The sequence below is a fragment of the Leucoraja erinacea genome, chromosome 12 (genome assembly GCF_028641065.1).
Source record: "Leucoraja erinacea ecotype New England chromosome 12, Leri_hhj_1, whole genome shotgun sequence".
Lineage (NCBI taxonomy): Eukaryota > Metazoa > Chordata > Chondrichthyes > Rajiformes > Rajidae > Leucoraja > Leucoraja erinaceus.
The window spans coordinates 22,416,862-22,697,287 of record NC_073388.1 but is presented as its reverse complement, the minus strand read 5'-3'; the positions used below and the strand labels follow the sequence as shown (position 1 = coordinate 22,697,287).

Below are 280,426 nucleotides of genomic sequence, written 5' to 3'. Positions count from 1 at the left end.
GCAAATAAATTATATCTAAATAAATAAATTCTATCTACTCACTTTTGCATTATGTTCTTTATTTGGATCGTCTTCATCAAAATAGCCAAAACCCTCTCAATTAAACATAATGCATCTGTCAACCACTTGGCTGTTAGAGGAGGTTGAGGTTCTTTGAAATCTATCTTCTCTGCTTCATGTTCCTGTGCTTTTAAGGTCAAGCGAATCTTGGGGTGACAGTTCCCTTTAATGAGTCTAAAAACCTGCATGTCTTCCAACTCACTTCTTCCCAACCTAGTTTCTAAGCCAAAATCAACCCTTTCCTCAGGTTTTACATAGACCATTACCAACCCTAAAGGTCAGGTCTCAGGTCAGGCACTAGATGCAGGCATATTTTTTAATCAAACACCTTTCACACACCAACTGTGTTCCATGCATCACGAGCAAGCTTTATGAAGTCTTTAATGTTAAATGATTTCCAGAAATCTTTAAGTCATTTTACCATCTCCAGTAACCTTCATTACAGCATCAAATATTTTGTTGAGATAATAAAAAATTAAACATGCTAATCACACCCGGATCCATAAGTTGGAGGAGGAATGTAGTGTTTAGTAGAAGATAAACTTTAATATTTCTGATCCTGCACTTTACGTTGTCACAATGCCATTACTAATAAATTACGACACATGCTACAAAGTCTGAACATCAACTGTACTTGCATGTTTCTTAATTAAGCATTACAAATAGAGAAATAGGACATCCAGACATAATAAATGCAAACAGCAGACCTGGGGAGTAAAATATTTAGTAGCTTTTACCAGACCTTTAGTTGTACTAGACGAAGAAAGGTTGTAGATGTACTTCATCTTCTCGGACAGGGGACAATTCTCTCCATGCAGGATCACGTCCACAAACTGTTAATAAAATTTTTATATATGCAGATAATGTATTAATATACATCACAAACCCAGAAACTAGCATCCCAAACCTGTCAAATCTTATAACTGAATTTGGTTCATTTTCGGGATACAGAGTTAATTGGAACAAAAGTGTAATTATGCCAATAATGGAACTCAACTTGCATACATTGCAACAATCCCCCTTTAAAATAGTCAACGAAAAATTTAAATATCTAGGAATTTATGTGACTAAGAAATATACTTCTTTATTTAAATTAAATTTCCCACTTTTACTGAATAAACTACATAAGAATATTCAGTATTGGAAAACACTTCCTATCTCATTGTTTGGAAGAATTAATGCTATAAAAATGATTTTTCTCCAGCAATTATTGTACCTCTTTTAATTAATCCTGATTCATCTCCCCAAATGTTATTTATTTATTTATTTTTTAAAGTTGATTCCATTGTCACAAGTTTTATTTGGGATTATAAGAACCATGGAATAAGTAAGAAACCTTTATGTAAAACCAAGACGAATGGGGGATTAGCTTTACCAAATTTTTTGTTTCACTTCTGGGCAGTTAATATTAAAAATATGAACTTCTGGTTGGAAGAAATGGATCAGCAACCAGACTGGCTAAAGATGGAAAGGAAGACTGCTTGCCTTTTGAAATTGGCTCGATTATGTTAGCTCCCACAAAATTGAACAAAAAACCTAGTGAAACCCCTACAATATATAGTGGTATACGAATTTGGAAACAATTAAAAAAGACTTTAAAATTGAAAATGTTCTGGACTTCCCCAACATCGGGAACAATCTTCCTGCATCTATCCTGTCCAACCCCTTAAGAAATTTGTACGTTTCTATAAGATCCCCCTGATCCCCCCGCAATCTTCTAAATTCTAGCGAGTACAAGCCGAGTCTATCCAGTCTTTCTTCATATGAAAGTCCTGACATCCCAGGAATCAGTCTGGTGAACCTTCTCTACACACCCTCTATGGCAAGAATGCATCTTCTCAGATTAGGAGACCAAAACTGTACACAATACTCAAGGTGTGGTCTCACCAAGACCCTGTACAACTGCAAGAAGAACCTCCCTGCTCCTATACTCAAATCCTTTTGCTATGAATGCTAACATACCATTCGTTTTCTTCACTGCCTGCTGCACCTGCATGCCTACTTTCAATGACTGGTGTACCACGACACCCAGGTCTCGTTGCATCCCCCTTTTCCTAATCGGCCACCATTCAGATAATAGTCTACTTTTCTGTTTTTGCCACCAAAGTGGATAACCTCACATTTATCCACATTATACTGCATCTGCCATGCATTTGCCCGCTCACCCAGCCTATCCAAGTCACCTTGCAGCCTCCTCACAACTAACGCTGCCCCCCAGCCACGTGTCATCCGCAAACTTGGAGATGTTGCATTCAATTCCCTCATCCAAATCATTAATATATTGTAAATAGCTGTGGTCCCAGCACTGAGCCTTGCGGTACCCCACTAGTCATTGCCTACCATTGTGAAAAGGACCAGTTTACTCCTACTCTTTGATTCCTGTTTGCCAGCCAGTTCTCTATCCACATCAATACTGAACCCCCAATACCATGTGCATTAAGTTTGTATACTAATCTCTTATGTGGTACCTTGTCGAAAGCCTTCTGAAAGTCCAGATACAACACATCCACTGGTTCTCCCTTATCCACTCTACTAGTTACATCCTCGAAAAATTCTATAAGAATCGTCAGACATGATTTACCTTTCATAAATCCATGCTGACTTTGCTCTTATGATTTCACCACTTTACAAATGTGCTGCTATCCCATCTTTAATAACTGACTCTAGCAGTTTCCCCACTACCGATGTTAAGACTAACTGGTCTGTAATTCCGTTTTCTCTCTCCCTCCCTTTTTAAAAAGTGGGGTTACATTAGCTACCCTCCAATCTTCAGGAACTACGCCAGAATCTAAAGAGTTTTGAAAAATTATCACTAATGCATCCACTATTTCTGCGACTACTTCCTTAAGTACTCTGGGATGCAGCCAATCTGGCCCTGGGGATTTATCGGCCTTTAATCCATTCAATTACCGGCTAACCTGGATTTCACTCAGTTCCTCCATCTCATTTGACCCCCGGTCCCCTGCTATTTCCGGCAGATTATTTATGTCTTCCTTAGTGAAGACAGAACCAAAGTAGTTATTCAATTGGTCTGCCATCTTTATAGGAAAGGCATTTTTCTTTCATTTCAAGAGTTACAACAGAATTATGGACTACACTCATATAATTTTTTCAGATATCTACAACTTAGAGATTATGTTAAATCACATACACAAGATTATAGAACTAGAGAGCCAGAAACTCTTGATGAATGTTTGAATAAACATCCAAATGCAAATAAATATCTCATTTATAATACCCTTTTAGATAGTGAGGTCCCGTCGATGGAATTATATAGACAAACATGGGAAAATGAATTAGACCAACCTATAATGAAAGATATTTGGGACGAAAGTCTACAACATATACATCAATGCTCAGTAAATGCCAGACATTCTTTAATACAATTTAAAGTATTACATAGACTGCATTACTCCAAAACAAAATTAAATAGAATTTTCACACAAATCTCTCCTATCTGTGATAAATGTCAATACTCAGAGGCTACTTTTGTAAATTGTATAAAAATCAAAAATTTCTGGACGGATATTTTTAGAATAATTTCTGAAGTTGTTAACACCCGACTCAAAACTAATAATATTAGGGATATCAGAACAAAGCCTAAAACTTACAACAAGCCAATGAAACTTCCTTGAATATAGTATAATTGGGAAAAAATTTATATTAAAATTTTGGAAAAGTTCAACAACCCCCACAATTAAAATGTGGATTATGGAGATGTCGGAGACCTTACATTTGGAAAGAACTAGACTTGTCTTAATGGACAAACAAGAATTATTTGCTAGAAAATGGTCTCTATTTATTGACTTTTTGAAAGGGTAAATTGGTCCGGCACAGAAGTCTGACTTAAGCTTGAACCCAGGATTAGATGAATAGTTATGTTTTATAATCTACGTACCTATCTCCAAAGTTGTATTATTGGTAAATTATTCTATTCTTTTTTATCGTGGTTTTGTTCCCTTCTCTCTCCTTATCTATAATAAAAAATAAACAAATAGAAGCAGAGTTAATATACAATTGATAAATGAGGACCCCTACTGCTTTGATAGTTGGAATCCCTACAATTAACAATATGTAATTGATATACAAAATGTATTTTGATTATGATAGGTACATGCTTCTAATAAAAAAAATTACAGAAATCTTTGTCATTTTACAATCACCTGTAGCCTTCATTACAGCAACAAATGTTTTGTTGAGATAATAAAAAAATAAACATGCTAATCACACCCGGATCCATAAGTTAGAGGAGGGATGTAGTGTTCAGTAGAAGATCAACTTGAATATTCCTGTTCCTGCACGTTACGTTGTTACAATGCCATTACTAATAAATTATGACATGCTACCAAGTCTAAACATCAATTCTTCATCTGAACTGTACTTGCATGTTTCTCAATTAAGCATTACAAATAGAGAAATAGGACATCCAGACATAATAAATGCAAACAGCAGACTTAGGGAGTAAAATATTCGGCAGTTCTTACCAGACCTTTAGTTGTATTGGAAGTACTTCATCTTCTCGGACAGGGGACAATTCTCTCCATGGACGATCGCATGCAGGATCACGTCCACAAACTGGCCAAGTTAAGCTCACTGGCCTTCAGTGAGTCTATGACAGCTGAGCTCTGGTAGGACTAATCTCATCCTTCAGATAGATCTCGGATGACCTCCCTAAGGAGCACCTCGTGGGATTCCAGACAGTGCGGGTTTTCCATTCAGATCCACGGTATGACCTACAATACAATTGAGTGATGTCAGAACAATTATCTCACTCTCTGCCTTTGTAAGACAAAGGAGTTAATTATTGCCTTCATTAATGCACTGACCGATCCATCACAAATACTGCCCATCCCACCATTGAATTGACCAACAGGAAGTGCTGGAACAACCGAGCTCTGGTCCATCTTTCCGTCCAGAATGATCACCCATTTGGGGGGAGTGGAAGGAGCAATTTGTTGGATTGCTGGAAGTCACGGCACGAGGTGGGGAGCGATGAGACCTGGCGCTGTGCTCCTGTCCGAGCGATCTTGGAACTGCGAAGCTCCCTGTGGACATGCGGCTCCATGACTGGAGGTGGGAACCGGACCCGTCCGCCATTTAAACGCTCACAGTACCCGCCCCCCAATCAGACCTCTGGCTTCTTCGACCAATCAGCATGAAGATTTTTGAGCCTGAAACCGAATCTGAGAAAGTTTCCCCTATCGGCGAAGAAGCAAGTGCAGCAACAGTGGACAACACCTCATGTAAACACCCTGCTCCAGTAAACAACCCCCCCCCCCCCCCGACTACACAGTTACAAAAACAGAGTAAAACAAAAACAAACCATTAGTAAAAAGCTCGCTTCTATTTTTTAAAAAAACATCCCACGTAGAAAACCTACAAGTTAAAAAAACACCTCAAGATAAATAAAAGTAACCTAAGAGTACAAACAAGTAAACAAAAGAATTACAAGAGGGACCAACTAGATTTCCAATTGATGTTGTCTCCATCTCCAGCTACTTCTGGTCCGTGATTGTCTTGGCTTTTCCTGGAGAAAATCTGCATCAGTTTTGCTGCTCTTGCTCTCTTGGTTTTTCCTGGATGGATCTTTTCTTTCCATTTGGCATCTTTCACTTTCTTTTAGGCAGTATTGAATCGCTGGTGGGGGTTCCCATCCCTGGCAAGGAGAGACTAGATTATCAGATATTCGCTAGTTTTATATGATGCTCATCCTCCTGTCAAAATGATCATCAGAGCCATTGCAAAGAAGCAGCTTTTAGCAACTGAACAGACATTTGATCCATCGCCTATTAGCACAGGAATACATCATTACACTCATCAATACAAACACAATTCTTTAAGTGTTATCATACTCACCCTTATAGTCGGCCTCAGGTGATCACTATCTCCTGCCAATGGGCTCAAAGGCCGATTCCTGCACCTTGCCTTTGGTGGCTCTTTCAAGACTTACAGTTGGACCAGGCAGGATAAGCTTGTAGATGCACCAATCTCATTGGGTATGACGGTGACTCGCAGATTGAACGGTGCACAGATTTTTGTCCTCACCAGTAAAAAGTCCGCTTCGACTAAAAAGCACAACTCGAGAATTGTTTTTTTTAAAAAGCACGAATAAAAAGCCTGCCTCGATTAAGCAAACAATAATCTCAAATAAAAAGCTGGCTTCAACTAAAATTCACTCAAGTGCAAAATTTACCATCAGCCATTGCAAAGAAGCAGCTTTTGGCTTCTGAAGAGACATTTGATCCATCTCCTATTAGCACAGGAATTCATCATAACACCGTTATACAAGAATTTTGCCTGAACAGTGACACTTTGCGCTGTGTTTAAAGCCCAATGCGTTGTGGCCAGTAACATTATATTTACAACCCATAGCGATGCAGCTGATAGCACTTTGTTTAAATTTTAGTGCGTTAAATCAACAGCACTGTTTAAACCTTTGCGCACCAAATCGGCAGTGCCGTGTATTACCTTTACGCGCCAACTCTGTAGCGCCGTCGTTAGCGCTGTGTATATTGATTTGCGCACCAAGTCTGTGACATTGTGTGTATTGATTTGTACGCCAAGCCATTGGCGCTTTGCGCATTGCTTTGCGTGCCAGTCTGCAGCTGATAACGCTTTGTTCCCAAAGGGGGGCAGGGTTTGCTGGAATGCAGTCCCCTGACATTGGTTGCAGTTTGAATTTGGGAGCAGTGCTATTGGCCAGGCCTTACCGGCAGTTATTTTAACACCTGATTTCATACCTGTATAAAGGAAGGTGCCAGGGAGCACAAGCTAGTTCATGTAAGAGAGGCATTCACCGATGGGCTGAGTCGCAATCTGTGCCGCGGACAGAGGCAGAGAGAAATGTGCTGCTGTAAAACAGATCCCATGTATACCAAAACAATTATTGTTTTTGTTCTCTCTCTCTTGCCAATAAATCTGATTTGTATCTATCAGATGAGTGAGTCTTTTTCTGATCTACTAGTGAGATCCTTGAACCTGTTCCCTTGTAACACACCGATCAACACAAACATGATTCTGTATATGTTTAAAAAAAAAGCACGAATAGCAAACAACAATCTCCAATAAAAAGCTGGCTTCAACTAAAATTCACTCAAGTGCAAAAATTACCATCAGCCATTGCAAAGAAGCAGCTTTTAGCTGCTGAAGAGACATTCGATTCATCTCATAAGCACAGGAATTCATCATAACACAGTTATACAAGAATTTTGCCTGAACAGACAGTGACACTTTGCGCTGTGTTTAAAGCCCAATGCGTTGTGGCCAGTAACACTATATTTAGAACCCATAGCATTGCAGCTGATAGCACTTTGTTTAAATTTTAGCCCGTTAAGCCGACAGCACTGTTTAAACCTTTGTGCACCAAACGGGCAGTGCCGTTTATTACCTTTATGCGCCAACTCTGTAGCGCCGTCTTTAGCGTTGGGTATATTGATTTGCGCACCAAGTCTGTGGCACCGTGTGTATTGATTTGTACGCCAAGCCATTAGCGCTGTGTGCATTGCTTTGCGTGCCAGTCTGTAGCTGATAACGCTTTGTTCCCAAAGGGGGGCAGTGTTTGCTGGAATGCAGTCCCCTGACATTGGTTGTAGTTTGAATTTGGGAGCAGTGCTATTGGCCAGGTCTTACCAGCAGTTATTTCAACACCTGATATCTTACCTGTATAAAGGCAGGTGCCAGGGAACCATAAGTTAGTTCATGTACGAGAGGGGTTTGAGTCATAATCTGCCCGCGAACGGAGGCAGAGAGAGATGTGCTGCTGTAAAACAGATCCCATGTATACCAAAACAATTATTGTTTTTGTTCTCTCTCTCGTGCCAATAAATCTGATTTGTGTCTATCAGATGAGTGAGTCTTTTTCTGATCTACTAGTCAGATCCTTGAATCTGTTCCCTTGTAACACACCCATCAACACAAACATGATTCTGTATGTGATATCATACTCACCCTGTTTGTCAGCCTCAGGTGAGGACTATCTCCTGCCAGCAGGCTCAAAGGCTTATTCCTGTACCTTACCTTCGCTGGCTCTTTCAAGACCTATGGTTGGACCAGGCGGGTTAAGTATATAGACGCTCCAATGTCTTTGGGTAAAACGGTAGCTCACGGCATGTCCTCATCAGTAAAAAAGTCCACCTCAACTAAAGAACACCTTGAGGGGAAAAAAAGCACCGAATTAAAAAACACTAGAGCACGAGTAAAAAGCCTGCCTCAACTAAGCAAACATCCAATAAAACGCTGAGGAAACAATCACGTAAAAAGCCCGTCTTGACTTAAAAAGACATACCTTGAGGAAAAAAATGGTAAAACTCTGCTTCACACCTCAAATAAAAATCCCAAAAAACCCCCACATACCTGAAGTAAACAAAACAAGTAAAAAGCCCGAGTTAACAAAATTTTTAAAAAGTAACTGGAGTAAAAAGCACATCGAGGTAAAAAGAACGAACTGCGATTAAAAACAACAGTATCCAATGTGTACCATGTAGGTATGTTACAAAACCTACCTGAATCGTGGCTGAGCATCTGCCCCACCCCTTGTGTGTGATTTTGGAGCTGTTTGGAGGGGGCGGGTTTAAAACCCGATTTTTACTAGGCTGTTCCAATCGCAGATGTTCAGCCTAGTAAATCATTAACGGAGAATCGCTGCAAGACCCGGTCCCAAAAGCTATTATTAGTTTTATAGGCCTCGAATAGTAGATATAATAAATTTAAAAGCTCTCGTTCAGTTCGCAAGCTCTGGCAGCCCCAGGGTTTTATAAAGCAAACAATTAAAGGTATGTACCTTATTTTTACATTAAATGGGGCATGTATATAACCCTATAATTATAATTTTCTATAGCGAGTAGCTCATTTTGGGCTTTTTATATCCCGCAGTATTTTTCTCGGCATTTGAGGGCACAAATCCAGCGCGATTTGAACGTTCTAAACCTGCGCGTTCCACATGAACCCACTAGAAAACCGATTTAAATGGGCATTTATTTACAGCAATTGAACACTAAATTCCTTCCATTTGGCCTATAAATTAATGTAAATTAGATATAAAAATCATGTTATATTGTGAATTATTTGTGAATAATCTTTGGACACTTAGGCTATTTAAAAATGTTAATCTTTCCTTAAGAAATGTGCTTTTGACTATCCAAGATCACAGCTTTTTTGTAATGCCCATTGAAAATCAATAGGGAACAAGATGCTAATTTCCGAGTATGAAAATGGTCATAACTTTTTTAATACTTGAGATATGAAAGTGAATTTGGTGTCAAATTAAACTTATTGTTATGCTTTATCTGATGGGATAAATTGCAGACTTGATTTTTTAAATCTCAAAATTTTGTAACATTGCTATACCATGGGCTCACGATGAGATGGTATTTAAAAAATCAAGACTTACCGTACCTCTCCGTATTTGTACAGATGGCAATTTGTATAATTCGCCTAATATTGGTTCGTTCGATGATAAAACAAAGCTTGGTAATAAGAAAAGGAGGTCAGGCAAAAAGGATATCTGCGAGACTGAAATAATTAGAGGATATTTCAAAGATCTGCAGATGCTGGAAACGGGAGCAATCGGCAAAGCAAAAGTTGTTCCGGGAATTCAGCGGGCAGCATCTGTGGAGGCAAATAGGTAGTCGATGTTTTGGGATAAGATTCTGCATCAGGAGATCGTTCAGTTATATGGCTCATAGAATCCATTACAATGTTGGCTTCTGTCAGCTGAACAAACACAAATCAACTTTGCACAAAGTGCTGGAGGAACAATGCATCAGCAGCATTTGTGGAGGGAATGGACAGGCGACATTTTGAGTTGGGGCCCTTCGCACCCTGTCAATCACTCAGTCTGATATATTTTCGAACATATAATTATGGCGACCCTATTGTAACATCGATAACGTGAAGTTATAATGTTATGTACACAAAAAAGCTGGAGAAACTCAGCGGGTGCAGCAGCATCTATGGAGCAAAGGAAAAATGTTATAATGTTATGTCTTGCTTACCTTTCAATGTGAGTGGAAACAATGTTCTATAGTAGCAATACTCCACTACTGTTTCATCTTTAAGTATCAATAGAGTATTTCTCATATGTGTAGGAAAGAACTGCAGATGCTGGTATAAAACAAAATGCTGGAGTAACTCAGCGTGACAGGCAGCATCTCTGGAGAGAAGGCATGTGTGCGCTTTCGGGTCGAGGCCCTCTTCAGAGTCATACTGACCCGAAATGTCACCCATTCCTTCCCCCCCCCCCCCCCCCCCCCCCAACTCTGATCCCCTCCGGCTTCGTTCAATCATCAGGAACGGATTTTTGAATGGAAAACCGATGTGGAGAAAGTTTCCGCTGCGCTACATGTACAGCTCGAGTGGACCACCCCTCATGTAAACAACCTGCCCCAATAAACAACCACCCGCCTAAACACCCACCCGACTCAACATCAACCTCTCAACAACCACCGCGACTAAACAGTTACAAAAACACCTCGATTTAAACCAACCAACTCGAGCTAAAAACAAAACGAATGAAAGGCCGCCTCGACTAAATAAACACCCATCTCCAATAAAAAGTTGGCTTCGACTAAAAATCACACATAAAATGCCCCAATCGTGTAAACAAGCTGCTCCAGTAAATCACCCCGACTAAACACCCACCCGATTAAATTTAACAACCACCCCGACCAAAGAAACAAACACCTCGAGTAAAACATCCAACGCGTAATAAAAGGAGCTCAGCTCGACGAAAAACAAACCTCGAGTTAAAAACGCATGTCGAGTAAATAGAAACGAGTAAAAAGTAAAAAGCCCACCTCGAGTTAAAGAATCACCCCGAGTAAAATAAACCAATACAAAGCCCGCCTCGAGTAAATGAACACCGTTAAAAAAGACTAAAAAACACCTGGAGTTAAACACAAGCCTCGAGACACAAAGAACGAGTAAAATTCCTCCTTAAATAAAAACCTCGAGTAAAAAGCACATCGAGTTACAAAACACACCTTGAGTTTAGATTTTTTTTTTAAACGAGTAAAAAGCCCGCCTAAAGTAAAAAAAAACAAACTGAACTCGAGTAACAAGAACATAGTTATAATAAAAATACCTCGAGTAAAAACAAGAGTAACCAACGCGGATCGGTCCTCGGGCTTCGTCGTCGTGAGGGGATTTTTGAGCGGGAAACCGAAGCGGAGAAAGTTTTCGATGTCGGCGAAACCCGCGCCCGCCACAAGTGCAGCACTAGTGGACAACCCCTCATGTAAACAACCTGCCCCAATAAACAACCACCCGCCTAAACACCCACCCGACTCAACATCAACCTCTCAACAACCACCCCGACTAAACAGTTACAAAAACTCCTCGAATAAAACAACCAACTCGACCAGAAAGCATAGGTTAAGTAAAAACACACGAGTTAAAAACGCATATCGAGTAAATAGAAATCACGAGTAAAAAGCTCGGCTCGAGTAAAAAAAACCCATCACGACTAAAAAACACACCTTGAGATAAACAACGCACCGAGTAAAATAAACTAGAAGATAAAATAAACAGACATAAAAAACACCTCGAATTAAAAAAAACATATTGAGTTAAAACACACGCCGAGTCACAAAGAACGAGTAAAATTCCCACCTTACTGATAAACAAGTCACGACTGAGCTAAAAGCCAACTTCGACAAAAACACACATCTTGAGGAAAAAAATAGCCGCCTCGACTAAAAATCACGCCTCGAGTAAAATTCCCACCGTGTTAAAATAAAACATACCTCGAGTAAAAAGCCAGCCTAAGGTTAAAAAAAACATATCTCAAGGGAAAAAAAACACTTTTAAAAAGCGCCTCGACTAAAATTCCCACCGTGTTAAAACAAAACATACCTCGAATAAAAAGCACATCGAGTTAAACCGAGCTGGCGACCACGATGCTTCTTCGCTGGAGGCGGGATACCAGAGCTGGAGCAGCACCCGTCCGCCTTTTAAACTCTCGCAGCACCTGCCCCCGACGCTGATCGACCCCGGGCTTCGTCCAATTAGCACGAACGGTTTATTGAGCGGGAAACCGAGGCGGAGAAAGTGTGCGTCGAAAGTGCAGCTGGAGTGGACAACCCCTTATGTAAACAACCTGCTCCAGTAAACATCCAGCCCGCCTAAACATCTGCCCCCCGACTAAACAATCACCGCCCAGTTACAAAATCACCTTGAGTAAAACAACTAACGAGTGAAAAAAACGAGCAAAAAGCACAGCTCGGGTTAAATCCCTTTCTCGAGTTAAAAGAAACCACGTTAGTCCGCCTTAACTATAACCCCCCCCCCCCCCCCCAATCTGGAGTAAAAAAACCCACACCGAGTTAAAATACCGCGAACAAAAGGAAACCACGAGTAAAATGCCCACAGACGCCCTCCCCCCTCCCTCAGCCTAATTCACGCTTGCTGACCAAGATACCGATCTAACATAGTCTCTTGTGTGACTTGTATTTGGCCCACATCTTTCTAACCCATTCCAACCTAAGGACACACCCAAAAGCCTCTTGAAAGTTGTAATTGTACCCACCTCTACCACTTCCTCTAACAATTCATTCCATATACCCTCAAGTAAAAATACACCTCGAATAAAAAAAAACAAGTTACAAAATATACCTCGAGTAAAAAAAAAGTAAATGACCCGCCTCGACTAAAAGACACACCTCGAGTTTTAAAAAAAACTAGGAAATGTGGGAAAAAATTGTTCCCCAGCCTTTCAACTTTTAAACTTCATTGCCCTTGAAAAAAACCCGCCCGATCAGGTCATCACCTTTAATGCACAGCTTCTGCCTCTCGCCAATCGCAGCATGCACTTGAGTTGGCTGAGGTGCGGATAAGACAGTTGTCTTCCCTTCTTTAATCACAAAATTTAAAAGACATTTGGACAGGCGAATAGATAGAAAAGCTTTGAAAGGTCTGTGTCAAATGAGACTTACTGAGAAAAGGTATCTTGGTCGTCAAGGTCGAATTGGGCTAAAAAGACTTTCCTATCTATGTCTGACTGTGACTGTTTACCAAGAAGGTCCAGAGCGAGGGGTTGGGTTGTTGTTGTCACGGCACCGCACTCTGAGGGAAAGGACTGCAACGCAGTATCCAACTACCACAGGCTACTTTGTAACAGCCTATGAAAAATACTCGAAGTTAGACACGAAATGCTGGAGTAACTCAGCGGGACAGGCAGCATCTCTGGCGAGAAGGAATGGGTGACATTTCGGGTCAGTATGACTCTGAAGAGGGTCTCGACCCGAAAGCGCACACATTCCTTCTCTCCAGAGATGCTGCCTGTCACGCTGAGTTACTCCAGCATTTTGCTTTATACCAGCATCTGCAGTTCTTTCCTACACATATGAGAAATACTCTATTGATACTTAAAGATGAAACATTAGTGGAGTATTGCTACTATAGAACATTGTTTCCACTCACCTACACATTGAAAGGTAAGCAAGACATAACATTATAACAGTTTTCCTTTGCTCCATAGATGCTGCTGCACCCGCTGAGTTTCTCCAGCTTTTTTGTGTACATAACATTATAACTTCACGTTATCGATGTTACAATAGGATCGCCGTAATTATATGTTCGAAAATATATCAGACTGAGTGATTGACAGGGTGCGAAGGGCCCCAACTCAAAATGTCGCCTGTCCATTCCCTCCACAAATGCTGCTGACGCATTGTTCCTCCAGCACTTTGTGCAAAGTTGATTTGTGTTTGTTCAGCTGACAGAAGCCAACATTGTAATGGATTCTATGAGCCATATAACTGAACGATCTCCTGGTGCAGAATCTTATCCCAAAACATCGACTACCTATTTGCCTCCACAGATGCTGCCCGCTGAATTCCCGGAACAACTTTTGCTTTGCTGATTGCTCCCGTTTCCAGCATCTGCAGTCTTTGAAATATCCTCTAATTATTTCAGTCTCGCAGATATCCTTTTTGCCTGACCTCCTTTTCTTATTACCAAGCTTTGTTTTATCATCGAACGAACCAATATTAGGCAAATTATACAAATTGCCATCTGTACAAATACGGAGAGGTACGGTAAGTCTTGATTTTTTAAATACCCTCAAGGGCAAAAATAGTAAGAAAAGCCGATTTGTATTTCTCATAAGGGCTTCTGAATAGTGTTTTTGTGCATGTTCACCCTTCTGCTTCAGATATTGCAACTGCTCTATTTTAAACAAGTTAACCACTGCATGATTAAGTAATCCAGCATTTGGTCAAAACATGAACGAAATGACGAAGAAACATCAATAGGAACTGTAGATGCTGGTTTACACCGAAGTTGACACAAAACGTCACCCATTCCTTCTCTCCAGAGATGTTGCCTGTCCCGTTGAGTTGCTCCAGCATTTTGTGCAGTTCCAGCATCTGCAGTTCATTTCTTTGCATGAACATGAAACTCAAAACATGAACTAAATAATGAAGAAAAATCAATAGGAACTGCAAATGGTAGACACATAAAACTGGAGTAACTCAGCAGGCCAGGCAGAATCTCTGGAGAGAATGAATGGGTGATGTTTTTTTAGACTCAGAGTCTTTGGACTTTTTGGAGTCTGTAGAAGGATGCTGATCCGAAACGAGACCCATTCCAGAGTTACTCCAGCTTTTTGTGTCTATATCTTCGGTTTAAACCAGCATCTGCAGTTCCTTCCTTAAATGCATTAAGACAATTTCGTTGTCTTAATGCATTTCGTTGTCTCTGTACTGTACACTGACAATGACAATTAAAATTGAATCTGAATCTGAATCTGAATCTGAATCTTCCTACACAATAGGAACTACAGATGCTGGTTTGCGATTAAAAACAAAAGATACAAAGTGCAGACAATGCACACGTCGAAACTAAAGGGTGAACGCGCAGGCGCAGTTGAATGGACTCCAACTACCAGCATGCCAGGGACGGGCGAGGACGCATGCGCGGGAGGGCGGTGGACGGGATGCGGTGACGTCGACGTTAGGTAGGCCCGGTGAGCGCGGATATCCGCTCTCCGCCCCAAGGCCGCGCTAACCTTCCTCCCGCGGCTCCAGGCCGATCCGCCAGGTCCCGGGTTCAATCCCAGCACAGGGCGCTGTATGTGTCCTTCAGGCCGATCCCCAGTAACCCTGGCTTTCCCATTCTGTCCCTCCCCCATCCTAAGTTTAACTGCTAACTAACATGGTTAATTTTACTGATTGTTTCGGAAGGAACAACAGATGTTGGTTTAAACCGAAGATAAACACAAAAAGCTGGAGTAACTGAGCGGGACAGGGAGCATCTCTGGAGAGAAGGATTGGGTGACGTTTCGGGTCAAGATCTGGACCTTAAACGTCTTTACTGATTGTATGCCTGGTTGTCACCTCCCCATAGCAAACCATGAACGATTCTACATTTCGTTGATCATCAGCTGTTTTGATCTGCGCATGTGGAGTTTGCATGTCCTCCTTCATAGCAAAAGGATTTGAGAATAGGAGCAGGGAGGTTCTACTGCAGTTGTAGGGTCTTGGTGAGACCACACCTGGAGTATTGCGTACAGTTTTGGTCTCCTAATCTGAGGAAAGACATTCTTGCCATAGAGGGGGTACAGAGAAGGTTCACCAAACTGATTCCTGGGATGTCAGGACTTTCATATGAAGAAAGACTGGATAGACTCGGCTTGTACACGCTAGAATTTAGAAAATTGAGGGGGGATCTTATAGAAACTTACAAAATTCTTAAGGGGTTGGACAGGCTAGATGCAGGAAGATTATTCCCGATGTTGGGGAAGTCCAGAACTAGGGGTCACAGTTTAGGGATAAGAGGAAAGTCTTTTAGGACCAAGATGAGAAAAACATTTTTTACACAGAGAGTGGTGAATCTGTGGAACTCTCTGCCACAGAAGGTAGTTGAGGCCAGTTCATTGGCTATATTTAAGAGCGAATTAGATGTGGCCTTTGTGGCTAAAGGGATCAGGGGGTATGGAGAGAAGGCAGGGATGGGATACTGAGTTGGATGATCAGCCATGATCATATTGAATGGCGGTGCAGGTTCGAAGGGCCGAATGGCCTACTCCTGCACCTATTTTCTATGTTTCAGGCCTATCCGTCAGTGATCAGGGTTCAATCCCAGCACTGTCCTGATGAATTTTACTGTTTGCATGCTTCATTGATACCTTCTCCTCAGCCAACAATGAACCATTCTACATTTCCTTGATCACCATCCCTTCCATTTCTTTAGTTTCACTCTCCCCGACTCTCAGTCGGAAGAAGCGTCTTGACCTGAAGTGTCACCCATTGCTTCTCTCCAGAGATGCTGTCTGTCCTACTGAGTTTATCTAGCATTTAGATCATCCCCTTCCTGGTGCTGCTTCCACCAGCTCTTACCTCTACTCTGTTATTGTACTTTGTATCCGTAAATATATAGTGTGCAAAACAGCAGATACTTTTAAAAGGCAGAAGATAGACACAAAAAGCTGGAGTAACTCAACAGGTCAGAGAGCATCTCTGGAAAAGTATGTTAACTATTCAGGGCAGAATACCTCATTTCCACCCCTGCCTGTTTTCTCCCATGCTTTTACTCAGTAGCCAAACATGTTTCCATAAGTGAACCCAAGATCTTTCTCTTACTTTTCCTTGGAAATGAATATTCACTGCATAGGGGAAAACCAACAATACATGTGGGCTGTTTGAAGACCACAATTCTGTGGATCATGATTTTATTTCCCCCCTGACGTAAGTTAAAGTTCCACTGCTATTCTCACTTGCAGCTTTAATCTTTGCCATTTAGTGTTAGAAATGCAGTTGAGTTCCGACACACACTAGGAACAATTTTACATTTATACCAAGCCAATTAACCTACAAACCTGTATGTCTTTGGAGTGTGGGTGGAAACCGAAGATCTCGGCGAAAACCCACGCAGGTCATGGGGAGAACATACAAACTTTGTACAGAGAGCGCCCGTAGTCGGGATCGAACCCGGGTCTCCGGCACTTCAAGTGCTGTAAAGCAGCAACTCTACCACTGCGCCACCGTTTATAACAATTTAGAAAGGGAACTTTCTGTCATTTGGGGAGGTGAGAGATCTCACCTTTAAGGGCTTGTCCCACTTGGGCGTCATTTGCACGTCAATTACGCGATAGGTTGGCAGTGACTGTCGCGCAAAAATCATTTAGCAGTACGACAATCACGCGCCAAGTAGCGGCAGGCTCTGTGGCAAGGATTTTCCCAGTGAAAAATTTTCAAAATTCAGTGCGCTTTATACCCGGGTGATCACGTGGTGCGGCATTGAAATGATGCGCAAATGGCGCGCCGACGGCATACGGGCGGTGCGCGGCGACGCATGGATACGGACGTTGATACATGATGACGCATAATAAATTAGCATAGGCAATGTTTGTGCATCACCGTGCATAACCATGCATCACCACGCGCCACACATACACTATCAGTACGTCAGCGTGTGCAAGGGATACCTCATGCAGGTGGTGCGCGAGGATTTTGAACATTCCAAAATCCTGGGGCGATAGGGAAGCACCGCGCGTCACTGCATACGCCACCACGCATGCGTCACGACTCGCCAAACAATTTTTGGGCTGTCGCGCAAATGACACCCAAGTGAGACAAGCCCTTAAAGGTGTGATCTCCCACCTCCCCAAATGACAGAAAGTGCCTTTACTGTACCTGCAGCTTTTGCTTTTTCAGACACACAAAGCTGGAGTAACTCAGTGGGCCAGGCAGAATCTCTGCAGAGAAGAGTGACGTTTCGGGTCGAGACCCTTCTTCAGACTCTGCTCCAGCTTTTTATGTCTAAGGCTCAGCATCCATTTTTTTCCTGACAAGGTATTCCAAGCATTTTCTTTTTATTAAAATTGAGAACACATTCTGGCAAGACTAAGCAATATTAGTTCAAATGAAATGGGTACTACTCTATAATGGGCAAAAGGCAAAGAGCAAACAAATTCAGCTCTGCAGAAATGGGATGAAATTGTTGAAAATGAATTGAGAAAATGTATTTAAAGTTAAGTTAAAGGATCTTGTTTAAAGGATTTTCTGGAATAACATTAATATGTGGACTGAGATTCTTACTAAACATATACATATCAAACCAAATGTCAATCTAATCCATTGTTAATGCCAATTGATGTAGAATTGATGAACAAATAGGAACTCCGTGGAGTATCAATGAAAATGTCACAGAATTATGGGGCAATACACCATTTTGGTGGAAACTGAGACAGATCGGGCAGTGTGGTTCTCTGGAGTTTATTGTGTGACCTTAATAGAGCAGTGATGACCAAAAAAAAGAATCCCTCTGCCCATCGAAAGAGTCATACAGCACGGAAACTGGCCCTTTAATCATGAATCAAGCAATGCTTGCACACACTCAGAACCATAAGAAGACAAGGCTAAGAATCAGAAGATTCAAGTTCAACTCCAGGAGCAAATTCACTGATGACATGGGTTAATTTTAAAAAGGTGTGGCACAGTGGCACAGCGGTAGAGTTGCTGCCTCACAGTGCCAGAGACCCGGGTTCAATCCTGTCAGAGGGTGCTGTCTGTATGGAGTTTGTATGTTTTCATGAGTTCATAAGTTCATAAGTTATAGGAGCAGAATTAGGCCATTCGGTCCATCAAGTCTTCTCCTCCATTCAATCATGGCTGATTTATCTCTCCCTTTTAACCCCATTATCCTGCCTCCTCCCCATAACCCCTGACAGCCGTACTAATCAAGAATCTATATCTCGCTGCCTTTAAAAAATCCATTGACGGCCTCCACACCCTTCTGTGAGTTTAAGTTTCAATGTGGTTCCTCCTGATCCTTCTAAACCGAGTACAGGCCCAGTGCCGTCAAACGCTCATCATTTGTTAACCCACTCATTCTCGTAAATCTCCTCTGGACCCTCAACAGAGCCAGCACATCCTTCCTCAGATATGGTGCCCAAAATTGTTCACAATAATCCAAGTGCAGCTTGCTCAGTACCATATAGAGCCACAACATTACATCCCTGTTTTTGTGTTCAAGTCCTCTTGAAATAAATGTGTTTGCCTTCCTTACCACCTTAATTCGACTTGCAAATTAACTTTTTTGGGGAATCCTGCACCAGCATCCCAAGTCCCTTTGCACTTCCAATTTCTGGATTCTCTCCCCATTTAGAATCCCCATCTCTCCCCCTAAGGGATAGACTGGCCCAGCACGAAAACCCAACCGAAACTTGAACTCTGAGTAGATGAAAAGTTATACGTTATAATCTACGAACCTATCTCCAATGACGTATTATAAGTAATCCATTCCACCTTTTCTGTTTTTTTGATATTTGTAACTCTTTTTTCTCTCTTTCTCTCTTTTTCTATCTATATAAAAAAAACACTAGAAGCAGAATTAATCGACAATTGAAAATGTTAATAATGTATGACTGATGTATATGAAAAGTTTTTTTTACTATAATATGTAACTATACTTTATAATATGTCTACTTCTAATAAAAATATTATTAAAAAAAAAAAAAAAGAAAATAGTCTATGTCTTTATTCCTACTACCAAATTGCAATACACCATTACTATTCCATTTGCCACTTCACTGGCCACTCTCCAAACCTGTCCAAGTCCATCTGCAGAGTCCCTGCTTTCTTAACACTACCTGCTCCTCCACCTATCTTTGTATCATCTGCAAACTTGGCCACAAAGCCTTCAATCCCCTCATCCAAATCATTAATATACAACATGAAGTGTAGCGGCCCCAGCACCGACCCCTGCGGACCTCCGCTAGTCACTGTCAGCCAACCAGAAAAAGCCTCCTTTTTTGCCACTCTGCCTTCTATCATCCAGCCAACCTGCGATCCATGCTAGTATCTACCCTTCTATACTGTGGCCCTCATCTTCTTTAGAAGTCTCTAGTGCAGATGTTAAAAGTGAACAAAAATGGTGGAAGCATTTTTAGTAACTCTTCTAAGATCTAACTGACTCCTGGAATGTTAGGACTTTCATATGAAGAAAGACTGGATAGACTTGGCTTGTACTCGCTAGAATTTAGAAGATTGAGGGGGGATCTTATAGAAACTTACAAAATTCTTAAGGGGTTGGACAGGCTAGATGCAAGAAGATTGTTCCCGATGTTGGGGAAGTCCAGAACAAAGGGTCACAGTTTAAGGATAAAGGGGAAATCCTTTAGGACCAAGATGGGAACATTTTTTTTCACTCAGAGAGTGGTGAATCTCTGGAACTCTCTGCCACAGAAGGTAGTTGAGGCCAGTTCATTGGCTATATTTAAGAGGGAGTTAGATGTGGCCCTTGTGGCTAAAGGGATCAGGGGGTATGGAGAGAAGGCAGGTACGGGATACTGAGTTGGATGATCAGCCATGATCATATTGAATGGCGGTGCAGGCTCGAAGGGCCGAATGGCCTACTCCGCAATTTCTATGTTTCTATGTCTATCAGCCATGATCATATTGATTGACGGTGCAGGCTCGAAGGGCCGAATGGCATACTCATGCACCTATTTTCTATGTTTCTATTTTTGTCAATGTATTTATTTGTGAAATTGAACTCTTTAGCACTAGAAGAGAACCCATCATTCAGATTTAACCTTAGCTCCACCAAGAACCTTAAACCTTAACTCCACCAAGGACCTTAAAATTGTCTACTCCATTCAGATTTAAATGCTGTTGTAAAGACACAATAGCTTGGTGATTGAAAGCAATTACTGTGGATACAATGGCACAGGATCACTCAGCAGATTGTGTATAAATAGGGCTGAGACCTTAAAATCAGAAGAACCTTTCTCCACTGACATTGATCTGCAGGTACTGGGAAAACACAAAAAAAATGCAGATGCTAAAAATTTGAAATACAATTAGAAAATGCTGGAAATGCTCAGCTGCTCAGCAAAATCTGTGGAGAGAGAACCAGAGTTAATATTTCAGGTTGATTACCTGTCTCTACACATATGTTGCCAGATCTGCTGAATATTTCAGGTTTTCTGTTTAATGAACCAAATGACTGCAACATTTTAGAAAGCTCACTTTTCTAATTCTTCCTTGGTATTCTGAAACAGATTTCCTAAAACTACATTTACAAATCCATTCATTAAAATGCACCTGAAAAGACATTAGAGTAATGGATTAGTAATAGAATAGTAATAGTGGATCCATTTTGCATTCCATAATCATGTGTTGGCTTTATTCCAGAGAACACCAACATGTTTGAGCTTTTTCAACAATATTATCTTAATATTTGTGACATTTTTATTTCAGATATAAGGGTCCTTAAACATTAACGGCTAATATCTTTGTTACTTAACTGTGTTTAGGCTTCTGTTGTTTTTAAGACACATTTACTAGTGACAGAGATCCTTGTGGGTCCAAAAATTGCCTCCGTCACTAATTACCTGTGGTTGCCAAGAAATTATCACTGCTACTTTGGCCTCACACGGAGAGATATCTCTCCCAAAGCTATTTCTTCATTCTAAACTGTTGCATATGTTGTCTGGTGATTACAACAAATAACATGTGTGGGATTAAAAGACAATAGTGTCAAATTCTGGTATGATTATTTTGCCCCCTACATGACAGGTGACAAAACGGGTAACAATGTTAAGACTTACAGTTGTCCTAGATAGTAACACAAATTATATGATCTCTGGTCATAAATGAGATGCCTACCATTTAAGTGTGAGTTACAGTAACACATAGCAAAATTAAAGCTTGTGGTAGACAACAGTTGCTAGCAGGGTGCATATAAAATAGGTTAAAGAACAGAAAGCAAAGAATAATTGTGATCGAATGTGTTTCACGAGAGAGGGAGGTAGAGAATGGCATTTCCCTAGGATCACTTTTAGGACCACTGTTATTTTCAATGTATATTAATGATCTGCGTTTGGTTACACAGGGCAATATTTCAAAAAAGAGACACGACACAGGAGACTGCAGATGGTGGAATCTTGAACAACAAACAAACTGCTGGAGGAATTTAATGGGACAAGCAATGTCCGTGGGGGGAAATTGACGGACAATGTTTTGGGTTGGGACCCTTCTTCAGACTCTGAAGGAAGGTCCATCTGAAGAAGAGTCCCTCCTGAATAGTCATCTCATTGACTCTCAGATGCAACCTGACCAATAGAGTTCTTTCAGCAATTTGTTATTTGCATAATTTCAAAATTAATATACATGCAAAATTGACAATTGCCGTGAACAGTGATGGGGATAGTAACAGAGGAGGCCCGAAGCAAAGTGATAAAATGGGCAAAAATGCAACATCAAAATTTAAGAGGCATAACTGCCAGTTGACATACTTTAGTAGAAATAACAAAGGCAATATTAACCAACTGGTACAATTGTAACTTGGATACAAAACAGAGCAATTTGAAGAACACGTGCTCAGATTCTGAAAGGCATATGTGTCCCTTGGCTCTTGTGAGAGATGAGTACAAAAGCAATCACAATGGAGGCACAAGAAACTGCAGATGTTGGAATTTGAGTAAAACACAAACTGCTGGAAGAATTCAGTGGGTCAGGCAGCATCTGGAGGAAATGGACCAAGGATGTTTCGGATTGGGACCCTTGTTCTGACAAAAGCAAGTAAGTTGTTCAACACCGTTGTAAATCATGGATGATGCCTCAGCTCAATAACATATTCAGTTCTGGGAATCATTTTAGAAGTAAAGACCTTGGACAGATTGAAAAAAGAATCTATTAGAATGGGAGCAGTAATGGGAAATCTCATGTGTGACTAGACTGGAGAATTTAAAGTTATTCTTCCAAAGGGAAATTTAAGAGGTGATTTGATGTACTCAAACATAAATTATGTTATTGATGGAGAGAATGAGAGGAAACTGTTCCAGTGAGAGAAGGATCAGTAACCAGAAAACAAGGACTTAGGTTGATAAATAAATCAATGGTTACATCAAGCTATTGTTTTCCTCTGTGAGAAATAGAGATCTGGCTATAAGTAAATTAATGTACTTTGATAATGATAGCAATGTCCAAAAGGGATTTGGATAAATACTTGAAGGACATAAATGTAAAGGCTATGAGAAAGAGCAGGGGAATAAGGTCATTTGATTTGTTCTATCACAAAGTCAACATAGACAATGGGTCAAATGGCCTCTATTTATGTTATTTGCATGGTTATATGGTAGGAGTGTGCAAAGAAGCCCAATTATCAAGTCTAGATGAATGCAATCTTGCCTCATGGCGGACAAAGAAGATCTATTTCTGAATTTGGGGCAAAACATTGGTCAGGAGATGAATTCCAAGCCTGTCCTTATTGAAATTATCATTTCTAAAAACCAAAAGAAACTCATTGTGTGTTTGATCTTGTGCAAATATGCTTCCTGACAACCAACTCTCATTTAAATCAGATTAGCAGAAAATGCCATTCAGAAAATAATTGTGCATTTAGCCATTTCAAATAATCTTATCTACGTTCATCTGCTAATAAAGCACCATTGCACCATTAAACCATTGAAGAGATATAATTGCTTGTACTGATCTTGATAACTAGTCAAACATAACAATGATCTGAATGTTTTGCGGCATGATAGAATGTTTGGTCAGTTTTTCACATGAACGTTGTTGGGTGGGTGATTGAATACCTAATAAAATCTAAGGTGATAGATTTGAACACAATTCTGTCATTTACACCATTGAAAAGCTATTTACATTTTGTCAAAAGGCAGAGGAATTATGAGGGCACGACTGGGCTGAACCATTCTTGATTCAACATGACTGAAAGGGCCAGCACACACTACCCCATGGCTTCCAATAACCTGCCGACCAATCTTATCATAAGTTCATACGTTCATAGGTTCTAGGAGCAGAACTAGGCCGTTCGGCCCATCAAGTCTACTCGGTCATTCAATCATGGCATCTATCTTTCCCTCCACACCCCATTCTCCTGCCTTTTATCTATGGTGCAATAAATTTGAGGATCTGGAGCCCTCTTGCACTCTGTTTTGAAGCTCAAGTACAGAATGTCAACACTAGAAGAGAGCTGTAACATTACAGGTCCTTTTCAAGAATTAATCTGTGTTTGCCTACTTGTTTAGAATATGAAGCATATGGTTTCATTGGATTTCTGTAATTTTGTAAGTTCACAACTAAAATAGTTTCCAAATCACAAGGAAGGTGCAAATCTGTCTTCGTAAAATTGGTCCTTTTTAAAGGTCCTACTTTCAGCAAAGTCAAACTTACTTCATTTTAGTTTATTATTGTGATGGTTGACAGTGAAAAGCTTTTGTCTGCGTGCTATCCAATCAAATAAAATACTATACATGAATACAATCAAGCCATCCACAGTGCACAGATAAAGGATAAAAGGTACAACATTTAGTACAAAGATACAATATAACTTTGACAAGCAATTCCACCTGCTTTATATATGTGTAACACAAAAAGGCAATTGGGTAAACACTGGTAGAGCTGGAAAAAGAAGTGATATCATCTGAGTGAGCAGAGAATGACATGATCAGATTACTTTTAAGAAAGACACAAAATGATATTCCTTGCATTATACAGTATAGCATCTGAGGCAAGGGAAGTGGCACATGAGAATCGGGCTCTGTGTTTCCCTCCACCACTCCTGTTTAATTCTCTGATGCCTGTACTGCATTTCCAGCAGAAACATCACCAGGCAGAAAATACCAGACACCATGAATAACAGGGTTTACCCAAAGTTCAGCTTTTACTTGCCATAAATACTTCTCTTGAAATATCAAGACAGAAAATTCAGAGCCATGTATTTTCCTGTAATTGTAGTACCTTATGGAGTTGAAGCATTGATCTTTGACTTCTAGGTCATCTACGAGTAAATCTTAGAGCCTGTCCATTCCTATTCTGTTCCAGAATCAGTTTTCAACCCCAAAATGCACTAATGTTACAAACCTAGACAGCTGATCTCATAATAGTACGTAAAGTGCTGGAGTAACTCAGCAGGTCAAGCAGCATCTCTGGAGAACATGGATCGGTGACGTTTCGGGTCGAGACCCGTTTTCAAGTTAAGTGATTCACAACATTTAACCTTGTTAAATGAATTACATACATTACTGATGGAAATTAAATATGTCGTTGATTTTGGAAAATCACAAATCCAACAGAAGATGGAAAGGGCTCCTCAGTTTGTCTGCCTTTACTTGGCTGAGATGTTTGTAGAATACTTTGTTGGAAGAATGGCCTTCGACCCAACAGGTAATCGTTTTTTAGGGGATGTTGCCTGACAAAGATGGGTAGAAATAGAGGAGTAGATGGGATCCAAAAAATTGACCGTCAAGAATATGGCTGTAATGCTGAAAATGTTCAGTAATCTCACAAAGAAAACTAAGCTGTGCCTCCCAACTTGCCTTTCCCAATAGAGCTGGGAAAGAGTCAGCAATGAACTCGTGTTCATAAGTTCATAAGTGATATGAGCAGAATAAGACCATTCGGCCCATCAAGTCTACTCCGCCATTTAATCATGGTTGATCTATCGTCTACTTTCTCCTACCTTCACGCCATAACCCCTGACTCCTACAATAATCAACAATGTACCTACTCGTGCCTTACAATTATCCATTGACACCCTCCACTGCATTCTGTGGCAATGAATTATCCTCTGACTAAAGAAATTCCTCCCATCTTCTTCCTGAAGGAACATTCTTTTATTCTGAGGCTATGATCTCTGATCCTAGACTCTCCCACTTGTGGAATCATCCTCTCCACATCCACTCTATCCGGCCTTTCACTATTCGATAAGTTTCAATGTGGTTACCCCCTCATTAACTCCAGCAGTTTTTTAACCAACGCCAATTAATCTACAAACCTGTATGTCTTTGCAGTGTGGGAGGAAACCGGAGCACCCATTTTGCGGTCACGGGGAGAATGTACATACTCTGTACAAACATCGAGTGTTTGTTAATTCTGCTAATTAATCATGGTTGTCGTTAGGTCATAAGTGATAGGAACAGAATTAGGCCATTCGGCCCATCAAGTCTACTTCACCATTCAATAATGGCTGATCTATCTCTCCCTCCTAACCCCATTCTCCTTCCTTCTCCCCATAACCCTTGACACCCGTACTGCATCCCTTGGGCAACATGGAAATTCTGGGACAAGTTGTGAATTTCCAGAGATGCTCTTTAATAAAAATGCAGCATGCTTAACCAGTGCCTACTGGTTCTCAATGGAAATTACTGAGGAATATATGATCAGAAAATGTTCATGAATGCATCATGAATTTTGACCCCAACCAGAATTCCTATTTATTTATTGTAAAGAAGCTAAGATCTAGTTTAATTCAAGCTGCAGGAGATAATTGGCTGCATTTTATTGTCCTACCACTGGATGGCAGCATCATCTGCCCGAAGAGTCTGTGCAAGGACCTCAGTGAAGAGCAAAGATGATAAAGTTCCTACGGCGCTTTATCGTCTTTGGTGAAGAGGATCAATACATGTTGTTAGTGGATAGACAGAAATGGTGGAGCATCTCTGGATGGATGAAATGGATGATGGTTCGAGTCGGGTCAGAGTATGAAGAAGGGTCCCGCCCAGAAACGTCACCCATTCTTTCTATCTGGAGATGCTGCCTGTCCCACTGAATTACTCCAGCATTTTATGTCTATTTTCGGTGAAAACTGGCATCTGTAGTTCCTTCCTACAAATGTTGTTAGTTGTGTACCTTTAGCTGCAGATAAATCCCCAAGTACCCTTTGGATTCAATGATGAACAATGTCCAAAAAACTTGGTGAAACAGGTATGTTTAAGCAAGAGTCCCAAAGAAGGAAAAAGAGATTGAAAAGTTGAAATATGGCTTTCATAGTGAAATAAATCCTCAAGGGGCTCACTGAATTAGAGATCCTTTGTGGAAACAAGCCCTTTGGCCCACTCAGTCCACGCTGACCACCAATCACCCGTTCACACTAGTTTTTATGTTATCCCACTTTCTCATCTACCCCCTACACATTAGGAACAATTTTACAGAGGCCAATTAGCCTGCAATTGGGATGTGGGAGGATACTAGTGCTTGGATACTTGGAGGAAACCCACGTGGTCACAAGGAGAACCTGCAAACTGAATACAGGCAAACTCAACACAGTGGCGCTGTGAGGCACTAGCTCTACAGCTGCACCACTGAGCAGCTCGTGCTATACTGCGACGTGTCAGAACAGGGTTGCGGTAGTTTTAGAAACAAACAAAATAAATTATGTACATTTCGGAGAGTCCATAGAGGTCACATTGAAGATAATTAAACATAGGTAAATGCAAATGGTATGTTGTTTGTGCTAATGAAGGTAAGTTTTGGTTGTCTAAGTATTTAGTCTTTCCAAAACTAAACATCAGATGCATCACCTGATGATAAAGGCGATGGAGGAGTTGAGAAAGGTATATTGTATATTGAGGCTATTGTATTATATTGTCAGCATGGATTACAATCAGATCCCATACCTGCAATTGTACTGACATGGGACTGTGTATAGATGAGGAAATGTTTAGTTGAGTTTAGTTTAGTTTATTGCCACGAGTACCAAAGTACAGTGAAAAGTTTATGTTACGTGATAACCAGTCAGTGGTAAGACAATACATGATTACAATTGAGCCATTTACACTGTACAGATAATATGATGAAGGGAATAACATAAATAATGTTTAATGCAAGATAGAGTCCAGTAAAATCCAATTCACGATAATCTGAAGGTTTCCAGTGAGGTTGAGAGTAGCTCAGACTGCTCTCTAGTTGTTGGTAGGATAGTTCAGTTGCCAGATAACAGCTACAGATAACAGATATCAGTAGCTCCAGAGAAGGATGCCACAGGTAGATCCTTGATAAATTCCATATGTAAAGATGCAACAATGAGAGGGAAGCTTTTAATGAGGACCTTTGATCATGACTTAACAAGTGCACAACAAATAAAAAAATGTCATCCTAATAGTCGGATTATCAACAACAATGAAATGAGCTACAGGAAAAAGATCAAGAACCTTGTGTCATGGTGTTGGAACATTAGCCTAACCCTTAATGTCAGCAAGATGAAAGAGTTGGCTTAATGATCTAAGAAAGCAAGGAGGTCAAAGATGCTGCTGTAGAAATGGTCACGAGCTTCCAGTTCCTTGGCACCCACATCACCAGCAATTTAACCAGGTCCCTTCACACTGATGTGGTGCTCAAGATAGATATCAGTAAATTTAATTTCTTAGAAGATTCTGCATGTCAGGGGTCAGGGGTTATGGGGAGAAGGCAGGAGAATGGGTTCAGGAGAGATAGATCAGCCATAATTGAATGGCGGAGTAAACTCGATGGGTCAAATGGCCTGATTCTGCTCAGAACACATGGCCGTATGACCTCTTCTTCTTCTTCTTCTTTTGTTTGAGACAGCAGTAGTCTGCAGCAGGGTGATACCATCAGGTTCGACATCCGTAGGTGCATGCCCTAAAAACGGCGCATGCTCCGGGTTGACGCCAAGCTGCGACGCTGCTGCTGTCACTGTTTGTTGTCGTTCGCCTGCCTGAGGTCAGTTGACAGGGCTCACCACGGGGAGGTCGACAACATGAGCCCCACCGTATGACCTTGTCCATGAATATTCCCTTGAACTTCACAGATGTGCTATTTAATGCGTTTTAACGGGATGCATCTCAGCCTGGTATGGCAACTGCTCTGATCTTGACCGCATAAACCTGCAGAGAGTAGTGGATGCAGCCCAGTCCATCGTAAGCTTGTCACTTCCTTCCATCCAGTCCATCGTCATGGTGTGTTGCATCAGGAATGCTGGAAGTATCATCAATGTCAGCCTTTTCTCTTTCTATCTTCCAAGAGAAAATCCAGGAGCTTGAAAATCCATATGTCCAGATTGACAGCTTCTATCCCAAGGCAACCAGACTCCTGAGCCAATCACCTCTTTCACACCCCATTCTCGGAGGTATTGCCACATTACCCCTACCTCATTCTATTTATCATAGAAACATAGAAAGTAGGTGCAGGAGGAGGCCATTCGGCCCTTCGAAGCCAGCACCACCATTCATTGTGATCATTACATGGTTGATTGTCCCCTATCAATAACCCGTGCCTGCCTTCTCCCCATATCCCTTGACTCCACTAGCCCCTAGAGCTCTATCTAACCCTCTCTTAAATCCATCCAGTGATTTGGCCTCCACTGCCCTCTGTGGCAGGGAATTCCACAACTCTCTGGGTGAAAAAGTTTTTTTTCACCTCAGTCTTAAATAACCTCCCCTTTATTCTAAGACTCCTGGTTCTGGACTTGCCCCCCATTTTCCTACATCTAGCTTGTCCAGTCCTTTTATAATTTTATATGTTTCTATAAGATTCCCCCTCATCCTTCTAAACTCCAGTGAATACAAGCCTAGTCTTTTCAATCTTTCCTCATATGACAGTCCCGCCATCCCAGGGATCAATCTCGTGAACCTACGCTGCATTGCCTCAATCACATTATCCATTATTGCACTTTGTTTTATTTTGCACTACTTCAGATTGTACTACAATCTTTGCACCTTTCTGCTGTTCTGCATTCCTTGATGCATTTATTGTTATATCCATCATTACCAAATATTGTTTACACTGTGCGCTTCATGTGAGCAGGGAATTTTATTGCACACTGGTGTGTAGGATGCTAAACCAATCTGGTCAGAACTGATCTGAGTAACAATGAAGGTGATGGAGGAGGATCATTTGCTCAAACACTGTTGAGAAATTCAGTAGAATGGAATGAATAACATGTAAGACATAATAACATAACATCATTAATCATAATTATTATGTACATGTAATTTAATTTAATTTAGAGATACAAGCATGGAAACAGGCCCTTCAGCCCACCGAGTCTGCGCCAACAACAATCCCTGCAAACTAACACTATCCTACACACACTAGGGACAATTTACAATTTCATCAAAGCCAATTATCCTACAAATTTGTACATCTTTGGAGTGTGGGAGGAAACCGGAGATCCCAGAGAAAACCCACGCAGATCACAGGGAGAACGTGCAAACTCCATACAGACAGCATCCTAGTCAAGATCGAACCCAGATCTCTGGTGCCGTAAGGCAGCTACTCTACCACTGCGTCACTGTGCCGCCCAAAGCTTTTTGAACCAAAGTATCCTTGATTGATAATTGTTACCAGGGGAAGTTCTTTGTTAAGTTGCCAATCACCACATGGAAACTATGATATGTTTGAATTATAAAGGAATTTCAGATAATCCAGCTAAAAATCATCTTGGTACCAATGCAGAGTTCAGTGGGAATCACGGTGCTAGTGGGGCTCCAGTAATGTTGCAATCCTGGTTTCCCTTCAAAGTGAAATAATGTTAGCATTCTCTGCCCTCAGGAAAGCCACAGTCTGGACTTCGCTGCTTTCTTGGCTGAGTTACACCCTGCGGAGGTGAGAAAATATTCAGGAACGTTTAACAGATTTATGGTGGTTCTTTAACAGACCTCCAGGAATCATGCAGACTCCATTCCTGAATGTAAGTAAACAAAAATTGTGCTCAGCTTTTCAAATATGTACTTTTATCTCAGTTTTCCCCCCTGATGGCCCTGACTCATGTTGTGCATGTTTTTTATAGCTATTGGCCATCATCCACTGGCTCCACCAAGTAACCAGTCTTCCCATAAGAGTTTCAAGCATGAATGCTGTGGTCAACTTCACTGCTATGCCTGATGCTGCCTTCATCCAATATCTAGCACCCGTACTACCGTACAAGAGTTTAAAGATTGAGATCGGGAGAGACATCGCTTGAAGTATTTCACTCGTTTTTATTGATGCCAGTTGCAGTAAACAAATAAGTGAGATCAGCTAACACACTGCAGTTCATTTGGCCAGGTTGGGAACTTATTGAACAGCCTTCCATCCTTGTGGAGATTCAAGTCATTCCACGTAGACACAAGGCATTGCAGATGCTGAGATCTGGATCAAAGACAAACAGGTTGGAGGAACTCAATGAGCCAGGAAGCATCCAGACCCAAACCATCAAATGTCAAAGGTCAAAGGTATTTTATTGGTCACATTCACATACACCTAGGTGTAGTGAAGTGAAATGCTTCTTGCCATTTTGCAGCACATAAAGAAGGAATACAGACATAACATTAATAAGAGTTTTAAACATAAAGAACATCCCCCCACAATGGTTCCCATTATGAGGGAAGGCACAAAGTCCAGTCCCCAACCCCAGTTCACCCATAGTCGGGCCTATTGAGGCCTCCACAGTTGCCTCTACGGAGGCCCGATGTTCCAGGCCGTTCTCGCCGGGTGATGTTGCTCCGGCGTCGGGAGAATCCTCACAGCGGCTTGGGAACCCTGGAACGGCTGCTTCCGCACTGGAGGCCGTGGCTTCCGAAGCCAATAAGGCCGCGCTGGTTGGAGCTCCACAACTGGCGATCTCATCTAGAGATCCCAGGCTCCCGGTGTAAAGTTCAGCGCCGCCGCCCGCAGCTGGTCGCTCCACAGTCCCGCAGCTCCGCGATGTTTTCCTCAGCGATCTTCAGCTCACCGGAGCTCCAGCGCAGCGACCCAGGCAAGGCATCGCCCGCTCCGCGATAGCGAAGCGGTCCCCGACAGGAAACGCCGCTCCTGGCCCGCTGGTAGGCCACGAGGACGGGTCGAAGCTGCAGCCCGGAGAAAAGCTGCCTCTCCGACCAGGTAGGGACCCTGAAAGGTAGTTTCCCCCTTCCCCCACCCCCACCACCCACATAAAACAGTCTAGACCTCCAAACAAAACTAACTTTAACTAACTTAAAATAAAAATAAAACGATGAAAAGACTGTCCATTTCCCCTCAACAGATGCTGCCTGACCCACTGAGTTCAACCAGCATTTATTGCTCCAAATGGTTTTGCTCAAGTTCAAGTTCAAGTTCAAGTTTATTGTCATGTGTCCCTGATGGGACAATGAAATTCTTGCTTTGCTTCAGCACACAGAACATAATAGGCATTTACTACAAAACACATGAATAAATAAACTGATAAAGTGCAAATAACAAATAATGGGTTATTAATGTTCAGAGTTTTGTCCGAGCCAGGTTTAATAGCCTGATGGCTGTGGGGAAGTAGCTGTTCCTGAACCTGGTTGTTGCAGTCTTCAGGCTCCTGTACCTTCTACCTGAAGGTAGCAGAGAGATGAGTGTGTGGCCAGGATGGTGTGGGTCTTTGATGATACTGCCAGCCTTTTTGAGGCAGCGACTCCGATAAATCCCCTCGATGGAAGGAAGGTCAGAGCCGATGATGGACTGGGCAGTGTTTACTACTTTTTGTAGTCTCTTCCTCTCCAGGGAGCTCAAGTTGCCGAACCAAGCCACGATGCAACCGGTCAGCATGCTCTCTACTGTGCACCTGGAGAAGTTAGAGAGAGTCTTCCTTGACAAACCGACTCTCCGTAATCTTCTCAGGAAGTAGAGGCACTGATGAGCTTTCTTGATAACTGCATCAGTGTTCTCGGACCAGGTCCGGTAGGCGGCGCGGCTCTGGCCAGCAGCGGCCTCTGCAGCCTGTCCGCGTTTTTATTATTTTTGTCTGTGTTTTTATGTAGTTTTTGTTATTTTATGTTGGGGTGTGTGTGTGTGGGGGGGCGAGGGTGGGGTGGGAGGGGGGGGGGGAAACTTTTTGAATCTCTCCCTGCACTGGGAGACCCGCCCTTTTCTCGTCGGGTCTCAGGTGTCGTTGAGGCCGCAACGAGGAGCGGCCTCCAACAAGAAGAAGCCGGGGACTCAGGTGCCGACTCACCGTTGCCGTCGCGGAGCTGGCCGAGTCCGGAGCGGGTGGAGCGGTGGAGGAGCGCTGCTGCTGCTGCTGCTGCTGCTGCTGCTGCTACCGGAGAGTCGGAGGCTCCAACGACGGGTCTGTGGACGACGGCATCGGGAGCCCGCGGCTCCCTGGAGGGAGACCGCTTTTCGGGGCTCCTGCAGCGGCGACTTCTCCCGCCCGAGTTGCGGGGTTGAAGAGCTCCTGGAGCGGGGCCTACATCACTGCCCCGCGCGGCTGGAATGGCCGCGGACTCTGCGAGCGCACACCGGGGGCTCCAACACCAAGACCCGGTGTGCGACCTCGCACCACCTGGCGTGGCTTTAATGGCCGCGGGACAATCGCCATCGCCAGCCGGGGGCTATGACTTTGACTCTGACATCGGGGGGGGGGGGGAGAGTGCAGTGGAGAGATAAGTTTATTTGGCCTTCCATCACAGCTATGTGATGGATGTTTATGTTAAATGTAATTATGTTGTGTCTGGGGTCTATTTGTGTGTGTAATGTATGGCTGCAGAAACGGCATTTCGTTTGGACCTCCAGGGGTCCAAATGACAATTAAATTGACTCTTGACTCTTGGAAAGATCTTCAGAGATGTGCACGCCCAGAAATTTGAAGCTCTTGACCCTTTCAACCATTGACCCGTTGATATAAACGGGACTGTGGGTCCCCATCCTACTCCTTCCAAAGTCCACAATCAGTTCCTTGGTTTTGCTGGTGCTGAGGGCCAGGTTATTGCGCTGGCACCATATGGACAGTTGCTCAATCTCTCTTCTATACTCGGACTCATCCCCATCAGTGACACGTCCCACACCAGTGGTGTCGTCAGCGAACTTGATGATGGAGTTCGCACTATGACCGGCTACGCAGTCAAGAGTATAGAGTGAGTACAGCAGGGGGCTGAGCACGCAGCCTTGAGGTGCTCCCGTGCTGATTGTTATCGAGTCTGACACATTTCCACCAATACAAACAGACTGTGGTCTGTGGATGAGGAAGTCGAGGATTCAATTACAGAGGGATGCGCAGAGACCCAGTTCTGCGAGTTTGGTAACCAGCTTGGAGGGGATGATTGTATTAAATGCCGAGCTGTAATCGATGAATAACAGCCTGAGTTTTTGTTATCCAAGTAGTACAGAGTGGAGTGGAGGGCCAGCGAGATCGCATCCACCGTTGATCTGTTGTGGCGGTAAGCAAACTGCAGTGGGTCCAGGTTTTTGTCGAGGTAGGAGTGGATTTTCGCCATGATCAACCTCTCGAAGCACTTCATCACCACAGGCGTTAGTGCCACAGGTCGGTAGTCATTGAGGCACGTCACCTTACTCTTCTTGGGCACTGGTATAATTGATGCCCTTTTGAAGCAGGTGGGGACCTCAGACCTCAGTAGTGACAGGTTGAAAATGTCCGTAAAAACTCCAGCCAGTTGGTCCGCACAGGTTTTTAGAACACGACCGGGTATACCATCAGGTCCAGGTGCTTTTCGGGGGTTCACTCCTCTGAAGGATTTCCTGACGTTGGCCTCTGTGACTGAGACTGAAATACCATCACAGCGAATGGGGGCTCGGGAAGGCACATCAGTATTCTCCCTATCAAAGCGTGCGTAAAACGCATTTGAGCTCGTCAGGGAGTGATGTTTCGCCGACATTCGAGCTGCCTCCTGGTTTCGCCTTGTAAGAGGTGATTGCATTCAGGCCCCGCCACAGCTGCCGAACATCTGTCTCATCCTCCAGCTTGGAGCAGAAGTCCCTTTTGGCCTTTTTGATGGCCTTACCAAGGTCGTATCTGGACTTCTTGTAGACCACTGTATCATCAGACATGAATGTCCTGTGTCTGGTCTTCAGAAGAGTGTGGATCTCAAAGTTCATCCAAAGTTTCTGATTGGGAAACACTCAGAAGGTTTTGATGGGGATGCAGCCCTCCACACATTTCTTAATGAAGTCTGTAACGACTGTGGCGTATTTGTTCAAGTCTGTTGCCGAGTCCTTGAACATTTCCCAGTCTACGACTCCAAACAGTCCTGGAGTTGTTCCTCTGAGCACCACGCAGAGTTGACCATGAGGCTCACTCGTTGTATCAGATCTGATTGGTAAACTCAGCTCCTTCTGTGTTTTTGAACCTATGCGATATCTTTAGTCAACATTGATCTTGTAAGAAATGAGTGGAGATTCTGTCCCTAACATGACAGTTTATGTTGATTTGGTACTGGTCGATACCTGCAGACCAATACAGTATTGAGGAGACCTTCATCATATGTCCAATATACCTTATACCCTTTTTACAGGAGAGGGCCTCTCCCTTCTTTTATTGAAGCAAGGAGCAATGAAATGACAAACAACTTTCTGTTCTTGCAAGAACAGACCCTTTCCTTATCTTCAAGGCAATGAGCAATTGTGTTTTAAGTGACAGCCTTGTAATCAATAAAAGTCAACTTGAAAGCTTAACCATGTAAAAATCTACTTTGAGCAGATGTCCCTTCTGCTTGATAGGATCACGACAAAGTCCCACATTATTAATTAAATACATTTACTGTTGCCAATGAATACCTCTCCCTTGATGGGATGTGTTTCGCCAGGATTTGATGATTTAAAAACGGAAGCTCCTTGTGCTTTATCTTCAACCATGTTTATCCCATCTACTCCTGCACACTTGTTTGCCATAATCACTACATTTACATTATTCCTTTTATAAATTCAGCCATACAACATTCATTGTTTCATCATCTGTTTCAATCCACAGGGGGGGGGGGGGGGGGGGATGAGGTGAAGGGGTTGCCCATATCGAAGAAGACCTGAACTCGTTATTCTATTGCATTGTAAAAATAACTTCACCAGAAGGAGCACTAGAGTTCAAGAACTTGATTCACTATCACCTTCACATGGGCAGTTAGGGATGGACAATAACTGTTCAATCAAGTAAATGAAAAATAAGTTCTGAAGAAGTGTCCCGTTGTCTGTCCAGTTCTCCACAGATGCTGTCTGACTTTCTGATTTCCCCTAGTAATTTATCTGCAGTCTCTTCTATCTCCAAAAATAAATTCTTCTTATAATAGACAGGAGTAAAAAGTATTGTAACCTTCTTGCAAGAACAGAAAGTTGTTTGTCATTTCATTGCTCCTTGCTTCAATAATTTACTGATGCACATATAGACTGCTTTTTGACTCCTTAGATATATAATCTTTCAGTTCCTGGGCAAAAAATATATCAATGAAGCAGCTTTAATAAGTCCCTGCTATTTTAATGACCATTCGCTTTAAATGGATGAATCTATCTATATAACTAAAAGTCTCATCTTGACCACTTCCTGTCTGCGCTGTATATTGATATTAGAAAAAATGCTACCCTATATTGCTATGATTTTTGGCCATCTTACTCAGTCCTCCTCCGCTGAGGCAGCCCTGAGGATTTTTCCAATCGATGAAAAACAAAAAGTTATGTGTGTATAAAAAATCTCGAGATCCACTGATTGGTCCTCTCGCCTGTCAATCATCATCACGATGAAGGTGATGCCCCTTCTGGGTTGGGGTGGGGCAGGATTATACAACCCCGGATGCCTGGACATGAGTCAGTCACTCTGGAAGATTGCAAGGGAGAGGCCACAACTCTGATTCTGCTGTATTAACTAAACTGTAAGGCAACTGAACTGTGAGCCTGCAATGTACTTGCAATAAATGATTTGTTAGCCCTTAATGAAAGTAAAATTAGTTATTTGGTCTGCCCTGTGCTTGAAATTAAAATGGCAATGGAAATGAAATGAAATGAAAATGAGATTAGTTGTTTGGCCTGCCTTGTGCTTGAAACTGAAACGGCAATGGAAGTGGAATGAAATGAAAATGAGATGAGTTGTTTGGCCTACCCTGTGCTTGAAACTGAAATGGCAATGGAAATGAAATGAATTGAGCTGTTTGGCCTGCATGAAACCACTTTTTTCCGGCCCACAAGGCTCATATTAGCCGAGCAACCAGTCCATTTTGCCCAAAATGCCCGTATTAGCCCAGGAAGAGCATTTTGGCCCAAATCAGGAAAAGTCCAGAAAAACTGCCTTTCACTGAGATTTCACTCAGATTTGTTTTTAAAGTCCCTTCAGCCCACAAGGCCTGTACTAGCCAAGGAGGAGTCCCTTCGGCCCATCAGTAAGTATTCCCCCTGCAAGTATTAAACCTCACCCCAGTATTTTTCTCCTCCCTTCATTGGATCCCTGTGAGATCCAGGCCAGGATAGACTTTCCTCCTTCATTGCTGTGATCTGCAGAAATAGATGAAAAATGTCTAAAATTGATTTTCCACCCTCTCCCCCTTCTCTCTCACAGAGTCTCTCACCTGTTTTGGGCAGAATTTGTGGCAGTTTCTGAGCTGCCAGCCCACGAGGCCTGAGTGACTGAGCTGCCAGCCCACGAGGCCTGAGTGACTGAGTTGCCAGCCCACCAGGCCTGAGTGACTGAGCTGCCAGTCCACCAGGCCTGAGTGACGGAGCTGCCAGTCCACCAGGCCTGAGTGACTGAGCTACCAGCCCACCAGGCCTGAGTGACTGAACTGCCAGCCCAATAATCCATTTGGCCCACAATGTCCATACTGGCCCCCTGGAAATCAGTCCCTTCGGCCCACAACACCCATACTAGCGCTCCAGAAAGCTCCCCCCCCCACTGGCCACCAATATTGGAATTGGTGGAGAGGTGGACTATTGCGTTGGGGCCCAGCCCTCCCGTGTGAACATGGGACCCAACAGGTCCCACTTAGTCTAGTATATTACTAAAACTCTCATTTTGACCCCTTGCTGTCTGCATTGGAATAAAATTTGTGCAAAACGATCCCCCTTACCGTTACGATTTTTCGCCACCTTACCCTTCTCCTCTGCTGCAAATCAAATACGTTTTGTTCCTATTGGTGAAATAGTACAAAAGTTATGAAGGTTTTTGAAGATTCCCCCTCCCCCCCACACCCCCTCCTCCACAGCCCCCCCCCCCCCCCCCCCCTCCACCTCACCGCCCCTCCCCCCCATCCCCCCCCCTCCCTTACACCCACTCCCCAGAGTGGTGGAACATTGCTTTGGGGGAACGGGTTGCGTTGGGGGAACAGGTGAGTGGTGGAGTATTGCGTTGGGGAATGAGTTGCATTGCGGGGGACAAGGCCTCCCATGTGACTGGGACCCAATGGGTCCCACTTTGTCTAGTACTTCATAAAAGAAGAGAAACACCATTGAAAAATATCCATTGTGATGTTGGTGATGGGTATTGTTTTTCCCCTGGTACTGTTTTGGACTGTCAATAACCGTGAGTTACTGCCAAGCAGAAAATTGTTGATGTTCAGGCTCATTGTGCAGATTTTAGCTCTGTGGTTTCCACTGTTTAGATTTAGCACAGCAATAAATGTACTGCTTATGCATTGTCTGTAAAGATTATTGGAGCCAATTAGGAGACAGATGCAATTCAGTTTAGCAATTATGCCGTGCTCAGACCAACATTCATTATCATAACAACTGACTGTCATGTGAAGAAAGACACTTCCGAGGTTCAAGCTGTTTAGCAACGTTGAAATTGGTTTGGAAATGTTGACAAGTTAAATACAGGGATAAATCTCCACTGCCACTGGAGTAAAAATGATTGTCAGGAAATACATTAGCTGGAAGTGAGGAGGGCCAGGACAAAGCCAAGTGAGTGGCAGATGCATACTGTGAGAGAGTTTGTGACAGGCAGATAGTTGGACAAAGGCCATAGATGAAAAGACAAAAGGTGTGAGATAAGGATAGACGAGGCGCAAATTATTCTTCGTTAGTTCAGGGGTCTTTATTTTCTCTTTTTCGTATCTTTTTCAAAATTCTTTCTTTTCATTTTCCTTTATTCTTCCTTTCCCTTCTTTCCTTTTTTCTTTTTTCCAATTTACTTATTAGTTTATAAAATGTTAAAACTGAAGCTGTACGAAAATTGTGTAATTGTTATGTCGATTACTTTCTCCTTGTACAATTGCTTCTAATAAAATAAATATTAAAAAAAAAGAAGAGGTGCAAATTATGAAGCATGAGGAATGAATATTAGTGGGAGTGGAGGGGGAAAGGGAGAAACACAGAAACATAGAAAAATAGGTGCAGGAGTGGGCCATTTGGCCCTTCGAGCCTGCACTGCCATTCAATATGATCAATCAATCAATCAATCAATCAATCAACCTTTATTGTCATCTTGCAAATCAACAGTTGTACAGTGCAAAATGAGAAGACGTTTAACATCGCACATAAAACTTAAACATTTCACACATAAATAAAAACAATTAAAACGATAAAACATTACGAATAGTTAAAAAGTGCAGGTAAAAACAGCAACATTAAAATACAAGTAAAAAACAGTCATAAAATGTCCAGGGTACACAAAAATGCTGGAGAAACTCAGCGGGTGTAGTAGCATCTATGGAGCGAAGGAAATAGGCAATGTTTCGGGCCAAAACCCTTCTTCATTGGCCACAGTGCTATGGGTCACAGACTGTTTGGGAGAATTCTCGTATACCAATGAGTCTTTGGACTTCCCTTTCTCAGTGGAAGTTGAGCCTTTGATTATTTTTCAGGCAGTGGTAGAAATCTGGATAAGCCTAGTGGTGAAAAGTTACCAGCGGGCGGTGGGATTGCGGTTACATTGGGATTGGCCTTGATCTTACAGTACGGTGGGTGGGCTCAAGGGGCCGAGAGGGAGAGAGGGGGAGAAGGTGAGGAGGGAGTGTGGGGGGGAAAGAGCGAGAAGGAGGGAGGGAGAGAGGAAAAGAGAGGGATGAGGAGCGAAAGAGGGAGGGAATAAGGGAGGGAAGAAGAGAAAAGAGGAAGGGGAGAGAGAGAGAGGGAGGGGAGAGAGGGAAAGAGAGAGGGATGGAGAGAGGGATAGAGAGGAGAGGGTAGAGGGAGAGGGAGGGAGAGGGAGGGAGAGAGGGAGGGAGAGAGGAACAAAGGAGAGAGAGGAGAGAGGAGGGACAGAGGGAGGGAAGGAAGGAGGGCGAGTGGGAGGGAGAGTGAGCAGAGACTGAGACACATGAGAGCAGGTTGAAAAAACAAAGACAACGAAAGTTGTTGGAGGTAACGAAAGCTGCCTTGCATAGCACTGTACAAGTGAGTAACAGAAGCAGGCAGATACAGTGTAGTTACCTAGATCAGTTTTGCCTTTTTCTTCTTTGTTAACATGTGCCCGCGGAAAAAACCCAAAAACAACAAATAGAACGCAGGAAGCATTTTTGAAAATTTCAGGAAATGCCATCAAATTCCAGGAAATTTGGGATTCTATTTAAGGATTTTGTTTTGAGGTTTGGAAGCACTGTACCCTTCCCAATCCTCAAAGAATTGTATATCTTTCTATGATTCCCTCTCATCCTTGTAAATTTCAGTAAATCCAATCCGAATCAACCCATTCTTTCATCGTACGTCAGTCCTGCCATCCCGGGAATTAAGCTGGTGAACCTACGCTGCACTTCCTTAATAGCAATAATGTCCTTCCTCAAATTGGGAGGCCAAAATTACACACAGTACTCCAGGTGTGGTCTCACCAGGGCCCTGTACAACTGCAGTAGGACCTCCTTGCTCCTAAACTCAAACCCTCTTGCAATCATGGCTTTCTTCACTTCCTGCTGTATCTGCATGCTTACTTTCAGTGACTGATGTACAAGCACACCCAGGACTCATTGCACCTCCCCTTCTCCTAATCTGACACCATTCAGATTATAATCTGCCTTCCTGTTCTTGCCACCAAAGTGAAAAACCTCACATTTATCTGCCATGCTTCTGCCCACTCACCCAACCTATCCAAATCGCAGTGCAGCCTCATAGCACCCCCTTCGCAGCTCATGCTGCCACCCAGCTTTGTGTCCTCTGCAAACTTAGAGATGTTACATTTAATTCCCTCGTCTAAATCGTTAATATATATTGTAAACAATTGGGGTCCCAGCACCGAGCCTTGTGGCACCCCACGTCACTGCCTGCCATTCTGAAAAGGACCCGTTAATTCCTACTCTTTGCTTCCTGTCTGCCAACCAGTTCTCTATCCATGTCAATACCCTACTCTCAATACCATGTGTTCTAATTTTGCATCTTGCTCTTGTGTGGGACCTTGTCAAAGGCTTTTTGAAAGTCCAGATACACCACACCCACAGGCTCTCCCTTATCCATTCTACTTGTTACATCCTCAAAAAATTCCAAAAGATTAGTCAAGCATGATTTCCCCTTCATAAATCCATGCTGACTTTGACCGAATCAGCAATGCACCAAACCTAAATTGAAGGAAGGAAGGGAAAGTCACAGCATGATAGACCAAACCATAATAAAGTTGTTTCCAAAGGATATAACTGTCCACAGTCATTGTTTGAAATGTAAGCTATTATTGAGTTGCTACTAAGAACTGATTTACAAAATGGCTTGAAGCAGTTTTAGACAGTGGAGTATTCCTGCATTTCCTTGTGAAGTTGTTTTCATGGATTTTATGTTCCCTGATACATATGTAAGGTGGAGATAGATGGAACTGAGCAGAAAGAAGAGATGAGATTCATTCAGGAGAAAGCTACGTCAGAGCAGAAGAGAACCAAAACGTAAATCTCATATCTGGTCATATCAAAATTAATTTACTGATTAATTCTCTCTTCTTCATATTAAATTTAATGATTGTAATTTGTTGCAGTCATCCTCAGTGTTGAGGTTCCTTCCTCTTTAAAAATGACGAGAAATTGAATATGGAATATTTCTTTTATTTTGCACAATCGATCTGAATATCACTTAATTCAGCAGTGGAATATGATTGTTCTCATTTTCTGTTAAATTGTGACACTTACATTTTGACTGAGTACTTCTGCTTGTGTTGGATATATAAGACAGGATGTTGTTGCTGCAATTTCAGGATAGCATTGCCACCTATTTGTCCAATACTGGATTTCCCATTGTCACACGAGGATAGAGGACATGAATTGGAGGGGTAGAGGTCTCCTTCCAAAGAGAGCAGTAAAATTGCTGCCTTACAGTGCCAGAGACCTGGGTTCGATCCTGACTACGGGTGCTGTCTGTATGGAGTTTGTCTGTTCTCCCTGTGACCACGTGGCTTTTCTCTGGGTGCTCTGGTTTCCCCCCACATTCCAAAGACGTACAGGTTTGTTGGTTAATTGCCTCTGGTAAAACTGTAAATTGTCCCTAGTGTGTAGGATAGTGCTAGTGTATGGGGATTGCTGGACGGCACAGACTTGATGGGCCATAGAGCCTGTTTTTGCACTGTATCTCTAAACTAAACTAAACTGGAAGAGGTTATAATCTACAGTGTACGTAGAGATGTATTCCATTGGTGTATAGAGAAAGTTCCTACTGCAAGAAGACTTGGATAGGCTGGGTGAGTGGGCAAATGTTTGGCAGATGCAGTATAATGTGAGGTTATCCATTTTAGTGGCAAAAACAGGAAAGTAGACTATTATCTAAATGGTGGCCGACTAGGAAAAGGGGAGATGCAGCGAGACCTGGGTGTCATGGTACACCAGTCATTGAAAGTAGGCATGCAGGTGCAGCAGGCAGTGAAGAAAGCGAATGGTATGTTAGCTTTCATAGCAAAAGGATTTGAGTATAGGAGCAGGGAGGTTCTACTGCAGTTGTACAGGGTCTTGGTGAGACCACACCTGGAGTATTGCATACGGTTTTGGTCTCCAAATCTGAGGAAGGACATTATTGCCATAGAGGGAGTGCAGAGACGGTTCACCAGACTGATTCCTGGGATGTCAGGACTGTCTTATGAAGAAAGACTGGATAGAATTGGTTTATACTCTCTAGAAATTAGGAGATTGAGAAGGGATCTTATAGAAACTTACAAAATTCTTAAGGGGTTGGACAGGCTAGATGCAGGAAGATTGTTCCCGATGTTTGGGAAGTCCAGGACAAGGGGCCACAGCTTAAGGATAAGGGGGAAATCCTTTAAAACCGAGATGAGAAGAACATTTTTCACACAGAGTGGTGAATCTCTGGAACTCTCTGCCACAGAGGGTAGTCGAGGCCAGTTCATTGGCTATATTTAAGAGGGAGTTAGATGTGGCCCTTGTGGCTAAGGGGATCAGAGGGTATGGAGAGAAGGCAGGGACGGGATACTGAGTTGGATGATCAGCCATGATCATATTGAATGGCGGTGCAGGCTCGAAGGGCCGAATGGCCTACTCCTGCACCTAATTCCTATGTTTCTATGTTTCCTTACTTTATCTCCTATGATGGACCCCCCAGCAATGGACCTGGTGAAGACTACCTTTAACGAGTACTGCCTTCTGTATGTTTTCCTCCCATCTCCTGCTTGAACACTTACTCCATTGCTGCAGCCCTAATGTCAGTGACTGCCGCAACTTAATAGCCACACCTGTGAATGTCCACCTACACAGAACTACACAAAACTGTTTCCCGTTATCACACTGTATTCTTGGAAGAATATGATCAATTTTACACTTTAATTCAATGAAAAAAAATCAGGTTCTACATTATCGAATATTTGAAATAACTTTTCTGGAAATGTTAATAAATGGAAATAATTTGAAACTTTGTCCCACTGGAATCACAATATATGAAGATATGGGTGTTTCCGTAAATACAGCACTCAGTGCTGAAACTGAAGATCTCCAAACTTTGTGCTTAAGTTCCTGTTTTTTATGTAATATTCCCATTGTTTCATACCCTGTATTTTAAGTAGTATAGATCATGGTGTATAGCCAAATTAATGAAATGAAGCAAAAATTTAAAAATCTGTTTTTACAATGAAAAATATCAAATATGTCACTGTTTTCTTGCCTTTTTTTGTGACATTTTTCAGACAGGATTTCATCAAATTCTTAGGCTAATTTATACCAGATATATTACATTAATTTTGCAATTAAGTAACTATATAAGCCAAATTCTTATTATGCTTATGTGTTTAAGAAGGAACTGCAGATGCTGGAAAATTGAAGGTACACAAAAATGCTGGAGAAACTCAGCGGGTGCAGCAGCATCTATGGAGCGAAGAAAATAGGCAACGTTTCCTATCTCCTTCGCTCCATAGATGCTGCTGCACCCGCTGAATTTCTCCAGCATTTTTGTGTACCTCTTATTATGCTTATGATTTTTATCATTTATTACCCGATTAGATGGCTTTCTGATGCCCCGCCCCAAGTTTTTGCAGCACAACGTGAGAAGCAGTGTCCATTTGGTCACACGTGAAATGTGTGAACTAAAAGCAGAGTAACCATTTTTATAATTATTGTTTCTGTTATATTGTTTATATTTTGTGTTTAAGATTTCCACTGAAATACTTAATAATGAATAGAACTTAAAACCATGAAATGAAAATCTGCTCACCTATTTTAGCAATTTCTCATGCCGCAGTCCCTCCCATTTTTTGACGTCGTCAATGCTGTAAAGATTTTTTTTGCATTTGTCACAATTTTTTTAACATTCAAACAACGCAGTTGTAATGACCCTGACGTGAACTACGGACCTCGTGGTGCGTTACGTGACAACATTTTGTATGGGAGCTTAAGAATCAGTATAAGAGACAGTGTCCCAGTGGTCACATTGTGGGCACAATGTGCTCTGAATAACACTGTGTTCACTTTTTTTTGCCTGGAATCATTCGTTAGTAAAAATCTTTTTGCACTTTTTCGTTCTTTTCTCGTAAATGTAGCTTCTTGTTTCCTATAGAAATGTTTAAATTACGTTAAACTGTCATTCCTTGTTGCTATGTTGTTGTAAAGTGTGTGCACTATAGCGAAGCGAATCAAACGTGATCTGGTTCCCAGATAACGCCATGTCTCGTTGAAAGTGTGCTCCTGTCCACACAGATGCTCTTGGTTTCCTGGCAAATTTCCAGTAAATTAACATTGAATTCGATGAAAGGTTACCATATTCTTTCCCATTTATGTACATATTTTTAAAAAAATTATAAAAAAATTTCTTCTCATTTTTTTCCTCCAAATTTTGAAATTTTGAATTAAATTTTGGTCGATTTTGATCACAAATTTGCTCAAAAGGATCATGGGTAGCCCATTTTTAATGCTGTGGTATTTCTTTATAATTGAATAACTTTCAAATTTGGCCACTTTCAACAATAGGATAGTCAAAGCCTCAACTACCTCTTCTGGCAGCTTGTTCCATACACCCACCACCCTTTGTGTGAAAAAGTTACCCCTCGGATTCCTATTAAATGTTTTCCCTTTCACCTCGAACCTATGTCCTCTGGTCCTCGAATTCCCTACTCTGGGCAAGAGACTCTATGCACCTACCCAATCTATTCCTCTCATGATTTTGTACACCTCTATAAGATCACCCCTCATCCTCCTGCGCTCCAAGGAATAGAGACTCAGCCTGCTCAGCCTCTCCCTATAGCTCACACCCTCTAGTCCTGGCAACATCCTTGTAAATCTTTTCTGAACGTATTCAAGCTTGACAATATCTTTCCTATACCATGGTGCCCAGAACTGAGCACAATATTCTATGCAGTCTCACCAACGTCTTATACAAGATGTGAGACTCCTCTTGATAATTGCCCTCATGAGTGGCCATCTGATTTGCTTCCTCTTTTGAGCAGAGATGCTTCTTGATTTATAGCAAAGTCAAGCTAACACCACCAATGTAAAGCACTTTGGCCAACGAGATTTGTTTTTTAAATGTGCTATATAAATAAAAGTGACAACTTGACTAACAATGTTTTTTGTTCAGACACACATTTTATCCAAGACTGATCTGAATATAATTTTAACTGATGATAGTTTAAGTTTAGGTTTAGGTTTATTTTTGTCTCGTTTACCTCGGTACAATTAAAGGGGCATTGTCGCATGTTGGGATATTTTCTGATATCCTAAGGTAATGGGAAAACCCAATATGAGAGCCAATACAACAACATTCATTTGGTTTATGTAAAATAATAGTTTTGTAATGTTTTCATTAGTGCTTTTTAACCTTCTTTTGCTGTCCTCATTTTAGTGTCAGACTCTATGGTTAACACACTTTATTCCAATTTAATTTTACAAAAATAATGTCCATTTCTGTTTTATTGAGTTACATTTTGCTATTTTCTTTCCCTTTTCTCATTTAATGTGACTTACTGCAGCTCCTTAGGAATTAAATGTCAATGACCTGGATGGATATAAATTAAAGTCCAGGCTGTTGTTGGGACTGAAGAAGAAGTCTTCTTGGTGTTACTTTGATTTAAGTTGTTTTTGATTTGGTGTGAGCTTTATGTTTGCTAAATGGGCTGGTTCTCTGAGTTATATAAACAGTTGGATCTGTTGTTTACTTCTTTTCTCACAATGGTTTGACCTGTGCTATAAACCATTTTTGTTGGTCTTATTTAACTCTCAGTACCAGGTCAGAGAGCCACAGTTCATTATGTTGCTCTGAGCCATCCAATGATTTTAAAGTAACCCTTTTATGGTATTACTTTAGGCAATTTCAGTCAGAATTAAAGGATGTTCTTTTAGGAAGGAGATGAGGAGAAATTTATTTGATCAGAGGGTGATCTGGAATTCTTTGCACAGAAGGCTGTAGAGGCCAGGTCAGTGGATATTTTTAAGGCAGAGTTAGATAGATTCTTGATTAGTACAGGTGTCAGGGGTTACAGGGAGAAGGAAGGAGAATGAGGTTAGGAGGGAGAGATAGATCAGCCCTGATTGAAAGGCGGAGTAGACTTGATTGGCCTATTTCTACCCCTATCCTTATGATCTTATAACCTTAATTTAAAAATGAATGGAATGCCAACATTGTGTTTGACTGGACTTCACTTATTTCGCATTTGACCTTTCTCTCTCTCTTCTCTCTCTTCTCTCTCTCTCCCTCTACCCCCCTCCCCCTCCCTCTCCCTTCTCACTCCCTCTCTCTCGTCTATCCCTCCCTCTCTCCTTTCTCCACCTCTCTCTCTCTTCTCCCTCTCTCCTCTCTCTCTCTCCCTCTCTCCCTCTCTCTCTCCCTCTCTCTCTCTCTCTCTCTCTCTCTCCCTCTCTCTCTCTCTCTCTCTCTCCCTCTCTCTCCCTCTCTCTCTCTCTCTCTCTCTCCTCTCTCTCTCTCTCTCTCTCTCTCTCTCTCTCTCTCTCTCTCCCTCTCTCCCTCTCTCTCCCCTCTCTCTCCTCCCTCTCTCTCTCTTTTCCCATTTTGTTCAAACCACCTCTTTCTCTCTTTCCATATGTTCCCCTTTTATTTATCTCTGCTGCCTCTACTATAAATATATCTTACTCCTTCCTCCCCTCTTGTCTTCTTATTTGTTTAGTTTTCTTCGAGATGTCTATAACACATTTTGCTTCACTGATCGACTAAGTCAGTAGCTACACTTGTTTTCAAATACCATGGTGTGATAAGCACAAAAATAAGGGTGGACACAGCTGACTGCATCAACCACCAGGGTTCTTGCATGGAACCTGCTACAAAGATTCTCAAGTTCCTGTTGAAAGAGCCTACTCAGTGACCCAAAGTGGATGGGCCGCGACTGATAGATCCTTTGCACTGCAAATGCAAGAGAAAAGCTGTGAACAGCAAGCACCTCAACATGTTGCATTTGTCGGTTTACAGAGATTTTGACTGTCACCAGTATAGATACACTTTCTTTGCAAGGCATTTCATAAGGGAATTGAAGCAATTATTCAACAAGATAAACAACACCTGAGTTTGAGACTGTCATGAAGATTAATTGTTCTGTTAAATTTATTATCTTTAGAAGTTTGTATTCTGTGTCTAACAGCTCTCTGGGTTACAACAGCATTTGTCGAAAAGTCCAGAGAAGCAATCTATTCAGACCAGTTGAAGTAAGAGGGTCCTACCTTGTTTCTTGTACCTCTTGTGTTGGTTGGGGCCACAAGTTGTGTTACTTACAACTGGAAAATTAAATGTTCAAACCGTTGCGTCGTAAGCTACCCAAGAGGAATATGAAGTGACGTTCCTCCAGTTTTGTAGCCTCAATCTGGCAATGGAGAAGGTTGACATGAGAAGGGGAGTTAAAATAGTTAGCAACTGGAAGATCCAGCAGGTCTTGGCAGTCAGAGTGCAAGTGTTCAATGGAACAGTTGCCTAGTCTACACTTGGTCTCACTAATGTAAAGGAGGTCACATTGGGAGCACCAAATGCAGTAGCTGAGCTTTGAAGTGATGCACTTTAACCTGTGTCTCACCTGGAAGTGCTGCTTTGGTCCGTGGATGGAGAAAAGGGAGGAAGTGCAGGGACAGTTGCTACATCTCCTGCGGTGTCATCACAAATGTCTATTCAGAATTCAGGCTCAAAGTGCAAATAATTATCTAGCCATATAAAACTGTACTCTTAAAAGTGCGCCCAGTCTCCATTCCAGGCTGTGAACATCACCGGCAAGGCCAGCATCCGAATCTGCCCCTGAATTGAGGAGACAGTAAAGAACCAATCCCCCAGGTGGGCCTGGAGTCACAGAATAGCCCAAACCTTGATCTGAATGAGATGAGTGAACCAAATCATGTTTTTATGACAGTCCAGTAGTTTCATAGATACTGTTGACAAGCCTGACATTTTAATTCCAGATTTATTTAATGAGTTGAGCTTAAGGACATCTTTCCCCAGCTGCGGCGATAGAAATGAAACTCTCCATCCCCGCACTCGCAACAAGGGCCGAGTCCCCTAGTCCTCACCTTTCACCCCACCAGCCATCACATACAACAAGTAATCCTCCGTCAGTTTCGCCACCTCCAACGTGACCCCTACTGGCCACATCTTCCATCTCCCCCCATATCTCTTCCGCAAAGACCGACTCTTGTCAATCTTCCCCGTGTCCACCCCTCCCCGGCCCTTTCCCCTGCGGGCCGCAGCAGATGCACCTTGTCCCTTTAACCCTCCCCTGAATCAATCAATGCTTCGTACCCTGGCAGTGTGTCTAGTCACTTCACAATTACTCTGGTATACTACCGGGTGGCAAAGGAGCAACCATAAAAATTCCTATCTTCTTATTCCATTCCCTGCCATTGGAGTATCACTTTTCCATTTCCTTATTGCATCTTCCATTGTAATCATAATAAATGATTTGACCTGCACATGCTCTCATTAAATGATTTGAGTATTTCTGCCCCACTTTAGATTGGCATCAGACCAAAATGCAATCCAGCCCTTGACTGAGCTCTGCACTTTCTCACGAGGGACACTGAATACAAACGTAGAAACATAGAAAATAGGTGCAGAAGTAGGCCATTCGGCCCTTCGAGCCTGCACCACTATTCAATATGATCATGGCTGATCATCCAACTCAGTATCCTGTACCTGCCTTCTCTCCATACCCCCTGATACCTTTAGCCACAAGGGCCACATCTAACTCCCTCTTAAATATAGCGAATGAACTGGCCTCAACTACCTTCAGTGGCAGAGAGTTCCACAGATTCACCACTCTCTGTGTAAAAAATGATTTTCTCATCTCGGTCCTAAAAGACTTCCCTCTTAACCCTAAACTGTAACCCTTAGTTCTGGACTTCCCCAACATCGGGAATAATCTTCCTGCATCTAGCCTGTCCAACCCCTTAAGAATTTTGTAAGTTTCTATAAGATCCCCCCCTCAATCTTCTAAATTCTAGCATGTACAAGCTGAGTCTATCCAGTCTTTCTTCACATGAACGTCCTGACATCCCAGGAATCAGTCTGGTGAACTTTCTCTGTACTCCCTCTATGGCAAGAATGTCTTTCCTCAGATTTGGAGACCAAAACTGTACGCAATACTCCAGGTGTGGTCTCACCAAGACCCTGTACAACTGCAGTAGAACCTCCCTGCTACTATACTCAAATCCTTTTGCTATGAAGGAGGACATGCAAACTCCACACGCGCAGATCAAAACAGCTGATGATCAATCTTCTAAACTCCAGCGTGTACAAGCTGAGTCTATCCAGTCTTTCTTCATATGAAAGTCCTGCCATCCCAGGAATCAGTCTGGTGAACCTTCTCTGTACTCCCTCTATGGCAAGAATGATTCTTTCCTCAGATTAGGAGACCAAAACCAAGACCAAATACAAGAGCGATTCTTTTGTCTTATTGTCTTGTTTCCTTTTGAAACTGGTTATTGCAGTCGTTTTTAGTTCCTCTGCAATCAGAGTTGGATTTCTGATGGTCTGACTGATCTCCAGGCCACATCCATTCTGTGAGGCAGTTTGCTATGATGTGACTGATTATCAGATCTAGCAGCTTCTTCACGTTAACCAAATTGTTGGTTTTGGAAGAAGAGTTTGTCAGCGTTTGCACCATCCTCCGACCTTTCCCTTACTGATGCAGAATGGTTAGTCCACAACAGAAGCCTTAACCTTGTGCCCATACCCCATACCCCAAGGAGTTCCGAGCCCACCATGACATTGATATCTTTCTCCCGTTGCCACCGTCTCTGGGGATTTTTCTCTGATGATGGAGTCCTCGCCACCCACACAACAGTGGTAAGGGCTGGGGTCAAACCCAGGTTCTGAGGTGGGCACAGGGAGACTAGGGAGAGGTTAGACACAAAATGCTGGAGTAACTCAGTGGGACAGGCAGCATCCCTGGAGAGAAGGAATGGGTGACGTTCCAGCTGAAGAAGTTTCCCGACCCAAAACATCTCCCATTCCTTCGCTTCAGAGATACTGCCTATCCCGCTGAGTTACTGTCTCTATCTTTGGTTTAAACCAGAATTTGCAGTTCTCTTCCTTCATTTGGGAGAGGTACTGGGGGGGGGGGGGGGGGGGGGGGGGGGGGGGGGGGGGGGGGGATGGGGGCTGAGGGGGGAGTGGGCTTTGTGGGGAGTGGTGTAGGGGTGAGGGGTAGGAGTAGTGTGGTTGGCATAGGGGGAAGGACAGCGGATCCCAGTAGTGTCATTATTGAGATCTGTTGGTTCGGAACTTGTTGAGGTGTGGGTGAAGGGGTACAAAGGTAAGGCCTCTGATGAGGACTGCATCAGAATGGGAGAGTTTGGGTGAGATGACAAAAACCCAACAGGGGTAAGGGCTGGGGTCAGATCCAGGCTCTGAGGAGAGTCCTGATATTTAGTTTTGTTTGCTTGTTAAATGAAGATTTTAAATAAACATATTGCCCAAGGGACACGCAAAGACTCAGCAATGAAGTGAGTACAAGCCTAAAGCAGCGTCTCCTGCCCCAGCGTATGGAAATGTTGTGATTTACACAAAATGTGCGAATCCAAACAAAATACACAAACCACTTAATCCAAAGTAATCATTTCTTTGTGTCAGGCTTTGGGATATTGGAAATGCCAGGACAGCTGATTGACTCATAGGTCTGCACACAGCGGTAAATACGTTTACTTTCTGGGTGTGTGCTGGGTTCCACCCTGTGAAAAGCTGTGATGGAAGCCCTCAAAATCATTTAGTGCTATGAATGTAGCGTTCTCTTTTCAATAAGCCATAACATCTGTGATTAAAGCTCCAAGTGAAAGGAGTGTGCCAAGCTGTAACGCCAAAACGGTTTTATTAAAAGCGGAAACTGTGGACTATTTACTAAACACTCACCATTGATTTTTACAATGCTATTGTCACGTTGTAATCACTCTCTGATATTCATTCTGTGGAAGCCAAAAGAATGAATGTCAGGGGCAGTGTCTAAAGAATTTGTGATATCATAGCACTATTTTGTGAATGAATATCTGGCTCTAATGTCCTCAAATTTTCTCCAAATTTAAGGCAACTTTGGACACAGGTATTTTTGTTTATTCATTCACAGTTCATTTTTGCAAAGTCTGTATCTGCCTTTTTTAATGGCACAACCCAAACAGAATGAGTTTCGCAAAGCTCGTCCCACTTGTTACAAAGTTTTGTTTTAGTGAAAAAATGGAAAACTATGGAAAACAACTTTAAAAAAATTTAATTAAAAAAATTATAAGATTGTAATTTCTGAACACAGTCAATAAGAGGTGACTTTGTCACAAATTTATATTTGTTTTGCCTTAAGCAGTAGAATTACATAACATCTGCAGCACAGAGCAGCTCAACTGGCCAAGTTGATCCACATCAGTGTTTATTCTGCATGAGCCTCCTCCCATTCTGCTTTATCTAAATCTAATCAGCATAATCTTTTATTCTTCCATCATCATGGCTTTATCCATCTCCCGCTAGATGCAAATACACTACTATAACTGCCATATCTACCATCATATAATTTAGTTGATTTTAGATGGATCAGGACAAAGATTAAAAGCTTAATTTAAGAGAACAGATTAAAGCCACTGGAAATAAAAGACAGAAAATATTTCTGTTCAAAACAGCAGTGTCGAACTGTGGGAGCGTTATATTCCACAGTTGATTAGAACCAGATAATGCCAAATAGATGCAACTAGAGTTGATGCAATGGAAGAAACAATGGATGTCAGATGTGTTTCATGAATAATTATAAAATAGTTCAGGTTGAAGTCCTTGTTCTCAGCAAAATTCCCAGAGAACGAAGCTATTCTCTTCCGTATTGCCCTTCTCCACCCAATCACAAATAGATTGTTTGTCTTATAGTGTATTATGAACTCAATCTTTGAGGTACAAATTGTTAGATGTCATACATCTTTGTAAAGGGAAGGCTGTACTTATTGTTATTGCTTATATCTTGGCTTTCTCTTTTTTTTAAAATCTATTTTTCACTGCACAAGAGGAGTGATATTCTTAAAGTTGGCAAAGAACTCCCACATCAGAATCCGAATCAGAATCACATTTTATTCGCTAAGTATGTTTTGCAACATACGAGGAATTTCATTGGCCAGGTCAATCATACAATTAAAAGCAACAGATCACTCAAAAACACATTTTAACAGGAACCTTTACCACAGTGACCCCTACACATTCCTCACTGTGATGGAAGGTGAAATAAAGTTCAAGTCTCTTCCCTTAGTTCTTCCTCGGTCGTGGGCCTCGAGCCCCCGTTGACGGGACGATCTTGACTCCTGTAGCCGGCGGCATTTGGGCCCTCCGCGTCGAGGCGATCAGCTCCCACATCGGGAGGATGCCAGCTCCCCCGCACCGGGTGATCGAACCTCGCCTCGGGGCTGGTCGAACATTCCACGACATAGAGACATTATCACTCCAGCGGTCTCTTCATTGATTGAAGATAGACACAAAAAGCTGGAGTAATTCAGCGGGCCAGGCAACATCTCTGGAGAGAAGGAATGGGTGATGTTTCGGGTTGAGACCCTTTTTCAGGTCTTGAACCGAAAAGTCACCCATTCAACAGAAAATAGACAATAGGTGCAGGATTAGGCCATTCGACCCTTCGAGCCAGCACCGCCATTCAATGTGATCATGGCTGATCATCCCCAATCAGTACCTCGTTCCCGCCTTCTCCCCATATCCCCTGACTCTATGTGTGAAAAACCGTTTCCTCATCTCCGTTCTAAATGGCTTACCCCTTATTCTTAAACTGTGGCCCCTGGTTCTGGACTCCACCAACATCGGGAACATGTTTCCTGCCTCTAGCATGTCCAAACCCTTAATAATCTTATATGTTTCAATATGATACCCTCTCATCCTTCTGAACTCCAAAGTATACATCTCCAGCCGCCACATTATCTCAGCATATGACAGTCTCGCCATCCCGAGGAATTAACCTTGTAAACCTACGCTGCACACCCTCAATAGCAAGAATGTCCTTCCTCAAATTAAGGGACCAAAACTGCACACAATACTCCAGGTGTGGTCTCACCAGGGCTCTGTACAACTGCAGAAGGACCTCTTTGTTCCTATACTCAACTCCTCTTGTTATGAAGGCCAACATGCCATTCGCTTTCTTCACTGCCTGCTGTACCTGCATGCTTACTTTCATTGACTGATAAACAAGGACCCCCAGATCCCGTTGTACTTCCCCTTTTCCCAACTTGGCACCATTTAGATAATAATCTGCCTTCCTGTTTTTGTTACCAAAGTGGATAACCTCACATTTATCCACATTAAACTGCATCTGCCATGCATCTGCCCACTCACCCAACCTGTCCAATTCACCCTGCATTCTCATTCTTTCCCTCCAGAGATGCTGCCTGTCCCGCCAAGTTACTCCAGCTTTTTGTGTCTATCTTCGGTTTAAACCAGCATCTTCAGTTCCTTCCTACATTGATTGAACTGCACAGCTTTTAGTGTCAATTCCAAATTCTTCAGGAATGCTTCGAGGGTGTGCTTGTAATGTCGTGCTACTGCAGGGGAAAATCTGCAGAGCAGTTTAAACGTTCAATAATAAAAATTGCAGCCATTTTGCAGTCTAGATTTCCAGAGAGTGTTCTAATTGATTTCCTCTTCAGCACTTACCTCTTTAGGTGCGGCCAGTGGCTAGTCTTTCTGTTAACTGTCTACAGTGCATAAATTAGCAAGAGTAGTGGCAGATGGAAGATGCTGTGAAGTCACAAGTCTTTCTGAGTTCCAATACGAGAGAGAACATACCGCAAGGGCTAAAGTCAATGAGATTCTAAAAGCCTTGCACCCTTTTTCAACAAAATCTTTTGTGAACATTAAGTACCAGGTAGGTCTTGCTGGCAGGAGTTGGTGGTAAGTTTGAGTTCCTGCGTGTGCTATTAAATATGACTTGCTATATGAATGGAGCCCCTACTACTTTTCAATGGGAATTCTAAGCCTGTGTGTTAGGAAGATCCAGGTAAAAGTGTTACTTTAGTTACTTTAGTTTAATGTTTCTACTTATGTCAAGTCATTTTTGTCCGTTTTTAACTGTTCATTTAGGGGAAGGGGAATAAGAACAACAGTTGCTAGCAGCTGGCAAAGGAAAGCATGATTTGTCCAGTGGAAATGAATGGTGGTCCACGTGTTCAGTCACCTAGCTGAACCAGACCACGATCACTTCCTCCACTTCTCGACGCTGAAAAACAAAGGATATATTCAGGTACAGAATAGGAAGAAAACTCATGAGGTAGGGGTTTTGTTTCAGGCGTTCTCTTGAAACTCCCAGTTCCCATTTCCCATGCTTCTCATACGTAACTGGATACACTGGAACAGGTTTTATTGTGAAAAAAGGCATTAAAAGTACGTTGTTGTATTAATAGGGATAACATCCAATAGTTAAGAAAATCTTCCAGTCTGGCCTTATTGAAATCCTGAGTGTGTCAGATTAATGGAGTTTTATTATATGTGACTGGTAGAGCAAGAAGACCCCTATGAAGGTTGTTACAGGAGAGAAAGGAAATTCCAGTCAGGTGGTGTTACTATCTTATAACTTTCAAGAAATCTTTCATGCACGATTGTAAAGTTGAATTGTAACGAGTGAAGGCAGTGTGTGTGTGTGTGTGTGTGTGTGTGTGTGTGTGTGTGTGTGTGTGTGTGTGTGTGTGTGTGTGTGTGTGTGTGTGTGTGTGTGTGTGTGTGTGTGTGTGTGTGTGTGTGTGTGTGTGTGTGTGTGTGTGTGTGTGTGTGTGTGTGTGTGTGTGAGGAATTTTACTTTACTCTTTACTTGATTATATGCAGCTTTCTTTTATCTTGTCTCGTGCATAGAAAAAGAAAACCAAGCATTAGAATTGATGAGAGTTTGATGGTTAGTGGAAGATTATTTGGCAGTAGGGATCTGCCACCAAAGTCTGTTCTGTGGGTGTAGCTCATCCTCGTGAATAGTCCCTGAACCATGTGCATAACTTAGCAACCAAGTAAATTCAAAACAATAGAATACTCCAAAAACATTTGTTGGAATTCCACACAAGAGGTTATTCAGGTTCAAAATTAAGGGATTTTGAATAAATCCTTAACATTGTAAATACTAGAAATATAAAAAACAATTGTTTCCTGTTTAAAAGTTGTATCAGAATTGGAGTTTATGCAGTTGGACAACTTGCGAGGGATTGATGTGGGATTTTTAATTGACATCAGTTATTTTGGTGGAAGCTCAATCCAAAGTGCTCAGATACATAATCTTAGAGAAGCAGCACAAAACCTTCAAAATTAAATGGATAGTATATTAAAATATTCTGCAAAGTAGCTGCCAGGATTTGGTACAAACAAATTCAAAACACCTGACGTGGCAAGGATCAAATGTGACATCACATGAATGAAAGTGAAATAACTAAGGCATTAGTTAGTTGAAATGGTTTTAAGATTTTTAACAGATCATGCTTTAAAAAGTGAAACCAATGCAGAGAAGCAATAAAGTACAGAATCAAAACAATAAAAAACGACCCAAGCAAGATGGTCAAATTGTGCACAGCTGTTTGGATTGTATTTTGAGTGCTGTGCAAATTATGTAGAGATCTACTCAAATTGTGATCAGCACAAAATTAAAGCCCAACTTGCCCAGACTAGGTGCATTGAGGACCAAAGGACATAGGTATTAGGTGAAGGGGAAAATATTTATTAGGAATCTGAGGTTTTCACACCATGAGGGGTAGTGGATGTACTTGGAAGGTGAACTAAGTAGCATAAGCGGCACCAACTCATAACTTCTGGATGCACTCAATGCTTTTTATGCATGAATTGAAACGAAGAACAATGACACAAAAGCCGCCACAGCCACTGATGACCATGTGAACTCAGTTTCTGAGGTTGATGTCAGGACATCCTTCAAGAGGATGAATCGTTTTGCCCAAAGGCATTCCTGGCCAAGTGCTAAAGATATATGCGGACCAACTGGATGGAGTATTCAAGTACAGTGTCAATCTCTCACTTCTGTGGTCTGATGCTCCCACCTGCTTCCAGCAAGACCCAGAGTGCCCTTCATCCCCACTAACCCCAGTTGCTCTCTGCCTCCCTGCTCCTATGGCCAGCTCCATGTACTCCTAGCCAAGAATCAGTTAAGCTGAATAATAGCATTGGCTTTGCTGTAGGAAACCAAATAGAACAAATTGTAAAAGAGAATCGTAATTTCATAGCATGTGTTCGCAAGCAAAACTGAACCCTCCCACTGAACCCATCGCAGTCAAATCAATGCAGTTACTCAGACTAGTGAATGGTAGGAGACCGATTTCTACAAGAACCCACCTGCTTATTATTTACATAAAAGATTAGAGTTTGAGAAATAGACATTTGGAAGCGCAGTTTAAAACTATCACAGTTTAAAACTTTCACCATATGCCAAATATGTATCACTGCGATACAGGAAGGCACTGGTAAAATTGATGAATTTGTGTGCACCTGGCACATAATTTTCAATGTAGGTAAGTCAGAGGTGGAATATGTTATCGGGATAAGAAGCTACGGAATCCTTGGCAAGCATCTACATTTTTTTTGTGTCCATTGGCACAGGTCAGAACATCCAGTGTAATAGCATGATATTTACACTGGAGAAAATAAAGTGCTCATAATAATATCGTCTGGTGCCATGGCACACTTAGAAACCTAACCTTACCTATTACTATCAGTAGAAAGGTGATGGTGGTTTGCTGGGATTAAATGCATTAGAGAGTTGATTGAACAAAAATACCAGAGAGGTCATTATTGAACACTGAGAGATTTCCCTTCACTAATGCAAACAAAACAATCCTGATGTGGTGATAAATATTTATTGCTGGTGAATATAAGATACAGTTATTTCCCTCCTGTTAACTAGTCGATATATCTAATCATACCATTATGAAACACATGCTCACATAAGTAAGCTTACATGGATAATATCTATCTATCTATCTATATATATATATAAAACTCAAATCCGTCCGTCCGCCTGCAGTACGGATCCCTTCCTGCCTTTCGATTCGTGCCCAATACTCGCAGATGTCCAATTGGAATGGCCGATGCTCGCAGATGTCCAATCGGAATGCATTCATTTGCATGTACGGCTGCCGGCTGCATTTCTTCCTTTGATTCATTGCCACGCCCAATCCAGACGCTCAATCTGCACTTGGTCTAGTATACCATAAATGGGTACAGTTTTACCAGTACAGCTAAAAATAATTTACCAAATAAAATATGCGGTTTCACCATCTATGAATAACCCAATTTTAACCAATTGAAAATACTGTTGTGCTGCTGCAAGTAAGAATTTCATTGGTTTATCTAGGACATATGACAATAAAACACTTTTGACTCGCGACTCTACTTTAGAAAAATTTTACAGAACCATTTGCCCGTTACATTTGTCAGTTTCTTGGTAAATTATAAAAGCAGTTTAAAAAAATCCAATAGAAGTTTTTAATGATCAAAAAGTAATGCTTAATTTTCAGAGGCTCTTCAAAGGTGTGTAATTGGCTGCAGTTTGTGGAACTCTCCAGGTGAATAATCCGATCTGAGGTAGTGGCCATTGTTTTAGGTGGGGCCCAGGTTCCAAACAATGTGATGTTTTTATAAACCCTGCACCAAAGAATGAAGAAGTTGAGATGGACAATTTGTCTGAAGTTGCATTATATTTTGAGCTGATTAGCCAATTTTGATTATGTTGAGTTAGAAAACCTGCTGTCGTGGAGTGCTATTTCATTTGATTTAAATTCACATCACAGTGCCACCCACAGGCCAACAAATAACAGTTTACAATATGTGCACAAAAATGTTAAGATCAAGAGTGTTTCATTGTCATTTTTACTGGCAATGGAATAATTACATTTTTACTTGCTGGAGCTCACAGGCCCATGAACACAATAACTCACAAATACAATAATCAATAATACAATAACAATACTTGGCAACTGAACCATCATAGAACCAAATTGAAGAATATAGTGTAACCAAAACAAGGTCGATGGTAGGTTGCTGAGGTGATGCTGTGGTTAGTGTTGTACAGTAGTCATGAGTCTGTAGGGCAGAAGTTGTTCTTGCACCTGGAGGTCACCATTTTCAGGGCCTTGTACGTTCTTCATGATGAGTGTAGCGAGGTGAAAGCAGGATGGGATCAATTGATTGTAATCATTTAATATTTTACCTAATTTCTCCCTAATACAAGGTGAAATAACACTTATCTATACCACTGCATTTTCACCCTAATACAGTGGTATAGACAGGGGTTAAATGTAAAATCTGCTTGGCTCAGCTTCTAAGTATATGAACTCACTTTGCTATCAGATGAGGCAAGCAGCTTTTATTTATTATTATTATACCATTCCATTTCCGCAGCTTGGCTTGTATCCAAGTGGATTTGATGGTCCTAGCCAGCAACATGCAGTGCTGTCCAAAATCCTGCAGAACATTGAAAAATACTACTCTTCAATGGAACCACGCAATTATTCAGCCCAATTAATTAAAATTGTGTTGAATTAAAATAGCCATAATCGAACCCGTGTGTCTGGTGCTGCAACCGTTGTAAGGCAGCAACTCTACCGCTGCGCCACCGTGCCGCCCAGGGTGTTCTAATATCTGTGTTCTAAGGCAACTAATAAAGCTAGTTCTTCTCTGCATAGCACCGATTACATTTTTGTGTTGATACTCAACACTAAAATTGACAATGTTCTTAAACCGTGGGAGCAAGAAAGTTATTTCAGGCTGTTATGTAAACGATGGAAACCCTTCATTTCACCTGCCTAATATGTGTGAATGGATGTTGCAGGGCTGCACATTGGTGCAGCTGGTAAAGTTGCTGCCTCGCAGCACCAGGGACCTGGTTCGAGCCTGACCTCTGGAGTTTGCACTTTCTGCCTTTGACTGTGTGGGTTTCCTCTGGATCCCCTAGTTTCCTCCTGCAGCCTAAAGATGTGTGGGTTTGAAGGTTAACTGGCCTCTGAAAATTTGTCCCTAGTTTGTAGTGGATAAGAAAGTGGGATAACACAGAATTAGCGTATATGGGTGATCGACGGTTGTCATGGACATAGTGGGGCAAAGGGCCTGTTTCACTGCTCTATAGCTAACCTAAACACTGACCAGGGAGTAATTCACTTATCTTTTGCCTGTGCTAAATTTTCTGTTTTCATCGAAGAAACGGTGATGGTGCATAGCAGTCAACATCAGTAGCTTGCATGTTCATGGGCAAATGACATGATTCTTTTACAAATAGTGACATTCAATTGTATCATACCTTACTCAGTTTCAAAGGTTTCAAAGGTCTTTTATTGTCACGTGTACCATTTAAGGTACAGTGATATTCGATTGACCATGCAGCCATACTAAAAAAAAGCAACAAGTCACACAACTGCATAAAGTTAACATAAACATCCACCACAGTGGATCCCCCACATTCCTCACTGTGATGGAAGGCAATAAAGTACAATCTTCTTCCCTCTTTATTCTCTCGCAGTCGGGGCAGTCGAACCATCGGTCGGGGTCATCGAAGCTCCCACAGCCGGCGGTCGAAGGTCCCACGTCGAAGGGGTTGAAGCTCCCACGTCGGGGCCGTCGAGGCTCCTGCGGCTTGAGCTCCCGAAGTCGGTCTCCAACCAGGGATCGTAAGCTCCATGATGGTAAGTCCTGCAGGCTCCCATGGTTGGAGCTCCCGAAGTCGGTCTCCAGCAGAGGCGTCCAGGTCCTCGATGCTACGCTGCAGCGCGGACGGAGATACGATCCGGAGAAAAATTGCATCTCCGCGAGGTAAGAGATTAAAAATGTCTCCCCCAACCCCTCCACCACACTCCACATAAAACAAAGCTAAAGAACATTACAAACATACATTAAACATATACTATTAAAACAACAAAGGTGGAAGGGACAAACAGTTGTAAATAAATTCAGTCACAAATAAGGAGACATAGCTTCAAAGTAAAGTACATCAGCATTTCTTCTCTGAGAGGGAAGTGAATCTCAGGAATTCCCTCTCCCCTATAATGTCAGATATATTTAAAGTGGAGATAGATAAAGTGTGAATGATTGAAGAATTGTTATGGGGAACTGACACAGAAGAATAGTTGATTCCAACATAGATTTGAAATTATCATGTTAAAGGCATCTCATATTTCGCTTGGGCAGTTTACAGCCCAGTGGTATGAATATTGATTTCTCTCACTTCAGGTGGCCCCAGCATTCCCTCTCTCTCTATCCCCCCTACACCCAAGTCGCACTAGCTTCTCATGCTAACCTATGAACCTTTAACATCGTTACTATTTCGCCTATCTTTCATTCATAGTTCTTTATCTCTCCACATCACTGTCTATATCTCTCGTTTCCCTTATCCTTAACCAGTCTGAAGAAGGGTCTCAACCCAAAACGTCACCATTCCTTCTCTCCAGAGATGCTGTCTGTCCCGTCGAGTTACTCCAGCTTTTCTTGTCTATCTTTGATACAAGGTTTGGCTCGTTTATTCAAAGAAATGACCCTGTGCCACAATATGTATTTTAAAGGAAAAAGCAAAAGATAATGCAGCATAATTACAAATTTAGTGAGTCAATATCTGTGATCCTTGAAGTGGTACTAATAAGTAGTACTGGCGCTTATCTTATTCATCAGATATTGTTGAACTTGTATCCTCAGGGCTGGCATGGCCAGGGTCACGTTAGCACGAGTGACATGAAAGCAGGTCTGGCAGGAAACCTCGCTACCGATGTACTGCAAATCATTCAGCACGTGCTTTGTTTTAGAGCAGCAAAATGCTCTAATTGTAGAAAGCAAAGGCACATACTCGAGATCCAGGTCAGTATAGATAGAACTAAGGAATTGTAAGGGTAAAAAGACCCTAATGGGACTTATCTACAGGCCCCCAAACAGTAGCCTGGATATAGGGTGCAAGTTGAGTCAGGAGTTAAAATTGGCATGTAGTAAAGGTAATGCTACGGTTGTTATGGGAGATTTCAACATGCAGGTAGACTGGGAAAATCAGGTTGCTACTGAACCCCAAGAAAGGGAGTTTGAGGAGTTCCTCCGTGATGGGTTCTTAGAGCAGCTTGTACTGGAGCCTACCAGGGAGAAGGCAATTCTGGATTTAGTGTTGTGTAATGAACCGGATTTGATAAAGGAACTTGAGGTTAAGGAGCCGTTAGGAAGTAGTGACCATAATATGGTCAGGTTTAATCTACAATTGGAGAGGGAGAAGGGGAAATCAGAGGTGTCAGTGTTACAACTGAATAAATGGGACTATGGAGCCATGAGGGAGGAGCTGGCCAAAGTTGACTGGAAAGATACCCTAGCAGGGGATGACAGTGGAACAACCATGGCAGGTATTTCTGGGAATAATACAGAAGGTGCAGGATCAGTTCATTTCAAACAGGAAGAAAGATTCCAAGGGGAGTAAGGGGTGACCGTGGCTGACAAGGGACGTCAGGGACAGTATAAAAATAAAAGAGAAGAAGTACAACGTAGCAAAGATGAGCGGGAAGCAAGAGGATTGGATTATGTTTAAAGAGCAACAGAAGATAACTAAAAAGGCAATACAGGGAGAAAATATGAGGTATGAAGGTAAGCTAGTCAAGAATATAAAGGAGGATAGTAAAAGCATCTTTAGGTATGTGAAGAGGAAAAAATTAGTTAAGACCAAAGTTGGACCCTTGAAGACTGAAAAAGGTGAATTTATTGTGGGGAGCAAGGAAATAGCAGATGAGTTGAACAGGCACTTTGGATCCGACTTCACTAAGGAGGACACAAACAATCTCCCTGGTGTACTTGTGGCCAGAGGATCTGGGTGATGGAGGAACTGAAGGAAATCAACATTAGGCAGGAAATGGTGTTGGGTAGACTGATGGGACTGAAGGCTGATAAATCCCCAGGACCTGATGGTCTGCATCCCAGAGTACCTAAGGAAGTGGCTCTAGAAATCGTGGATGCATTGATGATCATTTTCCAAGGTTCTATATATATTCAGGATCAGTTCCTGTGGATTGGAGGGTAGCGAATGTTAAACCACTTTTTAAGAAAGGCGGGAGAGAGAAAACAGAGAATTATAGACCAGTTATCCTGACATCGGTGGTGGGGAAGATGCTGGAGTCAATTATAAAAGATGAAATAGCGGCACATTTGGATAGCAGTGAAAGAATCGGTCCGAGTCAGCATGGATTTACGAAGGAGAAATCATGCTGACTAATCTTCTGGAATTTTTTGAGGATGTAACTAGGAAAATGGACAAGTGAGAGCCAGTGGATGTAGTGTACCTGGACTTTCAGAAAGCATGTGATAAGGTCCCACATAGGAGATTAGTGGCCAAAATTAAGACACATGGCATTGGGGGTAGAGTGCTGACATGGATAGAAAATTGGTTGGCAGACAGGAAACAAAGAGTAGGGATTAACGGGTCCCTTTCAGAATGGCAGGCAGTGACTAGTGGGGTACTGCAAGGGTCGGTCCTGGGACGCAGCTATTTATAATATACATCAATGATTTAGATAAAGGGATTCAAAGTAACATTAGCAAATTTGCAGATGACACAAAGCTGGGTGGCAGTATGAACTGTGAGGAGGATGCTATGAGAATACAGGGTGACTTGGACAGGTTGGGTGAGTGGGCAGATGCAAGGCAGATGCAGTTTAATGTGGATAAATGTGAGGTTATCCACTTTCGTAGCAAAAACAGGAAGGCAGATTACTATCTAAATGGTGTCAAGTTGGGAAAAGGGGAAGTACAACGGGATCATCAGTCAATGAAAGTAAGCATGTAGGTACAGCAGGCAGTGAAGAAAACGAATGGCATGTTGACCTTTATAACTAGAGGAGTTGAGTATAGGAGCAAATAGGTCCTTCTGCAGTTGTATAGGGCCCTAGTGAGACCACACCTGGAGTATTGTGTGCAGTTTTGGTCCCCAAATTTGAGGAAGGACATTCTTGCTATTGAGGGAGTGCAGCGTAGGTTTACAAGGTTAATTCCTGGGATGGCGGGACTGTCATATGCTGAGATAATGAGGCGGCTGGGCATGTATACTGGAGTTTAGAAGGATGAGAGGGAATCTTATTGAAACATATAAGATTATTAAGGGTTTGGACACGCTAGAGGCAGGAAACATGTTCCCGATATTTAGGAGTCCAGAACCAGGGGCCACAGTTTAAGATTAAGGAGTAAGCTATTTAGAACAGAGATGAGGAAACACTTTTTCTCACAGAGAGTTGTGAGTCTGTGGAATTCTCTGCCTCAGAGGGCGGTGGAGGCCGGTTCTCTGGATACTTTCAATAGAGAGCTAGATAGGGCTCTTAAAGATAGCGGAGTCAGGGGAGAAGGCAGGAATGGGGTACTGATTGGAGATGATCAGCCATGATCACATTGAATGGTGGTGCTGGCTCGAAGGGCCAAATGGCCAAATGGCACCTATTGTCTATTGTCTATTAAAGATAGCCAAAGCATTGACAGTTAAACACTGAAAGCAGCGGAGACCATAAAATAAAGAGGAAGTGGAGAGCAATAAGCCCAAGGATGGCGAGAGGAACACTGAGGACAAGGCAGGTTGCTTAGACCTGACACCTGGATTTCATCAGGAATTCCTACATCCTGTGGCATTTTATCCATAAATACCGGAATTATGTTTGGCAATAATTTTACCTCCCATTCTATTTTTGTTTTTTATATGTATACCTGGTTGTGGGTGCTGAGTAATGTTTGCCTTCACTGCCTACATTAAGATAGATTTATATGTGATTGCGCAGACATTGGCCTACTCCTATCCCTTTCCACCAACATTCCTTCCTTGGTTTTACGTTTCACAACTCTTCTATCCTTATCTCACACTTTTTATCTTTTAATTACTAACCGTGGTCCCCCCCAAACCCCCTCTCTCCTCTGTCCACCTATTACTTGCAGGACTTTCATGCTATCTCACTTCCAGCTTTCTTGTCCCACACCCCATTCCTCCTACTGCAATCAGCCTGAAGAAGGATCCCCATGCTAACTGAGCTGCTGAATTTCTCCAGCACTTTGTGTCTTTTTTTTTTTGGTAAACCAACGTCTGCAGTTCCTTGTGTCTCAATGTTCACATTGCTGTCTTGATTGGGACACAAAGAATTGCAGATGCAGGAATCCTGAGCAAAAGACAAAGTGCTGCAGGAACTTAGCGTGTCAGGCAACATCTGGCAGGGAAGTCACAGGAATCATTCCCCCCTCAGACATTGCCTGACCCACTGAATTCCCCCAGTACTTTATGTTTTGCTGTCTTGATTACTTATCTGTAATTTTGAATTTAGCTGATTTTTTATATCACTGCCTGTGGTACAAATGCTGATTAAATAGACTAATTCATTGCTCATTCTCCTCAATATTACAGTATGTGGTTTTCTCTGGTAACTGTTTCACTCCTGTTGGGACACTGATTGAGGGTTGTCTTCCACCATAGTTTTTTACAATCAAAGCATCTTGCTGCTCTGAACCTCCACATGTGCTGAATGAGTTAGGATTTCATGCAGGACCTGCTTTCATGCCCTGCATGCTTAGATGACCCAGGCTTGATATTGGGCCTATGACCATTCTTCCTGTCTTGGGCCTGAATACTATATTTACATGAGTGCTATGTGCAAGCCAAAATGTCTTTACATAGAAACATAGACATAAAAAAATATATGCAGGAGTAGGCCATTCAGCCCTTTGAGCCAGCACCGCCATTCAATATGATCATGGCTGATCATCCAAAATCAGTGCCCATTCCTGCTTTTTCCCCATATCCTGTGATTCTGTTAGCCCTAAGAGCTAAATGTTTACCTTTAGAAGCCATGTCCATAGATATATAGGTTACACAAAAAAGCTGGAGAAACTCAGCGGGTGCAGCAGCATCTATGGAGCGAAGGAAATAGGCAACGTTTCGGGCCGAAACCCTTCTTCTTCTTCAGAAGAAGAAGTTTGAAGAAGGGTTTTGGCCCGAAACGTTGCCTATTTCCTTCGCTCCATAGATGCTGCTGCACCCGCTGAGTTTCTCCAGCTTTTTTGTGTAACCTTCGATTCTCCAGCATCTGCAGTTCCCTCTTAAACTCCATAGATATATAGTTGTCTTGATCTATGGATCTAACGTTTGGTAGCTTGGACTCAATATGTTTATCAATTAGTTCACACAAAACGTATTTAACAGTGTGCATTCGAAGAACTCACCCAAGTTGCAATGCTATAACAGATTTTTTAGAATGGCTATGTAATCACTAATCATCTTTTTTTCCCCCTGATTCCGATCTAGGATCCGATTGATATTTTACACTCTCTTCCTTCTGAAAGTTACTAGTTCGTCACCATATTTTACATCATATTTAACAAATTTTGCAGTCACTGCTCATTAGTTGTTGTCAGCTTGAAGTCAGCACCTTAGATTTGCTGTGATTCATAGTAAGCATCTAAGACTCACTAACGATGCAGTCACGAGTCACTCAAAATCCCTAGAGAATTTGTCACCTTTAATGGCTTCAATTCTTTGCTATCACATGTCACTAATTAAGGTTATGTGTTCTCATTGAGTTTTATTCTCCAACAAAAATCAATTGCAAAGTGTACATACTAACACATGAGACATAACAAGCTTAATAAAGTGATTCTAATTCATTCCAAACACATTCTAAATTTACAGGGCTAATCATGACAATTTGTACCTTTTTCTATTCATTTTCAGCATCTTGCTATTGAAGGCAAGATTCAAAAGCGTTTTATTGGGATGGGACAATTAAATTCTTACTTGCTGCAGCACAACAGAATATGTGACTAATTTTTCATTGCCGCCCCTTATGACGCTCAATTAAACTGACGCATTTTACTCCTGCAGTCCTCCAGGTGAAAATATTCCAACAGTGATGTATGATTACTGCTGGCCTTGTCCTTGGTGGTGGAGTCTGTGGATTTGGGAAATACAGCCAGAGTAGTCATGTTAAGTGCTGCTGTTGAGTTGAGTACTGTGTTAAGTACTGAATGTTGCTGATAGTGCAAAATGCAACTACTATGACATAATACATCATAAGTGATATCATGTTCATTTATATCCTTATAACTATAAAACTCTGATCTTGGATGTGTGTGTGTGTGTATGTTTATTTATTTGTGTGTGTATGATCAGATCTACTCGAAGAAACGACGCGCTAACGGGAACATTTTTAGATATTCCGGTAGAGATTTACCCCCTGGAGTCAAAAATCGACTTACCTGACAATTTCCTGCTTTATTTCTTGAGTAATTAATTAAAATGTTCACAAATCCCATCAAAACTTGAATTCAAAACGCTTGTTTTTTTCACTGATGACATGACAATGGATCTGCCTGCCTGCGTCTGCTCGCTCTGCGACTGACGTCAACTCCCACCCCCCCCCCCCCCCCCCCCCCCCCCCCGTTGTTCAAAAGTCGCCCCGTCGACTGAACACCGAAGATCATCGCTGAATACAGTGGCACGCACTGTGAGCTAAGAACAACCAAGTTGGGCCCTGTATTAGAGCTGTCGGGTCCGTTTCAGCTCTCGCCCATCGCTGCCAAAAAAAAATTCTAAAAAAAACCCACAGTCCAAAGATCATAGAGCACTGTCTTCTTGCTCGCCATGCGAGTGACATCACCCCCCGACCACTGCCCCCCCCCCGTTCTCGAGCCCTGCCTGCCAAAGATCATAGAGCGGAGCTGCAGCCTGCAGTCTGGAGCGAAGTTCGGGAACCAGACCTCCCCTCTGATGCCCCCCCCCCTCCCCTCAAACTCTACCCCTTCCCTCTCTGCCCCCCTCGTGCACCCTCTCCGCCTTAGTGTGTGAAGGGTGTGTGTGATGTGTGCAGTGTGCCTCCCCCCGCATCCTCCGCCCCACCCCCGCAACCGCATGTTGAGGGGACGGGACTTGAGCTAGTATACCATAAAGTTCTTTTCACAGAATCATAAAATGCTACAGAATGGAAGTAGGCCTTTTAGCCCATGAAATCTGTAGTAGATCTAATATAATGGCAACCCAACTTTTCCTATTTCCTCACCCTTATGCATGGTCCTGCAAATCTTGAATTACAGTAGATTTGCTGTTATAATGTAAGAAACTCTAGTTTAAAGATAAAGCACGGAAACAAGTTCTTCGGCCCGCTGGGTCCACGCCAATCAGTGATCCCCGCATATTAACACTCTCCTACGGAAACTAGAGACAATTATCTCATTTACCAAGCCAATTTACCTACATACCTGTATGTCTTTGGAGTGTGGGAGGAAACTGCAGATCTCGGAGAAAACCCATGCAGGTCACGGGAGAACATACAAACTCCATACTGACAGGATCCGTAGTCAGGATCGAACCCGGGTCTCCAGCGCTGCAAGTGCTGTAAGGCAGCAACTCTACCACTGCACCACCGTGCTGCACTTGGGCAGCCTATTCTGCCGTGGGCAGTCAATTTGATAATTACATTATAATGTGTCTTCTTTAGTGATGCTGAATGCGTGATAGATAATAGTCAGGGCACATGGAATGTATCTCCTGAATTCTTTCAAAAATAACATTCTGGGATCTTTAAAGTCCAACAAAAAAGTTTACTTCAGAATTAAATGCCCTATCAGTATTCACCTGGAGTTTTAGTCCTGATCTTTCTGCTTGAACCCAAACCTGCCCATGGCTTAGACACAGCACACAAACACTTTAGATATTAGACTGATCAATTACAATGCACTCTACAGATGATAAGCAAAATTATACACAAACCGAAACAAATTAAAGCTGCCTGAAATCCTCTCTGAAATTAATAGATAACAAGTGCTTGTAAAGCGATTGTGGGGTCAAGGAATGACAAAAGGGGGAAAATATTTTAGACCCAGAAACAAATGGAAATATTTCATGGAACATAGACCATAGAACAGTACAGCACAGGACTTTGTAGTACAGCACTGTACTGTAATATTTTGCGCCAAACAGGATGCCAAGTTAAACTGACCTCATCTGCCATGATCCCTCTGTCCCCTGAACTTCCATGTGTTTATCTAAAAGCCTCTTTAACTTTTCCCCTTCTCATCTTATAGCTAGGCCCTCTAGTGTTGGACATTTCCACACTGGGAAAAAGGTTCTGTCTGTCCCCCCTATCTACGCCTCTCGTAATTTCATATACAGTGCTTCTATCAAGTCTCACTTCCATCTCTGACATTCCAGAGAAAATAATCCAACTTCTCCTTGTAGCTGAAACCCTCTAATCCAGATAAAACAGGTATGAAGAAAGACTGGATAGACTCGGCTTGTACTCGCTAGAATTTAGAAGATTGAGGGGGGATCTTATAGAAACTTACAAAATTCTTAAGGGGTTGGACAGGCTAGATGCAGGAAGATTGTTCCCGATGTTGGGGAAGTCCAGAACAAGGGGTCACAGTGTAAGGATAAGGGGGAAATCTTTTAGGACTGAGATGAGAAAAACATTTACCACACAGAGAGTAGTGAATCTCTGGAATTCTCTGCCACAGAAGGTAGTTGAGGCCAGTTCATTGGCTATATTTAAGAGGGAGTTAGATGTGGCCCTTGTGGCTAAAGGTATCAGGGGATAGGTATGGAGAGAAGGCAGGTACAGTATACTGAGTTGGATGATCAGCCATGATCATATTGAATGGCTGTGCAGACTCGAAGGGCCGAATGGCCTACTCCTGCACCTATTTTCTATGTTTCTATGTTTCTAAACTGCTTTGAACCTTCTCCAAAGCCTTCACATCCTTCCCGTGATGGGGCGACCAGAACTGCACGCATACAATGATTATCAGTATTGTATATATCAGAATATATCCTGATCCTGGAGCCCTCCACCCAGTCCAGGGGATTTGAACTATGAGGCTTCTATGTTGCATGATTTGTTCGCAGGAATTACTAATACACTTTAAAGACAATGTAGCAAATAAACAAACTTCACCAACTTGCATACATTACATAATATTTCCTTTTTTTTCTCCGGGTTTGGGTGTATCATAGGAAGTGATGTTAACTCAAATGTTAATTTTTTGTATCTTTTTCAGAAACCTCGAAACCACTCCATAATGTCCCGAAAATGAAATATCCCAGACTTCAATGGTTTCTTTATTATCGCGTGTACCAAGGTACAGTGAAATACTTTTTTTTTTTGCATACAGATCAGCAAGACTATCACTATACATAAGCCAAATCCCCCGGTTAGTACAGAATGTACAGAACAGCCCATTGAGTCTATATGCAAGGGGCCACAAAGGCCTGTTGCAGCAGTCGCCTCCATTCTGGTCATCCCACTAACCATTGTCCCTCTCCTAGCACGACCCTCTTCAACCCTTGTTCCCCAGCGGGGAAGGGGGGCTCCTCCCACAGCCGACCTTGAGGGCGCAGAAGGTAAGACCCCCCTCCCCCCCCCCACCAGTTTGTCTTACACGTCCTTTGTCCAGCGTCCAACGTCCATCAACAACTCCCTCTACCCTCCTCTTTGGTTCCTGGACCACCGGGCTAGCAAGGGCCAGCTCTCTAGGCAGCCTCCCTCTCTGGGAGTGTTCCCGGTTCCGAGGTGAGCGAGCCAGGTCCGTTGTTTGGGTATGTTCGAGGCACACTGGGCCGTTCAGTCGCCAGGTCTATTGCCCCGCTACAGTGACCTGCAGAGAATGAGGATGGAATCGGTTCTCCAGGCAGCTGACTTCTTTCTGTTGTAGGAAGTAACTGCAGATGCTGGTTTAAACCGAAGAATAGACACAAAATGATGGAGTAACTCAGCAGGACCTCAGGATAGAAGGAATGGGTGACATTCCGGGTCAAGACCCTTCTTCAGACCGAGACTTCAGACTTCCTTCTGTCCAAGGCCCCCTCCACTGTCAGAGTGAGGCCACATCCAAATTGGAGGAACAGCACCTCTTATTTTGCTAGGGCAGCTTACAATCCAAGGTATGAACGTTGACTTGCATTATATTGTACTGTGATGGATGGTTACACAGGATGGAATCAGGAACAATCATTAGTTGAGTGATTAGTAGCTCCAGCCATGCACAAGTGAAGAATAAAGAAGAACTACTGAGTGACTCCATCATTTTGTATCTGTCTTTGGTATGAACCAGCATCTGCACTTCCTTTTATTTACATGAAGATCAAATAAGTTGCTTTGGCTTTAAAACATAGAAGATATTTTTCTTACTGGAATACTCTGTGGAAAATGGACACCTGGAAACTTAATTTCTTTGCAGCATTCCCTTTTCCTAGTCATTTGCCTTTTCCTTGACGCTTTGTGACATTTGCTTTACTCCTGAATAGAATGAATGATGTTTCACATTTAATATTAGAGTGCACTATTGTTGCCTAGCAATGAAAATCCTTCACCAAATGCGCACAGAAGCTAAAAATGATAGACCTGACAAACAGCATTGTTGAATTTATTTCACTTTCTATGTGAAAATTATAATCTGATAGCTGAGTGATATGTGGACTGGCCTACTATTTCTGCCTGACCAGAACTGAAGCAACAAGCAATATCAAAATAATGGATTTCGAGCTTGTCTCTGTAAATACATGGTTTGAATTTAAAGGCTCAGGTTCTTTCATAAAATAGCAAGTAAGTAAGCAAGGCAGATTTGTTATCCAAGCACAGAATATTGGGCTAGTACAGGCCAAAATACCTGGATGAATTTGATTCCAAAATATTGTAAAGCACTGCTTGAAATTTCAGTAATGCAGGACTGACAAATCTTCAAGAGTCAAGAGACCAGAGTGTTTTGTTGTCATATGTCCCAAAATGGAACAATGCAATCCTTACTTGCAGCAGCACAATGAATGAATGAAATGAATGAATGAATAAGTTTATTGGCCAAATATTCACATACAAGGAATTTGCCTTGGTGCTCCACCCACAAGTGACAACATGACATACATTGACAGTTAAGAATGATACATAAAACATTAAACATAAATAATAAAACATTTTTGATTAAACATGTGAATTAAATAAAATACCAGAGCAAAAAGAGACTACAGATTTTTGGTTATTGTGTAGAGCTACTACTAGTGGAAAAAAAAAACTGTTTTTATGTCTGGCTGTGGCAGCTTTGACAGTCCGGAGTCACCTTCCACTAATAGAATTGATTCAAAGAGTTTGTGGCCAGGGTGAGAGGGGTCAGAGATGATCTTACCCGCTCGCTTACTGGCCCTTGCAGTGTATAGTTTCGTCAATGGAGGGAAGGTTGCAGCCAATAACCTTCTCAGCTGATCAGACGAATTGCTGCAGCCTCCAGGTGTCGTGCCTGGTGGCTGAGCCAAACCAGACCATGATGGAGAAGGTGAGGACAGACTCTACGGTGGCCGTATAGAATTGGACCATCATTGCCTGTGGCAGATTGTGCTTCCTCAGCTGTCGCAGGAAGTACATCCTCTGTTTGTGCCTTTTTGACTGTGGAGTCAATAGTAGCCCCCCACTTTCCCCCCCTCCCCCCCACCCCCGCCCCCCCCACACACCCCCCCACTTCCTGAGGAGACTGAAGAAGGTCCATCTGTCTCCTCAGATCCTGGTGAACTTCTACCGCTGCACCATCGAGAGCATCCTTACCAACTGCATCACAGTATGGTATGGCAACTGCTCTGTCTCCGACCGGAAGGCATTGCAGAGGGTGGTGAAAATTGCCCAACGCATCACCGGTTCCACGCTCCCCTCCATTGAGTCTGTCCAAAGCAAGCGCTGTCTGCGGAGGGCGCTCAGCATCGCCAAGGACTGCTCTCACCCCAACCATGGACTGTTTACCCTCCTACCATCCGGGAGGCGCTACAGGTCTCTCCGTTGCCGAACCAGCAGGTCGAGGAACAGCTTCTTTCCGGCCGCTGTCACTCTACTAAACAACGTACCTCGGTGACTGCCAATCACCCCCCCCCCCCCGGACACTTATTATTATTATTTTTTTTTATTCAAATCGTTTGCTATGTCGCTCTTCAAGGGAGATGCTAAATGCATTTCGTTGTCTCTGTACTGTACACTGACAATGACAATTAAAATTGAATCTGAATCTGAATCTTAAGGTCCTTGGAGATGATGGTTCCCAGGAATTTAAAAGACTCCACAGATGTGACTGTGGTGTTGTTGATGGTGAGTGGGGTGACGGGAGGGGGAGCTCTCCTAAAGTCTACTATCAATTCCACTGTCTTGCGATGGCACCAGGACGCCAGCTGTGACACTTCCTGTCTGTAGGCAGATTCCTCCCCATCCTGGATCAGTCCAATCAGGGTTGTGTCGTCCGCAAACTTGAAAAGCTTGACAGAGGAGTCAGTGGAGGTGCAGTCGTTGGTGTAGAGAGAATATGTAAACATAGTACTCTGTGAATGTTATTCCATTTCATACTACCATACTTTTAATTTAGTTTCCTTTTAGATGCTTCAGTGGATTAATACATTTATCACTCAACCTTATAAGTTTCAATGGAAAGTGGGAAATGGACACTTCTCAAAATACAGTATCTATTCTATAGACACACATTTAGGAACTTGCTGTTTCACTGATAAACTTTCAGCATGATATTATAATATTTGATCAAAATGAGATAAATGTTAATGTTTTGATCAATCTCAATTTCCATAAATTATAAAATGAAGTCTCAAAAATTCACCACAAGAATGAAGTTATTTGCATCAGAGAAAGAAAATATTTTTTTGTCTTGTTATGTATGATGTCAAGTGATAGGGGGAGAATTAGGCCATTCAATCATGGCTGATCTATCTCTCCCTCCGAACCCCATCTAAAAAAATTAAAACTTTACTTTGTTCATTTTTCTAACTTTACACTTTTGCCTTTATTCTCATCCAGACTTTTTTTCCTTCTCTATAAATGCTCTTCTACCATCAACATTCAATTTCCTCTTCCTTATTGTATTAGTTTCCCAAAGTCCAAACTTCATTGGTTAAGGAGTGGCACTCTTAGGTAGTGGGGTGGGTGATTTGAAGGGAGATGAGACCTAGTGCAGACTGCCTCATCCAAAGAATGCATGAAAAGTTCACGAATAACAAAGCTACATGGTCACTTGTAACCAAGTGACTGGGTCTTGGGTGGGAGTTAACCTGAAGAAGTCTAGGCCCAGATTAAGTGACTGGGTCGGAACCCAGGCTGAACCGCGTATTTGTGCTCTCTAGAGATGCTGCCTGATCTATTGAGTTGCTACAGCATTTTATGCTTTTCCAAGTTGCATTAGGCTTTCTTGTAAATAAGCATGTTCTACCATTCATTTGTTGAAGAAATATGATTAAGGAAACAGAATGAATTTATAAACAAGAGTCTGCACTGGGTATGCAAAATATTTAAATATATTTATCGGCCAATTTCATGTGTTTGGACCGCGCAGTGAATCTGTGAATGATTTTACTGCATCATGTTACATCCACAAAGCCTTACAGGATGCATACGTGATACTTGCAGGGATGTTCAGTATTATTAACATGCAGCACATCTCGTATCAACAGTGATTCAGAAGAAAGATTATTTAACAAAAACATGCTGCTTTTCCTGATAGTACACAATCAATTGCCAAGGAACAAGGAGTAATTCGGAGAAAAAAGGAAGGGTTTTAATGTTTCGTAGGTGAAAGATACATTTACATCAGAGAAATACTTTTTTTTTTTGTCTTGTTATGAATGATGTCAAGTGCTAGGGATAGAATTAGGCCATTCAATCATGGCTGATCTATCTCTCCCTTCTAACTCCATTCTCCTGCCTTCTCCCCATAACCTCTGACACCCATACTAATCAAGAATCATGATTCCTCAGGGGGGAAACCTTTTAGGGGGTTTTCTATGAAAGACCACTGACCAAATTTAATGTTATCATGTCTTGGGGAGTAAATTTGAAAGCCCTTGAGAATATAAATGGGAATCACAATGGGGAGTTAATCTTTGTTCATTACTTTTGGCACTGGATCAAACACTGTTGACTGTTCATTTGGACACGAGTGTGTGCACCCATTGGTAACCATCCTCGAGTATCTACACATCTCATTCATGATCAAAGTGAGAGGCTAGCACCAGAAGGTTGCCCGCTTCCACTGACGCAGAAACAAAAAATGCAGTAAAAAGCAAGTTAAACACATTTGTGGAAAGAGAAATAGAGTTAACATTTCAGGCCCAAGACTGTTGAGAAAAAAATTAATTTTCAATAGCAGGGAAGGTGGGGGAGCGAAGGATAGAACAAATGGATAGGGTGAGACAAAATTAGTTAATTTGGCAGGTAAAAGCAATTTACGCTACTTTATGTTATGCGTTGCTAAACCAAGGCGCTGGAGCAAGCCCGGCAGGTCAGATTCTACTAAGAGAAAAATAACTGCTCAGCTATGATCACAGATGAGTAATCAGCATAAATAGTCAGTTCTGGTACAGTCAGAAAAAATGAGTTCCCTAAGTCAGTGAATCGATAGTCAATTCAGAAAACGCCAATGTGCTCAGACAAAGAATGAGGTGATTTACCGTAAGCTTGCATTGAGTTTATTGTGACAGTGTAGGAGGTGACAGACTGATAGGCAACTGTGAAAGTGGTACTAAAGTAGCTGGCAACAGGAAGCTCAGGCTCGCCCCTGTAGACGAATGCTGGGGCTGCAGAAAGAGGTTACCCAATCTGATGCAGGGTCTTGAGCCTAAATGTCAACCAACCCCTTGCCTTCACAGAAGCTGCATGACCTGCTGACTTCTTCCAGCAGTCAGTATTTTGCACCAGATCCCATCAGCTGCAGTCTCTTCTATCTCCATTTGGTTACCCAAATGTGTACAGTTTCCCCAATGGAGAGGTGGCCATTTCATGAACAGCTAACACAATACATCAGACTAGAAGAGCAAGTGAAGCATACCTGGCAAGACCATTAGGATACTTGAATAGGAAGGGAAGTGGGGAAACAACAGGTGTTTCATCTCCTGCGGTTGCCTAAAAACAATTCAACTGGATGTTTATGCAATAATTAGGTATATTACAAAACTTACCTTCAGCGGCGCTGCAGTTCTGTCACTGGCCTTATGCGTGACTTTGGCGCCTTTGAGAGGGGGCGGGTTTAAAATGCTGTTTTTCTCCAGCCTGTTCAAATCGATCTTTGTCAGGCTGTTTAGTTGCTGAAGAAAAATCGTTCTGACTGCCGTTTTATTAAGTTTATAAAATTAGCGCTGGATAATTTAGTAGCAGGAGTAAAATTAAAATCGTCTTCTAAAGCCGTCAACGACGACAGGATCTCGACGGGACGGATCTCACGTAGGGGACAAAGCAAGGTACACCGTTTATTTTTATATATAAACGTGCTTCTTAGGATGCCTTTAATCAAAATTTCACGTTGCGAAAATGTGATTATGTAAATATACGAGCCGGTAGTGTTTTTCCTGCCGATATGGGGTTCAAATTCATTGCAACCGCAACGTTCCAAACGATCGCGTTCCACAAAATCTCACTCGCAAGATGATTTAAATGGCTATTAATTTACGGTAATTTGGCCTATAAATTCATGACAATGAGATTTAAAAATCATGTTATATTGTGAATTCTTATGTGAATGTTATTTGGACACTTAGACTATTTAAAAATGTTAACCTTTTTTTAAGAGATGGATAGATGTTTAGATCCAGTAATTGAATTTTGTAATTAGCTACAATTAGGTAACTAACTAATTATATGCTTTAATTACAGGTCATCCAAGTAAGAGTGTTTCATATTTGTTTTCAGAATGCTTCAATCTATAATAACTGAACATTTCTTTCAGTTCTCTTAATTTTTAAGAAAGTTATGGGCTTTTGACTGTCCTTGATCACAGCTTTTGAGTGGTCAATGGAAAAGGAATAGGGAACAAGATGCTAATTTCAGAGTATGAAAATGGCCACAACTTTTTTTAATACTGAAGATATGAAAGTGAATTAGGTGTCAAATTAAACTTCTTTTTATGCTTTATCTGATGGGATAAATTGCAGACTTGATTTTTAAAATCTCAAAATTTTGTATCTTTGCTATAATAATTATTTTATCTTTAGCCTGGGAGGGAGATAGAAGTGGAAACTGAATCCACATTTAGAATGTATCTGGATGAGTAATTGAAGAGCTGTAACCAATAACCAATGGACCAAGAACAGAGTGGGGAGTTTAACCTAAATAAATTAATTATTAGCTGACATGGACATAATGGGTTGAATACCTTCTTTCTATGAAGTAATTGTCATGATTATCCAGCCCCCTCAAAGGGAAAGTCTGTTGTGGCTGTAAGTCTGTAAGTCAATCAATCCTCTATTTTGAACTGAGAATCATTGAGGAATAGCCCAACATCAGAGAGAGAAGGATCCAACATAATCCTGGGCTGCTCTGGATGCATTGGTGGAAAGATGTGCTCAATCCACAGAGCAGGGGACTACTCCAAACAAACTCTGATAAGTCAATAGTATCAGATAGCTGGGGATACCAAATCCAAAATGCAGAGCATTGTAAGCTCAATTACTTTTAGTCAATATCAGTGACTATATCTACAAATGTCATATCCTAAAAATGCAACAGTAGCAGTAGATACTGCTCAAACACCACATTCACACATACATCTACCAATAAACTCCATCAGTCAAGTGACATATTTAACAGTTAGAGTTGCTGCAAGACTTCTCACCCTCACACTTTGAGCAACACGGTCTCACTGTCATACCTGATGAGCTCAATGCGTTTTACGCACGCTTTGATAGGGAGAATACTGATGTGCCTTCCCGAGCCCCCATTCGCCGTGATGGTATTTCGGTCACAGTCACAGAGGCCGACGTCAGAAGATCCTTCAGAGGGGTGAACCCTCGGAAAGCGCCTGGTCCTGATGGTATACCCGGGCGTCTTTTAAAAACCTGTTCACTTACAGCCACAACAGATTAACGGTGGATGCGATCTCACTGGCTCCCCACTACGCTCTGGACCACTTGGACAACAAAACTTCATGTCAGGCTGTTATTCATTGACTACAGCTCGGCATTTAATACCATCATCCCCTCCAAGCTGGTTACCAAGCTCTCAGATCTGGGTCTCTGCGCATCCCTCTGCAATTGGATCCTCGACTACCTCATTCACAGACATAGTGCAAACTCCATCATCAAGTTTGCCGATGACACCACTGTTGTGGGACATATCACTGATGGGGATGAGTCAGAGTATAGAAGTGGGATCGACTGATTGACCAAATGGTGCCAGCACAATAACCTGGCTCTCAACACTAGCAAAACCAAGGAACTGATTGTGGACTTTGGAAGGGGTAGGATGGGGACCCACAGTCCCATTTATATGGTGGAAAGGGTCAAGAACTTCAAATTCCTGGGCGTGCATATTTTCGAAGATCTCTCCTGGTCCCAGAACCCTGATGCAATCATAACGAAAGCACATCAGTGCCTCTACTTCCTGAGAAGATTACAGAGCGTTGGTATGTCAAGGAGGACTCTCGAACTTCTATAGGTGCACAGTAGAGAGCATGGTAGGGAGGTCAGAGCCGATGATGGACTGGGCAGTGTTTACAACTTTTTGCAGACTTTTCCGCTTCTGGACGCTCAAGTTGACGAACCAAGCGACGATGCAACTTGAACGTCCAGAAGCGGACAAGGCGGCAAAAAGTTGTAAACACTGCCCAGTCCATCATCGGCTCTGACCTCCCTACCATCGAGGGGATGTATTGCAGTCGCTGCCTCAAAAAGGCTGCCAACATCATCAAGAACCCACACCATCCTGGCCACACACTCATAGAAACATAGAAACATAGAAATTAGGTGCAGGAGTAGGACATTCAGCCCTTCGAGCCTGCACCGCCATTCAATATGATCATGGCTGATCATCCAACTCAGTATCCCATACCTGCCTTCTCTACATACCCTCTGATCCCCTTAGCCACAAGGGCCACATCTAACTCCCTCTTAAATATAGCCAATGAACTGGCCTCAACTACCCTCTGTGGCAGAGAGTTCCAGAGATTCACCACTCTCTATGTGAAAAAAGTTTTTCTCATCTCGGTTTTAAAGGATTTCCCCCTTATCCTTAAGCTGTGACCCCTTATCCTGGACTTCCCCAACATCGGGAACAATCTTCTTGCATCTAGCCTGTCCAACCCCTTAAGAATTTTGTAAGTTTCTATAAGATCCCCTCTCAATCTCCTAAATTCTAGAGAGTATAAACTAAATCTATCCAGTCTTTCTTCATAAGACAGTCCTGACATCCCAGGAATCAGTCTGATGAACCTTCTCTGCACTCCCTCTATGGCAATAATGTCCTTCCTCAGATTTCAAGACCAAAACTGTACGCAATACTCCAGGTGTGGTCTCACCAAGACCCTGTACAACTGCAGTAGAACCTCCCTGCTCCTATACTCAAATCCTTTTGCTATGAAAGCTAACATACCATTCGCTTTCTTCACTGCCTGCTGCACCTGCATGCCTACTTTCAATGACTGGTGTACCATGACACCCAGGTCTCACTGCATCTCCCCTTTTCCTAATCGGCCACCATTTAGATAATAGTCTGCTTTCCTGTTTTTGCCACCAAAATGGATAACCTCACATTTATCCACATTATACTGCATCTGCCAAACATTTGCCCACTCACCCAGCCTCTCCAAGTCACCTTGCAGCCTCCTAGCATCCTCCTCACAGCTAACACTGCCCCCCAGCTTAGTGTCAATCCGCAAACTTGGAGATATTGCCTTCAATTCCCTCATCCAGATCATTAATATATATTGTAAATAGCTGGGGTCCCAGCACTGAGCCTTGCGGTACTCCACTAGTCACTGCCCGCCATTGTGAAAAGGACCCGTTTGCTCCTACTCTTTGCTTCCTGTTTGCCAGCCAGTTCTCTATCCACATCAATACTCAACCCCCAATGCCGTGTGCTTTAAGTTTGTATACAAATCTCTTATGTGGGACCTTGTCGAAAACCTTCTGGAAGTCCAGATACACCACATCCACTGGTTCTCCCCTATCCATGCTACTAGTTACATCCTCGAAAAATTCTATAAGATTCGTCAGACATGATTTACCTTTCGTAAATCCATGCTGACTTTGTCCAATGATTTCACCACTTTCCAAATGTGCTGCTATCCCATCTTTAATAACTGACTCTAGCAGTTTCCCCACTACCGATGTTAGACTAACTGGTCTGTAATTCCCCATTTTCTCTCTCCCTCCCTTCTTAAAAAGTGGGGTTACGTTTGCTACCCGCCAATCCTCAGGAACTACTCCAGAATCTAAAGAGTTTTGAAAGATTATTACTAATGCATCCACTATTTCTGGAGCTACTTCCTTAAGTACTCTGGGATGCAGCCTATCTGGCCCTGGGGATTTATCGGCCTTTAATCCATTCAATTTACCCAACACCACTTCCCGACTAACCTGGATTTCACTCAATTCCTCCAACTCCTTTGACCCGTGTTCCCCTGCTATTTCCGGCAGATTATTTATGGCTTCTTTAGTGAAGACGGAACGAAAGTTGCTGCCATCAGGAAGAAGGTACGAAAGCTTGAAATCTGCAACATCTAGGTTCAGGAACAACTTCTTCCTCACAGCCATCAGACTATAAAACACAACTTCAAAGGAACTGAACTATAACAGCCTATTGCACTTTATCTGTTTATTTATGTGTGTGTGTATATATATATATATATATTCTATGGTATTGGACACTGATCTGTTCTGGTTTTATGACTACAATATTCTGTTGTGCTGCAGCAAGCAAGAATTTCATTGACCTATCTGGGACATATGACAACAAACTCTCTTGACTCTTGAATTGACTTGACTTACCTCACGACCTGCACACGCAGATACAGGCTATTCAAATGTGGCAACTACATAACCTGAATACATTTCATAATGCTCACTGCAGCATTTTTGTCTTTCTTTTGTCGGAAAAGTGGGGACAACTGCAGGCAGTAGAGAAATGGCATGCCTGCATCATACAAAGTGTTGGAGGAACTCAATGGGTCAGGCAAAATCTGGGGAAATCGTGGACAGGTGATGTTTCAAGACAAGACTCTGTTGGAGACAGGGTCTGAAAAAGGATCCTAGCATCTGCATTAGTAGGTTAGTTTGTTCCTTCCCATATCTGCATTGGTAGGTCAATTGGCCAATGTGCCACGGGAGTAGAGGGGTGGGGGGTAGGGGGGAGGTTGGGTTGGGGTGGTGATGAGAATGTGGGAAGAATAAAGTATGGGATTAATATAGGATTAGTGTAAATGAGAGGTTAGTGGTCACATATTTGTTTGGCCAATGGTCATGTTTCAGTGTTGAATGTCTCTCTGATCTTAATTCAGATCAACACAGATCAAAGAATTTGTGTCTTGAACTAATTTATGAATTAGTGATATTTGGCTAAAATTGGAATTAATGCAAGGAACTGAGAGATATTTGACTCCAACTTGGCAGTTGGCTTGATTTGTAGGCTATCGTTAAACTAGCAGTAACTCCATGGAGCATAAATATATTGGCTTCACTAAGGTGGACATCATTCATCCTCCATTCTTGCCATTTTGCCATAGTATGGATTGTTAAATTGTGACTTAGATTCTCAATGCTCAAGGATAGTCAAGATTACCCTCTAAGACTAGCTACTGTCTCCTTCACTGCAAGTCAATAGGCTTTCGCCAGTATGCTGCAGTCACTCGTGTAAAACTGCTTTGGAGAACCAGGACATTAGAATGCAGAAGGGAGGTTAGTTGTCGTATTTATCCACTCTTTGCATGCTGCAAACATTTAGTTTGATTTGGGTTTTATTGTCGCATTGTGCTCAAGCAGTTACTCTGCTGGTCAGTGAAAGAAGGAAATGGCATTTGGATCTGTTGCTAAAGAGGGAAGTAGGATTGTGGTCACAGTTTAAGTGTTTGAGAATATCTGACTGGAAAGTGGGTGTCCATTTTGATGACTTCTTCCTTCCACTTGCTTCTCCTGAATATCCTCCTCCTGTGCCTCAGCAATTTATTAAATAGCGTTGTTCCCATGATGTCATGGGTAACAGTTTATAATAAACCACTATGATTGTTAATACTTTCTCAACCAAATGCAGAAGTGGTCTCTGAGAGTAGACCATCCACATGATGTATTGGTTTCATATACCAATGGTCGGCCCTATCTTTTGCAACAGCAACATGTGCCTCTCTCTTTGCATGCTGCAAATAATTGTATGGATCCTGCTCGTGATCATTGAATAGTCTTTGTTATGCAGTTAATACATTTTGATGTGTGGTAGCTAAATTGCAAATTGTATAATGGAGCACAATAGAATGGAAACATCATGACTTTAGGCAGGATACAGGGAATAATGTGTAGTGTAATGTCACAAACCTGCTGGACACTGAGGGATTGGTAAGCAACTCATTGACAGTGCACCTGCAGTTGAATAAGTAATTTGCACAAAAATATATGAGCGATCAATGGCGTCCTACACCATCTGGAAGTTTTCAATTTACGTAAAGCCAAGTGTTTGCTTGACCTGCTTTTTCCTGCAAGATGGAATGACTAGTTGGTTCTCTGAAATTAGAGCATCAGTTAGTCAATCTGTTGGTGGGGGTTCTGTAAGAAGAGTTAAGGCTGCAATAAGTAGAAACAAGAATTGCAGATGCTGGTTAATACACAAAAGGACTCCAAGTGCTGGAGTATCTCAACAGGGTGGCATAGTGGCACAGTTGTAGAGTTGCTGCTTTACACCATCAGAGACCCAGGTTTGATCCTGACTATGGGTGCTATCTGTGCGGAGTACGTTCCTACTGTGACCGCATGTGTTTTCTCTGGGTGTTCCGGTTTCCTTCCACTTTCCAAAGATGTGCAGGTTGTAGGTTATGTGGTCTCTGTAAATTATCCCTAGTAGGTCGGATAGAACTGGTGTATGGGTGATCACTGGTTGGCGTGGAGTTGGTGGGCCAAAGGGCCTGTTTTTATGCTGTATCTCTAAACTGGTATCATTCCGGACTGAGGAAGGGTCTCGACCCGAATCATCACCCATCCCTTCTCTTCAGAGATGTTGCCTGGCCCGTTGAGTTACTCCAGCATTTTGTGTCTATCTTTGGTGTAAACCAGCATCCGCAGTTTCTCCCTAAGCATTTCTGGAGAACATGGATAGTTGAGACCCTTCTTCAGAACTGATGTATCTAATGCCTGGGAGGGACAGATTGTGCAGAGGCCTTGGACATGGTTATTATGGCTGGACCTATATCTAGAAGTGTGGATTACCATCCAATCACACAATGCCTGAAACATATAGTGTAAACACTTCCAATGGGAACTCCAATACTAAATCACCTTGGAATTGCACTGAGATGTCAAATTACAAATCCTCCCACATTATTCAAAACCTCCACCAGTCTCATTACTTCACATGTCTCTAACCTGTTTGTATTTTTTTGTGTTTTTTTACTATTTTAAACTCCTCACAATTTTGTATGGTTTGCACAGATTTATTTCTGTCTCCAATTACAAATCACTTATGCACATCTTTTTAAGCAGTGGTCTTTGTAATCAACCCTATAATATCCACTTCATTCTCAACCACAATTTGAATGCACTTGAACTGTCAATGTAGATGGAATTACTATAGGTGAGTGCAGTGATTGGGGTGGATTTGATCGGCCGACACTATGACAATTTTTAGTTTCTCAATTTTCCAATCTATTTCCCCTGAAATCACTTCATCTCCTTATCTCCTGTTCCAGACCTAATCACTTGGTTCCAGACCTAATCCAGACCTCATAGCAAAAGGATTTGCATATAGGAGCAGGGAGGTTCTACTGCAGTTGTACAGGGACCACACCTGGAGTATTGCGTACAGTTTTGGTCTCCTAATCTGAGGAAAGACATTTTTGCCATAGAGGGAGTACAGAGACGGTTCACCAGACTGATTCCTGGGATGTCAGGACTTTCATATGAAGAAAGACTGGATAGACTTGGTTTGTACTCGCTAGAATTTAGAAGATTGAGGGGGGATCTTATAGAAACTTACAAAATTCTTAAGGGGTTGGACAGGCTAGATGTAGGAAGATTGTTCCCGATGTTGGGGAAGTCCAGAACAAGGGGGTCACAGTTTAAGGATAAGGGGGAAATCTTTTAGCACCACGATGAGGGAAACTTTTTTCACACAGAGAGTGGTGAATCTTTGGAATTCTCTGCCACAGAAGGTAGTTGAGGCCAGTTCATTGGCTATATTTAAGAGGGAGTTAGATGTGGCCCTTGTGACTAAAGGGATCAGGAGGGTATGGAGAGAAGGCAGGAACAGGATACTGAGTTGGATGATCAGCCATGATCATATTGAATGGCGGTGCAGGCTCGAAGGGCCGAATGGACTACTCCTGCACCTATTTTCTATGTTTCTATGTTTCTAATCACTTGTTAATGGTTCAAATCTAAATATAATGCAGTCACTGAAATACTTTTGACCCACCTCTCTTAAATCCATTATGACTTTTTATTTTATTGTGCCATACCTAACCTCATGGCTTCTAAACTACAATTTACATTCCTTCAGCGGAATTTACTGGACTATCTATAAACCATTTTTCAAGTGTGGCTATTAGGTTCATTCCTAACCATTCCTTGGAGACTCATCTTTTTTTTAAACAGTTCCCTGAAGGTGAATAATGTGAGTGAAATACATATTTTTGACCCATTTGATACATTGGATCAATGTAAGTAACTTCAAATAAGCCGTTACTCAGACTATTCCACTCACTCTTGAAGTTTTATGATCAAAATAGTTTACATTTCTGATATTCCTCACTAAGTAAAACTCACTCAATACTACTTCTCCCCCGGCCAGATTATTTTTTGTTAGTTTGATTTCATAATCACGATCATTAAACATTCACAATTGTTTTCTTCCTTTATTTTCAAGGTTACTAAACTGTTATGTCAATTTTCCTTCAATATTTTTATTTTTTGGTGATAGGCATGTGTAATTAGTGGGATGTATTTCCAAACATAATTTACTTTCCTTTTCATCTCCTTGCTCAAATATAATCCCTTAAAGGTTTGTTCTTCTGAACCTCAATATTTCTATTTTATTCATTTTTACCTGTCATGAGCCAAGTGCAATCTGCAACATATTGCAATCACTGTTTTATATGGTTATTTTTTATTATTTGTTGTTTGTGATTAAATGTTAGGTTTTTAATTTGAATTTTAATGTTTGAGGTGATTGCCAGAAACACTGAGAGAAGGGTGAACCCTCGAAAGGCACCTGGATCGGATGGTATACCCGGGCGTGTTCTAAAAACCTGTGTGGACAAACTGGCTGGAGTTTTTACGGACATTTTCAACCACCCACTTCTGAGGTCTGAGGTTCCCACCTGCTTTAAAAGGGCATCAATTATACTGGTGCCCAAGAAGAGCAAGGTGACGTGCCTTAATGACAATCGACCAGTGACACTAACGTCTGTGGCGATGAAATGCCTTGAGAGGTTGATAATGGCGCAAATCAACTCCTACCTCGACAAAACCTGGACTCTCTGCAGTTCACTTACCACCACAACAGATCAATGGTGGATGCGATCTCGCTGGCTCTCCACTCCATTCTGGACCACTTGGACAACAAAAACTCATATGTCAGGCTGTTATTCATTGATTACAGCTCGGTATTTAATACAATCATCCCCTCCAAGCTGGTTACCAAACTCGCAGAACAGGGTCTCTGCGCATCCCTCTGCAATTGGATCCTCGACTTCCTCATTCACAGACCACAGTCAGTTCGTACTGGTGAAAATGTGTCAGCCTCGATAACAATCAGCACGGGAGCACCTCAAGGCTGCGTGCTTAGCCCCTGCTGTACTCACTCTATACTCATGACTGCGTAGCCGGTCATAGTGCGAACTCCATCATCAAGTTCGCTGATGATACAACTGTTGTGGAATGTATCACTGATGGGGACGAGTCAGAGAGCAGAAGTCAGATCGACCGACTGACCAAATGGTGCCAGCACAATAACCTGGCCCTCAACACCAGCAAAACCAAGGAACTGATTGTGGACTTTGGAAGGGGGAGGATGGGGACCCACAGTCCCATTTATATCAACGGGTCGATGGTGGAAAGGGTCAAGCTTCAAATTCCTAGGCGTGCATATCTCTGAAGATCTCAGGTACACAAAAATGCTGGAGAAACTCAGCGGGTGCAGCAGCATCTATGGAGCGAAGGAAATAGGCAACGTTTCGGACCGAAACCCTTCTCTCCGAAGATCTCTCCTGGTCCGAGAACACTGAAGCAATCATAAAGAAAGCACATCAGTGCCTCTACTTCCTGATATGATTACGGAGAGTCGGTATGTCAAGGAGGACTCTCTCTAACTTCTACAGGTGCACAGTAGAGAGCATGCTGACTGGTTGCATCGTGGCTTGAAACCTGAGTGCCCTGGAGCGGAAAAGACTACAAAAAGTAATAAACACTGCCCAGTCCATCATTGGCTCTGACCTCCCGTCCATCGATGGGATCTATCAGTCATGCCTCAAAAAGGCTGGCAGCATCATCAAGGACCCACACCATCTGGGCCATACACTCACCTCCCCACTACCTTCAGGTAGAAGGTACAGGAGCCTGATGACTGCAATGACCAGGTTCAGGAATAGCTACTTCCCCACAGCCATCAGGCTAAACTCGGCTCGGACAAAACTCTGAACATTAATAGCCCATAATCTGTTTATTTGCACTTTATCAGTGTATTTATTCATGTGTGTATATATTTATACAATGGCATATGGACACACTGATCTGTTCTAAAGCAAAGTAAAGATTTCATTGTCCTATCAGGGACACATGACAATAAACTCTCTCTTGAACGAACATTTGAAGATGGAAGAAACCAACCTGGGCCTGAGAGTGAAATGACAGAGACATTCAGTAAGATATTTTGCCGTTTTTAACCAAAAAGGATGGAAAAATATAACAATATAAATATGTACCACAACGCGGCTGTTGGGTGAAGCTACTTCACACGACACTAGCAAAAGCACAGGAAAGCATCATGAACAAATGTTTTGTGTTAACCAAGAAAGTAATCCTGTTGGGGAGGATATCAGGCAAAAGTGCTTGTGGTATGAGTAAATTGTTTGGGGTTTGTAATATGGGATAAATATATCAATGGAAGTCATGCATAATTTGATTGGATTTCCTATTGCAGAATTCACAATTTGTTAAGGAATATGGTCTGAAAATATTTTGAAAACCTTTAATATATCATGTATGGAGTTGGTTAGAATATTAAGGCACGTGTTCCATATAAAACTTAGTCAAATGCAAACACAGAGCAATCCACCACAAATCTCAGTGCTCTCTCCCCTCTGGGGCAGTCCTTGTCACAACACAGGGGAAGGGAATGGGCAGATGGGTGGCAGATGTCTGTCATTGCTGAGAAATGTGAAGTCAGCCATCCTTCCTCCTGGGTGGGGATTTTAAACAACATTCATTTAAATTACTCACAACTTTTTGCAGCAACATAAAGGGAAACAAACAGCTTGATGGAAAATGTATGGTTTAAGAAACCTTTTAAATGGAAAAATAAAGCCGAGAAGTTTTAGAAAATCAATAGTGGCTACCGAGGGTGAAACTGCAACACTTTTAATGGGAACTGGCTTATTAAAGCATCAGGATGTATATTTTAAGAATATTAAGACGAGAGGCGTGAGGAAAAGGGGATTAACATGGATTAGTTCAACATTTCCCTACTATGTTGCAATTTTAATGTATAGTATTCTTCCACTGCATGATGATACTATAGCATTAAAATGTAGCCCTTTCTTCGGTTGGAGTATGGTTTCAGCACGTTGTAGCGCACCCCACCCTGTGCTCGGCAGTCAACGCCTGCCGCGGATCTGAAGGATGAGGACAGGTTGCTTAAATTCGATGCTTCGCTGCAGATTTTATTCAACCAGGGTGAAAAGAAGGGGTATTGTCATTTGATGGGCAAAATAGATTTCAATGTTGCCATTTAGTTCCGAAAGGTGCATTGCAACATTGGCATATAGGTTTTGATAAGAGAGACGCGTGGGATCAGTGGGAATCAGACCCCGACGAGCACCGGCGCTGCCGCTTTGAGGCGGTGCCCGAGTGCGTTGTGCTGTACACAGCGACGGGGCGTTGCCGCAAGGGTGGGGCTAGGGGCAGGCTGCTGGTTCCGACAGGCAACTGGGCAAGGTCGGCCTTTTCATTTATATATATATATATGTATGTGTACATTAAATCAACCTCCAGCCGCCCTGCCCACCTCCGCGCGCAAACACACACCCAGTCCCAGGCCATGAGAACAAGCTCCCGCCAGGAAACACAGTGACCGAGGCAGCGACCGAGGGAGGAGGCAGCAGGCAGCGAGGAGCGGCCGCGGGCAGCCGAGCGACGCCAGCAGCACCATGCACTCGGAGGTGGAGAAAGTAAGTGAGCCGCAGGCTGGCTGAGAGGGAGGGAAACCCAACCCGTTCGTAGCCTATCTCTGGTCCCGTTGCCGGCTGTCGTCGCCGACAGTCCGCCCTCTCCCGGAGCTGGGTGGCCGCCCTTTCCCAGCTGCCTGCCGGCCGGCCGGGCGCGGTAAGGCGCTGGGTGGGTCCCGGGCCGAGGGGCGGCTGCCGCCAGCGACCGCCTCCGCCTCCGCGCTCACAAAGACAGGAACTGGGGCGCTCGGCTCGGCTCGGCTGGGCTGGGCTGCTCTTAAAGGCGGATCGCGCCGTCCCCTCCTCAGTCCCCGATTCTGTGCTCATGCTCCGGGCTCATAGCTTGTCTTCAACGCGGCGCTGCGGAGTTGCCCAATGCAGAATCGGGAATGCATTCAGTAGCGCCCCAAAACACCATTTTATTTTTGTACTCGCCCGAGTACAATGCTGACAATGCAGTATTTAACCCTTTAAATATTCTGCGCGGATCGGGTGCCACAGTATTTAAAATCGCAATTTTCCTCTCAATAATTTTCAATCGTCCTATTGATTTTTTTTTTTCCATTTCATTTTTTTTTGCAGTCAGTTTTAATGAGAAAATATTGGTTTAAGAGTAACCTTCCCCAGTTGTGAAAGAGAACCAACTAAAAGAGGATTGAATTATATAACTCCTCTCCAAAGCGTCCAAACGGGACTGTCCAGCTGAATCCAACTGAACTCTGTATACAGTAAAACAGTAGAAGCTATATTTGAGCAGCAAATTGAAAGTTTGGCACATTTACGAAGTTTTCACTTTTTAAAAGGCCCACAACTTTGAAACGGGAACTGTTATCTTGTGTACATAATGGATAACTTTTTATTTACTGCCACACATGGTCATATTCTACTGGATATGCTACATACAATAGTTTGAAAATTCTCATCAGATATGAACAAAAGACTGAAACAATGGCAAAACAGCCAAGACCGTCCTAATACTTTATGCTGCAGAAACTGAAACAGTGCCAATATTTGGCAGAAAAGAACAAGGAAATGTTACTGTAATTGATTTATACCTCTTACGGTTACATTCAAATTTGCTCGACTGCGAGTAAGCATTTTAGTGAATAATTGCACTCATCAATATAGCCTACCTTCATCCAAAAGTGATTATAGCTTAAATCTGCAGGATTTTGACAGTTTTAAAAATTGTTGTAAAGTTCTACTCAATTTTATTTACATAGTCTTCTATTGGGTTGAATCTCTTTTCAAGCATACTGGTAATAACAAAATAATTTTGTGGCCATATTTGGTTTCCAAAAACATATTTTTTAAAAACATATCTCCTTTGTTTTGAGAACTCCATTAAGATCAATATTTTTTTTGGAATCATTTATGGCCGATGTCCATGTTTGTGTTAATTCAATACATTTTCAGGGAGAAGGGCAATAGACAATAGGTGCAGGAGTAAGCCATTCGACCCTTCGAGCCAGCACAGCCATTCAATGTGATCATGGCTGATCATCCCCAATCGGTACCCGATTCCTGCCTTCTCCCCATATCCCCATACTCTGCTATTTTTAAGAGCCCTATCTAGCTCTCTCTTGAAACCATCCAGAGAACCTGCCTCCACCGCCCTCTGAGGCAGAGAATTCCACAGACTCATCCTGGCCTGGTCCTCCCCTCATTCATCCCGTACTGATCCCCTCATTCATCCCGTACTGATCCCCTCATTCATCCCGTACTGATCCCCTCATTCATCCCGTACTGATCCCCTCATTCATCCCGTACTGATCCCCTCATTCATCCTGTAGTGATCCCCCATTCATCCTACACAGACACTCCGATCCACACTGTACTGACCCCCCCCCCCATTCATCCTGTATCCATCCCCCCATTCATCCTGCGCTGACCTCCCCCCCCCCCCCCACCTTTTGTCTACCTCCATTCATCCTGTACTGTTCCCCTCATTCACCCTGTACTGACCCCCTCACTCATCCTGTACTGATACCCCCCCCCCCCCGATCCATCCTATACTGATTCCCTCATTCATCTTTTACTGATCCCCTCATTCATCCTGTATCCCCCCCCATTCATCTTGTACTGATTCCCCCCCCATTCATCTTGTACTGATTTTCTCCCCCCCCCCCATTCATCCTGTACTGATCCCCTCATTCATCCTGTAGTGAACCCCCTGAGTTTCTCCCCTGCACAGACCCTCTGATCCCACATTGAACTGACCCCCTCCCCATTCATTTTCCTGTGCTGACCTACCCCCCCACCATCTATCCTGTACTGATCCTCCAGTTCAAGACCCTATTGTGCTGGGGGAAAAAGTCTGAAGAAGGGTCTGAAGAAGATTTGTTTTAGTCCTCGTCCGCTGAGTTGTTTCTCCAGCATTTTTGTCTACCGCCATTCATTCCTGTAACTGATCGTTGCCCCTCCATAGGAACATCCTGTACTGATCATGTTTGACCCCCCATTCATCCTGTAAACTGATCCACCCCAGGTTCCTCATGGAAGGTTGGGAAGGTTCAACCCCCCCCCCCCCCATGGTTCAACACCACTTTGCTCACCACATCCCCTGTGTTTGTCTCTCCACTCACAATTTTACATACTCCAACCAACACGTACTAATTCACCTGCCTTAATCCATCCATTCCGCACCGACTGCCTTCTCAACCCCCCTCTCTCCGCCATCTATCCACCTCTCACTGATTCGCACAACCCCCCTCCCTGACCCTATTGTGCTGGAAATGTCTTCAGAGTGAACATTGACTATGTTTGATAACAGAATGCAATCAAATGTATTTTAATTCCCAATGTTAATATTTGTTTTAGTCCATAAAGATGGATTAATTAAATTGTGAACACATGAAATATTAAAACCGCAGTGTTCGATTGTCACTGCTACAATTGGCACGTTATTACAGAATTCATTTTAACTGCAACTCGTTGCTCTCAATATGGAGAGTATCAGTACTGTAGTTATTTAATGAGCAACATTCACAACTATACGTTGGATTTATCCAGGTTTTACTTCTACAGTTGGTCATATACATCACACATTTTGTCAGGAGATATTTAAGTTGAAATTTTAACGTTAATTATGAAGTGGGAATGATGAAAATAGCCTTTATCAATAATTTTTTTTAAAATCTGGTGCGTACAAACTAGGTATCTTCATTGCTGTTCACAACACGTACATCTAATCCGAATGTCCGGTAATGTGGCGTTTTGACACCTTTAAACATATTACCAAAAGAACATTTGCTGCAGTTATGTCCTTTGGCCATCTCTTGTCAGTTCGTGTAATGTTTAACCTGTCAGATGGTTATAGTCGGTTTTAACAGCTATTATCATAAAATGCCTTTAGAAATTTCCATGCAACCTGTATATTTTGTTGTGGATAAATTATGTGGGAAGCGAGAGTGTTTCTGTGCCCATAGCAATAATGACCCATGCTATGGCCATGTCATGGTAATTATCGGTCCTTCACAGAAAACATGCTTGCATCAATCTGTAGTGTGCATGATTAAGCATATATGTTACCATGTTCCAGGATTTATTGACACGGGTTGATCATATGCTGAATAATCCAACCACACTTTTGTTTGGAAGTGGAAATAACTAATAGAAATTGCATTAATTGCAATGTGTAAAAAGAGTTGAGATACTGGATTATAATTTTGCTGCATGTCATTGTGGTATTTAACATGTCTTGATTGGTGAACATGTTTAGTTTGTGACTTTATTTGAAGCAGAAATAATATATGAATGCTTCATTGAGCATAATTCCGACTGGTAACTACGCACTTCGTCCGAGCTCATTATCGCACGAGTCATACATACAGTCTTAAATGACCACCTAAACTGTCATTTGGCAACCTAAAAAACTGCCTAGGTTGCCCGTTCGGCAACAGGGAAAGAAAGTTAAGTGAGCGCCCTGGTTGGTACCTGATCTTTCCTTGCAGCTCTGTAATTTTTTTTTCCCATTTGTATTTCTTCAGTTTCTTTTTGAAAAGTGCTGTCCAATGTGTGACTGATATCCTTCTGACAGTGAGTTTCAGATCACAAGGCGCTAAATTTATGAACAAAATCTTCAACTTTCCTCTTTTACTAATCACTTCAAATCTGTTGCCTTTAATTACTGACCTTTTTTGTTGTTTCTTATTTTAGTGCATTAAAACTCTTTATGATGTTGTAAACCCTCTTGGAAATCTCTTTACTGTTTCTGCTCTGAGGCCAATCCCTGTTTCTTTATCTCAGGTCTCACCTGTTCTGCCCTCTGCCCAAGACCACAGTGGGCAGCACTGTGGTGCAGTAGCAATAAGATCTTGGGCGTGTTTGTCGTGAGTTTGTGCATTCTCCCTGTAGCCATGCAGATTTCTCCCATGGAAAATAGGTGCAGGAGGAGGCCATTCGGCCCTTCGAGCTAGCACCACCATTCATTGTGATCATGGCTGATCGTCCCCAATCAAACGAGATCTCCCGGCTAATACAGGACAGTTGGCAATCCTGCTACCCACCCGCTCCCATCACGCCCCCCTCACCTCCTCACCATGGAATACGTACCCCGTAGAAGTCTCCATGATACACCCCCACAATCCTGCGTGGGTTGGGACAGCTACAGCCACTCTCCCTGATGTCATGCCCGATGCCCAGGTTGTGCCCCATCTTGTGAGCCACCGTCGATGCCACTCCTAGGACGCTGACTGAGTGATCCTAGGACCAGTGGGGGGGGAGCATGAGTATGTTCTAGAATAGATTGTAGGAAGCTAAATTATGGTTGACATAAACTAGCTGATCCAGTTTGTCCACTTATGTGTTCGGAAATATGAAATGATGTATTGTGGCCAGAATAAGGGGAGTCTATTTAAATAGAGATGAAGAAGAATTTATTATGAAACTTTGGAATTCTCTACCCCAGGAAATTTGGGAAACTGTGGAGGCTGAGTATGTTTTAGCCAGTTTTAAAATGTCATGTTTTCCTATGTGTTTCTGGAGAACATGCAAGAAAGTTAAATTCGGCTAAGAACATTCCAGGCTTAATCTTTAATGGTGGGCGGCGCGACTCTCGTCAGCAGCGGCCTCTGCAGCCTGTCTGCGTTTTATTATTTTCTGTCTATGTTTTTTTGTTTTATGTAGTTTTTGTTATTTTTTGGGGGGGGGGGGGTGTGTGTGGGGGGGGGGGGGGGGGGGGACTTTTAAATCTCTCCCTGCACGGGAGACCCGACCTTTTCTCGTCCGGTTTCCGTTATTGTTGGGGCTGCAATGAGGAGCGGCCTCCAACAGGAAGAGACCGGGGACTCTGGTGCCGACGACTCACCGTCGCGGGGCTGGCCGAGTCCGGAGTGGGTGGAGCAGTGGAGGAGCGCTGCTGCTGCTGCGGCCCGACCGGAGAGTCGGAGGCTTCAACTGCAGGTCTGTGGACGGCGGCACCGGGAGCCCGCGGGTCCCTGGAGGGAGACCGCTTTTCAGGGCTCTCGCAACGGCGACTTCTCCTGCCCGAGTTGCGGGGTCGAAGAGCTCCTGGAGCGGGGCCTACATCACTGCCCCGCGCGGCTTGGAATGGCCGCGGGACTCTGCGAGCGCACGCCGGGGGCTCTAACACCAAGAACCCAGTGTGCGACCTTGCATCACCCGGCGTGGCTTTAATGGCCGCGGGACAATCGCGATCGCCAGCCAGGGGGTTTGCCTTTGACTCTGGCATCGGGGGGGGGGGGGGGGGGAGAGTGCAGTGGAGAGATAAGTTTATTTGGCCTTCCATCACAGCAATGTGATGGATGTTTATGTAAATTATGTTGTGTCTTGGGTCTATTTGTTTGTAATGTATGGCTGCAGAAACGGCATTTCGTTTGGACCTCAAGAGGTCCAAATGACAATTAAATGTATCTTGTATCTTGTATCTTGTAATGAATTGTGGAATTGGTTTGAGGATCCATATGGTCTATTCCTGCTTTTATTTCCTTTTTGGAATGGAATATAATATTTCAGCTGAGGCCCAATCTGTAGTTCCAAGAATTAAGCTTAAATGGCAAAAAAAAACAAAAAAACAACTCTTGCTTAGCTGATTTTAGTTGACTATTATGTAAAGGCGTCAAAAACGTTGTGATCTGTGTTTGTGGAACACTCAATAATCCAGTTCCAGCATGTACCTGAATAAAATGCTGAAAAATACATTGTGGTTAAACAGCATTTCCCTATAGAGGGAAACAGGATTCAAGTTTTGGAATGATCTGATGGTTTTTTCATAGGCATTTTGACTGTATTTTAAGCAGGCTCTAAAATAATTGCAGATACAAAACTGTTTTACGGAAATGTTGATAAATATTGCATGTACGCAGCAGGGTTTGAAAGAAGCAGTTCTTGGCAAAGATCACCATAATTTGATTTGACAGGATAGTTATTCATTGGGAAATTTACTTCTAGACGTTTATTCGAAGCTAAAAAGAAAAAAAATTGGTAGATGTAGTTTTAGCTGGCTATTTAAAAAAAGTAAATACACTACACTGCAATTGTAAAATGGGTAGTTTAGGGTGGGAATACACATTAAAATTAATGGGAAATCCTTTGGGTTAAAATCTTGACTCGGATTGTTAAAATTAGTTATAAGTGATCTGCCTCTTAAATTGCAATAAACAACAGAGAATCAATATTCAATACCAAGTTAATGATGAGCAGGTTGAACTGCGGTAGGCCAAAGATTTTAGTATTCACTAGACCAAGTGCAGACCCGTTGGGCTTGTTCCCCCAATGCGCGCGCGGTTGCCGGGGGGGGGGGGGGGGGGGGGGAGGAGAGGGGGCCTATGTGCGTCACGCACATACTAACCACCCCCCAAACACACCTGAGGGGGGGGAGGGGGGGGGGGGGAGTGAGGGGAGAGGGAGAGGGGTGAGGAGAGGGAGGGGGGGAATGGGTGGAGGATAGAGAGGGTGAAGAGTGTGGGGGGGGAGAGGGGTAAGGGTGAGGAGGGGGGGGGAAGGGAGAGGGGAGAGACGGGAGGGGGGGATGGGGGTGAGAGAGGGGTTGGAGGAGGAGGAGGTGGAGGGGAGAGGGGGGAACAGGGTGGAGCGGGGGGAGAGGAGAGTGTGGGGGGGGGGGGGGTTGGAGGAGAAGAGTGGGGAGGGAGGGGGAGGGGAAGCCGGGGCAGTCCACCAATTCCCCACTCCCTATCACCCCCACTCCTCTCACTATTCCCACACTCTCCCTCCTCACCTCCCCTATTTCCCCCCCTCTCCCTCCCTGAACATTTTACAATTTGGAATAATCTTTACTCCCTCCTCTCCCTCAAGCCCCTCTCTTTTTGAGGAAATGCGTTTCAAAGGCAAAAATACACACACACACACAAAACACACACACACACACACACACACACACACACACACACACACACACACACACACACACACACACACACACACACACACACACACACACACATATAAAAGTATACTGGACCAAGTGCAGACCCGTTGGGTCTGTTCCCCTAACGTGTGGTTGCGGGAGGGGGGGGGGCGGCATGCGGCGTCACACACTAACTGCTCTCCCGCACACACTCTAACTACCCCCCGTTGCGACGTCTAGAGAGGGAGGGGTTCGACAGCACTCGTGCCGGGGGCCCAGGTTCGATCCTGGCTGCGGATGAAGTGCGTGCAGCTGCTGAGATTGTCTCCGCTGGTCCAGTCTCCCACTCGCATCTGCCCCATCTATCTGCACTCTGACAAATACAAGCTTGAAAAATGACAACAAATCTGATCCAAACTCGCTGTATCTACAGCGCTTGGTTCGATTCTTCTTTATAGCATTTGACCTTTGACAAATCCCATGATTCCTTGCGATTTTTGAATACCATACTCGCTTATTCTGGAGCCTGTTTTTTTTTCTCTTTTGGTAATCTTTGGGGTTTTGCCTGTCCTCTATGGCCTGCAGACCTGTCAACCTGGAATCCACCAAGAATCTCTGTACTCATTGGAAAATCTGGTCTCTTCTGTCTGTCAAGGACATTTTTTAATGTGTGAGAAGTGTTATAAATAATTCCTTGCTATTCTTTGATTGGTTGAAACCAATTTAAGACTATACAGTGTTATTTTTTTCCATTTGCGTTAAACCAAAAAGGAAGCAAATTTTCTGCCTTCTAACTATCTAATGAGTCTATTTTCCTATTATTGGGATATTAGGACCACCCAACTCTAAATCCACCACCGAAGAAAATCCAGCCACAGAATTGGAGTGTCAATGGTCTCCAAAAGACTGCACTAAAAATGATTGAGTAATTAAATGTATTGATTTCTAGAGATTACACGTTACTTCTGAGAAATTTGACATGTTGGTATCCTGTTCACTAAAAATATTTAAACTAAACCTTGTAGTTTTCATGAGACGCAACAGGCCAACAGTGAAATAATATTAATTTAATATGGGGGAAAAAGTTGATTGATGAACGTGTTAAAATATGGTTCGTACAAGACTAAAGATCATTAGCTGGAAAGACTGACATTACAGCCTTGAATGATTGGAGGGATAGTGTGCAAAGGGTCATATAAGGGTCGTCTGCTAATATGACATAATTGACCATTATGAAAAAATGAAGGGGACCAAGCAGTCATTCACAGTGGTCATTTGTGGAAAATGTTGAACTTTATTTCTCAAAGCAATTATATTCATTTAAAGAGACACAAACGGTGGACCAAACCCCTGGTACAGATTGTTTTTTATTTGTACAATTCCAGCTTTATATTTCATTACAATACTCACTTGATGTTTTGTGTCATGTTTATAGTTAGTCACAAGCCCCCCCTTTTCTACTAGCTGCAGATTCTAGGCACGCTGTGGTTTGAAGCAGAGGAGAGTATTGTCTTGCTTCAGGAGACGTCCCACCCACTGACCAGCAGTGCGGTAAAGTCTCTCACGTGATCAGTGACGAATGCTGACGTACTGTGGGCGGAAGAATAGACTAGGCTCAGAAAACCAGCTGTGCAAGAAGTTTCCTTTCACTAAAAAAAAAATCCTGGACTATGTAGAATAGCAGGTCAGTGGATTCTGTTTGCTTGTAAATGATCAGTGCTGTGATAGCTTCCTATGTCAAACAAAGGCATAGGGTAGCAATACATGAACACACTGACTTTAACTAAGATTTCTGCTAGGCCCTTGAGGTTAACTATTTCAGGAAATGGTGCAGTTTTTCACCAGGCTTCAACAGCGCACTTCTGTTATGTCTTAGCATTCACATTTTTTTACTTTGAGTGTTAACATCAGTCTTGTTTTACATTTTATTTTCGTTTAGTGATAAACCTAATCTTTCCCATTTAAATTCCTTCCTCTTTTCTGAGCTGTATCCTCAGGCTATCATATTGGCTGTGCCTGAATCACACTTCTGTTTGACTGTGAAAAGCTCATGTATGCAGAAGGGGCAAGAGACACCTTTCCTCCTGACACGGAGTCATAATATTGGACCTTGTTACATATCTGCCTTTTGAGGAGGAGCACAGTTTGTGTTTCTATTTATAACTGTCCCGAGTACGAATTGGAGGTTGATGGAATAGATTTTGGAGATGGGGCAATAATTTGGTGGATACCTGCACAATTTGTGGCTGGCAGAAACTGCTTTAGCTTGGTTCACCATTTTAATTGGTAATATATAAATCAGATAGTAATGAGGTCAAATGCAAAACCTAATTCTTCTGGATAGGACCTCATTGTGCATGTAGCCCACATGTTAGTAGAGGACACAAAGTTGTGGATGTAAATGGCAATCATTGTGCAGGTTTAGTTAAGATAGTGAGTCCTTAAAGGAGAAATGGTATTAGTGATTGCTGCAACATCATTTCCTCAAATGAGTGTGCTCCACTTTTGAATTTGTAGGCATGTTTATGAGAATGTGTCTATATATTTTAAAAAAGGGTAGCTTGTATTAGATTTGGATTACTTGCAACTATTTTCAGAAATAAATAGACTGAAAGAAAAGCTTGGGCCCCACTTGTATCTCAATGTCTTAAAGTGCCTTGCACGTGAATTATTTTGATGTAATTGGTATCATTGCATCACTTCAGGTGATTTACATGCAACGAGACTGGACAAACAACAGTGAGAATATGGTTAAACTGCTTGAAGCAGCGGTTGATCAGGATACCACGGTTATTCTTAGTTGAATAATAACATGTTATGTTAGGGCTTGGATCAATATTTCAACACAAAGAGGGTTGGAAAGTGAGCACACCTTAAGAATGCCGCACTTAATTTAAGAACATGTGTTGTTTCCACGACTGGAGCAGGCCGAAACTATTGTCCCAAACTGATATTTTAAATGTCTATCCTCGCTAATTAGAGAGGCATTGTGACCTATAATTCAAACTAACATGCAGATAATCTCATTGCAAGGAGAAAACTTGTTAGTAACCATCAAGATTGCCACTGTCTCTGAACACTCTTGCCACAGGCTCCCTGCAATCCTGTAAATATTCACTGTATAAATATATATATTACACAGTTGCCCTGGAATGCCCGAGACTTGCCTCCAGTTCTACATTCTATGGTTGACATTTAAAGGCTCTGAATGACCCAGAAAGAAATCCATTTGGAAAAGCCGAACCGCCTCAAACTAACAGTTGATAAGGAAAACTTGCCAATCCTCTCCAGCAGCAGTGGGAAGGCTACCTGTTTTTACCGCACTGATCGCATCGAGGTTTATATGTAAAAGGGGACAACAAGCAGAAGAAGGTTTTTTTCTTACACGAGCAAATACTTCAACAATTTTACAAATATCTGCTTGAGTTTTATCCTGAGATAATAAAGTATGTTTATACAGCACCTTTTCTAAAGTATGAATGATTTTTCTCAAAACTATTTGAGGGGCAGGAAGGTGGCGCAGCAGTAGAGTTGCTGCCTTATAGTGCCAGAGACCCAGGTTTGATCCTGACTACAGGTATCGTCTGTATGGAGTTTTGTACGTTCGCCTCGGGACTGCATGGGTTTTCTCCGGGTGCTTCGGTTTACTCCCACATTCCAAAGACATACAGGTTTGTAGGTTAATTGGCTTCGGTAAAAATTGTAACGCGTACAATTCTGTACAGTTAAAGCTGGTCGGTATGGACATTGTGGGCTGAGGTGCCTGTTTCTGCACTGTATCTTTTAACTAAACTAAAGAAGAATGCAGGAAGAGCAGTACAAGCCAGGGGAGGAGATTTATATAACGCTGTCCAAAGCCTGGTGGAAAATGTATCTTTTTTAAAGTGGAGGCGTCAAAAATGGTTAGGGGGCTGTGGAGTGTGAGGGGCTATACGTGTGTGAATTCTGAAGTGTCCATCCATCAGTTAAATGGTTGGCTGCCAGTATTAAAGGACAGAGCAGTGGATGTGGTGGACCAAATGGCCTGTTTCCATGATGTATGACGCTGAGGTACAAAAGGACAAAGAGTGCGCTGGAAGGTTTTTAATAATTTGTGGATATGGCCAAATCTACTAAAATACTTCAAGAGTGAGGGTTTTAAGATTGTGACAATGGAAAGCTGAGAGCAAATTCAGCTAGATTCAGAATGAATGGGACTCTGTGCTGGAAGGCATGGATTCTGACAGCAAAGGGGGCAGGTTACAGAGTAGGACCGGAGATTCTTTACTTCATGTGTAGGAAGGAACTGCAAATGCTGGTTAAAACTGAAGATCGCCCCAAAATGCTGGAGTAACTCAGCGGGACAGGCAGCATCTCTGGAGAGAAGGAATAGGTGATGTTTTGTGACGAGACCCTTCTTGAATCTGAAGAGATGCTGCCTGTCCCGCTCAGTTACTCCAGCATTTTGTTTAATTCTTTACTTAATCACTGATATTGTCTTTGTTTCATATATTTACTTCCACTGAAAAAAAGCTCCTTTCATGATGTGATTTGCTGCATCTGAACATTCAGCAAGTATTTTAACCTTTTGACTGTTTGTGACAATGCAGCTATTAATTTGCCTAATTAGATGTTTGTGTCCACCAATGAACATCCTGGTTCTCATTAAAGTTATTCTCTCTGAGCCTGCATGCAGCCTGCAGTGCTCTCCATAACGTTTGGGATAAAGACCCACATTTATTTATTTGCCTCTGTAAACAGAGATTTGTAATAGAAAAAAAATCACATGTGGTTAAAGTGCACATTGTCAGATTTTATTAAAGAATATTTTTAGATATTTTGATTTCACCATGTAGAAATTACAGCTGTGTTTATACATAGTCACCCCCCCCCCCCCCCCCCCCCCCCCCCCCCCCCATTTCAGGGCGCCATAATGTTTGGGACACAGCAATGTCATGTAAATAAAAGTAGTCATGTTTAGTATTTTGTTGCATATTCTTTGCATGCAATGACTGCTTGAAGTCTGCGATTCATGGACATCACCAGTTGCTGGGTGCCTTCCTGGTGATGCTCTGCCAGGACTGTATTGCAGCCATCTTTAGCTTCTGCTTGTTTTGGGGGCTAGTCCCCTTCCGTTTTCTCGTCAGCATATAAATGGCATGCTCAATTGGGTTCAGATCGGGTGACTTGGCCACTCAAGAATTGACCATTTTTCAGCTTTGAAAAACTCCTTTGTTGCTTTAGCAGTATGTTTGAGATCATTGTCTTGCTGTAGAATGGAACAGCCAGCCAATGAGTTTTGAGGCATTTGTTTGAACTTGAGCAGATAGGATGTGTCTATACACTTCAGAATTCATTATGCTAATACCATCAGCAGTTAGATTCAAACATGACTGATCAGTCTTTCCCTCTCAACCCCATTCTCCTGCCTTCAGAATCCTGGGCTAACATAACTAAGGATTCTTTCCTGCTGTCCCCTACTCAATAACAAAAATGAGAAGCTTGGGGAGTTTTGTTTTGTCATAAATACTGAAATTAGCTTTCCTTAAGGGCCTGTTCCACTTTCACGACCTAATTCACAAGCTTTTTTTACTCGTGGACATTTTTCATCAAGCTAGAAAAACGCCGATACCTACTTAATGCCACGAGTACCTACGACTCGCATCACAACCTACCTATAACCTACCTACGACCTACTATGTCCTTGTGACTACCATGCTGCGAGTATGAGTCGAGGGCAAACTCGGCAGAGGTCGTGAAAGTGGGACAGGCCCTTTACCCTGGCCCATGAAGCCAAAAAAGGTTTTCTTTCCTTGATCATCATCCTAAAAGTGAATCATTTTTTCCTAAGCTCATGCTATCTGGAAATGGCCACACCCATGAGTTGACCTCTTGGTCCTCCTTTTCTGCCTATAAAATACTATCCACCCAACTTCTCTTTCTGCATCCTATGTTAGCACTTATTGTTTCTGTTTATGTGCCTTCCCACTCTGCCAAATATGCCATTGTCTCTTTAAAACAAAAAAGAAAACCAAAGCTTTCATTCTTAAAATATTAATAGGCATCTCTAACCTTAGTTAGTGCACCTGTTGTACCTCTTTTCCACACTCTTATTACTAGGGTATCATAGTATGAAGATCTGTGATCGGGTCTTGCTCCTGCACTGAAAGAGTCACCAAAAATTCAGAGTCACTAAAAACATACAATATGACTGCCACACGATCCATGCCCTTAGTGACTAGTGTGAAGCCTTTGAGATCCTTTACCACACCACTCTCCCATTAATAACCCACTTGCATCCAGCTGAATGTGTGCACATTTATCCGGTCCAGGTCACTGCAGATGGTTGCATCTGTTTAACATATCTTTAGGAATTTCTTACTGTGATTAACATATCTTCAGGAATTTCTTACTGTGATTATTAATTGTCCATTCATCAGTAGAGCTGCAACCTCACGGTTCCAGTGACCCAATACAATCCTAATCCGCAGTTCTGTATGTGTGAAATTTGAAGGTTCTTCCAGTGACTACATGGGTTTTCACCACGTGCTCTAGCTTCCACCCAGGTTCCAAAAATGTCAAGATTGGTAGGTTATTTGGCTGCTATAAATTGTTCCTTTAAATTGGTGAGTTCAAATCGAAGGTTTCAAAGGTCTTTTATTGTCACATGTACCAAATAAGGTAGTGATGTGCGAATTACCATACAGGCATACGGAAAAAAAGCAACGACATACAACTACATAAAAGTTAATATAAACATCCACCACAGCGGATTCCCCACATTCCTCACTGATGGAAGGCACAAAAGTCCAAACTTCTTCCTCTTTATTCTCCTGTGGTTGGGGCGGTCGAAGCTCCTGCGGCTTGGAGTTCCTGAAGTCTGACCTGAGACCGCGAGCTCCGTGATGTTAAAGTCCCGCAGGCTCCCGTGGCTGGAGCTCCGAGATCGATCCCTGGCAAAGGGACCGCGGGCTCCACGATGTTAAAGTTCCATTGGCACCCGTGGTGCAACTCTCAAAAATAGGTCTCCAGCAAAGGCCGCCCACTCCTTGATGTTTGGCTGCAGTGCGGACGGAGATACAATATGGAAACAAATCGCATCTTTGTCGAGGTAAAGAGATTAGAAAAAGTTTCCCCCCCCCCCCCACATAAAACAAGCTAAAGACCACTAAAAACATATTTAACACATACTATTAAAACACAAAGAAGGAAGGGACAGACAGAATGTTGGTGAGGCAGCCATTGCTGGCGCCACCCGGTGGTTCCAGGGGGAGTTGATGGGAATATGTGGAGAATAAAATGGGATTAATGTAAACTCGGGTACTGTCTGTGAGGTGTGTCCAATCATCCTCCCTCGCCCTCATCCACTTTCCACATGCCAGCTCCACCCTTGCCCTTACTACACTACATCAGTGAAGAAGGATTCCGACCCAAATCTTTGTACGTCCATCAGGCATGTTGGTGTCTTTGGAAGGAGAAACGGAGTTAACGTTTAAGATTTTTGTCATTTCACCCTCCACTCTGGATGGGCAGCTGATCATAGGAATCTCACTTGGAGCAAGGCGGGGTTTTCACATTCCGCCACACTGCCACCCCAACGCCCCAGACCTCCCATTTTACTCAATCTCTAAATGCAGGGCATCGGTAGCAGGGGCAGCGAGTATTGCTGTTCCCCGCCTGTGCTGGACAGGGTGGTGCCACAGGGCCTTCTTGGACCATCAGCTCCAAGTGGTGAGGGAGGTCCCACTGTGCTCTCAGTGATGGGGCTCCAGGATTCTGCGGCACCCGGGCAGTGAGTGATGTCAATGGGGGACAAGACCTTACTCTATTATAGCAGACATTCGACAATGATGAACACCATTCTTCTCCCCCGGCGCGCCATAGTCCGTTATAGTGAGTGATCACTATGCTCTATTAAACATTGTAACTTGCAGCCTTTTGGATGTTTAGCTTGCGGTAACAAAAATCAATTTGTTTATTTAAAAAGACCTTACTCTATTATAGCAGACATTCGACAATGATGAACACCATTCTTCCCTACATTCGTTTTCTATAAAGCCAAGGTTCTTAGGAATGCAAATGCTGTGTCACAGCAGAACTATTGGTACCATAATTTACTTGTTTGCAATTCCAGCAGGCAGTTGGATGAATTAAGATGCGTCAAACTGCAGTCCCACGGAACTGCAGATGCTGGAATCTTGTGTAGAACAAAGTGCAAGGGTAACTCAGCGGGTCAGGCAGGAGGACATGGGTAGGTGACATTTTGGGTTTGGACCCTTCCTTCAGTATGTTAGCTTCACCAATCATGAAGGTTTTTCTTTATCTCGGCTTTCCTCCTTTTCGCAGATGCCATTCCTAGTTTTGAGGTTACTGACAGTTGTTTTACTCTCTGGTAGTTTTGGATTTAGCACTCTACACCAGGCACGGAAATCGCAATCAAAATATGGGGGGGACAGGGGGACACACAATTTTTTGGCAGCCGCGCTCGCTTGAGCACACACACACACAAACGCATGCGCGCGCGCGGCTTCGGAGGCTCAATCCAGCGCTAAACGCAGCGCCATTCTGCCTATCTTGCCGGGTTCACCTACAGCCTTGCCTGGACTGACGGGACCAGCGTTGCTTCTCCGCGCTGATCATATTTCCCACAAGTCAGGCAGGGCTGTAGGTTAACCTGGTGGGACAGGCAGAGTTGAGCTGGGTTTAGCGCTGCTTCTGTGCGCTGGCCGTGGGCCTGGGGATACATCTCCCATCTGACTCCCGACCTCTCTGGCCACCCGTGGGGGGGCATTCGGGTACGGAAGGGACCGGGCCGGTGAGCCGGGATGGATCATGCCTGCGGATGAGGCGCAGATCTGTGCCACGTCTCCCTCCTCCAATCACCGCTCTCTATCCTCAATCCCACCCCCCCACACTCCTACCTCCTCCAATGATCGCGCTGAATCATCATGTCCCGCCCCCATTGCCTGCTGACCGACGTCTCTCTTGTCCAATTGGCGCCCTCGATTAGCAGTCCCACCCCCACTGCCTCGCGGAGAGCGGGGATTTTATCGGGTGTTAAAATCCGGATTACAAAAACTTGGGGGGGGGGGGGGATGGGATGTCCCCCACCTCTCAAAACACATGGGGGACGTGTCGTCCGCGCCCCCCCCCTCGTCGCAACCCCCCCCCCCCCCCCCCCCCCCCCCGACCCCGGGAGTTCCGCTCCTGCTCTACACTTTACAAAACTCCAAGGTCTCTGCTTAGAAAAACTGTTTATTTTAATTTAGAAATACAGCATGGAAACAGGCCCTTCTGCACACCAAGTCCACACCGACCAGCTGTTCACACTAGTTCTCTGTTATCCCCATATGTATTGGGGGCAATTTACAGAGGCCAATTAACCTACAAATTGAAAATTGTGTCAGCATGTTGCAGTGAACTTGAATAACACATCTGAAATGGCCAATGGTGTTCAATTTATGCAATGTAATTTTCTTCCATTCAATGAATGTCTTTTTTTATGATGTAATTATATTCACATTCTTGTAATTTGTAGCGATTTACTGTCCTGAAAGAGAATTTAATAAACATTTGCAGGAAAATAAACTATTTCACAGCTTTGTTCAACGGTAAAAGTAATTCTGGAAGGAGTAAAATAATCTTTATCGGTTAATAGGACAACCTACACTTCTTCTGGCGAATTGGTGTCTCCTTGTCAAACCATATTATTAGCCTTTTAATCCAGATTATTGACTGAATTTAAATTCCACGGTACCACAGGGGATATGTCCTTGTGTCACTGGAGCTGAAACGTCAGCCATTTCTTCTCTCCAGAGATGCTGCCTGTCCCTCCTGAGTTATTCCAGCATTTTATGTCTATCTTCGATGAAACCAAGCTCTTCAGCCGAGTGAGTCCACACACAAACCATTGATCATCCTTTCATATAGGTTCTATGTTATTTCACTTTCACATCCACTCCCTACACACTAAAGACATTTTATAGAGGCCAATCAGTGGTTCAATTAACCTACAAATCCACATGTATTTGTCATGTGGGAGGAAACCCACACAGTTGCAGGGTTGAATGTGCAAACTCCACACAGAAAGCACCTGAGGTCACGATTGAAACTGGGTTTCTGGGGTTGTGAGGCAGAAACTCCCTATCAGCTGCGCCACAGCTGCCTTCCAATCTAGTTGCATGTAGTTTTTTTTTTTTTGGTTTTTTGTTTGTTATTTTTGGGCGCCTTTCAGAAATCCCAAGCCTTACAATCCCAATCCCAACCTTACAAAGATTAACAAGAATAATAAAACATATAATCAGAATAAAATAAATAATAAAGACATCACAGAAACACAAATTAAAAACAGAATTCAGTCCAAAAACAAAAAATCAAAAACACAGTGTGAAGAGAGAGCAGCGGCAGCTAAAGCGCGCCAGCATCCACTCTCCCTTCCGACAGCCATCTTGGACAAAGACTAACAGGTTTACTTACAGACAAAAAAAAATCATCCCCCCACAATGGTTACCACTGTGAGGGAAGGCACAATGTCCAGTCCCCATTCCCAGTTCACCCAAAGTCAGGCCTATTGTGGCCACCGCAATTGCCTCTACGGAGGCCCGATGTTCCTGGCCGTTCTCACGGGGTGGTGTTGACCCGGCGTCGGGAGAGTCCTCTAAGCGGCTTGGCCACCTGGAACGGCCGCTTCCTGACTGGGGACCGCGGCTTCCAAAGCCGACAAGGCCGCGCCGGTTTGGAGCACCCAGGCTCCCGATGTTAAAGTCGGCGCCGCCCGCTCCGCCCCGCAGCCCGGAGGTGTTGATCTCGGCAGTCACAGCTCACCAGCTCCAGCGCGTCGATCCAGCGCGGCGACCCAGGTAGTGTTCACAAGGCAGTCACTCTTAAGGGCCTGTCCCACTTAGGCGACTTTTTAGGCAAGTGCTGGAGACTGCGCTCGCCACATGATCGTCACATATTCGCTGGTGGTCTCTGGTGAGTCTCCTGCATGGTCGCGAGGAGTTCCCGCATCCCCACATTGAAACATTTTCTGCGACCAAAAATTGGTCGCCATGGAGAAAATCGATAATCTTGTAGTCGTAGGTGCAGTTGTAGTGGGGTCGCCATGTCGTTATACGTAGTCGTAGGTAGTTTTAATTAATCGCCTTTGCTGACTGGTCATTTTCATTGGCTCATTGGGGAAAACAAAACCTAAGCACAAGTTTTCAGAATGCTAAATGCCCGCCAAACTTCACAGTTGTGAATCTCTGGCTTATTAAAAGTTGTCTGGCTTCTTAAAAATGCCTCCACCTTCTCCACTCCTTCTCCCCGCCTTCACCCCTCTTTCCCCCCCCCCCCCCCCCCCCCCCCCCCCCCCCTTAAAGGATTTACTGTGCTAGCTGTCTCAACCTTCCTGTTCATCACGGTGTGTGTCTGTATCACCTTAGCTTTGCACCGTGTGAATTTCAGACAGCGCTGCCCCCGCTTGCCCTGGCCCCCGCCTTTCCTGTGTGCGTGTGTGTGTATTCGTGTGTGTGTGTTCGTGTTCCACTCTGACAGTCGGCATTCCAGTTTCTCGGTTTTTCAGGCGAGTGCCGGCAGTCCGCTGAAAAATCGCCTGTGGGACAGGCCCTTTACATTGGTAGAACCGCTTTGCCGTACTCCTGATTTCAATCTGAAGGGATAATCCTTAACTTCCCATTGCCTGCCACTGTTTTTTTCCATGCTCCTTTCACTCTGACCAAATCTCAGGATTGGTGTGAGGATTGTAGCCTCCTCTACAGACTAGAGTCCCAACGCAAGCTTGAAGAACGACACCTAATTTTTGAATTTGGCCATGTTGCAGCCTTTGGGACTCAATATTAAATTCTACAACCAAGTAAATTGTTTTCTCAGTCTGCATCTGTCATCCATCTGTAATATTAACGTAGCTTGTTTTGCTTCTCCCTTTTTCTAGTCTGGGAGTGGGAGATATGCCCAGTCTGACCTGCCAAGTTTCTTTTGTCTAGGTTCTTGCCCTCCTGTTCATTCACTGATGAGATAACCTTGACTACAGTTTATCCCCATGGTCACCATGGCTCCACCCAGTCGGATACATCCCCCACTTCCCTGCTACCATTCTCCCTGTAGCTTTACTGGTGGCCTTTGTCTCCTTTCCAGTTCTGATCAAGGGTCTCCAACCCAAAATGTTGACTGCTTCTCTTCCCACCCTCGCTGCTTGACCTGCATTTTTTGTTTTAGATTTTCAGCAGATTTTTTTAACGTTTTGCATGGGCAATTAAGGCTGGTGGCACCACACATCCCAAAGAAATGAAATCTAGAAATTATCATTGTCAAATCATGGGCATTTTTGTTTGATGTAGCCTGACAACATGGTCATCCCTCAATTCTGCTAATATGTAATAAAATGGAACTGTAGATGCTGGTTTATACCAAAGATGGCCACAAAATGCTGGGTCGGGGCGCATCTCTGGAGAAAATGGATAGGTGACATTTCCAGTTGGGGCCCTTTGTTAATCTGAAGCCTCACCTTTCCATTTTCTCCAAACCTGCTGAATTTATGTGTCTACTCTCAATTCTGCTACAAAGTATTCTCAAAATAAATTAGTTGCTTCTCTTTCATTCATTGGGTAAAAGTTTGCCTTTTATTTACTTATTCAAACAAGACTGTTATGATATTAACAAAGTGTACTAATTATATTTTGTATGTTTGGGTTAAGTGAGTTTCAGTTTCCTGTTTGCGTTAGTATCAAGATTCCAGATGGAAGTTCTTGCATGTGAATTTTGGGTGTTTGAATCTTGATTTATATCTGAGAGTTTTATGTCATGATTAAGTCACTTTAGTGCATACTAACTGTTGTTGCGTGTATATTGTACACCTACCGGCTTAGAATATAGATTTGGTATGGTTTGCAATTCGGTTTCCGTGGGAAGTTAATAGTGATTCAAAATCAGGAATGTCGTATGCATTCCATGAAAGTTCACATTCTCCAGTGATGCTCATTCCTATGTAATTTAAAGGGATCTCTCTGAACAGGTTGGTGCTGCAAACCTGACTGAAAGGTCTGTATTCATGTGGCTTCATTTTTTTGAGCCCTTGACAGAACATCTCCCAACCCACCCCAGACTTGTCTGATTTCCTTTGCCCTCCTTGCATTGGTGAAATGTGTGATGGAAAACCCCAGAGTCTACAAAGCCTGTGCAAAAGCATGGGCAAGTGTGCTACCAAATGTCCTAATGGTGGCCAATTACAGCACACTTGCTGGTCTATATTAAACTGATTACTTAAAATAGCTTTACAAATGCTAAACCAATTTTAAGGCAGTCGACTTTGCTCCTTCTCTGTGGAAGCTTTCATTGTGCATATAATCATTATCATCATAATCATACTTTATTAGCCAAGCAACAAATGAAGAATTATAAGATCAAAGCACACCTATTCCCTTTATCATTTAGACTGTGTGCTGTTAACCATAGATGAACACCTGCAACACACAACTTGCTCTCATGACCACATCTTTCCTTGGTGAATGGCTTCAGCTTTGAATCAATGTGAATTCCAACTGAAATTCTAACCTGCACATTTCAGATACTCTCCCACAGCCAGCAGAACCTCCACCACATGTGTTACACAGCCACACCTGGCGATCACATTCCCTTTTGCTCTCTTGGCCAATCCCCTTTTTCTTTGCCTGTTTAAACTTTTGTTTTGCATTTATAAGCTTTTCCAGGTTTTATGAAGGGTAATTTATTTAGAATGTGTAGGAGTGAACTGCAGATGGTGGCTACACCGAAGATAGATACAAAATGCTGATGTAACTCAGCAGGTCAGGCAGCATCTCTGGAGAAAAGGAATAAGTGATGTTTCGGGTCGAAACCCTTCCTCAGACTGAGAATCAGGGGAGAGGAAACTAGAGGTGTGAAAAGGTACAAAACAAATAAGAGCCAGTATGAAAATGTGTAGAACAAATGAGCTGGAATAGTTTCCCTCTTCCCAAAGTACACTTGGTCAAATGAAATCAATACTTTTGAATGGTGAACGAATCCTAATTCCCACATGGTGTCCTCTATGGGAGAAAACTATTGGTTAGAATTTGCCTTTATATTGGATATTAATCTGTTTCCCGACCTCTGTAATTTGACAGTACCCATTTAATTGATCTCGCATTACTTTTAGCTGTGCCTTTGCAGTGCTTAGAGGTAATGATGTTAATAAAGTGGATTGTAAATAAATTCAATTGGAATAAAAAAGGACTTTCACATATGCGTCACGTTGACATTTTTTCCTCGACACTTCAGTGCTTCTGTGGAGAAAAGGAATGGGTGACGTTTCGGGCCGTCCGAAGAAGGATCTCGTCCCAAAACATCACCTATTCCTTTTCTCTAGAGCTGCTGCCTGACCTGCTGAGTTACTCCAGCATTTTGTGTCTATATCTCCAGTATAAACCAGCATCTGCAGTTCCTTCCTACACGTTTCAAAGTGCTTGACAGTGATGCAAACTAATCCTAAAAAAAACATTGGGAAATGATAGGAGCAAAAGCAGTAGGAGATTTGAAATTGGCATTAATTTGTTAAATCATTTTCTATTTGTTTACAGTTTTCCACAAATTCAACATCTATTCTGGAGTTGTATCGTTCACATGGAGAAAATCTGGAGCAAAAGAGTGAGGTAACAAAAATTCAGACTGATGCTGAACCAGAATTGCAATTTGCTGTGTGATGCACAAATACTTTTCCATGTTATTTTAGCTGAAGTGGTAAATTGATGTAAAGAGGAGAAAAATGAGTACAATTGATATTTACAATGTTGAGCTTATGCTCGCTGTTCCAGTGCCTTACTCTGTTCAAATACTACTACCGCCCAAGTTACTCTGCAGTTTGTTCAGTGTTTTGTTATTGAAATGAGACTTGCTGTTCCATTATCGTGTCTAATTTATCTTTCCTTTAAATGGACGGGTGTTTTGACTTCCATGCATGCTGACATTATCTTCATACTTGCGACATTTCATTTTAATGCCTGGTCCCATGGGCATTTGCAGTTACTCATCATTTTTCACTCTTATTAGCCGAGGCACCAGGTATTAGTGTACTGTGGTGAATCAGGACCTAAAACTGATTTACAAAGAAAATGATTTTGAATGGGGGTTGCTGCTGATTTTGCTTGGAGCAATGAAGCTAACTTTAATACATGACTGAGATTAGACTTTAGAGATGCAGCGTGGAAAGAGGCCCTTTGGCCCACCAAGTCTGTGCTGAACGGTGATCACCCAGTGCACTAGTGCTATACTCCAAACTAGGGACAATTTACAATCAACAGAAGCCAATTAACCTACAGACCCGTACGTCTTTGGAGTGTGGGAGGAATCCAAAGCAGCCAGAGAAAACCCACGTGGTCACAGGGAGAACGTACAAATTCTGTACAGACAGCACCCATGGTCAAGATCATACCTGGGTCACTGGTGCTGTAAGGCAGCAACTCTATCACTGGGCCGCTCCTTATGTAACATGCGTGTAAAACGGTTTGGACTCTTTTTGGGAGTGGAAGTCTGGAGTTTATTTTTAAGAAAATGTCACTATGTCCTATCCATCCTGTTTAATTTGGACTTGTTTTGGGTTTTCCGATTTTTCATTTAATTGCAGTAGATGTTGCTTGTTGTATTGCTTTTATTGCCCATTCCCAATTGCCTTTTCCATCCTGTGGCTTTGGAGGGAGATTGAGAGTTGACCACATATTCGCCCATAGACGAGCATTAGAACATAGACATAGAAGGCAGAACAGTAATGGGCAGTCTGGCCAATAATATTTGGGCCCAACATGAAGTCTAACTAAACTGATCTTGCCTGTTTCTATATGATCCATATCTGTCTCTGTTCCTTGAGCTCCCTTGTGCCTAACTAAAAGCCTCTTAAATGCCAGTATCGTATCTAAATGTTATATGTTAATTACCTGTAAAGCTGCAGCAAGTAAGAATTCTATTCTTTGAGTCTCCGTGCATATGACAACAAAGCATTCTTGTCTCTTTTTAAGAATGCTAGTTTTTGTGACGTATGGAGCTGTAGTGACCAGATGGGTTGGTATGACAATCTGGTAGATATATGGTCACCATTGCTCATGCCAGGCTACTTCCATATGCAACGTCACGGGAAATATTCAAACATGGTTTGATAAGTGACAGGTACGGTATGTGCCAAGCGAGAGATCGAGCCACCACCCCTGGCTATTCAGTGTAATTACTGTTACCAAGAGACTGCCATAGACATCCTGGGGATGTCACCATTGATGCAGAAACTAAATTCGACTAGCTGCAAATGCTGTGGCTGCAAGAACAGATCAGGGACTGATCATCCTGCCGTGATTGATATTTCCCCAAAACTATATTGCCATCAATGGGATGCAAGAAAGGAATTTGATTGAGGACAGTCTAGATGCGCAACTCCAACAGTGCCAATCATTCTGCTTCATTGACAACCCATCCACCACACTAAACATTCACTCCCTCCAATACTGGCACACTGTGCGACTGTTGTGTATACCATTTGCAAAAAGTCCTGTTGTCGCTTGCTGAAGCTACGTTCTCAGGACCTCACAAATTCTTGACATCTGCCACCTAGCTCGACAGGAAAAGCAAATGCATGGACGCACAACAACTTGCAAATTCCTTGCAGATTGGACACCACAAAGCGCATTGCTGATTCTTTTCAGTGACTGGATTTAACTAATGGAACTTCCTACCCAACCCAAGAGTATTGTGGAGTGATTTTAAATCTACTGTAGTTTTCCAAGAGGATGGTTCGTGATAGTCTTCTCAAGGATCAATGGAGATGGGCAGTCAACTCCTCCAAGCTCAGGGAACTGGGTCTCTGTGTATCCGTTTGCAACTGGATCCTCAACTTCCTAATCAACTGCCTTTCTCCTGCATAACCGTTAACACAGGGGCACCTCAAGGCTGTGTGCTCAATCCCTTGCTCTACTCGTTCTATACCATAACTGTGTAGCCAGACACAGTTCCAACTCCACTTTAAATTTGCCGGAAACACTGCTGTTGTCCCCAGCTTTGTTAGAAAAGGTATGACGTCTGGTGCTTGTTGACCACGGCGGCAGCTCCTCCGGTGCTAGACAAACATCTGCCTGGCGTGGGATGTTTACATGATGATGGAGTTTAATTCCTTTGGGAGGTAGTTGTGTAATGTGAGTATGGCCAGAATGGTCATTGATATTTTGCTGACATTTTGCAGCAGTGCCTCCTATAGAAATCTTTATTGATGGGGAGGCCAGTACCTGTGATGGACCATTAATAAAACTTAAATAAATGTCTAAAAGAAAAGTGAGGGCCATTTTAGGAGTATATCGGAAGCGCAGTTTAACATCGTAGAAAGCTTTTTAAAGTACCCTTATTTTCCAGTGGGAGTTACAAAATTACATGTACATTTAAACCATTTACGATTGTTAAATTTCAATGAAGATCTTAGCATCCATTTCCATTTATCTTAGGGTTGTGGATGATGAGCTATTTGGAAAAAGCCCAAATGACAAATATTTATATTAAAATATTGATTGATAGTATTGACAGGCAGTTATTTGGTTAAAAAATACTACAGCCCATTGAGATGTTGACATTCGTTGTGGGAAGCAGGGTTGGCTGCATGGTAAATAGTGGCAGCAATTTTGTTTTACCTTTATTTCTTAATCCAAAAAATAGCTATTTTCAATTCTACATTCTTCCATAAAAAATGAGTGACATTTGGTATTCTTTGTGAGATGCATTTTATGACTTAATAGGGTTTTCAATAGCTTGGAATAACAAGCTGTTCTGTTCTGTTGAGTGTTTTGGGGTTTGCCTTTATCCCCCAAAGGTCCTGCGGATGTATTCAGTTTTTTTGCATTATCTTTCATTCATTTGGTCTATATCTCAATATCTCCATCTATTTCTTGTTTCCCTTTCCCCTGACTGTCAGTCTGAAGAAGGGTCTCAACCCGAAACGCCACCTATTCTTTTACTCCAGAAATGCAGCCTCCCCAGATACCTTTTCCTTCAACTACAGGAGATGCAACACCTGTCCCTATAGCTCCCCCCTCAACTTTGTCCAGGGACCCTGACAGTCCATTCAGGTTAAGCAGAGGTTCATTTACACCTCCTCCAACCTCATCTACTGTATCAGTTGTTCAAGATGTGGACTCTTATACATCGGTGAGACCAAACGTAGACTGGGCGATTGTTTTGCTGAACAACTTTGCTCAGTCCATCTGGACCTACCTGATCTCCCGGTTGCCAAACACTTTAATTCCGCTTCCCATTCTCACACTGACCTTTCTGTCTTGGGTCTCCTTCATTGTTAGAGTGAGGCTATTGGCAAATTGGAGGAACAGCTTCTCATATTTCGCTTGGGCAGATTACAGCCCAGTGGTATCAATTTTGATTTCTCGAACTTCAGGTAACCCTTGCATTCTCTCCTTTGCCATCTCTCCCCCACCCAAGTCACACCAGCTTCACCAGCAACTGCCCTAGAGAAAGGGCTATGTGACTGGAGTCATGACCTTGCATCCACTTTAGTGTCTGAAGTGGATTTTCAAAATAGTGCATTGTATTCCCAAGAATGGTCTGACTAATGTATAGCAGAATTGTAGTTATAACCATTGTCCCCTTTCAGATATTTACATATTGTTTCACTATGTTCAGCGCATACATCTCATAAAAATCATTGTGCTTTCCCAATAGTTTCAATATCTCTACATGTCTTTTTCTGTTTCCTCATTTCATATATACACTGTTCATATTTCACTGAATGTACAATACCTTGCATTTAATTTCCCAGTTGTTTTCCAAGTTGCATACTTAATATGCATGTAATTTGGGTAATAACCTCTGTCTTTAATTCTCTCCCTAATTTTATTGCAAACTGCAGATGTAAATCATTTATAGTGAGGATTTGTGTTTTCCTTTTATTTTAACACTCTTCTTATCTAGCCCTAATTACTATTCCTGGATTTTCATGATTTTAAGTTTTACTATGAGTCTTTCATGTGGTTCCTAATCAAAGACCTTTGGAAAGTTTAAATAAATTACATCGGGAGTTCCACTCAAATATGAAGTTTCATAGTTAAGCAAAACTTTTCTCAATTCAAATTGGCTGTTTCTTCTTGAGTGTGATATGTATGTTGGTTACTCCACCCAGCACTTCAATAGGCTTGCATTTACTTTTCATAGTTTAGTTCAGATTGTGCCCTAGTTTAGTTATGGTATTTTGTTGGCCCGTCTCCAGTATTGTAGAGCATTCCTCACGCCCTCTGCCATATATTTCCCCAATTGTGTCTTCCAGTTCCCTAAAAATATGACGCAAAGGATTTGCTGCTACTCAAAAAAAGTGGATTTTCAGTTTATTTTCTTCATGATGTTAACGATTCACATCAATATGTAAAAGAGGGACTGGTGGTATTTAATTTCTTTCCCTGTTTCCATGACTTTCACATTTTTCCTTGATCATACAGCCGGCCGAGAGTTCTGGCTGAGTTTAGCACGGCGGCAAAATGTTTATGGTCCCAGAATGATGTTTTCTAGGGATCTTTACATGATATTGTGCAGAGCTGGAGTTTGGCAAAGCTCCAGTATTTGGTGTGGATGCTGTCCCAAAGATGATGTAAGCGTGGAAACAGATGAGTTTGTTGTATGGATTGCAGGTCCTTTCCTTGTTTGTCTGCAAATCCCTCCACCCTCCTCCTCCCCCCACCTAGCTTCCTTGCACCCACCCCTAAGCAAATGAAATGTCATGCCACTTTGAAACATTGTCAATTCTTCAGTCAGAATGGGGATGATATCATTGTTACTGTTCACTGCCACCGTGCCTCAGCTGTGCATACGTCAACATTTGGTTCCAAACCCATTGGTTCCTTTGCTTTCATATATATATATTTTATACAGTTAGAGGTTATATTTTAGCATTCCACAGTGATTTGAAACAAACCTTTAAAATAGAATGAAATAACTATTTCCCAATGTCCCCCTCCTCCATCTTTTTTTCTATTGACCTATTTACCTCTATAGGGTTTCTACCTTGCCCATGTGATATTTTCTAAGTGAGCCAAGATGTTAAATTTTAGCTAAACACAAAGTGCTGGAGGAACTCAGCAGGTCAAGTGGCATATGTGTGCGGGAATGGATGTGACATTTTGGGTCTGGATCCTTCAGACTTTTAGCTGCCCGGTCAGTCACAAGTGGGCAACATCACTGCTGAGAGGAATCTTGCTGTTATCTTTATTTCATATTGATGCATTTTTGGGAATCATTTTTGGAATTTTTCTCCAGCGCTCAATTGATATATTTTCAATGGTGCTATGATTAAAATCGATCGACTTGGCCAAGAATGGAGATCGAACTTGGAATTTTTCTGCTTTGTGCTACTGGAAATGTGTTAATTCATCACAAAGCGGGGAAATATAGCAACATTTTTTCCTCTAGTTACCATGGTTACACATGCCAAGCTAAACGTGTGATTTCCGCAGACTTGTATTTCCTGACAACATAGAAGGAGGCATTTGGACAATTGTATCCATGTCAGCTTCCAGGCAATCCTTTTCCCATGACATAATTCCCTGTAGCCTATTTTCTCTTTTATATCCATCAACTCTTTGATTCTTCACTGCCAATCTATAATGGGGGTAATTTACAATTACCAGTTAACCTACCATCCAGCTTGGGAGAAAACTGGAAAACATGGTGGAAACGCACACAAAGGGAGTATATGAAGATTGTACACGAGTACCACCACGGGACAGGATTGAACCCAAGTTGCTGGAGATGTGAGGCTGCGGCACTCTCTGCTGTTCATTGAATTATTACTGCTTTGGAAAACGTGCAGCTTTAGGTTCTGGCAATATGCTGCTGCTCATTTAGTGATGAATTCACCTGTGCTTTTTTTTTTAGATTGCAAGGTACGTTGTTCAACAACCAATAACTGCAGCCACATTGAGATTCACACACACACACACACACACACACACACACACACACACACACACACACACACACACACACACACACACACACACACACACACACACACACACACACACACACACACACACACACACACACACACACACACACACACACACACACACACACAACAAAAGTAAAACTGGAATGAGCAGCACAAAATAGCTTGCTGCATATTGCCAGCTCATCCACAACCTTCCATGTTGTCAAGCTAGCAATTGTTAAAGCATGCTGCTTCCTTTTTATGGGCATGCTGAAAAGTGCAGGCTATCCATAGCTGGCTTGGTAATGGCTAAACTGAATCTAGAGCTGGTACCTGACAATCAGAAACATCAGGCAAAATGGACTTAACTCATAAAAGGTGGCCTTTTTTCCCTTGTCCTACAAGATAAGACTTCCTTCTTTTTGGGGTAGTATTGGAGCCTTCCCTTGTATTATTTTACAATGTACAAAGTAGTTATAGGATTGGAAGCATTTTAATCAGTCCTCAAACATACAAAATAATTTCTCAATATTGTTTTTTTGATATTTGCCTGTCTGATCTCTACATATTCTGAACTGTGAATAGCAGTGTCCCAGCTCTAATCCAGTCAATTTCCCTCAGCCCAGCTTCCTTTTGGGCTTTATGTATGTTCTTAGTGTGTCTGTCTGAGCTTTGCCATGGAATGGGTGGGGCAGATAAAGTATTCTTCTCGCACCAGGAAACAGTTTGTTGTGAAACCATGAAAGATGCAAAACCCTTTAGATGAAGGCAACAGCTTCTTGGCTCCAAGATCTGCTTTGGAAAAGCTGGATCCTGCATTTTGATATACAGGTACCTTCATTAGGTCGATTTTTATGTGTGGCAAAAGTTGCTTTCATTAATCCTTGTTATATTTAGGAATTGAGTAATTTTGTGCCGGTAATGAGCTTCCTGAACTTGTATGGTTCCTCGGTGAATATGCTGTATATACAAACAATTGACCACATAGCGTGTTGTTAGCTAGTATGTAACATTATTATGGATGCCACTTGCATGAAATTTGTCTTTACATTTGAAAGTTTTAAAGTGGCATGGAATTTGAACACCAAAGAAGGCCATGACCAGAGATATGAATCCTCTGCTGTTATTTAATAAGCTTGACTCTGTCAGGGTCACTGCTGGATAACTCGTGCATCTCCTTCTGTGTAGTTTTTATTTTTGGTCATTGACTGCAAGGTAAATGTAAGCAAGTTCTCTAGTGCCTAAAACATCTCAGTTGATGCCTCCTCATTGTTTTTCTGGCATACCATCTTCCATCTTTAGTCTCCACAAAATGATCCTCCCTCCACTATTTATAGCAGTAGGTTATCAAGAAGGAGAGGTGAGATTAGTAAATTACTTCATGTTCATTTATTCTCCCACATAATGTTTTTGGGCAAGTGGACAGTAGAATATACAATCTAGTATGGAACCTCATACATTTTTAGATAGAATACAGATTCCATAATTGCTTTTACTGAAATAAACGTGCAAGTACTTTCTTTTGATTTGTTCTTAAAAAGTAATTCTGAAATGGATGACCCTTGCCCTCTAAATCTAATCCTAGCATGTAATGCTCTATTGTGGCTGAGAGTTCCCCATATTTATTATCTTGTGAATTCTGTTGTTATTTTTGATTGCTGACGAGCACAACCCTTGGCACTCGTTACCCCCATGTCCACTTCTGAACTTCTGCTAACTGTGTTCAGGCCTGCATAATAAGTTGAGCAACCAGGAAAGCTACTGCCTCACAGCTCCAGCGACGAGTGTTCAATCTTGCAATCTACCACTGTGTTGTTTGCACATTGTCTCTGTGACTGCATGGATTTCTCCATGATACTCTGGTTTTCTCCAATACCCCAAAGACAAGCAAGTTAATGGGTTAATTGGCTACTATAAATGACCCCGGTGTAATTGGTAGAATCTTGGTGATGGAGGTGGGCTGGATGTGAATGTGGGGAGAATAAAATGGAATTGATGTAAATAGATGTTTGATTTTCGTCATGGATTTAGTGGGCGTCAGGGTCTATTTCCATGCTGTATATTTGTATCTCTACAATCATCATGCCAATCTCACCCTATCCAGATCCTGGAAATGTATCATGGCTGGGTCTAAATATTGGAACTCCTCACAGAGAAAGTGAGCAGAAAGGAGATTTCTCTGAGAGCCGATTAAATGGCCTGATTTGGCTTCAACATGTTTTATTCGCTTCAATATCTTCAATTAGCTTCTACGTGTTCACATCCATTTTTAAGCTCTCCTGCCTGGTGTTGGCTTTTACCAGAGCACTACTGAACGAAAAAAGGACACACAGCGCTGGAGTAACTCAGCGGGTCATGCAGCTTTGTTGGAGAACATGGATAGGTGACGTTTTGTATCAGGAATCAATCTATCTACCTTTCTATGTTCTCCAGAGATGCTATCTGACCCCATGAGTTATTCCAGCACTTTGTGTCATTTTATTTTGTAAATCAACATCTACACTACTGAAGGAAGTTGCTTAACTCTTGTTTTCTCCGTCTTTCATATTCTATTAAGCTGGGAATCTCCAACAGTGGTGTCGCATATTGCCTCTGGGTTGCTTTGTCTACATTCAGCCCTAGGGCAGCAGTTGGTTTGTTTCCATATGTGTGCTAATGACAAGTAACCCAGCACCTGTCCTGAATTCCTTCATTTGGGGCAAGGAAATGGGGAGGGTGGGGAGATGGAGAAAAGGGTACAAATCCAAGACAAGAAAATTAATTCCAACTCCCACCCTCATCACATTTGTGCAGTAAACATATCTTGTATGCAGCCCTAATTCCTTATTGAGAGTCACCAAGATCGACATATGATATTGGGACATTTTCACTTTGAGAGTTCTGCTTCCTTTTTCTCTCTTAAATTGCATTTAAATGCCTGTGTGTTCACAGATTGGTCAGCAAGCAACTGCCTTGTAATTAATGCATTGACCTTTGGGAAGTGGGCTGGGTCTGTTGCAATTTTCTCTCAATGGCTGACCCCTGTCCCCACCCTCCCGCACCTGTGACAATGGTTAGGGCCAACATTGTGTTGTGAGTGTCCTCAAGCCATTGAGATCCATTCTCCTGTGCTTCACCCATGGCTAGTGCTTCAGGTAATTGCATTTTCATTAGAATATAAAATGACTGGCTAGGTTTTTTAAATCTAAAACAAATGAGCAGTAGGGACATATTTAAAATTGTAGATAGACACAAAATGTTGGAGTGACACAGCGGGACAGGCAGCATCTCTGGAGAGAAGGAATGAGTGATGTTTTGGGTATAGACCCTTCTTAGACTGAAAGTCGGGGAGAGGGAAACTGGAAGTATGGAAGAGTACAAAGAGCTTGTAAGGTGTGAAAATTGTGTCTTATTCCGGACTTTATGATTTATTTTTTCATTTAATTGTGTTGAGAGAAAAACAAGTGTTCCAGTTCAGGACCTTTTGGAATGAGTTCTGCACACATTTGTTCAGTCATCGCATGTGTGAAATGGAGCAGTGGAGTGATGCTAGCAATAAGATGTTTAAGAAGGAACTGCAGATGCTGGAAAGTCAAAGGTAGACAAAAATGCTGGAGAAACTCAGTGGGTGAGGCAGCATCTATGGAGCGAAGGAACTAGGCGACGTTTCGGGTCGAAGTGGTTCTATGTTTCTATCACCCGAAACGTTGCCTATTTCCTTCGCTCCATAGATGCTGCCTCACCCGCTGAGTTTCTCCAGCATTTTTGTCTACCTAGCAATAAGATGAATCGCATCGGATGTTCATTCATTTTCCTGATACCTGAAATGGATGCAATCATTTTTAAAAGCAATGCTTTTAAATGCATTGTTTCAGGTGTATACCTATTTTCCTCTAATCCAATGTCTGATGCAGATGAAAATACTGAAGGGATTCCAGCAGCTTTTTTTGTTGAACTCTGATAGCCTGCAACAGTGATTAACGTAATGGCACTTAGCAAAGGTTGTAGTGGAGGAAACCAGAGTGAAAATGGCTGCTCATGATAAGTGTGGAGGTGTAAGTATTGTTTGCCTAAAAATTGGATGAGGGTTTAAGGTCAAGGGTATGGGAAAGAGTTTAAATGTAACTGGTTTGGAAAAGGCAGGTATAGTGGGATAACTACAGTAGAAGCTTCCAAACACTGGAGAAATGCTGTCAGTGTAAAATTCTCCAGATCCATTAGTTGGATTGGCAAACTAATGTCTCTTACCTTTCCCAGACTTGCAATCCGAGTATCAAGTCCCAGATCACATTAAAGTGGCTCCAGGACCAGGGCCACATTGTCTGCATGCCTGTGTCATACTCCCAAAGTGTCCACTCCAAGCTCTAAAGAGGCATTTGATTCCTTGAAGGAAACTGAAATGATTAAAAAAAAAAAGTATCTTTGTGTGGATCCTGCACAGATCATTTCACTAACTTTAACACAATTAGAACTGTGGTGGGAAATCTTCAACCTGAGGGGGCTGTCTAAAATGCACTGGTAATATATACCAAAGATAGACAAAATGCTTGAGTAACTTATGCCCCTGTCCCATTTAGGAAACCTGAACGGAAACCTCTGGAGACTTTTGTGCCCCACCCAAGGTTACCATGCGGTTCCCGGAGGTTTTTGTCGGTCTCCCTAATGGTCAAAAGTGTTTTCCGCTTCTATGTTCCGGCGATTATTTCAAAAAATTCAAAACTGGCCGCGACTAAAAATAGGTTGCAGTTTTAAAAATCGGTAATTTTCTAGACCTTCCACTACCTGCAACCTCTGGCAACCACCTGTAACCTCTGGCAACCACCTGCAACCTCTGGCAACCACCTTCAACTAGCATCGCAACCGGCTTCGACTAAAAAATTACCGATTTTTAAAACGGCAACCTATTTTTAGTCGCGGCTGGTTTCGAATTTTTTGAAATAATCGCCGGAACATAGAAGAAGCGGAAACCACTTTCAATCATTAGGGAGACTGACAAAAACCTCCGGAAACTGCACGGTAACCTTGGGTGGGGTGCAAAGTCTCCAGAGGTTTCCGTTCAGGTTTCCTAAATGGGACGGGCATAAGAGGAACAGGCAGCATTTCTGGATAGGAGGAATGGGTGGAATTTCGTGTGTCAAGACCCTTCTTCAGACTGAGAGGGAGACAGAGGTAAGGATACCACTTGCACGTCATTTAAGTTGCAATAACAGAGAATGGGACATGAAACTTGAAGCTTTCAGGAGGCTTGTGCTAAACTTTGCATTGGAATGAATCAGTAATATGGAATTAAAATGTTCAGGATAGTTATCAGGGGAAAATATCTTTAATGTATTTCTGTTTGTTGATACTGGTCCACTTCAGTTAAAATATCAGCTGGACTGCTGCATCACTGTGACACTTGGTGGCTGGCATCAGCAATTGCATGCAGATATGGCCTAGCTTTTGAATATGCTTTTTCTGATTTATGTGAATCCAATTTAAGACAAAATCCTATCTCAGAGCCAACTGCATCCAAGCATTGACTCTTTAACATAGGCTTTGTCATGGAGGAGTCCTGATAGTGTTTTTTTTAATGGATTATGAGGTACACCTGGTGTGGTCACCTTCAGTGGTGCTCCAGGGACAAAGGTCATCATTAAATATCTTGTGATTTTTGATTTGCAGTAAAAAGCTTTTTCTAATAAAAGCTTTAAAAATATATATATTTTGTTTTCAACCCAGATATTAGTGGTTTGAACATAACTGTGATTGGGGCTTGAGTACTTTCTGGAAGACCATGCTTGAATGTTAACAAAGCAATCATTCTTCAATGCCCAGAACGGCAGTGTTCAGAATCCACAGTAATTCCACTCCTGTTAGGTTTTGGCTACAGAAGAACTGGTCACTCTGCCCCTTGGGATGGGCAGGAGAGTGGAGCTGAAGCCATGATTTTTACTGAATTGTCGAGTGGCATTGAAAAGCCCTATGGCCTTTTCCTGCTTCTTTTCTTTATCACAATTTAGCCTGATTTAGGTAGGCCTGCACACCATATGTCTGTATATGCAGTTTCCAGCAGGAGATTATAAAACGCACAGGCTTTACACATATATATTGCACTACGATCGAGATCCCTGAGTGATGGTACTTTTCCTCCCCTCCCCCAATGGCCCTGTGGCTAATTACTGTGCCTGCAACGTTGCCGCAGCTGATATGCACTAGCGGCAGGGAAGTGTTGGACTGTGAGACTTGCTGATTTGCATGGTTCACTAGATCCATTAAAAAGACCAATTTTTATTACTGCCATGGAAAGCAGAATTAAGCCACGTTATTTTGTGAGACCAGAGCTGTTCAAGAGGAAGTTGTCTTCCCCTATGTTACTTGAATGGAAGTGAATCCATTTTAATAATTAGCATATGTGATTTCTGGACAATTGGGGGTATTTAGAGGGAGAGAGGGGAGGGGGGAGGGAAGAAAAAATAATGTGTTTTACAGAAGCTGAATTGAAGGTTACTGCTGCTACAGAATGCAGTTGGTTAAATATGTTTCTTTGAAACTAAATGTAAGTTCAAAGCTACAGGTCATCGTTGCAGTACATGCGATTGTGTTGGTGTTTCCTCCCATCCCAGGCACTCCTATTAAACCACACCCTTATCCAGCACAAACTGTTGCAGTCATACTGACGGCCATTACATTCCTGACATTTGGGTGTGGTTAATATTGGTTCATGTATTTTAATTGGCCGTGAGCCACTCCCTGTCTCATGGAGCTTGTACTGGACACGTAGTCTATTTCGCATCCGTTAGAGTTGTGGCTTTTCCCCCCAGTTTGGTTTGCAGGCAAATTTGTTTTCTTTTTGTAAAACACAAACTTATTGCAGATCTCATTTTACACAGGATGGAAACATGTCCATTAACTTTTTGTTAATTAACAAAGATGTTTTTATGAAATCTAGAAAAATGAAAAAATATGACCTACAGTATTTTTATTCATTATTGCTGCTAGGGTTGTGAACAAGAGAGTGTTAGCTGGAGCAGACGGTACTTCCCAAAATCAGCTAGCAAAATGTGGAATCAGAGCTTTTCAATGCATGTTGATCCTTAACATTTCAGGATCCTTCAAAGCAAGCTGATTTGAAGTCCAATATTTTTTTCCTTGACTATACCATTTATTAAAAACCTATATTGTTTCTGTTTCCAGTACTTTCCAATGTGGACGAGAGCCCTCAGAGGTCCCAATATTGACCCCCTATCTGCCTGAGCGCTGATATTACAACTGAGAAGCTCTAACAATCTGGGGGGAAAAAACAGACTGGCTCTCTCATCCAGAAAAGGTTAAGGGGTGAACCAGCTGGAAGTCTCCTTAAAATTTATGAAATTTCATAAACAAAACGATATCACCTACACTATGCAATTGAAGGCTAATTATCCCTACAAAATACAATATTCTAAATACAATAAAGAATTTGAGGGAAATATTTTCCTCTCTAAAAATAACCATATAACATATAACCATATAACAATTACAGCACGGAAACAGGCCATCTCGGCCCTACAAGTCCATGCCGAACAAATTTTTTTTCCCCCTTAGTCCCACCTGCCTGCACTCGTACCATAACCCTCCATTCCCTTCTCATCCATATGCCTATCCAATTTATTTTTAAATGATACTAATGAACCTGCCCACCACTTCCACTGGGAGCTCATTCCACACCGCTACCACTCTCTGCGTAAAGAAGTTCCCCCTCATATTACCCCTAAACTTCTGTCCCTTAATTCTGAAGTCATGTCCTCTTGTTTGAATCTTCCCTATTCTCAAAGGGAAAATGCTGCAGAATTTCTACCACAATTGATGAATGATAGTGATGGGGGAATGCGATAGAAATATGTCTATAGTGTTAGATGAAGGTTTCTTGATCTATTTTTGTTCTGCAATTATTTGTAAGCCAGGTGACGGAGTAGGGAGTTTGGAGGAGATTTGATAGCGTTTCTGCTCGAGATTGCTTCACGGGGATAGAAATGATTGAGCTTCAGGTGGAATGAGCTTGATTCCCACGTTTCCCTCTTTCCCCCACCCTCGCCCAGCCCACGGCTGAATTACCTTCTGACACTCCCTGTCTTAACTCGCACGCGAAGAATGATCACTGGCACGTGTGCACATGCAGCCTGATGTGACTGTGTTCAAAAATCTAAAGTCTTCCTCAAAACAAGCACTGGCGTGTGGGTGGAGAATCAGAAGTGCATTGGGTAGATGGTAGAAGGAAATCAAACAGGCACGTGAAGCCCCTTGTTGACAACCAAAACCTTCCTGATTCAAGTTTGCTATGGGTTTTTAACTGGAATCCCATTGCTGCTGCTGAAAATATTTACGTTTGCGTCTTGGTTGGAATATTCATCTGCAACCTGTGTGCATCCTCTGCATCTTGGACTAATTGTACCAAGCCGTAAAAGGTGCATCATTAATCAGAGGTTCTTCGAAATTAGTCATTGCTGTATTTATAGGCAGTCCTCTGTTGCACCCAGCCTCAATATCTTTCCTCTCTCCAGCACTGGTATAATTTTGAATCCCGATGTTTCACTTTTCCCCCTGACCATTATCATGGAAACAGAACATTTGAAGAGGAGTAATTATACAAATTATGAATTGAATCTGGAATGTTCTGACCACATCTCCACCAATGCTTTGTCCCACCTGGGTCCTGGGAACTCTCAAAGTCAGATTCTTGTATCATGTTTAATATTGTTTGTTGTTGCCTTACATATTTATTTTGGTGTACCTTTGCTTTTTATTAGCCAAACAGTCCAATTGATGGAGCTGAACATACCTCCTGTGGATTTGTGTGGGTGATAGGTGAACTTTAGTAAAATGTTAGAAACGGGTTTGTCCGGTATTGTGCGGAAAAGTCATTCCAGATTGACATAAAAAGTAAAACTGCACGCCAGGTCTTATCTGGAAAAAAAGTCTCAAACAGAATCTTAATTACTTTTTCCTTGACAGCACTAGAGTTCTGGTATATTTGTATAATGTTACAGTTTATACCTGTTGTCAGTGCAATGTTAATAAATTGAGTCAACACCATTCGACTTTATCTTCTTTCTACACTGTTAGAGTCTCAAAGACTGAATTGCCTTGTGGTAACTGATTAAGGCTGACATTGTATTCTGCTATTGTCATTCACTGGAGCTTAAATTTTATTGAGTCAAAAAGTTACTTGCATTGTGAAAACATTTTACTGGTCTCATCTTGGTTTACGATAGCCCTCTGACTCAGTTTGGATTGGTAATCTTGCGATCCAAGTATATGATTTGAGCATAAGTACAATAGTTGGGGAGTGCAGTGCTACTGGGGATGATGCCTTTCCAATAAATAATTAATCTGTTTTTATTTGCTGTTTTGAGTGGACTTGATCCCATTGCATTCTTTTGAAGAGCAGGGCACTTACCCCATTGTCCTGATGTATATTTATTCCTCAAACATTAGTAGTAAAACATAATATTTGGTTAGGGCTGTGTATGGGGAACTTGCAGTGCCAAAAGTTGTTTTAGGGCCTAAAGCCAATGAAGTACTCTTCGTATTAATCTAGTTTAGGATTTCTTGACCTTTTGAAATAATAAACTTATGTCTTTTGTCAAGGTGATCTAAAATCATACCCTATATGCACCACAAAACTAATCAAGTTTGGGATTCCACTACTGGCCACATCCACTTCTTCTACAGGTACTTTCCCCTACAACCGCAGGAGATGCAATACCTGTCCCTTTACCTCCCCCTTCGACTCCATCCAAGGACGCCCAACAGTCTTTTCAGGTGCGGCAGAGGATCACTTGCACCTCCAACCTCATCTACTGTATCCGCTGTTCCAGATATCAACTTCTGTACATCGGCGAGACCAAGCGAAGGCTCGGCGATCGTGTCGCTGAACACTTCTGCTCAGTTCACCTTAACCTACCTGATCTCCCGGTTGCTCAGTACTTTAACTCCCCCTCCAATTCCCGATCTGACCTTTCTGGCCTGGGCCTCCTCCATGTCAGAGTGAGGCCCAGCGCTAATTGGTAGAACAGCACCTCATATTTTGTTTGGGTAGCTTACACCCCAGCGGTATGAACATTGACCTCTAACTTCAAATAGCCCTTGCTTTCCGTCTCCATCCCCTCCCCCTTCCCAGTTCTCCCACCAGTTTTACTTTCTCCAACTCCATTCTATCTCTGTCCCACTCACTGCCCTGAAGATGTGTCTCAACCCGAATAGTCACCTGTTCCTTCTCTCCAGAGTTGCTGCCTGTCTCGCTGCGTTACTCCAGCATTTTGTGTCTACCTTCAAGTTTGTCCTCTTAGAGAAGGAAATCTGTTGCCTTCCCAAACACGTCCATTCTTAACTGCCTCTGGAAATTACTCTGCTCCAAGTAAAAAGGATGTGCGAAAAGTGTGATCTTGCCAGTGACACTCAAGTCACATGAATGTATTAGAAATCATTGGATATTCTTGATCAGGGCATCCACTGCATTCAATCATCTAGCTTTCATCCAAAATTATGGTTACTGAATGCTCTTGTTTTCCAGGGTCAGACTGGATGAGGTACTTGTATCTCCAGGTGCAGTGCGCCACTCATTTCCTCCCCTCCCCTTACCACCCAAAAAAATCCCCTGCTTCACAAAACTCATTCCAGACAGACGATGAGCAAATGGTGCTTGACAGCCTTGTCGAATTAATGGTCTTGCATTTTGATATCATGACGCAATGGTACAATGGGAAGGTAACTGGAAAGAATCTGAATGATCTGCCAAGTAAATAAAATCAATATGTCGAACTGAACTCCAATATAGCATCCCTGTTTATTCCATGCTATTTGTCAGGGCACAGTAAGTACTCTGTGCCATTCCTGCTTTGCTGGACCGATAATGCATTATTTATAGAATGTGTGACTGACTGTGCTTCAATGGTGTAATGTCACATATGTGTCATTGGCTGCACTTTGGTTTTGCATTTATACTGTTTATGTCCAATTTTTCGAACATGGGCTATGAAACAGTTTTTTGGCCTCCAGACTAAGCAATTTACGTTTTGTTTAGCAATACTTCGCTGTGCTGATCTGGCAATTCCCTGCATTTGGTTTGGGAAATGGTCAGCAGACTTGAAACTAAGCAAAACAAAAATTAATGGAAAACCAAAGAGTTGGGTTTCAGCCATTGATTTTCCTGTTAACAAGTTATGACGGAAGAGCACATCCAGAAAATTGATGTTGACTCCATCGAAGCTGACTAACCTGAGCATTTCCAGTATGTTTGTTGTTATTTCTGTTATTCACCTCTACCCTCTACATGTGGAAAATGCACTTTATATCTTGCAGTTTTGACAGAATAAAATGTCCACAGTGCACCGGGGGTTTAAAAGACTTCAAAAAACAGGGTGTGGTGAAATTTCCACAAGGGCTTTCTGGGTCACTGTAACTTTAAGAGAGTTGCAGAAACTTCAGATAAAACTTTAGCAGGGTTTTTGCAGCTTTGCAGCTGAATGTATGAGAGATAAACTGAAGCCCCTGAGATAACTAAAACTCTGCAGTTGAATGGCCCTCCTTGCGCAAGTAAACACAGTGTGAAGGTTACACTCTCCCACTTGAAATGAACATTCAGATAATACATTTAGACTTGTGTGGAGTGTGTATGTTAATCTCTGGCGGAAGTTGAAGGAATGTTTGAATTCTGCGAAGAAGAATGGGATTGGGTAATTTCAGTAGCGTATCTAACATCAAATTCGACAGGCTCTGTCTGCAGGAAGCCTCAATTAGTGCTGTAAATGGAAATGTGCTGCACTGTATCACCGGGCAGCAATTCTGAATTGAGTGCTACTGGGAGGCCATTCTGAGCTCACTTCAATGTTTCTAGGCAACAGCTTTTACCAAAGAAATGGCCCTCCCACCATTTGTTGACAACTCGTTGATAGCCTTATGCTCTTATCTGTGTTAGGCCAATGTAGCTGGTGCACAGAGCAGGGGAGATCAATATCTGATCTCCGCATTTCCAGTGTAAACAGCAATGGAGTTGGTTCAGGTGCCGATCCAATGAAGGAAATCAAAAACTCCACTTGCTGGAAATTTGAAGTAAATCATTAAATCTGGACTTGATCATCAGTTCTCAATGGAAGTCGTTGACCCAAAACTATACTTCGCTCTCAGATGCCGTGTGCGCTGATAAGTATTGGTACAGCACGAGAACAGGCCCTTCCGCTCACAATGTCCATGCTGAACAAGATAATGTCAAGATAAACTACTCTGATCTGCCTACACATGATCCATACTTCATTCCTAGCATATCCCATGTGTCTGTCTAAAAGCTTTTTAAATGCCACAATCATATCTGCCTCCATCACCACCCCTGGTAGCACATTATAGGCGCACACCATTCTCTGTGTAAAAAAAGAAGCTTGACCCACGTGTCTCTTTTGAGTTTTGCTCTTCTCTCGTTGCCTGTAGACATTGTCTATATGGACTTCAGCAAGGAATTTGACACTGTTCCGCATGATAGGCTCCTCTGGAAGGTTGGACTGCATGGGATCCAGGGAGAGCTAGTTGACTGGATGGAGAAATGGCTGCATGGAAAGAAGCAGAGGGTGATGGTGGAAGGTTGCTTTTCTAACTGGAGTCCTATGACCAGTGTGTGTGTCAGGGCTACTTGTGGTTTATATCGATGATTTGGGATGAGAATGTAGAAGGCATGATTAGTAAGTTTGTAGATGACACCAGAATGGATGGTATCATAGATAGCGGAGATGGTTATCAAAAATTACTCCTGTATCTTGATCAGTTGGGCAAGTGGGAGGAGGAATGGTTAATGTAGTTAAATGCTGATAATGTGAGATGTTGCATTTGGGAAATCAAACCAGGGCAGGATCTTCACAGTGAATGGCAGGGCCCTGGGATAAATGGTGTCGCCTTGAAAGTGGTGTTACAGGTAGCTGAGGTGGTCAAGAAGGCTTTTGATACATTAACCATCAGTCAGGGTATTAAGTATAGAAGTTGGGATGTTATGTTACAGTTGTACGTGATATTGGTGAGAACACATTGTAATATTGCATTCTGCTTTGGGCAACCTGCTATAACTTGCTAAGGAGTGCAGATAATTTTGTGCAGAGTGCAGAGAAAACAGAGAGAGTGCAGAAGGTTTTGAGGACGTTGCCAGGACTTCAGGCCTGAGCTATAGCGGGAGGATGGGCAGGCTATGATTTTAATAGAGTGAATGCAGAGAGTATTTTACCCAGAGTTATGCCCCTGTCCCACTTATGAAACCTGAACGGAAACCTCTGGAGACTTTGCGCCCCACCCAAGGTTTCCGTGCAGTTCACGGAGGTTTTTGTTGGTCTGCCTACCTGCTTCCACTACCTGCACCTCTGGTACCACCTGCAACCTCTGGTAACCACCTGCAACCTCCGGGAACCTCACGGAAACCTTGGGTGGGGCGCAAAGTCTCGAGAGGTTTCCGTTCAGGTTTCCTAAGTGGGGCAGGGGCTTTAGTGAATCATAACATAGGGTTTGTTTATTTGGAACCTAAGGGGCAACGTTTTCCATGTAGAGGGTGATGGGTGATCCTTTCATAGAAACATAGAAATTAGGTGCAGGAGTAGGCCATTCGGCCCTTCGAGCCTGCACCGCCATTCAATATGATCATGGCTGATCATCCAACTCAGTATCCCGTACCTGCTTTCTCTCCATACCCCCTGATCCCCTTAGCCACAAGGGCCACATCTAACTCCCTTTCATCCTTGGAAAAAAAACACAGGATTTCTTCAGGAGAAAAATGGTTTGGGAAGTGTTTGTTCTGCCTTTTTTTGAAAAATCTTTATCCCCTCCTCCCTCAAATCCTGAGATTTTGAGTATGTTACCCACAACTGGAGGGAAGGAAAGAAAGACCTGCTTTGTTGTGCGTAGAATAAACTGTTTGAGAATTGTTGTTCTCTGCAGTCTCCAAGGTGGATGTTAAGTCATCCATCATTGTCCTGACTTTAACTTTTTTTTATGTTAGAGCATATTTTGAAGGAGCTTAAACCACACCAGAGAGATTAGTTGCTGTTGGTTTTTCAACCATAATGCTGAAATGGTTGGTCCAGTTAAGAACCTGGTAATGGTGATTAGCAGATGATAAACATGAGCAGGTGCACCCACACACACAACTCCTCATAACACTTGGGAAGTATCTAGTTGAGCACATGAGCATCCAATGCATATGTTCATAGGTTCTCAGAACAGAAGAAGGCCATTTGGCCCATAAAGCCTACTCCACCATTCAATCATGGCTGAATTATATTTCCCTCTCAACCCAATTCTCCTGCTTCACTTCAGAACCCCTGACATCCTTACCAATCAAGAATCTACATAGAAGGTTACAGAACAAAAGGGGGAAATGGGATTAGTAGATGTGGGTACAAGTTATAGGGGTAGAATGAGGCCATTCGGCCCATCAAATCCACCACCATTCAATCATGGCTGATCTCTGCCTCCTGATCCTATTTTCCTGCCTTCTCCACATAACCCTTGACACCCATTCTAATCAAGAATTTGTCTATCTCTGCCTTGTAAATATAAACTGACTTGGCCTCCACAGCCCTTTGTGGCAATGAGTTTCACAGATTAACCCACCCTCCGACTAAAGAAGTTCCTCCTCACTTCCTTTCTAAAAGAGTGCCCTTTAATTCTGAAGCTATGACCTCTGGTCCTAGACTCTCCCACCAGTGGAAACATCCTGGTCTGTAATTTTTGGAATTTGATAAGCTGTTCTGCAGGAGTCTTAGAAGTTGAAGCATTTGAATAATCAAGCCGGCAACTTCCAGTTGTTTGTACTAAACTCGGTAACAGTTCAGAAAAACTGGTTACAGTATTTGTTGGATAAGGAGGAAGAGATAAATATGTCAAGACAGGGAAAAGTTACAAGATGGTTAGTACACTGATATGTGCATTGTATGAGTTGAGAGATACAGTCTGAAGAAGGGTCCCAACCTGAAACATCACTTATCTATGTTTTTTAGAGATGCTGCCTGACCCGCAGTGTTACTCCAACACTTTGTGTCTTTCCTTGAATTGTGTATTTCAGCAACATAGTATAACAGGCCAGAGGGTGAGTGTCTTATGGGTTAGTTCAGAGCTTGCACTTAAGCTTAATCTAAATGTAATCGCAGGATACCATTGAGCATATTGTTTTGCTCAGCTGAGGCGGGCCTCTCTGGCCGGAGGGGAATGCTTGGATATTATGATTTAAACATACATTAACCTGGGAAGCCGCAAGATTCTAAAATGTATTGGTGCCCAGATCTGAAACATTAACTGATTCTTTTTGCACAGTTGCTGCCTAACTTGCTGTGTGTTTCCAGCATTTTCTGTTTTAATGCAACAATATATTGTGTTGCAATATCTTCCATACTTGATACCTCCATGTTAAAGAAGGTTTGATCCAGTTTAATTCTTGGATCTTGTTTAACATAGATTTATCTTATGCTGCTTCTTTTGTTGTATTTTTACCACAATTGTTTAAACTCACACTAAATTACTTTTACACTTGAATTTTCATGATTGCACTTCCAGATCCTGATTTTATGTGACATTCGAGAATCAAACCAAGTCAAGCCAGTACTTAATGAGCTTTCTTGCCAACAGCTTTGTCTGAGATTGCACTGTAGAGGGACCAAATCTCTAACAATAAAGCAAAGAGTTAAATTTTGCAAACTGCATTGGAATTTCCTCCTGAAATTTATCATCCAGTGCTGCCATTATGGGATATGATCCTACATTGTAGATTTCCAGGAAATCTTCGCTTCCTTGCTGTTTGTGCATTCCATACATTTTGGAAACGGTAAAACACGTGTATTCAAAAACTGTCAACTGCTTCAGTGTGTTGCATTTAAAAACATTTAAAGACAGCAAGATGACTGCCATGAATGATGCAATTACATTTCTGCTGCTAAATGACTAGAATATGTGTTCTGTCAGGTGAGTTTGGACCCATGTGTTTTACTGGAGAAGAGTCCTGAGAAATGGGTGTCGACCAAAATAATTACAATGTCTTAGAAGCCTCCTGCTGACAAGAGTTTTAAAATTGGAGCTTGCACATCCTTTTTTTGAAAAGGGGTGGGGCAGGAGGATGGGGGTAGGAATTCTACCTTTTTATTCATCCCTCATTGCCTGTGAACAACACAGCTTGAGGGAATGAGGCCTCTCTTTATTTCCACTCTGTTGGAGCACCAGTGTTCTGTTTGCACAGGGCAGGGAGGCAGCTCTTCCTAGCAATTTGCGTAACAGCTGGACCTCTTCTGCCCTGGAGTAGTAAATTAACTGCCTGCACTCCACCCTAAAAGAGGGTGGAGCCTGCAAACCTTCAGCGTCGACACCTAGGATTTGGGAGCTGTTCTGTTTAAAAAAAAAATCAGAATGGGCTGTGTATCAATCTGTGTGCTGTGATCTTCACAAGGAAAGGTATTCTTTACATTTTTGTTTACCATTTTTATCTTGCTGTTTTCATCTTTATGTCTGGGTGGAAGAAGCTGTTTGTGAGTTCAGGGAATAAAACTGTTCTGATGGCCTGCTTCTCACCCCTCCCCCCATTCTCTCCCTCTGCAGAGCTCTGTAAGCACTGGCGATGTGGAGTACAGCAGTATGCTAATGCTTGAAGGAATGCCAGCTATACGAATCAAAACAGAGCTGGTGGAACCTGGGGAAGGGGTAAGTCCAACTCTCTAGACACTTCACTAATTGCTTCCAGACCTCAGGAATGTCAGGAACAAACTACCATGTCTGAAGATGATGGAAGGAAAATATTTCTATCCTTGGGATAAAATAAAATTTTTAAAGCTTTTTAAACGCAATGTCTAACGTCATCTTTTGTTTTACGCCTTTTTAGACAGTTTATTTATAATCATTCAATAATATGGTATACATTTAATTATTTTATAATTGACAGAATTATTAACGTTTTGAAGTAAAACATTCTCACCTGTTTCTGATATTTTTCCTCTCTTCTATTTCACATTGTCTAAAATATCTCTCTATTTCCTAATGTAACCCCTTCACTTGCAAATGTGGTGAAATGGGGGCGGGGATAGGGTGGGGGTGGGATGGGAGGAAATAGTCATGACAACCTTCGATGTTAGACTTGCATAGGAAACTGAAAGATTAACTCCTTCTTTCATCCCTGTCGCAGACTGCTAGAAATCTGCATTAATACATAGGTTTCATGTTTCTAATTTTCTGGGATCTGAATTTCAATACCAGTTTTTTTTAGTTTTTTTAGTTTAACGTAACAGTTTCTTAAAAGAGAGGTTAGTGGTAAAGACTCATTTATTTGAATGCACTTAAAACAAACACAAGCTGATGTATTTTTAAACCCCATGTTGTCCCTGAAGATACAAGCCACAGCCCTGAACCCCTCCCTGTTTTTTTTCCTCTAGTAGTTTCCACGTCACCAGTAACATTGATGGAACAGAAAATAAATCTAGCAGGTTTATAAAATTTAGGTGAATGCAATTTAGAGAGTGCTGATAATTTAAACCATTCTGATTTATCGTGTTGTGGGGTAAGGTTTTTTGATGTCTTTATAAATTTTTCAAAAATGTGTAACTGTTTAGTTTTGAAATCTGAAAATTTTAATTTATTACCTGCTAAATGTAAATTTGAAAAAGCAGCTGAGTTAATTTCTTGTGACGATTGGTTTAGCACATTTGGTGTTTGTGCCTTTCAATGGGGGATGGGTGAGGGAGATGTTGATGGGGTGAAATGGAATTCGTCAGAACCCTGGATTTTTAATTCTATCCAGAGACCACCCTTCGAAAGTGGGTCCATGAATAAGCACCAATAATCTCACTCATGCAATACCAATAGGCAGTATAACCCACCCATTTCATTTGTAAAAGTTTAGACCAGCCACACAAAGTAATATCTTCTGTGCCTTGTGTCTGTGTTAGGTGTTCTTTAGATTTCAGGTGGAAGAACAAAGATGGCAGTCAGGTGATATAGAAGGCCATTATCTCGCAAGGATGTCCATCCTATTCTCAACTGGAAGGGGATCAAAGCTATAGATAGACACAAAATGCTAGAGTAACTCAGCGGGTCAGACAGCATCTCTGGAGAAAAGGAATAGGTGACATTTTGTGTCGAGACCCTTCATTGGCCTAAGAGTAAGGGAGGGCAACTCTGGAGATCTCAGAGCCAGAGGATGCTTTGATAAATATCAGTCTGCAGCAGTCTTTCCAAAATAGGTGACTACTTGGTAGTTCCTTGATACGATCAATGGTAAATTGACATCAGTAGTTGTGTCTCTGCATGAAATTTCTAGTCTTTGAAATTGGGTATGGGGTTTTTATGGGATTGCAGGAGTTTCATCCCCGAGTCAGAGAATCTTACAGCACATAAACAGGCCCTTTGGCGTCACTTGTTCTGGCTGACCAAGATGCCCTCATCTGTGCTAGTCCCATTTACTTGCGCTTGACCCATATCCCTGTGATCTTTTCTCATACATGTACCTGCCAAATGTTTCTTATTGTACTACCATCTCAACTACTACTACTACTGGCTGCTTGCTCTATGTACCCACCACCCTCAGCATGGAAAAAGTTGTCTCTCTGGTTCCTGCCAATTTGTTTTTTTCGCCTTAAACCTAGTTCTTGATTCCCTTATCCTGGGAAAAAGACACTCTAAATTCAACCTGTCTACTCCCCTCCTGATTTTATACACATCTGTAATGTCTCCCCTCAGCCTCATCTGCTTTGATGTTTAAAGTCCTAGCCTGCCCAACGTCTCTCTATAGCCCAGGCCCTCAAGTCCTGGCAACAAAATCTTCGCTTCTCTTGCCTTCAAGCTTTGGAGGTTGTGGGGAATATTCCTCTGCTCACTGTGGTATGGAATCATAGTGTTTTCATTGATTATATTGAGGAAGGTTCTGATATGTGGAGCCAAGATGTGTGCTGGATTAAAAAATTGACAATGGCAGTTGAATGTCCCTGGTGATATGTGTGTTGTGGATCAAGTAGTAAGTTGTAACTGCTTGTGAGCTAACACTGATTCAGAATTCAGCTGCTGAATGCTCTAAAAATATTTTTGTGGTTTAGAAGATCCAAGGATTGGAGTTTCTTAAAGGTTACACCTGAAGAATGGTCACTTGGGGGGTGGCGCATCAATGGTGTGGTTAACCAATGCAATCATGTTCCAACTCGCATAAGCTGACGTCATGTTCGATTCAGTAGGTTGTTCTTTCATATAATAGATGCCTCAAATGATTTGACTTGCTTTCAGGTTCAGATTTAATATTGTAGTCCTTGCTGTTTCTAAAGTATTGAGGTGGCCGCATCTATTTTTTCCTTCATGCTCTTCCATCTTTACTAAATTATTCTGTTATGGAGTGATTATGTTGCTGTGATAATTCAATGGTTTGATGTGTAACTTTCTGCCCACATTTATTGTTTGTAGTTTTCAAAGATTCATGTTCATCATAGATTTGCTTGTGTAACAGATGTTTTGATTAAAATCAAAGTGACCTTGCCATTGTAACACTGTTTAGAGCATTTCACTTGGAAGATAATACTGTTTCATGAGAGTATCTTTTTGGTGAACCCATTTAAGTTTATAAATGAATGGGTCCTATAGAACAGCTGGGGTCATGAGATGTAACCACTTAGATGGTGTTGAATGTGTTCATATGATGGGTATTTAAAAAGAAAAAGCATAATTTCATTAAGGTTTCCAGAATCAATTTTGTTGGATGATTAACAGGTAACATTGAGTCAGACTATAGGGCGTAGATTGAAAATCTGATTGAATGTTTCCAGAACAAGATTCTTGTTCTTAATGTTAGCAAGACCAAGTAGTTGATTGCTGATTTCAGGAGGGGAAAGCTGAGGATCCATGAACCTGTCTTTATTGACAGGATTCTGATGAAGTGAGTGAACAGCTTCAAGTACTAGGGCATGCATACCTCTGAAGATCTGGCCTGGGCCCAGCACATTGATGCAATTATAAAGAAAGATCATCAAAGTATCTACCTCCTTGGAAGTCTGTGGAGATTTGGTATGTTGATGAGTACTCTCTTGAACGTCTACAGGTGTAGAGTAGATAGTATACTGATTTGCTGCATCACCGCTTGGTTTGCCAACTCAAACCCTCACGGGATAGGAGTGGTAGATGCGGCCAGATCCATCATCAAAATGACCTCCCCTCCATCAAAAGGTGCTGTTTTAAAAAAGGGGATTATAAAGATGAGGAAAGATCGCCTTTATCTTAACGGCAGCCAATTTCATCTAAGAGCCATATCCACCCTGGCCCATTCTTATTTCGACACTACCACAAGACGGTACATGCGCCTTTAAACTGTGACCACCAGCTTCAAGAACAATTTCTTCCCAACATCAATAAGGTTCTTGAAAAACACAACAATAACTCAGCATGATCTTCTATAGACTGTCCTTGGTTGCATTAGACTTGTTTTGCACAATTATAGGTACCTAGTATAATGGTTAGTAATATATTGTATTTTTGATTATTATATGGTTTGCGTTTTTGTAGTTACGGGCCTGTTGAGCTGCAATAAGTAAGAATTTTATTGTTCAGTTGTCAGTACATATGACAATTAAACATACTTGACTCTTAATTGTATGGAGGCACAAGGACCATTGTTGGAGATCCTCTGATGTTGAGTGGCACAGTGGTACAACAGTTAGTACTGCTTGCTTGTAGCTACACTGATTCTGGATCAGTGTTGACCCCCAAGACTGTTGTATGGAAGTCTACATTCTTCCTGTGAGTACATGAGTTTGCTCCAGTGGTCTTGTTTCTTCCCATATTCCAAAAATCTGCTGGCTGGAAGGTTTACTTTGTTAATTTAAATTATGCAAAGGTGAATCAGAGTGAGGAAGATGGACACATGAGAGAGAAAATGGACACATGAGGGTCTGAAGAAGGGTCTCGATCCGAAACGTAACTTTTTCCTTTTCTCCAGAGATGTCTGACCCGCTGAGCTACTCCAACTTTTAGTGTCTATCCACATGAGAGAGAGAAAATGAGTGTGGAAATAGGATTGCTTTGGAAACTAGTGGTGACTTAATGGGCTGTCATGAAGACTTAATCAGAAAAATTATAACTTGGCGAAAGTGTTTCTATTTAGCTGGGAAGTGGAAAAGAGATGTTGGTGGAGAATGATGTAGTGAATGATGTCAAAGACTACTGAGTGCTTGAATACATAGACGATAGGTGCAGGAGTGGGCCATTCGGCCCTTCGAGCCAGCACCGCCATTCAATGTGATCATGGCGGATCATCCACAATCAGTACCCCGATCCTGCCTTCTCCCCATGTCCCTTGATTCCACTAGCCCCAAGAGCTCTATCTAACTCTTTTAAATGCTTTTGGTTTTGAAAGGCAAGGTAGAAGCTGAGGTTGGGGATGGGCAGTGAATATGGGTGCTAATTTAAAGCTAAATTGGGTGACTTTCTGCAGTGGATGGAAGGAAGGGCATAGTCACAGACTTGAAAGGATATTTGTTTCTACTCAAGTTTGTATGATAGGACTATAACTGCAGCTTTGGAGTAGTGCCATGTAATGGCGGCTTAATGTACTATAACTTCTAGGGTACATATCCTTAATTTCTCCTAACTGTGGTCTGTAGATGTAGGACATTGAGCCTTTGGCAATTAGCGAAAGCAATTTGATTAATCTTATCACTTGCTTATTTTCTCATAACCCAGCACAAATGTATCATCTTAAAATTATCCAGTATCCTCTCTCTCACCTTGACTTTTCCTGGAGCAAGCCATCCAAATCTAGGCGCATTCAACCTGTCAATATGGTTTCATTATTATCCTCTTCTGTTGTGCTCTGTTGCTTAAGTTATCAAATTTTGGATTTTACCATTTATTACAGGTTCTTGCGGTAATGTGTTTTTGATAAGACGCTGGATTTTGTTGTCAACTTATTTAAGACTTTTGTGTAAGAGCAGTCCTGAAAACCCTTGAAATATGGCCTAATCACAATCCTTTTGATTAATAGTGTGCTGGAAATCAATATTCTAAATAATAAATATCTTTGTTCCAACTGATGCACAAATGTTTTTCTATCATTTGTATCTGCCCAACAGCAGTGTGAAATAACTCTGAATTCTGGTGCTAGGCGAAGTCTGAAACCAATATAGTTACTTCAGAAGAGACACAAGGAACTGCAGGTGCTGCAATTTTGAGCAAAACACGAGGTGCTGGAGGAACTCAGTGTGTCAGGCAGCATTTGTGGAGAGAATGGAGGGCATTTAAGATTGGGACCTTTCTTTAAACTGATTGGAGTTGGGGGAGTGAAGGTTGGAAAAAAGAAGGCAGGACAAAGTCATAGGTGGTTACAGGTTGGAAAGGGATTTGATTGACAGGTGGGTGGAGTTAATGGTGAAGGAGACAGAGACTTCGCTTGTTACTTCAGTATTTATCACAGCACAGAAAACCCCTAGTTTTAAGCTCTGTTACTGTCGTGTCTGGGCTTGTGCATGAAGAGTGGTCAGTTGCAGAGTGCTGCCATCAGTCAAACTTTAACTCCCCAATAATGTGGGGGACTATGTATAAACACTGCTGTGATTTCTACATGGTGAAACCAAAATGTATAAAAATGGCCTTTAATAAAATCTGACAATGTGCACTTTGATCACGTGATTTTTTTTCTCTATTACAAATCTCAAATTGTGGAGTACAGAGGGAAATAAATAAATGGCGGGTCTTTGTCCCAAACATTATGGAGGGCACTGTAGCTTTGTTCTATCAAAAATCAGACAACAGCAGATGCTTGGTTCACTGTTGAATAAGATCAATTATTTAATGCATCTATGTTCAATTCTTTTTGTCTGCAATGCCTTGAATCGTGTTGTTACCCTGACTATTATAAGTTCCTGTGGCCCGTGTAAATTTCCAATGTTGGAATTTAATTCTACCAGTACTGTGGTGCCTCACATTTGTGTTTTCCAATCGTTGACCCGAATGGCAAGAAATTCCTCTGCTCTGGATCAGTGGGGCTGTAGTTTATTGCATGATTCAGTAATATTGCTGCCTTGCCATTTAGTGTAGTTTTGCTTTCTCTGACGTGGGACTCCTATTGCTATTTATTGATGACCCTTAAGTTGATTTTAATGTATTAAATATTTATTTGCTGTCATAGCAATCTAATTATAGAAACAAATGAATTTGTTTTTAATTTCCTTGCGTTGACCATTTGTGACACTTGCCTGGTCTTTGTTACCAGTGAATTTGGGTCTTGTGATGATAATATGCGGTCTGTGTACTCTCAAGGACTGTGCAAAAGCTGTCAGAAAACTGGTTTCCAGTCATCTGAGCATTTGTAACTAACAGTACAGCAAGATAACATTTCTCAAGAGTGACGTACATAATTTTATTTTTAGAGAAACACTATCTGATCATTCATGGCACTAGTTCAGTTGGAAAAATGTTTTTGGTATGTTAGCTGAATTGTTATTCCTATTCATGCAGTAGCCTTGGAGTATTCTATTTTGCAATTTATGTCGAAGCCCACCAAAAATTAGAATAGAATAGTATTCAATTGGGTCCAGTGTATTCAGAAGTGAAGTGCTGTCATCAATTGAGAGCTTCAGAGTTTTCCAAAACTTTGGAATTTTACTTGCGTCGCAATCCTCCTTTTACAGTTGCATTTCCAAGTTGTGGAAACATGTTCTTTTTGCCATTGGTCCTGACCTCCTTCCCTGGCTCAGAGTCCAGCTTTGTTTGAGAACACTGTTAGGGACCCGCTAGATGTGTTGTTGCTGAAACCGCGTTATATAACCATATAACAATTACAGCACGGAAACAGGCCATCTAGGCCCTACAAGTCCGTGCCGAACAATTATTTTCCCCTAGTTCCATCTGCCTGCACTCAGACCATAACCCTCCATTCCTTTCCCATCCATATACCCATCCAATTTATTTTTAAATGATAAAATTGAACCTGCCTCCACCACTTCCACTGGAAGCTCATTCCACACAGCTACCACTCTCTGAGTAAAGAAGTTCCCCCTCATGTTACCCTTAAACTTCTGTCCCTTAATTGTGAAGTCATGACCTCTTGTTTGAATCTTCCCTACTCTCAATGGGAAAAGCTTGTCCACGTCAACTCTGTCTATCTGGTACAATGTGTATTCATTTACGGAAGCATTGTTGGATTGTGTGGTCATAAAAGCAAAAATGATAGTTATAATACCTATTTTAGGTATGAGCCCTTGATAAGGTTTGCTGGAGCCAAATGCCGTTAAGGTCAGACAGACCATGAATCAACATCCCCTAAGCAAGTAGCATGAGGTAAATGTCATCGCTAGTGTGTTTTCAGAAATCATTGTAGATTGGCACTGATAATTAAAAAAAGTATAAAGCACCTCCCCTCCAGTCCATGTCGAACGTTGCAGGGATATGAGAGCAGTGTATGTTCAAATTACAGGTGATGCTAATACTGAAATCTGTATGCTGATTTTGCTGTAGCTCGAGTTGGATGTTGGATGAGTGCAGGAGGCAGTAATGTTGACTTCTGTCATGGGGAAATGTCCACCAACTTGTTGAGATACTCTTTGCCCATGCAGTGTCTCTGTGCTGAAAGATTGCATGTAAATTACAGACACAAAAGAGCTTTGGTGCAGATTGTTAGAACTGCCATGTATGTGCAGATGCTCTGTTGCAGTTTTGCCTGCTAGATCTGGTGATCTTACTGACAGATATTCCCTTTTCTGCCTTGTCCTTGTGCACTGATTTTGGGTGCCAATTTTGTTACAAAATGGATTAACAATAATCACAAGCAAGTTTTCATCAGGAGTTGTATCAGATGCTACATGTGTACTCGCACATAGTTGGGGATGGACAGTGAATGGGGGAAACCACAGATGGCTTTGGAAATATGGTTAAATCCTGCTTTTGAATGCACTAACTCAGTATGAACTGGCAGGAATCAATGTTGTCCAGGCCCACTGCTTCAGTTGTTGCAGACACCCTGTTATTTCAGCCTGATTTATTTCAGGAGATCCAAGCAATAATGTGACAATCAGTGGTTTAAAATGAATGGCTGGCAGTGGGTTCCAAGAATATTCTAGGGCCAGAGGACAAATATGCTGCATGAAGAGGGTTTTTATTCAAAGAGAAAAAATATATTACCAGGAAATTTCTTAGCATTTTTTTTGTGGTGGGCTGTAGTGTGAATTGGAGTTTATGTTAACCATCTATGTTAACCTTGAGTACATTTGCTATATGTGCGTAATGGGATGGTATTTAGACCAAGACACTTTAATGTTCACTATATTACTATTGATGACCCTGAATGACTACCATTACAAGTGACCAAATGACCAACATTTTACCTTAATGCTTAGCTTGACACATATTCTGCAGACACACCCCAGTTATGAAAGGTTAATGATATCATTTGGTTTTGTCAAGTGTACTGTGCTGATGTGATTGTGCTGATACAGGATTATGGCCCTGTCCCCTTGAAAGACCACTTCATTGTAAAGAGTGTAATAATAAGTGAATCACTGCAGTGTATAAAAATGTGATCTGTAGAGTCCCCGTTTGTTTAAATGAACTTCAGTGGACTTTTATGATAGCTATGGAACACAGTTGGAATTCAATGTCTGACTGAGGTCTGAAGGCTCAAGTTTTTGAGAATGGTTGGAATTGAATTTTCTTAATTACAGAATATTTTCTACAGCGAGAGAACACAATAAATCACATCTGGCTGATCTCTATTTTTTCTGCCTAGGTTTCATCTGCCCATGGACTCTCATCAAAGTGTCAGCCTCCTGTGGCGAATAAGCTCTATGTGAGTTATGTAGATAATTCTTTGCTTGAACCGTCTCCACACCCCCAGCAAAATTGTTTCTTTCAGATTCTTACCGGGTTTGTATTTGAAAATGAACACTACTACTGCTCCTGATGCTTTACCAGATGATAACTACTTACGGCATTATAAAAATATGTTCTTATCACTCCTGGCTGATTTGCCAATATGTTTCATATCCTTATTCTTGACCCATGTGCCTGTAGGAACAGTTTATCTTGTCTATCTGAACCCTCCTGACTTTGCAAACCTCTAACCTTTTCCAATCATCTCTGTTCCAAGGTAAGCAACTCCAGCTTCAACCTACAGTGCTGAAGTTGTTGTCCAAACTTTCTCCGAGCACAATATCCAGTTGTGACTAAGCCAGTGCCTTAATAAAGTCATTGTGATCTCCTCACTCTTGTACTCACTGGCACAAATTATACAACATGGTGTGCTTTTTCAAACCACCTTCCAACCAACCTAGCCACTATGTACCCCTGATCTGTAAATTCTGGTGCCTCTTTTAAATCCCTGCCCTCTGCTTCATTTTGCCTCCTCGTAGTTTCATATTTTTCTCTATGACATGAAAAAATGCCATTTGCCCATTGAGATCCTGTCACCTCTCGGAAAAATCCCATTTACCCTCATTGTCCCTTAACCTCCATTCTCACACATGGCCATTGATATCATCCTTGGCAGGGGGATGGAATCCAATGGAGTGGTGAGTCTGGTGGGAGGATGATATGGAAGTGAGTGACCACAAGTTCATCAGACAGAATCAGTAGGAGTACGGCAAGGAGCAAGAAAAGGCAATTAGATATAAATATTTATTTCAATGGCAGAGGCCTGACAGGTGAGTCGCATGAACTCTGGGTTTGGACAGGTACATGTGACTGGGTATTATAATCTGAAAGCTTGGCTAAGGGATGGACAGGACTGGCATCTTATTATTCCAGGGTGCAGATGCCACAGGTCTGATAGAGGTGGGGTTAAAAGAGGAAGGGGAGTTATTACTTTATTGATTAAGGAGAACATCATGCAACAGTATGAGATTACATTACTGAAAGATTGTCCAGTGAGGTTATATTTGCATAGCTGAGAAATAAAAAGGGAATGATCACATTGTTGGAATTGTACTTTAGGGGCCCCAAATAACCAATGGGAATCAGAGGAACAAATATGCCACGTGTTTGAATATGGTTGCAAGACTAATAGGGTTGTCATGGTAGGGTATTTTAACTTGCTCAAAATAGACTAGGATATCCATAGTACCGAGGGCTTAGATGAGGTGGAATTTGTCAATTGTGTTGAGGAACATTTCCTCAGGCAATATGTAGAGGGCCATTCAAGGGAGTTGACACGGCATGATCTCCTCTTGGTGAATTGGTCGGGGCAAGTGACTGAAGTATCTGTGGGTGAACCTTTTGGAGCCACTGATCACAGTTCTCCTATCAGCTGTAAGATGGTTATGGATAAAGACACGGCTGGTCTTCAAGTTAAAGCTCTAAACTGGGGGAAAAACAACTTTTATTGTATCAGACAAGAGCTTGATTACAATAGGTTGTTCACGGGCAAAGGGGCAAACGAAAGGTGGGATTTTTTAAAAGCATGATAGTGAGATTTCAAGGCATGCTTGTTTCTGTTAGAGTGGAGGGTTAGGCAGATAGGAGTAATGAACCCAGGATGACGAGAAAAATTGAGGCTCTGGTTATGAAAATGGATGCTTGCGTCAGGTACAAGCAGCTGGGGTGAAATTTATCCCAGTATGGAGGATTGAAGAACAACCCTAAGGAGGAAATCAGAAGGTTGTAAAGGGAGAATTACCTCTATCCACCTTGTAATTTCCTCCAAAGACAGAGCTCGCAATTGAATGCCAGTTTTGATGATATGGTGCTGGGAAAGCGATCAGTCGTTATACTGTAGCTAGGTTTCTTCCTCTGTCTGAGTGAGCCCACGCTAATTGGAGGAACAGCACCTCGTATTTCGCTTGGGCAACTTACAACCCAGCGGTATGAAAGTTGATTCCTCCAATTTCAAGCAACACTCCAACATCTGCAGCAAAAAACTGCAGCTGTTCTACCAATCGGTGGAAGCCAGTGTCATCCTCTTCGCTGTTATGTGCTGGGGCAGAAGAGCGATTGATGCGGAAGCCAACAGGATAAACAGACACATCAGGAAGGCTCTGTCCTGGGGGTGGAGTTGGATTCATGGGTGTTGGTCTTGGAGGGTAGGATGCTCCTCAAACTGCAGAGCATCATGGGCAATACAGCTCACCCCCTTCACGACATACTAATCAACCTGAGGAGTACCTTCAGCCACAAATTGCTTCCACCAAGCTGCAGTACAGAACGCCACAGGAGATGCTTTATCCCTGTGGCTATCAAACTGTACTCCTCCCCCTTCTGTCGTGGGGTAGACTGACTGCCCCCTCTCTTCCCCCCCCACCCGCCCAAATCTTTGCACATCCCCAATCCTTTCCACACGACACTTGAATTGCATGTTTTGTGTATCTTGTGTGTTATGACTGTTGACAGATCAATTTCCCTCTTGGGATAAATAAAGTTCTATCGTATCGTATCATTCCCATCCCCACCCTAGGCATCCTACTAGTTCCACTGTTCACATCCCTGTATCTCTCTCATTAGCATATCTTCCCCAGCCAACAATGGGCCCTTATGGACTCCACCCTTCCTGTAATCTATTCCCGGCCCTGATTTGTTCTGGCCTCCAGTTTCCTGCCTTTCCTCCATACCTATCTTTCAATCTGAAGAAGAGTTCCAACTCAAAACATCACTTGTTCCTTTTCTCCAGAGATGCTGCCTGACCTGTTACTCCAGCATTTTGGGTCTATCTTCAACTGGGCACACTGACCTCTGAGAGAACACTGAGAGATGTCAGGGTGAGGCCCAGTGCAAATTGGGGGACCAGCACCTCATATTTTGCTTGTGGACACAAATGTTGGAGAAACTCAGCGGGTGAGGCGGCATCTATGGAGTGAAGGAATAGGTGACGTTTTGGGTCGAGATCGTTCTTCAAACCTGACCCGAAACGTCAACTATTCCTTCTCTCCATAGATGCTGTCTCACCCACTGAGTTTCTCCAGCATTTTTGTCTACCTTCGATTTTTCCAGCATCTGCAGTTCCTTCTTAATCCTATTTTGCTTGGGTAGCTTACACCCCAGCGATATGAACATTGACTTCTCTAACTTCAAATAGCCCTTGCTTTCCCTCTCTCCCCATTCCCTCCCCATTCCCAGTTCTCCCACCAGTCTTACCGCGACTACATTCTATCTCTGTCCCACCCACTGCCTTGACATCAGTCCGAAGAAGGGTCTCGACATGAAACATCACCCATTCCTTCTCTCCAGAGATACTGCCTGTCCCGCTGAGTTACCCCAGAACTTTGTGTCTACCTTCGAGAGAACACTGATTTTGGTTTGCTTATCATTGGAGGATTTTGTGGAAATGTTGATTTCTCAATTACCTTGAGGTATCTGTTGTAGATGGTTCAAGTCTATTTGCTAGACCAGCGTTTCGCAACCGGGGTTCTCCGGAACCCTAGGGTTCTGCGAAAGATTGCTAGGAGAAAAGAGAGAAATAGTGATAAACTAGACTAGGGGTGTCAAACTACCGCGAAGCGGTCCAATCCGGCCCGCGGGATGATTTCCCCATTGCCAGAGTGGGCTGCAGCTGTCCCCAGTGCAGGGGTGTCCAGGCTCCCCCTGAGACGTTGCTTGTGTGCGTGTGCCTCCCTAGTCAGCCGTGCGCTCCGCATATGGCTCGAGAGTTCGCGGCTGCACGCTGCTAGCATTGACTGACACCCGATCCACTCAATCGAACTGCAGATGCCGCTCCGGGGGGGGGGCATTATTCCCCCAATATCACTCGCCTATACAAACCTATGGATGTTAAAATGGCGATCCCGGCCCGGCAATCCTCCCCCAACTGCGCAGGCGCGGCTGACGGGTCCCCTTTGTGACGCCAGAGATCGCCGTTGTGATGCGAGTCAAAATGGCGATCTCAAAATGGCGGTGGGCCCGGCAACCCCCAACTCATGGGTTCCTTGAGACATGAAAATTATTTCAAGGGTTCCGCAAGGGTAAAAAGGTTGAGAAATGCTGTGCTAGACCATGCATTTAGTGCCAAGTCTGAGACCATGATCTTCAAGAGCCCCTTTCCTCAATTGTCCAAAGGCTGCACACGCAATTGTTGGCATTGATGAATTGTATCATCATTGCCCACTTTCACCAAGTAGAGGCCCTGGAGATGTAGGTACATGTTTTCCAGTCTCTGAGAATCCTAATTTTCAGTAGGCAGCAGGGGTAGGTTGATAGGACCCCGTTGCAGATATTGAGTGTAAGACCCATCTTGTGTGTTTCAGTTTAGTGAAACACCAGAATAAAATATGGGGATAATTACCTCATAAGATCCTGGTTCATAATTTTTTATTTTTTTTTAACTCTGTAAAACCTGCCTGCAGAATCTCATCTCTTTTTCTAACTATGTCATTTGCACCAATATAGCCCACAACCTTTAGTGCAATCCTCGATTCCGTGTGCCACCAAGGTGATAACTACATCGTCCTATAAATTCTGCAGCCCGTCCACTGCACTAATTATAGAATCCACTATCACTTTTCTCTTGACTTTTCTCCATCAACTCAACACAATTGATTCCCAATGCTTCTCAGGGAAAATCTCTCTCCGGATTTTATCCAGAACAGAATACGTGCTTGAGCTTTTGTCCTTTGCAGCTAAGGTGGGGAAAACTACACTTCCTTTATGTCCTAAAAAGTGCGATTGTAAATTTTGATTATGGGCGGGGCAAAATTAAATTCTGCTGCAGTGCAGTCTTTGGTCAAAACCTAGCCAGTGTTAGCAGCCCTGATGAGAGTTGTTATTTTGGGTGGGGCGGCAGTAGATTTTGGAGTTGTTGGTGCCTGTGAATTGTATCCCAGTGTGAAAACCATCTCAGTCGAAGATTACTTTATATTAAAAAAAAAGAAAAATACTGGCAACATCTTCAAACCAACTATCTAATCTTGGCAAAATCTGGAAGTGTAGGAGGTTAAAATAGCCGTGTCTGATTTGATCTCTCTGGCTCCTCTTTATAGCAAACAAGGAGGCTGTAGATTCGTGCTTTAAAAGGCAGATCGATACCTGATTACGCAAGTAAATAATTGAAACCAAAAAGAATTTCAACCCATTACACAAAGTAAACGGGTGTGGAAAGCAGATGGGCGTAGAGGCAAACATGTTTTAATGAGCTTTAGGCAGGGTTAAACGCTTAGGGAAGAAGCAATGGCAAAGGGTAAATGGATATTGAAATGTGACTAAACAAAAGACATGCAAAGAAAGCATACGAGGATAATTATTCCAGGGAAAGATTCAGAAGCAAGGATTTGGGGAGTTTTAATAAATGAAGGGGAAGGACTGTGTAAATGATTTTTTTTTTTAAAAGGAAAAGAAAAACCCAGTTTAGCAAGGAGAACCGCCTACGCCTGTGACAGCAGGGTGTGGTTATAGACAAGCCTCGTGATGGAGACATATTTGGAACTGAATTCTTCAGAGAGTAAATGAACTGAAGACATTGAACAGAAGGATCGGGAGAGAGCAAGGGGGAGAGGGAATGTTAAAAAGGAAACGAGCAATCCATGGTGATTACCAAGGAAGAGACTGGAAAAAGAAAGGAAGTATTTGATGCTGAACATAAAAACAAAACCATTAGTAATTTACTTTGAGGATTAAATGTTACAAGTACTTGTTACTTAAGTAACAAACATTTTACTCGGACTTGAGAATTGCATTGTTATTTTAATGGACATGGATTGCAATTTTGCATTGATGGAAATGGCAATGGCAAAAAGACGTTTAAAAAAATGTTTTCTTTGAAACTTAATGTTTTATCACTGAAACAACAGTAAAGGCCCAGCTCTCATAGCTGGAAGTGCTTTAGGGCGAGGATGACTAGATTCTGCCTTTCTTGTTGGGATCCCTCAGTTTGTGGAGGCTTTGACATAACAATGAGACCTGAGTGTTCCTATAAATGCTGGATTTCAGAAATAATCTAGAAAATGTTGGAAATGCATTGATTCTGACAAAAGGTTCATAGCGAAAACATTGCCCCCTCGGTCTTTCTGATGCTAATTAGCTCGCTGCTGCCCATTGCGAGCAAATAGGTTTATGAATTTTGGGCGTAGCCCTTGTCCATAATTGCTAGATGTGTGTACTCTGAAACAATAATATGCTTTCCTATTAAAAAAATATGTTCAATGCACAGTGCCCTCCATAATGTTTGGGACAAAGACCCATCTATTTATTTGCCTCTGTACTCCACAATTTGCGCTTTGTAATAGATTGTCAGATTTTAATAAACGCCATTTTTATACATTTTGGTTTCACCATGTAGAAATAGTCTCCCCCCCCCCCTCCCCCCCCCATTTCAGGGCCATAATGTTGGGGACACAGCAATGTCATGTAAATTAAAGTAGTCATATTTTGTTGCATATCTTTTGCATGCAGTGACTGCTTGAAGTCTGCGATTCATGGACATCACCGGTTGCTGGGTGTCTTTGCTGGTGATGCTCTGTCAGGCCTGTATTGCAGCCATCTTTAGCTTATGCTTGTTTTGGGGGCTAATCCCCCTTCAGTTTTCTCTTCAGCATATAAAAGGCATACTTTGCTCTTGCCATCACTGATATGTTAATCTTTGTCTCATCTGTTCACAAGACCCTTTCCAGACTGTGGTTGCTCTGTTAAGTACCTCTTGGCAAATTGTAACCTGGCTATCCTATTTTTGCAGCTAACCAGTGGTTAGCATCTTGCAGTGTAGCCTCTGTATTTCTGTTCAGATTCAGATTCAATTTTAATTGTCATTGTCAGTGTACAGTACAGAGACAACAAAATTCATGAAGTCTTCTGAGGACAGTGGTCATTGACAAATCCAAACCTGATTCCTGAAGAGTATTTCTGATCTGTTGGAAAGGTGTTGGGGATTTTTCTTTTATTATAGAGGGAATTCTTCTGTCATCAGCTGTGGAGATCTTCCTTGGCCTGACAGTCCCTGTGCGATTAGTAAGCTCACCAGTGCTCTCTTTTTAATGATGCTCCAAACAGATGATTTTGGTAAGCCTAAGGTTTGGCTGATGTCTCTAACAGTTTTATTCTTGTTTCACAGTCTCATAATGGCTTCTTTGGCTTTCATTTGCATAACTTTAGTCCTCATGTTGATAAACAGCAATAAAGGTTTCCAAAGGTGATGGAAAGACTGTAGGGAAGACTAGGTGATGAGAGCTCTTATACCTGCATGAAGGAGGCAATTAAACACACCTGAGCAATTACAAACACCTGTGAAGCCATGTGTCCCAAACATTGTGGGGCCCTGAAATGTATAAACACTGTTATAATTTCTTCATGGTGAAACCAAAATGTATAAAAATTGCCTTAATTAAAATTTGACAATGTGCTCTTTAACCACGTGATTTTTTAAAAAATATTACAAATCTCAAATTGTGGAGTATAGAGGCAAATAAATAAATGACAGGTCTTTGCCCCAAATATTATGGAGGGCACTGGAGTTTCTGCATGGTGACAATGTGCATATTTTATTTTTACCACAATTCTTTAACTAGTATCACTGTTGGATGTCTCCTTGTGTTACCATCTCTGCCAGGCCCAGTTTCAACGGCAGCAATGCAATATTGATGCTGCCTCTTGCAAAGCTCAGTTGTATAGGATAACTATTGCATTTCTACTTACTATGTCTTTCCCTGTCCACTTTAGGAGTAGAAATGAAAGCAGCTGTCAGATGTGCAGGTGTAGTCTTGAGCTTGTTGTTTATCCTTGCTACTTAATCCCTCCTGCGGAATAAATGGGATGCATTCTACAGGATTGAAAATGTTTCTATATTAAAGGGATTCAAATAAAGTGTAATTGCAATTCTACGATTGAGAGGATATGTGTTGTTTATCAGAGAAAGCACACTCCGCACATAATGTCAGTCCTTTACAGTCACTGGGGAACAGAATAAGGTGTAGTTGTTTTTTTAATTGGAAAAAGTGCAAAGGTACTTTTAACAGGTGTAAACTTATTGTGGAGAAGCTGGGAGACTGGGATCTGTTTGCATAAAATTGTTGTAATCGGGGGAGCACCTCCGTTTCATTGCTGTATTGAAGTGCTGTTGGCTGCTATTGTAGTGTTCAGGGAGTGGGAGTGAAGTAGGGAAAAAGCATTGAATTCAGACCATGAAGAAAACATGAACAATTAATGAGAGTTTTTGGCTTATGCGTGACAGCCATCAGACCCGAATTATTTTAATAAAAATATTATTGAAAATCATTGAGAAGGGGTTGGGGGCTAACTGCTGGTAATTACCTTGGCAAATTTGCATTATTTACCAAATGTGAAGGTGTGCAATATAATTCATTTATTTTCTAACAATTGTGCAACAGATTTACAATTAGTGTTTTGATCAGCCTTCGCACAGCTACTTTCCTATAACCGCCAATTTCTGAACCAACCTGCAGAATCCTAGTCCTACCTCAGCAGTGGAACGCTCTGGACCACCTTTTGGCATTACCATGGGCATGTTTACTAATTGTGTTTTTTACGAATGTCTTTTTGCAGTCTTTTATTTTCGCTAAATGTGTAATTTGTTTTTGAGTGTGGCCGAAATCTATGTACTTGTGATGTTGCTGTAAACAAGATTTCCATTGTACCTGTACCACACTGTATTTGTGATAGGCAATAAAGTCAACTTGGCTTCAAGTAATAATAATTTCCAAATTTCAGTGAACCACTGGAGTCCATTGTCAAGGATGTGGTTTACATGGTTTAAATTGGTTTTTATTCCCTTGGGTCCATACTGTGGGTTTGAGAGTAGGAATTATGAGCTCAGGTGAATTTGAATGCTGGCCTGCTGAAAGGAAGCAGATTGTTCTCCCAGTCTGAATTGTTTTGGAAAGCAAAGGGTGCGGTGAACCTCCCTTGGCAGATGTGTGAAGGCACAGTTTTGTTGAGTACATGACTGGTGTTTACTTCATTTATAAATAAGTTTTGAATTTGAATTGGAGCACCCCTCCCTTTCTCCAATTTCTGCACCCACTGCCCCCCTATCAGAACAAAGCATAGCAGATCTTCTCGGCAGTTTTGTTTTTCTTCTCTTTTCCCCAGTGACGAGGTGGAAACTTGGAGCAGTGCCAGTCTTTTTTTATGCGACAGTGGAGGAGGAGAACGGATCCTGCTCTCGTAGTAGATTATTTTGTGCCCTTGTGGAATGTCACAATCTTCTCAACTCTACCATACCCTCCCCAGAACACACAAACACATTGTCCATGGCAGAACTGCATACATTGGACCCTAGGGCTCCCAACATGACTATCTAAATGGCGTAAAGTTGGGAAAAGGGGAAGTACAACGGGATCTGGGGGTCCTTGTACATCAGTCTATGAAAGTAAGCATGCAGGTACAGCAGACAGTGAAGAAAGCGAATGGCATGTTAGCTTTTATAACAAGAAGAATTGAATATAGGAGCAAAGAGGTCCTTCTGCAGTTGTACAGAGCCCTAGTGAGACCACACCTGGTGTATTGTGTGCAGTTTTGGTCCCCTAATTTGAGGAAGGACATTCTTGTTATTGAGGGAGTGCGGCGTAGGTTTACAAGGTTAATTCCTGGGATGGCAGGACTGTCATGTGCTGAGAGAATGGAGCAGCTGGGCTTGTACACTCTGGAGTTTAGAAGGATGAGAGGTGATCTCATTGAAACAAATAAGATTTTTAAGGGCTTGCACATGCTAGAGGCAGGAAACATGTTCCCGATGTTGGGGGAGTCCAGAACCAGGGGCCACAGTTTAAGAATAAGGAGTGAGCCATTTAAAATGGAGACGAGGAAACACTTTTTCTCACAGAGAGTGGTGAGTCTGTGACATTCTCTGCCTCGGAGGGCGGTGGAGGCAGACAGAATCTCGCGCTCAAAGCGTGAGAGTTGGCAGCCCTGTCCATGGGCAGGTGCTGGTGATATCTGCTTTGAATTGCCAAGTGTGCAAGTTGAAGAATGGAGTGGAATTGGTTGTGTGGTGTTTTTCTTTTTGTTTTCTTTTCAGGGAACCCAATTGTCTTTGTAATTTCAGCAAAGTTTCATGGTGGACTCGTCATCTATAAAATAATTCAACAATCTTAATTGTTATATTACTCGACTTTGCATTGGTAAATGTATATCTGGGGTAGAGTTAACCTTCCAGGATTATCCTGGAGACCCTAAAAATGTAACAAAGCACATGGAAGTAGGTCCAATCAACCCATGAGAAGCATGTAGATGAAGGTACAGATGAGGGAAACAGCTGCATAAGAGGGCACAGTGGTGGAAGGAAGCACTCATTAATTATGGTGAAACTTCCAAGAACATGTCTAGCAAGAGTAGTCGGGACCAGAAAGCTCCATTATCTTATTCTCTACAACTGACATATCAGTTTCAACCTTGATAACTATAATGTTCTATTGACTGCTCAGTGAATCCTGTCGGATAATGAATTTGTTTTGAACTTTGTAATGAAAATTGGATTAGATTTATTCGCCAGTAAGCTATTATCCAGATGAATCCACTGGCAAACGAGGTAAGTTTGCAGTGAATCGATAGAGGTTATGTTACATCTACCGAGAGTCTCAAACATTAGGGAGAAAGCTGGCCTAGTATTAATCATTTATTGGAGAATGCAATCTGAACTGTTTTGCTTTAGGATGTTGGTGATCTGGAGGTAAGTAAGCAACAAATTCATTGCCAGAAAGGATTTAAGAACTGCAGAGAATACAGAAAGATGGTGCACTTACACTGCAAGTTAGCACATCTTTGAATGCTCCCATGAGTTTGTCAACAAATTAATGTTGAAGTGCAGCTATCGTTATTTTGTAGCAAATTCTAGATGCAGTGATATTCTATAAACAGTAAAGGAGATTGTAAACCAACTGGCTAGTTAATTTGTTTTTGTGGTGGTGGTTAAGGGATGCACTGCCCTCCATAATGTTTGGGACAAAGACCCATCATTTATTTATTTGAGATAATTTGAGCTTTGTAATAGAAAAAAAAAAATCACATGTGGTTAAAATGCACATTGTCAGATTTTAATAAAGACCATTTTTATACATTTGTTTCACCATGTAGAAATTACAGCAATGTTTATACATAGTCCCCCCCCGTTTCCCCCCCCCCCCCCCCCCCATTTCAGGGCACCATAATGTTTCGGACACAGCAATGTCATGTAAATAAAAGTAGTCATGTTTAGTATTTTGTTGCATATCTTTTGCGTGCGATGACTGTTTGAAGTCTGCGATTCATGGACATCACCAGTTGCTCGGTATCTTCTCTGGTGATGCTCTGCCAGGCCTGTATTGCAGCCATCTTTAGCTTATGCTTGTTTTGGGGCTAGTCCCCTTCAGTTTTCTCTTCAGCATATAAAAGGCATGCTCAATTGGGTTCAGATCGAGTGATTGACGACCACTCAAGAATTGACAATTTTTTAGCTTTGAAAACTCCTTTGTTGCTTCAGCAGTATGTTTGGGATCATTGACTTGCTGTAGAATGAACCGCCGGCCAATGAGTTTTGAAGCATTTGTTTGAACTTGAGCAGATAGGATGTGTCCATACACTTCAGAATTCATTATGCTACTACCATCAGCAGTTGTATCATCAACAACGATAAGTGAGCTAGTACATTCAGCAGCAATAAATGTCCAGGCCATAACACCCCCACCGCAGTGTTTCACAGATGAGGTAGTTTGCTTTGGATCTTGGGCAGTTCCTTCTCTCCTCCATACTTTGCTCTTGCCATTACTCCGATATAAGTTAATCTTCGTCTCATCTGTCCACATGACCTTTTTCCAGAACTGTGGTAGCTCTTTTAAGTATTTCTTGGCGAACTGTAACCTGGCCATCCTATTTTTGCAGCTAACCAGCGGTTTGCATCTTGCAGTGTAGCCTGTATTTCTGTTCATGAAGTCTTCTGCAGACAATGGCCATTGTCAAATCCACATCTGACTCCTGAACAGTATTTCTGATCTGTCGGACAGGTGTTTGGGGATTTTTCTTTATTATAGAGATAATTCTTCTGTCATCAGCTGTGGATGCCTGCCAATCCCTTTGCGATCAGTAAACTCACCAGTGCTCTCTTTCTCCTTAATGATGTATCAAACAGTCCTTTTAGGTAAGCCTAATGTTTGGCTGATGTCTCTAACAGTTTTATTCTTGTTTCTCAGTCTCATAATGGCTTATTTGACTTTCATTGGCACAACTTTGGTCCTCATGTTGACAAACAGCAATAAAAGTTTCCAAAAGTGATGGAATGACTGGAGGAAAGACTAGGTGCTGCGAGTTCTCTTAGACCTGCATTAAGTAGACCTATAAACCCACCTGAGCAATTACAAACACCTGTGAAGCCATGTGTCCCAAACATTATGGTGCCCTGAAATGGGGGGACTATGTACAAACACAGCTGTAATTCCTACATGGTGAAACCAAAATATATAAGAATACCCTTTAATAAAATCTGACAATGTGCACTTTAACCACATATGATTTTTTTTTTCTATTACAAATCTCAAATTATGGAGTACAGAGGCAAATAAATAAATGGTGGGTCTTTGTCCCAAGCATTATGGAGGGCACTGTATATAGATATATAGGCCAAGTCACATGGGCAAGTCACATTCACACCTGAACAAGCTTTCATAAAACAACTGCCAAATAATTGATATGAAATACAGAGGCTTGAAAATGAGCTTGAAAATCTTGAAGTCCCCTCTGGTCAAATGTGCTTGCAGAAGGACTTGTAAGAGTTTGTTCAGGTGAGGGCACATAGAAACACGAGAATCAGGAACCAAGCATTGTTATAAAAACCTATGGAAACGGGTAAAGAAATAATCTGGTCAAAACCAAACATGGTGTGAGGGAGAGAGGGCGAGAGAGGTTGTTGTAGAATTGTCAGTGGTATTTAGTAGGTTTCACAACAAACAGTTGGTGAGTGAGAAAGTGAGTGGCCCTTTAAGTTGTCAGGCTATAGAGAGCAGACAGCATTATGCAAAGTCAATTGGTTTGAGTAAACAGGGGAAAAGTAATTTTTGGAAAAAATTTACAAAACAATATTATTTAAAGAGAAAAAATAACTGCACTTTTTGAATTATATCAAAAATGCCAGAAATGTGTCAGCTTTGTAAATGTGTACTGGAAACGGGTAAATCCTACATTCCCATGAACCTGTTTAACTAATACATGAGATCATGGGTTGAGAACGTATACCCTCACTGCCCTTCGGTTACCTTGCTACTTTATCTTTCTGACCATCGCCTACCATTTTGGATTATCTCGACAAACTATTTCTCATTAGGCTTGGCATCCTGATGTCCATGTGTATGTTTTTACAATGTAAATTCATATTGTTGTAACATTACCACAAAGAAGGTAAAGTAATTGAATGCAGCAATACTTCGCAATAACATTATTTTTTTAAGAAATGTATGCTCGAGTTTTATTTGGCTTAATGATCTGCTGTATGCCAAGGTCATATTGTATTTGATAAAATGATTAAAGGGCCTGTCGCATTTACGCGGCTTTTTCGGTGACTGCCGGCACCCGTCACATGTTGAAAATTCAGCGGCAACCAGAAAGACACAACGACCCTCTGGGTGACTAGGAGTCTACTCACGACCATACAGGCGACACCCTGGCGACATGTTGCGGGGTGAAGCTTTATTGTCGTGAGTAGTCGCCCAAAGAGTCGTACCTTGTTCTGGTCGCCACTGGATTTTCAACATGTTGAAAATTTTCAGCGACCTGTAACGATCTTTGACGAGTGCCGGCAGTCGCCGAAAAAGTTGCATAAGTGGGACAGGTAAGCATTTCCTTCATCATTCGAGCCTGGCAACCTTTGCAGTTATCCATGTTGCCATGGTTAGATATTTAGAGCAGTCACTATACTTTGAGCTGTCAGAAAGCCAAATGCAGTTGTACAGGGTGGGAAGTCTTGCAGCTGGCACAGCTTTGACATGTAGCTTGATACGTGGATAGTTTTTAAAAGTTCCTTGTGCCAAAAAAATATCTTTGGTAAAGTATATTTGCTACACTAATTGTTGGGCAGTTGTTGATGATGGCTGCATCTAACAATCTCAAATCCAGCTGCAGAGCAAATAGTGAATCATTTGTTTTTTATGCCAGCAAGGCTTGAGTGTAGCATTGCCATCTTGTCTCACAGATTTCACTTTGTATCGTCCTTAACTTGTCAGATTAGACCGTGGGCCAAGGTACTTTTTTGTTTCATTTCGTAACCCAACTCCAATATCTACCTGTATTTATGACATATTGTGTAAAAATATTATAGGAATCATATCTGAAATCATATCAAGAAAAAACCCTGCATATATTTTAAAATATGGAAAAAACCTCCAATTATCCGAGTTGTAATTGTCCAATCAATGCACGTTTTGACATTGAGCTGGACGTCTATTGACCAATCACGCGCTTTGTTTCAGGCTAGCTAGGCAGGGTGCACACTGGGATCATGGTGGCAGGAGATTCCGAGGAAGGTTAGTTTTAACTGTCAAATCAATAATACAAATAACCTCACATGATTATCGTACACCATAATAAACCATGACAGTATGAATGATGATTACTTACTGTGAAATTCCAGCAAGTTGTCATCTAGTTTTTGCAAGAGAGTGAACTGCAGATTACTGTGCATGCATACGTTTGAAAGAGTTCAACTTTGAGTAATACCCAACTGTACTGAAGTAACAATGTTCTCCAAAAAGGAGACCAGTCCAAGACATTATTATTATTATTTTCAGATTGTAGTGTTGTCTTTCGTACATCGCGTGTACTTTATATCTCTATCTATCTATATTACTAAAACTCTGTTCTTGACCGATTTTGGCGATCTGTGCTGCGATTCCAAGAGAATGCCGCCAGCTACGGCCGTCATTTTTGGCAATCTCGTGAGTAACTGTGAGCAAGTGTGCCCCTTAATGTGGTTTGAAAATGAAAATATGGTTAAAGTACAAAAAGCACTGCCTGCAAATGGTTGTTGGGGGTGAAATAAAAAAGGCACTCTCTCCTCAATTAGTCCCCCCCTGGAGGAAGGCCCCCCCCCCGTTTCTCTGAGCCCCCCCTAACAGTGAACGCATGTCCCCCCTCCTCCCCCCCTCCTCTCCCCCTCTCCTCCTCCCCCCCCCTCCCCCCCTCCTCCCCCCCTCCTCTCACCCCCCTCCCTCCTCACCCCCTCCTCTCAACCCCCTCCTCACCCCCCTCCTCTCCCCCCCTCCTCTCTCCCCCCCTCCTCTCCCCCCCTCCTCTCCCCCCCCCTCCTCTCCCCCCCTCCTCTCTCCCCCCCTCCTCTCCCCCCCCCCCCCTCCCCCCCCTCCTCCCTCCCCCTCCCCCCCCCCCCCCTCCCCCCCCCCTCCCCCCCCCCCCCCCTCTCCCCCCCCCCCCCCCCCCCCCCTCTCCCCCCCTCCCTCCCCCCCCCCCTCTCCCCCCCTCCCCCCCCCCCCCCCCCCCCCCCCCCCCCCCCCCTCCCCCCCTCCTCCCCCCCCCCCCCTCCTCTCCCCCCCCCCCCCCCCCCCCTCCCCCCCCCCCCCTCTCTCCCCCCCTCCCCCCCCCCCCCCCCCCCCCCCCCCCCCCTCCCCCCCCCGCCTCCCCCCCCCCCCCCCCCCCCCCCCCCCCCCTCCCCCCCCCCCCACCCACCCCCCCCCCCACCCCCCCCCCCCTCCCCCCCCCCTCCCCCCCCTCCCCCTCCCCCCCCCCCCTCCCCCCCCCCCCCCCCCCCCCCCTCCCCCCCCCCCCCCCCCCCCCCCCCCCCCCCCCCCCCCCTCCCCCCCCCCCCCCCCCCCCCCCCCCCCCCCCCCCCCCCCCCCCCCCCTCTCCCCCTCCCCTCCCCCCCCTCCTCCTCCCCCCTCCTCTCTCCCCCCCTCTCCCCCCCCCCCCCCTCCTCTCCCCCCCTCCTCTCCCCCCCTCCTCCCTCTCTCCCCCCCCTCCTCTCCCTCCCCCCCCTCCCTCTCTCCCCACCCCCCCTCTCCCCGTCCCCCCCCCCCCTCCCCCCCCTCTCCCCCCCCCCCCCCCCCTCCTCCCCCCCTCCTCCTCCCCCCCTCTCCTCTCCCCCCCTCCTCCTCTCCCCCCCTCCTCTCCCCCCCCCCTCCTCCCCCCCCCCCTCCTCTCCCCCCCTCTCCTCTCCCCCCCTCCTCTCCCCCCCCCTCTCCTCTCCCCCCCCCCCCCTCCTCTCCCCCCCCTCCTCTCCCCCCCCCCTCTCCTCTCCCCCTCTTCCCCCCCTCCCTCTCCCCCCCTCCCCTCTCCCTCCCCCCCCCCCTCCCCCCCTCTCCCTCCCCCCCCCTCCTCTCCCCCCCCCCTCCTCTCCCCCCCCCCTCCTCTCCCCCCCCCTCCTCTCCCCCCTTCTCCCCCCCCTCTCCCCCTCCCTCTCCCCCCCCCTCCTCTCCCCCCCCCCCTCCTCTCCCCCCCCCCTCCCTCTCTCCCCCTCCCTCCCCCCTCCCCCTCTCTCTCTCTCCCTCCCCCTCTCCTTCCCCCCTCCCCCCTCCCTCCCCCTCCCCCTCCTCCCCCCCCTACCCCCTCCCTCCTCCTCCCCCCCCCTCCTCTCTCCTCTCCCCCCCCCCTCCTCTCCTCCCCCCCCCCCCTCTAAAGCTGTGTTGCCTTTGGTTTAGAAATGTTAAAGCTGTGTTGCCTTTGGTTTAGAAATGCTAAAGTTGCCTTGCCTAATTAAAGTTGCCTTGCCTAATTAAAGTTGCCTTGCCTTCTATGCAATTAAAAGTCTAATCTTGACCCCTTCCTGTCTGCGCTTTATATTGATTTTAGAAGAAACGCTACCACGTACAGCTTTGATTTTTGGCCATCTTACTCTGAGTCCCCCTCTGCTCATCAGGTGCTGAGGATTTTTCCCATTGATGAAAAATAAGAGTTATTAATGTTTTAAAAAATGTTGAATTCTCTCTCCTGTCAATCATGCCATGAAGTCCACTCCCCTTCTGGTGGGGGGGGGGGGGGGGGGGATAGAGGGACTATAAAACCCAGAAGTGTGCGCATGGCTCAGGCTCTGCAAGATGGAGAAGGGAGAGGTCATGACTCGCTGTCTCTAGTGGCCTTGCACCCTGCTTGAAGTGGTAAGAAACTGCACTTGAATTCTGGTGGCCTTGCACCCTGCTTGAAATGGAATTTGAAGGAATAGCCGTGAGTCAACTTCCAGCCCCCCAGCCGTGAGTGACTGAGCCGCCAGCCCAAGAATCCATTTGGCTCACAATGTCCATACTAGCCCTCTGGAAACCAGTCCCTTCAGCCCATAACACCCATACCCCCCCCCCACCATCATTGGCCACCAATATTGGAATTGGTGGATAGGTGGAATATTGTGTTGGGGCCCAGCCCTCCCGTGTGATGCTGGGACCCAACGGGTCCCACTTAGTTTAGTAAACAAATAAAAATTCAATGTTTCTGTTTGTAAACTAGCCATTCATGACACACCCACCTATGAAATCTAAACCAAAAGATTGGGAAAATAAATAATTATATGTCTACTTTTGCTGTTTAGTGTGTCGAATTAAGTGTTACTGAGTTTATAAACTTCCATTAGCTGTTGAGTCTGGAACAAGATATAAAATTTTTTTTTTTTATTAACTCAATTCTTAACCATCGGCTGTGCATTTCTGATTTATGACAATCAAGGAACATGCCAATTCCACATCAAAGTACAAAACACATTTTAGTCTCACTTCAGCAACATGCAGAAGAAACAGCGGAGAGCTCCTCTCCCCAGCACGTGGGGAGTCTGGCCTGGGTCAGCACGGCCCAGGCTGCACAAAGTAGAAAACTTGGCTGGGCTTCCAGGGGTAAAGATGCGGGGAGGGCAGGAGCGTTGAGAAGGAGGGGGTCGTGGATCATGCCAACAACTCACTCACCGCTGCCGCGGAGGGAAGTAGCTCAGGTAGCTGCGAGCGGCCGCCGGGACCGGACAGTGGAACCATCCGCCACCTCGGCGCCTTCTGCCGGCCTGCTCTCTCTCTGCCTCTTTCTCTCGATCCTGACTAGTGTCTCAGTTCCTGCCGCTGAAAAACATCCCCAGTTTGATGCTGCCACCATCATGCTTCACCGTAGGTATGGTATTGGCCAGGTGATGAGCGGTGCCTGGTTTCCTCCAGACGTGATACTTGGCATTCAGGCCAAAGAGTTCAATCTGACCAGAGAATCTTGTTTCTAATAGTCTGAGAGTCCTTTAGGTGCCTTTTGGCAAACTCCAAGCGGGCTGTTATGTGCCTTTTACTGAGGAGTGACTTCCGTCTGGCCACTACCACTGGTGGTGCTGCAGATATATTTGTCCTTCTGGAACCTGCTCCCATCTCCACAGAGGAACTCTGGAGCTCTGTCAGAGTGACCATCGGGTTCATGGTCACTCCCTGACCAAGGTCCTTCTCCCCGATTGCTCAGTTTGGCCACGTGGCCAGCTCTATGAAGTCCTGGTGGTTCTAAATTTCTTCCATTTAAAAATCAATAATCAATGGAAACATGATGAACTTAAGCTCAATTTTGAGTGTCATATCAAAGGGTCCGAATACTATCGTAAATGTGATATTTCAGTTATTTATTTTTTATTAATTTGCAAAAATTTCGAAACACCTGTTTACTCTTCTTCAGTCTAGTGTATTTTGTGTAGACTGATGATAAAAAATGAATTTAATCAATTTAAAAATAAGGCTGTAACGTAACAAAATGTGGAAAAGGTGAAGGGGCGTGAATATTTTCTGAATGCACTGTGCAATTGATTTTTCTACATTTACATGGTAGTGCAGCAGTAGAGTTGCTGCCTGACAGCCATAGACCTCGGTTCAATGCTGACTATGGGTGCTGTCCGTACGAAATTTGTATGTTCTCACTATGACCGTGTGGGTTTTCTCCGGGTACCCCGGTTTCCTCCCATACTCAAAGACGTACAAATTTGTATGTTAATTGGCTTTGATAAAATTGTAATTTGTCCCTAGTGTGTAGAATAGTGCTATTGTACGGGGAATCGCTCGATGGCGTGCATTTGGTGGGCCGGAGGGCCTGTTTCTGCGCTGTATCTATAGACAAAACTAAACTGCCTAGTGATCAAATTAGCAGCACTTTGAATCCATCTGGCAAGAAGCAATCAAAACAGGGGTCTAAAAGTGCCTTGCTTTATAGCTTTTAATATTTTCAGTGCTACTTGCTGAATGGTACCTAATTACTTATTATTCAATTGAACCAATATTGGAATTGCTGACTGCTATCTCAACTGGGAGGTAATATAGAAACATTCGGCCCTTCGAGCCAGCACTTCTATTCAATATGATCATGGCTGAAAATTGTGAATCAGTATCCTGTTCCTGCTTTCTCCCCATATCCCTTGATTCCGTTAGCCCTAAGAGCTATATCTAATTCTCTCTTGAATACATCTTGACTGGTAGACTGTAGACTGGCAGACTGTAATAAACGACTCTTGATAATGAAAGGCCTTGATAGGGTGGATGTGGGAGGATGTTTCCAGCAGTGGGATGGTCTAGGATCAGAGGGCATAGTTTCAGAGTAAATGGACATACCTTTAGATTGGAGATCAGGAGGAATTTCTTTAGCCAGAGGGCGGTGAATCTGGAATTCATTGACACAGACGGCGGTGGCAGTTAAGTAATTGGAAAGTTTAAAAGCAGAGATTGACAGGTTCTTGATTAGTGAGGGCATCAAAGGTTACGGGGAGAAGGCAGGAGAATGAGAGGGTAAAATAGATAGCCATGACAGAATGAGCCGATTGGCCTAGTAGTCTTTTGTCTTGTAGTCTTTATGAGCGAAGCGTTCTTGTGAAATGGGGTTTGCTGTTGCTGATAATGCATTTGTTTATTTGTATTCACCATTATAATGTTTTCTGTCTTTGCTGGTACCATGGTAACAGCAGAGTCTCTGCTGCTCAGACGAGGGTGAGGCAAAGTCCCCTAGGTCAAAAGAGCAGCAACATGTATTACAGAGCTGCTTTAATATTAGGTTTCAATATATTTGATGTGTTTTTTTTTTTTTTTTTTTTTTTTTTGTTTTTGTTTTTTTGTTTTTGTTTATTTTATTAGAAGTTAATACAGCACAAAACAGTACAGTGGAACCTAATTTTAGGTGCCAACTATGTAATACCGTAATCCATTCTATGTACAACCTCTAGTTTTATGTTATGAGAAGGAAGTAAGCAAGACAAGAAAAAGAAAACAATAGAAAGAGGAAAAAGTGGAAAAATAGATGGTAGAGAGTAGAAAAACGTGAAGTGTGTATATAAAAAATAAAAAAGGAAGAGAGAAAGTGGAAAGTAGAAATAGAAGAGAAGGCCCCTTAAAAGAGAATTTTTCAAATCTGTATTCGGAGATGTAGATCTATCCGCGTCATGAACTGAAATCAGCAATCTTTACGGTACCGCTGCATCACATATTTGATGTGTATAAAGGAGCATTTTCAAACCATCTTAGAGGCACAAACCAAGAAACTAGGATGGCGAGCCTTAAGCTTGACCGAAGGTTTGCAGTGCAGTGAGAGGCTTAAATTGGATCAATCCAATTTCTGTTGATTAAAACGTATGGGACTGGAAATTTCTTTCCACAACTCGCAGAATACAGTACTTTCCTGTTGAAAATGACCAAAACACTGAACTGAGCAATTTTGCGCTAATTTCTTTGAGTTTTAGTGCCTGCTTTCAAATTAGTCTCCTGATTGTTCAGCAGGATTTAATTTGCTCTGATGCCCTTTTTTCTCCCGCTGTGTAATATACCCAGCAACTAGCCTCAACAGCATTGAAACACAAAACATCTCTGTGGCAAATTACCTCTTATACAAAAAACACACTTCCTGCAGGCATTGTTCTTTATCTGCCTATATGGGCCCCAGTGACTTCCTGGGTGCAATCTCTCGCCTCCTCACATAATTGCAGCACCATTCATTAAGTCCATTTGTGTGCTGTAGAGTAATGCCCCTGTCCCACTTAGGAAACCTGAACGGAAACCTCTGGAGACTTTGTGCCCCACCCAAAGTTTCCGTGCGGTTCCTGGAGGTTTTTGTTAGTCTCCCTACCTGCTTCCGCTACCTGCAACCTCCGGCAACCAGCTGCAACCTCCGGGAACCGCACGGAAACCTTGGGTGGGGCGCAAAGTCTCCAGAGGTTTCCGTTCAGGTTTCCAAAGTGGGACAGGGGCATTAGGGGGTTGCTTCTACGATGCGATGTCTGTGGAGATTCCACCTGCAACCAGAGTTATGAGAACTTGTAACCGTTGGAGGGCGCGGTGGCGCAGCGGTAGAGTTGCTGCCTTATAGCGCTTGCAGTGCTGGAGACCCGGGTTCGATCCCGACTAGGGGTGCTCTCTGTACGGGAGTTTGCCACTACTGTGTGTAGGATAGTGTTACTGTGCGGGGATTACAGGTCGGCGCGAACTCGTTGGGCCAAAGGGCCTGTTTCTGCACTGTATCTCGAAACTAACCTAAACTAAGCTAATAAATCAACAGAATAGCCTACTGAAACTGACAAAGCATGGTGGTACAGAGACACCTGACAGCGCTATTGCATGGACTTCACAATTAAATCCTTGATCTTTGTGACTTTCAAAACAGCACTGAATATCCCGCAACACAGTTTTAAAGTTGTTGGTACAGCTATTTTAGCCCATGGACTGTGAATCAGCATTAAGCTGACAAAGTGTGACACTGATGCTACTAGTGACACAGTTGCTCTGTTGGGTACACTTCGGAAATGCAAGGAGGCACAAGTGGTGGTATAATGAGTCCAGCATTGTTTTGGCCACAAGTCTGTTGGGGTGTTTTGCCTAGTTGTTACTTGCTATTTCCTGTAGGAAATTGGAACACAATTTAGAAAGAGAGAAAAACTTGGAAAACTCACATTTGGAGAACAAATTCCTTGATGCCAATTCTAAAAGGTTTATGCCCATACACAATTCTAATATGTGTATGAGCATACTTATGTGTGTACCCTTTAGTATGTCCATAAATGTGCGTCACAATATGAGCCTAGTTTGCTAGGTAAATATATGGCTTTGCAGCCTAAAGAGTGAGATGTACGATGTGTTAAAAAGGAACCAGACTGATGTTGAGATATTCTCCTAGAAAGTTACAGCTTAGAATGAAGTGCCGAATGATTATCGAGGTCAAAATCATTAGTAACTTTCTAAGAGGAATTGGACATGTACTTACTTGAAAGGAACTAGTTACACATCTGGGGAATGTATGGAAATAGGACCCATTGCATTGCTTTTTCAAAGACCTAACACGGGTACAATGAGCTGAGTGGCTACTTAAAGGGCTTTAAGATCCTGTTTTTTTCATGCATCCTGAAATAGCTCCATTCCAAATGGGCTGGAACTTCAGATCCGCCAATTTGCAACGCCTCACCCCACCAAAATGTGCAGGAAAATATTCTTGAGCGCCATGTAATTTGGTTTCCTGGGTTTGGGCGGCTCCCGGACAGATCTGAAGTAACACTTCCTCCTTGTAATTTTACAGTGGAGACTTTCCAGGGGACTCCCTCTAATAATTATGCTAGGTTAGCCTGAGAGTGAGCATTGGTTGCGAGTAGGTTTCCATCTTGCCAATAATACTGATATGTTCATGGATGGCAATTATTTAAAAACAAATAAAATTATGTACTTCCATGATAAAAAGAAAATCATTAAAATGGATCATTAAGGAAGAACTTTTTATTTAAACCATTTTTCGAGACCGTAAATGCAAATGCTAATAAATTTATTAAATTTATCATTATTTTGAAATAAATTTTTAACTTGATCATAGTGGCAAAACTGGTATAATTCAAAGCGGTGACACAGTGGTGCAGTTGGTAGAGCTGCTGTCTCAGCACCGGAGATCTGGGTACGATCCTGACCTTGGGTGGTGTCTGTGTGGAGTATGCAGGTTCTCCCTGTGACCTTGTCTGCCCACATGACTCGGTGGGCTGAAAGGAATGTTTCCATTCCATATTGCCTATTCAATCAATATGATCTAAACTATTATTTCAATTACCTTCATCTGATGATTTGCTAATGCACATTTAGCTGGGTAGAAGTGGGATTCCCAATGAGGTGAACAAGTTGCAATTCAACTGATCGCTGTTGCTGTGTTAGCTGCACCCGGTTATTGGACTGTAACGTGGAGCCAAGTGGAAGAGTGGAAATCAGCCCATTATCCACCAGGCCCAAATTCATTAATGGAAATGGCTGTGGACAGATGGTCAATGACAAATTAATTTCCATTTTGATTTAATACCAAATTGATTTAAATGGTTTTGTTTCCAGTTAACAAAGCTAATTTGTTTAATATATTTTAATAATTTAATAATTTGATCGATCTATTTGACTTCTGATAAGCTGAGGATAGAGCTTCACCAACACTCGAGGCAATTCTTGGGTGCTGATGCTGTCCATTACATTTGGAGTGCTGGTGCATTGCACTGAGCCTTGTCTATCAACTGGGAGCCAGCTTGCTCAAGGAAGACTGCTCCTGGAAAATATACTTTGTATCAGAGCGTGATTCATGGATGGTTCAAATTCAGATTAGTTTATTGTCATAAGTACCTGGGTGCTATGAAATTCTATGTTCACATGAAGCTCAGAGTAAAAATATTCATACAGTAAATAATAAATAAAAGTATAAAAAAGGTGCAATGGTACAAAAATCTTGTGCAAAAGAATATTAAAGTATGGAATAACCGAATAAGAATAAGGAGAGCACCTCCGGGAATGGGCTGTGAAAGTGATGATTGGTTCAGATGTTGGATAGCAGTGGGGAAGAAGCTGATCTTCTGTCTGGGTATCTGAGCTTTCAAGCTCCTGTATCTTCTTTGAGAAGGTAGAAAAGAGAAAAGGGAGTGGCCAGGGTGGCAGGCATAACTCACAATACTTCCAGCCTTCCTGATACAATGCACCATGAAGATGGACTGGATAGAAGGAAGCAAAGTGACCAGTTAGATTGGATGTTTTGATGGTCAGCAGAACATACAGGCCATGATGTTTCAAATTAAAACACCCTTTTTAAAAAAAAAAGTGCTTTAATTAAATGGAATTATTTTTCTCTAAGTTTGATGTTCCAACAACTTAGGGTTTACTGACAAAGTTCCATTTGCTACATGTAGTTGAATCTTTCGTCCCATCTAATTGCTGCCCCTCGTGGGAATAACAGAGTATTGAAGTACAACTCATAGAAACATAGAAAATAGGTGCAGGAGTAGGTCATTCGGCCCTTCGAGCCTGCACCGCCATTCGATATGATCATGGCTGATCATCCAACTCAGTATCCCATCCCTGCCTTCTCTCCATACCCCCGATCCCTTTAGCCACAAGGGCCACATCTAACTCCCTCTTAAATATAGCCAATTAACTGGCCTCAACTACCTTCTGTGGCAGAGAATTCCACAGATTCACCACTTTCTGTGTAAAAAATGATTTTCTCATCTCCGTCCTAAAAGACATCCCTCTTATCCTTAAACTGTGACCCCTAGTTCTGGACTTCCCCAACATCGGGAATAATCTTGCTGCATCTAGCCTGTCCAACCCCTTAAGAATTTTGTAGGTTTCTATAAGATCCCCCCTCCATCTTCTGAATTCTAGCGTGTACAAGCCGAGTCTATCCAGTCTTTCTTCATATGAAAGTCCTGCCATCTCAGGAATCAGTCTGGCGATCCAAGTCACCCACTACGTCATTTATTGTGGACAATCTGCTTTAAACTTGAGTTATTGTTATGTAGGGTAGTTCCCAGTAATAACATTTTTTCACTTAGGTGGGATATTTGCTGCACTCTGGCACTCTTTTTGTTTTTTTAAATGTTGTGAATAGCTGACTGTTCCAGAAGGCCATGCTGCAGTTGGCTGAATGTATTGACTGGGGATCTACAGAGAGGTCATTGTGAACTGCCTGATGCAGCAGCAGGCTGCTATTGATGGGGAAAGCTGCAGCAAGGCCTCACGTTTTCATAGCAGAAAATACATTGGTTTTTGTGTACGACGTGAATGGCTTGGACTGTTATTATCTCTCCGATTTGAGATGTTCCACTAGTTGAATTTGAGTTTTTTTCTTTTAAGATCCACACCCTGTTCTGCAGTACCTATGAACGGCATACAGTGCTAATTTCCTCTCCTCCCACAGGAAGTTCATGCCCTGCTCTTGTTACCTTGGCAACTATTGGCTCGTTGTCAAAAGAGAAAATGATCCATGCGAATGGACACCAAATCTGACCTCGATTACAGCAGAGGTGCTGTATGTTTGGAAATGAGTACAGTGTGTTCATGGCAGGAGAGGAGAGTATGCCTGATGCGTGTGTGTAGAAGCAGGGAGATTAAAGCTGGGTACTGTGTGTTCGGAGAAGTGTGTAGAATACTTTCGGGTTGTATTGATACAGAGGCAAAATATGTAGGCGACACGACAAAGCAAAATGTGGGAACGGAAGCATAGAATGTGCTTTGATAGCACAAGTCCGTGTTAATATCTAATATTCGACGTGCAAGCATAGGAGAGAACACAATTTGAAATGCAATACACTCAAGCATTACCGTTTGAAAGAAAATATTACTCTTTATTGCTTTATAGTACATTCTAACCGGTGGAGTTTTGGAATTTTGGGAAAAGGAAACCTTGAAAGAAGTCCAGTATCCAAAAGAAAATATCTTGAAACAAAAAATTATTCTGTCTGTTTGAAGATCATAACATCATAAGGTCACAAGAGATATGAGCAGATTTAGGCCATTCGACCCATCAAGTCTACTCTGCCATTTAATCATGGCTGATCTATCTCTCCCTCCTAACTCCATTCTCCTGCCTTCTCCACATAACCCTAACACCTGTACGAATCAAGAATCTATTTATTGCTGCCTTAAATATATCTACTGATTTTGCCTCCACAGCCTTCTGTGGCAAAGAATTCCACAGATTTACCACCCTCTGTATGAAGAAATTCCTCATCTCCTTCCTAAAAGAACGCCCTTTAATTCTGAGGCTATGACCTCTAGTCTGAGACTCTGCCACTAGTGGAAACATCTCAAAGTTGTGATCCCCTAATTTTCCTGTCCCTGCAGCTGGGGGGATTCCAACAGTTTCCTCAAATTCCAGTTTTACCGTCTGCAACATCCCAGAGCGTGAAGTGATGGTGAGGTTCATTATTTTATCCAGCACAGTGAGTGCTAGAGGATGAAGATCACGTCAATCTGTGTAGTGCAGGGATCCTCTTTAGGCATACTGGGGACATGTAAATCCATCCAATTTCTTGAAAACCTTTACTTCATCTGCACCTTCTCCTGTCATGCACATCTGCCAGTATGGAATGAAGGGGTCATGCACATAACTCCTTATAATTGGGCAAGCGTCCATGGCAAGAGGTCATTGTAATATGGTTCTCCTTATGTTTGACTGGATCTCACGTAGAAGCTCTCCAAGGACTTTTACCTACAGAGTAGTGTTTATGCAGAACACAGAACCCAGGACATGACTGATAGATGCGGCATAACAAGGCCCAGAGGCAAATGAAACATATCATTGTAGGTGCACATAGACCTTCCTATTTTCCAAATTTTTCATTACTTTGCGGGGCTCAATTGTGAAGGTTCAACATATTGATTGAGCATGAAACCAAATCAACTTCCCCATTACAGCTGATTATGGGGATCCATCAGCATAGACAGCATTATTTTATTTCAATTAAGTGTATTCATTAAAGAGCTTTGCAGGCACTCATAATGATAGATGTGTAAGCAATTGCAATTTACACAGTGATGTAATTGCCAACAAGACAAATTGCAATAATTGTTCATTGTTTAAATTACAGAAAGCTCTCACTATAATGGTGAAGTGCTTATCCAGTTAATGGGACTATATATGCAATGACCTCTATTAGTGAGGGTATCTGATGGGAGCAAGAGCAGATAAACATGATGAGTGGATGTGCAGCACAGTGGTACAGCTGCTAGAGCTGTTGCCTCTTGGCACCAGAGACATGGGTTTGATCTGGACTTCATGTGCTGTTTGTGAGGAGTTTGCACGTTCTCCCTATGATGGCATGGGTTCCTCTGGGTGCTCCAATTTCCTCCCACATCCTAAAGACATGCAGGTTTGAAGGTTAATTGCCCTCCGTAAAAGTGTCCCTTGTGAGTAGGGAATGAATGAGAAAATAAGATAACAAAACTTGTGTGAACTTGTTGGTCAGAGTGTACTCTGTGGGCTGTAGGGCCTATTCACATATTGTATCTTTAAACTGTACTAAAATAAAATGGCATGTTTTGAATTTATTAATCGGTATTGACATAAAAATCACCACATACATGCCTGATATTGTACCTGTCATCAAATTAATAGAACAAAATGCCAAAAGATCTGAATGAACACTTTCCTTAAGAAGCTCGATGATATTTGAAGATGACCCCTCCGATATAGATCAACATTGGATTCTGTCCATGTTCTTTACGCTATGACAGGAGATAGAAACATAGAAAACATGGAAACATAGAAAATAGGTGCAGGAGTAGGCCATTCGGCCCTTCGAGCCTGCACTGCCATTCAATATGATCATGGCTGATCATAAACTATGGTTTTAACTAGGAAAAGAGTTATGCTGGCCATCTGATACAGCACTGGCCATCTGATACAGCACTTGAATTACCTGATCATTCAACTGTGTTTTGCTGCCAAATAAATGGGCCATGGTGTCTCACATTATAGGGGCAAATAAGGCTTACAAATGGTAATGCAGATGTGGATGGGGCAGAGATTGCAGTGGAGATTGGGAGCTCCAGGAGCGAGTGAAAGAGACATGGCATTCTCATCAACTACCCACAGTATACGTCAATGATTTGGATGAGTGAACCAAATGTAACATTTCTAAGTTTACCGATGACACAAAACTGGGTGAGGTTGAGAGGGATGAAATAATAAGGCTTCAAAGCATTGTAATCAAGTTGGGAAGTGAGTGCTACATGGTAAATGCAGAATAGTGTGGTAAATGTGAAGTTATTTATTTTAGTAGGCAAAACATAAAGGTGGGGCCTTATCCATAGGTGGCTATCTTCCAGATTCAATTTTACATTGAACTGTTTCAGGAATCTCACTTCTTCTGTGTGTACATAGATTTAGATCTATGTTTCAGGCAATTCAGTAATGAAAAGAGATAAAAGCTGGGAATATTTAGCAGGTCAGGCAGCTTCTATGTTGGGGGAAGTAGGGTTAACATTTTGGGTTGATGACTTTTCACCAGAATTGGTAAAGAATAGAAATGTAAAAAAGCTGAAACTTGGGGGATATTGGGGGAGGAGCAGTGGGAATACAAGGGAAGGTGTGTGATTGGGCCTGTAGCAGGTGTCTAATTTTGCTCTCTCTTACCCAACCTGCTCCCCCTTCCCCTCCCATACCACAAACCTTCCCCTGAAACTTAAACCTTGTTTTATTTTTCACTTTTCCTGGAGTTTGAATCAGACATGGTGATAATGTCAGATGAAGGTGAACTTTGAGTTATTAGGCCCCAGAATGGAAGTTGGGGCCCATTCCTGCTTTGTTCTTTACCATTTCAAAAGCCTCTCTTGCAGCAATGGTGAGAATTCATGGAAAATAAGCTTTTTAGGTTTGTGGCCCTGTCATCATGAAATTTCATCAAAGGCCATTTAGGAAAGCCCCCATCTCTAGTCTAGACTGTGCAGCCATGCCAAAATATAGAAAATATGAGTGAACATGCTGACAAGTTCATGATAATAGACCTGCAGATATGACTGCAAGTGAAAGAATCATGTTCGAATTGTGATCAAAAATTGTGATTCTAATGCACTGATAGTGTTGCCATGGTAAACCTTACAGTGAAATACGTGCTCAATTATGGAGCAGTTGAAAAATGCAGTGGGAGGGCAGTTGTATATAATGTGCACAAAATCAGTTTGTCATTTATTGTAATAGGCTCATCAGGATTGATTGACTGGAATTACCCAATTATTTCCACTCTCTCTGTCAAATTGTGCTATCTTTCTCAAAAGGTCGAGAGAAGGAAACTTTTGTTGATGAGTGAGGGATGCTGGTAAACTCTGTAATCTTCACCCCTGATACGTAACCAGCAATGCAACTATTTCCAGAAAAGCACCACAGATCAATTTTCACCCATCACAATTCTTCTGTCTATTACATTCAATAATATCAGAATGAGTACTAGAACAGCCATATCTGCAGCCTTGACTAGTGACCAAAGAGCAGGGAGGTGGGATGAACCAGCAGGGCCAAGTACCAAAGAATAATTTTGATATTTGTTACGACTTCAGACAGTTTTTGGTGACAGTTTCTGTTAATCATTGATAGTCAAATTCAGATACCCCTCCACTGTTCTGCCTGCTTGAACATGTTGTACAATGCCCCTGTAACAATGAAGAAATTGTTACCATTACTATCTACAGGGGTTCTTGCAGAATTCTGAAATATCTTCAGAAGGCCATTTAGGAAAGGCCCTGTGCAGCCTCTCTAGACTGTGCAGCCATGCCAAAATATAGGTTCTGTGCCTCTTCCCCCACACTGTGCCCCAGAGGGCAGTGCAGTGGCAGAGCCACTGCCTCATAGCACCAGAGACCTAGGTTCAATCTTGACTGTGAATGCTGTCTGTACGGAGTTTGTACGTTCTCCCTGCGACCACATGGGTTTCCTGTGGGTGCTCCTTTCCTCCCACATTCCAAAGATTATAGGTTAATTAGCTTCTGTAAATTGTCTCAAGTGTGTAGGATAGACCTAGTGTACGGGGGATCGCTGGTCGGCAAGGACTCTGTGGGCTGAAGGGTCTGTTTCCACACTGTATCTCTAAACTAAACTAAACTTGATCATTTTGATATGGAGAATCAACTAAGGTTTTCTCTCACTGCTGATCAGAAATAATAAATTTAGTTTTGAAGTGGACTAGAACCAGTTTCAGCGTGACTTGCGATCCCTGGAGTCAGCCTCACATGGTTCTGTCAAAAACAACTGTGATTAATGATCACAGTCTTTGTCTTGCATATGGCGTGCACAGCCTAAAGTTGTAGGACAACTTGTTCTATTTGATCTTATTTGATTGTGCACACCAGGTTGATTGCATTTGTTGAAACAGGGCGGACCACATGAAGGTTGCAATCTTCCACCCCAGATCACTGTGAAAGATATTGAAGCATGAGTTTCTTCTGTGGGCAGAGGTTTATCAATAAATGTTAACTTTAACTGCAGAGGAGAAGCAAAAGGGGAATAATTCAGGTAGCGTAGAATTTTTTCTCTACTGGAGTGCTGTGGGATCTGGAAATGATTTTCTCCAATGCAATTCAACCAAAGTGCGATTGATGTATGGTAGCAGCAGGGAGATTTATATCAGAATAACTAAAATATAACAGAATTGCAAAGTAGCAGCTGGGAAGTATTCAAATAAGTAATGAAAAGCTGTTGAGAAATATGCACCTAGTTTCCCGCTCCAATTTGATGTTTGTAGAAAGGACTGGAGTTTGTTGCAGGTACAGTGCCTTCCTTAATATTCGGGACAATGACCCATCATTTATTTATTTGCCTCTGCACTCCATAATTTAAGATTTGTAAAAGAGAAAAATCACATGTGGTTAAGGTGCACATTGTCAGATTTTTATAAAAGGCCATTTTTATACATTTTGGTTTCACCATGTAGAAATTACAGCTGTAATATATAGTCGTCCCCCCCCCCATTTCAGGGCACCATAATGTTTGGGACACGTGGCTGCTCAGGTGTGTTTAATTGCCTCCTTCATGCAGGTATAAGAGAGCTCTCAGCACCGAGTCTTTCCCCCAGTCTTTCCATCATCTTTGGAAACTTTTATTGCTGTTTATATTTGCATGAGGACCAAAGTTGTGCCAATGAAAGTCAAAGAAGCCATTATAAGACTGAGAAACAAGAATAAAACTATAAGACATCAGCCAAACATTAAGCTTACCATGGATCGATGTATAGAAGATACATGATAAGGGAATAAAGTTCAGTGCAAGGTATAGCCAGCATAGTCTGATCAAGGATAATCCGAGCATCACCAAAGAGGTAGATAGTAGTTCAGCACTCTTTTGTTTCAAGGGTGAATATCTTGTCTAACAAACAGTACAGTGATCTTTCATCTTTTACTAATTTCCATAATATTCATAATATTATTTACTGTTCTATTTTTGAGAGCAATGGTAAAGCCAAAAAGTTAACATTTATTTCTGTTTTAATAAGTATTTTATATGTTTAATGCTTGAAGAAAAGCATACAATTCAATTTGCACACAGTAAAATGTAATTAAACAAAATAATAAATGGAAAGTTTCACATTTGCAAACACTTTAAAAATAAATCTTTTCTCTTCACAGACAGTCCCAGCTTCTGAATGTGAGGGGCCGGAATCAGTCCCAATGTTGATAAATAATGTGAAAATGGAATCGTCTATGTTGCTTGATGATCTGAAGAAAGATTCACCGGTGTTACTCAGCACCATTAAAATGGAACCACCAGAGGAACTGCTTTCAAATGATGATAACCAGCCACAGACAGAACCTGTTGATCTGTCCTTAAATAAATCTAGGACCTCGCCCATAGCGCCACTAGTTACAACGTCATTTCCGGTTATAGCAGCCTCTTCGTTTTCTTCTTTGGACAACTCGTCTATGAGATCAGTCAACATTACTTCAGCCATCCCAGCAGTGTTATCGCCAGGTTCCATCTTGGCCTCCTCCCAGGGGGTTGGTGGCCAGCAGATTCTGCACGTCATACACGCTGTGCCCTCAATCAGTTTACCTAGGAAAATGGGCAACCTCCAACATCTGCCTGTGGTGGTCCAGTCATTGCCTGTGGTCTACACGGCTGTGCAACCTGATGGCATCTTGTCATCAATCACTGTCCCTCTCATTGGGGATGATGGAAAAAGTGAAGGTGCAGGTAAGAACATTGATTGATTTTAGATTGATTCTAAAATTGCTTAGATAGCTTGCAACTTATTATGCAATGAACTCGTGCTCTCTGGTGACCATATTGATTTAGCAATTGGTTATTTTTCCATACGCAGAGCGGTGTGATCTTGCTGTGGTTACCTAGCCTTGAGACATCAGTCAGTTCAGCTGGAGATTTAGGTAAAGCATATTAACTCATGTCTACAGGTTTAGCTAGAATTGCAACTGCGAGTTACATTAAATTGTTGACATTTTTAAAATCAATCTATTTGGAATACTGGAACTCATTTCTATTGTGTTTTTTATTAAACATGTTTTTGAACAAATCCCAATGTAAGAAAGAAGTGGTCAAGTTGTCAATCATCATTTATGTTGCATTAAGTGCTGAGAAGTGTAAAGATGTCCTCTGAGTCTTGGTTTTGTTTGCTGGTACTATAAATGTATTAGGATTATCCCTCTGAGCATGATAATCCTAATACACATTCACCTCAACTTATTGTATAAACTACTAAATAAATGCTTTGCTTTACCCTGCTGAGGGTTGACAACATCTAGCAAAACTGAAACATTGTCTATTGACCTAATGGCATCTTTTTTTGATGATAGTATGGGAATAACTAGTATGGGAACAACAGTAACTGTTGCTCAACCTGGTTACTGGTGTAGATGCGACCATTATTGCATGCAAGAGAAAACAGTGGCACAGCTGGCAGAGCTGCTGCATCACAGCACCAGAGACCCGGGTTTGATCCTGACCTGCATATTCTCCTTGTGACCACATGGGTTTCTTCTGGATGTTCTGGTTTCTTCCCACATCCCAGTGACGTGTAGTTTGTAGTTTAATAGACTTCTGTATATTGCCCCTCGTATGTAGGGAGTTGATGCAATAGAGGGATGACATAGAACTGGGGTGAACAGGTATTTGATGGCCTTAGTGGGCAGAAGGGCCCGTTTCCATGGTGTATTTCTTTCTCTAAAGAGATCAACATTTAAAATGGTGAAATACCCATGCCTGCGTAGCTGGTCATAGTGCGAACACCATCAGGTTCGCCGATGACACCACTGTGGTTGGCCGAATCACAGATGGGGACGAGTCAGAGTATATAAGTGAGATCGACCGACTGACCAAATGGTGCCAGCACAACAACCTGGCTCTCAACATCAGTAAGTCCAATTATGGTCCACAAACTGATTGTGGACTTTAGTAGGGGAAGGATGAGGGCCCACAGTCCTGTTTATGGTGGAGAGGGTCAATAACTTCAAATTCCTGGGCGTGCATATATCAGAAGATCTTTCCTGGACCCAGCACACACCGATGCAATTGTAAAGAAGGCACATCAGCGACTCTACTTCCTGAGAAGATTACGGAGATTCAGCATGTCGAAGTGGATTCCCCTAAACTTCTACAGGTGCACGGTAGAGAGCATTCTGATTGGTTGCATCGTGGCCTGGTTTGGCGATTTGAACTTCCAGGAGCAAAAAAGACTACAAAAAATTGTGACCACTGCCCAGCCCATCACCGGCTTTGACCTCCCCATATTAAAGTATGGAATAACCGAATAAGAATAAGGAGAGTATATAAGTGAGATCGACCGACTGACTATGATTGCGATTAACTATGCACCTCAATTCCTCATTTGAGGTGTTTTGAATTGCATTAACTAGGAGCTACCCCTACTGGCATAGCACAATGTGCTTAATTATGGGCATATTCTTCATTTTAATGGCAATGGGTACAGCCACAAAGTTTCAGGGAACATAATATACTTATAGTTAGTTAGTTATAATAATGTTTACATTCGTTTTTTAAATTTCATATGAATATTTTGAAACTGCCAATGGGTGCAAAATATTGATGTGCTATTGTAGATCTTTTTTACTGAAATTTAAACAACAGTTGGCCTTAAACCACCCTCCTCCCTCGGTTTCAATAAGAAGATTTCTGTTCCAAAATACAAAGTGAAGGTGATAGCTTTGGTCCAATCACTCTTGCCTCCGAGGCTGTGGGTACAAATACAGTGATGAATGCATAATCTAAACTGGCACTAAGGTGCATAACTAAGAAGTTGACTCATTACATCAGTCACTGACAGTAAGCGTGCAGGTACAGCAGGCAGTGAAGAAAGCAAATGGCATGTTGGCCTTGTAGCGAGAGGATTTTAGTATAGGAGCAAGGAGGTCCTACTGCAGTTCTGCAGGGCCCGGGTGAGACCACACCTGGAGTATTGTGTGCAGTTTTGGTCTCCTAATTTGAGGAAGGACATTCTTGCTATTGAGGGAGTGCAGCATAGGTTCACGAGGTTAATTCCCGGGATGGCTGGACTGACATACGATGAAAGAATGGGTCGACTGGGCTTTTATTCACTGGAATTTAGAATGATGAGAGGGGATCTTATAGAAACATATACAATTCTTAAGGGATTGGACAGGCTAGATGCAGGAAAAATGTTCCCAGATTTGGGGGAGTCCAGAACCAGGGGTCACAGTTTAAGAATAAGGGGTAGGCCATTTTGGACTGAGATGAAGAATAACTTTTTTACCCAGAGAGTTGTGAATCTGTGGAATTCTCTGCCACAGATGGCAGTGAGGCCAATGCACTGGATATATTCAAGAGAGAGTTAGATATAGGTCATAGGACTCACAAAATCAAGAGAGATGGGGGAAAAAGCAAGAACAGGGTACCGAATTTGGATGATCAGCCAGGATCATGTTAATAACGGTATAACAATTACAGCACGGAAACAGGCCATCTCGGCCCTACAAGTCCGTGCCGAACACTTATTTTCCCCTAGTCCCATCTACCTGCACTCAGACCATAACCTTCCATTCCTTTCCCATCCATATACCTATCAATACATTGAATGGCGGTCGGTGCTGGCTCGAAGGGCCTAATGGCCTACTCCTGCACCTATTTTCTATGTTTCTATTGTCCTGAGGCTATTATCTGCTGTTAAAACAGCATTGCTGATCTCCCCCTTACCTTTAAATTGTTCTTGAAATTAGAAAATTTGTTACCTTCTATTTGAAAACTGTTATTGTGCTATCGTCCTTGTGGAAACGGATCCTGTTCAAGAACAAGTGTCAATAGCAGATTTTCTGGTGTTAGGTGCTAGACAAGACAGAAGTTGCAAAATAGACCCCAGAAAACTGCGCCAAGGCAGGATCACAGTCACCACACATTGGGGAGGGTTCAGCAGGTTTCCCCTTCACGAATCCATGGCCAAAAACACCAGGAGACTTTCAAAAACAGAGCGGTCATCCTCAGAAATAGGAGAAAACCTTCTGACAAATTAGATGGCACCTAAAGCCTTCCTCGCCCAGGGAGGTACCCTCTAAATAACACTTCTTGCAGGAAGAATAATTAGGCAGATGGTTTTCACTGACATTTATAACCTCTGAACATTATGAGCACAACTCGTACAAATGCTTGCCCAGGTCTCAGTCAGCGCCAGGGACACCAGCACTCTCAAAAATGTTACCTCAGGATCCTCGCTGGCTTTTCCTTGGATATCTGTCACATAAGGTGCTTACTTGTATAATTTCTGCCTTTCACGAATACTCAAATCTGCAAAGTGGCTAACCTTTCCCTTGTGATAACTGTGTCTTACGCTCATCGCTGGAAAGGGCATTTTACTCCATTGCAGCATTTATGGAAGCCACACATGCCGTTGCGTTTACCTTTCCGGCACCTTTCTGCCACGAGAGCCTTTTGTGGAGGGAGGCTGCTGCATCTTGGGCAAAATGTTCTTCGGTTTCTCTGGATGCTGCCTTCTTTCGTTGCGGCATGTACTCATTGTTTGGAATTGCTCCCCTGTTGTTGAAACAGTGCCGGATGTATTGTGTTGTGACCTTTTATGGTATTCTTCCTGAAGTCAAGGCTCTGTGGAAAACTGGGATAGGTTTTGCTATAATCTATTCAATCAGATGTTTTATTAACAACTGGCAATAAATCCCATTAAAGCTGATCTGTATGTGGAACTTTAATATGCTTCAAATGACTCATGATGTAAAAATCCATCCCACTATTCAAGGGAGTACTGCTCTGATCTTGCCCTCAGTTTTTTCCCATAACCTTGACATTTATTTGCTGCTATTTGATGGATCTTTTTGTGTATATTCATACATGGTGAATGAAGATGGTTTTTGTTGATGGAGGTCTATCAAACCAAACCCCAGGACTTTACAGCAGGATTTCCTTGAGATGGAGTCCCATGGACCAGCCATCTTCAGCTTGTTGATGTTCTGTCATAAGGTCAGATGGTTGATGGTTGACCAATCTTTGATTCCATTTGCATCGTCTTAGAAAATTAGATAGTCCTCACCTGCATACAACAAGACTGTAGACTTTAGAGATACAGCGTGGAAACAGGCCCTTCGGCCCATTGAGTCTGTGCCGACCAGCGATCACTCCGGACACTAGCACTATGTTACACACTAAGGACAATTTATAATTTACAAAAGCCAATTATCCTACAAACCTGTATGTCTTTAGAGTCTGGGAGAAAACTGGAGCACCCGGAGAAAAACTCACCCCTCACAGGGAGAATGTACAAACTCTGTACAGACAGTACCTGTAGTCAGGATCAAACCCTTGTGCTGTGAGACGGGATCTTTTCTGCTGCACCACTGTGCTGCCCTTGAGAATATGTGGGCATGGTTATCATGATAAGTGGCAAATAATGAAAGTGCCAGAGAATGATCATCTCAAACCAGCAAATGTAACCATTTGCTAGTGCAGTATCTTCATTCCAGCCTTAGATTACCTGCTCCTTCAGTCTTCAGCCATTCTTTTACCCACCTAAGTTAAACCTTTCTGCTGCACTTGTACCTGGGCCTCATTTTCTACTCTTCAAAACTCCTGTTCATTATTCCCTTACCTGTATCCCAACTTGCACCAGGTTATTTGTGCTCTTGACCTCCCCATTCACTATCTGATTGCCTTGGATATAAGTACAACTGCACTTTGATTTTAAAATTCTTAAATTTTTCACTCTTCCTGTGGCCCTTCTTTTCCTACCTGTACAGACTTCACTATCTGGTCAATTCTCCAAGATATCAGCACTCATCCGGTTCTGAAGGTATCCCGGTTTTAATTGCATTGTCTGAAGCAATAATCCTTTCATAGCGTAGATGCATAAAAGGCCCTTTGTCTAACCTGTCCATGCCTACCAAGATGTCCCATTTAGGCTACACCTATTTGCCCGCATTTGGACCATCTTCCTCTAAAGCTTTCCTATCCATGTACCTGTTTGGATGTGAAGCACTGGAAATCCCACCCTGAAGAGCACTTTCCTTCTTTTCCTGGAGTATATCCTCTAAACCTATCCTCTGTACGTGAGCTATTGGTCTTTTGGCCCAATAATATCTTACGTGAATCAATGAATGTTCCAATGCCTTGAATTATTTCATTGATATAAAAGAATTGTTAAATACGTGTTTTCTCCACCATATTCCAACACAATGGTGCATTCTTGCAAGGGAGATGCAGTATTACACATTTGTTGGTATGGAAAGGTCAATTACAATGTGGTGCTTTGATTCTCAGTCTGAAAATTGTAATGATGTGTTCTCCCGAAGGAAGAGACAAGAACTGTGCAAAGAATAAACTGCGGTAGGAACTCCACAGGTCAAGCGGCACCCGGATGCTGCCTGACCCATTGAGTTCCTCCAGCATTTTATATTTTGCTCCAGATTCCAGCATCTTGTGTCTTCTCAAGGACAGTGCAATTGGACAACAGCTGTCAGTGCATTTCAACACTACTTCCTATGTGAATATTGAGCAAACAACTATAACCATGTCATCCTAATTCAGTGGATAGCATTGTCTAAAATTGTACATTTTATTTCAGCAGCATTTCAAATAGAATTTCAGCAGCTTTTCTAATAATCACTTTCTCTTCGATTTGCCACCTTTTGTGTGCTTGGATTGATAAATACAGAGATTTCTGTACACTCACTAGTTTTTGATGCCAACCATTAGCCTAAAGACTAAATTTACAGGTGATACATTATCCCCTTGTCTCTGGTGTGTGTTAGAACATAGAACATTGCCCTTTGTCCCACAATGTTTGTGCTGAACATGATGCCAAGTTAAACTGATCTCATCTACCTATATGTGATCCATATCTGCAAATAACAAGACATTAGTGCTCGCGTATATTTAGAAAAAAACAAGTCCACAATAGTGCAAGAAATGGGCTGTAGTGTTCTGTTGTCGATGTAGGATTAGAGTTGTGTTCTAGAACCTGATAGTTATAAAAAAAAGTGACTGTGCCTGAATCTGATGGCGTGGGACCAAGCTTCTGTACCTCCTACCCAATGGTAGCAGTGAGAAGAGGGCATGATGGGGACCTTGATGATGGCAGTGCCTCATATAGACGTTTTCAATGGAAGGGAGGGCTGTGAGTGTGATGGATCAGGCTGAGTACACCACTCAATGTAGCTTCTTGCCGTCCTGTGCATTTGCATTGCCGTACAATGATGCAACCAATCAGGTTATTCTGATTTTGACGTTACGGGAACTTTGTTAATTGTTTTGCACTTTTAGTTCTATAAATTTTGCTTACTGGCGATGGACTATGTTGGAAACGCTAACCATCTGAACAAAGATTAAAAATCAGTACTGGCAAAACAAGGAGGTTCAATAGTCAAGAGTGTTTTATTGCACTGTGTCCCGAAATGGAAGAATGAAATTCTCACATGCAGCAGCACGATAAACATAGTACTCTGTAAACATAATAAATGTCAAAAGGAATTCAGTATATCTACACATGGACATACATACACACATGCACGCAAGCGCACACACACATGGACGTGCACACACCTATAATATATTTGAGACAAACAAACAAACAATAATAGTGCAAAGACAAGAACTATATCCCCCAAGTCTGTGTTATTTTGAGCTTAGTTTCGACTTGTAGTGTTTAATAAACGGATGACAGTGGGGAAGAAGCTGCTCCTGAACCTGGATGTTATTTTTTCGGGCTCCTATACCATTCATTGTATATGTAGGCATACAGGTGCATCGTTTTCCCATTTAACAAAAAACTGTCAAAAAAGGCAAATTTAAGAAATCCTCTTGTTTGAGTAGAAAATTGTTCTTCAGAAGATCTCAATACACTTTATTTACAACTATTATGTACCCGATACAGCTGTGAAGCATGTCTGCTAATTGTCTGGGGATGTAAATATTTGTGCCAATTGTATGTTCATCACCTGCAAATGTTGGCCTTGAATCATCACAAATAATTCTTGTGACTGAAACAATGAATGAAGAGTAAATGAAGAATATCGAGAAGTGTGGAGGAACAAAGGATCATTCAGTTGTACGACTGCAGTTCCCCAAGATGGCAGGAGGTCAATAAAATGGTTAAAAATCCCAGCAGGATTCCTTTTGTAGCTGAAGCATGGAAGACGAGAGCATGGAGGTCACTGCTGAGCTGTGCATAATGCTAGTTTGCCCACGGAGTACTGCAAGCTGTTCTGATCACCACATTACAGGAAAGATGCATTTGCACTGGAGAAGTTGCACAGGGGATTTGATGATGTTTTCAACTCTCAAATTTTAGCTGGAAAGCACAAGTTGACAAGCTCAGTTTATTTCCAAGACACAATACGGTTTTGTATGCCTCATTTATGGAGAAACAGGACTGAATAAATGGAAAAGAAAAAGCCAGGCCCTGGTTTAAAATAATTAGTACAAGATTAACGGTGAGATCTGATAGATCTTAATCAACAGGGTGGTGAAGCCTATCCAACAGTTTGTTAAAGGAAGAAACTATTGTCACGGTTAGAAAGTACTTGTATGTACAGCTCAAGAACACAAAAAATAGCATCAGGAGTTGTCCAACTTGCCCTTCATGGTAATGGTTGATTTGTTCAAGACCTCTTCTGTGCCAGTCCTACATCGTCTTCACTTCCCCAATCACTCAAACATTCATCTACGAAATTTTAAATAGCTTCAGTGATCTCAGCCACACAGCATTGGAGGGTAGAGAATTCCAGAGATTGACCACCAATTGTGAGGAAAAATTCTGATGCACTTCTGTTTTAAATGACTGACCACTGCCTTTGTAAATCACATTCCCTCACTTGCACCTCTCCCTCAATTGGAACGATTTCAACAACTATACCATTATATCTGTTCAGGATCTTGCGTGTCGATTAGATCACCCCTACATTTTCTAAACTCCAAAGAATACAAATCCAATTTACTTTCGCTATTTTTGGCATGACCACACTGTCATCTCAAGAATTAGCATGTCAAATCTATTCTGATCTGCATTCAATGCTAGTATTTCATTCAAATAGGAAGACCAAAAATACCCAGAACTCCAGGTGTGGCCGCACCGCACCCTGTTTAATTGAAGATTATAAATTAAACCACAAAGTACTTATGCTCCAGGATAAGCACTCAACTAAGAAAACCAAGCCCAAAACCAAAGTATTATCTAACTAAGTACACCAACTTACAATGAACAACTCCATATGCAAAAAAACACGAAACAGCTACCTACATATTAATTAGCTCTTTAAAAAAAATGAATCCTGTAGATGCAAGTATATCATTGGGGTTATGAAGTAGTCACCTCTCTTCATTGGTGTTCCATTGAGTTAGGCCCACGAACACCTCGGGAAGGTTTCACCAATCGGTCTCTCGTTCTCTCAATAGACAATAGGTGCAGGAGAAGGCCATTTCGATGTGATCATGGCTGATCATCCCCAATCAGTACCCTGTTCCTGCCTTCTCCCCATATCCCCAATCTAGCTCTCTCTTGAAAGCATCCAGAGAACCTGCCTCCACCGCCCTCTGAGGCAGAGAATTCCACAGACTCACCACTCTCTGTGAGAAAAAGTGTTTCCTCGTCTCCATTCTAAATGGCATACTCCTTATTCTTAAACTGTGGCCCCTGGTTCTGGACTCCCCCAAAATCAGGAACATGTTTCCTGCCTCTAGCTTGTCCAAGCCCTTAACAATCTTATATGTTTCAATGAGATCCCCTCTGTCACTCATCTTCAATAATCCTAGCCCATCATTAAGCGTAACATCACAAATACCTCCCTTGCATAAGACCAAGATACACTTGCACAGACAACAATTACAAAGATAATTTTTCAAAACTCTTTAGGTTCTGGAGCAGTTCCTGAGGATTGGAGGGTAGCTAATATAACCCCACTTTTTAAAAAGGGAGGGAGAGAGAAAACGGGGAATTACAGACCAGTTAGTCTAACATCGGTAGTGGGGAAAATGCTAGAGTCAGTTATTAAAGATGGGATAGCAGCACATTTGGAAAGTGGTGAATTCATTGGACAAAGTCAGCATGGATTTATAAAAGGTAAATCATGTCTGTCGAATCTTATAGAATTTTTCGAAGATGTAACTAGTAGAGTGGATAAGGAAGAACCAGTGGATGTGTTATATCTGGACTTTCAGAAAGCTTTCGACAAGGCCACACATAAGAGATTAGTATACAAACTTAAAGCACACGGTATTGGTGGTTCAGTATTGAAGTGGATAGAGAATTGGCTGGCAGACAGGAAGCAAAGAGTAGGAGTAAACGGGTCCTTTTCAGAATAGCAGGCAGTGACTAGTGGGGTACTGCAAGGCTCAGTGCTGGGACCCCAGCTATTTACAATATATATTAATGATCTGGATGAGGGAATTGAATGCAACATCTCCAAGTTTGCGGATGACACGAAGCTGGGGGGCAGTGTTATCTGTGAGGAGGATGCTAGGAGGCTGCAAGGTGACTTGGATAGGTTGAGTGAGTGGGCAAATGCATGGCAGATGCAATATAATGTGGATAAATGTGAGGTTATCCACTTTGGTGGCAAAAACAGGAAAGTAGACTATTACCTGAATAGTGGTCGATTAGGAAAAGGGGAGATGCAATGAGACCTGGGTGTCATGGTACACCAGTCATTGAAAGTAGGCATGCAGGTGCAGCAGGCAGTGAAGAAAGCGAATGGTGTGTTAGCATTCATAGCAAAAGGATTTGAGTATAAGAGCAGCGAGGTTCTACTGCAGTTGTACAGGGTCTTTGTGAGACCACACCTGGAGTATTGTGTACAGTTTTGGTCTCCTAATCTGAGGAAAGACATTTTTGCCATAGAGGGAGTGCAGAGAAGGTTCATCAGACTGATTCCTGGGATGGCAGGACTTTCATATGGACAAAGGCTGGATAGACTCGGTTTGTACTCGCTAGAATTTAGAAGATTGAGAGGGGATCTTATAGAAACTTAAAAAATTCTTTAGGGGGTTGGACAGGCTAGATGCAGGAATATTATTCCCGATGTTGGGAAAGTCCAGAACAAGGGGTCACAGTTTAAGGATAAGGGGGAAGCCTTTTAGGACGGAGATGAGAAAATCATTTTTTACACAGAGAGTAGTGAATCTGTGGAATTCTCTGCCACAGAAGGTAGTTGAGGCCGGTTCATTGGCTATATTTAAGATGGAGTTAGATGTGGCCCTTGTGGCTAAAGGGATCAGAGGGTATGGTGAGAAGGCAGGTACAGGATATTGAGTTGGATGATCAGCCATGATCATATTGAATGGCAGTGCAGGTTCGAAGGGTCAAATGGCCTACTCCTGCACCTATTTTCTATGTTTCTATACTGCTTGTCATATGTTTCCTTTCTGCCCCCAACTGACACTATTTCTTCTCTGCAAAATCCACCTACTGCCTTACTCTGCTGCCTCTGACATTTGCTTTGCATCCTGATGCAAACTCAGTCCGCAAATTCCTAGCTCTCCAAATAGCGACATGGTTGATCTCGCTATGAAACCTCTACAACCCACCTCTTGCTCTCTATCCTCGCTGATCCACTTCTGCTGCCAACTCTACATATCTAACCCTTTTTCTTTCATATGCCTCATCCACTAAGTTCTCCCAGGGCACCACCAGTTCTATACAATACACTATCCGCTGACTAACTGATCACAACACTATATCAGGCCTCAAACTAGTAGTAATTATTTCCTGCGGAACAACAAGCTTTCCTCCTAAATCTACCCGCATCTCCCAATCATTGACTCCCGGTGCTGACCTGACATACTTATCTACAAGCTTCCCTCCTCTGCCTTTCTCACCCACACGAACAAAATTAATCGCTACACTCGCTTCACTAGTACTTTCCTCCTCTCAATTGCTGCAGCTATGCACTTCAATACCTGGTTATGCCCCCATGTATACCGACACTGAGAAAGACTGGACCTACATCCAGATAAAATATGCCTCAACGTTGCCACCTCTGAACACAAGGGAAAGGCTGGGTCCTTACCTACCCTTTGTTTGAGGTTCTGAGGAACTTTAACATCTATGCAATAAAGATCACTGTGCCATTTGCCTCTTAACTACTTGTACTTGTCGAATAAAATGTGCATAATAAAAGCAAGATTCATCTAAATCCATATATTGGCAATCTCCATTTACATAAGTTTGTTTTTTGACTCTTCCTACTGATATACATAATAACACACTTTTCTACATTAAACTCAGTTGCCAAGTTTTCACTCGTGTGCGCCACCTTTCTATATCATGTTGCAGAGTCCTGATATATTTGCATCTTACTCTCTCACTATAACCATAAGTTGCAGGGCTACAGACCAAGTGCTGGAAAGTGGGATAACGCTCAACATTTCCAAAAGCCGCAGAACCTCTTAGAAACATAGAAACATAGAAATTAGGTGCAGGAGTAGGCCATTCGGCCCTTCGAGCCTGCACCGCCATTCAATATGATCATGGCTGATCATCCAACTCAGTATCCCGTACCTGCCTTCTCTCCATAGCCACAAGGGCCACATCTAACTCCCTCTTAAATATAGCCAATGAACTGGCCTCAACTACCCTCTGTGGCAGAGAATTCCAGAGATTCACCACTCTCTGCATGAAAAAAGTTCTTCTCATCTCGGTTTTAAAGGATTTCCCCTTTATCCTTAAGCTGTGACCCCTTGTCCTGGACTTCCCTAACATCGGGAACAATCTTCCTGCATCTAGCCTGTCCAACCCCTTAAGAATTTTGTAAGTTTCTATAAGATCCCCTCTCAATCTTCTAAATTCTAGAGAGTATAAACCAAGTCTATCCAGTCTTTCTTCATAAGACAGTCCTGACATCCCTCTTGCATTGTAGATTTTCAATGGGATGATCGTCCTGCTCTTTAGAAGCCAATGAATGAAATAATGACCTGATTCTCGAAGAGCTGGGATCATATAGAGCAATAGCTCTGCTAAATACAGACCAGAAATTATTAGCTAAGACGCTGTCAAGAAGACTAAGCAAATACGTTAGTAAATTTATACACCCTGATCAAACTGGGTTTATACCCAAGAGACACTCGTTCAACAACTTGAGACGCCTGTTTAATATAATGCACTCACAAAGAACGATAAAAGAAGACTTATCAATTATTTCATTAGACGCAGAAAAAGCATTTGACCGAGTAGAATGGAAATATCTTTTTTCAGTATTGCAAAAATTTCAATTAGGAGAACATTTTATTTCATGGATAAAGTTGTTACATAACAAGCCAACTGCCAGAATACTGACTAATCAAATACTCTCACTTAAATTTCAATTATCCAGGGGCAATAGATACGGGTGTGCATTATCACCTCTGTTATTTGCCCTTGCGATCGAACCTTTAGATGAAAGCTTAAGAGTACATCCGAATATTCATGGCTATAATATTAAATATTCTAATAATAAAATATCGTATGCAGATGTATATATTACCAATTCCCAAGTTAGCATTCCAAACATACGAAATCTTATAGAGGAATTTGGTTCCATCTCAGGATATAGAATAAACTGGAACAAAAGTGAAATTATGTCAATAAAACCTCAAGATCAGACCCACCTTCTAAAATTTCCTTTTAGAATTGCTACGGAAAAATGTAAATATCTTGGAGTTTACGTAACTGGAAAATACCCTTCTTTATTTCAAGCAAATTTTCCACCATTAATTACCAAACTAAATGCCATTATTCATTTTTTTAAAACACACTAGGGACAATTTACATTTATACCAAGCCAATTAACCTATAAACCTGTACGTCTTTGGAGTTTGGGAGGAAACCAAAGATCGCAGAGAAAACCCATGTGGTCACGGGGAGAACGTACCCGTTGTCGGGATTGAACCCGGGTCTCTGGAGCTGTAAGCGCTGTAAGGCAGCAACTCTACCGCTGCGCCTCTGTGCCGTTGATGGAAAGATTATTTTTGAAAAATTTGAAAGGAAAGCTGAACAAAATGGAAAATGTCATGGTTCTGGGAAAAATGGAATCAGCTGACTCTTCCAAGAACAAATGTGTAGGAAGGAACTGCAGATACTGGTTTATACCGAAGATAGACACAAATGCTGGAGTAACTCAGCGGGCCAGGCAGCATCTCTGGAATCAGTCTGAAGATTGGACTCGATCCGAAACGTCATCCATTACTTCTCTCCAGAGATGCTGTCTGTCCCGCTGAGTTACTCTAGCATTTTGTGTCTACCGAGAACAATGCAGCTAGTCATACTCCTTTCTCCTTTCCCTGCAAATTTTCATCCAAACAAATGGCTTCCCATTCCCATTTAATATTCCTGATTAACTGTACCACTCCACAAGCAGATCATTATTAATCTCTGCTTCTCTTGCATTCTTTTCTGTATTTTTCATCCATCACTTTATTCTGGTTGTTGAAACATTCATTAATGGGACATCCTCTTCTCCCTCCTCCCCCCCCCCCACATCTAAACCTTTCATGGTTTTCTACACCACCATCAGATCTCCTTTTAATCTTCCCTACTTCATGGATTTTGTAGTTGACATCTCTCTTCCCTGTGATCATTCTGGGCCTCCGAAAATGTAAAGCAAATAAGTAGGTTGTCTTTATTCAGTTATTCAGAATAATTGTTTCATTGTATTTTATTTTTGCAGTGAGAATCGATCAGAGTCCCATGTCCCCCACGGAGACTAAAACTGACAGTGAGGAAGATGATGATTCCCCCAACATATCATTTGACAGTGTTCATGAGAGCAACTCTACCATCCTCAATGTGTCGGGGGCAATGAGAGAGTAAGTATTCACATGGCTGTCGACTTTTATTTTACAGATGTAATGGGTACTGGATGTCAACTGCCAACATGTGAGACTAATGCTTCCAGATGCATTGATGGTCATGGCTCTCCTTTTGAGTATATTGCACTGTCTCAATTAATTTACGCACTGCCATGCAATCTAGGCCATCATAAAACATAGAAAGGTTCAGCGCAGAGAAACTAGCCTTTCGTCCGACGATGTCTCTGCTAAATATAATGCCAAATAAACCAATCTCTGCTGCCTGCATATGATACGTGCCCCTCTATTCCCAGTGTATTCACGTGCCTATCTAAAAAACAATTAAAAACTATTATCATATCTGCTTCCGTCGCCACTCCTGGCAGTGCAGTTCAGGCACCTTGCACTCTCTGTCTAAAAACCAACTTGCCCAACACATCCCTTTTAAACTTTCCCCTTTTCATTAATTTGTATTTTCCATCAGCTGGATCTGAAAGTATCTATTGGCATAGTTTGCTAACCAGAGAAAATAAAGTGGCCCATCTCGTATTGAGTCCAAAAGAGCAACAAACCTTTTGAGTGTAGCTGGCTTGGAAACACAGTAAGTTTGTTTTTGAGAGTTTACTGTGCACCAATGGGTTGATAACTATAATTGAAATGACAGAGTGGTGTTATTTGCTTCCTCTTCTTCAGGGAGGACTCGGTTTGGCCTATTGATCCGGCCCGGCTGCTGGAAGATCCGTTTGGGTGAGTGTTTAAGCCAGATTGTGAAGAGAACGGCAAAGGCTGGCGGGTGTTTTGTTGGGTCTCTGTCTGTAATAAACATGGAGAATAACCTGTGACAGTCAGCAAAGGTGACCACTAAAGATGGATCATTGATTGTCAGATTGTGTCACCTGGGTCTCATGATTGACCAGGGCAAACTCATTGTAGTAAGTGTACCCATGTGTAGCTTTTTATTTAGAGCCTGTTCGCCTGCCTGCCTGCGACATTCTAAATCTGTCCGTGGTCTTGGGTCAGGTTCAGACTGGCTGTAGTTGGGTCAGATTTTATTGTTTTATATCCAGGCAAGCCCCTAATCCTTGTCACCTTTTATCGTAGCAGTGAAATAATGTGTAGGGAAAAATCTGAGAAGGCACCAACACTGTAAAATTTGTGCACCACCAGAGAAAATCAAATAACTGAGAGTTATAGAGTTTATAGATTAATGTAACACAGAAACAGGCCCTTTGGCTCACCATGTCCATGCGGAACATGATCATATCTATCTATCATATATCTATTAAAACTCTGTGTGTGTGGGTGTGTGTTTGTCATTTTGCATGTGAAACGTATCTCCTCGAAAACCAGACGCCAAATCGGGAAAATTTTTACATTTTTCAGTAGAGATTTTCCTTGCGAGTTTAGAAATCCACTCCTCTGTACCTTTGGCACAATATTTTCCAGACTTTTTAATTAAAATTGTTGACCAAACTGACCTTTTTTTAAAATCTGACTGCTGCCCAGCTGCTGACGTTACAATAACAGTGAAATTTTTACATCTGGTAGAAAATTTCCTTATGATTTAAAAAATCCAAAACCTCCATAAATTTGGTCGATTATTTCCTGAGATATTTACTAAAATTTATCACCAAACTGACATTTAAAAAAAATATTAAGGTTGCCCAGCTGCTGACCTCGCAATGCTTTTGCACCTGGCCCAACTGCATCCTGGTCCCGCCCCTTCAGCCTGCCAGGCTGTTGATTCCATTGCTTTTCATTGAATTTAATTGAATTATTTGTCACTTAACATCACTAATTCTTAACTTTTAATTTCAAAGACAGTTTAAAAAAAAAAATTCATTGCATTCATTGAGAGCTTAGATCGGACCCTGTGTGTGTGTGTGTGTGTGTGTGTGTGAATATGTGTGTGTGTGTTTGTTGGACGTTATTTAAAAGCAGCATTGTGTTTCAGCCACAGACTACAGCAGGCTCTACTGCAGGATTTGAAGATTTGTTTTATACACTGTATATTAGTATTGTGTGTGTGTCCCAGCAGTGGCTACTGCGCGGAATGATACAGGATAGCAATTTACATATCTCGAACCATGTCTGAGCAAGGAATCAGCATTTCTGGAATAGAAAGAAAGAAAACTGTGGCAAAGATGATAAAAGTGAGGCTTCATTGCATAGTACATTGCTCTTGGCAACAATGTTCAGTCCTACTTTTAAAAGCATGAATTATACCTGAATATACTTTAGAAAAATGATTTTTTATTGGATTAGTCACATCTTTGAGATTTGTGTCACTTGGATCTCTCATGGTGACAGTGCTTAAATTTAGTTCAGTTTTGTTTAGAGATGCAGCGTGGAAACAGGCACTTTAGCCCATTGTGTCCGTGCCAACTATGCAAATCACCTATACACTAGTTCCATCCTCCACACCAGGGATAATTTACAGAAGCCAATTAACCTATAAACCTGCACATCTTTGGAGTGTGGGAGGAAACTGGAGCAGCCGAAGAAAACCCATGCAGTTGTAAATGGCTCGTTTCTAAGCTTCCCCCCAGTCTAGTTTCAGTAAAAACACTGAACCAAGCACTTGAAACAACTAAAATTTATTTTAACAAAAGAGCGTTACAGTTCAACTACTGTACCTATCCCACTGCGGGTTCGATCCTCGTATCTGCCTGTTCAAGCCCTCTGGGCTTCGCTCAGACAGAGACACTCCAGAAGTTCACGCAGTTCCAAGCGCTCTCCCAGAAGATTGACCCTGGACCTCATGATCGCGGACTTTTATATGTCCCAGGACCTCGAGGGGCCAAACCACATGGGGGTGGTCTCTTAATAATCCAATTATAGATATCGATTAACCCCATACATAACAGACAGTTCTCTAACCCAATAATACAGCAGCGTAATACATTATATTCCTACCGGACTTCGCAATGAAACCAACTTAGAAACATTTACCCTGATCTGCCAGAAACCCAGACAAGGCTCAATACCTCATCGAATAAACACTCAGCAAAGCAGAACTCTGCAACATTATTTACAACTATTTACTAGGTGTATGTCTGGTTTGCAGCCATCCAATTCATTCTATGCATTTTGCACATAATTGACAGGGTTTGCAGATGTTCTCATTCTTTGCTTGCAAAATGTATCTAAGCTCCAGACACCTCTTCTCACCTTGTCCCAGCTCTGCAGAGAGCAACTCCAAATAGACAAAATCTCCCAGCAACCCTGAAGCTTTTACCCCATTTTGAAGTCCTAGCCTCTCCAATTTAGCCAGGATTAACACGGTCACAGGGAGAACGTACAAACTCTGTAGACAAAGGGACCATAGTCAAGATAGAACTTGGATCTCTGACGGTGTAAGGCAGCAACTCTACCGCTGTGCCACTGTGCAGCTGTGTTGAACTGATTCATTAATACCATACTGTTCAGTGGAACTAGTTGTGTTGCAGTGAAATTATTGTAGCTTCACAAATATCTTACTGAAACTGTAAGATTAGAGTTACCAGATTTCCCAGGTCCTTTGTGTGAGGAAGTGTTTCTTAACCTCTGTCCTGTCCATGCAGCTTGGTAGTTACGTTGAATTTGCCTTTACCCAACCCTCCCCCAATAAAGTTACAGAGCTGACTAAAGATTGCTGTATAAAGACTAGAGGGTAGCATTTCATTTAACCTCCACACATTTCTATTGAGGATTGTAAATTGTAATTTTGCAATAAATTTACAAATTTGCATTAGAATAAAACATCTCATCAATGAAGAGTTAGCCTCCTTGGAGATTGCTGTGATTGCATCAGCCCGCTCCTAAGGTGGTTAATCGTTGAGAGCTGTTGCCCGGTTTCTGCAGCGAGTCTGCACGCAGTGCTGCTTGCATTATCCCGTTGATCAGTGCTGGCGTGCCACGCCTTGCCACCATACAACAAGCCCCCATTATGAAGGCACAATGTGCCACACCCACTTGTTGAACCAGGTCACATAGCAGCACAGTTGTTCAGAAAGCCGTGTCACATTGCACTGCATGTCTGAGAATAATGTATGCTCTTGTGTCAAAGGCCACTAAGACAAGCCTCTGCAGTTTTCAACCAAATATAACTGAAAACACTCATGAATTTGAGAGTGCAATAATGCTTCAGAGCTACCTCGATAACTCATTATTTCAAATTTTAGTGTCGGACAACAATTCTTCAGTCTTCTCTGCTAAACCATCTCCATTTTTAATTATAGCTGGTATCTGCACATTTTAGGTGAAAGATTTAACTTTTTTCGAGATAATTGTGGGTGAAATTGGCGTGTGTGGTGTTTTTTTTATACTTGTAAATGGAAGTAAAATTGAAACCGGTTCTGGGGTTTACAAACTGCCCAACCTAGTAGAGAATGAGGTGAGGCTGTTAGCGAACTCCTCCCAAATGACAAAACTTTCCTATGTGAATGGGTCACGCAAGCATCCATCTGTATTAAACTTTACCTCTGAACACCAAAACATCAGGAGGCAGTTTGGGGCATAAGGAAGTTACTATCTTTGCCAATTGTGCACAGGAGTTGATTTACTCATATCCTGTGGTGTGTACTAAAACATTTCCCATAGAAAAAACATCTCACTGCCCCCTGTTGGTGGTGTCATTTCAGGTCAGCATAGACTGATTATATAAATAACCATATAACCATATAACAATTACAGCACGGAAACAGGCTGTCTCGACCCTTCTAGTCCGTGCCGAACACATAATCTCCCCTAGTCCCATATACCTGTGCTCAGACCATAACCCTCCATTCCTTTCCCGTCCATATAACTATCCAATTTATTTTTTATGATAAAAACGAACCTGCCTCCACCACCTTCAATGGAAGCTCATTCCACACAGCCTCCACTCTCTGAGTCAAGAAGTTCCCCCTATGTTACCCCTAAACTTCACTCCCTTATTGCTCATGTCATGTCCCCTTGTTTGAATCTTCCCTACTCTCAGTGGGAAAAGCTTTTTCCACGTCAACTCTGTAGTCTAAATGTCTAGCAACTGCATTGCACAGGTTTTTGATGCAACAAAGTATTTCTAGATTTAGCACAAATACCCAATTAGCCAAGGATCTGAATTAATTTGTTTATATACATCATGTAAGCAGGATCTGTGTGAACCATAATTGATTGTCCCCTGATATTGTACATTTCCCTTTGCTTTGTGATGTTGGAGCCAGAGGAGTGTGCTAGCCCTAAGAGGTACATTCCCCATGGCAGCCGCACAACTGCAACAGATCAACTGTTGGTGACATTCCTATTTGTGTTTCTCCTATTCCTTCAGTTCATCTGGCTCTACTTTGGAGTTGCATGCTCCTTGTTGCTCTTCTACATCAAACATCATGAAGCAAATGTCAATTAAGTTTCCACATCTGCCAACAAGACATCCCCAGACTGCCACAGCCAAGGAAATCTCATCTTTGAGAGAGCAATGGCATTCTCAACCATGATCCTAATTCTTGCATGGTTCTTGAGGTATACGTAATCAGAACATTGATTGCACATACAATGTTCTGCAAACAATCAACTGCTTGGTTGGAGAGTGCAAGATGTGAGAAGCCCTGGAGATAGAGAATAGCCTTTATTCTCCAGAATCTGACCAGGCTGCTTTAAAGTCCAGCAGTGTCAATTCTATGAGATGAAGGAGATGTGCGTTTACTGGAAACATAGAATTTGTTCATAAGGTATTTCCTCATGATCCACAAAGTCCTTCACTTTGAGAAAGTGGAAATCCTACCTATTCAAAGATTGTTCTTTATCTCTCCACATCACCATCTATATCTCTCATTTCCCTTAACCCTAACCAGTCTGAAGAAGGGTCTCAACCCGAAACGTCACCCATTCCTTCTCTCCAGAGATGCTGCCTGTCATAGATAGAAAATCTATGTTTCTATGTAACTGAGCGGGACAGGCAGCATCTCTGGAGAGTTACCCCAGCTTTTTGTGTCTATCTTCTATTCAAAGATTAGTTAGGATTATTAAAGAGCATTGTTTTGGTGATGTGCATGCAGTCAATAACTGCCTATGGTTGTGGGAAAGCTATGATGCTGGCAAGTCCCAGTGTCCTACCTGTTTCTCACTGAAATCAGAGTAAATCATTGCTTCATGTATGCAATGTCTGAGTGACTGCTTTGATTTAGCAAAGGATCCAGCAAGTTGGAACACATCAGAGTGCTGAGGAAGTTTAGTATCAATATGACATTGAGCATTCCTGGTAAAAGATGATGCTGAAGCTCTTCCTAGATAAAGCTTGGTAAAACTTTGGTTGTGACAGCTTTGAAAAACTGAGCTTGCACATACATTGTTCATGAGAGAAGTCCAGAGAGATGTGTGTCTGAAGGCTATCTGACTCTTCACATATGGGGATGTCTACCCTGAGATCCCCAACTTCACTTGAGTGTTCACTCATGGCCATTATGATGCCTTAGTAATGCTGTACTGCCAGAAATATAACTGGGATTGTTCTACAATTGTGATATAGTTGGGTTTGTTCTATAGATTGGGATAGTTCTTCAGTCTGAAAAACAGTGCCGTCCTGAAACGTCACCTATTCACGTTCTCCAGAGAATCTGCTGAACCCGCTGAGTAAAGGGCCTGTCCCACGAGCATGTGACTGCATGCGGCAAGCGCAACCTAACGTGGTCGCTTGAGCCATACGGCCTCGCGGGACCAGTCCCACTTCAATCGTTGGAGCCGTATGGAGTTGTGCGTAGCTGGTCCCGACATCGCGCGGGGCTCCGAAAAACTGACACTGTCCAAAAATTCCGCGCGGCACCAGCCTGCCGGCCTGCAGCCGCATTGAGACCGTACACACCGCCTCGACGGGCGTGCGCAGCGTCTCAACGTCGTACGCAGCGTCTTGATGGCGTACGCCTAGCGTGAACATCCCGTGGATTTTGCTCGAACTTCATGTCAATTCATACGGGATCACTCGACCTCCGCGCGGCCCCTGCTTCCAGTTTGGTCTCGCTCGCCGCTTGCAGTCGCATGCTTGTGGGACAGGCCCTGTACGGGGATCACTCAACCTCCGCGCGACCCCCGGGCTGCCCCCGCTTCCGGTTTGGTCGTGCTTGCCGCATGCAGTCGCATGCTCGTGGGACAGGCCCTTTACTCCAACACTTTTGAGCATTTCTAATGTGTTATGTTCTTACTTCAGAAGCTTTAGCACTCTTATTATGAACTATATTAAAAAAAAAACATCTCTGTGGTTTAGTGGCCTTTGATGCCATTGTTGCAGACTGGCAGAGAGTGTTGTGCTGGCACATCTAATACTCGAGACCCAAGTGGCCTTTTGTAAAAAATGGTTGGAGTAATCCTTCTTCAAGAACATTGTTTCAGAGAACAAAGATAGATAAAGTGTATAAGGAGAAGCCACTTAGAGATGTGTTCACACAATTGTTGAAACAAAATCTTAAAGCTGCAGAACAACTGATTTGTGGTTGGGCTTCTAGCCTAACCTCATAGGTGCCTTTACACATGCAAGGGCTCATCTTGGACTGTAAATTATCAAGATGAATCTCTGTCTTGTTTGTGACAATGATCCTTTGTTTTCTCTCCGTTTTCTACTTGTTTATTTGGATTTCTACAAAATGCACAGTTCTGGTTCTCGGCACACTGTAAATCCTGCTTTAGCGTGTTATTTTGGGGGTTCTGCCTGTTTTTATTGTTAATCATTTCAAGGTTTTCTTCTGTCTACTAGTTTGCCTGTCCAACACCCTAGATAAGAACTGTGCAAGACAGCTGAAAAAGGATGCACGAATAATTTTGAAATTAGAACACAAGCAATTGAATAGTGAAACAACACTTACATTAAGAAATAGGTTGATTTTGCAAATGTTTGCAATCTCAATGATCATTAATTTCTACTACACACCTAAATCATTTAGCCTCTCTTGATAGGACAATCCTCTTATCCCAGGAATCCCTGAGTCTTTTTTTGGACTATCTTCAATTTTACTATATATTTTTTTGGGTAAGGGAGCAAAACTGTGCACAACATTCCTTTGCAGACTGGAGACCTCAATGGTGCTTTATTGTCACATGTGCAAACTCACAGTGAAGCTCTTCGTTTTAAACATACAGTTCCGTAAAGTATTGCCATTCCTAAGTGCAACCCCCAATTAATAAAATGTACAGAAATAGTCCACCGAGACGGCATGCAAGAGGTGCCAGATTTTGGTGCCATTCCAAAGTCCGGTCCACGCTCCAGGTCTTATGTAGCGGAGACCTATCTAGGCAAGCCTCAAGTGTAGCCAACACCCTGTAAAGATGTGCAAAACATCCCTATTCTTAAACTCTAACCCATTTGTGAAAAAGGTCAACGTGTTCTTTTACTTCTTATGCTGGGAACCCTGCCTGTTAACATTTTGTGAAGCTTGCACTAAAACACATAGATTCCTTTAAACTTGAATTATTTGCAGCCTCTCCATTTAAGTTCCTCTTACTGAAGAGCACATGCTCTCACTTCCCCACATTGAACTCCATTTGCCAGGTTTTCATCCATTTACTCAATCTGTCGCTATCCCGTTGCAGAATCCCCTTGTCATCATCACAACTTGACTTCCCTCTTATTTTTACTTCATCAGCAACTTGGAAACCTCACATTATGTTCCCTCCAGCAGGTCATGTATGTAAATAGTAAACAATTGAGGACCAAAAATTGATCTCAGCTGCACTCCACTATTAAAACCTGTCCAGCCTATAAAGGACAATTTTGTTCCAATCATTCTTTTCTGTATGGCAGCCAGTACTAACTCTGTACTAACACACTTCTTCCAATACCATTGGCTCTTAATTTCTAGCACTTTATCAAATGCTGTTTGGAATTTTAAATATAGTAGATCTGCACCTCCATTCTATCAACTCTGTTTCACACCCTCAAAGATATTTACCAAATTTCTCAGCTTTATCTTATATTAAACCATGTTGACCAATTTGATTACATTCAGCTTTCACAAATAATTGGTTGTTTCCTCTTTGATTATCGTTGCTGGCATCCTGCCAACAGTAATATTAAACTGTCTTCTATCTTTCTCTCTTTTTGAACAAGTGGGTCACGTTGGCTATTTTCCAAACCTCTGCACTCCTCTCAGTATTTAGGGAGTTTTGAAAAATTGCAACTAATGAATCTTCTATCTCTGCAGCAACTTAACTTTAAAATGCTTCGATTCAGGTGATTTGTCCATCTTTCGTGTCTGTAATATTTAAAATGTCTAATATTTTTATTCCTTGTGATTGGGATTTTTACAAGTTCCTTCCTTTTATTTGAAATTGGCCTGTTGGTTAGTTGAGGGATATTTGCGGTACCCTTCACCGATAAAAATGATATATAAAATTAGTTTAACATATCTACCATTTTCTTGTTTCCTATCATTAATTCACCGGCCTCATTCGTAAGGTCCTACACCTACATTGGCTGCCTTTTTCTTGACTATATATCAATTGAAATTCTTATTATTAGTTTTGATATTAAACGGAAACTTTCTCTCAAAATCATTTTTTCCGTGAAAACTTTTTTTTTGTCTTTTACTTGGATCCTAAAGACTTTTCAATCCTCTGCCCAGCACCTGATTGTATGCTCTACTCTCAATTTTAACATTATCCTGACCCTTTGTTAACCACAGCTTATGCCTCTTTTTCATGGGATCGTCCATTCTAACTGGGATTAATTCATGGCACTTTCCACTGGCTGGTTAGCACACAACAAAAGCTTTTCACTATACCTTGGTACATGTGACAATAAATTAAATTGAACTGAACAGCTGTTTGATTATCTGCCATAGTTCATCTAGTGATCTTCGTAATTCATAAATTCAGAAGTTATGGGAGCAGAATTCGGCCAAATGGCCCATCAAGTCTACTCCACCATTCAATCATGGCTAATCTATCTTTCCCTATCAACACCATTCTCCTGAATTCTCCCCATAATCCCTGACAACCTTATTAATAAATAATCTGTCAATCTCCACCTTAAAAAACATCAATTGACGGCCTCCACAGCCATCTACGGCAATTTATTCCACAGATTCACCACCCTCTGACTAAAGGTATTCCACCTCATTCTCCTTTCTAATTCTGAGGCTACGGCCTCTTGTCCTAGACTCTTCCACTAGTGGAAACATTTCTCCACATCCAGTATATACAGGCCTTTCACTCTTTGCATGTTCCCCCCTCATACTTCTAAACCCCAGTAAATACAGGCCCAATGCTGTCAAACGCTCATCATATGTTAGCCCAATCATTCCCAATCAAACCTGTCTCTTAAAGGCCTGTCCCACATAGGCGATTTTTTCGCCGACTGCCGGCAACTGTCGCAGTCGTAGCAGGCCGCCAAAAAAGCGGTGACTGGATCCCCCCCCCCCAACGACAATGTCTATGACAACCTTCCACCTAGTCGACGGTAAGCTGCCAACAACTGGAGACCCAACCATTGCGACTTAGGATGTCCACTTACGACCACACCTACGACAACCTATGACCACACAGGCAACAAACGAAGTTAACCTACGTCCATCCACGACAAGCTACGACAAGCAATGACTCTGTTGGCGACAACTGAAGACAATTCAGTCGCCAGTACCTGTCGCTAGTTGATGTAGGATGACGTAGGTTGTCGTCAATGGAATTCACCGAGGTCACCACCAGGCGACAACCAACGTCACCTGGCATCATCCTGGTAACAACCTACGCCAGCACCTACGACAGCACCTACGACAGGAGAAGACAGGCAACATCAAGCCCACTGTTTTGAACATTTCAAAATCCAGCAGCTACAAGAAAAAAGTTACGACACTTGAGGGGACAACTCACGACAATACAGGTGTCACCCCGCGACCATGTGGTGACAGCCTATTTTCCGGTTGTCGCTGAAAAAATCGCCTAAGTGGCACAGGCTCTTTAGTTTATTTTCCCAGTCCATCTGAGACTATCTTCTTAGCATTATAATTACTCTTATTTAAATTGAAGGCAGTGATTTCGATCGTCCATTCACACTTATTCTATGTTCCCACTTCCACATTCAATCTCATCACACCAGGGGAAATTTACAAAGTGCAATTAACCTACAAACCTGCACTTCTCTGGGAGTTGGAAGGAAACCAGAACACCCGGAGGAAACCCACTCGGTCACAGAGAGAAAGTGCAAACTTCACACAGGCAGCTCCTAAGGTCAGGATCTACCCAGGTCTCTCTGTAAAGGCTATTAGATCACACTTACAGTTTGCTACCTGTGTTGTCAGCTCTTCTGTCTTATTGCAAATGCCACATGCACAGTTAAAGATTCTCCCTCTGACCATGTGGGTTTTCTTTGGGTGCTCTGGTTTCCTCCCACATCCCAAAGATATACAGGTTCCTAGGTTAATAGGCTTTGGTAAAAAATTGTAAATTGTCTCTAGTGTGTAGGATAGTGCCAGTGTGCAGGTGATTGCTGGTTTGCATCGGTGGGCTGAAGGGTCTGTCTCCGTACTGTATCTCTAAACTAAACTAAACCAAACTAAATAAAAACCATGTAGAAAAGAACTGCAGAAGCTGGTTTAAATAGAAGGTAGACACAAAATGATTGAGTAACTCAGACTGAAGGAGGGTCTCGACCCGAAACGTCACCCATTCCTTCTCTCCAGAGATGCTGCTTGTCCCGCTGAGATACTCCAGCATTTTGTGTCTACCTTAAATAAAAACTGTTCAGCCTTGATTTTTTCCACATTTTTTTACTAACTCTGGATTTGTTCTGAGTTGAAGACTTCTGTTTGTGTTTTCTGCCCCAGCCTGACACACTTTGCTGGTCAATGCCCCTGTCATTATCCAATACCACATCTCTCTTTTCCTCGATTCTATTTTTGGAAGTTCTCGCACCTATTTATTTTAAAGCCCTGTCCGCAGCCCTCTGTGATTCACTAGGACACTGGTCCCAGTGTGATCCAAGTAAAGCCCATCCCAACGAAGCAGCTCTCTCCCTCCCATTGCTGGTGCTATGGTCCCATTCCTACCACATCGAGTTTTAAACCAAGCATTTACCTCCCTAATCCTGTTTACCCATTACCAATTTGCATGTGTCTCGGGTAATAATCTGCTCGTATTGATAGTGCAAAATAGTGATTCATTTTATTTTACCATCACATTACTGCTTGGAGGAATGCTTGTGTTGCAGTAACCTTGCCCGACTTCAGTGACCCAAAATTAAGTCATGTTCATTCTCCTCATTTGGAAAAGCCCTTTTCTCAGCTGTCAGTGAGGGGTTAAAATAATAAACACGGTTTAGATATTTATCTCCTAAACTACAGCTGCTGATAGGAATGCGTAAGAGACTTTCGGGAGCCTACCACATACAATATTATCATTCATAGCAGATTTTACTGGTGCTCCAGGTATTCAGAGGCATGGCCTGATGTGGGGGCATTAGTGTATTCACCGGATAATTTGTATTTTTATTTAAATTGAATTATTTTTAAAGATTGTAGTCATGTGTATATATGTTTAAATATTTCTAACATGTAACCTCTGCGTATCCTAGTGCCCAGAGTTTGCACGGAATACGACGATTACCGAGGTCTGAGTCACCTGATGCAAAAAGGAGGCGTGTCCATCGGTGCGACTTTGAGGGATGTAATAAAGTGTATACGAAGAGCTCTCACTTAAAGGCACACCGACGGATCCATACAGGTCGGTGTCACCCCTAGGGTTCAGGGCAGGTTTGGTTATCATTTGTGGACCTACTGTGTTCTTCGGTAAGGACAGGGCTCTTGCAGGTGCCACATCAGTGGGAGCACAGCCAACATGAGTCCGACACGAATATGGATATGATTAAGAATATGGATAGGGTGATAGATGTTGAGAAAGGCAGCATTCAAGATGGTTATGTATTCTCTGTATTCATCGTTGCAAGCTCTTATCATTGTAAACTGAGTAATGTAAAAATCTGCAAGTGAAAAGATAAGCAAGCTACCTCTGCACAAACATCTGAATTATTCACCAAGAGTACCTTGCTATTGATCTGAGCTTAAGAAGCCACTTGCTGGTTAAAACTGAAGTATTAGTTTAGTGCATTTCAACATCTGTTCTGTTGTATATCAATAATTAAAACTTCATCAGGATTATCGGGTTTTTTAAAAGATTGTTCAAGATTTAATAGGGTTATGGTTCATGTCAAGTAATCTTTATAATGAAATCAATTTAAACCTCTTCTTTGGTATTATATACAGTATCCCAGTTGGAGTCGGTCTCTGCATGGTTAACTTCTAGCCAGCTGGGAAATAATGGCCAGTTTTAACAGAGAAATAGAATTGTTTTATACAACGCTTTTTAATAGTAAGGTTGTATTTAAAAAGAAATCTCCAATATGCTGTAAAACATTCATTTTTTAACCAGTCTGAAGAAGGGTTTCGGCCCGAAGCATCGCCTATTTTCTTTGCTCCATAGATGCTGCTGCACCCGCTGAGTTTCTGCAGCAATTTTGTGTACCTTCATTTTTTCATGATGAGTTGGCAAAGCTAGGTTTTTCATCAACTCTTTGAGTGATGCATATTCTGTCAACTCCACCACTGACCACTGTATGTGCTGGAGCCTTGGGAATTGTTTACAATATGGCAACTTCTATTTTTTCATTAATAGTAAACCATGACATCTGTCTGTCAAGTATGACATCCGAGTGCCTTGTAGTTGGACAATGTTTGGACATGGGTTTCAGTGTTTGGGCACTACTTGCAGTAATCCCCATCCAGCTATTTTCAGGCTGCTGGACGGATGGCCCTGTTCTCTCCGGGAGTGCATGGATTTTGCTGACCCATGACAACCTTTCACTTCATTTGGACTTTGGACTGCTGCCCATCACGAGTTGAATGAGCTGCCTGGAATAGATGGCTGTGGGACCTGGGTCTGTCTGCTGCCTGAGAGGCCTCAGTAGGAGGTGACTTGTTGGCCCTGTGAACAGGAAATATTCTGAACCTGAACACTAGGTGACATTATTACAGAACATACTGAGAAGACTGCATGTAGCCCCTGCACATGAGTTGATGAGTACCTCTGTGGCATCTCTGAATGTGGAGCAGTGTGCTGTTGGAAAGGTTGCCTTCCTCCTGTGACTGCTATGTCCATAAGACATAACAGAATTAGGCCATTTGGCCCACTGAGTCTGCCCCGCCATTCGATCATGGCTAATCTATTACCCCCCCTCAACCCAATTCTCCTGCCTTCTCCCCTTAACCTTTGACACCCTTACTAATCAAGAACCTATCAATCGCCGATTTCAAAATACCCAATGACTTGGCCTCCACCTCCATCTGTGGCAATGAATTCCATGGCTAAAAAAATGCCTCTTCCTCTCCATTTTAAAGGTCTACATGGAGGTGATAAATGCCTTGAGTCACCTTTTCGTTGTCTCGCCTTTGAGGGAGGGTGCAGGAGAAGGTTGGGCATGTGGTCAGTGTGAATGGCATAACAGCCTGTGTTTGAAGAAGGGTCTCGACCCGAAACGTCACCCATTCCTTTTCTCCAGAGATGCTGCCTGTCCCGCTGAGTTTGTGTGTATCTGGTTAAGATTATTTCTAGTAGTGTGCAGCTCATCTTGACATAGCAGCCTCGATTTATATCCTCCCTCATGGGATGTATTTCATTGGCAAGGACTCTCTCATTGTGAATCTGGGAGCTTCCTCCCATCCCCCCGCAGCCTGCCTCCCTGTGAGGCAGCTGGAGTCTGGCTGCCGTAGGCAATGAGCTTTGCCAGAGCCCCATCTCACATTTCTGTGCATCAGGCAGCTGAGTCCCACTGAGCACGGTACAGTCCTGAACTGCGATGGTCTTGTATTAGTACTTCCTTAGCATGACAACTTCTAAACTCTTTCTAACCCGTTTGGACCTAATGTTATGTTTTTAATAAGGGGAACCTGACATGGTTTGAGGACCAAACACAACAATGTTTTAGTGTGTTAGAAATATGTGAAATCTATGTTAAAGCCTCTGATGGCCACAAGAGGGCACTGGAAGCCAGAAGAATGACAGACCTTGCACGTTTGCGCAGTGCTGATTATTTTGTGTTACGCAAGTGAGGATTGGAGTCACCTTGGGTGAATGTTATTGTGGATATTCTTGCATAGCTTTCTGCTACCTCAGAAATTCAACCTGGGATTTTCTGTGTTGATTCAGTTCTGTGCACTGGCTGCAATTTCTGCTTTAGATATCACTCTCCAGGCAACGCTGATTTTGGAGCATTGTGAAGGGAATTCAACCAAGTTGTCTTGATAGTGACCATCATGGGATGAATGCGTTTTCATAATAATGCTGAATTGGGATACCAATATGCTCCATACTCGGCACGCAATCCCTATCCCACATCTCCTTCCCGACCCTCTATTCCCTTGATTCTGACCATCCCAATTGTGCCAAGTTTGTGATCTTAGGACATTCACATTAAGGCTGCTACACTGCAATGGCCTAATCAGTGCTGTTGCCTCCCTCTGCCTCTGAAATCCCAGACTTCACCTAGGTCATATTTGAAACAACAAAATACTGCAATAACCTGTTAAAAGGTGCAACTGAACTTTGCATCAGTGGACCACAGCTGTCTGAGCAGGTGAGAATTTCTAAGTCTCAGTGTTTTGGTGTATGGGTAGTTTCCTGTGTGTTACACAGATCAATATTTACTCCAGTTCAAGAAGTAAAAAAATCTATTGATTGTTTTTCTCAAAAAAAAAATATTTTGTTTTGTAATGTGGAAAATTTAAGATTTTAAGTAAGTTAGATAGAATAACTGAATTGTTTTTCAATCGATTGTGGCAAGGCTTGTCGCTATAAGAGGCTAAAGTGATGTCAAGCAGTTGTTGTAGGCAAAAACTGATGAGCTCAACACGTGTTATGGTCATTTTGAGTAGAAGGTCAGTGGAATCACATCACCGGCCCCGGCAGTCTTAGCCTTCCTGAGAGTGAACAGGCAGACAGCAACTGACCAGATGGAGTTCCTGGCCATGCCTTCGGGAGCTGCATGGACCAACTACCAGGAGTATTCACAGATATTTTTAAACTTCTCAAACTCCATTCTGAGGTTCAAACCTGATTTATGAAGACCACTATCATTGCAGTAACAAAGAAAAGCCAAATAGCGTGCCTTAATGACTATCGTACACTGGCTCTGACATCCACCTTAACTTTAGTCATTAACTAAAGCACATTAACTTCAGTCTCCCAGAGAGCCTTGCCCTACTGCACTTTGCCAATTACTGCAGGAAGTCGACAGCAGACACCATCTTCCGGGACTTACGCTTATCCCTGGACCATCTAACACCCATTTATTGATAAGCGCACTGCCTCTTACACCATAATTCCAACAAAACTTCTGGACCAAGGAGTCAGCAGCTTCCTCTGCAACTAGATACTTGATTTCATGACCCCTTGATCATATTCAAAAGTGTTTAATAACCATATGTACCTAAACAGAACAATGAAATTATTACTGCAGCAGCACAACAGCTTTGGAAACACAGTAAGGAAGGTGGCAAACATCCTCTATGATAATTCTCAACATCAGTGCCCCAAAATAATGTGTTCCTAGCCTCTTGCTACACTCCCTCTCCACTCAATGGATGCTAAAGTTGTAGTGTTAACGCTGTAATTGAAAGATTCATGCCTGGACTGCAGGGGAAGACTGCAGAATTTTAAGACAAATTTCCATTTCTAGTTACAAGAGTTATATAAAAGGTTACACAAAAAAGCTGGAGAAACTCAGCGGGTGCAGCAGCATCTATGGAGCGAAGGAAATAGGCAACGTTTCGGGCCGAAACCCTTCTTCAGACTATATAAAAGTATTGCTGCATCAGTGTTAAACTGGTAAATTTAAGAGTAATGCAACTTAATATTTCTCGTTAACATGTTGTCTGAACTGTACTTGAAAAACAAATCTTGATGCTGCAACATGTAAAGGGTATAACTGACATCTGAAAGTAAAAGAGCGTGCTTGGAACAGAGAGTGGAGCTACTGGTGAACCTGGGCGCACAAGCTGTCAGCTCTCGTTGTGGAATATAGATACACCCTAATGGTCAGAAAATTATTTTCTCTCATCAGTCAGAAGTTGCCAGTCGAATACCAAATGTGGACTGCTCTTTAATTAAGAAATCAAAGAGGGAATTTAGATGAAAGAAAAGATACTTTGAGATTGCGGAACATGATACTACGTGGAATAATGAGGGGCGTGACTATTAAACGTCAACATCAGGGAGACCAGGATGTTTGGCCTGAGAGAAACAGATGAGGAAGAATTGAGGTGTGAGGGGGGGAAGGTAACCTCTGGCATGGATTGCAATTAATGGCCTGCTTCTGTACTGTGTATTTTGTGTTATTGGTAGAATATTTGCTGTATTTGTTTTCCTTTATGACTGAAAGTATGAAAAATACCGTTCATTAGCGACTGAGAGAATAACATCAATACACTGGAACCCAGGAATCCATACAGAGGTTGACATTTCAAAGCCATTTGTGGTTTTTAATCTTGGAGTCACTTGGAGTCATCTTAATGACGACTGCAGATTACTAATTAGGGCCTGGAGTATCAATTGGGTTAACATTACTCATGCTGCTCAGCAAGATTAACGCAAAGTAAGAGCTGGTCTTTCTGGACGGTGCAGGTAGCTGCAGTTTATTAGGCACAGAATCAGGCCCTACAGCCCACTGAGTCCATACAAACCATCAATCAATCACTGATTTATATTAATCCTGCATTAATCTTTTCATTACGGTAGACAATCAGATCATTGCTCCCAGGATATAAACATCAAAGACTAGAGGGCATAGCTTTAAGGTGAAAGGGGCAATGTTTAAAGGAGATGTGGTGAGCACGTGTTTACACGAGAATGGTGGGCACTTGCTACGTGTTGCCAGAGGTGGTGAAGGAAACAAATACGATAGTGGCATTTAAGAGGCTTTTGGATATACATGTGGATATGAAGGGAACCAAGGAATATGAATTATGTGTAAGCCGATGACATTGTTTTATTTGGATCATGTTCTGCACAGACATTGTGGGCCGAAGGGCCTGTTCCAGCGCTACATTGTTCAATTTTCTATGACGTTCCCATCAATAACCCCCAACCCCCAGATTCTTCTAGTCACCTGCACATGCGTAACAATTGATAGTGTCCCATTAATCTACAGACCCACATGCCTTTGAGGATACCAGAACACCAGGGGTATCCTGCACATTCGTTGAGACAACATGCAAACTCCACCCTGACCAAACTGGAGCTCAATTACTTTATTGGAAACCTGTATTTTGCCTGAAATCTATGTGCAATTAGGCACTACCATGTGTTAGCAGATCATGCATGAAATTGGGCCTGTGCCACTTATTGTGCTGGTTTACTGTATTGTTTGAGGCCTAAACTGCTCACTAGTAGTTAGAGGAGAGATGAGAGAAATGGTTAACCCTGTGGATCCTGCACAGCTTGGGAACTGTAGGGTCCTAATCCCTTGGTTTGGAACAGATACCATAGTGCCATTCAAGATTCAAGAGAGTTTATATGTGTCCCAGATAGGACAATGAAATTCTTGTTTTGCTTCAGCACAACAGAATAAAGTAGGCATACATAAATACAGAACAGATCAGTGTGACCATATACCAATAAATATATATATATACACACATAAATAAACAGATAAAGTGCAATGGGCTATTAATGATCAGAGTTTTGTTTGAGTTGAGTTTAATAGCCTGATGGCCGTGGGGAAGTGGCTATTCCTGAACCTGGATGTTGCAGATTTCAGGCTCCTGTACCTTCTACCTGAAGGCAGCGGAGAGATGAGTGAGTGGCCAGGATGGTGTGGATCCTTGATGATGCTGGCAGCCTTTTTGAGGCAACAACTGCGATAGATCTCCTCGATGGTGGGAGGTCAGCGCCAATGTTGGACTGGGCAGTGTTTACAACTTTTTGCAGTCTTTTCCGCTCCTGGGCGTTCAAGTTGCTGAACCAAGCCACGATGCAACCGGTCAGCATGCTCTCTACTGTGCAGCTTGTAGAAGATCGAGAGAGTCCTCCTTGACATACCAACTCTCCGTCATCTTCTCAGGAAGTAGAGGCGCTGATGTGCTTTCTTTATAATTGCATCAGTGTTCTCGGACCAGGAGAGATCTTCAGAGATATGCACGCCCAGGAATTTGAAGCTCTTGACTTTCTCCACCATTGACCCGTTGATATAAATGGGACTATGGGTCCCCATCCTACCCCTTCCAAAGTCCACAATCAGTTCCTTGGTTTTGCTGGTGTTGAGGGCCAGGTTATTGCACTGGCACCATTTGGTCAAACGGTCGATCTCACTTCTATACTCTGACTTATCCCCATCAGTGATTCGTCCCACAACAGTGGTGTCGTCAGTGAACTTGATGATGGAGTTCGCACTATGACCGGCTAGGCGGTCTTGAGTATAGGGTGAGTACAGCAGGGGGGCTGAGCACACAGCCTTGAGGTGCTCCCGTACTGATTGTTATCGAGGCTGACACATTTCCACCAATACGGACAGTCTGTGGATGATGAAGTTGAGGATCCAATTGCAGGGATGGGCAGAGACCCAGTTCTGAGAGTTTGGTAACCAGCTTGGAGGGGTTGATTGTGTTAAATGCCGAGCTGTAGTCAATGAATAACAGCCTGACATATGAGTTTTTGTTGTCCAAGTCGTCCAGAGCAGAGTGGAGAGCCAGTGAGATCGCATCCACCGTTGGTCTGTTGTGGCAGTAAGCGAACTGCAGAGAGTCCAGGTTCTTGTCGAGGTAGGAGTTGATTTGCGCCATGATCAGCCTCTCAAAGCACTTCATCACCACCGACATTAGTGCCACTAGTCAATAGTCATTGAGGCACGTCACCTTGCTCTTCTTGGGCACCGGTATAATTGATGCCTTTTAAAGCAGGTGGGAACCTCAGACCTCAGAAGTGAGATGTTGAAAATGTCTGTAAAAACTCCAGTCACTTGGTTCGCACATGTTTTTAGACCACGACCGGGATTACCATCAGGTCCCAGCGCTTTCCGAGGGTTCACCCCTCTGAAGGATTTTCTGACGTCGACCTCTGTGACCGTGACCGAAATACCATCACAGCATCATTCGAGAAGCTATTGATAGATACATGGATACGCATGGAATGGAGGGATATGAATTACGTGCAAGCAGGCGAGATTAGTTTATTTTGGCACAGACCTAGTGGGCTGACAGGCCTGTTCCAGTGTTGTACTTTATAATTACAAGGAAGGATAGAGTGAAAATCCTTCTTCATGTGTTACATCAATGCAAGAGCCAATATGCAAAATAAGATGGAACAATTTGCATAGCCTCACAGAGGCTTTGTTTCATCAACAATCGATGATGATACAGGTAGTATGAAGTATTAACTAACATCTGTACATCTGTCCCAACTTGTTTCTTGTTTCCCTGTGCGTAATGTGGGAACTTCGAAACCAGCATCTGTACTGAGAGGATGGTTACTCATCATCACCTTGCTTGAGTGATCACCATTGTGATTTTTGAAACAGTGCATAGGGCAGTGAGTGTTGATGCAATGCACCACACTCTTCCATTTAAACAGGAAGATTTGCATTTAGGTATCAGGTTTCACACATTCTCACTCGGTTATGAAGAGACTCAATAGTCTGGTTTTGTTTTACGTAGACCGAGGAAGCTGAGGGGGGACCTGATAGGGGTTTACAAAAATATGAGTGGGCAGCGATAGAGTAGATACTGGAAAACTCTACCTCATGATGGAGATATCTAACACTAGAGGACAAAGGTTTGGGGATCAAAGGAAAATAATCTATACCCTGCTGGGATCAATGCACAGTGCCTCCTTCAGCAGGCAGACCTGCCTGAGTGGGAGGTGGAGGCAAGAATTCTCACCATTTAAGACGTACTAGACTAATTGGGACCCGTTGGGTCCCAGCATCACACGGGAGGGCTGGACACCCAACACAATATTCCACCTCTCCACCAATTCCAATATTGCTGGCCAGTGGGGGGGGGGGGTGGGGGGTTCTAGTATGAGTGTTGGGGGTCGAAGGTACTGGTTTCCAGAGGGCTAGTATGGAATTTGTGGGCCAAATGGATTTTTGGGCTGGCAGCACAGTCACTGTGGCCTAGCAGTACAATCACTGGGACCTGGCAGGCTGGCGGCTGAGAAACTGCCAGAAATTCTGCCCAAAACAGGTGAGTGTAAGAGAGAAGGGGAAAGAGGGTGGACTGAATGGATTATTGGGCTGGCAATGGATTATTGGGCTGGCAGTTCACTAACTCACGGCTCGTGGGCTGGCAGTGCAGTCACTCACGCCTGGTACGCTGGCAGTTCACTCAGTCACCCCACCTACCTTCACCCCCCCCTCCCCCCCACTCTGCTCCTTGCCATTACCCTCCCACCCACACATTCAGTGCATATCCAAACACACGCACATATCTATTCACACACACACACATATATTCACAAACACGCACATATACACACGCACATATTCACACACACACACATTCACACTCACATATATTCACACACACATACACACACATTCACACACATATTCACACACACACACACACATATACACACACACACACACACACATATATTCACATTCACACACACACACACACACACACACACACACACACACACACACACACACACACACCACACACACACACACACACACACACACACACACACACACACACACACACACTACTAATATACAGTGTATAAAACAAATCTTCAAATCCTGCAGTAGAGCCTGCTGTAGTCTGTGGCTGAAACAATGCTGCTTTTAAATAATGTCCAACAAACACACACACACACACACACACATATGTTCTCACACACACACACACACACACACACACACACACACACACACACATACACCCACACACACACACACATACACACACACACACACACACACACACACACATACACACACACACATATATTCACACACATATATATACACACACACACACACACACACAATTGCAGCTTTTGCTGAAACACAATTGCCGCTGTGGCTGCAACACACAAACACTCACCAGTTCTGTAGAATTTTTCAACACCTCGTGCACTCTGGGGGCAGCGCCATCTTGCCTCCGACCGGAAATGACGTCATCACCGCCATCTCGCCTCCGACCGGATATGACGGCATCGCCGCTGGGTCACCAATCACCAGAAATGACGTCATCACCGCCGTCTTGCAACCGCCAAAATCACAAAATGAGTGCCGATTTTAAATTTAAACACAGTTCTGGGCCAAATATAAAGCTTTATTCGTGCATTACTCGCCTGAAAACGTTGCAACAAATGCATTTCAATTTACATGAACATTTCAAAGACATCATGCTTTAGTCACCTGAAAACGGGTGCAACCATTTTAAAACCCAAGAGAAACAAATTTGCAAACGCTTTATAACAATAACAAATGCTTTTTATTTTCAATACACATTTCAAACACAATATAGATAGACAAATTTACAAATGCTTTTCATGTTCAATACACATTTCAAACACATTATAGATAGACAAATATACAAATGCATTTCATGTTCAATACACATTTCAAAGACAATATAGATAGACAAATATACAAACTCTTTCCAACAAAATGCCAAGAAACGTCAGACCATGGTGAATGGTGAACAACATACATATCAATTGGCTGAAAAAGCATATGCAGGGGACTCACCTTGGAGTAGAGCTGCAGCTCAGAGAGCCATGACCCTTTCACTTCGTGGTCTGGCAGAAAGTGATTGAAGCAGGACACTTCTGGGTTTTATAGTCCCCTCCTCCCCTGCTGCCAGCGGGGGCAGTAGAAAGAATGGGGAATGTTGTAAAAACATTAATATCTCGGTCATATTTCATCGACGGGAAAAATCCTCGGCACACATGCGGCAGAGGGGGGCTCTGAGCGAGGTGGCCAAAAATGACGGCCGTAGGTGGCGGCGTTCTCTCGGAAATCGCAGCACAGATCGCCAAAAGCGGTCAAGAACAGAGTTTTAGTAATATAGATTGTGGCAAGCACCTAAATCACCAAGGCATAGAAGTCTACTGACTAAGTGTTGGTAAATGGGATTACTATAAATAGGTACATGATGGTCAGCATGGACAAAGTGAGTCAAAGGGTCAATTTCTCTGAATCTCTGGACATCTGCTGCACTCTACATCCATTGAAATGATTTTGATGGTCTGTTACTATTGTAACATAGGAAAGTAGGTGGCCATTTTATGCTCAGCAGGTATATCACATGTAGCAATGTGATTGACCAGATCATCATTCTTTCATAGCTTTTTATTGAGAGAGAAGTATTGACTAGGACACCGGCGATAAGTTCTCCATTTATTCTAGTAGAGGGAGAAGATCTTTTATATCTACCAAGAGATGCAGATCAGCTCTTGGTTTTATATCACGTTGAAAATTTGTATATTTTTATTAAAAAAACGTTTTATCAACCCATTACCTGCCAGACTTTGTTCTGCCTCTGCTTTCAGCTTTTTTTTCAATCTGAAGAAGGGTCATGATCCAAAACATCACCTATCCATGTTCGTAGACAAAAATGCTGGAGAAACTCAGCGGGTGTGGCAGCATCTATGGAGCGAAGGAAATAGGCAACGTTTCGGGCCGAAACCCGTCTTCAGCCCTCCATGTTCTCCAGAGATGCTGCCTGACCCAGCTGAGTTACTCCAGTACTTTGTGTCTTTTTATTAAAATGTCAGCTCAGCAAATTCTTTCATTCCCCAATTAAAATGGGACTCGTGTTACTGGACCTGTTAATTGATGTAGTTATTGTTATCCTTTGGGCATAAATTTACTAACTCCCTCAACACTGGTTTTCAAATCCCTCAACATATAAAAGGCTGTAGTTTCAAGACTTTTAATCTTGATTGACATTGTAGGAAATGTTATGCTGCTGGAATTGCCATGTTTTATTTGCATTTGCTTTAGATCCTAAGAGAATCTTTGAAGGGCAGCAAGTAAATGCTGCTATCCCAGCCCGGCCAACTTTTATCTTTGGGTCTGGCTCCTACGACAGATTACCAGTGATATGGGTAGGAAGGAACTGCAGATGCTGGTTTAAACCGAAGATAGACACAAAAAGCTGGAGTAACTCAGCGAGACAGGCAGCATCAAAGATCTTAGAGCAGAGCAAGATGGGTTACTCTCACGCAAATGTGTAGTACACTCATGGGCGGATTCATGAGTGATTATAGGACCCATTTTAGCGACCAGTCTCCGCCATCTTGCTCCACCATCTTGTTCCGCCATCTTGCTTCCGGCCAAAGATCAGATCTTTGTTTCCGCAGTGGGGAGAGGGAGTGTGTGGCCCGGGGAGAGGGAGTGTGGGGCCCGGGGCAGCGGGGAGAGGGAGTGTGGGGCCTGGGGCAGCGGGGAGAGGGAGTGTGTGGCCCGGGGCAGCGGGGAGAGGGAGTGGGGGGCCCGGGGCAGCGGGGAGAGTGGGGTGTGGGGCAGCGGGGAGAGGGAGTGTGGGGCCTGGGGAGAGGGAGTGTGTGTGGCCCAGGGCAGCGGGGAGAGGGAGTGTGTGGGCCCAGGGCAGCGGGGAGAGGGAGTGTGTGGCCCAGGGCAGCGGGGAGAGGGAGTGTGGGGCCCGGGGCAGCGGGGAGAGGGAGTGTGTGGCCCAGGGCAGCGGGGAGAGGGAGTGTGGGACCCCGGGGCAGCGGGGAGAGGGAGGGGGTGGCCCAGGGCAGCGGGGAGAGGGAGGGTGTGGCCCGGGGAGAGGGAGTGTGGGGCCCGGGGCAGTGGGAAGAGGGAGAAAGATATGCAACAAAGTTACGATGTCAAACAAAATAGGCCATTGTTAGCTGTTTGTTGGGTGAAAACGAGAAGCTGGTGCGACTTGAGTGGGGGAGGGATAGAGAGAGAGGGATGCCGGGGTTACTTGAAGTTAGAGAAATCAATATTCATACTCCTGGGCTGTAAGCTGCCCAAGCGAAATATGAGATGTTGTTCCTCCAATTTGCATTTAACCTCACTCTGACCATGGACATTGTCTCCTCCATTGTCAGAGCGAGGCTCAATGCAAATTGGAGGTGGTCTTTCTCAACCTCCCTATTTCATATTTTCAAGCTAAGCTGAGGAGAACTTGGAACTTTATTAGTCATAGAGTCTTACAGCATGGAAACAGGCCTTTCTATCCAACTCATCCATGCTAGCCCCATCCACTCTAATCCCATTTGACCGTATTTGTCCCTCTAAACTTTTCCTTTTCTAGTAATTTAAAAATGCTGCTACAGTTTTAAGTTTAAACTTTTGATTTCAAGTTTTTGTGTACCTTGTCCGTTGTTATTGTTGGCAGACCAATTTCCCTCCGGGGATGAATAAAGTTTTATTGTATCGTATCAGACCTGCCTCAACTACCTTCTCTGGCACCTCAGTCCATATACCTGTGTGAAAAAATCTCCCCTCGGGTTCCTATTAAATCTTTCCCCGTTCAGCTTAAACCAAAGTCCTCTGGTTCTTGATTCCCTTACACTGGGTCAAAGACTCTGTGCATTAACACTATCCTACTCATCATCCATTTTGATAAATTGATTATGCCCTGCAGTCTTAGAATGCCAGATCTAGCGAATCCAAGAGGAGGTGTTGTGTGGTCTGCACACCATTAACAGTTTTGTTCTACTTTCCTAGGAGAGAAACCCTACCGATGCACCTGGGAAGGATGTACATGGAAGTTTGCACGCTCCGATGAGCTGACGAGGCATTTCCGCAAGCACACCGGCATAAAGCCTTTCAAATGCTCAGACTGTGACCGCAGCTTTTCCCGCTCGGACCACCTTGCACTGCACCGTAGAAGACACTTGATGATGTGAAGGTACTTTAAGGCCAGCTTCACATCAGAGTCCGAGCTCTGCCTCCATCCAATTATTCAGCATTGCTGAATTCTGACAGCGCCTGCTGCAAGATGGCACCTGTGGATGCCAATTCAGAGAAAAATAAAGAGAGAGAGAGAAAGAAAGAGAGCCCACCTGCCCTCAAAGACTGAAACTGGTCAAACCAGCTTTCTTTTTGATGTTAAGTACTGACTGCGTTTATGTAATTTAAACCCGACCTGTCATTTTGTCATGAATTTTTCTTCTTACTTACGTTAACACAGGGCAGAAAAAAAGCAGGCAGCTTCTTATTCACTGCCCAAATCATGTTAAATTACAATGACAAACTTGTTGGCTGATGAATAACACAAGATTATGTAAAAACAGAATTGAGGTTGGTATGAATCATTGGTGTTGTGTCTTTTAAAGAACAAAATATTCTTTTCACATTGTATCATATTTTCCATTTAATGTGAACGATTTAAACAGTGGGAACTCCTAACATTTTAACTGATTTTAATATTCAGTTTTTAACTGCTCAGTGCTGAGGTGTATAAATGTTACTGATACAAAGTGAATTTATTTCCTATGTTTCAGCTGTGCATTGCACATGGAAAGATAACGCAAATCTACTTAACAAATGATAAACAGCTTTCCTTCCCCTGGTAGCAATCTTCCTGGCGAATGAAATAAAATCACAATTGTGACATAAAGCTGTGGAATATATCTTTGATCGCTGCCCCCCCCCCCCCCTTCTTCTCAAAGTAATATCTAAATCTGGCTGCTCAGTATGATTTCCTGTAATCAACCCGCTACGTTTTATTTAGGCTTGTGGGAGGATGTTGACAAGCCTGTGTTCTCTTTCCATTAGTTGGTCCAGTTCTATAATGGTATTTGTGATCACAGTACCTAGTGATATTGTTTTCACTGTGGCAATCCCAGTAAAGTTACAGCTCCTTCTGCACCAGGGACAAAGGCTGGTGCTGGCACCCACACAGCCTTTGGCCATCACTATTACCAACTGATGCATCTTCTTAATAGCCTTAGTTGCCTACTGTGAATTTTTCAGCTTGTTACAACATGAAACCATTCAGGAGTTAAGTGGTATAAATAAAGAGCTTATGTACATTGGTAATTAAAAGTTAACTGAATGCTTCAATATTAATAAATGGATTTAAGATTAAGATTTTACTATTCACCCCATTCATTTTTGTTCAGTTTGATGAACTGTGAAGCTAGATGCAGATATTTAGAGTTTTCCTCGGGCACCTGGTATCTATGCGTTTTAACACATAAAAAGTGGCAGGGTAGGGTGAGGACTTGCAGCACTAAGCAACCTGCCACCAGGCGAGGTTAAAGTTGCAGCTCTCATAGATTGCCAATATATGATCCGTCGGCCATGTTGTTCTGTTTTTACTGCCCTGTGAGGTATTGGTTTGATTGTGTAATCTATTTATCTTGCGTGGTAGTTTGTAGGTTTAAATAAAACTCAGCCAGACCAGCAAATCACATTTTAATCAGAGTATATGAGAGTTTCTCAAATGGTCTCCAAGCTTTTGTTGGTGTAAGAGCGATCTGTAAACTTCATTACTAAATGACTAATGCTGATCAAAAACCAACATGCACATGTTTAATTAACTTTTCGATATCTCGCTTGAGTGTACTGACCAGGATCGAAAACCTAAAGATGCTTTTACCGTCATTGGGAATTTGTAATGACATTACATTGATAACAGACACACAGTGGAACCTCATAAACACAGTTATGGTCTGTACAATTAAAAAATGAAAATCTCATTCCAGGAGCTCCTCTAAACTAATTATTATTATTTTTTTTATTCCTATCGTTTTTAAATTTGAAATGGGATTGCTTTGATCACGTTTTCAGGAGGGCAGTTACTGGATGTACAGTGTCATCGAGTCCAGTATTGGGAAAACTGATAACTGGAAACAACCTGATCAAGACCTTTATCCAATCAGTAAGAACAAGGAACTGCAGATGCTGGTTGACCAATGAAAGACACAAACTGCTGGAGTAACTCGGCTGGTCAGACAACACGCAGGTACCTATCTATGTTCTCCAGAAATGCTGCGTGACCCGCTGAGTTACTCCAGCACTTTGTCTTTTTTCTTTATCCAATCAATGCTCGTTGCGATTATTTAACTTGGCCAGTTTTCCCAATATGTTTCCACTTGATATTTAAACAATAAATTATGGCATTTGAGGGAGAAAATCCATTCTTTCTGACTGTGTTTAAGTGGTGCTAACAGTGAGACGCTCTCGATGTAAACTGCAAAATTAAAATGGAAATTGTATCTCAATCTGCATTTATGGTGGATTGGATGTCCACTGAAAAGAACTGTTGTGTTAAGGTACAATTTGTGTAATAAATGTTGCATCTTTCCAATTTTTGCATTCAATCTTTCATAAAATAGATAACATTTCCAAGAGATGTGATGCTGTGTGGTTTCAAATTATCTGCAGCACCTTGGCACCCAATAAAATCTATCAATTAACATCTATCAATTATCGATGTGTAAGAAAGAACTGCAGATGCTGGTTTAAATTGAAGGTAGACACAAAATTATTTAAATTGAAGGTAGACACAAAACGCAGCGAGTGAGGCAGCATCTCAGAGAAGGAATGGGCGACATTTCGGGTCGAAACCCATCTTCAGTCTCTCCTCTCCAGAGATGCTGCCTCACCCATTGAGTTACTCCAGCATTTTGTGTCTACTATCAATTATCAATCATCTCTTTGCTGGAGGAGTACTTGCACTGTGACCTCCCCTCACACATTTATTTGTGGTTTTCTCATTTTTACAGAAACCATCAGGGTGTAATGGGGCCAGTATTACCGAAGTGATGGTGGGCTATCTCCTTTATATTAAACCTTCGTTTTTGACTGCTAACCATTTTCAGAAGGAAATGTGAATGAGATACAAAAAAAAGTTGGACAAATTGTTGCAAAGCTGTGGCAACTTGCAAATAAGATAAACTAGTGTTTGATGTTTCGAAGCTGTATTTATTTAAAAAAAGTAGTGAATTCAAACTCTTATTTTTTGCTATGGTGAATTTCAAAGTTAATCACTACCATAAAAAGTGGAGCAGATGCTAAAGGTCAACAACAAAGTATTTTGATGTAATTGATTGTCCTCTTAATGTTACAAACAGGTGAGTTTCAAAAAACAAATATGTACCATACTTTTACAGAACACATTGGGGGCAACTTACAGAAGCCAATTAACCTACAAACCTGCATGAGCCAAAACCAAAGAGGCCAACGTCAGACAATGCCATTGTAGTTGGAGACTCCATTGTGAGAGGTACGGACAGGGGTTTCTGCAGGAACAGACGGGATTCGAGGATGGTGTGCTGCCTTCCTGGTGCCAGGATCCAGGATGTCATGGACAGAGTGCAGAAAATCCTCAAGGGCGAAGGTGAACAGCTACAAATGGTAGTGCATGTCGGCACAAACAATGTCGGAAAGAAGGGAATGAATATTCTGCAGTGTGACTTTAGAGAGCTCGGAAAAATGCTGAAAAGCAGGACCTCCAGGGTAGTTATCTCCGGTTTGCTTCCTGTTCCTCGTGCTGGCGAGAGCAGGAACAGGGAGATACGAGACCTGAATGTTTGGCTGAGGAACTGGTGCAGGGGGCAGGGATTTAGATTCTTAGATCACTGGGATCTGTTTTGGAGTAAGGGGGAATTGTACAAAAGGGACAGATTGCATCTTAACGGGTGGAGGACCAGCATTCTGGCAGGCAGGTTTGCCACTACTACACGGGTGGTTTTAAACTGAATAAGGGGGGTGGGGTGTCAAATGGGATAGTCGAGGATGGAGTTGAAAGGGAAAGAGAGTAAAGGGATAGTTAATGACCCCAGAATTACCAAGAAAGGAAGCTCACAAAGGGATAGGAGAGTATGGCCAAGTGTAATAGGGATCGATGTGAAAGGTGAGATGCGTAAGGAATTAAAAGTATTATATATGAATGCGCAAAGTATAAGAAGTAAATGTAGGGTGTAAGTTGCAGCAGGTGTTAAAACTGGCATGTAACAAAGGTAATGCCACTGTGGTGATGGGTGATTTCAATATGCAGGTAGACTGGGAAAATCAGGTTGGTTCAGGAACCCCAAGAAAGAGAGTTTGTAGAATGCCTCCGAGATGGATTCTTAGAGCAGCTTGTAATGGAGCCGACCAGAGAAACGGCAATTCTGGATTTAGTGATGTCCAATTAACCAGATATGATAAGAGAACTCGAGGTAAAGGAATCGCTTGGAGGTAGTGATCATAATATGATTAATCTGCAATTTGAGAAGGAGAAGGTTAAATCGGAAGTGGCAGTGATGCAGTTGAACAAAGGGGACTATGACGGCATGAGAGGGGAGCCGGCCAAAGTAGACTGGAAAGGGATCCTAGAAGGAATGACGGTGGAACAGCAATGGCAGGAATTTCTGGGCATAATCCGGAAGACGCAGGATCATTTCATTCCAAAAAGGAAGAAAGATTCTAAGGGGAGTAGGAGGCAACCGTGGCTGACAAGAGAAGTTAGGATAGAATAAAACTAAAAGAAAAGATGTATAACACAGCAAAGAGTAGCCGTAAGCCAGAGGATTGGGAAACTTTCATAGGACAACAGAAGGAAACAAAACGGGCAATACGGGCTGAAAAGATGAAGTACGAAGGGAAGCTGGCCAGGAATATAAAGAAGGACAATAAAAGCTTCTTTAGATATGTTAAGGGAAAAAGAGTAGCAAAGTCAAATGTGGGTCCCTTGAAGGCAGACACGGGTGAAATTATTATGGGCAACAAGGAAATGGTAGAAGTGTAGAATAGGTACTTCGGATCTGTCTTCACTCAGGAAGACACAAACACTCTCCCAGATGTACTGGAGGACAGAGGATTTGAGGGGGTAGAGGAACTGAAAGAAATTTTCATTAGGCGAGAAATAGTATTGGGTAGGCTAATGGGACTGAAGGATGATAAATCCCCTGGACCTGATAGTCTGCATCCCAGGGTCCTCAGGGAGGTGGCTCTGGAAATAGTGGATGCATCGGTGATCATTTTCCAATGTTCAATAGATTCAGGATCAGTTCCTGTGGATTGGAGGATAGCTAATGTTATCCCACTTTTCAAGAAAGGAGCGAGGGAGAAAACGGGGAATTACAGACCAGTTAGCCTGACTTCGGTGGTGGGAAAGATGCTGGAGTCAATTATTAAAGAGGTAATAATGGGGCATTTGGATAGCAGTAAAAGGATTAGTCCAAGTCAACATGACAGAGAAATCATGCTTGACTAATCTTCTGGAATTTTTTGAGGATCTGACAAGTAAAATGGATGAAGGGGAGCCACTGGATGTAGTGTATCTAGACTTTCAGAAAGCCTTTGACAAGGTCCCGCACGGGAGAATGGTGACTAAAATTAGAGCACATGGTATTGGGGGTAGGGTGTTGACATGGATGGAAAATTGGTTGGCAGACCGGAAGCAAAGAGTAGGAGTGAATGGGTCCTTTTCAGAATGGCAGGCAGTGGCGAGTGGAGTGCCGCAAGGCTCGGTGTTGGGGCCGCAACTGTTTACCATATATATTAATGATTTGGAAGAGGAAATTAGGAACAACACTAGCAAGTTTGCGGATGACACAAAGCTGGACGGCAGTGTGAACTGTGAAGAGGATGTTAGGAGGTTGCAGGGTGACCTGGACAGGTTGAGTGAGTGGGCAGATGCGTGGCAGATGCAGTATAATATAGATAAATGTGATGTTATCCACTTTTGCGGCAAAAACAAGGGGCAGATTATTATCTCAATGGAGTTAGGTTAGGTAAGGGGGAGGTGCAGCGAGACCTGGGCTTCCTTGTACACCGGTCACTGAAAGTTGGCGTGCAGGTACAGCAGGCAGTGAAGAAAGCTAATGGAATGTTGGCCTTCATAACAAAAGGATTTCAGTATAGGAGTAAAGAGGTTCTTCTGCAATTGTATAGGGCTCTGGTGAGACCATATCTGGAGTATTGTGTACATTTTTAGTCTCCTAATTTGAGGAAGGACATCCTTGTGATTGAGGCAGTGCAGCGTAGGTTCACGAGATTGATCCCTGGGATGGCAGGACTGTCATATGAGGAAAGATTAAAAAGACTAGGCTTGTATTCACTGGAGTTTAGAAGGATGAGGGGGTATCTTATAGAAACATAAAATTATAAAAGGACTGGGCAAGCTAGATGCAGGAAAAATGTTCCCAATGTTGGGCGAGTTCAGAACCAGGGGCCAGTCTTAGAATAAAGGGGAGGTCATTTAAGACTGAGGTGAGAAAAAACGTTTTCACCCAGAGTTGTGAATTTATGGAATTCCCTGCCACAGAGGGCAGTGGAGGCCAAGTCACTGGATGGATTTAAGAGAGAGTTATGCCCCTGTCCCACTTAGGAAACCTGAATGGAAACCTCTAGAGACTTTGCGCCCCAACCAAGCTTTCCGTGCGGTTCCCGGAGGTTTTTGTCAGTCTCCCTAATGGTCGAAAGTAGTTTCTGCTTCTTCTATGTTCCAGCGATTATTTCAAAAAATTCAAAACCGGCCGCGACTAAAATTAGGTTGCCGTTTTAAAAATCGGTAATTGTTTAGTCTAAGCCGGTTCCGATGCTAGTTGAAGGTGGTTGCCGGACGACCATCTGGACATCCGGACAACCTCCGGCAACCATCTGCAACCTCCGGCAACCATCTGCAACCTCCGGCAACCACCGTCAACTAGTATCGCAACCGGCAATACTATGGAAAATATATTGTTTAAATTATGTATAATTCAGTTGGGCTATCTTTTTCCTTCACCCAGAGCAAGTGAATGATAAAGTTGAGTTAGTGATTGAATATTGCAAGGAACTTCTGTGTATTATAATTAATTAAATCCAGAACAGTAATGAAGGTAGAGATTTTTCAAAGGCGAGTGAGTAAATTCGCTTTCATTGCCATAGGCACCTTTCTAACATCATGAGCTATAGTTGACTGGCCACTTAACAGTGTAATTTGCATTCTCTGTAGCCTTGCTGATAAGCAGTAAATATTAAAGTAGTTTACTGTTGTTGGTGCATTTTCCAATTTAGTGCTACACTTAGAATTCCAAACTCTTCTCCAACCTTCCAACTGACTGGCCTTCCCCGCAACAAGGCACGAAGGACAGGCTGGTGTCTACGGTGGACCCGAGCACTAGTGACTGGCTTGATAACGGACTTGAGAAGCAGTTATTCATCTGATCAGTCGCCCACTTGAATAAGACACTGCGTTCTTTGTGTGCTGTAATTTGCATTGTGAGTTTTTGCGTAGCAGGAGGTTAAGTACAGATCAGGAAGTATGTATATGAATACAGTAAAAAATGCTCCAAAGTCCAGAAAGACCCAAAATTAGTGCTTTGAATTAACATTTCCTGGGAGACAATAAACAATGGGTGCAGGAGTAGGCCCTTCGAGCCAGCACCACCATTCAATGTGATCATGGCTGATCATCCCCAATCAGTACCCTGTTCCTGCCTTCTCCCCATATCCCCTGACCGCTACCATTAAGAGCCCTATCTAGCTCTCGCTTGAAAGTATCCAGAGAACCGGCCTCCACTGCCCTCTGAGGCATAGAATTCCACAGCCTCACAACTCTCTGTGTGAAAAAGTGAGTCCTCATCTCCGTTCTAAATGGCTTACCCCTTATTCTTAAACTGTGGCCCCTGATTCTGGACTCCCCAACATCGGGAACATGAGTGCTCAGACTTCTCACGAAAGGAACATGTAGATGCATTCCTGTAGACCATGTACTTCTACAATTTGTCAGCACACATCAAATAACCCATGGAGAAGATGGCAAAGCACTTGTACAGATATCAGTTTATAGCTGCCGCATGATCTTTTAACAGATTCAATGTATTTGCTCCATAGATGTTGCCTCACCTGCTGAGTTTCTCCAGCATTTTTGTCTACCTTCGATTTTCCATCATCTGCAGTTCCTTCTTAAACAATTATTATCTGAAAGTATCTACGAGTTTGTAGCTTACGTTACTTGAAGAAACATACATATTGAAAAATAGTAAGTATTTTTCAATGAAATTAGAGGGAAAGTCAACCCTTTGGTATATTCCCTGAGAGAATGCTCAGTACTGCGACTCACAGAGAGACTGGACTCTGCCATTGGACTCCATGTGGAGATCATTGACTTTGGTCAACATTGGATGTGGTGGTGGGGGTTGAAAGGGGTGAGAAGCTTTATCCCATGTCAAAAGGTGTCAAAGTACACAGTGCTGGAGTAACTCATTTGATCTGGCAGCATTTCTGGTGAACATGGATAGTTTACATTTCAGGTCAGGCAACGGTTCCATCCTAAAACGTCACCTATCCATGTCCTCCAGAAATGCTGCTTGACCCACTCAGTTACTGCATCACTTTGTGTCCTTTTTTGTAAACTAGTATCTATAGATCTATGTTTCTACATTATCACTTGTCAGTTGTCTAGTTCTTGGTTGAATATTTTTTTTGCCTTGCCTATTTTCTCTCACATGCTTCCCAAAATCTCTGGCCTGCAGCAGATGTTCAACACTTTGAGGTGTGAATTCATGGTTGCAGAGAATTCACTGAGTTTTGTACATGATGATATTGATAGTGTAGATAGAAATTTAATGTATGTAGGAATTTTAGTTTTGGGGGAACTTTTCAACAGATTTGTGTTCAGATAACTGCAAATGCTAATCAATTTCCTCAGGTCAATAAGTAATAATCAAGAGTAGGGACCCTGAGCAATTGAGGCTAATAAAAAAAAAATGGGTAGTGATAAAATTCTTAATAGCTGTACTATCAGTCACAAACCATTTTATCTTGGTCCTTGTTTTTGTTATTTGTTGTTCCTACTTGGCCTAAGCTAGAATCATCTATAGATAGACCACCATTGAGAACATGACATGGAGCTCTCCCTCACAAGAGTCAAGGAAAAGGAGAAGCCTCAAATGGATTGTTGGGGGTTTCCTTTGGAAGCCCAAGGACCTCTCCTACTTCAAAAAAAACATTGCCATGTGAACTTTTGGTCTCCTTGAGAGGCCCTGATATAGCTGATGTTGACTTTGTTGGTTGTGGCTGTAATGTGTGCAAGACACACACTCCAAGATTTAAACAAAAACCCTTTGTGTACCTAATGCCATTATTAGACCCGATATTCAAACAGTAATGGCAATCAAAGGATAATACACAGCATTGATAAGAATTATGTGGTGTGGTTCTTATTACAGGTTTAAACTGCTTGTGCATTCACTTTGTGTTAGAAAGAGTTTAAAATTGGCATAGAGTTTTCCATGTACTGTTCTGTTAGCAATTACTGAACATGTTTTGTCATTTGGCCGTTTGAGTGAAAGAATGATGCAAAATATTTTTGTGTACCATTCCTATAATTTTTGGCAAATAGATATCGGGTCAGTCTCCCAAATATCAATCAAGATTAATTTTATTGAAATGTTGCAAGCTGAGGGCGATAAAAAACCCTAAATATCTTAAGCAGATCTTTGCAACTTATTGGTGCAATACATACTTTGAATAATGTATGCCACAGTGCACAGAGCTCACACAGTGGAGAGTCCAACATGCTGGGAAAGCACACATTGGCCGAGTTTACGTTGAAGCATTGATAGAGTAGGTGTAGTACTTGTAGCACCTCTGTATCCATGTTGCTATTACCTGCAATATTGCAGTGGTAAATTGGCTAACATTTTGTATTTATGTAGAATGTTTTGTAATCATATGCATTTATTTGAATTTCATCAAAAAATGTGGTATTTTAAATGTATTGAATTGTGGAGAACAATATTAGAAGTAATACTGTTAGTTCTGTAAAATGATCAATTGGAATGCATGTTGGTTTTACAGTTCTGATAACAAGATTGGCTATAGATTTACTATATGATTTGTAATCTGGTTACCAATTCAGAAGTCATGTATGTAACTGTTCAGATTGGCAATCACAGACTGGTCAAACACATGGCTGTTCACAAAAAGACTAAACTATTTTGAAGTCTTTTTAACGTAGTAAGCTATGGGAAAACCTTTCTTAAAATAGGAAAAAATTAACTGAGTCTCTTCCGACTGTTGACTGTTAGTCAATGGGGGAAACATTCCACTGCTCCTGGCATCGATTTTGGGCACTGTTCCCTCTCTGAGTGCAGGGCAATTAGTCAACTTCTAGCTCTTTTGTTCAGTTCAATGGCTGAGTACAGATGAGTACAGCTCCCAACAAGAGCACCTCTGGCTTCTTGCCAATGAGCATGAGCATGCAGGGAGCGCCAGGGCTCAAGCCAACTCGATTTAAGTTTATTGTCATATGCACAAGTATGATTAGTTACAGCACCATCACAAGCACATGGACTCAGCTGCTGTTAGTTCCACAAAATTATGATGACATATATAGTTTCACTGCCATCACTTCTGGAAAATCAGGCTCATAATGTTGAAGGCAGTATTGAGTCTGAAGAAGGGTCTCGACCCGAAACGTCACCCATTCCTTCTCTCTAGAGATGCTGCCTGTCCCGCTGAGTTACTCCAGCGTTTTGTGTCTATCTTCGGTTTAAACTAGCATCTGCAGTTCCTTCCTACACATGACCATTTATTTCTTTATGTTCCAAGAAGGTAGTGCAGCTTAAAGCTAATGTGAACTATCACTTGGTTCAAATAATTAGATTAGACACTCCAGCAATAATTTGAAAGTACTGGATGCTTTCCCAACTGCTCACATGCCTGCTTGCTGCCATTTTAAGCCCCAAATTATATTTTATTCATACATTTTGAAATTATGCAATGCTGGACTTTCCTGGACATGGAGGGGAGGGGGGTGATCTTATAGTGTATAGTCTTTATTGCAAAGCTTGAGAGGCAGTGGATGATGGCTTCCATTGCATCAAAGTGTGATCTTGACCTGTCCAGATTCCAAGGTGGAAGTTAATGTTGATGCTATTTCCTACTCTCTCAACATATCTGGGAAAGATTAGGACATCTGGAATCATTCACATGCACCATTGGGTTCTTTGCCTTGGGAGGGTGTACAGAGCATCGCTCTTCAGAAGCAGCAGAGGCATTATAACCATATAACCATTGTCATAACACTTTTCTTAGAAAGCCTGCAGCAGCTTCAAGCATCTCCCATTGTTTCTAAAGGCAGCATCAAGATGCCCACTGCCTGCAGCTACAAGGTGTCCACTGCTTTATATTTGTAACACTTGAACAGCACTTGCTTGTTGCCTTCTTCCATTAACCTCACTGACAGTATTGAGAATGCCTTGGCTGCTGATTGATTTACAATCATGGCTGCAGCAACAGAGGGAACTGCACTTCTCCTCCCACACCCTCGGAAATCGCATTAAAATTCCGGAATAAGCTCGGGAAGTGGGCCATGGCAACCTCGGCTCATGGAAACGCAGGGGTGGACAGTGTGTTTGCGGTGGCTGTGGGTCCTGGTGTTGGCGGAGGCAGCCGCGAGAAGCAGCCGGGTGTACAAGTGAATCAAACGCAGCCTGTGGCATTTACATGGAGTAGAGATGGAGCCAACAGCACTGTGCTGGACCAGGCCAACCCCAACTTCATCGATCAAGTGCCGTCAGGCCACTGACACTTAAAGTGAGAATATAAAAAAATTGCATATCTCCTGAGGCAAAGATCGGGCTTTTCAGAGTCGTGGAAGTTGCAGGATGGCACCTGAACATGGTAACGTCAAGAACAGAAAGGCACAGATGCATAGGTCTAAACTCAAGAAAGAGCAGAGTGAATACAACAGATGAATTCCATCTTCTGAGAGCAGTGAGCCACTATATTATTATCTTTAAAAGTGCAGAACGGAGCTTGATTTATAGGTAACGGCTGGTGTTGGGTGTTTCCCAGTGCTCAGATGACCTTGCAGTAAAAAGCAGGAGCATTTACAGCATGTTCACAACATTGCTCTGTCAGGATGGTCAGGCACATTCCTCCCAGACTTGTAAACTTTTTGTCTGTCTTTCTGCTGATCTACTCCTGATTGCTGACAATTTTCTTCCCATTAAGAATCATTCTTCAAGGAATGGCCTCTTGGCTCTGTCCTTCTCACCCTGACTGCTAATTGCTATCCTCTCTCACCTTCCCTGCCACATGCCCTGTTTTCTCCTATTGGCCAGGCATTCTCCATTCCATGACCCCTTGTTTCAGCTCTCCTTCCCACTGGGAGTCTGCCATTGGAATACTGAAGACGTAAATGATAACAAGTGGATGCCATTAACAACAGTGTCATTGCTACATCCATGGTTTATCCAGACTCCCCCTCTCTACCTTCCACACTCCCATTCCCATCCTGTCTCACTTCCTTGAAAACTTGCAAATACCAGGCCAAAATATATAATCAATAACTTTAAAGCGAGTCAAAATGCAATTTTACTTTACATATTGTGGTATACAACCAACATATAATTACGTACATAAAACATCACCAAACTTTGGATTCACTGGGGTAACAACAGTACCACCGGGGGTCGCTATAGCCACACCTCTCGTGATGAAATGGGTAGATGTAGGTTGGATGCTGAAGATCAAAATCTGAAATAAAAGCAGCAAGTTCTGAAAATACTCAGTTCAGACGGGATCCATGAAGAGAGAAGCAGAATAAGCATTTCTAATCAATGATCTTCAACCAGAACTAAAAAATGGTTGGAGATAAAACAAGTTTAAGGAATCAGTGAAAGGTAAGGATAGAGGGGCAGCAAAGTGTCACAGCAGTAGAGTTGCTGCCTCTCAGCGCCAGAGACCCAGGTTTGATATTGACTACGGGTGCTGTTTGTACGGAGTTTGTATGTTCTTGTGACCTTGGGGATTTTCTCCGGGTGCTCCGGTTTCCTCCCACAATCGAATCGAATATAGGAGCAAAGAGGTCCTTCTGCAGTTGTACAGAGCCCTAGTGACACCACACCTGGAGTATTGTGTGCAGTTTTGGTCCCATAATTTGAGGAAGGACATTCTTGCTGTTGAGGGAGTGCAGCGTAGGTTTACAAGGTTAATTCCCGGGATGGCGGGACTGTCATATGCTGAGAGAATGGAGTGGCTGGGCTTGTACACTCTGGAGTTTAGAAGGATGAGAGGGTCTCTCATTGAAACATATAAGATTATTAAGGGCTTGAGGCAGGAAACATACAATACCGTTTATTTGTCATTTGAACCTCACATGAGGTTCAAACGAAATTTGGTTTCTGCAGCCATACAAGAAAAGAACCAAGACACACACCAACACAATTTACACAAACATCCATCACAGTGAATCTCCTTCTCACTGTGATGGAAGGCAAAGTCTTGTCTCTCCCCTGCTCTCCATTCCTCTCCCGGTCAAAGTCAAAGCCCCCGGCGGGCGTTAGCAAGTCCCACGGCCATTTAAAGCCGCGCCGGGTGATGTAAGGCCCTGCTCCGGGTCCCGATGTTTGAGCCCCCGGCGGGCGCTAGCTAGTCCGCGGCCATTTAAAGCCGCGCCTGGCGATGTAAGGCCCCGCTCCAGGTCACTTTCAACCCTGCAATTCAGGCGGGAGAAGTTATCGTTGCTGGTGCTCATTAATGCGGTCTCCCACTGGGGACCCGCGAGCTCCCGGTGTCACCATCCACCGGAGTCGGGTCGCAGCAGCGCGCCACCACAGCTCTCCACGATCCGAAGCCGGCCAGCTCCAGGATGGTAGGTCCGCAGCTCCGCAGGCTCCGTGACTTGAGCCCCCAGGTTGTTCCGGTTGGAGGCCGCTCCATGGTGCTAGGCCCCAACGGCAACGTAGACCCGACAGGGAAAAGGTTGGGTCCCCGTACAGGGAAGAGATCTAAAAGTTTCCCCCACCCCCCACACATACACAGTCAAAAACCCACCACAAACTATACACTCAACAGGACAATAAAATTAAAAAAGGCAGATGGATTGCAGAGGCCGCTGCGACGTCGGTCACTCCGCCCACCCATCAACCCAACATGTTCCCGATGTTGGGGGAGTCCAGAACCAGGGGCCACAGTATAAGAATAAGGGGTAAGCCATTTAGAACAGAGACGAGGAAACACTTTTTCTCACAGAGAGTGGTGAGTCTGTGGAATTCTCTGAGGGCGGTGGAGGCAGGTTCTCTGGATGCTTTCAAGAGAGAGCTAGATAGCGGAGTCAGGGGATATGGGGGAAGAACGGGGTACTGATTGGGGATGATCAGCCATGGTCACATTGAATGACTGCTTGGGGATGCCTACTCCTGCACCATTGTCTATCACATTGGTTTGGCAGTAATTGGCTCCAAATTGGGCCGCACAATGTTAGTTTACGGGTGTTCGCTGGTGTGCGGACTATTTGTCTGTTTCAGATTCAAGATTTTTATTGTCAGTGTTGTAGATTAATCTCTCCCTTGAAGAGCGCTTCAAAGGGGGTAAATTGTCAGGTACTAGTTTAGAATGACAGCCGCAGCAGAAGCTGTTCCTTACCTGTTCGGCAACGGGAGACCTGTAGCGGTCAGTGCGGACTCATGGTTGGATGAGAGAAGTGCCTGAGCGCCCTTCAGACAGCGCTTGCTTTGGACAGATCTAGGGGATCTGGAACCTGATCGTTCTCTATCTATCTATCTATCTATCTATCTCTCTATCTATCTATCTATCTATCTATCTATCTCTCTATCTATCTATCTATCTATCTCTATCTCTCTCTATCTTTAATATTATTACTAAATCTCTCATCTTGTCCTCTTCTGGTTTGCGTTGTTTTTAAATTAGTGCAAAATCGGCACCCTATACCGCTAGGATTTTTCGCCACCTTATAGCCCTGTCCCACGGTACGAGTTCATTCCAAGAGCTCTCCCGAGTTAAAAAAAATCAAACTCGTGGTAAGCATGGAGAATGAACGTAGCGGGTACGTCGGAGCTCGGGGACATCTCTTAGCGGCTCGTAACACTAATGGCACGTACTCGGGAAGACTCACTAATGGCAGGTAAGCACGGAAGACTCGTGAAGATTTTTCAACATGATGTAAAATGTCCACGAGAGCCCAGAGTACCGACGAGTTCGAATCAGGGCAAACTCGGGAGAGCTCTTGGAATGAACTCGCACCGTGGGACAGGGCTATTACTCACCGTTCTCCTCTGCTCCAAGTGCACCATGTTTTGTTCCGATCAGTGAAATATTACAAAAGTTACTGGTCTGTTATTCGGCAGGATGGCGACGCCCCTTCCAGCACCTGCTGTCAATCACGTGGGCGGGGCTGGTTGTGTTCGTGGGCGGGAGCTGTGTGCTCAACAGGCGCTGGGGACGGGAGCCACTGAATGAGTCCGGAGCCACATCCTGGAGTCGGTGAGTGCGGTCAGAGCCGGGCAGGAAACGGTGAGCCCACACACCTCCCCCACCACCCTCCCTCCCCACCCCCCCCCCCCCTCCCCCCCCACACCCCTCCCCACCCCTCCCCACACCACCCCTCCCCTACACCACCCCCCTCCCCCCCCCACTCCCCCCCTCCCCCCCCCACACACCACCCCTCCCCCACACCACCCCTCCCCCACCCCCCCACCCCCCATCCCCCTCCCCCCCCCCCCCCCCCACCCCCCCACCCCCCCCCCCCCCCCCCACACCCCCCCCCCCCCCCCCCCCCCCCCCCCCCCCCCCCCCCCCCCCCCCCCCCCCCCCACACCCCCCCCCCCACACCCACCCCCCCCCCCCCCCCCCCACACCCCCCCTACCCCACACCCCCCCCCCCCCCCCCCCCCCCCTCCCCCACACCACCCCTCTCCCACACCCCCCCCTCCCCCACACCACCCCCTCCCCCACACCCCCCTCCCCCACACCCCCCTCCCCCACACCACCACCCCCACCCCCCCAACCCCCCCCCCCACCCACCCCACACCCCCCCTCCACCACACCACACCACCCCTCCCCCACACACCACCCCTCCCCCACACCACCACCCCTCCCCCCACCACCCACCCCCCACCCTCCCCCCACCCCCCCCCTCCCCCCACCCCCCTCCCCCTCCCCCACCCCCAACCCCCCCCCTTACAGCACCCCTCCCCCACACCCCTCCCCCACCCCCCCTACACCACACCCTCCCCCACACACCACCCCCCCCCACACCACACCCCCCTCCACCACCCCTCCCCCCCCACCACCCCCACCCCCACACCACCCTCCCCCACACCACCCCTCCCCCACACACCCTCCCCCCACACCACCCCCACCCCTCCCCCACACCACCCCCCCCCCACCCACACCCCCCCCTCCCCCCACACCACACACCACCTCCCCCACACCCTCCTCCCCTATACCCCTCCCCCCACCCCTCCCCCACACCACCCCCTTCCCACACACCCCCCTCCCCTATACCACCCTCTCCCACACCACCCCCTCCCCCACACACCACCCCCCCCCTCCCCTACCTCCCCCACACCCCCCTCCCCTACACCACCCTCCCCACACCACCCCTCCCCTACACCACACACCCCCCCCCACCCCCACCCCCCCCCCCCCACACCATCCCCCCCCCCCCCTCCCCCACCCCCCCTCCCCCTCCCTCACCCCCCCCCCTCTTCCCCTCCCCCCCCACACCCCCCCCCCCCACACACAAGCCCCTCCCCCCCCACCCCCCCCCCCCAACCACCCCACCAACAGGCCCTGCCTGCTGTCCCCCTCCCCCGGCTACAGAATGCTCCAGCCGTTGTGTTGGGGCAACAGGTGAGTGGTGGAATATTGCATTGGGGAATGGATTGCATTGGGGGACCAGGCCTCCCACGTGACTGGGACCCAACAGGTCTCACTTAGTCTAGTCTCTAAATTAAAAAAGCTTCTTGTTTCCAAAGATAAAATAGGACTGATGCAAAGTGTATACTGTATCTTCAAAGTGTATATTCAAACATTATTTTTCCATCTCACCTGAAGGAGATCATAGAAAGTGTATCAATGTCACAGTGACATTTGTTGAACATTAAATAGAGCCTTCTGTCTTTAAATGTTTGAGATTTATTACCCAGTTTACAGTTATGGAGATAATAACTAACTTCAGCAGTGAGCTCAGCTGACGGTTTAATGAATAGATGTTCTCACAAAGACTACTTTGTGCAATAATCATGAAAACAATTACATTAGCAACTGCTGCCATCTCACAGTAGTACCTTAACTCAAGTTAGCTCAAGTGTGGAACTACCTAAAAAAACTTTTGATACTATATAAAATATTTTTTATTTCCTAATCCTTCTATAATCTGGTTTTGTATAATAGGTCTTTAGCATAAATAATGATATCTCAAATGTACAGCTAATTGAGGCACTGAGTTGTGGTGCTGCATTACATTTAAGAATATTTATAAATTAGTAATTCCTCTATAATTTATAACATTTATGCAAATGTTGCCTTCATCAGATCCTACATCATTCTGCAATGAAAACAGAATTTCTTAGTTTTCTACAATGAATAGAATAAAGAGAAAATGTGAAGTCAAACTACTTGGAAAATGTTTGAGGGTTGACAGGAAACTATTCAAATCAAATCCATCTTCCCGTAATTAAAGAATGAATTTGCATTTATATAACACCATTCATAATCTCAGAACACCCCACGTACAAGAGTAAGTGATTAGCAAATTACAAGTTTTGAGTTAATTGTGTTGTTAAATGTTCATAATTGTTTAACAATGTTTATGTATTTTATTTCTTGTTCGTTTAAAGACAACCTTTAATTTTTGTCATAATTTTATAATTTGCGAAATTCAGAAATGTTTAATGACTGACAAGTTTGACAGCCAGCCAAGCAGGATTTTGTCATTGAGAGACTGCATGGTACATAGCAGCAAGTTAGCTTAGTTTAGTTTGTTATTGACATGTGCACCGAGGTACAGTGATAATCTTTTTTATTGCGTGATATCCAGTCAGTGAAAAGACTTTATATGATTACAGTGCCGTCCAGTAAAGTCTGATTAAAGATTCAAACTTCTGTACCTCTTGCCTGATGGGGGAGGGGAGAAGAGGGAGTGACCGGGGTGAGACTGATTCTTGATTATGCTGGTGGCTTTGCCAAGGCAGCATGAAGTGTTGATGGAGTCAATGGAAGGGAGGTTGATTTGCATGATGGTCTGGGCTGCATCCACAACTCTCTGCAATTTCTTACAGGTTTTAGATGGAGCTGGTGGAGTTAAGTATTGAATGAGGGGTGGTTTGGAACAGGCAGCAAATTCTAGCCCAATATATATTGAAGAATTTGGTACGTTCCTGAGCTCTGGAATTTTTCTCAAATTGGGAAGAGTACGAGCATTCCTGAGTTATGACAGGGATCTACTCATGAGAACAGTTCGTAAACCAAACAGTTTGCAAGTTGGAAATCCGGCCACCTGATAATATGTTTAAATAAAAAACATAGGTCAACAAAGGACAAAATGGATTTAAATGAGGGTGTTTAACTCAACCCTTCAGATATTACCACAACCGAGTTCCCACTTAGTGGAACATGCCAATATAATGCTGATAATCCCTGACATTAGCAACCTCCTGGCATTTGGTCTGCTTCATCAACCTTGATGACTGAATGGGCCTGCTAATGGTTGGGAAGAGAGATTATTGCATGTAAAACGGAAACTGATTAAAAAACCCAATGAGGCTGAAAGAACAGAAGACACTCCCTCTTTTAATGGTTGAACATTATTAACCTTTGTTGAATCAATTTCCACTTGTTATTTGGTTTGGTGGACAGTGTGGCCAACGGCAAGAGGCATCACTGTAATGGCAGATTATTATATCGTTCATGGAATTTTCTCCTCTAGCCACTATGTCGAAGACAAAGGGGTAAGGAGATAGCCTTGTTTACGCATGGAAGCTCTCCATGAGACATTCAAAGCTGTCAAAAGGTAAATCTTCAAAACACAGTCTCTTGATTAATAGTTTCTTTGGATGAACAGTGAGCTATTCATCCAAACTTCTTGTTTAAGTACATTTTAATCTTACTCGTAGTCAAACTCGTGCATGGTATAAAGCTCCAACATGGTCGAAAGTTCCCACATGGTGGAAAGCTATGCCATCCCCCAATGCTTCTTTGACTAAACTAAAAATCTACAAGCTCTGCGCAAGAATCCCAGCAGCAAACACACCTCTGACTACGTAATAAATCCCACCCACACAATTACAGGCAGACAAAATTTAAAGGCAAATGGCCATAATTTATAACATACTGAGTTAAGTCAAATGGCCACTACATACCGGCCCCTAATTGTTCTGAGTATATAACGAAGCAATTACTAATAGACCAGCATGCATTATATATCCGCGTTCAAACTTCTTCAGCGATTCTTCCATCTTCATCTTCGCCTTCTAGAAGCAAGCATAACTTGGTTATTGGCCTTGTTAAAACATTGTTCTTAGTTTGAACTCGTATCGCGCGCATCAAACCCTTAATGTCAGGCATGATACCCAGTATAGAGCCCAAAGCACAAAAGCCCAAAGTTTTGCCAGCATGAAAATTCTTCCTCCATGTCCGATCAACTCATGGATGTGTTGTAACAATAATGTTGAAGTGTGAAAATCCTTCAAGAGAATAATAGGATTTTTAGCAATAACGTTCATTGTGAGGTTTTGTTTAATTCCCGGATCATTAGCAGAGATTTCAAGTCCCAGCTCAGGTTTTGGCCATTCTCTGTCTGGCTTACAGAGAAACTCTGGTCCATTGATCCATCTCTTATTGCTTAAGAGACGGTCTGCTGTCAGTCCTCCAGCCGCTTCAGCCGCAGTATTTTCTTTTGTGTTAACATATTCCCATTGTGAAACATTGGTAGCTCCCAATACAAAAGAGATTCTGTTTGCTACAAATGTCAAGAAACGTTTGTTCTCAGTGTTGAAGTATTTAAGCACCGTATTACAATTGGTCCAGAAGATAGATTCGACCAGTTGAAGCTGTAGTTCCTTTTGCAGCATTATGTCAACTTTAACAGCTAAGACTGCGGCAGTAAGTTTCATTCTGGGAATTGTCATTTGTTTCAATGGTGCCACTCTGGCCTTTCCCATTAAGAATGCAACATGTACTCCTTTGTTATCATTTTCCAGTCTTAGATATGAAACACTTTCATTGGCATTTGAAAAATAATGCAGCTGTGCACCTCTGATCTTACCAAAGCTTGTAGGATTCATGCACCAGCCCTCTTTGAATTCAGAGATCTTGTTGAGATCTGCTAACCATTCTGTCCATCCGTGAGAAGAAGTTTGTGTTATACTCTCACCCCATCCAAGCTTTTCCTTACAAAGATCTGCAAAATGAACTTGGCAGGCAGTGTAAATGGTGCAAGAAATCCCAAAGGGTCGTAGACCGAAGCAATCACGGATCGGATACCCCTTCTAGTACATGGTCGCTCTTGAATCGAGATTCTGAACTTGAACACATCTGTTTCAACGTAGTGCAGTCCCAATGCTCTTTCCATTGGCAAATTGTCTTTGTACAAATCCAACTCCCTTGTCTCCTTGGCTCTCTCATCTGGTGGAATGCTCTCCAATATAACATGACTGTTGCTGATCCACTTGGAAAGGGTGATTGCAGAGGGAAGTCAGATGTTTTACCATTTGAATTGCTTCCTGTTCAGTAGAAATGGATTTTAAGCAATCATCCACATAGAAATTATTCTTCACAGTGGATATCACTTCTTCTGGAAAGTGAACTTTATTGTCGTCTGCAGTCATTCTTTAATGCAAAGTTCGCACAACTTGGTGATGACTCTGCTCCAAAGAGATGTACCTTCAATGTATTCAACAAGATCTTGTTGTGCATCCCCTTCAGACCACCATAAGAATCGCAAGTAGTCAATGTGTTTTTCTAATACTTTGACTTGATGAAACATTGCTTTAATATCAGCCATCAAAGCAATTGGTTCTTGTCTGAATTTAATGAGAACTCCAATGAGTGAGTTGGTAAGGTCTGCACCTTGCAGTTGTTGACAGTTAAGTGATGTTCCTTTGAAGACTGCAACCCAGTCAAAGACCACCCTCAAGGTCCCTTTCTTCGAGTGATACACCCATGGTGCGGAATGTACCAAAGCTTTCCATCATTTCGATTCAGTTGGTTTGTTGGTACCATTTTGGCATAATCATTGTCAATCATATCCTATAGGAAAGACATATATTCCTCATGAAATTTCGTATTCTTGCCAAACTTGCATTTCAAATTCTGGGTGCGTTGCTCTGCCATACGACGATTATTCTGCAGATTAACACATTCTTGTTTAATAGGTAAGTCCAGACAATATTGTCCGTCTATCATCTTGGCTGAGTAGTTCATAATATCCAAGAACTTTAACTCTTCCCTGGACATCTCTTCAGATTCCTTACTGGTATTTTCATTGAAGTCATGATTGTATTGCTTGATCAATAGCTTTTCTAATTTACCAGTAGACAATAGACAATAGGTGCAGGAGTAGGCCATTCGGCCCTTCAAGCCAGCCATTCAATGTGATCATGGCTGATCATCCCCAATCAGTACCCCGTTCCTGCCTTCTCCCCATATCCCCTGACTCTGCTATTTTTAAGAGTCCTATCTAGCTCTCTCTTGAAAGCATCCAGAGAACCTGCTTCCACCGCCCTCTGAGGCAGACAATTCCACAGACTCACCACTCTCTGTTAGAAAATTGTGTAAATATTTGATTAACAGCATTGGCAGGGTAGTTTTTCTGGTTCCCGCTTTCGTTGTTCCTTCTCAAGGAGCCATAGATAACCCATCCTAGTAGGGTTTTCACAGCAAACGGTCCATCACCTTGGCTCCTCACAATCTGCATAGGTTCCAATGCCTTCAAAGCATTGGGTCCGATAAGTAGGTCAATACCAGAATTTATTTTAGATATTTTGCCAGAATAATACAATAGCTGTTCTACTCACGAATTTGTGGTGAGGTTTTCCTCCCTTAGATAAGTCGCGTGGCTGTCCATAAATCTCGAAGCCAATCCCTGGCTGAGATCTATTTTTTCAGTTCCTCTTCCTAGGAACCGGTCTTCAGTTTCTCTCCTGGAACTAATTCTTCTGGGAGTAATCTCTCTCCAGAGATCCAGCCCAACCTTCTGACCCTCTTCTTTGGGACTAATTATTCCACCTTCTGTCTGTAAGGTAGCTTTCGACTAGATGTAATGGCAGATTATTATATCGTTGAAGGAATTTTCTCCTTTAGCCTTTATGTCGAAGACAAAGGGGTAAGGAGATAGCCTCATTTACGCATGGGAGCTCTCCACGAGACATTCAAAGCCGTCAAAAGATAAATCTTCAAAACACAGTCTCTTGATTAATAGTTTATTTATTGTCGTAGTAAAAAACAGTGAGTTTAAGTACATTTTAATCTTACTCGTGCATGGTCAAACTCCGACATGGTCGAAAGCTCCAACATGGTCGAAAGGTATGCCACCCCCCAATGCTTCTTCAACTAAATGAAAAAACTACAAGCTTCTGCGCAAGAATCTCCGCAGCAAACATGCCTCCGACTACGTAATAAATCCCACTCCCACCCACATAATTACAGGCAGACAAAATTTAAAAGCAAATAGCCATAATTTATAACATACGAAGACTCCATCCCCAGTATTCCATCACACCCCAACAACTATACCATGTTCACAGAACTGCTGAAAAGGTCAGCCAGGCGACATATACCAAGAGGATGCCAGACCGAGTACATCCCCGGGCTGTCGGAAACATCCAGTGATCTACTGAAAGCCTACCACAGGGCATATCACGAGGACCCTTTTTCCTCCACCACCATGGAACTCGGAGAGATCCTGTTGAACACAGTCGGGGAGGACCGAAGGCAAGTCTGGAAGGAGTTGATAGAAAACACCAACATGACCAATAACAGCAGGAAGGCGTGGGCCACAATCCGCCGCCTCGGTGAAGACCATACCACACCGCCCACGCTCACAACAGTCACAGCAAACTCAGTTGCAGCACAGCTGGTGGCAAACGGTCGTAGCCAAAATCGGCGCAGACCCACAGGAGAATACCGCCAGACAGCGGTAACAGACCGCTTACAACCAGCCAGCGCCCTCACCAAGCCCTTCGACCTAGAAGAACTCGAAGCTGCAATGAGCATGCTGAAACCTGGGAAAGCAGCAGGAATCGATGATGTACTGACAGAAATGATACAGCACCTTGGACCTAAAGCAAAGACCTGGTTCCTAGCAATGCTGAACTCATGCATGGCACAGAAAACAACCCCACCTGTATGGAGAAAGGCCAAGACTGGCGCAATTCCCAAACCTGGAAAGGACCCAACATCCCCAAAGAGCTACAGACCCATTTCCCTCCTCTGCATCACCTACAAGCTCTACGAGAGGCTACTACTCCAACGCCTTGTGACACTTATAGACTCCAAGCTTACTAAAGATCAAGCTGGCTTCCGCCCTGGCCGCTCCTGTGCCGGGCAGCTACTGAACCTCACCCAACACATTGAGGACCGTTTTGAATGCAAACTCATCACCGGAGCAGCTTTCATAGATCTCACCGCTGCCTACGACACTGTCCAGCACCGCACCATGATCAGGAAACTTTTTGACATGACTGGTGACCTCGACCTGTGCCAAGTCATCACAAGCCTTCTCAACACCAGGCGCTTCTTCGTTCAACTAAACGACAAGAAGAGCAAATGGAAAGCCCAAAAGAATGGCCTACCACAAGGCAGCGTACTGGCCCCCCTCCTCTTCAACATCTACACCAACCACTTCCCCCACAATGCTGCCGCTTCATCTATGCTGATGACCTCTGCATCACCACCCAACAGGAGAACTTCCAGAAGATCGAGACTGTCCTGGAAAGCGCCCTCCAAGAGATGACAACCTACTACAATAACAACCACCTGAAACCCAACCCATCAAAAACCCAACTATGCAGCTTCCATCTTAAAAATCGAGATGCAGGAAAACAACTGAGCGTCTCAAGGGATGGCCACAAACTCTCCAACCACCTCCACCCCCTGTACCACGGAGTCACACTCGACAGGACACTCTCTTTCAAAACCCACCTTCAGAACACCAAAGCCAAGGTCAACACTCGCAACAACATCCTGCGCAAACTTATAAACTCAAAGTGGGGCGCTGATCCACCAACCATCCGTGCAACTGCCCTAGCCCTGTGCTTCTCCACAGCTGAATACGCGTGCTCAAGCTGGAGCCGCTCCCACCACACCAAACTGGTTGACACAGCCCTCAACGACATCTGCCGCATTATCACGGGATGCATAAAGACAACGCCAGTCCCGTGCCTCTACGCCCTAGCTGGTATTGCCCCCACCCCATATCAGATGATCCATCGTCGCCCAAGACGAGTGGAGAGCACAGGAGACCGATACCAGGCACCCCCTGCACGGACACACAGCACCTCCACCCCGACTGAAATCTAGAGCCAGTTTCTTGCAGATAGTCCCACCTCTCCAGGCAACCAAAGAAACAGCAAGGACCAACATCCGGAAAGATGAATGGAACCAGCTCAACACACGAGCCCACGACTGGATCGAGAGAGGAATCACTCCGACTGAATGCCTCGCCAGCGGGCACGACCTCCCATGGCCAACCTGGAAGATCCTCAACAGATTACGAGTGGAGCAGGGGAGGTGCAAAGCACTTATGAAAGCATGGAACTACCAGGCAGAAGACACATGCAGCTGTGGAGCAGTACAGACAATGCCCCACCTACTGGAATGTGACGACGCCCCCCAGTGCAGCCCCCAGTACCTGGCTGAACCGACCCGACCAGCTGTGACCTGCGCCAGATACTGGCAGAACGACATCTGAGATTGCAACGGACTCGAAGAAGATTTATAACATACTGAGTTAAGCCAAATGGCCACTACAATTACCACTGGTAGAAGGCTTCAGACAAGTGATGATGTCTTGAAGGTACTGGAGGACAGGTTGAAAATACCAATAACTGATGGAGAAAGAGGTGAACCCCTCTCTTGGACACACAATACCTCAACTCTAATCAAGAAGGCTCACCAGCGTCTCGTCTTCCTGAGGAGACTAAGGAAGGTCCATCTGTCTCCTCAGATTCTGGTGAACTTCTACCGCTGCACCATCGAGAGCATCCTTACCAACTGTATCACAGTATGGTATGGCAACTGCTCTGTCTCCGACCGGAAAGCACTGCAGAGGGTGGTGAAAATTGCCCAACGCAAAATTGCCCACCACAGACTGTTTACCCTCCTACCATCCGGGAGACTCTACAGGTCTCTCCGTTGCCGGACCAGCAGGTCCAGGAACAGCTTCTTCCCTGCGGATGTTACACTACTCAACCCTGCACCTCAGTGATTGCCAATCACCGCTCCCCCCCCCTCCCCCCGGACACTCCTCCCACCAGGAAAAAAAATAATTGCACTACCATGACTGTATGCATGTAAATATATTTATTTATTGCTCATATTCTATGTCGCTCTTCTAGGGAGATGCTAACTGCATTTCGTTGTCTCTGTACTGTACACTGCACAATGACAATAAAGTTTGAATCTGAATCTGAATCTGAGGTGGACGTATGATGTGAAGGGGTGTGGAAGGCTTATGATCAGTAATGAGGGGAGGGTGAAGGATAATGAATGGAGTTGGGTGGTTGAAGAATTCCTTCGGGTAATCTGGAGGGGATACCTCCCTTGGCACTTCCTGGCTGACTTATCCTGCCTTCCTTTTCCTGCCAATCCTGAGGATGCCAGCAAGATTAAAGGTCAGTGTGCTCCCAAATGCAATCTGGAAGTATGATTTGTGATATGCTATTTAAGCATCACATCTCACATTAAACTTTTGTACAGATGTTTCTTGTTGGCGGGCTGGAGTTGCCTTTCATAAAAGGTAAGGGAGGAGTCAACTTTGAGGTCAATGATTTTCTCAGCACTAATTTGTTCACTTGGGGCTCAAGGTCTCTGGAGGCAACCCTTCATTCCTACAGTCGCTGGCTCAGCAAGATGCAGGAGGTGATTTAACCCATCTGTGCTCAAGCATTAGCATTAGTAGATGGTTTTCAGATCCCATTGTCCAACTTGCTTTTCAATAAGCTTGTCGTGTTTGCCTCCACTGCTTGAGGACGCAAAGAGAAGGTACAGGGACAAGATGGAGTTACACATGGAGCAGCAGGACACCAGAAGCCTGTGGCAGGGGCTACGGATTGTAACCAACTACCGAAGCGCCGCTCCCTCACCCGCATGTGCCGGCACCTCCCTAGCTGACGACCTGAACTCCTTCTACGCTCGTTTCGAGAGGGGCAACACCACTCCAGTTCTGCCGACTATCGACAATACCGACAGCGGGCTGGCTAACGAAGCTGAAGGGAGGAATGTGCACACATTCTCGCTGTCCGAGCACGACGTGAGGAGGGCACTGACACGGGTGAACACGAGAAAAGCTGCAGGCCCCGATGACATCTCGGGGCGAGTACTCAAGTCCTGTGCTACGCAGCTAGCTCCAGTGCTCACTACATTATTCAACCTCTCCCTGGACAAGTCCGTGGTCCCTGCCTGCTTCAAAAAATCCATCATTGTACCGGTACCAAAAAATGCCTCCCCAGCCTGCCTGAATGACTACCGTCCGGTGGCCCTTACCTCGGTAGTCATGAAATGCTTTGAGAGGCTGGTGAAGAATCACATCTGCGCCTTCCTCCCTCGGAACATGGACCCGTTGCAGTTCGCATACCGTCCGAACAGGTCCACGGACGATGCGGTCTCCCAGGTCTTGCACACCGCTCTCTCCCATCTGGACAGCCAGAAGGGGGGCTACGTGAGGATGCTGTTCATAGACTACAGTTCAGCCTTCAACACGATAGTCCCCACCAGACTGGCCGGGAAGCTACTGGAATTGGGGCTCAACACCTCCCTGTGTGCCTGGGTCCTGGACTTTCTCACCGCCAGGCCCCAGGTAGTCAAGATGGGAGGGAATACATCGAAGTCCCTCACCCTGAGCACAGGATCGCCCCAGGGTTGCGTCCTCAGCCCCCTATTGTACTCCCTGTACACGCATGACTGTGTGGCTAGGTTCAGCTCCAATTCAATAATTAAGTTTGCTGATGACACTGTGGTGGTGGGCCTGATCTCAGACAATGATGAGAAAGCCTACCGGGAGGAGGTGGCTGGTCTAGCACTCTGGTGCCAGGAGAACAGCCTCCTCTTGAACATCAAAAAAACGAAGGAGCTGATCATGGACTTTAGGAGGGCACATCATCCGAGGACGTACACTCCATTGAGTATAAATGGGGATCCTGTGGATAGGGTGAACTGTTTTAAATATCTGGGAGTCCGCATCTCTGAGGATATGACATGGTCATCACACGCCTCAGCACTGGTGAGTAAGGCAAGGCAGCGCCTTTACCACCTCAGGCAATTGAGGAAATTCAGAGTGTCTCCAAGGATCCTCCAGTGCTTCTACGCAGCGGCGGTGGAAAGCATCTTGTCCGGGAACATTACCATCTGGTTCGGGAATTGCTCTGCCAAGGACAAGAAGGGTCTGCAGAGAGTAGTGCGTTCGGCCGAACGCACTATGGGAACTTCACTCACCCCCCTGCAGGAACTATACAACAGGAGGTACAACTCCAGAGCAAACAAAATCATGAGAGACCTCTTCCACCCCTGCAACGGACTGTTCCAGCCGTTACGGTCAGGCAAACGCCTCCGTTACCATGCAGTGAGAACGGAGAGGTTGAGAAGGAGTTTCTTCCCAGAGGCAATTCGGACTGTAAACGCCTTTCTCACCAGGGACTAACTCTACAGAACGTTTTTCCTTCTATTATTTATTATGTAAAAGAATATGTGTGTTATGATTGTGTTTATAATTTGTTTGGTTGTTTTGTTGTTTGTCTTTTGCACAAAAGTCCGCGAGCATTGCCACTTTCATTTCACTGCACATCTCGTATGTGTATGTGACAAATAAACTTGACTTGACTTGACTTGAGCAGTGTGTGCACTCCATATTACTTCTGCAAGGGATTTCTTTTTGACCAGCTCAGTTTTCTCTAACACCAGTTTGAACCTTTGACCCCCATGTCCACTATCAACTCGAAAGTAAAAGCCAATTGAACTATTTTATTTTGCCCAACCTCTACTCATTTTAATTTAAAAAGTTGTAACTTTTCTCTTGGCCCAATGTTTATTTTTTGTAATCTGGCAAAATGTTTTATTTCCCTCTACTAAATCTTATGAAACAATGATGGCTTTGATATCTGTAGTTGTTCACAGAGCCAAATATTTTACAGCTTTGGTGCAGCTTTTAACAATCAATATCTTTGTATTTTACAGAGAGGATTGTGAAAAACAGCAAGAAGCATGAGAGATCACAATGACTTGACAGAAAGCATCTCATATTTACCACGTTATGCATGCAAATTTATTTCAGTATCCTGAAGAGGCTTAAATAGTGTTTATTTTAACAAGGAAGTAGCCTCTCTCTTGATTTTATCTCTGTGTGTTTGAGATTTAACTGCATTTATTGTAGGCTTCAAGGCAATGCATGCAAATTATTTGCCTGCTGGATTATACCAAAGGGGAAGAAACTAACACATTGGATTAGTGATAAAAATGGGATGTAAGAAACCATGAATTTCCTGGAATTTAAATCTCCAAAGAAATCCAGTTGAGGCTATATGACAGAGCACTGTGTGGATGGTTGGGAATATTGTTAGACTTACCATGTCATGGTTAGGCTGGAGTTGATGACTCGTTTTGGACATTTTCCTGGAGCATTTTTTAAGTGTCTAATGCCTGCGATTTCAGTTTGTTTTTCCTTCTCCAATAGTTTAATGGTGCTACATTGTCACATGTACCTAGGTACAGGGATTTTATTTTTGCATACTTTTCAGTAGTAATCTTACTATACATTAGACCCAAGCATTCTTAAGTTTAAGAAACATTTAGACAGGTACATGGATAGGATAGGTTTGGAGTAATATGGGCCAAATGCAGGCAGTTGTACTACTAGATAGGACATGCTGGGTGTTGTGGGCAAGTTGGGCGGATAGGGCCTGTTTCCACACTGTATGACTCTATGACCAAGTACGAGTGTTAGAAAGTAGTTCAAGAGTTGCCATTGCTTCCAGTGCCATCATGTCCCCTTCAAGTTCAGAGTTGTTAAAAATGTTAGAGTTTTACCTTAACCATAAAGGCCCTTGTTCTGGCAGCGGCACTGGGTCGAGGTTGCTGGGGTTGACCTAGCTGGATGATTGTCGATGTCCTCCACTGCTGCTATGCTGCACTGTGCTGCTGCAGGCCACGGCTGACCCACTTGCGCAGCCACTGGGAGCGGTACCCAATCTAATCCAGCCCCAGGCTGCTGCAGGGCCTCCAGCGGTCAACTCTGCTGACACCTCAATCCGGACACATTGACACGGCCTCACACGGCCACTGCTCAGTCTCCATGTCCTAGGCTTGTCCCACATTCAGAGTGCTACCGTGGGTGTGGGAGTTAAGGCCCAAGCTCGCTCACCAGCAACATTGTTTTCCACCCACTGCCACTGCCATGGATCAGTGCCTTCCCACACTCTATTTAGATTCTTCATTACCCAGTAGGGTTGCCAACTGTCCCGTATTAACCGGGACATCCCGTATATTGGTTTGTCCCTACGGGATCACCCTTGTCCCGTATTTGACTGCTACTACTCAGGTTGAGGGGACTGTCAGGTCGGAGCGCCACATCCGGCCCCGCCTCACCTGTCCCGACGTAGTGCAGCCCATGGTGTGCAGCAGCAGCGCCTCGCCCGTGGCCCCATCGCTTGGCAGCCCGGCCAAATGTCCGACCTTCGGACCTTCGCTTACCGCCAACACCACATTCTCACGGCCTTCTCATGGCCGATCATCGGTTCATGAGTTGGATGGTGTGCTGGACTTTGCGTGTAACGTCGCATGCACCCAGACCAAAACTCCTCAGCTGGCCCGCCAGCTGGGCTTTGTGTGCAGTCCAGCACCCGAGCCAATTCATCATTCACCCCGCCACTGCCGAGTCGGCCAACAAATTGCCGTCGGGAATTTGTCCCTTATTTTGACCGTTTGTCCCTTATTTGGGAGTTTGAAAGTTGGCAACCCTATGTTAACGAGTGAGGTAATTCTTGATTCCAAATTCCAAAAGCCTTTACCCCAAACACAAATGTTCAAAGAAATGATTTTAAAAGCAGACCTTTTCATTCCTCAATGACCTTTTTCTGCTCTAAATTAGTGTTTGAAGTCTAAAAGCTCCAGGAAAATTCTGAAAGTCCTAGCCAGACTCATACTGGGTTTAAGTTCAGACCTCTTACGATGGCATGAAGTTAAAATGTTTTTGTGCTTGGAAGCTGAGACCAGCGGCCCTCTAATTTGGGGTTACGACAAGTGGTCAGTCTGATTCCCTGGAGCCTTAGAATCTTAGGATCATTTTGGGTCAGAATGAGGCCTTTCATCCCATTTAGTCCATGCCAGAACTGTGAGGTCCAGATCGTCGTATTTGCTGCTCTTTCCCCTTCGCCTCTTTCAAATGTTTCCACCACCGTTACTGGCATTGAGTTCCAGATCAAAACCATTCTCTGGATGTTCCCCATGCTCCATACTCCCCCCCAACTTAAAATGTATCTATCACTTTAAAACCCTCTCCAGGTCCTTAAACCAACAATTTATTTTTATTTCTGCTCGCTAGGGCTGTCAATATCTTGTTCTCCTCCTTCAGCAGTCCTCTTTGATTGAGTATGACTTGCCTCCATTCCAGTTTTGTAGGTTCTGAAGTGGTTGCTGAGGCCGATGTGGGATCCTCCTGCAGACTCTTCCACAGATGGTGCAGGAGGTGTCTGGTGGGGCACAGGGGGTATTGTGCGATGTGGTGCACTCCTCCTGCTGCATAGGCGTGGCTCTCGTATGCTCCCACTGCTTACCGTCAAGTTTAACTCTCCTCTCAAATCCCCTCATAAACTACTCTCTCCAAGAGCAACAACCCCAGTTTCTCCAGTCAGTTCTCCAATCAGCTTGCTCGATCTCACTGTGACTGTGTGAGCTTCTTCTGGTTGCTCCGGTTTGCCACTTTCTCAACTGCATCACTAAACTAAACTAAATTTCAAGTCAGAATGCTTCATCAGAACAGATGTCCAGAAGGCTTCTCCTCCCTTTGTTCCTCAATGCATCATTCTTCAATGCAGCCCAAGCCTAGATTATTTTTTTAAACAACCACAATCTCTACTTCCAGCCACAAACAGTTCCCCATTTTGGCTGCAATGTGACTTTATTTGTAGAGTCTAACATTAATTGAGGCACCTGCTGAAATGTGCAGGCATTTAACACTAAACTTGTTGCTGTCTGCCATTGAAATGATTGAAAAGCAGGAAGCACGAAGTAAGGACACCTCCCATAGGGCTTCAGAGAAGCCGAGCAGCGAAGCCTGCCTGGATTGGATGAGCCTCGGCGGTGAGGGTGAATCTTGGTGGCAGCGGTGGAGCCTCTCGACCAAAGGAGCCTTACAGAGATGATGCAGATGCCTTCCAGGAGGCCGCGGAGAAGCTGGGGCCGGAGCCTCGAGTTGGAGTCCCATGGCCGACAAAGTCTGGGTCGACAGTGCCCACGTCTGAGGCCCAGGGGGTCTTCTTGTTTCTTGGTTTCTTGGTTTCTTGATCCTCCAAAATATTCCAAATGGAATTTAAACTGGAGGTGGTGGAGGGAGGACTTAAGCCAGAGAGGGTTATTGGGAAGTAAGAGCTACTTTAAATTTAGTTGCATCTGGTTGGGTAACTATAGTAGAGTGGAGATTATTCCATGCTTTAATTGTGCGGGGGAAGAACGAATTGCTGTACACATCTGTCTTTGTAGCTGGGATCACAAATTGGATTGAATGCCCTCATCTGCTCCTAATTGGTTTGGGTTTGGTGTAGGTCTTGTAATCTATGTCGAGTACCACGGGGCATCAGGAGGGGACTCGGTGACAATAGTGGAGAGGTTGGTGCGGCGGTGGATGTGGGCGCCGAACAATGGATGATGACGGACCACGTGGGAGTGAGGACGTCGCTTCCAGGGGGGGGAAAACAATGGAGGAACCGGCGTGGGGGGACTGTCTTGAGGGGGGGGGGGGGGGGGATAACAAAGGAGGACCTCGTGTGGGATGCTTGTAACATTGTTGGCGCACATTATGTTGCATACATCGGGTATGCAGGCAAGGAATTTCACTGTGACTTGTCACACATGACAATAAAGTATTCACTCATTCAAGTGCCCATCCTGTCCCACAATCCTGGGGTCCAATTAACAGTGGCTCCTCATCCTCTTGCGGTACTTTTTGAAGTCACTATGTAGTTACAAGAATAAGCCATTAGATGGCATCATGAGTCAGTTTTTCATAATTTCTTAATTCTCGCTTTCAAATCTTTCGTTACCTTTGGCAGTGTTATTTTAGTATCTTTTATTTTAGTTATTTTAGTTTTTACGTTTTGGATCTAAAAAGGAGCACATTAACCTCTTGTCCCTTTAGAAGAGCCCATTACATTATTTTGCCGTATATTTTGAGTTCAGGTCAGTTTTGGGTTGGCTTTGTTTTTTGTGTACTACTCTTTCTGTCTCTGCTTCAGTCTCTAGAACCCTGACTCGTCTGTATTCACCCCCACATGCAAACCTTGGTGTCAACCAATCGCCTCACAGTCCAAACACTCCCCACTTTTGCAAGCAGTTTCCCTCTCCCACGATAGGGAGCTTTTGCATTTTCAGCTTGAAATTGTGCAATCTGGTGCATACTGTAACAAGTCTTTTAACTTTCATTTGAATGCAACATTTATGCTTTAATTTGGATTAGGTATGAATAAGGTAAGGCTAAATTACATTCCTAATTACATTCCACAATAGAGCCAGGCTCTGACCAACAGGTGCAGCATATGAATGACTATATTCATGTATGGAAATCAGATTATATTCATGCTGTTATGCATATATATAGAGAACATTTCAGAGAAACAAAGCAAAAGTTGGACTTCCATCACTGTTCTGCACAAATAAATCAATCAACCTTGTTCAAGAAGGAACTGCAGATGCTGGAGAATCGAAGGTAGACAAAATTGCTGGAGAAACTCAACGGGTGCGGCAGCATCTGTGGAGCAAAGGAAATAGGCAACATTTAGGGCCGAAACCCTTCTTCAGACGGTTTCAACCTTACCCTTTGAATATAGAAACAAGACGAAAATAATGCCACATATTCAATCATATATGGTTCAATGAAATTAAGATATATATGTAAAAATATATATGGAAACAGGCCCTTCTGCCCACAACGTCCACACCGACCAGCAATCTATCATACACCAATTCCATCCATCACGCCAGGTACAATTTACAGAAGCCAATTAACCTACAAACCTGCACTTCCCCAGGCTGCACGGATCGTTGTGATATGGCGCAAAAAGACAAACTGTGCAGGGACTGAAGACAGCGTGAGAATTCTGTCATCAGTGTAAGAATTGGCTGAAATGTGTGACTCTCACGCTCAAAGCGTGAGAGTTGGCAGCCCTGTCTAAGGCCAGGATGTGACAACAGACACACAGGGAGACAATACACAAAGGAAGACACACTTACACACACACACACAAAAACACACACACACACACACACACACACACACACACACACACACACACACACACACACGGAAACAGACAGATACACACACACACAGGGAGACAGACACACACACACACACACACACGGAGACAGACACACACACACACAGGGAGACAGACACACACACACACACAGGGATACACACACACATACACAGGGATACACACACGCACACACACAGGGAGACACACACACAGGGAGACACACACACACAGGGAGACACAGACACACACACGCAGGGAGACACACACACACACAAGGAGACACACAAGGAGACAGACACACACACCTTTCCTCCCCCCCATCCTCCCCTCCCTCCCTCTTTCCTCCCCCTCCCTCTTTTTCCTCACGCTTCCTCTTTCTCCCCTTTCTCCTTCCCTTCCTTCATCCCCTTTCTACATTCCCTCCCCCTGTCTCTCTTTGCCTCCATCCCTCCCTTTTTTTCTTTCCCCCTCTCTCTCCCTTTCTCCCCTCCCCTCTCTCCTCCCCCTCTTTCCCCGGCCGCCCAATGGGGAGTCTGGCGGTCACGGTGCAGCGTGATTGGCGGCGCTGGCGCTGTCGTGTGAGTTGGAGGGAGGGAGGGAGCAAGGTTGCCGCGGCAGCCGGCAGCGCAGAGCTCGCAGACGGTGCACAAAAGCGCTGACATTCGCTGCCCGGGACCGATGCGCTTCCCCAATCCGTGCAGATCGCTGTCATGTGGCGCAAAGAGACAAACTGTGCAGCAAAAACCCTTTAGCTCCACTGTAGGATCTTTGCTGTGCAGGGACTGAAGACAATACAATACAATACAATTTTATTTGTCATTTGAACCCCATTGAGGTTCAAATGAAATGTTGTTTCTGTAGTCATACACACAAGAAAAAGACCCAAGACACAACGCAATTTACACACACATCCATCGCAGCGCATCTCCTCCTCACTGTGATGGAAGGCAAAAACTTATCCCTCCCCTGCACTCCCCATTCCCCTCCCGATGTCAGAGTCAAAGCCCCCAGCGGGGGTGATGCTAATTGTCCCGCGGCCGTTAACAACGCGCCGGGTGGTGCAAGGCCACGCTCCGGGTCTTGTTGTTGGAGCCCCCGGCGGGCGCTAGCAAAGTCCCGCAGCCATTCCAAGCCTCGCAGGGCGGTGATGAAAGGCCCCGCTCCAGGTCATCTTCAACCCCGCAACTCAGGCGGGGAAAGTCGCCATTGCGGAAGCCCCGAAAAGCGGCCTCCCAGCAGGGACCCGCGGGCTCCCGGTATTACTGTCCACCAGACCTGCGGTTGGAGCCTCCGAATCTCCGGGGGTCTGGTCGCAGCAGCGCGCCACCACCGCTCCTCCCGCTCCGAACTCGGCCAGCTCTACGATGGTGAGTAGCTCCACAGCTCCGCAACTGGAGCCCTAGGTCGTTCCTGCTGGAGGCCGCTCCACGTTGCTCAGCCCCAACGACAACAGAGACCCGACAAGGAAAAGGTCGGGTTCTCCGTGCAGGGGAAAGATTTTAAAAGTTTCCCCCCCCCCCCCCACTCCCCACCCCCCTACCAAAAACTACATTGAAACAAGACAAAAACTAATAAAAAGACAGACGGACTGCAGAGGCCGCTGCGACGTGAGTCGCGCCGCCCACCAGATCCAGAGACAGCCTGTCAGCGTGAGAATTCAGTCTTCAGCGTGAGGGCGCGAGAATTGGCTGGAATACGTGAGTGTCACGCTCAAAGCGTGAGAGTTGGCAGCCCTGTAATCGCAAAGGGACTGGCAGGCCAAGGAAGATCCTCACAGCTGATGACAGAAGAATTCTCTCTATAATAAAGAAAAATCCCCAAACACCTGTCCGACAGATCAGAAACACACTTCAGAAGTCAGCTGTGGATTTGTCAGTGGCCATTGTCTGCAGAAGACTTCATGAACAGAAATACAGAGACTCCACTGCAAGATGCAAACCACTGGTTAGCTGCAAAAATAGGATGGCCAGGTTATAGTTTGCCAAGAAATACTTAAAAGAGCAACCACAGATCTGGAAAAAGGTCTTGTGGACAGATGAGACAAAGATTAACATATCAGAATGATGGCAAGAGCAAAGTATGGAGGAGAGTAGGAACTGCCCAAGATCCAATGCATACCACCTCATCTGTGAAACATGGTGGTGGGGGGTGTTATGGCCTGCGCATGTATGGCTGCTGAAGGTACTGGCTCACTTATCTTCATTGATGATACAACTGAAGATGGTAGTAGCATAATGAATTCTGAAGTGTATAGACAGATGCTATCTGCTCAAGTTCAAACAAATGCCTCAATACTCATTGGCCGGTGGTTCATTTTACAGCAAGGCAATGATCCCAAAGATACTTCTAAAGCAACAAAGGAGTTTTTCAAAACTAAATAATTGTCAGTTCTTGAGTGGCCAAGTCAATCAGCTAATCTGGACCCAATTGAGCATTCCTTTTATATGCTGAAGAGAAAACTGAAGGGGACTAGCCCTCAAAACAAGCATAAGCTAAAGATGGCTGCAATACAGGCCTGGCAGAGCATCACCAGAGAAGACACCCAGCAAATGGTGATGTCCATGAATCGCAGACTTCAAGTAGTCATTGCATGGGAAGGATATGCAACAAAATACTAAACATGACATTTCATTTACATGACATTGCTGTGTCCCAAACATCATGGTGCCCTGAAATGGGGGGACCATGTACAAACACTGTTGTAATTTCCACATGATGAAACCAAAATGTATAAAAATGGCCTTTATTAAAATCTAACAATTTAGATTTGGCACTTTAACCCACATGTGATTTTTTTCTATTACAAATCTCAAATTGTGGAGTACAAATAAATGATTTGTCTTTGTCCCAAACATTAAAGAGGGCACTGTAGAAACATAGAAAATAGGTGCAGGAGGAGGCCATTCTGATAGGGTGGATGTAAAGAAAATGCTTCCTATTTGTCAGAGTGGTAGCTGTGTGGAATGAGCTTCCAATGGAAGTGGTGGAGGCAGGTTCGATTTTATTATTTAAAAATAAATTGGATAGGTATATGGACGGGAAATGAATGGAGGATTATGGTCTGAGTGCAGGTAGATGGGACTAGGTGAGAGTAAGTGTTCGGCATGGACTAGAAGGGCCGAGATGGCCTGTTTCCGTGCTGTAATTGTTATATGATTATATGTGTGAGGAGCTAGAACTAGTTTAGTTTAGTTTAGTATTGCCACATGTGTTAATAAGGTATAGGGAAAAGCTTTAGCAGTCAGAGAAAATGCTGTACATCAACTAGGGACCAGGGTTTTTAAATGAAGGTGTAAGAAGGAACTGCAGATGCTGGTTTAAACCAAAGATAGACACAAAAAGCTGGAGTAACTGAACGGGACAGGCAATATCTCTGGAGAGAAGGAATGGATGATGTTTCGGGTCGAGACCCTTTTAAAATGAAGGTTGTCCTTTTAAAACTGAATGGTTTTTCTTTTCTTTTTCAGAGGATCGTGAATCTTTGAAACTATTCTTCAAAGGGCAGTAGAAGCAAAAACTGAATATTTACAAGGCAGAGGTTGATAGCTTCTTGGTAAGCAAAAAGGTAGATGGGAATATGAAGTCGGTATGACAATTGTCTCTGGCAATGATCTAATTAAAAAGTACAGTGTGAGATCATACAACCTAATGCTGCTAATTTGTATGATTCTATATTTACATGTCCTTGTCCACTGCTGTATGAATATATTGATTATTTGATCCCAGCAGATTCTTTAATGTAATAACATACTAGTACTTAGTTATGTTGTAATGATCACCAATATTCTTTTGTTTTCAGTGAGTTATGCTGTGAATGATTTACGCAGGCCTCTGTGATTCAAACAAAGTAATTCTAAATTAAGCTTGCCAGTTTATGCCATTGTTTAAAAAACCTTGTGCAGATGCAGCAATAGCTCTTACTGCTAAGTGTTTTAGGCTGCATTGCCATTATAGGAATATTAAGATAAAACATTTTAGCATTCCTCATGTCTTGACTCATATGCAATGATGCAAAATTGATGGACATTTGTACTGAATGACATTTAAAGAGTCATTCAGTTCACTGCCTTGTGTCAGTTCTCTGGAAAAAGCTTCTACTTTATCTCTCTTTCTTACTCTTTATTTATCCGTTTTACATGTTTTACTCATGTACATGCCTTTTGCCTCCAGATAATATTGCGGTTCTGCTGCCTCAGGCTCCAGGTACCACACCTGTGTGTGCTAACATTTCATTTTTTTGGTCCTAGTTATATATTCACAAAACAAGACCGATTGATGACTGAATGGAGTGGGAGTTTATGAATGATGAGGAAAGCCAGTAGAAGAACTATCAATGGCCCTCCACCCTAGATACCTGAAGGCAACGTCCATAGCACGTCAGCAAAAGCTGATGAAGAGAATGAGTGAGCCATTCAAATGCTATAACTGATTTTGTTCCAATGATTTTCTGTGACTTGTGGCACATTAAAAATTATTAGGCAGAGCTTTATCCAAAAATTGATGGCTCATCCCTTACGGAGTAACATTTTATGGTCTTAATATTTGCCTAAAAATATACTTGATTTGAAACCTGACCCTATCTGGAAAATATAGACGTGAGGTTCCAATGGCTTTGCAGAAGCATCACACTCAACAAAAGAAAGTTGACAAGACTTCAGATCTCAGTGTGTAGTTATGCTGACAACTCTCCAAATGTCCCCATTAATTTTGGCAGCTTGATGCATCTTGGTGTCAGTAGAAAGGGAATCATAAACTTATTGGGCCTGCCTGTTCATTTAACATTCAAAGTTACTCCGCAGTTGATTTATATGACAGTTTAATTTCTAGCCAGTTCAGTTTAGTTTAGACATTATCTGAGTAAAATGTTAATATACATTTTCACACATATTAACTTCGGGTACCGAGGTATGTTCGGTCCATTGAAAAAATACGATTAATGCAATTGACTAATTTCCACCTTCTTGGTCTATGCCCCATCATACGCCAAGTAAAACCATGTTAGGACTAACACTTGGAACTCACTTGCCAGTTCATAGGCAAGTTCATTTAATGTTCTCGAATACAATGCAAGAATCAATAAGAGTAATTAGCAATCTACCAAACTGTAAAATAAAATAAATCTCCCTTTTTGGCTAATACCTTTCATGGAATAAAGTCTGCTATTCTTACTTAGCCTATATCTTCAGGCCAACAGCAGTAGGATTGATTCCTAAATGCCTTTGCCTAGCGAGAGAGTCAATGTGTCAAAGATCTCTGCCAAAAACACTGAATAATGCCAGACAGGCTAGTTGGCAGAAGCATATATGAGGAGAAGACCATTTGACAGCTCGAGCCTGTGTTGCCACTCAGTGAGATTGTGGCCGATCCAATCTTGGCTTTAAAACCATTTTCCCATGTACTCGCGTTACCTCTTGACTCCCTTATAATTTGAATGTCTGTCAGCCTCCACCTTGTAAATATTCAATGACTCCAGGAAGGAATTCCATGACTTTCTCAGGGTAGAAACTGCTTATCTGTTCCATCTTAAACAATCCTTCATCCTGAAACCATGACATCTACTTCTGGCCTTAGGTTTAGTTTTATTATTGTCACATGCATCGAGATACAGTGACAAGCTTTGTTTTGCATGCTATCCAAACAGATCAGATACAAATACATTGTGGGTGGCACGGTGGCACAGCGGTAGAGTTGCTGCCTTACAGCTCCAGAGACTGGGGTTTGTTCTTGACTACGGGTGCTGTCCATAGAGAGTTTGTGGTTTCTCCCTGTGACTGCTTGGGTTTTCCCCGGGTTCCCCTGTTTCTTCCCACACTCCAAAGACATACAGGTTTGTAAGCTAATTGGCTTTGGTAAAGATGGTAAGTAGTCCCTAGTGTGTAAAATAGTACTAGTGTATGGGGATTGCTGGTCTGCGCGAACTCAGTGGATGATATAAATGCAATCAAGTCAAACTCAAGTACAATGGAACAAAGGGGGAGATACAAAGGGCAGAATATAGTTCTCAGCATTGTAACATGTCAGTTCTATAAACAAAAAAGACACAAAATGCAGGAGTAGCACAGCGGGTCAGGCAGCACCACTTCTGGAAAACATGGATAGGTGATGATTCAGATTAAGACTCTTCTTCAGACTGATTCCTCTCCTGAAGAAGATTCTGAGTGACAAGTCTAGGATCCAGGGAACATTGGGAGATCCTGTGTGAGTGTTTCATGGTGGAGGACAACGGGAATGACAATGTGAGGAGGAGACACCAAGTAAATCCTCAGCCATGGGAGAAACTGGCTGGCAAGCACCAAAGGGCTGCCTGAAATTTGTGCAACCATCTTCAGCGAGATCTTCAGCCAGAGGTGCCAAGAAATGATTCAGTGTAGCCTCTTCATTATCACAGGGACCATTTGTGTTTTGAACATGGTACCAAATAAATTTTAAGGGCACTGGATACAGCAAAGGTGAAGAAAAAATCCTGTAGGATAAGCTATGCTGCTGACAAATTATTCCAGTGTAGTTTTAACACCAGCAGCTATCTGGCAATGTGGAGTCTTAGCCAGGTATGTTGGTATCTCAAAAAACAGAACAAACCAAATCTAGTTTACCTTTAGTTGAGAAATACAGCAAGGAAAGGCCTTTCAGCCCAACGAGTTCATGCCAATCATTGATTACCCTAGATCTATATTATCCCACTTTCCCTTCACTTTAGGAGTAATTTCCAGAGGCCAATTAACCTACAGATCTAGATGTCTTTGGAATATGAGGAAACCGGAGTACCCTGAGGAAACCTCAGGTAGAATGTGTAAACTCCACACAGTCAGGATCGAACCTGGGTCACTGGCGCTGTGAGGCAGCAGTTCTACCACTGTGCCACTGCTCCGTCGTTTTAGGTTCAAACATCAGCAAAGTGATGTTATCAATAACAATTCTATCAAGTGACATTTACTCACCAATTACCTAACAGGTTTTGGCCATGCTGCTTTAATCAAAACATAATTGTAGCTTTGGTTCAAACATAGACAAAGCAGTGTGACAATTCAAAATGTCAGTAAATCTGAAGTCGAATGGAATTAATGAAAAATTACACCAATAATTGTAGTTATATCTTACATAACAGAAAATGGACAGAAACATTCTCAATGTCAACCAATCTATCTTCAGACAACAATGTGGGAGTTGCTCTGGGCACAGTGTCAGCCTAACCATTGCAACTGATTCATCATTGACCTTCTTTCCAAAATAAGGTGAGAAATGGGGATGTTCACTGATGATTATATAATTTTCAATTCTATTTTCAGCGTTTTAAAAAATGGTGCAGTTTTAAGACGGCCCGGTCAATATTCATGTGTGGATTGATAAATGATGGGCATCATTTGTAGCAAAAAGTGCCAGGTTAGAACTACCTCCAATACAGAAGTCTAATCAATACCACTTCAGTACCGCCAGTGAGTCCTCCTTAGGGATCATCATTGACCAGGGACTTAACCAATCTGGTACCTGAGGTCCAAATAAATCTGAACCCTCTAACCATTGGCTCACACTCTCCAGTAATGCCCACATCCAGGCTGGACCCTGGCCAGTTAATTTTCCACAAGTTGAGAAAGTAAGCAGCCACACAGCTTGATCACAGATGAAGGAAGAGTTCCACTTCTAACAGACTGGGCATATTGCATTACACAATACCTTTCATTGCATTCATCAGAACAATGCCAATCTTAAATGCTCCTGGCACAGATGTGATCTCAGGGTTCCAGCTTCAGGTAATGTAACAGTGAAATGCAATAAAACTGCCCTCTAGTCCCACACCGTGGGGCTAACAATATAAAGAGTGTTCAGGATGGTGTGAAGCTGGCAGTGAATGTAGTCAGAGATCTGGATGGTGTCTTGAATGTTGTGAGGTAGCTGCCACTCTGTTTATTCTCGGAAATCAGCATATGTCTGTCATGTAAAGCACGATTTACAGTCGCACCTGCTGCATGTAATGTGCCACGTGGGTCAAGCTCTGAGCTTTATGGCTACCTGTCCTTGACAGGTGACGAAATACAATGGCTGCCTTAATAATAAACAGATGTACTGGCCACTTATCAATTATTTGTAATTGTACTCTTGTGGTCTTCTTTAGCACACATAACACGTTTATGCTCCAATTCACATTATTTCAACTTTAACGTGCTCCTGTTATTGTTCGTAGTTTAGAGATACAATGCGCAAATAGGCCCTTTGACCCACCGACCAGCGTTCCCCGCACATCAACACTATCCTACACACACTAGGGACAATTTACACATACGCCAATCCAATGAGCCTACAAACCTATACGTCTTTGAAGAAAACGGAAGATCTTGGCGAAAACCCACACGATCAGGGGGAGAAACTAGAAACTCCGTGCACAGCACTCATAGTCGGGATCGAGCCCAGTTCTGAGGCGCTGTAAGGCAGCAACTCTACCACTGTGCCACCATAGCCATTCTTGGTGCTGAGGCATCCAAAGCCATGTGATTGGAAGACTATCCCAAGGGCAGTTTCATTTCCTTACCCCAGATGTGATAAAGGTTGGTAAAGGTCGACCCTTATGAACATTCAGAGATTTCAATTTGTATTTATGGTGGAGCCTGCACTACTGTGGACTCATAGTGACTGCACACATAGATAGGGTTGTTTTTTAAAAATATTAATTATAGTTAGCTGCCACCTTGACATTTTTAGTGACCTATTTAAAATGCAATTAACTTAATCGCTGCCTTTCGTAAATTGCTAATTATATTTATTTTACAAGTATTGACCTTTGGACCAAGAAGAATGTCCTAGGAGCCATTTTTACTTCTGTGGCAATAATAATTAATAAATATGGGTTGGTGGTTCATCAGATAAGTTGCCAGGCTGGTAATCTAGAGGTCAGGACTAAATCCAGTGATCTCATTTCAACTATTATGGCAGCTGTGGAATTTAAATTCAGTTAATAATCTGGAATGTGAAAAGAAAATCAGCAACTAGTCTGAGTAACAACGATCACAAAAATGTTGTAAAGTCCCATTTTATCCACAAGTATCTTATAGGGGTTGATCCTTACCTGTTCTGACCTTCATGAGACCCCCCAAAACAGCCTGTGTGGTTACCACTTATGCCCCTGTCCCACTTAGGAAACCTGAATGGAAACCTCTGGACCCTTTGCGTCCTACCCAAGGTTTCTGTGTGGTTCCCGGAGGTTGCATGTGGTTGCCGGAGGTTGCAGGGAGTGGAAGCAGGTAGGGAGACTGACAAAAACCTCCGGGAACTGCACGGAAACCTTGGTTGGGGCGCAAAGTCTCCAGAGGTTTCTGTTCAGGTTTCCTAAGTGGGACAGGGGCATTACATTCCTGCTGAAATGGTCTTGCAAGCCACTCAGTTTTATCATTATGCCAACATTGAAATTAAAAATAAAATTGGAAAAAACACTTGATATTGACCTGGGCACCAGATCTGAACATGGTAAGGTTTGCAAAGCTTTCCTCAAAACATCTAGGATCTCGGGTTTATGTTGGGAGAGCTATCCCACAGAATAGACAAGCATAGACTGATATAACTGTACTCACAGAATCATATCTTGAACATTGCATGATAGACTCCTCCATCACAACTGAGTTGTTAACATCTTGTCCCATCCACAGGAAAGACACACCAGGGACAGCAGCACAGTGATGTACAAGTAGGGAAGGGTATTCTCGTGAACCCTCGATGTTGACTACAGACTATGTGAAATTTCAATGCATCAAATCAAACATGGGCAAGGAAACCTTCTTCTGATTACCAGAAATCATCGCTCAACTGCTGATTTGGTGTTTTTCTATGTGACATCTTGAAATGGCTGAGCATAGACTACAACAAAGGGCCCAGGCATCATCCTGGCTGTGTTATTGCAGATCTGTGTTCGAGAACCAGCTGTGGCTCTAGATGAGTTGTTCCAACACTGTTGCAATACTGACATTTGCTGACAATAGAGAGAATGTCCCGTTAACAAAAAAAAACAGAAAGTTTCTGATTAATCCGTCTAATTTCAAGTATCAACAATGGGAAATAAAGTATTACCAACTGCTATCAAGTGACTGTTACTCAGGAAGAACCTACTCTCTGAAGCCACGTTTGGATTTTACCAGAGCCATTCACCTCTAAAGGTACACAAAAATGCTGGAGAAACTCAGCGGGTGCAGGAGCATCTATGGAGCGAAGGAAATAGGCAAAGTTTTGGGCCGAAACCCTTCTTCAGACTGTAACCCTTCGTGAGTCTGAAGAAGGGTTTCAGCCCGAAACGTTGCCTATTTCCTTTGCTCCATAGATGCTGCTGCACCCGCTGAGTTTCTCCAGCATTTTTGCGTACCTTCGATTTTCCAGCATCTGCAGTTCCTTCTTAAACCATTCACCTCTAAATCTCATTACAACCAGTCAAAATGACCATCCAAGAGTTGAGTTCCAAGGGTGAGACAAGAATGATGGCCTTGGCATCAAGGCAGCATTTGAATGAATGTGGCATCAAGGCACCCTGCTAAAACTGGTCGATGGGCTTTAACAGGAAAATATGTCAATGATTGGAGGCATATCACAGAGAAAATAAAATTGTTATGTTGAAAGTCCATCATTCAAGCCCCCCAACTTCACAGCAGGATCTCCTGTGGTCAGTTACCTGTTCCCAACCATCTACAGTTGCATCTATGACCTTCCTTTTAAGAATTTCAATTGCTTCAAATACTCGGGATGCCCTTTGACATTGGTCATATCAAAGTATGAACAATTTAATGATCAGCAAATGCTGACATGGTTGATATGGTTTTTATCATCAAATTTGCAATACCTTTAAGAATGGTGTTCACTTTGTGATACATTACCATATCAGCCACTGCTGAAAGTTGAAGATTGACGTTCTTCAATAAAGAATATTGGTTTGTAGATCTGTCCCATTTTTGTAAACTGTGTTATTAAATTGATTATTCATTTGTCTCTTTCCTCTCATATATTTCTTGTCATTATTCTGTGCATATGCAAGTTTGTCTTTAGGACCAGAGAGCTACCATCCACTGGGGAGATGTGTACAAGATGGTTTGAGTGTGGCTGCAGAAGGAATCTGATTTTAGGTGACTGTTAATTGAATCTGGATTGGGGATTGAGTGAAAATCCTAAGGGTCTTTGACAAAGAGAAGCATCTTAATTAAAGTGTTGACTCCAACAACATGCCAGAAAAGCACCTACTATGATTAACTTAACTCACCTGTAATCAATTTGCAACATGTGTATAATATGAATCCAGCAAGTATTTCTATTCCACACTATGAGCTGAACTTTAATATTTAAATACGAAAATTAGGAGTTTGAAGATAAATCTGATGGTGCATCAGAAAACCACCTCCAAGTGTATTTAATCCCAGTGCACGGAGCCTTGTGGAACAACCTCTCTGAAGAGGTATGCTCCTAATTTCAAATGCCAATAATCTTTTGAGTAATACTGCCAGTAATGTAGGTAGAATGGTGAAGAAAGCTTTTGGCATATTGCATTCATCAGTCAATGAATTGATCATCTGAAGAAGGGTCTTGACCCAAAACGTCACCTATTACTTTTCTCCGGAGATGCTGTCTGACCCGATGAGTTACTCCAGGTTTTTGTGTCTAATTTCGGTATAAACCAGCATCTGCAGTTCCTTCCTACACATAGAAGTTGGGACATTACTTTACAATTGCGCAAGATGTTGGGGTGGCTCCACTTTAAACTGCCATAGGAAATATGCCATGAAGATGGAAAGGGTGCAGAGAAGATTTACAAGCATGTTGCCAGGATTCTAGGGCAACATTCTACAGGGTGAAGTTGGGTAGGCTATGACTTTATTCCTTGGAGTGCAGAAGGGCTGAAGGGTGATCTTGTAGAGGTGTGTAAAATCATGGGTTGAATAAATAACCATATAACCATGTAACAATTACAGCACGGAAACAGGCCATCTCGGCCCTACAAGTCCGTGCCGACACAACTTTTTTTTCCCTTAGTCCCACCTGCCTGCACTCATACCATAACCCTCCATTTCCTTCTCATCCATATGCCTATCCAATTCATTTTTAAATGATACCAACGAACCTGCCTCCACCACTTCCACTGGAAGCTCATTCCACACCGCTACCACTCTGAGTAAAGAAGTTCCCCCTCATGTTATCCCTAAACTTCTGTCCCTTAATTCTGAAGTCAAGTCATAGGATGAATGCATAGAGTCTTTTTCTCAGGGCAGTGGAACCAAGAACTGGAGGGCATAGTTTTAAGCTGAGAGGGGAATGATTTAATAGGAATCTGAGGGCAACTTTTTTCACACAGAGATGTGGGCCTATGGAATGAACTGCGGGAGGAAGACATTGAAGCAGTACAATGCCAACATTTAAAAGACAGTTGGACAGATACTTGGATAGGTTTGGAGTGATCATACAGATAAATGGGACAGGCTTAAATGGGGAATTACGTTGGCACAGACAAGGTGGGCTAAAGCCTTGTTTCTTCTTTGTCTCTAATGTACAGATCACTTTCCAAAGACATTATAGAAAAAATGCTCCTGAGCAATAATCTGGCAATAATCAGGGTTTTTGTCAGTTTTAATAGTGAAATGACTCTGCTTATTGCTTCTAGCACAAGAGGCGGACTTGATGTACTGTAACTTGCTGATGTGGAAAGTAATTAATTTTCCACTATGTTAAGAAGAGGGCCGGACTTCACCATTTGGCTTTTGAAAGTCATTGCAGAGACAAACCTTTGGTTTATTTCCTGTCAGTAGCAGACCTTTCACATAGAGTTAGAAATAATGGTGCTTTTACTGCTTTAACTGAACACTAAGAAGTTAATGTGCCCAAAGTCTACACAATAATCTTTACAACCTGGCGGTTTGTTAGACATTCCTACGTAATGTAATTATGTGAAGCCTGATGAATTTAAAGAGAATGTTGCACTGGTAATGTAGATTTATTGAGTTTGTTTCATACCGTGGGACTAAACATAATTTGAAAGCTGTTGGAAATTGGACAATGTTTTGTGTTTGGTGTCAAGTGTGAATAATTAGGAGAAATTAGTTCAGTTATTTCTTCCATAAATTTGTTTTTGTATTCAAGCTCCAAGTTCAAATCTAAACTAATCGGTCTTTCTAATGCTGTAGATAGCAGAGCTATGGATAGAGAATGAGGAGTGGACTATATAAATTGCTCTTGCTTTGTGCTGGTATGGACTTGATGGGCCAAATGGTCTCCTTCCATGCTGTAGCCCCCCTGTGATTCTGTGATTTTGTTAACGTGCATCTTTCAGTGTCTATTCTGTGTTAATGCAGTTCAAATAAAATAAGATATCTGAATAATTTCTTAATGCAAGTAAAAATGATTCCCATTAAATAAATGAAGTGGTGTTTTGCGTTTGAGAATTTAACCCGCTGGTGCATCCGCAAGCATCCCTTGATTTGCACTTCCTTGCAATACTCCATTCTGTTGATCAATATTAGAATATATTCAAAGCTGAATATTTTTAGGGAATATTACAATGAAGGAAATAGGTCTGACAGGAATCTGGATTAGTGGGAGAGAACTGATAATGATGATACTGTGTGGCAGAGCACAATTGAAGAGTCTGGATAAGGGTCTCAACCCGAAATGCCATTTATATATGATCTCCAGAGATGCTGCCTGACCTGCTGAGTTGCTCCAGTACTTTGTGTCCTTTTGACAATTGAGGGCATCTGGTTTACCCCTGTTTCCATTTCTTATTACTTTTCTACCGATGATTTGGGGTGGCACAGTGGCGTACTGGTAGATTTGCTGCCTTAAAGTTCCAGAGACCTGGGTTCAATCCTGGCTACGGATGCTGTTTGTACGGAGTTTCTACGTTCTCCATGTGACCGCGTGGGTTTTCTCTTGGTGCTCCAGTTTCCTCCCACATTCCAAAGACGTTCTGGTTTGTAGGTTAATCGGCTTTGGAAAAATTGTAAATTGTCACTCATGTGTCGGATCGTGCTCGAGTACAGGGTCATCGTTGGTCGGTGCCAAAGGACCTATTTCCAAGTTGTATCTCTGAACTACATCTCATCTAATGCTATGGCATGTTACATATTCTGCCTACTGAGTTGGGAATCCTCTTTGCATTGTACGTGTCACCCTTTGTGAATTTGATCTAAGGTTACTGCTACTGGGAACAAATGAAACTGAGGCTGCTGGACTGTTGACCATTGCTCTGGTGGACAATGAAATCTCTTAAGATTGCTAAACTTACATCTATTTCTACTTTGCATTTTGTGTTGGCATTTACAGAGGGCCGGTTGAGTTTCTCATGTGATCTTTAAAGGAAATTATAATTGTGGCTAGGGTCATTTAAACAAACAGAATAAAAAATCGCCTTTTTTTTCCAGTTTGGAACTGGAAATCTCATAAATTTCTATTCCATTTTTCTTCAATGCGGACTAAATGATCTTATCCTCTTTATAATTCCATATTTAAATGGGGAGATGGAAGTGATTAATGAGCTAAAAGTTGTCCCAGCATTGTTCAATTCTTGTTAAAACCCTGTGCAATAATTTCTTAGAAACTGAGTCAGAATAGAAGTCAAATAGCAAGGGTTCTGTTTAGTACTTGTAAAGCAAATACTAGCCCTCCCACGCACATGTCCATCTTATCAGAATTCAATCCTCAGGATATTGTGAAATTGCCCTGTGGAAACGAATTGACTATCTAGCATACACAATGAAAAACAATCTATTTGAGTTATTTCACTGATAACTATCAAATACAATGTTGAATTGCAAAGAAAAATGCATCCCAGTGAAACCTATTCATCAGATGATGTTCATATTTTTACATCTCAGTTCTGTTTCAGAGCAATTTGTTTTCCTCCCAAAATCTGAATATTACAAAAGGAAGTGAAAGACAATAAGGTAAGGTCTAGAAAAGTTCACAAGAATGGCTGTTTCTAGAGATCATGAGAGGGAACAAGATAAATCTGTTAAGTCTGCGAAAGGTAAATAGAGTGGGAGTGGCCATCTTGGAAGTGGCCATTTTGAGAGTAGCCATTTTGAGATGGGCCATTAGGTTTCACATCCACTCCCTACTCTCTTCTCCTGCCTTGATTTTGAGGAGTGAAGTTTGGTGTTGAGGATTGTTTTGTTGGGTCTACAGTGGTGTCAACTGAGTCTAGGCCCAGTTGCATTGGTTGGAGAACATTGCAGATATATCCATATCCTTTTAATGTAAAACTTTGATCTTGGATGTGTGCATTTATTTGTTTGTGTGTTTTCACATCTCCTCGAAAAAATGATGCGTGAACCAGAAAAAAATTACATATTCTGGTTAAGATTTACCCCCTGGAGTTTGAAATCAGCTTACTTAAAAATGTTGTGCTTTATTTCTTGAGTTATTAATAAAAACGTTCACAAATACGATCTGACTTTGAAATCACGCCTGTTTTTCGCTGATAATGTGACAATGGCCTGCCGTCTACTAGCATTGCGACTGAGGACCCTCCCACCCCTTCCTCCTCCTCCCGTTGTTCAAAAGTCGCCCTGTCGACTGAACACCAAAGATCTTAGCTGAAGACTGCGTCAGCCCAACCTGCGCTCCTTTGGTCAACGCTCGCTCGCCCGTCGATCAAAGATCATAACTGAAGACTGCGTTGGCCCAACCGGCAATCCTTTGGTCGACACTCGCTCGAGTCTTGACTCAGGGCTCAACCCCTCCCCCTCTCTCCCCCCTCCCCCCCCCCCCCCCCCTCTCTCTCCCCCATCTCTCTCTCTCTCTTCTCTCCCCTGTCTCTCCCCCTCCCTCTCTCTCACTCTCCCTCTCCCCCCTTCACTCTCTCTCTCTCTTTCTTTATATATATATCTCTCTGTCACTCACTCTCCCCCCTCTCTCCCCCCCTCTCTCTCATCCCCCCTCTCTCCTCTCTCTCTCTCTCTCCCCCTCTCCCCACTCTCTCTCTCTACCCCCCTCCCTCGCCCTCTCTAGCTGCGCCTACGAGTTGGGAGCATGCGTGAGGGGATAGTGCGGAGGATGAGGTAAAAGAAGCAATTTAATAATATTAATATAATATCAAGGGAGTGGTTAGTGTGTGTGTGGTGGGGGGGTTAGTGTGTGTGTGGTTGGGGTGTAGTGTGTGCGTGGGGGGGGGGTAGTGTGTGTGTGGGGGGGCGGATAGTGTGTGTGTGTGTGTGCGTGTGTGTGTGGGGGGGGGGGGGGTATGTAGTATGTGTGTGATGCCGCAGGCTACCCCCCCCCCCCCCCCAACATGGTTTAGTTAATACATAAAATGAGTGGGACTGTAGTGGAGTATGGCAGACTATAACTAGTGTGAGTACAACTAAAATATCTATACAATAGAGTAAGTAGAGTGAGTAAGTAATGTAGAGTTTCAAAGTCTACAGAGAGATTTATGCCAGTTGGAAGAGTGGGCTGAAAGATGGCAGATGGAGTTTAATGCTGATAAGTGTGAGGTGCTACATCTTGGCAGGACAAATCAAAATAGGACGTACATGGTAAATGGTAGGGAATTGAAGAATGTAGGTGAACAGAGGGATCTGGGAATAACTGTGCACAGTTCCCTGAAAGTGGAATCTCATGTAGATAGGGTGGTAAAGAAAGCTTTTGGTGTGCTGGGCTTTATACATCAGAGCATTGAGTATAGAAGTTGGGATGTAATGTTAAAATTGTACAAGGCATTGGTGAGGCCAATTCTGGAGTATGGTGTACAATTTTGGTCGCCTAATTACAGGAAGGATGTCAACAAAATAGAGAGAGTACAGAGGAGATTTACTAGAATGTTGCCTGGGTTTCAGCAACTAAGTTACAGAGAAAGGTTGAACAAGTTAGGGCTTTATTCTTTGGAGCGCAGAAGGTTAAGGGGGGACTTGATAGAAGTTTTTAAAATGATGAGAGGGATAGACAGAGTTGACGTGGAAAAGCTTTTCCCACTGAGAGTTGGGAAGATTCAAACAAGGGGACATGACTTGAGAATTAAGGGACTGAAGTTTAGGGGTAACATGAGGGGGAACTTCTTTACTCAGAGAGTGGTAGCTGTGTGGAATGAGCTTCCAGTGAAGGTGGTGGAGGCAGGTTCGTTTTTATCATTTAAAAATAAATTGGATAGTTATATGGACGGGAAGGGAATGGAGGGTTATGGTCTGAGCGCAGGTATATGGGACTAGGGGAGATTATGTGTTCGGCACGGACTAGAAGGGTCGAGATGGCCTGTTTCCGTGCTGTAATTGTTATATGGTTATTATATGGTTAAGTATACAGAAATAAGGAAATAACAAAGTTCAATGTGGCAATGTGTATACAGTGACTGGTCAATTTTGGTATAAAGGAAAGTGTATGTACTCAGATATTCGGCAGAGATTAGACCTTCCAATTTCCAGCTTCCTGCTCTGGTGGAACAGGACACATTGTTCACTTATGCTGTTCAAATTAGGAGAGATGTCCCTGGGTCCAGTACAATCCCTGGGTATGTCTTATTTCACTGGTGGGATTACCCCACATAGGTGGCTGCATAGTGGTATACAGCTGTGGAGGAATGACCCTTTGAATCCTCATTTCATCTCTCATGGCATCATAAAGTCTCATGGCATCAGTTCAAACAAAGGCAAGGAAACTTCCCTTTAATTACCAACTTCTGTTCTCCCTCAGATGATAAATCAGCTCCCTTTCATGCTGAACAACATTTGGTAGAAAGAAGTAGGAAGGATGCAAAATGTACGGTGCAAAGTAGTTTACCAAGATTGCCTTGGTAACACCACCTGGCTGAGGCCTGAAATAAATAGCTGCCACACTGGGTCTTTGGCATAGAGTGGGTGCACCAACAGGAGGGATAAACTTACTTGATACATCCTACAGATAGTCTCTCAGTCTGAGGATTGGCAGAAGTGATCAATGTACAGTATATTCCTTGTGGATTCAGTTAAATCTTCACAACCAAAGACATTCTCTGCCACACTGTTTGGCATGACAAACCTGTCAAATGGGATGCCTGACAGCGCAGAAAATGGGCATTGATCTGGTGCTGTCGACCATCAGCAGCAGAAATGTTCACCTCCACAATCTGTAACCTTTCGGCTTGTCATAGTCCTTATCATAACCTTACTCTTAAGATTGGGGATCAAGTCTACACACTGAGGAATGCAGGAGTGTTAATGAGAGCAGCAGCAGGCATAAATAAAAGAGTGGAGGTGGCAGCCTTGTGAAACTGGAACATAGATAGTCTTGCATGCTAAGCGATCTCAGAAACAATGGACCAGCTCCAAGCTCTACCGTATGGCCACGTTTGGTCAAGAGTGGTAGTGGACAATTCACGGTGACCATAATGAGGCCGTGACTAGTTCCCAGAATGTGGGAACTCCTCACATCCATGAAGGCGACTCCCCGGCAACCACCCGCGAACATGTGGCGACTGCATAGTCTCCTACACTCGCCTAAAAAGTCGCCTAAGTGGGACAGGCCCATAAGGAAGTGGCTCTAGAAATCGTGGACGCATTGGTGATAATTTTCCAATGTTCTGTAGATTCAGAATCAGTTCCTGTAGATTGGAGGGTAGATAATGTTATCCCACATTTTAAGAAAGGCGGGAGAGATAAAACAGGGAATTATAGACCAGTTAGCCTGACATCGGTGGTGGGGAAGATGCATGAGTCAATTATAAAAGTTGAAATAGTGGCACATTTGGATTACAGTAACAGGATCGGTCCAAGTCAGCATGGATTTACGAAGGAGATATCATGCTTGACTAAGCTTTTGGAATTTTTTGAGGATGTAACTAGGAAAATGGACAAGGGAGAGCCAGTGGATGTAGTGTACCTGGACTTTCAGAAAGCATTCGATAAGGTTCCACATAGGAAATTACTAGGCAAAATTAAGGCACATGGTATTGGGGGCAGAGTGCTAACAGGGATAGATAATTGGTTGGCAGACAGGAAACAAAGAGTAGGGATTAACGGGTCCCTTTCAGAATGGCAGGCAGTGATTAGGGTACCGCAAGGCTTGGTGCTGGGACCACAGCTATTTACAATATATATTAATGATTTAGATGAAGGGATTACAAGTAACGTTAGCAAATTTGCAGATGACACAAAGCTGGGTGGCACTGTGAACTGAGGAGGATGCTATGAGAATGCAGGGTGACTTGGACAGGTTGGGTGAGTGGGCAGATGCATGGCAGATGCAGTTTAATGTGGATAAATGTGAGGTTATCCACTTTGGTAGCAAAAACAGGAAGGCAGATTACTATCTAAATGGTGTCAAGTTGGGAAAAGGGGAAGTACAACAGGATTTGCAGGTCCTTGTTCAACAGTCAATGAAGGTAAGCATGCTGGTACAGCAGGCAGTGAAGAAAGTGAATGGCATGTTGGCCTTCATAACAAGAGGAATTGAGTATAGGAGTTAAGAGGTCCTTCTGCAGTGGTACAGGGCCCTAGTTAGACCATACCTGGAGTATCGTGTGCAGTTTTGGTCTCCAAATTTGAGGAAGGACATTCTTGCTATTGAGGGAGTGCAGCGTAGGTTCACAAGGCTAATTCCTGGGATGGCGGGGCTGTCATATGCTGAGAGAATGGAGCGGCTGGGCTTGTATACTCTGGAATTTAGAAGGATGAGAAGTCATCTTATTGAAACATATTAGATTATTAAGGGTTTGGACACGCTAGAGGCAGGAAACATGTTCCCGATGTCGGGGAGTCCACAACCCGGGGCCACTGTTTAAGAATAAGGGGTAAGCCGTTTAGAGCGGAGATGAGGAAACACTTTTTCACACAGTTGTGAGTCTGTGGAATTCTCTGCCTCAGAGGGCGGTGGAGGCCGGTTCTCTGGATACTTTCAAGAGAGAGCTAGATAGGGATCTTAAAGATAGCGGAGTAAGTGGATATGGGGAGAAGGCAGGAACGGGGTACTGATTGTGGATGATCAGCCATGATCACATTAAATGGCGGTGCTGGCTCGAAGGGCTGAATGGCCTACTCCTGCATCTATTGTCTATTGTCTAATGCTGATTCTGACCGTTATTAGATGCAAGGTACATGATATTCACCACCACAATTATATTGGTGAAATATAAACGGCAGCATCAATCCTTGTCAACTGCATAAAAGTTTTTGACTCCATCAATTGAGTGGGATTATGGTGAACCCTGGTCAACTTGGAGATGGTCCTGAAGAGGTTTATGAGGATGATTGGGTTAATATATGAGGAGTTTGTCATGTCTCTGGGCCTGTACTCACTGGAGTTTAGAAGGATGAGGGGGATTCTCATTGAAACCTACCGAATAATGAAAAGCCTATATAGAGTGGATATGGAGCGGATGTTTCCAGTTGTGGGAGAGTAGAACCAGAGGGCACAGCCTCAGAATAAAAGGACGTACCATTAGAATGGAGATAAGGAGGAATTTCTTTATCCAGAGGTTGATGAATCTGGGGAATTCATTGCCACAAGTCATTGTGTATTTTTAAAGCAGAGATTGAAAGGTTCTTGATTAGTAAAGACTTTCTAGGTTATGGGGAGAAGGTAGATGAATGGTATTGAGAGGGGAAAATGGATCAGGCATGATCAAATGGCAGAGCAGACTTGATGGGTCGAATGTCCTAATTCTGCTCCTTTATGATCTTGTTACGGTACTAAAAGACTGTGCTGTACAGCTGGCGGAGGTATTCACGAGAATCTTTAATCTGTCTCTATCTCTGGCAACGGTCCCCAAGTGCCTGAAAACAGCTACCATAGTGCCGGTGCCAAAAAAGTCTAAAGTCACCAACCTGAACGACTACCGCCCGGTTGCCCTAACTCCAATCCCAATGAAGTGCTTCGAAAGGCTGGTCCTCTCCCACATCAAATCCAGCATCCCTGCCTCACTGGACTCTCATCAATTTGCATACAGGGTAAATAGATCGACAGAGGATGCCATCTCTCTGGCTCTTCACACTGTCCTGACTCACCTCGACAGACAGGGCACGTACGTGAGGATGCTCTTCATTGACTATAGCTCTGCATTCAATACGGTCATCCCCACCAAGCTCACCACCAAACTCCACCAGCTAGGCCTCAGCTCGCCGATATGCGATTGGATCCTGAACTTTCTGACAGAGCGACCGCAGGCAGTGAGACTGGGCCCGCACCTGTCCTCCACTATCACCCTGAGCACCGGCACACCACAGGGCTGCGTACTAAGCCCCATGCTCTACTCCCTCTTCACTCACGATTGTCTGTGTACCTGCATTCGACACCAACACCATCGTGAAGTTTGCAGACGACACAACAGTGATCGGGCTGATCACCAACGGTGATGAAACAAAATACAGAGCGGAGGTGCAGAACCTGGCGGACTGGTGCGCACGTAACAACTTGTCACTAAACACCTCCAAGACCAAGGGGCTGATTATTGACTTCAGGATGTCCCATAATGGAGAATACGCCCCAATCTCCATTTACGGGGAAAGTGTGGAGAGAGTGTCCAGCTTTAAGTTTCTGGGCACTCACATTTCAGAGGATCTCACATGGTCCACCAACACCGCTGTGCTGGTCAAGAAGGCACAGCAATGACTGTTCTTCCTGTGACATTAAAAAAGACTGGTCTGCCCCAACAGCTGCTGACAACCTTCTACCGCTGCACCACAGAGAGCATATTAACGTATGGCATCTCTGTGTGGTATCTCAGTTGCACGGAGGCGGAGAGGAGAGCTCTTCAGCGCGTTGTCCACAGAGCGCAGAGGATTATTGGGGCACCGCTACCAGCCTTGGAGGGCATCTACCACACACGGTGCCTCAGGAAGGCCGTCAGCATCCATAAAGACTCCTCACACCCTTGTAACGGACTGTTCGAACTACTTCCCTCCAGCAGACGTTACAAGGCCTTCTACGCCCGAACCTCCAGACTCAGAAACAGCTTTATTCCCAGAGCTATAGCGGCTCTGAACCGGCCCTGCTGAGTGCCCCCCACCCCCCTGGACTGTCTCCCTCAGATGGTCACGTCGCACAGTTTATTTATTTATTTTACTTTTTTGACATCGGATGGAAGCTGCATACTAAATCTCGTTGCAGTGATGTGCAATGACAATAAAATATATTATTATTATTATTATCTTCTTGCTCAGAAATGATGGTGAAATGAGAAGAACGTGGGTGGTAGGATGATTTGATGTGAGAATGCTGTCAGATTCAGTGATCTCTATGTTATTCCTGGCCATGGACACCGTGGTAGCTACTCCTTCTTTGATTACACTCTCTCCTCAAGCTGATACGTATGGTCACACCCCGTCTGCAACTATGTTAATGAGGATCTTATGAAGTTCCTGGTTGAATAACTGTGAGTATCTATAAGCCAACAAGTGCAGGCAAGTGTGTGCATATGTGGTAGGTATATGATCACGTGCTTTGGCACATGAGTAGTTGATACTAATCGTGATTGGCAGAGATTGCTGTCAGGTGAGAGATGAAGCAGTACAAGGCTATCGAGCGATGGACCTTGATCTATTCACTGACCTTGAATATGTTTTATGAAACCATTAACCTTTGTTTGATTGGTCTCTATTCCTGGTATCGGTTTATTGCCGTGTGTACTGAGAGAACATTGAAAAACTTTGTTTTGTGTGCTCTCTAGGTAAAAAAAAATCATACCATACATGGGTACAAGCAAAACCTGTGGTAGAACACAACCACTTGTGCAAAGAGAAAGGAAAGTGAGTGCGGAGAAAGTGCAGATTAAAAAGTGCAATGTCTGCAACAAAGTAAATTGGGGGGATGGGGGTGGGGAGGGGTAATCCTGGATTCCTAAATGTCACTGTATTCTAAATTTTGTCATAGCAAAAGATTACAGGTGAACGAAGAGATGTGCTAAATGTTTCCGTGAGAAATTGTGATATCCTCATGAACTTGCGCAACTACTAGCTTGTGACCATTTACAATGGAGATAGAACTTTGTTGTTGGCATTGATAATCTTGAATCCATTTGTCAGGAACACATAGGAGACCAACCTGAAATAGTGGAAGGGGAACACCACTGCTTAGTGGCAGGCCCACGTTTTTGGGGCCCTGAAGATTGAACTGATATGGAGGCTCCTTCGCAACCAGCAACGTGGTCTGAGTATTCACTGTTATCTTCTTCAATGGGGTTGTTCCACGACAGATTACCACAAATTTTAATTTCTGTCATAAATGTTAATAGTGTTTTAAATTATTTATAATTATTTTATATTAAATATATTTAAAATGAAACACCACGGTTAGCCTTTAATACCTTTAATACCTTTTAATTTTTATATGAACTATTATTTTGTATTGAATTACACTATATTATTAATATATATATTTTTTAAACCCCTTCTCATAGAGTAGACCCAAACATTTTTAAGCATTGTGGAGTAAGCATGATATTCACCTCCAGAAAAAAAGTAGGAAGTATTGGCCAGGAGTCCAGAAGGTTGGCTAGGCCCCCGACCAATACTTTCAATAATTCAATATTAATGAATTTTCAATAAATTGAAAGTGATTCTCAAGCTTTCTGCTGGTCGTTTACATAACAGAATCTTAGAATTTTTCTAACACCAAAGCAGTAAAACAACCCCCAAAATATATATATTTCATGAAATAGACGATAGATGTTCGGCCCTCCGAACCAGCACTGCCATTCACTGTGATCATGGCTGATCATTCACAATTAGTACCCCATTCCTGCCTTCTCCCCATATCCCTTGACTCTGCTATCTTTAAGAGCTCTATCTCTCTCTCTCTTTTGAAAGCATTGTCCTCTGCTGCCTTCTGAGGCAGAGAATTCCACAGATTCACAACTCTCTGGGTGAAAATGTCTTAGCTCATCTCCGTTCTAAATGGCCTACCCCTTATTCTTAAACTGTGCCCCCTGGTTCTGAACTCTCCCAACATTGGAAACATGTTTCCTGCCTCTAGCGCGTCCAAACCCTTAATAAATGGCCTCATACAGCTAAAAAGTCTTTACAAAAAATGTTACCTGAAATGTCTCTTTGCCTAGCACTGAGATGAGAAAAAGCTTTTTCACCCAGAGTTGTGAAATTGTGGAATTCTGTGCCACAGAAGGCAGTGGTCTCGTCTCCTTCAGCAGCACATTGGTCTCCCTTCCTGAGCTCAGACACCCACATCTCCTCACCTCACCTACGCTCACTTCCCCTCACCTACACACCTACACCTCGACTAAACCCCTCGCCTCGACGATACCTCACTACTAAACTTCTCCTCACACCTAAACCTCACCTCGACTAAACCGTACCTCACTAAACCTCGCCCCTCTAATAAACCTCACACCTTAACCCCATCTCAACTTAACTAAACCTCTCACCTCATGATTAAACTCCACCTAATCCATGCCTCGACACAGTGTGAGGTGAAGTTTAGTTGAGGCGATTGGTTTAGTCGAGGTGAAAAATGAGATTCATTTCTAGGAAAACAAAATAAAAATGGAAATCCGATTTAAATAGGAAGAATATGTGGACTAAAGTCGCTTCTGGGACCCCTCTGTGATTAGGGGCCCTGTAGCTTAAGCTTCATTAGTTTCCTAGTAGATTTGCCCCTGCCACAGCTGAAGCCATCCATCCATCTGCTCCATCTGTGTCATAGTCTGCAGGCCCCACCTTGGCCTCCTCACCGACCCCAGTAGTCAGAGAAAGGGAGTGGAAGCGTCATCCTGGATCCTGAGAAACTGTCTAAGCAAAGGCAATGGTGACTGTGTTTTAAAGGGAATTTATTGACTGTATAATGAGCCATTCTCATGCTTAACTTGTTAGATTTATATAGTACTGCAGAGCTCACTGGAATTCCAAGCAACCAAGCTTGTTTTTTTTCAGGTTCAGTATATTTAGCATGCCACACTTGTTTTACTGGTTACTGTGACCTCAGACTAGTATGGGCACACAATGCATATAATGTCATGTGCCTGGTACAATGAAGAATACTTCTCATAATGAATTCTTGTTTGCTGCATGTACCACAACACAAGGTTTCTCTGCAAGGCAGCTGGTACACAAAACATTATTGACAGGCAGTTTGATAAACAGAATAACCAACTGGCAGAACAAGTGCCAGGTTCAATTTAATTACCTTTATATGATGACATAAACCAACGTTTTATATTAAATGGGCTAGCTATGTTACATTTCAGAAAGTTTGCTACATTTTGTTTATAGACAGAAATTAAAATGTTTCTTCTCACTCTGCTTTCTGTAAGGACTCTATCCCCTACTCCCAATTCCTCCATCTACGCCGCATCTGCACCCAGGATGAGGTGTTCCAGACCAGGGCATCGGAGATGTCCTCACTCTTTAGGAAAAGTGGGTTCCCCTTCTCTATTATATATGAGGCTCTCAACAAGGTCTCCTCTATATGACCATATAACCATATAACAATTACAGCATGGAAACAGGCCATCTCGGCCCTACAAGTCCGTGCTGACACAACTTTTTTTCCCTTAGTCCCACCTGCCTGCACTCATACCATAACCCTCCATTCCCTTCTCATCCATATGCATATCCTATTTATTTTTAAATGATACCAACGAACCTGCCTCCACCACTTCCACTGGAAGCTCATTCCACACTGCTATCACTCTCTGAGTAAAGAGGTTCCCCCTCATGTTACCCCTAAACTTCTGTCCCTTAATTCTGAAGTCATGTCCCGCAGCTCCGCTCTTACTCCACATCCCCTTACTCGTAACAAGGCCAGAGTCCCCCTTGTCCTCACCTTCCACCCCATCAGCCGGCGCATACAACATATAATTCTCCGACATTTTCTCCAGCTAGATCCCACCACTGGCTACATCTTCCATCTCCTTCCCTTTCTGTTTTCCGTAGAGATCGTTCCCTTCGTAACTCCCTGGTTAATTCACCCCTTCGCACCCCTGGTACTTTCCCCTGCAATAGCAGGAAATGCATCATTTGTCGCTTTACCCCCCCCCCCCTCCGACTCCATCGAAGTACCTAAACAGTCTTTCCAGGTGAGGCAGAGGTTCACCTGCACCTCCTCCAACCTCATCTATAGCATCTGCTGTCGTAGGTGTCACCTTCTCTACATCGACGAGACCAAGCGTAGGCCCAACACCTCCAGTCACTCCGTACTAACCAACCTGATCTCCCGGTTGCCCAGCACTTCAACTCCTTTCTTACACGTCTCTGGCAAATTGTATGAAGTCCCATTTAACAGCCTCCCGCACTCCACATGTGCTACAGGTAGTTTCCAAGGGCGATTAACTTCAGTTGTGTCATAGTCTAATAGAAATGGTTTAAAAGCTTATCTTCTGTAATAAATCTATTGTCTTCACAAGGGTAAGATTAACTGTAGCAACACTTGGTAAGTGAAAGACTGTTTACCTTATCCACCTAAAATATTCTACACTTTTTAGGGGGGCATCAATATCAAAATTCACATAGATAGACACAAAAAGCTGGAGTAACTCAGCAGGTCAGGCAGCATCTCTGGAGAAAAGGAATATGTGACGTTTCGGGTCGAGACCCTTCTTCAGACTTTGACTTTGACTTTAACATAATGGGTTAGCATTCAACCCTCTAATTTATTTTTGGCAGCCAAAGTAAAGGATGTCCTGAAGAATGTAATAGTATGCTTTTATGTATCAACATGGTTGACCCACTTTGTTGTAAACACATCTGCGTTCTCCAGTAGCTGACTGCACTTATAGAATTATACAGCATGGAAATGCCCTTCAGCCCAATCTGCACACACTGACCAACATGTCCCATCTGTACTACTCACCAGCCTGTGTTTGGCCCATATCCTTCTATCCATGTGTCTGTCTAAATGTTTCTTAAACATTGCGATGGTACCTGCCTCAACTACTTCCACCGACAGGATGTTCCATACAACCACCACTCATTGTGTGAAAAGGTAACCCCTCAGAGTCCTATTACACCTTTCCCCCTTCACCTTAAACCTATGTCCTCTGGTTTCCGATTACCCTACTCTGGGCAAGAGACTCTGTGCGTCTACACAATCTATTTTGCAATACTTTGCTGTAATATCATTCTGCATGAACAGAAATGTCGACACGAGGTTTACAAAAATGATGTAAAGCGCTGGAGTAACTCAACGGGTCAGGCAGCACCTCTGGAGAACACGCATAGGTGATATTGTGAGTCAGTAATACCCTCTCTACTCCTCTGAAATTCTCTGCACTTGTTCATGACAGATGCACAATTACTAGCTGAATTTTGATGATTCCTAATAAAATCTTATAATCTTAAAATAAAATCCTATACTTTGCCTAAGAAGGCATTCTTCATTTGTAAGCCTAGTCAGTCAACAGGGTATTTCCCAAATTAAGATGGAGAATGCTGGAGACTGTGATGCTTCCAGATGCTTGTGCTCTAAAATAAATGTTTCATAGTTAAATTTTAAAATAACTTAAAATAATAAGTGACTTGGAGAATTGTGACCTTTTGTCATAAACGCCTATTGTGAAGCATGCAATTTGTAAATCTCTAACACTTTTATTTGAAGTATAAAAGCAGATTTGGTCAGTGTTTGAATCTCTCAAGTTAATCTTTTTCTTCCCATGATCTTCTGTTTAATTTGAGAGCTAATCTGATGTGGTTTTCATAGCTCTGCAATAAATTGCAAGGCATTGCAAATAGAGTTTGTTAACAGGAAAATGAGGAAACCTGCTCAACTCTGGCAATGGGTAAGTTGATAACTAAGAAAAAACAGTCATTTTAGATTAATGGAAATAACAAATGTGTTATGTAAACCATGTCACAAGATCAGCCTACAAATGTGTGATATTCTCACGATGAATTATATTTCTCTTGTCTTTGGGTGTCTGCGCTTTTATCAATCTTTGCTTTATCGTGGGTTTGATTTGGGATTACAAAGGATAAAATCCTACCTTAAACCATGATTTGATAAAGAGCCAATAACTCTGACAGCATTCACCTTTTACATCCTTAACTGTGGGTGCCTGAATAGGAGGGACATACTTGGAAACATTTGCAGTTACTTAAACTCAAGATCTTTCAGGCTATTTACTCCAATGAGATACAAACTCACTGGCAACAACGGTTGTGAGAATACAGCTTTAGAGGATTGGACTTTGTCCCAGAGCTAGTTCTGAAGTCTCCGCGAGTCCGTCAACTCTCATAAACTAATGGGGGCAGCAGGTATTAGCCTGAAAAGATGCAGGTGCAATAGAAAATATATGATGGATTAGGGTCAAAACTCATGAAATACCATACAAAGAGGTGACATTTATAAAAAGAAATACAGTTGAACACAGCCCAAAGAAAAATGTTCATGCCCAAAGCTACCATTTTATTGTTAACTAGACCAAGTGGGTCCCTGCACATGGGAGGCCTGGTCCCCCAAATCAACCCGTTCCCCAATGCAATATTCCACCACTCACCCTTTGCCCCATATTCCACCACTCAACCATAGCTCGCAATTGTGCATGGGGCATTTCCCCCAGCACTGCCTCCCCCTCCTCGTGCTTCGATGACTTTAAAAAATAATGCAATTGCCCCCTCCTCCTCCTGTTCAGCAAAAAACTTGCTGGGAGGACTGAGTGTTCCTCAATTGCAACTGTTGCAAACTGGCCAGCAAGGATTTGGATCACAATAGCTGTTAAATTTTTCTTAAACTTGAATTTGTGAATTTTTAAATGTCAATAACTTGTGAAATATAATATCAATCTGAAATAAACTTGACACAAATGACAGGACAATGGTGAGTAAGGTAGTGCATATCTTTTAGCGCTATCATGTACCATTTTGCTGTAGTTCTGGAATCACAATTACAGACATGCACACACGCATAGAAACAAACAAGATGAGAGTTTTAGTAATGTAGAAGATCAATTGGGACCCATTGGGTCCCTGTCACATGGGAGGCCTGGTTACCCAATGCAACCTGTTCCCCCAACGCAATATTCCACCAATCACCCGTTCCCCCATATTCCAGCACTCACCCATAGCCCCCAACTGTGCATGGGGCGTATACCCCAGCACCGCATCCCCCTCCTCTTGATTCGAGCTTTAAAAAAGAATGCAATGTCCCCCACCGCCTCCTGTTCTTGCTGGAAGGACTGTGTTAGTTGATTGAAACTTTGTTGCAAGCTGGGCGAGCAAGGATTTTAGCTGCTAAATTTTTCTTATACTTGAATTTCTAAAGTAAAGAATTATGAATAACTTGTAAAATATAACATCAATCTGAACGAAACTTGACACAGTCCACCTCTGGACAATGGTTAGTGAGGTGGTGCAAATAATTTAGTGCTATCATATTGTTTTGCCATTATTTTAGGATCACATAGATAGATGCCAGATATATAGAAACAAATAAGTTGAGAGTTTTAGTTATATATACTAGACCAAGTGCGACCCGTTGGGCCCCATCCCCCAACTCGGGGGGGGGGGGGGGGGGGGGGGGGGGGGGGGGGGGGGGGGGGGCACGGCATCACATGGGAGAGCTGCTCCCTGAATCGCAGTGTCGGCGCTCACCCCGGAGACAGGCGCTCCCCGGAGCCAATCAACGCCATCACCTATTCCCCTAACGTAACCCGTTCGCCCAACGCAATATTCCACCACTCACTCATAAGCCCCAACTGTGCAGGCACGGACTCCTCTTCTTCACCCTCCTCCCTCTTCCTCCCCTCACCTCCTCCACTCCCTCCTTCACCTCTCCCTCCTACTAATTTCCCCTACCCTCAGCCACACCCTACCCATAGTCACTCCCTCCCACCCTCCATAACCCTTCTCCCCTCCCTACCACCCTGACCCATTGGGCCACGTTTCTCCAAATTAATATTCCACCACTCACCCGTTTCCCTAACACATCCTGTTTCCACCACTCACCCGTTCCCTCAAAGCAACCCGTTCCCCAATGCAATCAATCATTCCCACGTGTGGGGTGGGGGGGGGGGGGGGGGGGGGTGACAGTCGGCGCTTCCCAGAGTCAATGAATGGACTCGATTTTTGAGTCGGTGTCGGCACTCCCTAGAGCCAATCAATCCTTTCCACGTGGGGAGGGGTGGGGGCAAAAATCTCACTCTCTCCTTAGTTTCCCTTGAAGCTGCTGAACCCATTGTCTCTGTCACCTCTCCCTCCCTCATTTCCCTACCCTCAGTCACTCCCGCCCTCACCTCGCCCCTTTCGCACTCCCCCACTATAGACAATGTTTAAATAACATTTCTTCTCCTCCCACCCCGTCAACTCTCGTAGCTTCTGTATTGGCAGCAGAGGTCACATTGTGATGTCATTCGGTTTTTGGAATCTTCACTGCAGCTTGTGTAAATGAGATCCCATTGTGATTGGATGACTGTGAGATACCATTGTGACATCATCACTGTGAAGTTGCGAGAAAAGTCTCCCACTCGCAGGCAGTTATTTTCTTCAAAGTTGGCTTTTTTAAACTTTAAATATCAATAACATACAATATAACATCAAATGTGAAGAAACTTGATATTAATGAACACGGGGAAAACCTGAGTAAGATTCTGCAAACATTTTTGCACTATTGTGTACCGTTGATCTCACAGTCAGACACATAGACAAACAGACAAACAAGACGAGACTTATATAATAGATAGATAGATAGATAGATAGATAGATAGATAGATAGATAGATAGATAGATAGATAGATAGATAGATAGATAGATAGATAGATATAGATAGATAGTATTATGTTGGATTTCAGGAATTGTATCCTGGTTTTAGAGCTGTAGTCTGCAACTATTTAAATTTTTCTGTTACAGTTCAATCTTAGTAGTTTCATAGATGACCGAAGATTCTCCTGTTGTTCAACCTGATTTACTGTACATAGATCACGCAGTGTTAGTTACACAGATATAGCCCATTGGAGCAGAATTATTTAATTAATTACATTTAAATTCTCTATCTTGATTGCTAATTAATACATTTTGCCACCAAACGTCAATATACTTAAACTTTCCCAATTGTATCGTGGGATATAAAAGACAAATAAGCTATGAACCTCTAGAAACAAAAACAATAAAAGTATGTGACCAATTAAATTATTTTGGTAATGTTAGTTAGATGCTCAGACAATTCCTATCTCCATAACAGTCCCATTAAATGTTTTATGTCCACCAAAGATATCAAAAAGAAAGCATTGGCCAGGCAGCCCTCCCTCCCGCAGTGTTGCACTAATTTGCTCATCCATATTATGTACTAAAATCCTGTAGTTAGACTTGAACCTACAACTTTCTGATTCATGACTCCACTATCAATAAAGCTGGAAAGTAATTGATAGACAAATTATTAGTGGTTATTGTGCATTATGTGGTTTGTGCAACTATGCCAGAAAGTAACAACGTTGTATAATGAATTGGATTTCAGGGTTCTAGGATGCCATAATGTGATCCATTTAGATATCAGGCTAAAATGACTCTTTGTAGATTAAATATCCCCAGGATTTTCTAATTAGATACTGACGTGATCTCTGTTTTGTGGAGAAGACTGTTAAAAAAATAAGTTGCTACATCTAAATGAGGTGAACAAACCCTAGCCAACTGAGACTTTTGTTAACAACAAAAGTATCAGATTTATTATCATTGTATTAATTGCCAGTAACCTGATAACAAAAATATAATTTTCTTTCAGATAATGTTCCAGTTTCTCTTTATTATTAACTTGCTTTTGTGTTGGTTCATTTTGTAAATATATAGTGCCGACCAACTTAACTCCAGGAGGGGAATTAACTCCGAAGTTTCAATTTAACAATCACGTTCATTCAATAATAGTAATCTAATAACATACTTGGCTTTGATCTTGTTTGCTTTTAACGCACAGAGCTAAGCTAAGGGGTGCAGATTTGAGTCGTTAATCCGAAAACTTTAACAACAGATGATGCAGATAAATGGCAAAGCAGGAGATGTCACAAGGAAAGTTCAAGTGAAAGAATATAGGCACAAAGTTCTGGTGTAACTCAATGGGTCAGGTAGCATCTCTGGAGAAAATGGATGTGATGTTTTTCGAGGGAAGAGAGGGAATCCATGAATTACTTGGGATTAGATGGGGGAGTGGGGGGGGGGGGTGGGTGGGGGGGGGGGGGGGGGGGGGGGGGGGGGGGGGGGGGGGGGGGGAGGAGAATCCATGAATTACTTGGGATTAGATAAATCAATGTTTATACTTGCTTATTATTAGGGGTTCAATAAAGATCAATAGCTCATGCTATATAAAAAAAAATAGCTGCTCCTGTAAATCAAGGTGCTCTGGAACAGCAATGCTGCTGGTACCTTCCTGAGCCAATAGAAACTGCTCAGGTGTGTCCACACAAACAAACTTGACAAACACTGTGCAATCAAACTCCTAATCATTCATAAAACAACACTGTTCACTAGCATGTTCAGTTTGGGTTCTGATGAATTCTGACATCAAAGGGTTCATATCACAGTGGAAGAAAGTGATCATTGTCTCAACAAAGGTGATGTTAGCTTCATTGAACATAATAGCAGTACTTGACCCAAGCAGTGAGATGTGAATTCTGGAGATTTGTTATTGCATATGGTAAAGGAAGATTTGCAAAAATACTGAGAAAGGGCCAGTGGGTGGATCTGGAGAATCACTCTGGTGATGAGGCGATGAGGTGTGGATGAGCCAACTGAATCTCCTCCTCCTGTGCTTTAACCATTCTATGATTCTATGAATCGAAGCCTGGATTTTAAATTTATTTCTTCATGGGATGTGATCATTCCCACTCTAATTCACCATGAATTGTTGCCTGTTTGTCCATTCAGTAAGTGAAGTGCACTTGAAATCAGAACAAGGTCAGACTTGGTAAGTGTGGGAGATATCCTTTACTGAAGCAAAGTCCATAGTTTCATGGTGACTGTAATAGCTAATAACTAGCTTTACCACTCATATACTTAAATTTAAATCCTGCAGCTGACATGTTGGTAGTCAAACTCCACCATCTGAATTCTAATCAATTTGACCAATAATGCATTGGATATCAAAGTAATACAAGGGATAGATATGCATGATGATGCCGGGGAGCTGCGTGCACGGTGGGAGTGTCCCGGGGACCCGCCCTATGCACCCGCCAAACAACCTCGTCGCAGACGACTGCAGCGATGATCGGAGCGACGACCGAAACAATGTCCAAACTCTACTGCCTAAGAATCAGCACTCCGCTCTGCCACTGGATCCACTACTTTCCGAACCACAGATGTGTTCTCAATCAGCAAATTCATCTATTGGTTTGCAGAGGACACCACTGTAGTGGGCTGAATCATGAACAATAACGAGACTGAACGTTGTAACAAGGTGTCAGGATAACAATCTCAGCAAAAGGAGCTGGTAATCGACTCCAGGAAACGTGGTAGAGTACATCAGCATCAATGGTGCCCAAGTGGGAATGGCTGAGAGTGGCCAGTTGCGTGGCATTAATATTACCAACAACCTGTCATGGACCAACCATATTGATGTGTCAGCGAAGAAGACATACCAACAACTCTACTCCCTGAAGAAACCGAGGAAATTCAGCATGTCGCCAGTAACTCCTATGAAAAAAATGATTGAAAT

The 280,426-nt window shown here is 43.0% G+C and overlaps 1 protein-coding gene across 5 annotated transcripts; it reads left to right on the top strand.

Moving 5' to 3' along the window:
• The first annotated feature begins 87,331 nt into the window (after positions 1-87,331).
• On the top strand, positions 87,332-214,128 carry LOC129702164 (Krueppel-like factor 12). 5 transcript variants are annotated; one of them, XM_055643779.1, is made up of 9 exons: positions 87,332-87,581; positions 109,461-109,532; positions 132,392-132,493; positions 141,540-141,599; positions 172,969-173,533; positions 187,465-187,603; positions 188,279-188,332; positions 200,100-200,248; positions 213,234-214,128. In XM_055643779.1, the coding sequence occupies exons 1-9, from the start codon at positions 87,561-87,563 to the stop codon at positions 213,413-213,415; spliced, it is 1,344 nt and encodes a 447-aa protein (XP_055499754.1). In that variant the 5' UTR covers positions 87,332-87,560; the 3' UTR covers positions 213,416-214,128. The 5 variants fall into 5 exon arrangements, with proteins under 5 accessions (XP_055499754.1, XP_055499755.1, XP_055499756.1 ...); XM_055643781.1 differs by lacking the exon at positions 87,332-87,581 and adding an exon at positions 96,455-96,589; XM_055643780.1 differs by lacking the exon at positions 141,540-141,599 and having other exon boundaries at positions 87,334-87,581.
• Positions 214,129-280,426: the final 66,298 nt, after the last annotated feature.

Bases quoted from the DNA above. Each gene is read 5' to 3' on its own strand.
- LOC129702164 (XM_055643779.1), top strand. From the start codon at position 87,561: ATGCACTCGGAGGTGGAGAAA. The intron at 173,534-187,464 runs GTAAGAACATTG...TTATTTTTGCAG, and splicing joins TGGAAAAAGTGAAGGTGCAG to TGAGAATCGATCAGAGTCCC. The intron at 200,249-213,233 runs GTCGGTGTCACC...CTACTTTCCTAG, and splicing joins ACACCGACGGATCCATACAG to GAGAGAAACCCTACCGATGC.